We start from the raw sequence: 288,358 nt of genomic DNA on the forward strand, positions 1-288,358 counted from the left end.
AATTTCTTAAGTTTCAGTGTGGAATTTTCTCACTCTCCAACATTTTCATCATCTTTCTTCAAGCACAATGTTCCATCCACCTGTAATAATTTACTGCTTACCCTCTCATTCTTTAGAAAGAACTAACCTGATTCCAAAATTGTATTCTTTTGCTATAACATCTCGTGGCTATTGGTGAGTAGGGGAAAAACTTTTTTCTTTACCTTCTTATGTTTAGTTCTCTGGGACTTGGCATACTAAATTGACAAAAGATGGATTAGCAAATGAAGGAAATGAAAATCCACTTCAGTATTCTTGTCTGGAAAATCCATGGACACAGGAGCCTGGTGGGCTACAGTCCATGTGGTCACAAAGAGTCAGACACAGGTGAGCACACCCACATGCACACAAAACAGATTTAATCACATAGCTACAGGAGTTCCCAGAATTGTGCCTCAAGGCAGTGGTTAGAACTTGGCACTTATGTACCATCTTTTAGGGAAGGGAAGGAGGAGAAAGCTATTTATGGGAAAACAAATGGTTTTTACAAAAGATAAATGTGTTTTTATGAGAATAGATGGAAGATATGATATTTTAGTTACCAAGTCTTTTTAGGTGTGATGCTGATTTGCAGTCTCCAGTGACAAAAGTCCATCTAGCCCATCTTCTCTGATTACTCTCCCAAGGAGGGGATTTATGACAATAAAGATCTTCTGAGTTCTTCTGGGAGGCTGTGTTTTTAGGCATTTCAAAGATTTTATGAATTCAATTGCTACGGTTCAAAATAATGTTTTCTGCCACAGAGAAGTGTTCTGAACCCCTTCATATGGCATTTTCCTTTAACTCACAAGGTACATTTCTTCTGCCTTTATCTTCTCTTAAAAGACTATAAGCAAATGAAAGTTGATGCCATAGTTGTCTTGTTCAGTGAATATCTCCAGCACCTTTAAATCAGTATGTGTATAAGTGAACCGGATAGTCCCAGGGAAATTTGCAAGCCTGTGTGGCCAAGCCACTTGATTATTCAAGAATAGCTCGTGGAAGATACTCAATGGCCTGCTCAATCAACAATAGACAGCTTCACCTGAACATAGCTTCAGTTGAACATATCTTCAACTGCTGTTTTATTTAAATTGCCTAAGTGCTCTGCACTGAATTTGGGTAAGGAGGCTCATCCTTATCTAAGGAGGCCTTTAGATAAAGGTAGTAAATAACGATAATCCTTCTAAAGAGCCAGGAACGTTCTTATACTTAATCATAGATTTGAAACAGGTGAGAGGCTGTTTTCATGCCATAGCCACTAGTTCAGAAATTTAAAAAGGAATTAATTTCTTAAAGACTTTAGGGGGAAAAAACATACGACTCACAGGTTCTTTTACTGTGCCAACCGAGGTTTACAGGACCTACTGGGAAGCAAACTCCCAAGGGAATAAACTAAAACCCAAAACCCGTTTCCTCACATGCTGGACTTCGGGAAAGAAAACCTATGAGCCTTCTGCTGGCTTTCCCTCCAAAGGTATAAAGGTAAACATCTCTGAACACCACACAGATTTCACCTGAGCCAACCCGGGGACTTCCCGGGCCGACGTCGTGTGTCGTCACCGGAAACGTCTGCTTGTGACGTTAAATGTCCCTCCCTCCTGCGCTGGGCGCCGGAAGCAAAGCGGAAGTGGACGCGCACAGGCTTCCGGCCCCGGTCGCCATTTCCAGCGGTTGCAGGTACTCACGAGTTGAGGTCTGCTGGAACAATGAGCTATGACTACCATCAGAACTGGGGCCGCGATGGTGGCCCCCGCAGCTCTGGCGGGGGTTACGGAGGAAGCTATGGAGGCAGCTATGGAGGAGGCCATGGGGGGAACCGAGGCTCTGGAGGTGGCGGCGGCGGAGGGGGTGGTCGAGGCGGCCGAGGCCGACATCCCGGGCACCTGAAAGGCCGCGAAATCGGCTTATGGTACGCGAAGAAACAAGGCCAGAAGAACAAGGAAGCAGAGAGGCAGGAGGTAAACAGATTCGGTAGTGGAGGGAGGATGGGGTTGGGCAGGTTTCTTTTGCAGCCTTCCGCCCGCCCCCCCCCCCCGCCTTTTTTTAAAAAAAACTTTTTTTTTAAAAAACTGGTGTATATGCTTTGTGAACTGCAAGTGTTAAAACTTCCTGTAGTGGATACTATAGCTGTAACTTTGGCCATGTGCATCTTACCTGGAGCTGTTGAGGTTTATGCCGGCCAAGAGTATATACTTTGCTTGAAAGAGAACTGGGAACCAAATGTTAAATTGAAGGTCCATCCGGAATTAACTATATTGGGTATCACGTAGTATCTCTAGCTACCCTTTCCGTTATGATAATGTTACTTTAAGTTCTTTGCCTGATGAACTCTAAAATAGCGGTTTTATACATTAAATACAGATTTGCCTGGGACAAAACTATCAAGCACTATTTTGAATGTAGCTCCTTCGCGCTTTCATTTTAGTATTAAAATAGGCACAAACAGGTTTTTTATTATTACGGGGTGGGCTGCGGAGATTTCTGCTGGTTAGCAACTCTTTGAGAAGGAAACCTAGGATCCTAGAAGTGGAAGAAGTTTCGAGAGTTGATTTGGTTTAGTCTTTTGTCTTCAGCTGGCAGTTGTTCCTTTGATTTGTATACTAAACACCTGTCTGCAGTAAAGGAACCATTAAAGTTCCCCAAGTGGCCTACAATTGTAATAATTATGTATATATGATTAAACCGAAGTTTTCTTAATATGAGGTCTACAGTAGCTTTTTACTGACTTAAAAAGCATCTTTCATATTAGATGCAGTGTGATTGAATCACCATTTAGGCTTCTGCGTTTCAGTCATCCCATTTCTTTGTTTTCCTTTTATCTATGTCATTTTTTTGTTAAATTTCGGGGGAGCATTATCCATTTACCTTAACAACTTACCGTTATTCTTCAAACGACATGTTTATTTGACATGCAAAAATTAGCATATTCATTGAGCAAACTTTTTTTTAAAGTTAAGGGAAGCATATCTAAGTCGTCTTGAAATTGGGAGAATGATTGAGTGATTGGTATTAGAGAATATACATAGTAACTTCCCAAGAACTCTTTATCAATTTTTTTTAACCTCTTTTTTCACACAAGGTTTTATGTATGATGCTATGGAGATCTGAAAAGTATTCAAGGAGCTTACAGTCTAGTTAGAAAAATAAGAACTAAACAGATGAAACATTAAGCAAATCAGGAAAATCTGTTATTTGTACATTGCATGATTATGAACTAAACTCTTTGATTTCCACCACCTCCCAAAACCTTCTCCATTTTAGTACAAGTCACTGCCAGTTTTTCATTTGTCAAGACCAAAGTGAGATTTGTTTTGATTCTTCTTTCATTTCAGCAAATCTGTTTTCCTTCTTAATATATCTCAAATCTAACCACCTATCTCCACAGTAGTTACCATAGATCAAGCCACTAGTTTGTTGTCTGTCCCTGAATCTTAACTGCCTGGTCTTCTATTTCTACTCCTTCCCATAAAATCTGATTCTTGTAGAGCCTTCAGTTCAGTTGCTCAGTCATGTCCAACTCTTTGCGACCCAATGAATTGCAACATGCCAGGCCTCCCTGTCCATCACCAACTCCTGGAGTTTACCCAAACCTATGTCCATCGAGTCGGTGATGCCATCCAGCCATCTCATCCTCTGTCCTCCCTTTCTCCTCCTGTCCTCAATCTTTCCCAGCATCAGGGTCTTTTCAAATGAGTCAGCTCTTCGCATCAGGTGGCCAAAGTATTGGAGTTTCAGCTTCAACATCAGACCTACCAATGAACACCCAGGACTGATCTCTAGGATGATTTCTATTTCTGCTGCTGCTGCTAAGTTGCTTCAGTCATGTCCAACTCTGTGCGACCCCATAGACGGCAGCCCATCCGGCTCCTCCGTCCCTGGGATTCTCCAGGCAAGAACACTGGAGTGGGTTGCCATTTCCTTCTCCAATGCATGAAAGTTTAAAGTGAAAGGGAAGGCGCTCAGTCGTGTCCGACTCTTAACGACCCCATGGACTGCAGCCCACCAGGCTCCTCCGTCCATGGGAGTTTCCAGGCAAGAGTATTGGAGTGGGGTGCCAGTGCCTTCTCCGGTTACTCCTCCCCATAATATCTGACTCTTGTAGAGCCTTAGATCATCTCATTCTCTAGCTGACAGTTTGAAAGCCAGGTCACTTCTGTCTCAGTCTCATACATTTCAGTCGCATCCTAATGTGTTTTCCAGGAATCTTGGTAATTTAGATTCTACATATCAGGTTTCCTTCTATGAATCATACCTTTCTGAGCTCATTTCTCAATTTGATGTAATTAAAGCTTTCATAAACACACTTTTAATTTTGCTTTTTTATTATAGTTCTCATACCATTCTCTAAAATTATCTCTCCATTTTCTCTACTAAATATTTCAGTTTTTTGAAATAGTTCAATAATTTGGCTCAGCCTCTTTTTTTGATCACTTTCAGCCCTAAATGGATTGCTTGCTTCCCAGTCAAGATTCCCATAACTTTTACCTTTTGAGTAACCTCTCTGCTTACAGTGACTGTTCTAATGATGCATTATTACAGTTTCAAAAGATATTTTTGAGGCTCTAATGTATTTGAAATAGTATCAGAGGCACTGTGTTAATAAGCTAGACATAGTCCCCACCTTACAGAAATTGTAGTGTATTAGGTGCTTTAGGGCAGTTAGAATACAATGTTTAAATAGTACAGTAAGGAAGCTATGGGCTTATCGCCTGACTCAAATTAGGAAGAGCTTAGTGGGTTCCCTAGAAAAAGAAACCCTTAAGTTGAAACTTGAAAAAGTATATTTGTGTTTGTGACTTGGGGGTCTTGGAATGGGAATTTTAGGCAGAAGCAGCAGCATACACCACAGCCTAGAGGTCAGGAGGAATGTGTTCAAAGAACTGAACAAGTAAGGGCATGGCTGAGGGCACAAAACGGACTATATTTTAATTTGCAACCCAGTGCTCATGTGTAACTGAACAAGACGTTTCATAAAATAACACTTAATTACCTTGTACACTGCCCTGGGGCTTTTATTTCTGTTTGTACCTTTCTGCCCTCTCCTTGTACCGTTCTGCCCTCTCCGCCTGCCCCCCTATAATGCTGGTCATGATACTTTCATTGTACAGATAACAGTATGAAAGGTCCTAGACTAGAAGATAAGCAGAGCTCTGACATTCTTTCCCCAAGAACTCTAGCAAGTCATTAAAGCATTTTAAGCAAAAATGAAGTGTTAGATTTGTGTTTAAATTCATTCTGGGTAGCAGCCGTATAGAGAATGGGTTGAAGAAGAGACAATCCTGGGACGGGGAGACCAATTAGGTAGTCCCTGCAGTAATTCAGGTGAGGAATGAGACCTTGAATTAGGACATTGGCAGTAGAGATGGCGGAAGTGGACGGCTTTAAGTATTTTAGAAGATAGACTCAAGATGATTTTATCTGGAGGAAGGGGAAAGCAGGTGTGAATGAATGACACTAATGACTACAAAGAGCATACTTATTGGAGGAAAACGATGGGATCAGCTTAAGCACACCAAGTGTGGTATTATAGGGCATATAAGTGGTGGTTTCAGGGAAGTGGAAGGCTGTGTGGATCTGATGCCTAGAGAAATCTGGACTGCAGGTGAACACTTGACAAGTTGGTGGGACTGTGCCTAGTAGTTGGGATATAGAAGTGAATGGGAATAGTGATGGGGACAGGCCTGAAATCTGTAGACCATTGCTTCTCAAACCTGAATCACCTGGCATCTTGTAAAAATGTAGAGCTTGGGTGGGCTCAGATACAGCTTTTCTCACAGGCTCCCAGATGCTGTCAATACTGCTGGCCTGCTGAGCACTCAGGCTGTATAATGAAGAACAAGAAAAACTTAAGGTATGGGCTGAGGAAGAGAAGCTTGAAAGATCTAGGAAGGAGCCTTCAGAGAAGAGAAAAATAAGGATGTGGATGTTGTTTTGGAATCCAGGAGAATCCTTTAGGGAGAAAAAGAGTATATGAAAAAGTGAAAGTAATCAGTAGTGGCAAATGCTGCAATGATGTCAAGTAATGTAAGAGTTCAGAGTGTCTTGGATTTAGCAACAGTGTAATTGGTGATGAGAGCACTTTTCATGAGTTGCGGAATTAAAAACCAGATTATAGTGGAGTGCCTGGAGAAGGAAAGAGGCAGAAGTGGGGCACTTCCAGGCAGTTCTACAGTGGAAAGGAAGAAGAAAAGTTATGGGTGGGAGAATTCAAGGGAGGATATTTATGTTTTAAAAGTGAAGAGGTTTGACTGTGTTCAGTTCCTGCCATAATGAACTGATGGTAAGGAGCCAGTGGAGAGGAAAGGTATATTAGAGAAGACTAAATCATGTTACAGTAGTAGTAGATAGCCCATAGATCTTAATGAATTATCACAGTAAAGGTTTTCTACTCACATTACTGGACCATTGGAGTTCACCGAAGAGTTCTCATGAAAATAAAGTCCACAGAGCCTCTGCACAATAGTTTGGACAATATTGTGAGTCTCCTTTGCCAGGAGTTTCCAATTATAAGCTGAAAGAATATTTGAGAATGTCCAGAGCAGGAAGGGGATAATCAAAAAATCAAATACCTTGATAAGTCATGAAACCTAAAATATGTGTATGAGATTCTTCAGGCAGAGGGTGAGGTAAAGTGAAAAGTAATGTACCTGGAAGAAGGTTAGGAAGGAGATACCTACAGAAAAAGGCTAGATTCAGGTTTGGAATTTCAGCATTCCTGAATTCACTGCCACAGCCTCTGGGGCCTCATTGTACAGAAAACCTCATTAAAAATAATTTGCCAAAAAAGTTTTATCTATTTTTCAGGGGCTATTTCATTTTTCAATCCTCTCACCTTTTTGTGAATATAAAATTAATATTACAGGCTGAGAACTTTTTAAGTGAGACTGTTTATAATGTAAGCGATTTAAATGCTTATTGCCACCAAAATATTTCTTACATTTTTTAACTTTTGTTTTTATCAGAACATTTGTGTTTATTAAATTTAATTGTATCTTTTAAATTTTAAGATAGGGAAAAAGTAATAACAGTATAATGTAAGGTAGAAAGAGCACCAAAGTTTTGGTAAAGGATATAAATAATTCTTCACCAGTTATAGTAGAGATGATTTTATAGACACATAGTAGAAAAGTGTTTGGAAGGCAAGTGGGGGGTGAGTTTAACTTTCTTTTTTATGTTTGCTGAACATACATTGTGTTGCTTTTATTTTTTTAGTTGTCAGATGATTTTGCACATTTTCTCATGTTGATAAGGGTGCTTTTTCCTTTACACAAAATAGAGAGCTGTAGTACATATGGATGAACGTCGAGAAGAACAAATTGTGCAGCTGCTGCATTCTGTGCAAACTAAGAATGATAAAGATGAAGAAGCACAGATATCCTGGTTTGCTCCTGAAGATCATGGGTAAAACAAAAAGTATTCTTTTTAAAAAAAAATGAACAGAGTGACACTTGTTTTAGAGCATTTGCTTGCAAAAAATGATAACAAATATTGTTAGACTCTTCTATAAGTGTAATTTATCCTCAAAGTATTTTTTTGAGCAGGGTTAGTGAAAGATTTAAAAATCTAGGTGGTATCATTCCCACAGAAGAGTTTAATGGTAGGAATAATCTACTTACATAGAAGGCTGATGAAGTTATTATTTATTGTTCTAACTACCCACTATTGTATTTCTAAAATTCTCTTGTGGAGGAGATCTGTAAGAAGTTAAATTGCTGTTGTAGGAAATTCATAGAAACTATCATCAGGGTAAATTAGAAGTAGTTTTTCTTGGACTGGGTAATATAGCATCCCATTTGTAGCTCAGAAAGGGTAGCAGGAAGAAAAGGAAGTTGTTAAATAAAACAAGGCTCAGAAAATTAGGTAAAGAAAAACACTAAGTCATTGCTATGAAGGAATGACTACTGGGTGGATTTTTATTGCTTTAACTACCACAAGGAATAACCTACTGGTAGTATCTATTTGTAGGGTAGAAAAAATTGAATTTATTGTAAGAATCTAAGTATTTTCATATTGCTCTACTAAGATAAAAGAATAAGCCCTTGATTTTGGTGATTTTGAAATCATTAAACACCATATTGTTCTATTTTGTTTCAGGGCTTGAGTGGATCTTTATTTAACCTTTATTACTTTTTTATAGATACGGTACTGAAGCTCCAGCTGAGAACAAACCAAATTCAGTAAAGAATGTTGAGCATCAAGAAAAAAAAATGATAAATCAAGAAAAGAGGCCATTTAGAATCAGGGACAAATATATTGATCGTGATTCTGAATATCTCTTGCAAGAAAATGAACCAGATGCAATTCTAGACCAACAATTATTGGAAGATTTACAAAAGAAGAAAACTGACCTTCGGTATATTGAAATGCAGGTAATGGAAGGAAAAGATTTTTTCTTGTCATCTCTTCTGACACTTGATAAAAATGTATTTATGGTTAGAGGTAGCTGCCTGATATCTAAATGAGTTGAGATTTCTCAACAAGCCATCCTCTGAGAATCCCCCACCCCTATCCTACCCCTCCCACCCACCCCCTCATAGTATAGAGAAATAGTGAGAATGGAATTACACATAAGGAGCCTATCTCACAGTTTATATGGGGAAGAGAAGAAATATTTAAGAAATGAGTAGTGCAAATGAAAAAAAAATCATTCTTCAATATTTCTAGACTGTTAGTGAGATGTCATAAGAGACAGGGTGGTTGAATTGTAAAATTGTTTTCTTCTGGAACATCTAATCCACTCTTTCCTTTTAGAGATGTTAAAATTAAATCCCTCAAAAGTCATGATGTGCTTATTATGTTCACTGACACTTTAAAGACAGAACTGTGGCAACTGAGTTCTCTTGAAATTTTTTCAGTATTTTCTTTTCCTGGGCAAGGTCCTTCCTGCTAAAACATGAAATTGAGTGCTTTGTGGATGTTCTAGAGATAGGTGTAATGTTCACTTTTTTTTTTAAGAGGGAATTCTGAGAGCCGTGTCTTTTAATGTGCAGATATGTACTGCTGTTTTTGAGAAAGGCAGATCATTGTGTCTCCTGTAGGAAGGAAAGGATCTTTTGGCTCAGTGAAGGTTGAATATCCTTATTAAAACAGATCAGCTGAGGTTGTCTAGGGACCAAATGCTATAGCTCTTTGATGCCTTTTGAGTGAACATATGTATTAGGGACAGAGAAGATTTCAAGATGAAGTTATTGAGAATGTTTTACCTGAGAGCTGAGCTGCTTGTGTATAACCTTAGGAATACAGAGTTAGCTGCCATCTCTGCTTTGTATGGAGGACAGAACTCAGATATTATTGAAGATCAGTAATTGATCTGGTGCAGAGAAAGTTAGGAGAAGAAATGGTCGGTCTTCCTTTTGGTCGGGCATGTTAAATGCTTCCTGTGTACCACACCGTTTAAACCTCTCAGCAGCCCTGTGCAGATTACACTTGTCTGTTTCACAGGGGGAAAAAGAATCTTGGGTTCAGTGACCTACCTGTGCTTGCACAGCTAGTACCAGAACCAGGTTTAAAATTTAAGTGTTTTTAAGAGCTCAACTTTTTTCATCCTTGGTAATATGCCATATTTTTTTTTCCTTTAAGTTATAATTTTTTTGATAAATGTTTTTCTACTTGCTTGATGCTTGTCATTGCGCTGTTTTCCAAGATAAGTCTTGACACCTCAAATAAGCTATGTGGTAATAAAAAATACTTTTGGACTCTTAATGTGTTTTTCTATGATATATTTTATTTACCAGGATTATAATTTGATTATATTTCTCTTGTAAAAAATTAAAAAAATTTTTTTTATAATTTCAGCGTTTCAGGGAAAAGCTGCCGTCATATGGAATGCAAAAGGTAAAATTTATATACACTATTTAATATGATTTGCAAAATGCTTAAATCCATTTCTTTTAAGCTCTGAATCAAGAAGAAATATAAATTAATGAACTTTTCCCTAAAGGATAGTCTTGGAAGTTCATTTTATTCTTTTGAATTGTTGAAAGACCAAAAAAAAAACATTCCTGAAGCAATTTTACTGAAAATTTTTCTTTATTTATGTCCATGATAGAGTTTGAAAATAGAATTTTCACTTGTAAGTTTGTTTCCTCATACAGTCACCCTGTATAGAATAACATAGTCTCCCATCCTTCCCTGACCTCTCAATATTCCTTTGTTTTGACTTTACTTTGCTTGAGGACAGTCTGTTTTGGTCACTATGTACCTCTTTACTCAGAACAGTGCTTTACATTATATAGACCCCTAGTAAATACCTTTTGAATGAATAAATCATGGTCTGCTTCTAAGTACTTCTAGCTGTTACTTTGTTGGAATTTGTTCTGATATATACAAGGTATTAGATAAATTTTTAAATGGTGAGTTTTCAAGTTAGAGTGTTTCATAAGTTAAAAATAACTCCTAACACCCTTTTGAAGTAGTGGTTGGATGGTTTTGTTAGTACTACTAATTTGAAAATATTCATGTTTATCTATAAGAAGATCTTTCCTGAGTAGGCAGTTTTGCAGATAGTACCTGAATTTTAGCCATTTGATGTAGTTATTTAAAACTTGGCTCTGTTTTAATTATTTAAAAGGGAATAGTCTTAAATTACACTCTTCATTGTTCTCAAACAGTATACAAAAGTTGTCCTGTAGACAAAGCCATATTTATGATTTTATAACATAAATCCTTGATGTTCTGAGTAGGTTTTTTCAGGGGATTTGCCTTATATTCAATAGATCCACATGTCAACATTCTTTTTAATTAATGTTAATTCTTACATGAATTTATAAGCTGTCTCCTTTTCCTTGTGTGCTTTTCTTTAACAGAGCCATGGCTCTGTTCTTAAAATTTGGTGCCTCATCTCTTGAAAACTGGTAGATCCAGATACCCAAACTGTCAGTATTGCATATAACAGAATTTTCAAATATTAATATGCTTATTAAAAGCAGTTAACCTTCAGTCGGTAAGATTCAGGTAACTTTTCAAACTTAGTCATCATGTGATAGATGTTCTTCACTTTTTTCTCCTTTTGAAATAGGAATTGGTAAATATGATTGATAACCATCAGGTAACAGTGATAAGTGGTGAAACCGGTTGTGGAAAAACCACTCAAGTTACTCAGTTCATTTTGGATAACTACATTGAAAGAGGAAAAGGATCTGCTTGCAGGATAGTTTGTACTCAGCCAAGAAGAATTAGTGCCATTTCAGTAAGTAAGCTCTCACTTGTTAAAATTCCCAACTTTTTTTTTCCCATTCTTCTGTGTAGTCTTGCTAGAAATTACTGATTTTGATTGTTGAGGTGATTCTTAATTAGGTTTAGGATATGTTGCTATGAAAGCAAAATTTGGTTAGCAAGTATTTGGTAGTAAAGACCAAGAAATTGAATGACCTCTCTCTTATTGATAACAGATGTTTAGGAGTTGAAGATAAATTGCAAATCCAGGCAATTTTCTATAAAACTAAATGAAGAGCTGATAATGTTTATAGAATTGAGTATGAGCTTCAAATAATGTCCATCATTAGATACTTTACATTTTACTCCTTGATTCATTTAATACTGTTTTCAGCTCTTTTTTCCCAGTGTATAGGTACTGAATGATAGCAATATTTCTGATTTTTTTTTTAGTGCAGTTCAGTATTAGGGACAGAGAAGGAGATGGCACCCCACTCCAGTACTCTTGTCTGGAAAATCCCATGGACAGAGGTGCCTGGTAGGCTGCGGTCCATGGGGTCGCAAAGAGTCGGACACAACTGAGCTACTTCCCTATCACTTTTCACTTTCATGCATTGGAGAAGAAAATGGCAACCCACTCCAGTGTTCTTGCCTAGAGAATCCCAGGGATGGGGGAGCCTGGTGGGCTGCCGTCTGGGGTCACACAGAGTCGAACACAACTGAAGTGACGCAGCAGCAGCAGTATTAGGGAATTAGTCATAGAAAAATTAAGTATTTGGAGTTTATTTTGAAACAGATATTAACTACATGTTTACATAGATAACATTGTGTTTCGTTAGATGACCTAGTTAAATATATGAGTTATATGTCCTGTAAAGATGTTTGGGGTTTCTTACATCATCAGGTGTACAGTACATTTACTTCAGTGTTATGTAATTCTTTGTGTAAATTTAAATTATGAAGCTTTCCAGTTGTATTTGATTTTATGATAGTGTCATTTATTACTTATTAAGTCATTTTATACAGAATCTGTGGTCAGGAACTGCATTACCAATTACAGCAACATTTTGTAGGAACTACAGTATACGTTTAAGTTATAGCTCCTAAGAGAGAACTATTTTTAAAAAGTAAAGCTGCCATGTGTGTGGGAGGATAGTATTCCTAGAAATGGCATAAGTTCACAGAATGGTGAGAAATAAGCCACTTTCATTGTAACACTATCACACAGCTAGACTTTGGTTAGAGTCTGATTTTATCGTTCTCACTAAACTGTGACTGTCAGCTCAGTTCATTCGCTCAGTCACGCCCAACTCTGTGACCCCGTGGACGGCAACACGCTACTGTGAATGGGCAGGAGAAATGTCGCTTAGGTTATTTCGTTGCTTATTTCCCCCCGAAGATCTGTTGATATTTAAATGGGCAGTTTAGTCCACAGTAAAAAGTGAAGTAATGGTCTTAAGTTAATGTATACAGAATATGATGATTGGGAAATTTTACTTCTGAAGTATTTCTTAAAAGCTAATTGTCATTTTCTATTTCTAACCTCATAAATCACTGCTTTGTCACTAAACCACTAAAGTTGGTTACTTTCAGTTGCACAAATCAGTATTAGTTTATAGGATTTCATGTGTTTAGAGCTTATCTTTAGCAGCCATAATTCTAAGAACTTAACCAAGAGTTAAGAATTAAGCCTGCTAATCTACAAAAAAGAATCAAATAAGAAAATGTATCAAGTATATAGTTACTCTCAAATTATATTCAACCTGTACAAGTTTAGATTAAAATTTCCAACTTGTTAAGACAAAGATAGAGCGGACTTATAGAAAATTGCTTTGGAAATAGGGAGAATTTCAGAGGAAATGAAAAGTAAGCATAAGCAGGTAGTCTTCAGCTCTTACAGGGAACAGTTTTAGATACCTCAGATTTTAGTATGTTTCTCTTGTTATCTAATGAGTACTATTTCAACAACTCCAGATTTTCACAGACATTTAGGATATTTACTCTAAGGAAGTGTTTTCTTTGTAACTGTATTTTATTTAATTAAAGGTTGCAGAGAGAGTGGCTGCAGAAAGGGCGGAATCTTGTGGCAGTGGTAATAGTACTGGATACCAAATTCGGCTCCAGAGGTAAAGAGTGTTCACTTGTTTTGTTTTTGGCCGTGCCAGGCAGCTTCTGAGATCTTAGTTCACTGACCAGGGATTGAACCCAGGCCCTCAGCAGTGAAAGGGCTGAGTCCTAATCAGTGGACCACCAGAGAATTTCCAAGGATGTTCACTTCTTGTTTACAGGTAGATTTTAGTGAAACTTCGAAGTTATCAGAGATTTAAAAAAAAAAAAGATTTTCCCTCAAATTTTATGCTCGTTATTGTTTTTAGAATTAACATTTGTAGTAACTGCGACATAGGCTTGCAACCCACAAAATCATTTTTTTTTTAATCCAAATTCAGATTTGAATTGCCATTTTAAGATGTCTTTCGATCCCTGGGTTGGGAAGATCTCCTGGAAAAAGGAATGACTACCCACTCCAGTGTTCTTGCCTGGAAAATTCCATGGACAGAGGAGCCTGGCAGGCTACAGTCCATGGGGATCTCAAAGAATCGGACACGACTGAGGAACTAACACTTTCACTTCACTTTTTTTCACTTTAAGATGTCTTTTACACTAGGAAATGTTCAGAAGGATAGCATTTTTCCTGGATATGTTAGTAGACCATTACTCGCCTAAAGGAGTGGCCTCCTGTACGTTTTGGTACCACCACACAGCCTCTGACTACCTTAAGTTAGTTTGTATCTTAACCCCCACCCCCTCCGCTGTATTTTTATAGCCCTCTGCAGCTCAAGATTCTGTTTATCTTTTTAAATGAACTGATTTTCCAGTCACTAAACTGAAGTTGAGTTTCCTAAATATTTGGTCTTTTTCTGAATGCTAGGTCTTGTAAAGAAATTGTTAACATTGTATTTATAATAAAAATAACGTATAATGAACTTGAAGCTAGTATTTCTCATTACTGTGCTGTAGTAGTTCTGATAACTGAAAAATTAAGGATGAAGTTTTTCATTAAAACTGAAAGCATTTTTTAAATTGAAGATTTTCTCTTAAACGTTTTGTGGTATTTAATAGTTCATCAGTAAAGAAAACCAAGAATTAATTCATGTCTTTTATTCACAGTCGGTTGCCAAGGAAACAAGGTTCTATCTTATACTGTACAACAGGAATCATCCTTCAGTGGCTTCAGTCAGACCCGTGAGTATGTTTCAATGCAGGACATCTAGTTAAACATCATCAAAAGATGTCACTATTACACTGGATTTTATTATTATGTAAAAGTAAAATGGTTCTGTTTTTGATTTTGTGCCGAATAGCAAACTTTATGCTTCTATTGTAGCCATCTGTCCAGTGTTAGTCATATCGTGCTTGATGAAATCCATGAGAGAAATCTGCAGTCAGATGTTTTAATGACTGTTGTTAAAGATCTTCTCAGTTATCGACCTGACCTGAAAGTAGTATTGATGAGTGCAACATTGAATGCTGAGAAATTCTCTGAATATTTTGGTGAGTAGAATTTGATTGTTACTTTACAGAGTTATCACAAAACTGAATTTAGAAGCAGTTTTTAAAAAAATGTTTTTAGATGTTTAGTGATGCAAGTAGTCAATGTTTAGCAATGCATTATATTTGAATATTTATCTACTCTCTGCTGCTTCTAGTAAGTCATTTGAGTCGTGTCCGACTCTGTGTGACCCCATAGATGGCAGCTCACCAGACTCCTCCGTCCCTGGGATTCTCCAGGCAAGAACACTGGAGTGGGTTGCCATTCCCTTCTCCAGTCTACCCTCTAGTAGTTTTTAAAATACTTATTTATTTTGAACTATGTTGTGTCTGTTGCTGCACGGGCTTTTCTCTAGCTGTAGGGAGTAGGGGCTACTCTAGTTGTGGTGCGCAGGCTTCTCATTAAAGTGGCTTCACGTTGCAGAGCACAGGCTCTAGGTCCTCAGGCTTAAATAGTTACAGTATATGAGCTCAGTAGTTGTGGCACATGAACTGCTCCAGAAGCATGTGCTGCTGCTGCTAAGTCGCTTCAGTTGTGTCCGGCTCTGTGCGACCCCATAGACAGCAGCCCACCGGGCTCCTCCGTCCATGGGATTTTCCAGGCAAGAACACTGGAGTGGGTTGCCATTGCCTTCTCCGCCAGAAGCATGTGGGGTCCTCCCTTACCAGGATTGAACCCATGTCTTCTGCATTGGCAGGCAGATTCTTTAGCACTGAGCTACCAGGGAAGCCCTCTCTAGTAGTTTTTTAAATGGTGGCATCATCTCTGGTCTTGTATTAAAGAGATGTGGCCTTTTGGTGCTACCACCAGATAATTAAGGTGACATTAATGAAGTCAAACCACAGATTTAAAAAACTTATTAACTTTTGTTGATAGTCTTCTGTAGCTTTTATGTAGTTCAGTTCAGATCAGTCACTTAGTCGTGTCCGACTCTTTGCGACCCCATGAATCGTAGCATGCCAGGCCTCCTAGTCCATCACCAGCTCCCGGAGTTCACTCAAACTCATGTCCATCGATTCTGTGATGGCATTGAGCCATCTCATCCTCTGTCGTCCCCTTCTCCTCCTGCCCCCAGTCCCTCCCAGCATCAGAGTCTTTTCCAGTGAGTCAGCTCTTTGCATGAGGTGGCCAAAGTACTGGAGTTGCAGCTTTAGCATCATTCCTTCCAAAGAAAACCCAGGGCTGATCTCCTTTAGAATGGACTGGTTGGATCTCCTTGCAGTCCAAGGGACTCTCAAGAGTCTTCTCCAACACCACAGTTCAAAAGCATCAATTCTTCGGCGCTCAGCCTTCTTCACAGTCCAACTCTCACATCCATACATGACCACTGGAAAAACCATAGCCTTGACCAGATGAACCTTTGTTGGCAAAGTAATGTCTCTGCTTTTGAATATGCTATCTAGGTTGGTCATAACTTTCCTTCCAAGGAGTAAGCGTCTTTTAATTTCATGGCTGCAGTCACCATCTGCAGTGATTTTGGAGCCCCCAAAAATAAAGTCTGACACTGTTTCCACTGTTTCCCCATCTATTTCCCAAGAAGTGATGTATCTCAGGCTAAAGTGGCAATTTGCTAATAACAGTGATAACTAGTGATAACTGTGATATCAGTGATAACTGTGGAATACCTTCAACTTGCTGGGTAGCGTATTTGACCTATCTTCATCAATGCTCATTGATATCTTGTGAAGTAGGTGCTATTATTCTCATAGTTACAGATGGAAAGCAACCTCAGAACAGTTAAGTAGCTTACCCAAGGTTGTATATTTAACAGAGGGTCAGGATGATTTGAAACCAAAGTTGAGGGAATTCCCTGGGAGTTTTAGTGCTTTCACTGCTGGGACTTGGGTTCGATCCCTGGTCAGGGAGCTAAGATCCCACAAGCTTCATGGAGTAGCCAAGAAATAAAAGCGAACCTAAATTTGAGTAGCTGCAGAGTACATTCTTTTAAAATTATGCCTCACTGTCTCTACTGCTTAAATTGTTTGGGGAAGGAGGAGAAATGGGAGGACGTTAAAATGGAATAGCACTATATTTAATGTGTTTGTAATCAGTCCAGTTGACCCTCAGAGCCTTACTTTGTTTTTGTCTCTGCCTCAGTCCTTTTGATGAGAAATCCATAACTTACATTGAGTAAGCTTGCACAGGTCAGAGACATAAGTGTACTCAGAGTTGTGGTGCCACTTCAGTTACTTCCATCTGTGCTGTACCTTTGGCCTTTGTTTACAGAGAATACAGTTTATTTTGTTTGGTACAGAACCTAAATAACATTTAAATAACAGTACTGAGAGACTTCTTTTTTAACTAATGATTCTAAAATAGTAAGCAGTAGTTTAATACTTGGTTAGTTCTTGCTGTAACTACTCCTTTCTTTCACTAATTCTGGATGCCACAGAGGTCATTTCACTAAAGGCAGGTTTCACTAAAACTTAGGTTCTCATAGCACCATCTTGGCTAATGATGAAGAGAAATAGACTTAATAGGCCTTGAATCCAACTTAGAATGTGCTATTTTTTTGTATTCTGGGTTACTTTGTAGAACTGTGAGGTGTGTATACAGTTTGGTAACAGTAAATTGCTACTGAATGAAAAATAAACTGCTGTTTTTATTAAATGAGATATGGAAAAATCAGGTATAGCTGTAAAAGTGTCAGGACCCTTTTCTGAAGTTAAAACTAATGTAGTCATTGTCCTATTTACAGTTAATTTTTTTTTTTACATTTGAATACAGATTTATGTTTTATCTACCATAATAGGTAACTGTCCAATGATACATATACCTGGCTTTACTTTTCCGGTTGTGGAGTATCTTTTGGAAGATATAATTGAAAAAATAAGGTAAGTAAATATTAGGAAGTAAAAGATTACTTGGTGTCTTTGAAAATCCACATTGATGCTCATACCATATTATATTACAGAGCTTGGGCTTTAGCCACATATCAGTATTATCTAAAGACTCCTGGGCAGAAAAGTTTGTTAATTTCTGTCTTTAGTGTTAAACTTATGTTCTGATTCTCCTCCCTGGTATTCATCCTCCTTTGCTGGCCTCCATTTCCCACCCTTTAAATATGATATTCTCCTAGAGTTCTCACCTTAGATGTTTCTCAGCATTTTATGATTTCACTGTGCAATCTTATTTTCATGATCATAGTTCTGAATTTTAAGAACTATTTTCCTACAGCTTTCAGAACTGCGGTTTCAAAACTGAATTCTTCCTGAATTCTAAACTTATCTAAATCTATACTCAGCAGCATTCCAGTATCACAGATTTCTTGAACCTCACATTTTTCAAACAAAAACTGTCATCTTGTATTTGATTTCCACTGTGTTTCCACCAAAAAAATTAAAATAATCTATGTTGCTTAGTATGCTTTATAATGGTTGGCTCCTGTTGTCTTCTACCCGGTTGTTTAAACTCTAAATCAAAGTAGCTGGTGTTTCAAGCAGTTATGTTCCAGGATACGTTAACTGCTTTACATGCTTTGTAACCAAAGTACTGTAAGTCATTCTGTATCCCATCCCACTTTCCCCCATGAAAACCCTGAGAGCTTTCTCCTTGAACATAGCTTCTCGTTTTCACTTCTTCTACTTAAGGTCCTTATTATCTCTCCTATGTTAGCATAAGAGTTTCTCTGTAGGCATTGGGGTCTTCACTCTCACAGATGCTGCCATCTGTTTTCCCCAAAACTCTGGTCATGAGAGCTTTCTTCCCTAGGGTATGGCCCTTGAGATTTCTCTTTGAAAACTAGTTGAAGAACCTTTGTTGCTTTGTCATGGCCTAAAGCGGAGCACCTCAGCTGGTATGCCCAAGTTATGATCCTGTTCACGCTGGCCTTTAGCTGCTAGCAGGCTTCTCTAGGAGCCATCAAAATTACCTTAGTATCACTTGATGAGAGAGGGCTGAAGGCACAGACCCACAGGATCAGGTTCCAGCTTTTTAGCCTGTCTCCCCAAGGCTCTCTACAGTCTGGCCCTGTCTGTCTAGTGGCACACATTATGCCAGTTCTCCTATCCATTGTCTCTTCTATGCCAGCTTATGCCCTTTCCTTCATGACTTTATGCTTTGTTACCTCCTTTCAGAGTTACATTTGCCACCTTTCCCACTTTTCATCTGTAAACTATTACGTGAGAACAAATCCCTGCCCATTCAGCCTTCTCTGATACCTCTCAGAGTGAGTTACCTTTTCAGCAAGACTGCCAGGACACTTGTATCATATCTCTTGTACCGCTTACATAATTGCCATGTGATGTATCTTGTTATATATGTCTCTTGCACTAGATTTCAAATTTTCGAAGTGGAAGATTTTGTCTTATGCATCTTTGTAACTAGTATGTAGCACAGTGCCTGGCCTATAGTAAACATCTGAGAACTAAAAGGACAGATGTAGAAACATTTGTGCTGAGATTTTTCAAGACTTCACAGCTTACTTGTTAAAGGAGAAAACCAGAAAGTGATGGTGGGAAGGTGAGAACAAAGATCCTACCTACTGCATATTTTACTTGGAGAAAAGTCAGCTGAATTTTGAATGGACATTTATATAACATATTTTTGAAACTATATGGCTTTCACTGTGCACTAAGATCTGAGAAAAAAACAAGGGAATGACTCATTACACAACTTTGGAGCTTGTATCTAGATAGGGATACATATAGGCTATTACTCTTAAGGAGTATACTCTGGTCATACTCACATGACCATAGTTTTGGGGAAAATAGATGGCAGCATTTGTGAGAGTGAAGACCCCAGTGCCCACAGAGAAACTCTTATACTAACGTAGGAGAGAGAAAAGGACCTTAAGTAGAAGCAGTGAAAACGAGAAGCTATGTTCAAGGAGAAAGCTCTCGGGGTTGTCATGGGGGAAAGTGGGACGGGATACAGAATGACTTACAGTACTTTGGTTACTGTTCTGGGTAAGCGAAGAGTGTGTAAGGCAGGGATAGTGTGGACAACTCAGGAAAGCAGTGAGGTCTGCAGGGCAAGGAGGGTAGTGTGTTTCAGGGAGGAACATGTTAAAGTGAAAGAGTGTATGTTGGTCTTCCATGTTCTGGTTATATCATCAATGCTCATAAATTTTTATGCTCTCCCTCCTCAGTTCCACTTTCAACCATGTGGCCCTGTTTCTTACCATAGCACATTTTCTAAGGTAATAACAGGCAACGACCTGACAGCAGAAACAAAGATTGAGGGATCAGTAATCTAACATTACAGAAGGATGAGTTGCTTTCTTAAGGTCCCCGGAAGGCAGCGAATGTACATGGAACTGTAGTTAAGGGGAGTCTGTTGAAGCAACAGATAGTATCTGTGCACTTGTTCTGTAGCCAGCGCAAGAGGGGAGGTGAAGTAGAGGTGGTCATTGGATAGAAGTTTTCAGCAGAGGCCCCAGCTATTCCTTTTCCAGAGGAAGAGCTGCTCTGCAGGGAAGTAGGAAAGAAAATAGGTGAGATATTACGGAGGGTTGTGATTGGGTACTTGGGGAGGGGGGCTAAAGGTTACCTCTGATCCTATAATTGCTGGGAAGGGAGCCAGCTGTGGGTCCATCCTGCTGACTGGATTAATTTCTGTCTCAGGTTGCCCTACCTCTCGGTGGTGCCTCTATATGTATCGAAGACTTAGGGGAGTCCTGGGTCACAGGTACTGAATAGGGAAGGGGATTGATGAACTCTTTGGGGTGTCTGCTATATGTCAGGCACCGTGCTTTATCACTTCTTTTTCATTCTCATGTCAGTACTGTTAAAGAGTATTAATCTCTCAAGAAAACTAAAAGCCGGAGGCTTATACCTTGTCCAAGGTCACATGGCAGAGCACGGACATAAGTCCCATTCTGTCTGACTCACAAAGCCCATGCTTCACACCCCCCATTCTGTCTAGATGCTCTCATCTAGGTGAACTCCGAGGGGCTTTGGGGTTAAAGTATAGGTTTATTTTTCCTTGTCTCTCTCCACTCCCATGCCTCTCAACTCACTTATGGTAGGTGACGTGCGCTGCAGCATGGAGAAGTCAAAGCATAGCACTGGACTGACTTGTAAGACATCTGAATACTGATTCTGGCTCTGCCATTTTCTGTGTCTATAAGACCTAGCAGAACTAAGTAGTTCTCAAGCATGAGTCTATGGATCTATAGACCGTTATAAATACACTGAATCTCCTGGGGCACTAAATAAAATTGCTGGATGAGCAGACCCCAGCCAGACCTACTGTATTCAAATCACAAGGTAGAGGATTGAGGAATCTGTTTTACAAACTCCCCAGGGAATTATTTGTGCTCACGTTTAGAAACCACCTATATTCAAAATGTGAGTCGTCTAGGCAAATGTTAACTATTATTTTGAACCTATGTTAATGTTAACTTTTGATATAAAAGTAAATTCAAACTTAAAGATGGTACTCTACCATTTAAATTTTTATTGCTGAAGATTATCTAGAGCTTTGACATACTTTCATAAAGAATGATTTTAATCTAAAATGTTACATGTTCATATTTGTAAATAAATTTAACTAGCATTTACTAGAAAGTATAGTGAAGATGTTCTTTAAAATTTCTTTCTAAAATCCTAAAAAGTCAGAGATATTAGTGAAAACCAATTTTAAATAAAGTGAAGCTATTTAAGAGTATTTTTATTTTAGATATGTTCCAGAACAAAAAGAACACAGATCCCAGTTTAAGAAAGGTTTCATGCAAGGGCATGTGAATAGACAAGAAAAAGAAGAAAAAGAAGCAATCTATAAAGAACGCTGGCCAGGTTATCTAAGGGAATTGAGACAAAGGTAAGTCTGTTTTTGTTTGAAAGTGAGGACATAGTGGCTGAATGACTAAAACAAGATGCCAGTTCATCTTGACTTTGTACGTATTTAAGGGTAGCATTGTTGGTTAGTCACTCAGTGGTATCCAGCTCTTTCGTTATTTAGTCACTAAATGTGGCCTGCTAGGCCTCTCTGTCCGTGGGGTTTCCCAGGCAAGAATACTGGAGTGCAGGCGGATTCTTTACTGCTGAGCTACCAGAGAAGCCCTGAGGATAACATTTCGAGTTTCATAATTCTAGCTGGATACTCTACTGATTTGACTTGTAAACACTGTCATAATCCCAGTATTTCTTTTTATTTATTATGTTTTCCCATTTGTAGATTGAGTTAATTTTAAAATTTTATAAGTAAGTTAAATGTCAGGAAGCTGTCAAGTATTTCATGACTTTATATTTGACTTGATAGGTATTCTGCGAGCACTGTAGATGTTATAGAAGTAATGGATGATGAAAAAGTTGATCTGAATTTGATTGCTGCCCTTATTCGATACATTGTTTTGGAAGAAGAGGTTAGTTTTGTTTTTCTTTAATTTTCAAAAGTGAAACATTTCAATTTCAAATTTTCTGTTAAATGCTTTTAAAAAAATAATCTTTGGAAGAAATAGCTTTTGATACCAGGAGCAAGAATTTCAAAATACAAAATCATTTAGCAGTTTGACCTGTTTGAAGAAAAGACTCAACAAATGAAATGTCTGGATTATAAATCCTATTTTTAAAAAGCAAACTCTTTCTTTAGTTATAATTAGTAACTAAAAGTTATCTTGAGCTAATATAATTTTAACAAAGACTTAATTTTACACAGAATTATACTCTTTATTTTGTTATGTGATCCTTTATAACAGTTATTTCCCCTCTGCATAGGATGGTGCAATATTGGTCTTTCTACCAGGCTGGGACAACATCAGCACTTTACACGATCTCTTGATGTCACAAGTGATGTTTAAATCAGGTATTTTAGAAATGTATTTTTATTGCCATTCTAAGAATGATACTTGAGTTATATGTAGCCTGGTTGTTTTCTTTCATTTGAGCTTATTATAGCCCAAGTTGAGTTTTTTCAAAAGTTGGATTCCACCCCCCCCCCCCCCGCCCCCTAAAGTTCTGGGTCAGAGATGAAGATGGTAGATACGTAGTGAAGTTCCTTATTTAGTTTTATGGTGAGACTGTTTCCCCTCTCTGCCCAAATTTGCCCAATAAAATCGAGTCTTTGGCATTTGAGGTTTTTGTTTCCTCACTTACTTTTGCATTTAGTTGGGCAGAAAAGAAGTTTGAATTTATCCGCTTAGGCCAGTATTTCTCAGCTCTAACTGTACAACAGAGTTACTCCTGGCACTTCTTTAAAAATGCAGACCCAGATCGCACCCTCACGCCAGGTATTAGAACGTGACCTGCCAAATGTTAGAATGTGACCTGAACATCTGAAGTTTAAAAGAAAAAAAATTCTCAGATGATCTGATTGTTGAATAGGATGTTTTGAAAGATACAACTTCTTATGTTTTAGAGACGTGCATTGGAACATTTTTCTCCTGTGAAATTAAGTTATAGCTTTTTCCAGAGTCACTGTTAACTTTAGTAAAATCAAAGCAAATTCCATTTAGTATTTTAAATAGTTCTGAATATACTTCCTAGCCTTACTCTGTTGCAGTGCTTTGATACATTTTATTTTTTAAAAATACTGAAAAATATTTTGATCTAATTTTATTGGCTAAAATACTTCTTAAATCCCATCATGGTAATGCCCTCAAATCATTCACTATAATTAATTTTCTATTCTCTCACTGCAAAAATATTTTTATCTGATTACTATGACTTCTCTATACTACTTTCTGTTTTCCTCATCATTGGTAACTTCTGTGTAGAAAAAGTATAGGTCATGATTAAACTGTACAACCATGTATATTTTTTTAAAACGGAAATACTTCTCTGGCTGAACCTTCCAACTTTGGCCTTTCTTTCCCCCATCATAAACTATTATATGATCTACTTTTAGTTTTAGAAATGTGAGTGTGTATGTATTTTCCAAGAAAAATGTGGAGATCATTTTGGAGGAAGTAGGGAAAGGGTGTGATGTTAAAGATTATTATAATTCATTAGCTTTCTGATTTAATTATACTCAGGGATGGAAGTATTAATTTATAGTTCTACCACCAGCTTCAGTTCAGTTCAGTCGCTGAGTCGTGTCTTACTCTTTGAAACCCCATGGACTGCAGCATGCCAGGCTTCCCTGTCCAAACACCTGGAGCTTGCTCAAACTCAAATCCATCGAGTCGGTGATGCCATCCAACCATCTCATCCTCTGTCGTCCCCTTCTCCTTCCTTCAATCTTTCCCAGCATCAGTATCTTTTCTAGTGAGTCTTTTTTTTTTTGCATCAGGTGGCCAAAGTATAACCACCAGCTTAATTTCTCTTAAAGAAAATCTTTCAAAAATTTCATAAAGAGTTCCAGAAAAACATCTATTTCTGCATTATTGATTATGCCAAAGCCTTTGACTGTGTGGATCTCAATAAACTGTGGAAAATTCTGAAAGAGATGGGACTATCAGACCACCTGACCTGCCTCTTGAGAAACCTATATGCAGGTCAGGAAGCAACAGTTAGAACTGGACATGGAACCACAGACTGGTTCCAAATAGGAAAAGGAGTACATCAAGGCTGTATATTGTCACCCTGCTTATTTAACTTCTATGCAGAATACATCATGAGAAACGCTGGGGTGGAAGAAACGCAAGCTGGAATCAAGATTGCCGGGAGAAATATCAATAATGCAGATATGCAGATATGCAGATGATACCACCCTTATGGCAGAAAGTGAAGAGGAACTAAAAAGCCTCTTGATGAAAGTGAAAGAGGAGAGCGAAAGTTGCCTTAAAGCTCAACATTCAGAAAACGAAGATCATGGGAAATAGATGGGGAAACAGTGTCAGACTTTATTTTTTGGGGCTCCAAAATCACTGCAGATGGTGACTGAAGCCATGAAATTAAAAGATGCTTACTCCTTGGAGGAAAAGTTATGACCAACTTAGTACATTCAAAAGCAGAGACATTACTTTGCCGACTAAGGTCCGTCTAGTCAAGGCTATGGTTTTTCCTGTGGTCATGTATGGATGTGAGAGTTGGACTGTGAAGAAGGCTGAGCGCCAAAGAATTGATGCGTTTGAACTGTGGTGTTGGAGAAGACTCTTGAGAGTCACTTGGACTGCAAGGAGATCCAACCAGTCCATTCTGAAGGAGATCAGCCCTGGGATTTCTTTGGAAGGAATGATGCTAAAGCTGAAACTCCAGTACTTTGGCCACCTCATGTGAAGAGTTGACTCATTGGAAAAGACTCTGATGCTGGGAGGGATGGGGGGCAGGAGGAGAAGGGGACGACAGAGGATGAGATGGCTGGATGGCATCACTGACTCAATGGACATGAGTTCGAGTGAACTCCGGGATTTGGTGATGGACAAGGAGGCCTGGCATGCTGTGATTCATGGTTTCGCAGAGTCGGACACAACTGAATGACTGAACTGAACTGAAATCTTTGTCATCATCTGATAATCCCATCCATAATCAGATTTTCCCATTTTTTTCCCCCAAAGTATCTTTCACAACTAGCTTGCTCAGACTGTAGAGAAAGTCAGAGTGGTAAATTGTTTAGTTTTAGAACGGCACTCCCATCTTCCCTTTTCTTTCCTAATGGTGGAAAAGACTAGGTTCTACTTTCTGGAGATGTCTAAATCTTTCTAGTATCATTTCATTTGATCATCTCTTAATCCTGTTTTCCCGCCAACTGGAAGGTATATCTGAAGGCTTGATTCAATTCAAGTTAGAGTGGATGTATTTCATAATGTGTCACAGAGATAGGTAATGGAAGATATTCTTTGTCAAGCACTATTTGACAGCTTTTTACAATTTAGGAGGGTCATAGAGGCTGTGGGAAGCACTGTATCTCCTGAGTAACAGCAGTTCTTTTTCTTGGAAAATACAGCTACCTAGGGCAGGACAGAGGAGTCTGGTGGGCTGCAGTCTATGGGGTCGCTACAAGTCGGACACGACTGAGCGACGTCACTTTCACTTTTCACTTTCATGCATTGGAGAAGGAAATGGCAACCCACTCCAGTGTTCTTGCCTGGAGAATCCAGGGACGGGGGTGCCTGGTGGGCTGCCGTCTCTGGGGTCGCACAGAGTCGGACACGACTGAAGCGACTTAGCAGCAGCAGCAGCAGCAGCAGCAGCAGCAGGGTCTTCTGGACATTCTTGCCAGAGATTTAAGTTAGGTTGCACTTTGGTAGCTATATCTGGCTGAAATTTACCCTTGATTCTGTAACACTCTCTCTCCTTCCCATGACAGTACTACATCAAACTGTCTGTTGACTGATAATCATGAATGGGCTTGAGCAACTTGATTTTGTAACCTAAAACTTTCTATATTCCTAACAAAATTATTATTTTTTTAATGTGAGCGACTTTTGGAATGTATTACGTTTTACCAATGCTATTTCATTATTTTTAAGTGGGCATGGAAATTTAATAAGTAATTTGCTTTAAAATTTAGAATTTTCTTTGATTAAAGTGGGATTACCCAAAGTCTACAAACATATTCATCCATATTAAATAAAATCCTTTGATCTTTAGTTAGTGGTGGGAATGTAGTTAATGTTTTGTGTTGTATTTTTTTAAATATAATTTGAAAAGGTTGCTACCAACTTTTCAGCATTGTATAAGAATTTAGAATTTGCAGAAAAAATATTAACAAGTATATAAAATGTATATACTTGATCTGATTGTACATAGGAATATAAGAATTAATGTGGCTTAGCATCTGAACTCATTGTTCCATGTATTTTTTATGGAATTTTCTGCAGCTGTTTATCTTAAAGTTTAATTTTCTTCTTAATTTTCAGACAAGTTTATTATTATACCTTTACATTCTCTGATGCCGACAGTTAACCAGACACAGGTATGTTGTTAAATTTATCTTTCAAACTGAGGCAAGCTTTAAGGACTGCTTATTGTATGTTTTATTTTCTTTTATTTTTGAAAGCACATTTTAAAATAGTAATCCATACAAAAAATACTTCTTTGAGAACCTTTGCAAATGAGTCTTCAGGGAATGACTGCACAAAAATTTGGATAAGAGGGTAATCCATGAATCACATTAGTTTCATCAGCATTAGGGAAACATTTAAAGGTTGCTTTTATCAATAGCTTGTTTGGGTTTCCTGAATAAAATAAAAAGTTATGTGAAAACCAATAAAAATAATTCAACCTGGCAATGAATAATTATGTCATACACAGTTTGATACTGAGATTTTGATTTAACAGAATTAGTACATTTATAGGCATGAGATTTCAGTGATGTATTATTAATTATGGTTTTGGATGTTTTGACTTTGTCAGATTCAGGGATCTCTCTAGTTAGAATGAGGAATGCATTCCCAAAGGAAAGGTAGTTTTCCACTGTATTTGCAGGCCCTGGTAGAATGAGATGGATCCATTTTTTCCACTCTCTTTGTAAGAAATAATATACATATTTTTAATGGAAGGCTTTTTACTATCTCTGCTGGTGTGATGATAGTTCTGAGTAAGGCTCAGCTAGCTGGGTTAGATACAGTGTGCATGTCTGAGGGAAGAGAAGAGGAAAGACAGAGCTCTTGATCCCAAAGATTGAACAAAAGAGTATCTGGTGTGGAAGTACTTCACCACTCATGCCGTAACCATAAAATATTGATTCCTTTGCTAGAGGATATATGACTAGACTAGCAAATATTTTCTTTTATTACCATTTTTATAAATGAGACGAGTTTAGGCTGTTGTTTTTGTTTTTTTTTTTCGCTTTTCAGCCAAGTGGTGTCTACATTGTGACGTAGGATTTATTATGTGAAGGGGATCTTTTTAAGTCCGTTTCAGTCTCAGTAGCTGGTATACAGTGGTACAGCCAGCTGGCATTCATTCTAATGATTGGGCACGTGCCTTGTTGGTTGGTATCATCTGTATGTCTGTACATGCTCAGTTAATCAGCTGTGACTGACTCTTTGCAACCCAGTGGACTGTAGTCCGCCAAGTTCCTCTGTCCATGGAATTTTTCAGATAAGAACACCGGAGTGGGTTGTCATTTTCTACTCCAGGATAATCCTCCCGACCCAGGGATCAAACCCTGCATCTCTTTTGTATTCCCCACTGGCAGGTAGATTCTTTACCACTGAGCCACCTGGGAAGCCCTGTTTTTATCTGTATAGTTTTTAAGTAATTCATAATTCTTTACACTTCTGTCCTTCTCCCTTAAAAAACTTGACAGCACAGTAAATGTTTGCGTTCTGCAGCATTTGTTAAAATTTTAAGTTACCATATTTAAATATATTAATAATTTTGTATACCACTTAAATATCTATAAATTAAAATAATCTTTAAATTATAACCTTTTCATTTGAAATCTTATTTGTAATAGGGTTTTGATATCTATGGGAGATTTGGTTCACCGTAAGGGAATTTTGTGATATTGAAGATGTGTATAAGATATGAATATATCTATAATATTAGATGCATATGCCAGTGAATGAACACAAAATTGCTAAAAGTGAACAGTACTTGAAGTAATTACTTTAATTGTAAGAATGGATGTATCAGAAATTCACTCTTGCGATTTTGATGTATGTATTCTTGCAGGTGTTTAAAAGAACTCCTCCTGGTGTTCGGAAAATAGTTATTGCTACCAACATTGCAGAGACTAGGTAAAAATTGTCTTTTAATTACCAACTACTAATGATTACATTTGTTTTGAGCACCATAACAGTTAACATACCTTAATCTTTTTTCTGCAAAATACTTAGTAATTTCTTTAAACCTATTTTAATTTAGTTGCATTGAACATGGGTTTTTTTTTTTTTTTTTTTTTTTACTTATACTAATGTTTTAGCCTCTTCAGAAATAGGCTTTTAAGTGATTGTTTTAAAGATTCCCTAAAGAAGCATGAGGACTGAGGTCAGTGCTTCTGGTTGGGAGTAGAATTGATAGATTGTTTGGTAATCAGTTATATATACCCTTAAAAATTATTCCATTGGAGATACTAATATACCAATACAGTCATTGCAACAGATTGTTCTGCAGAAGCTGGTGTGAAATCATGGCACTGGAAGGCTCACAGAGCTAGTTACAAGTCAGCAGGCAAGCTGTGCAGTTTGACTGAGGGCAGATAAGAATTGTGCACATGATCTGTAACAAGGGCTCTGGATGCTGCCATCGAAGCTGCTGATACTGCCTGTGATGTGCTGTCTGATCCCCATTTGTAAATGTGGAAGAGTGGTGAAAATCCTAAACTGCTGAAATCAAGTTGATTCAATAAAAAGTGTTTTAAGATCCCTATCTGTAGATCTGATATAAGCTAATATGCTTTAGATGTGTTTTTAACAATTTTTATGTATTTGTTTTCCAAACAGCATTACCATTGATGATGTAGTTTATGTAATAGATGGAGGAAAAATAAAAGAGACGCACTTTGACACACAGAACAACATCAGTACAATGTCTGCTGAGTGGGTTAGTAAAGCTAACGCTAAACAGAGGAAAGGTCGAGCTGGAAGGTAAGATCATACCTTTGAAGTCTTGACAAAAACACCCAAAATTTTGTGTACCAAATTTATTTAAGGAAGTTCCCTTTCATCTTTTTAAAAACTTAACTGAAGCATGTTTTTACTCCCCAGCAGATGGGGGAGTCATTTTAATCATAGTTTTTCCAAAAGGAAAAAGTATCTGTCAGGTTTTTAATTTTATGATTTTTCTACCTCTAATTCCTCAGTCTGGTTAATTAAAGTTAATATTCTTTATCTTATTAGCTATATTATCTGTGATTGTGTTTCTTTTTTAAAAAACATATTACTAATAATGATTGCTATTAATAATACCTGAATGTCAGATCATCCTCTAGAGGCTTATACACATTAACTTGCTTAATCCTCCCACAGTGGTATGAAGTAGGTTATTATCTCTATTTTGAGGGTAAAGAAACCAAGGTATAGAGAAATAAAGTCATCTCTCCAAAGTCACACAGTGTTATAAGTAGCAGAGCCAGGAATTTGAATTTAGGTGGTTTGGTTCCACAGCCTGGGCTCCTAATCACTATACTTCACAGCTGTATTGGTTTTTCACTATGAGTTACCAAGGAAAATACTTTTTCCCACTTATGTGATAGCATGAGAAATAAGAATACCTTTTTTTTGTTTTTTTGGTTGCCCGTGGTAATTTTTGTGGTGAGCAGGAGCTGCTCTTCGCTGAAGTGCACGTGCTTCTCATTGTGATGCTTTCTCTTGTTGGGGCGCACAAGCTCTAGGCGCGCGGGATTCAGAAATTGTGGCATGTGGGCTCTAGAGTGCAATCTCAGTATTTGTGGTGCACTGGCTTAGCTGTTCTGCAGCATGTGGGATCTTCTTCGACCCAGGGATCGAACTTCTGTCCTCTGCATTAGCAGGCAGATTCTTATTCACTGTACCACCAGGGAAGTCCAATACCTCTGTTTTAATGATTGGAGAAAAGATTTGCCTGTAACACAAATAATTGCACTTATTACTTGTTTTAATGTATACTTCAGAATATTTTACATCCTAACTCATACGAGTGATAGAATCATGTCTGGAGTTTGAAGAGTGTTTATTTTACCTCTTAACATGTAGAATAAAAAGTTTTCCCATAATTTTCAGATACTAGCTTAAGTAAGGAAAGAAGAGTTAAAAAAAATTTTTGACAGACCATTTATCAGCCTTTTAATAAGTTTATACTATATATTTAAAGCTGTCACTCACTTGTTATAAGGTTTGCAGGTTATTCCAGTATAACTTGACTTCAGGTAGTTTATTGGATTATGCAGTCGGTGCTCTTGAGTCATAGTCCGGGCTTAGTCCAAGAAGTGTACCTCCTTCTGCTCTATTAAGAGGGGATAATTTGATTGGGAGCCTAGCAAGACTGAGGTTTCCCCATGCAGACCAGTCACTAAATGTAAAGTACTGCATTTTATAGAATTCTTCATCCCCACTAACCTGGTGAAAGTTAATTGTGGAATTGCAGTGCTTTTGTTGATGTTTTTAATTGAAGTATAGTTGATTTACAATGTTGCTTTAGTTTCTGGTATACCATACAGTGATTTAGCTTATATATGTATATAGTATTTTAATTCAAAGGGAAAATAGTCCCCTGTGGGCTCTGTGATACAAATTTCCTTTAGCAAAGCTAATTAAGATTGAAGGCCAGTGCAAACTATTTATTATGTGGTCCTTGGTGGAGATCCTATAGATAGATTATGGGTCCTCTGAGCCACCAGATAAGCCCATCATTCAGATCAGTAGATGCAAATAAGGGAAAAAAATTGTTTCCAACATCTCTCTGAGAGCTCACTAGATAGCACATACCTAAGAGCTTTTAAAATAATAATAGGTTAACATAATACCAGGATTTGTTACATAAAGTGCTCATAAGGCTCAAAGAGATTAACCTATGTATACTGCTGATTTTGTGTCATCCAGTCTGGAATCTGTAAGAAACAGGTAACCAAATTATTGGTAGAAGGAGGGAGTCTTGTCTTTTTTAGAACTAGGATTTAGGATTAGTGGATTTAAGTTTATTCAAAACAGATGAGGAAAAGGAATATATGAATAACAATGAAGTAACAAGTAAATTAGTTATGATGTGGCTTGTAAGAAATAGATATTGACTGCTTTCCCTGCCTTTTCTTTTCTCTGGAATTCTAAAAAGTCACTGATAATACTTACCTCCTCCCCTCCCCCTTGTTGTTGGGTTTTTTCTTTTTAAAGAGTTCAACCTGGTCATTGCTATCATCTATATAACAGTCTTAGAGCAAGCCTTCTAGATGACTATCAACTGCCAGAAATTTTAAGAACGCCTTTGGAAGAACTTTGTTTACAGATAAAGGTAAATTAAATGGGAGAATTAAACTAAGTAAGGTTCTAGTTTTCAGCATGTTTTATAGAGGAAAGTAATATGTTAATCTGCCAGAAAGAATTTAGACCACCATTTGTTTTTGTGTTAGTATAGTTTGACCCTGAGCAGCCTGAGGGTTAGACTTGCCAGTTGTCTTTTCTCTGCCTCCAGAAAATGACTCACCCAAGGGTGGGTCATTGAAACAGCTTGGTTAGAGTGTGGAGTCAGACCCTAGTTCTGTTGATTGTACATGTTGTGTTTGCTGATTGAACACAAACTTTCCCCTGCACTTAAAGTTCTATAAAATGAAAATGCAAGTACTATATTTATTGAAAAAAAAATCTGCATTGACATGAACCTATACAGTTCAAAATCGATAAACTGTAAACTGTTTTTAAGCTTCTGTCACGTGTATATTAAACAGCTTTTAATTATATAATGCTCTAGAGCCAGACCATCTGGGATTGAATCCCAAGTCCTGTGGCAAGCTAGTTCTTTTATATTGGGCAAGTTATTTAAATTAACTTCGTAAAATTCTTAGAACAGTGCCTGGCACATGGAAAGTGCTCAGTAAATCTTAGCTACTGTCACTACATCTTAAGATGCCCTCATTATAAACTACTTACCTTTTTTTCAGCATCATATATTTGATAAAATTTGCCACCTTATTTTGAAGATAATTGGTGATCAACTTGTTGAGATTTTAACCAGCTACTTTTCTCATTAATAGAGTTAGTGGGTGTTGAAAGTAGTATGTTGGCCTTTAAACATTTAGAATCACAAACATCATTTTAACTTATTCTGGTAAAATGTCTAACTGGAAAATTGTGTATATGTTTGATGCTTTATTCGAGTGAATGACATGGGAAAGACTAAACTCTATGTTCATATATGACATGTTTATATTTTTCTCTCCCCAGATTTTAAGACTAGGTGGAATTGCTCACTTTCTTAGTAGGCTAATGGATCCACCATCGAATGAAGCAGTGTTACTCTCCATAAAACACCTGATGGAACTGGTAAATTTGTTTTGTTTTTGTTTTTAAATAAATTCTAACAGATTTAGAGTGTTTAAGTAAAGCAAGCTAATTATAAAATTTACTGTTAATTATTGCAAAGTAGGCCAATGAGTGTGCAGGACCAAATTGATTCACTATTTGGCTGTTCAGCTTTAAGTATGAAATAAGTTATAAACTGATACTGTTGTGATCTACTTATCATACTGGGCTATTTCCACACAAGTTTTTTCATTATAGGCATGACGTAAAATTACATACAATTTTGAAAGCTTTGCATTTCAATCTTTTAAAACTTTCGAATCCTTCAGTTTCCTGTTTTGATCCTCTTCACTTGTATTCTTGAAAGGAATTTGGTTGCTGTATTCTGTTCTTTCTGATTTTCATAGTGTTTTTATAGCTTTGTCAAATCTAAACAACTTAATGACAGTATGGACATCTTATAAAGGCAGCTTTTCTATTTTTGAAGGAATACTAGCAGACTTTGTCCCAGACTATATCCCGCTACCTATCATTTTCTTAACAGCTTTTTCCCGTTGGTTTATTTTATGAAGTCAGTGTTTTGAGGAACAGGTTTCATTGTCTTAGGTGCCCACTTAGTTGGTAGCCATCCCTATACAATACCACGCTGAGAAGCCGCACATGACTGGCTGTAAGTTAGTGCCCAAAGTAGAGAGAAAGAACAGAACTGTGCTGTCCAGCTCAGTATCCACTAGCCACAGGTGACTGTTTAAGTTTTGAATTAAATTACAAATTCAGTATCTTGGTCATACTCACAGACTTTAGAAGTTGAATAGACACATGCTATTGGTTACTGCATGAACAGTGCAGAAATGACATTCCATCAGTGCTGCAAGTTCTGTTGATTAGTGGTGGGTTAGAGGATGCTAATGGGTATATTTTACATATTAAAAAAATTTTTTGAGCCATCTGTGTAGATAGTTTTGAGAATTTGGTCCATATGAAAACACTGAAATAAGCTTGTAATGTGAGTAATAAGTTGTTTAAATGAAAAGTATTGTAACTGATCTGATCATTTTTGTTTGAATTTGGGTTAGATTTAGTGAGGTTGCTGATACTTTAGGGAACAGTATGGTTTTACTGACTGTAAAATTAAAGTCTTCCCCTCTGGATGTTTCTCTAATAGAACATAGCAATAGAGAGCTAGGTGGTGGTCAGAGAATCAACTTACTTTTGGTAGAGACAGATGACCAGAGGATAGCTGGAGTCTGAAGCCAGAGTGGGGTGACTTCCTTTCTCCTGACTGAATTTAAGAACCAGTCTTTACTGAGCCATTTGCAAGCAACAAAATGATGAAAAGGCCTGGGACATCCTTGCCAACAGTAGGGTCTGAAGCCTGCATTTTGAAAAAAACTTTTTTATTATGCAATGCAGAATGCCCATCCAGGATAAAAGAACAAAACAAACCATCCAGCTTAATGATTTATTACAAAGTGAGCAATGTTATTTTTATTCATGTCAAGAAGTTAAGAACATCTCTGGGATACTAAAAGACCACTGCCTACCCTCTCCCATCACTCCCTGAGTCTCAAAAATAGTATCTGTCATGACTAATGGTAGTCTTCTGCTTTTCTTGATGATTTTACCAACCAGAATACATCTCTGTAAAGAGCTCGATTTAATTTGATCCTTTATAAACTTTACAGAAATCCACATAGGATGATGGGACTTTTGGAAGAATGGGGTTCTGAATTCTTTCAGTAAACATTGTGAAATTCATGTGCATTACTGCTTTTAGCTGTGTATAGTTCATTCATTTTCATTTCTTTATATGGCTACTGAAAGGTATTTTTGGTTGTTGTTTAATCGATAAGTTGTGTCCGCCACTTCTGTGACCCCATGGACTGCAGCCCACCAGGCTCCTCTGTCCCTGGCTTTTCCCAGGAAGGAGTACTGGAGTGGCTTGCCATTCCCCTTCTCCAGGGGACTGAACCTGCATCTCCTGCATTGGCAGGTGGATTCTTTACCACTTAGCCACCTGGGGCTTCTGGTGGCTCAAATGGTAAAGAATCTGCCTTCAGTGCAGGAAACCCAGGTCTGATCCCTGGGTCGGGAAGATCTCTTGGAGAAGAGAATGGGGTTGCAAAAGAGTCCAACACAACTGAGCGACTAACACTCACACTTTCACCTGGGAAGCCCCGAAGACGTTTTGCTTATTTCCAATTTGAAGCAGTTACATACGCTGGTATGAATATTCTTAAGTATTTTACTGTTTCTTAGTGTACATGTTTAAGTGTTTCTCATAGGTATACGTGTAGGAGTGAATTCAGTAGGTAATACCCAGCCATTTTCCAAAGTTGTCAAACTACTTACATTCCTACCAGGGCCAGTGGTAGGTGAGTATTCTCATTGCTCTATAGCATCACCAACCTATAGTCTTCTGTTCTAAGCATGTTGATAGGTATGTTGTAGTTTAATAGTTTTAATTTGTATTACAGTGAGTACTGTTGAATTTGTATGCAGCTTTTCATGCTTCCAGCCCATTTGGATAGTCTCATTTGTAAATTTCTGGTGCCAGTTTTTGTGTTATGTTATAGGAAGTCACTATATATACTTTCTGTATACTATTGATCTGAGCCTTTTGTCAATTGTGTATTCCATATGTCTGTATTTTTGCCTTATCATTTTTTACTAGTGTTTTGGTGAACAAATTCCTAATTTTAATGTGCAATATATATCAGTTTTTTCTTTATTGTTACTGCTTTTCGTCCTTTCATGAGTCTTTGTCTACCCTGGTGATAATACTGTTTTCAGTTTTTCTTCTTCACACTTAGAAATACAATCCACGTGCAATTGATGTGTGTGTGTCTGTGTGTGTAGGCGAGGTAAGAATCAGTGTTTAGATATGTGGAACAGTTGACTGAAACTGTTAGAGAAAAGTTTATCCGTTTCCTTCTCTGCTTTGTTCTGCAGCATTGTCATCGATCAAGTGTCTGGGTTTGTCTATTTGTAGGCTCTGCTTTATTCTATTGATGTATATTTTTCTTGAGCTGGTATCACACTGTCTTAATTACAATATTGAGTCTTAACCAAGCAAAAACATGCTCTTTCCCATTGATTTAGTTATTTAATCTCTTGGTATTTCAGCATTTTCTGTGTATCATACAACTCTTTAAGAGAGTGAGATCTTGATTAGTGGTATTTTTGGTTTCTATTCAGACTTCAAAATTTTGCATTTTCTTGTGTGTCTGCTATACAAAAATCAAGTTGGTTTTGAATGTTGGCCTTGTTTTCATTAATGCTGTGAAACCCACTTATTCTGGTAACTGTATGTAGATTTTTTTGCATACAATCACATCTATAAATAATAGGAATTTTATTTATTTCCAGCTGTCATCCAGGATCCTTAGTACAATATTGTGCAGAAGTGATATGATAGTGTATGTTCTTATGTTCTTATCCTCAAAGGAAAAGCTATCAATAATTCGTTGAGCATGTTCTTTGAAGATTTTTTTGTAGAAACTCAAGGAAGTTTGTGTTTTTATCAAATACCTTTTCTTCCTCTAATGAGATTATCCAGTTATGCTGCTTTTTATGTTTAATTTGTAATGTATTGAATTACATTAGTTTTTCAAATGTTAAACCAACTCTCATTCCTGAAAGAAACCTAACTTGCTGTGATTCAATTTGCCATTGTTTTAAGTTTCCCATGTATAAGGTTATTTAGTTTCCCTTTCTCCAGACGTCCCTGTCAAGCAGGAACCAAGATTATTCTAAACTCAGAAAACAAGCTTGAAAGTTTTGTGTTTTTTCCCCTAGTCTCTGAAAGAGTTTTTGTAAGATTAAGGTAATTTCTTTCATAAACTTTTAGTAGAGCTCAATATTGGCTGTGGTCCCTGTGTTGTACAGTACATCCCTGTAGTCTGTCCTACACAGTCCATTAGTTTGTACCTCTAATTCCCCTACCCCTGTAACAAACTACCAATGGGTTGCCAGAGTAATACTAGTTTTATTGTTTGCTGTTTTTGTTGTTGTTCAGATTTTGTCATTTTGAATGTGTACTGGACATTGTATTTACAGAGATCTTTGTGGATAAAAACTTGGAACTTGGGGTGATAATTTCCTCCAGAGAGGATTTATGTTGCCTCCTCTGATAAAAGATACTCCAGTGTTGTTCACCTCTCTAGACTTCCTTCTCTCCCCAATTACTGGAGTTGTAATTTTTGTAATTCTTTTGTAACTCTTGTAAAATAATTTTGTGATTCTTCTGTTAATGTCTTCAGGCAACTTTTCTCACGGGATGATTGGATCACATTACCTAGGGAATCAGAGCAGAAGTCACCCCCATTTGGAGGACTCTAGATACGTCTTTTATCTCTTGCCCTGCTGTTGGTTTCATGTCTCCTAAAGTACTGCAGTTGAGGGCTGGGCATTGTATACTCTGAGTATATGTTTTGTCTTTTGGGTTCCCCGCCCCCAACAACTCTTGTACTTAGTGATTTTCTTTATCTTATTGAACGCTAATACATTGTTTCTCATTTTTCTTCTAACATTTATAGCAAAGCTGAATTGTGAGTTAATTTTATTTTTGTTTGTTTAAATAAGTTTCTAACCTTTGCTGACCTCAAAACTAATGTTTTGATGACGAGAACTAAAGCTGAACAATATAAGGGCATTTGGACATGAGTGGCCTGTCACTTGTTTTTTTTTAAGCGAACTAAAATATGATGCTTTACAATGTCTGTTTTAAACGTAAACTCTTACTTTACAGAATGCTTTGGATAAACAAGAAGAATTGACGCCTCTTGGAGTTCACTTGGCACGATTACCAGTTGAACCACACATTGGGAAAATGATTCTTTTTGGAGCTCTGTTCTGTTGCTTAGACCCGGTACTCACCATTGCTGCTAGTCTCAGCTTCAAAGATCCCTTTGTGATTCCACTGGTAAGAAGTATACAAATAAAAAGCTAGGTTTTTCTTTCTTTTTTTTTTTTTTTTAACACAGGGTAGTTATTTGCTTAGATACACTTTTTATTAGAATGCCATTCTCCTTTATATACCATCAGAGCAATTTAAGCTGCCTTCATCTGTTTTTAAGGGAAAAGAAAAGGTCGCAGATGCAAGAAGAAAGGAATTGGCAAAGGATACTAAAAGTGACCACCTGACTGTTGTGAATGCATTTAAGGTAAAATGGACACATTTTAAATTTAAATTTTTAAAATATGTTATAGTTATCAGGAATAAGTTAAATTAGTGAAAATGTTTAAAATTAGGTGAACATGTGAAAAAAATTATACACTTTCCAATTTTGTGATAGTGCATTACATTTTCCCTTTTGGAAAAAAGTCTGTTCTTTGTGTTTTGATAACAGAACAAGTGAACAATTTATTTTAAAACAGTATTTACTATTATTTATTTCCATCTTTGTCTTATTCACGTTTATGATGGAAGGTTCTTTCCTGTTCAGTAATAAACTATACCTGTATTCAGATTTAACATTTTGATAGAGGATCATAATCATGTATACTCTTCAAGAAAGACGTTTTCTCTTACAGCCAGGCTTTTCTGAGGATAAATATTCCTCATCCATCTTTACAACATTTAAGTGTAATTTAGGGTATGGAGACAGTATCTTTTTATTGTAGTTCTAGACTCAGTTTCCTGTTATGGGATTGTTTATATATTTTTTTTGTTCTTTTGAGCTAATTCAGTATTTTTTTCTCCCATCTTCCTCCCTTTGCTAACTTAAAGCAAAACATATTTGTGAAGGTGAAAATATATAATAGCATTGAAATTTTTCTAACAGGGTGTTCTTTTTGATTAGTACACCATGTGCAGAATGGTGCTATTTTATGTAAATGAACAGTACATTACTTTATAATTTGCTCTTATTTGTGTAAAGAAAGGTCTGTAAATTCAGTTTTGGTTACCTCTTAATGACTAGGATCATAAGGAGTTCACGTTTTTGTAGTTTGTTATTTTTTAAATTATTTGGGTTTTTTTACAGAGAAAATTAAAAATCAGAAGGTAAACATTGTTACTAAAATAAAAACAAACTACTAAGTAATCTTTGCTTTGGGGAATAAAATTAATACTTTATTTCTTTGCCCCCTAGGGATGGGAAAAAGCTAAACAACGTGGTTTCAGATATGAAAAAGACTATTGCTGGGAATATTTTCTATCTTCAAATACATTGCAGGTAATGATGAGTGTTTTGAAGTAATTCTCATATATGTTAGATTAGGGGATATATGTATCCATTCTGTATAGTCAGCTCTATACCCAAAAGTTAATTGTGACTATCTTGTGAAGTTGAATCATACAAAATCATAGAAGAGACTATTAAATCAACTGCAGTAGCACAAGAAAAAGATGTAAATTAGCATAATAAAATAATGGCTAAGAGAAGAAACAAGTCCAGAGTTTAGCAAGAAAACACAGAAGCTCGTTTACTCTTTCTGCACTCATCCTTTAGTTGCCATTTTGAAGATTTGTTCTAAAATTTTCACTGATACTTCTAAAATCTGTTTTAAACTCAAATAGGGCAAGTATCTCTTTTTAAACTTTAGATAGGTATTTTTATCCTGAACTGACCTAGTGTAATGAGAAAACACTATTGAAGACATTTGTGAAACAGAAGAAAGTAAACAATTAAGGCAAATGCAACATCAGACACTGCGCTGAACTAGAGAAGTGATCTCAAGCCAGCAGGCATAGGAATATCCACACCTTTTCAGCTATGTGGCATGAACTCTGGTAATGGACATTTAGCAGATCTACAAGAGGGGTAAAGAATCCAGAATCCAGCATATTTAAACTTGCCCAAACATTAACAGAATTAAAAGAAGGATAATGACAATTCTGAAAGATGCTATAGCCAATGGATAAAAGAAGGGAACCTGGCATATCTCAGCAGAAGATACAACTGTTTCATAGTTAGGAACAGTTGAAGAATGTGGTTTCAGTCCAAGTTAAGAAAATAAACCAGTAAAAGGAATGAAAAGACTGCTGAGCCAAGAAGACAAATTGAAGGCCACAGCATCATAAGGAGCAAAATGGGCAATCTTTTAAAACAAAATATTACCTAGAAGGAAGGCTTGAGATAATCACAGCCTGTATATGCAGCCATGAAAGAAAAAAATAAAGCAATAAGTAAGAAGCTCATAAACAGGAGGACAGCATTGATCTATCATGAAGGTAACAGGTGTCTCTTCATAGAAAATCCAGGAGTAATTGAATATGTATTCAGAGATATATGTAAGAACATGTCCCTTGAACTACAGTATGAAAAGATAGTTAAATCCAAGTGTTATTTGAGAATACTATATCCTGTCAAGATATTCAAGTATAAAGAAAAATTACAGACATTCAAGAAAGCACTTGAAATAGACACTCATGAGCTGACCTTGAAAACTTACTGAGTAAAATGCATATTACGAGGTGAATCAAAAAGAATCTAGGAATGGAGAATACATGCTGAGTATACATTGAAATTATTTAAATATGGAAAAATACAAAATGGTATTGAGAATTATGGATATAGAAAAAAAGGTATTGTCCTGAACAATATAATGGTTATAGAAATCAGGAGGTAGCCTGGCGATTCAGTGGTAAGAGAAATTAGGTAGGAAAACTAAAGTCACACAATTCGTAGAAAGGATATATATTTAAAAATGACTTGGGACTTCCCTGGCAGTCCAGTGGTTAAGACTCTGAGCTCCCAATGCAGGGGACCCTGGGTCAGGGAACTAGACCCCACATGATACAACAGCAAGATCCTGCATGCCACAGCTAAGACCTGGCACAGCCAAATAAATAATTAAATTTTTTTAAATGACTATATTTCATAATCTATTTTAAGCTCACAAGGCTTCTTTATTAAATACCTTACAATTATAAAACTGTTGCATTCATCTAATTCAATTTTGTTTAATTGCCTTAAATTGAACTAAGATTAAATGCTTTTATTAAAACAGCTTCTGTACTGTTATCGTAGTTAAGATGGCATTTTTGTCCAATTCTGATGAGTATCTGCAATATTGTTTATTTAATGATATTTCTGATGATATTGAGATTAGGGAAGTCTTTTGTACTTTCCTATATTATTTGAATGCTTTTTATAACAAAGCATGTATTATTTTACTCATGGTCATTTTCTTAAAAACAGGAAACAGGCCTTAAGCTTTTGAACCAGGATATAATGATAGTTAGTTCTCAGTAGTACATATGTGAATGTTATTTACTGTATGCTTTTCTGTATTTTTTTCCCCCAAAATATGGGATGGAGAGCAATTTTGAAAATTAGTCTTTTTGCCTAATAAAGTAATTCTGAAACATCAGTTACTCCCTACAGCAGGCAAGCCTTTTCTATAGAAGATGGGACGATTAATATTTTCAATTTAATATCCACATGGTTTCCCTGGCAGCTGCTCATCTTTGCCATTGTAATGCAAAAGCAGCCAAAGATAATACGTAGACTAGTGGGTGTGGCTTTGTTTCAATAAAACCCTGTTGACAGAAACAGATTTTTATAAATTTGTAGTTAACTCTACCCTGCTGCAAAACATCACATTTTTGTAAGAGTATTTTATTAAGCAGGGAAAGCTCACCATGAAATTTATTTATGAGTGCACACTTTATAACCCCTATAGATTTGTGTGGAAGGTATTCTAGTTCTGTTTGTTACCATTGCTCCCTAGATGCTGCATAACATGAAAGGGCAGTTTGCTGAGCATCTTCTTGGAGCTGGATTTGTAAGCAGTAGAAATCCTCAAGATCCAGAATCTAATATAAATTCAGGTACAGCAGGAAATACAGTGTAAATAACTTGCTGCTGTTGTCAGTTGTATCAGTAGTTTACTTTTATTTTTTTTTCCTCTCCCTTCCCACCCCTAATAGATAATGAGAAGATAATTAAAGCTGTCATCTGTGCTGGTTTATATCCCAAAGTTGCTAAAATCCGACTAAATTTGGGTAAAAAAAGAAAAATGTAAGCATTGAAGATTATTATAATTATTTGTAGTTCTCTCAAACTTTTGAAATCATCTACTACAACACGGCTTGTATTGTACATTTGCTCTTACTTGTAGTAGATCCCTGTTCTTAACTTTGGCTATTTAAGGGAAGGCAAACTGTTTGAGGTAGATACCACTGTCCCTCACTGCACATCCTGAAGTCTGTTCCTTTGTCACCCAGTATTCACAAAAAATATTAGTAATGCCAGTGTAAATGATCTTCCCTGGTGGCTCAGATAGTAAAGAATTCTCCTGCAGTGTGGGAGACCTGGATTTGATCCCTGGGTTGGGAAGATCCCTGGAAGAGGGCATGGCAACCCACCCCAGTATTCCTGCCTGGAGAATCCCCATGGACAGAGGAGCCTGGTGGGCTACAGTCCATGGCGTCACAAAGAATCGGACACAACTGAATGACTAAGCACGTAAATATGAGAACAGTAAGCCAGCTGTTAAAAAGCAGTGCCTCAGTGGAACTTGCTTTGGAGTAGATTATGTTTCAGGATTTTTTTTTTTTCCTTTCTTATGAAACAGATAATCTTGTACTTTAGCTCTTTGGATGAAATTGTGGGGAGTTTGCCTATTTTGAGAAGCAAAGTATAGCTTTAAATATAGGTCCAAGTAGAGTCAGCCTCGATAGTAATTGGAGACAACAATAAGGCATATTTTTGCCCAATAAGCTAACTCATTCTATTGAAGAAAAAAGAGAAACTGAAAGTCACATATGGGTTGTAGAATGTGAATTCGTTCTAGACTTTGAGAAGACACTTTAGAATTAGGTATCAGCAGTCATTAAAATAGTCACTGGCCCAGTGGTTTAATATGTTCTAAGGAAGTCATTCTAAATGTTTTTTGCAAAGTATATTGTAAGCAACATAGATGTCTAGTAGCAGTGGGAAAATTATGGTTTTATAAGACCATATTGTATGGCATTTCTGTTAGGTGTAAAAAAAAAATCATTGTATATTGACATAAAATATTTGAACTAATGTCAGGTGAAAGAGTTGGTTGTTCTATACACATGAAAAAATATAGACCTCAAAGGCAGCCTAAAGTGCAGTCATTGTTCTAGTGCAGTGGTTCTCAGCATGGGTGATTTTCCTTCTCAGGGACCTTTGACAGTTTTTGCAGATGTTGTGGTTTTATAACTGGAGACATATGTGTTACTGGCATCTAGTACATAGAGGCCAGGGATGCTGTTAAACATTCCACAATGCACAAGACAGTCCCCCATAAGAAGGAATTCAGTAGTTAAGAATGCAGATGTTGAGAAATCTATAATGTACCTGAGAATAGGGTAACATGAATGTTAATCATTGTGATTGGATTATTCACATCTTATGTGATCTGAGTATTTTTTAACTTCAGTACTTTTTCAAATTCTTCTTCATATATATCCCTAAAATGTACAGGTAGCTTAACATGTTACAAGTAGCTTAAATGTTTGAAATACATTTTGTATATCCCTCTGCCATCCTGGGAAGACTTGATGAAAAAAAATGTATCAATAGTTTTCTTTGGATTGATGCTTTGTTTTGTAAACGTGCAGGGGTCAGCACATTTTGGCATACTGGCTGAAAAACATCTTTGTGTAAATTTTTGTTGGAACACAGCCATGCCTATTCTCTGTCTGCTTACTAGCTACATTAGCAGAGTTGAGTAGTTGTGACAGAATCCCCCCAAAGCCTAAAATACTTTGTCTCTGGTCCCATATAGAAAAAGTTTACCAAATCCTGCTGCTCTAGCGATGTAGGGTTGCAGGATGACATTGGTTAAATAGATTGTGTGGTGAGGAAAAATAATTGATTTTATTCTAAATAATGGCTTATGACTATGATTGATTTTATGGATCCCTAAAACCATGAAAAAGATACCCTCAAAAACAGAGGAAGCATTAATGGATTAACCCTTTATAATGTAATTACCAATGATTATATAACAATACTATTTCATATCTCCCTGTTGAATAATATTAACTAAAGACTCCTACAAATTGAGGTGAAATCTTTAACTGTCAAAGGAAAGACTCTCTAAGAATGGAAAGACCGTACTAGAGCTGTGTATGTTTATTTCAAGTATTCCTGTTTTGAAATGGGGCTGGAGGTACAGTGAATGTGAGGCCATTTAAAACATATTTTAGAATAGGGTTTTAAAAATCAGAACTACGTTTTAAACAAAATTCCCCGTTTTTTAATTTTACTTGTCTGGGTGTGTGACCTGTGGATTTTTTTAAATTGATCATTTCAGTTATTACTGAAATTGAGGGCAGTTTATCAGTCCATGGGGTCGTAAAGAGTCGGACACGACTGAGCAACTTCACTTTCACGCATTGGAGAAGGAAATGGCAACCCACTCCAGTGTTCTTGCCTGGAGAATCCCAGGGATGGGGGAGCCTGGTGGGCTGCCATCTGTGGGGTTGCACAGTCAGACACGACTGAAGCGACTTAGCAGTAGTAGTATCAGTATCATGGTTTATCAGTATTACGATTTACAGTGAGTGAGTGAGTGAAGTCGCTCAGTCGTGTCTGACTCTTTGCGACCCCGTGGACTGTAGCCTACCAGGCTCCTCTGTCCATGGGATTTCCAGGCAATAGTACTGGAGTGGATTGCCATTTCCTTCTTCAGGGGATCTTCCCGACCCAGGGATCGAACCCGGGTCTCCCGCATTGTAGACAGACACTTTACAGTCTGAGCCACCAGGGAAGTAAAATATACAGATTATTCTCTTGGTCTGATTCACTTAGAATTCTCTCAGGTATTTATTTCATTCTTTGTCTTTTAATGATATATATATTAACATAATGAAGGAATATTTTGTCCCTTTTCTAACATGTTGAATAATTAAACCTATAAGAGGATTTATTTTATGATTTAGAGTGTTCATATTTATCTGATACTTTTCCATGTCTTATTAAAGTAAAAATTCTCTTTCCTTAAATATAAGTTTAGAAATATATAATGCAGAAATAAGCTAAACTCATCTGTGGAGTTTCTTTTGATTCTGGGATGGTTTGGAGTCCTCCAGAATGTTTTTTTTTTTTTAACTACATTTTAACTTTTTTTAAAGGGTGAAAGTTTACACAAAGACTGATGGAGTAGTTGCTATTCATCCTAAATCTGTTAATGTGGAGCAAACAGAGTTTAACTACAACTGGCTTATCTATCACCTGAAGATGAGGACAAGTAGTGTAAGTGAATGTATAAAATAGCCATGGATCTGAGTAACAGTCTGTGTTTTAAAAATTGTTTAGTTTTCATAATTACAAACAAGACTTGTTTTCTTAATTTTTTTTTAATTGGTGGATAATTGCTTTACAGTGTTTGGTGGTCTCTGCTGTATATCAGCGTAAATCAGCTGTAATTATGTACATATATCCCCTCCCCGCCATTCCATCCCTCTAGGGCATCACAGTGCACCAGGCTGGGCTCCCTGTGTTATATAGCAGCTTCCCACTAGTTAGCTGTTTTATACTTGGTGTGTATATGTCAACGCTACTTTCTCAGTTTGTCTTAGCCTCTCTTCCCCCCACTGTGTCCATGAGTCTGTTCTCTACATCTGCATCTCCATTTCTTCTCTGTAAATAGGTTCATCAGTACTGTTTTTTTAGATTCCATATATATACGTTAATATATGATATTTATTTTTCTCTTTTTTACTTTCTTCATTCCGTGTAACAGGCTGTAGGTTCATCCACCTTACCACAGTTGACTCAAATTCATTCCTTATTATGACTGACTCTTATTCCATTGTATGTATGTACCACAACTTCTTTATCCACTCATCTGTGGATGGACATCTAGGTGGTTTTGTCCTAGCTATTGTGAACAGTGCTGCAATGAACATTGGGGTACACGTGGGATTGCTGGGTCATCTGGTAGTTTTCTTCCTAAATTTATTAAGGAATATCCTAAAAAAAATTTTTTTTCTATTAAGACTTACAATGTTCTCAAGCAAATAACCTGTACTTTTAATGTGTTTAGATCTGTTGTGATGGGTCTTTCTATTTTAATTAACAGAAGGTTATTTGATTTTCATAATTTTCTTTCAGAACCTATTTTTAAAGAAATACTGACATTTTATGGTATATAGGAGTTCACAGTGCATGAAGAATTTTATTGACTTGTCAATATAACTTATAAATACTGCTCAGAATATTAAGTGGGAATTTTGTTAATATATAAAGAAAAAGAACTTCAGCTCCATTATTGCTTTGGTAGAAAAATACTTTGTTTCCAGAATAGTGCTATTGATTGAATTGAAACAAAAATATAAAATTCCTTTGTTGTCTGAAGTAATGAAAAATGACTTGTTTAAAATTTATTTTTAAATTAGTCTAATTACACTGACAGGATGATAATAATACCTATTTTAGAAGAAAAACACTAATTGATACTAGTGATTTTACTGGGTTAATGTGACAGTAATCCTTTCTGACTCCTTAACTGTATTAACTTGCCTTACTTTTCATTATAGATATACTTGTATGACTGCACAGAAGTTTCCCCATACTGTCTCTTGTTCTTTGGAGGTGATATATCCATCCAGAAAGATAATGATCAGGAAACTATTGCTGTAGATGAGTGGATAATCTTTCAGTCTCCAGCAAGAATTGCCCATCTTGTTAAGGTGACTGACTTTACATGATTGTCTTTGATTCTGCATGCAAGTTAGTATACAGTCTTGTGTTTTTGTTTATCCAAGTGTTGTACATGTTACATTAAATATTTCTTGCTTTATTTCAACAGATGAAATTGTGTTGAGAAATCGATTTATAGTTTCTCTGAATTGGTTTTTGAGATAGTTACAGAGCAGCCATTCTGAATAGCTAATAGCTTATGAAATTTCTTGTACCAGATCAAGTCACTTTTATTTATTACACTGTTTGATAGTACATCTGCCTTTGTTGAATGTGTATACTTTTTCCAACTTCAGGAATTAAGAAAGGAACTAGATATCCTTCTGCAAGAGAAGATTGAAAGTCCCCATCCTGTAGACTGGAAGGACACTAAATCAAGAGACTGTGCGGTACTCTCAGCTATTATAGACTTGATCAAAACACAAGAAAAAGCAACTCCCAGGAACTTGCCACCACATTTCCAGGATGGATATTATAGCTGACAGGTTTTCTCTGGTGCCCTAAAAAGCCAATTTTACAGCCATCTTCCATCACGGTTTAACTTTGGGCCAGACGCCAAACCCCAGGACATGAATAATTTTAATGTGTATAAGGTAGAAACCTTCAGTAGGTAGTAAAGACTTAATGTGCATGAATTAACAGTTGTCTGTAGCTACTATAAATACACCATAAACAACAGTAAGTTCTCTGATCATACACTCTTACTGTGGTCATGTCCACATTTTGAGAATATTCCTTTTATGTACTTTGAATGTTGTACTACTTGAGAAAGTCCTTTGTTATGAAATATTAATCTTTCTGCCCATAATGACTGAGCATAGAATCAGTAAAACTAGAATGATTAGCCAAAAGCAGTGTCAAATAAGAATTTCAGCACATCCACATTTTTTCTAATGAAACTTCTGTCAGAAGTTAATTAATTTGTTGTAATAAAGTCCACTATCTAATAAAATGTACAGTGTGTAAATCTCAGCTAGCTTTTTGGCTTGGTTTCTGCATCTCCACCTGTCCCTTGGTTTGTTTGATGTTTTTTTTTTCAGTCTTTTCAGAATATATTTTTAGCCTTTTTATATCACCCTGTGCAGCATAATCTAGCAATAGAGAGCATGAGTCTAGAGCCTGACCACCTAAGTTCAAATTTTAGCACTGTCACTTACCTAAGATCTTAGGCAAATTACTTGGCTTCTCTCTGTTCCCATTTTCTTTATCTGTAAAATACAGGTAACAGTTGTGAGAATTAAATACCTTGTTATATGTAAAGTGCATAGCCTAGTGTCTGGCACGTATTGGGTACTCACTAAATGGTAGTTACTCGTCCATAAAATATTTTTAATGATCCATTAGGTTACGCTTTTTCTCCTCTTGCTCTGAGTGCTATTTTATACTCTCAGCCAGTGGTAGCTAGTCTGACATGTACTCTGCAGCCCTGTCAGATTTAAACTAATACAAATACTGTTACTTGTCAAACAGCCTTTTTGTCCTTCCCTTCCTGTTTGCTTGTCCATGTGTCCCCTCCTCTGTGCAGCCTTGTTCCCAGGGCTGTTGAACCCTCTTCCCCAAGGGTGAATCATGCTTGGTCTAAGCCAGTCATGCATGGTCTTATTCTCCATTTAAGTAACTGTTCAGGCGTGAATATGTGGACCTGTCTTGTCTGATGTCAGCTGAGAAGAGGTCTGCACTGGGGGCATCTGAGAAAGATCTTCCTCACTAATACTTTGAGGAGGAAATTCTGCACCCCTCCTTTGGACATTTTCTTGTCTGTATTTGGCACTTAGAACTGCTGTAGCCATCTTAGAATCACTAAGTTGGCTCAGCAGGCAGGTGGAAATCAGCCATGTCTTTGATATCACTAGTGAGCTGTTGAATTATCCAACTCTGCAACTGCCCTGCACGTGGACTTACTCTGATAACAATAAACCCTTTATTGTTTTAATTAGCCACTTTTAGTAGTCTTTTGTATAACTTGGCAGAAAGTGTGTTAAGTGCAACACCTAACTATCCATCATTTACTGTTGTTTGCTGAGGCTTCTATCTCTATCATTTATTTTGTGATATAAAAGGTTGACCTTTATATCTGAGAAAAGATGTAGTATTGGAAATACTGTTAAAAGACAAACCTTGGAAGAACACCCTGGTATACCATAAAAACTACAAATTTTATTGTGCCTTCCAAAGAAGCCAGGGGAAAAGGAGTATCATGATGACTGTGATGATCTTTACAGCACTGCTTCAGGTAGTGCTCCCATTTCTGGGAATGTATGTCAACCTATCATTTCCTCTTGGGGTCCTGAATATTTATTTTTGTGTTCTAAGTCCATTCTCTTGGCTAGCATCCCCAAAGTGATTTGTCTCTCACTGAATTCTTATTCTGCATCATATTGTAACATGTTAGTTTTGGCCCTAAACTCAAGGTGATAATTAGGTACTATTTGTTCTATAAGAATGTTTTTATGTTTGTGTGGGTTTTTTTGTTTTGTTTTGTTTTGTTTTTTGCTTGCTTGCTTTTACTATACAGTTTAAATTCAGTTATTTGGCCAAAATGGTCTTTGCAGAAAGCAGTTAAAACACATTACTTGTTAATTAGTTCTGTGTTCACAGACCAATGTTTAGTCTCCACAAATGGGGAAGATATTCCTGAAGGATTGTTTAACAGATGAGCTATTTAGAGAGGTCAAAGGACTTATTTATCACCTCTAATTTATGTCTTCTCTACAACCAATCAAGATGGAAGTTTTAACTGATGGTGCTATTTGTTTTTTGTTTACAGAATAGGATGTAACTTAGTGAAAAATGTATTTCATGTCTTAGCATTATCTGTTATTTGGTAGTTTTAAAGAATAAGATATTAAGAAAAATCTATTTGGCTCACCAATCTGATACCAAGGATAACTCTTGGAAAAAATAACTCTGAAACAGAAACTTATGAGGGGAAAAGGCACTGAATAATCTTTTTTAAAAAAAGTCTTTGAAAAGTGAATCCATATAACACCTTCTTAATCATTAACTTGGGCAAAAGCTCTAGATGCATTTGTACCAGTTAATGCAAGTGATTTTCTCTTCTTCATTTTTAAAACAAAGTCCACCCTACAAGTTTGAATAGTAAGAGAGCTGTAGGAGGAATTTATGTACTCTCTTGCCCAAAGTAAATGGTAATCCTTCTGCTCTTGAGCTCTAGTTTATCTATATTTAAGTAATTGTGATCATGTAGTATAATCATATTTATAATATACTAATTGTTTTTACATGGCATTTTTATTCTGATTTTAAAAATAAATATTCATTGTAGAATATTTGAAAATTCAACATATAAAAAAATGTTACTACTGTTACATACTTTTTTAATAAGCTTGAAGATATTACTTTAATAAAGTTACCCAAGTATGATTCTGTTAATTTTGTCAAATGTCTTAAGTCGTAATTGTTACCCTGATATGGAATATTCCTGTCACCTAAAAATGTCCTTTGTTTCCTTTGCAGTCAGTCCCCTGCTCCCACTTTCACCCATTGGCAACCATTGATCTGCTTTTGGTCACTAGAAAATTCAAAAGTTTTGCGTTTTCTAGAATTTCAAATAAATGGAACAACATATAGTCTTCTGTGTTCGGCTTCTTTCAGTTAACAAAAAATGCTTTTGAGATATTTATGTTGCTATACGTATCAGAAGTTAGACCCTTTTTATTGTTTAGTAGTATTTAGTAATAGTGTCTGTTACACTGTAGCTTGTTTTATTTTGTTTAGGATTTATTTTTGTTTTCATTTATGGCTGCACTGGGTCTTGGTTGCTGCACACCAGCTTTTCTGTAGCTGCGTTGAGCAGGGCCTACTCTGATTGCGGAGCACAGGTTTTTCATGGCACTAATTTCTTGTAGCAGAGCACAGGCTCTAGGCACGCAGGCTTCAGTAGCTGCAGCTCATGGGCCTTGTTGCTCCACGGTATGTGTTCTCTTTCCGGACCAAGGATTGAACCTGCATTGGCAGGTATTTCTTTTCCACGGAGCCACCAGGGAAGCCCATCACAGCTTGATTAGCAATTCACCAGTTGCTGGACCTTTGTGAGTTATCTTTTCATTTTTTTTTGCTGTTATAAGTAAAGTTATTATTTTTATATGTGTACAGGTCTGTGTGTAGATAGATACTTTCATGTCTCTTGGATAAGTACCTATGGTTAGGATTGCTGTGTTATATTGTATTTGTTTATAAGAAATTGCCAAACTGACTTCCAAAGTGGGTGTTCCATTTTACACACCTACCCTCCATATGTTATGATTCCAAGTGTTTCAAATCCTCACCAGTACTTGGGTGTTTTTAGTTGTTATTTGTTATTTTTTGCCTTGAATGGATGTGGAATCTCATAGCTCATTGTGATTTTGTTTTGTATTTCTATAATGATCAGTGATGAACATATTTCATGTACTTGCTGTTTTCCTTGGTTGTGTTATATGTGTGTTCTGATCTGATTTTCCATTAGGCATATTAGAGAGGAAGAATTATTCTCTATGAGTTTTAGAAGTGCAGAAAATTTAAAGTCATTGACCTGAATATGGCAAAATGTGCCCCTCTTCACTGGTTAGTACAGTGAAAGAGTTAAGCCACTGTTATCAGGTGCCAGAAGAGAATTCAGAAGGAGCTGTCATTTTCAAAGATGTGGCAAAAACACCACAAAGCAAGCTGCTACAACCTTAGAGACGGGTTTCTCTTCTGGGTATCAGCAAATATAGGCATTTTTACAGCTGATGGAAATGCAAATAAATAGTCCTGTGTAAACACTGGTGCATCAGAACAAACTTGCACTAGAAACTACAGGGTTCAAAAGCAGATTTTCTCTGATCCCTGGGAACCATGCTATCCATGCAGAGTCCCTGAATCTTTAGTCATAGTACCTGAACTATTAAACTGAGAACAACTAGAGCAGCCTTCTGTGGGAGAGAAATACCAGGTTTAGAGGTCATGATGTCAGGAGGTTGCACATCCACTGTGAGGAAAAGAACAGGGCATAAGACAAAACTTTTCTTGTTTGTGTAAGGGCATGTTAGTGAGCGAAGACAGCTGATGTAGAAGCGCTGCAGAACCAACCTTTAAGACTGCTTAGAGTTTTGGTAGTTGGTGGTTTTCAATGAACTGGCCCATTTTGTCAGTGTTGAAGTTGAGCATCTTCTTACCAATATCTGTCAAATCTGTAACAATATGTAGTCTTCCATTCCTGACATTGACAGTCTGTTTTGGTCAGCTTGCTAAAAGGTGTATCAATTGTATTTGTCTTTTCAAAGAACTATTTGTTTCACTGATTTTCTATCTTCAGTTTCATTGATTTCTGTATATATATGATTTCTATATTTATCCTTTTCTCCTTCCTTCTGCTTGTGTTTACAGTTTTTAATTTCTAATTTCTTGAGGTGGCAGCTTAGATTTAAGTGTTTAGTGCCATAAATCCCTTTCTAAAACATTGCTTTAGCCCCAACCTACATGTTTTAATGTCTCGTGCCATTCAATCAGTATATTTTTTATGTCCTCAATATATTTGCCTCTTAACAGATTAAGAATGTGCTGTTTAATTTTCAAGTGATTAACGATTTCTCTGGTGTTTCTGTTCATTTCTAGTTTGGTTCTTTTATGGTAGTTGGAAAACAGTTAATTATTTTTTTTTAATAATTTTATTTTTGACTGTGCTGGGTCTTGCTGCGTGGGCTTTCCTCTAGTTGCAGGAAGCGGGGCTCTCTCTGATTGCAGTGCACAGCCTTCTCACTGCAGTGGCTTCTCTTGTTGTGAAATTTGGGCTCTAGGGTGAGCAGGCTTTAGCAGTTGCAGCACATGGGCTCAGGAGTTGCAACTTCCAGGCTTAGTTGCCCTGTGGCATGTGGGATTGAACTCTGCTGTGTTGGCAGATGGATTCTTTACCTCTCAGCCACCAGGGAAACCCTGATTTCAATTCTTTTAAATTTGTCAAGTTTATTCCCCAGAGTGTGATCTATCTTGGTGAATGTTACATATCTGCATGAAAAGAAAGTATAACCTCCTGTTTCCGGGTGGAGTGTCTGGGTTAACGTCAGTTAGGTCTCATTCCTTGATGTCGTTCCGTTCTGTACCATTACCCACTGTACTGTGGATTTGTCTGTTTTTTCCCTTTAGTTCTGTTAGTTTTTGATCATGTATTTTGAAGCTCCAGTATTTGTTACTTACATACTTGGGGTGGTTACATCTTCTTCACAGAATGACCCTTTTATTGTTAGGTAGTATTCTTGGTTCCTGGTAACTTGCTATGCTTTATGTTCTAGTGTAGCCCCTCCAGCTTTCTTTTGATTGGCATTTGCTTGATACTGTCTTTTTTCCATTCATTAACTCTATACTTACCGTTAAAATTACATTTGAACTATTTCCAAAAGTTGACAGCATATAGTTAGGTCACTTTTTAAATGTCAGTATCTGCCTTTTAATTAATATATTTACATCACTTACATTTTTTGTGTGTGCCATTTTGTTTTTTGGTTCTCTCTTCGTTCCTCTCTTTCCCTTTTCCTGACAGTTTATTGAGAATTCCACTTTACCTTGTCTGTCATTTATCAGCATATCTCTTTGTAAAGTTTTTGCTTGCTCTGTGGCATCTGGTCCCATCACTTCATGGCAAATAGATGGGGAAACAGTGTCAGACTTTTTCTGGGCTCCACAATCACTGCAGATGGTGACTGCAGCCATGAAATTAAAAGACACTTACTCCTTGGAAGGAAAGTTATGACCAACCTAGGTAGCATATTCAAAAGCAGAGACATTACTTTGCCAACAAAGGTCCATCTAGTCAAGGTTATGGTTTTTCCTGTGGTCATGTATGGATACTAGAGTTTGACTGTGAAGAAAGCTGAGCGCCGAAGAATTGATGCTTTTGAACTGTGGTGTTGGAGAAGACTCTTGAGAGTCCCTTGGACTGCAAGGAGATCCAACCAGTCCATTCTAAAGGAGATAGTCCTGGGTGTTCTTTGGAAGGAATGATGCTCAAGCTGAAACTCCAGTACTTTGGCCACGTCATGTGAAGAATTGACTCATTGGAAAAGACTCTGATGCTGAGAGGGATTGGGGGCAGGAGGAGAAGGGGATGACAAAGGATGAGATGGCTGGATGGCATCACCGACTCGATGGACATGAGTTTGGGTGAACTCTGGGAGTTGGTGATGGACAAGGAGGCCTGGCATGCTGCAATTCATGGGGTCGCAAAAAGTCAGACATGACTGAGTGACCAAACTGAACTGATGGATTACACTGGACGTCACAAGTGGCTCAGTAGTTAAAAAAAATCCCTCTGCAATGCAGGTGATGCGGGTTCCATCTCTGGGTCAGGAAGATCCCCTGGAGGAGAAAATGGCAACCCACTCCAGTATTCTTGCGGGGAAAATCCTATGGGCAGAGGAGCCTGGTAGGCTACAGTCTGTAGGGTAGCAAAGAGTTGGACACAGCTGAGCACATGGGTTACCATACACACGCATGGCTTTCAGTTCAGCTCAGTCACTCAGTCGCGTCCGACTCTGCGACCCCATGAACCGCAGCACGCCAGGCCTCCCTGTCCATCACCATCTCCCGGAGTTCACTCGGACTCACGTCCATCGAGTCCGTGATGCCATCCAGCCATCTCATCCTGGGTCGTCCCCTTCTCCTCCTGCCTCCAATCTCTCCTAGTATCAGTCTTTTCCGATGAGTCAACTCTTCGCATGAGGTGGCCAAAGTACTGGAGCTTCAGCTTTAGCATCATTCCTTCCAAAGAAATCCCAGGGTTCCTAAATATTTAGTTTTCCCAAATGAACTGTTAGTGAAGGTCACTCAGTCGTGTCCAACTCTTTGTGACCCCATGGACTATACTGTCCATGAAATTCTCCAGGCCACAGTACTGGAGTGGGTAGCCTTTCCTTTCTCCAGGGGAGTCTTCCCAACCCAGGGATCAAACCCAGGTCTTCTGCATTGCATGAGGAACTGTTTAATAAAGACTATATTTTTTAGAGCAGTTTAAGGTTTATAGGAAAACTGATCAAACTGTATATAGAATTCCTGTGTACTTTTACTCCCTCTTAACTAGATGAGCCAACATTAATGATTATTAACTAAAATCCATAGTTTCCATTAGGGCTCATTCTTGGTATTGTATATTTTAACAAATGTATAATGACATACATTCACCATGATTTAACCATGCAGAATACTTCCACTACCCTGAAGAGTCCTCTGTGCTCCACTTAATCCTCCTTTCTTCTCCCTGAACCCCTAGCCCTCATGGATCCTTTTATTGTCTCCATGGTTTCACCTTCTCAAAAATGTTACATACTTGGAGTCATTTAATGTATAGCTTTTTCACATTGGCAACTCTTACTTAGTAATAAGCATTTAAGGTCCTTTCATATTTTTTTATGGCTTGCTAGCACATTTATTGCTGGTTAATATCCCATTGTCTGGATGTACCACAGTTTATCTGTTCATCTATTGAAGATTATCTTGGTTACTTCCAACTTTGGCCATTATAAATAATGCTGAGATAATTTTTGTGTAGATATTTCTGCGGACATAGTTTTCAACTCATTTTGGTTAAGTATCAAGGCATGTGACTGCTGCATTGTATGGTAAGTGTTTAGTTCTCTAAGAAACTGCCAAACTCTCTTCCCACTGGCTTTTGCATTCCCACCAGCAGTGAATGCCGCATGTCCTCACCAGTATTTGGTATTAGAATGTTAGTCACTCTCATTTTAATATTGTAGTTGCATAATAATATATGATCTTGAACATCTTTTTCATATGCTTAAGCTATCTATATATCTTTGAGTTTTCCATATTTTTGCCCATTTTTAATTTGGTTTTCTAATTATTTAGTTTTAAGAGTCCTATGTATATTTCAGTTGCTAATCCTTTGCCCAGATTTTTTTTTTTCAAGATTTTCTCTTTTTCTGTGGATTGTTTTTTCATTCTCCTTTTAATGAAATTCAGCTTACCAGTTTTTTCTTTCACTGGTCATGTCTTTGGTGTTTAAGAAGTCATCTCCAAACCCAAGATCACCTTGACTTTCCCCTGTATTATCTTTTAGGAGTTTTACAGTTTTGCATCTTAAAAAAGTTTCCAAATAAATGGATAGTTCTTAATTTTTGTTACTGATTTCCATTTTAACTATGTTATAATCATAAACCACTCTGTGTAACTTCAGTCCTTTAAAATTTGTTGAAATTTGCCTTACAATTCAGGAAGTAGTCAAATTTAAATATTCTACCTGTGCCTTTAATGTATGTGCTGAAACTGTTGCAGCATGTCCTAGAGAAGCCTATTATTTCCATCTGCTACACTTTCATTGCTTTTTATCTATTTTTTACACTTTTTATTTTTCACATCAAATGAGACAGCTATGTTAAAGTCTCAAGCTGTGACTTTGGACTTAATAAGTTATATTTTTGCTTTTACTTATATTGAGAACATATCATTGCGTGCTAAGTCACTTCAGTTTTGTCCAACTCTTTGCAGCCCCATGGACTGCAGCCCGCCAGGCTCCTCTGTCCGTGGGTTTCTCCAGGCAAGAATACCAGAGTGGGTTGCCATTTCCTCCTTCAGGGGATCTTCCCAATTCAGGGATCAAACCTGCATTTCTTGGATTGGCAGGTGGATTTTTTACCATAAATACAGCAATTTTACTGACTTAATGATTTTACTATCAATGGCACCCCACTCCAGTACTCTGGCCTGGAAAATCCCATGGATGGAGGAGCCTGGTAGGCTGCAGTCCATGGGGTCGCTAAGTCAGACACGACGGAGTGACTTCACTTTCACTTTTCACTTTCATGCATTGGAGAAGGAAATGGCAACCCACTCCAGTGTTCTTGCCTGGAGAATCCCAGGGACGGGGGAGCCTGGTGGGCTGCCGTCTATGGGGTCACACAGTCGGACACGACTGAAGTGACTTAGCAGCAGCAGCAGCATGAGTGTATCAGTTTTTTTCTGTATCCAGATGCTGTGTCTGAGGTTGGTGACTTAACTGATTTTACTATTAAGAATTCTCTTATGAGTGTATGTTTTTTCCTGTATCCAGATGCTGTGTCTGAGGTTGGTGTTTTTTTGTTGTTGTTGTTGTTTTTTTTGCTTAAACTTTCATTTGAGAATTTTTTTGGAAATAATTGAGAACTAAGATGATGGTAGCTTTCTTCAGAATGAAGTTTTGTTTCCTCCAAAGGACGTTGGTATGCCGTAATCCCAAAAACGTGAAGCTTGAGATTCTTGAGTTTCCTCCCGAGAGTAAGCCCTTTAGGGACCACACCCACAAAAAGGAAGTGGTGGTAGGTACTGTGGTCTGTGTTACTTAGTGCACGGAGGATGGGCTAAAGAGGAAGGTGCATCCTGCTACTCCAGAGATGATACTCCCTCTTGCTCTGCTCCCCTGGTCTGTCACTACCTGAGTGAAAATGCAACAGAGATGCCTCTATGTATCCTATCACATAGCTCTCTTTTAGCTGCAAAGAATGCTGGAAAACTAGCATTTTAAGGTGTTGTAAAGACTGTTGCAGACAGAATCTTAAGGCCCATGATCTCTGCTTCCTAAGTGTTGACATCTCCAATTAGGTTATACTGCATGGCCAAGGAATTACACAGATCTAATTAAGGTCCCAAATCAGCTGAATTTGAGTTCATAAGGGAGATTTTTCTGAGGGTCTAATAACATGAGTTTTAAAAGTTTTCTCCCACTGGTAGCATAAGATGAGAGGTTCCACGTGTGAGAAGGACTGAACATGCCGCTGCTGCCTGGAAGGTGGAAGGAGCCACAAGTCAAGGCAGTCTAAGTTCCTGGAAGCAGTGAGCACTGTCCCACCCGCCCACCCTCCAGCAGCCAGCAAGGAAACAGGCTCCATACAGCAATCACAAGGAATGGAACTCGGCAAATAACACGTATGAGCTGGCAAGTAGTCAAGCCAATGCTTTGATTCCCCGTCTTATGAGACTATATGCAGAGAATTCAGCCAAGCCATCCTAAACTTCTGACTTTAGAACTGTGAGACCATAAAGGAATGTTATTTAAGCCACTGAGTTTGTGGAAATAATACAGTCATTCTTTGTCTTCCACCAAGGTTCGCAAGGGGGTAAATGTCCCAAGTACGAAGGTTCAGATACTGAGTGGCCAAAGAGAACAATAAGGTGTTTACTCCAAGGGTTAATAACTGAATTAGTTGAGATAAGCTATTCAGTCATGAGGTTTTGTAGAAACTCTTAAGAAATAGGATGGTTCCGTTCTTAAAAATGCCCCAGCATTTTAGAGCAGCTGAGGCCCACATATACCCAAAACAGATCAGACACAGCTTTCATATTAGCTACAGATACCTTTTGAGTAGAACTCTGATTTAGCTCAAAACGCAGCAAACTTAAGTGTACTAAAATGAACACGTCCTACAGTAAATTAAATCACATTAGCACGAAAGAACAAGTATATGCAAAATCTTTATAAACTCACATATTTTTGCCAAAAGTGTACAAGCAATCTCATTTCACTGGGACAAAAAAGAATATTTTTGTTCTCCACAGGTAACTGAATGAAGTCATTGTACAATTCAGAGAAGCTATACATAGAAACTGAACTGGGTGTGAAAAACAATACTGTGTCACTCACAGTTGAACTGAAAATGAAACATTGTGAATGGGTTAATACCTGCTATAAAACAATGTTTTATCTAATAAACAGTATTAACCCACTTGCTAAATAGGCTTTGACTTATAAGATGCACATATTTCCAGAACTGTTTAACATCTCATACTGATACAGGATTCATACAGTTGCTAATTTTTAGTTTTAACAGGGTATTAGCAAAAAATAATACGAACTGGTCTCTGCAAAGCAACACATTTACTTTCCTTCCGTGAAAATGACCCATTAGTTAAATTTTGTTAGCCTCTCCTCCAAAGTCTGTGGTTTGTTTTACCAACACTGAAACCTCACTAGCCAAGTCCACTGCTATTCTCTACTGACAGACTGGCCCAGACCTCAAGTTGCTCAGGACCTGGAATATCTTTATACCCAGAAATGTTCCACTGATAATGGGGAGTGATCCAGGGGCGACGCAGCTACAGCTGCCACGGCTTCTGCAGTTACAACAGATAAACTGGTTGGCAGACGGTAGCTGGGGACGTGTCAGACGTGGACCTGAGTCCTTGAATGGTGTTCCCTTTGCCAGGCCCTCCGTGGAACAGAGTGGAGTAGAGGTGGAAAGTAGCTGCCAGTAAAAAAAAATCATTCCTCCCCCTCACTCTTCCAAATCCGCCATTCCCTCTTTATGAAAACATTCAATTATAAGGACTCTTCTCTGTCCTTGTACTAGTGGAAGAAATAAAGTTCTGCAGATACCCATAGTTAAGAGACTTCAAATCCAGCAAGCATGGCCTTTAGTGCAAATAAAATGAGTTCCCATTAAGGTCAAAATGTTATGTTGTAATTAGGTACCATGCTGGCTTCTTGATGCCTTTTAAGGTCCAATTTTACCTTCTTTGAAATGGTTAAAGTATGTTTCAGCCAATTTTCTTCTGCAAATAGGAGTAGGAACTGTCAAAACTTCATGTTATTGAAGGCAAAGCAGCCTCACGTCATTTGATCAGCTCAGTTGAGTCTGTTTTTAAAAAGCAGGACCCTTGTCCTATATTCAAGATTTTCTCACATACGTGAGGCATCTAAATTCTATGCTGTTAGAGTAGCCTATGTTTTATTAGAATATATTTACCTAAGACCAAAGTCAGGTGAGAAAGATTAAAAAAAAAAAATCTTCTAAGGCTCCTTCCCTTCCAATGAGGAAAGGGGTGACAAAAATTCAAGTGTCAATTTCCCTTTTGTGGGAAGAGGTTTAGAAAGGCTGGGCTCACCTTCAGAACTCTAGCAGTTCCTTTTGAAATCTATCAGATCTAAAATATAAAAGTCAGGAAAAATAGTTACAAAACTGGGCATTTCTTTAAGACATAAAACCTCGGTACTACTGGAAGAACTATGTGAAGGAGATGTTTAAAGAGAGCTAATATACATTCTTGGTTAAGTGAAGATAGAGAAAATGAGGATGCAACATCTTACATGTATTTTCTTTTTATGCCAGGACATGATACAATGAGGAGTCGCTGAGGCAGCCTGATCCCTGAAGTGAACTGCTCAGCTATTCTGTTAACCTAAAGAGGTTTGCAAAAGGATTTCTGTGCACAGACTGAGCTTTGCGGACTAACTGTGTCCAGTAGCTGTTCTCCTGAGAGAACAGAACCACCTGAAAACTTAAAGGCAAGTGTTTCCATTCTTTTAATTAACTAGGCTATGTTAAAATTAACATCAAAACCAGCTCTGAACCAACCAGCCCACCATGATGTAGTGCAAATCTCGCAGTGGCAGAATACCCCTGGAAAGGCTACACGTTGGTCTCCAGTCCCAGCAAACGTCCCATTCTCTCCACATTCTTATCAATTGTAGCTTGGCACGTTATCTCCTTAGCACATTCCATAGGAAACCAGCCCCGTTCTCCATCTCGAAGTCTTTCCCCTTCATACCAGCCTGCAAAAAAAGAGCAGAGGTCTCAGGGGACACCAAGTATTTGGAGGAATTTTGATTGTGTTTGGCTCCAAGGGAGGAGCGTAGGGGCAAATTTCAGAGCCAGCATTCTGCCCCAGGTTGGATACCACAGATGGTGCAAGGTGAGGGGAGAGGTGGAACAGAGGGAAACCTTTCAAGAGGGAATCAATGGCATGTCATGATGAAAGGCAGGACATGATCAGAGGCCCTGATGTGAGCTGGTTGGGAGAGCTTAGCAGCTTGGGCCGAGTTGAAGAAAGGAATGATGATGCTTTGGGTAGCGAGAAAGTAATTTTTTTTACTTTATGTTTTTATTGAAGTATAGTTGATTTACAATGTTTTGTTTTAGGTGTACAGCAAAGTGATTCAGTTATACATATATATATATGTTTTTTTTTTTTTCAGATTCTTTTTTTCCCTTAAAGGTTGGTTATCTCGGAAGTCTCGAACTGTCCTGATTTGTTTTTATTCCTTTATTCTGTCCCATGGCAGCGATTTCCACGACTATGTATTCCAACTCACTTATCCATTCTGCTGCCTCATTTATTCTCCTGTTGATTGCTTCTAGGTATGATTTTCACTTCAGTTATTGTATCCTTCCACTCTGCCTGGTGGTTATCTTTTATAACTCTTTAAAACTCTTTGTAACTTCTCTGTGCATCTGTTCTTTCCCATATTCTTAGGTCATCTTTATGATCATTACTCAGAATTCTTTCTTCGGTAGATTGCTGATCTCCACATCAGTTAAGTTGCTTTTCTGAGGTTTTATCTTGTCCCCTTGTCTGAAACATATTCCTGTGCCATCTCATTTTGTCTAAACTTCTGTGTTTTTTTGTGTATTTGGAAGGTTAGTTGTATTTCTCAAACTTGGAGAAGTGGCACTCTACAGGGGATGTCCTGTATATCTCAACAGTACACTCAGCTCACATCACCCAAGGGCCAGAGGCTAGCTGGTGCCTTCCCATTGGTAGGTGGACCTGGGTCTTGGCTCTCTGATGGGCCAAGTTAACATGGCTAATCAACAGGGCCATGTTATGGGTTGTGTCTACAGGTGGCTGTGAGTTCAGGAATTCTTTAGGGAGTCTGTGGCTGTGTTCCTGCTCTGATGGTTGGTTTGTTGGCCTGAGGCTTCCCATTACTGGAGCCTATGGGATGTTGGGTAGGACCAGGCCTTGGTACTAATAAGCCAATATGACAGGCACCAGGATTGTCATGTGGTTGAACATAACCCAGTATGCCTGCCACCAGTGTCTGTGTCCAGACAGTGAGCCACAGCTGACTCCTGTTTCCTCAGGAGAACCTCCAAGACGCGCAAGTAGGTCTGATGTAGGTGCCTATGAAGTCACTGCTTTTGCCCTGGGTTCTGCTTACACGTGACCTTGTATATGTCCTCCAAGAGTGAAGTCTTACTTCCCCCTGACCTGTGGAGAGCCTACACTCCCGCTGGCTTTTGAAGCCAAATCTCTGGGGACTACTTCTCCTGATGTCAGAACCCCAGGTGGGGAGCCTGAAGTGGGGCTCAGAACTCACTCCTGTGGGAGAACTCTTGTAATATAATTGTTCTCCAGTTTGTGGGTCGCCCACCTGGGTGGAGGGAATGTGAGATTTGCTTGTATCCTAAGTGCACCCCTTGATCTTGTTGGGTTTCTTCTTCTTTGTCTTTGGATATATAGTATATTTTTTGGGGAGGCTCCAGTCTTTTTATTGATGGCTGTTTACCAGTTGTGATTCTTGTGTGCTCATGAGAGGAGGTGAGCTTAGAGTCCTTCTACTCTGCCATCTTGTCCCCCGTCTGACTTAAATGAGGAAGGAGGAACCTCTGGGGATGAGAACTAGGTCACTGGGGGACCAGGAAGGAAGGAAACATTTCACGGTTCCTTTTGACTAACAGCCATGTAACTGCAGCTTATTAAAAAACATTTAGAAACAGTAATGTGTAGATAAAGGAGAGAGAGGTGCATAGGAGAAAACCAAAGGTTAGGGGACATAAGCATTGACAATAAAATGAGACCCTGAATGCTGGACCACCATCACCCCACTGAAACATTCCCACTCACCATCACTAACACGCTGATAAATGAGGACCACGTCTGCCACCTGCAGAGAGAGTTCGTCTGGCTGCTTGGCAGTAAATGATCGAATGATTTCCACTTGGGTCAGTGCTGAGGGGGAAAGGGGTTATAATGAGAAATGAAACAGGGACAAATCAATAATTTGCATTCACTCAGCCAGCATGGATAGAAAAAAGGTAGGCTCCAAAAAGAAGCAGAAATGAGTTTCTAGGAACTCCCTTACTTGGCCAAGAGCTTCAGAATTAGAAGCTCAGAATCAAGAGAGGCCTTTTATGATACATGAATCCCCTCAAAAATAGCCTTGATAAGTCATTAGATACATCACACAATACAACTAGAAACAGCCACGGGGGAAACTGAGGCAAGACAGATTAGGTATGTGCCAAGGCCATGCAGCTGAAGATAACACCCAAAATCTATGCAGTTCTCCTGTTCTCACCCAGGGTGCTGCCCCAGCCCACCTAGCAGCACCTGAGAGCTGCCAGAGAAGTGCAGAAATAAAAGAAGTTCCAGCCAAATGTTAGATCCTAACAAACTTTTACTTCAGCGACTTGCTCCTGGCTGACCTGAGTTCTTACTTTGTTTTTTAATATGAAACTTGATTCCAGAGAAATGTCAAGCCAGTCACTTTGGCTTTGACTTTAAGCTGTGATTTGTGAGTGCTCCAGGAGATCCAGTGTTGTTGCCCCAATTCTTTGAATTTGCCCTTCCAGCTAGAATCACCCAGAGCAGCGTAACGTCAAAGCAAAATGCTTAGCACATGGCACTACCCTTCACTGTGTCAGTTCCTAGCTCCCTAGAAAATTAAAATATTTTCAATATTATTTAATAACAAAAGGGTAAAGTGATTTACCTTAAGGTTAAAAATACACTTTAGTATGAAGAAGGTTTAAATATGCTACTACTGCCCATTAACAAACTAGAACTGTAGGAGCTTAATAGTACAAGCAAGGCGGTCAATATAAATTTAACTTTATTCTCACTATCGTATTGTATATAATGATGCACCTAACTTGCAGGTGATTTAAGAAACTCAGGAAAGCTATGCAATGATCTGCCACGTTTATAGACTAAAGAACTGCATTTCAGGTTGGAATTTGTCCCCTTGTCTTCCAAAGCAGGGTGTGTACCCAGTGCTAATGTGGGTCAGCAAGAAGGAAACCTTGGAAACTTACAAAGCGGGTAGTGTGGAATTTAACCACTAACAACCCAGCAACCAGCAGGGGGCAGAGCTCTCTGTGTTTCAGATCGTCAGCCCTCCGGGTACTTACAGGTCCGATCTGGAGGCTGCTTCCCACTGCTGTGTCCCAGGGCAGTTATCCAGCGGGCTCGCTCACTCCTAAACGCAGGAAACATCCAGTTGAGAGGTTCAACAGTGCTTAGCTACAGAATTAGGTATATTCTAGAATGTAAAGGCTTATTTTCCCTAAAACAGGGAAGAGATTCTCTAGAAAGGTAAGCGGCTGGTCTTCAAAACCAAGGTAAGTTATTTTAAAATGACAATCTGGAAAATGTAAATAAGCCCCAAACAAGTCATTGTCAAGAGATTCTGAATGACTCTGTCTTGTTATTAAGTGGAATTTCTCATATGGCAGTTTGTTGTTGTTTAGTTGCTAAGTGGTGTCTGAATCTTTTGTGGCTCACCTGTCCATGGGATTTTTCAGGCAAAAATACTGGAGTGGGTTGCCATTTCCTTCATCAGGGGATCATCCCACTCATATATTATAGTCACAAAAAGATGCTCTGTACACTCACAACCTGATATTTAACATTTCAAAATAAAGTTTCATGAAACAAAATCCTAATAAATCTCTCTCTTGCCACCCCCTCCTCTCTCCTCCCTGCACACTCAACACATCTCCAAATAAATGAGAAAGCTCAAAAACTGCCATATTTAAAGTTGTTCTGTCCTCCTACGACAAACATTGCCAAATATAAGCCTTAGTGAACTAGAAATTCTCTGTTCTCAGATGCTTAAAGTGGTTTAGTGATTACAGACAAAAGAAACTTTTTAAGGTTTCAAAAAAAAGATTTTTTTATATTAAGCTATAATTATACGAAACAATTATTTAACTAAAAGATCAAAAGTTTAAGATGAGCAAACATTACTCTGTAATACAGTAACCCCAAGTTTCTGATTTGGACAGTCAAATATTAGGACTGTGATTAAATAAACCACACAAATATACACACTTTAAAATCTTTTTAGGAAGCTCTTGTCAGACATACCACTTGAGATCCATTATTTCCTTTAAGTTTCCCAAAAGCCTGTTCAAAGGATGAGAAGACTGAACAGAAGTTCCAAAGTAAGTGACCCAAACCCAGGTCAGTTTCTACTACTACACTCTACCTCTTAAGAAAGGGATGCCTTATAATAATAAAAAAATAACCAAATGGGCCCTAATCAAACTTAACAAGGTTTTGTACAGAAAAGAAAACCATAAACAAAATGAAGAGATAACCTATGGACTGGGAGAAGATACTTGCATATGATGTGACCAACAAGGGCTTAATCTCCAAAATATACAAACAACTCATACAGCTCATAGGGCTTCCTTGGTGACTCGAGAGAGTGAAGTGCAATGCAGGAGACGGGTTCCATCCCTGGGTCTAGAAAGTCAATCCCTGGCTCAGGAAGATCCCCAGGAATAAGGGAATGGCTACCTACTTCAGTATTCTTGCTTGGAGAATCCCATGGACAGAGGAGCCTAGTGGGCTAGAGTGCAAGGGGTCACAGAGTCACACTCAACAACTAACTTTCTTACTTTCATACAACTCAGTTAAAAAAAGCCCAGTCAAAAAATGAGCAGAAGACCTAGACACTTCTCCAAGGAAGAGGTACAGATGACTAACTAGTAGGCATATATGAAAAGATGTTCAACCTCACTAATTATCAGGTGGCTCAGACAGTAGAGAGTCCGCCTGCAGTGCAGGAGACCCAGGTTTGATTCCTGGGTCAGGAAGATCCCCTGGAGAAGGAAATGGCAACCCACTCCAGTATCCTTGTCTGGAAAATCCCATGGACAGAGGAGCCTCGCAGGCTACAGTCCCATGGGGTTGCAAAGAATCAGACATGACTGAGCGACTAGGCGCATGAAAAGATAGTCAGCCTCACTAACTATTAGAGAAATGCAAATCAAAACTACAATACATATCACTTCACACCAGTTAGAATGGCCATCATTAAAAAGTCTGCAAATCACAAATGCTGGAGAGAGTATGGAGAAAAGGGAACCCCTCATGCACTGTTGGTAGAAATGTAAGTTGGTACAACCTCTATGGAGGTTCCTCAGAAAACTGACAAGAACTACCATAAGGATGCCTTAGTAGCCTGGACCTGAAAGATGCTTCCGTCATTCCATCTTTATTCCCTGACATGTATCCATCCTTCCATCCAGACAGTAACTTTTTATAGTTGGGGATTTGACATGCTGTTCCATACCTTTCCTGTTCTTCTCAATCTTAAGTATGACCTTTCCTCTATTTTTAACCAAGCTGTGTCCACTCATTATCACTACTTAGTTTCCTGTGGTGGCTCAGTGATAAAGAATCCACCTGCCAATGTAGGAGGCGCAGATTTGTTCCCTGGGTCAGGAAGATCCCCTGGAGAAGGAAATGGCAACTCCTTCTAGTATTGCCTGGAAAATCCCATGGACAGAGGTGCCTGGTGGGCTACCGTCCATGTAGTCACAAAAGCATTGGACTAAACAAGATCATATTGAAGAACACGCATAAAACATTGCACTATTCTTAAGTGTATACAGATCTGTAAGTGTTTACTTAGGTACAACCATGTACTCACACCCCCAGATCAAGACAGAGACCTACCAGGAGGTTCCTTTCTGTTCTTTTCCAGTCAATGAACTCCCGCCAAAGGTAACTGCTGTTCTGATTTCCATCACACAGACAAGTTTTGCTTATCTTGAACTTTATGAAAATGGAATCCTATATTGTTGTCCACTTTGATACCTGGCTTCTTTTGTTTAAAACGTTCACCCAGTATTAAAAACACAAGGCTCATCTCCTCCAGGTTGGCCTCCTCTGAAGCATGAACCACATTTCTGACATCATCCCGTTCTGGTAATGCTGTCCCCAGGCCCTCCTCCACACAGCTCTGTCACATTGCTAGGAAGGTACATACTTCCTGAAGGCAAGCACCTTATCTCTGTATCTGCCTGCACATAACAGGAACTAGTAAACACTGACCTCTGCTAAACTGTTACTACTCATCGCACACTGACCCCATCTTTTATGGGCTTATCTGTTTCTCCACCTGGGCCACAGATTCCCCCAGGACAGGAACTGAATCCTGTAAATAGTATAAGGGATTGCATATATGCCAGATATGGTGCTTTTTTATATTTAGTGAGTACCATCTCATCTTTACAACAATTTTGAAAATTATTACCTTTTTTTTTTTTTTTTTTCAGAGGATGAAGCTGAAGTCTGGAGTGTTAAGCACCTGCTCATAGTAAAACTTCTAAGTGGTACAGTCAGATTGTAAGCCAGGCAGCCAGGGATAAAAGAGGCTGCGCTCCTTAGCAAGTGCTCACAAAATAACCAGGGAGGCAGGAAGGATAGAAACTGCTGAAAGACAGACAGACTTAAAAGAAAAAAATGAGGCCAGTTCCTGGTTGAGCTGCTGTATCAAGTAGTAATATGCAAAGTTCATATAGAAACTTGTGACACAGCCTTGCTTTCAAGAACTTGATCTCTCTCTAATACAGGTCCAGGGCTTTAAGGAGGTTGTATAAGGAGGCAGTGAAGCACAACCTCTTCATATAATCCCTTTGTTAGGTCTAAGTTTGTTTTTTTTTTTTTTTAATTCAAGCTCAACAAGAATTTCCAAAGTACAAAGGCAATTGAAAACTAAACAATATCTTAAGGATGGAAGCGCTGTTTGCCAAGCGTAACCTGAAACGATCCGTGTCTCCACACGCCATATCCAAACACGTCCAGCTCACCATGGCATCTTCACACAGCCCTTACTGCCGTCTGCAGTCTTCAGTGTAGACACTCTCTGGCCCTGAGTGGCTGGTCTCAGCGGCAGCCTCACCCTGCAGCTGGCTTCCAGAAGTCCAGATGAAATCTCGCTCCTATGGCATACTGCCTGGATGCTAATGGCATCCTTTAGACACAGCGGCCCCTCACAGGGACTCCAGGGCACAGAACAAGACACTCCTTGTTGCCTTGCTGAAAGGAGCCGCTTCTTGAAAGGGCTTCAATGGGATCAGCCCCACCCCCTCTGAGATGCCATCAAAACCACACGACATTACCCGGGGCTTCCACAGACTGTGCCAAGGAGCTCCCGCCCGTCGTGAGGCGGAAAGCGCTGCATCTCTAAAGCAGGGAGGAGCCTTGCTCCACGTGAAATGGAATTCTAAGAACAAGAAAACCCTAGGTGTAGACATACCCATTATTAAATTTAGATATCAGGTCCAGGGCTCACAAGCAGACAGCTATTTTCTCTAGGGACAATGAGACAACACAAATTAACAGTCCACACCAAACCTAGTTCATTGAGATTTCCCTCTGCCCAAACAAAGTCCCAGAGTCAACAACCAAGGCCGCTAATGGAGACCCGAGGCAGGTCAACTTTTAAGGCACTTCTGACTCCTCCTTTCAATCAGCATTCACCCTGCCTTTGCAGGAGCGCTGTGGTAGGCAGGGGTTGCTAAGTGAGTAGTACGGGGTCTCTTGCTCTTCACAGCCATCAGTGAGGGATCAGAGCAAAAGACAAACACACAGAGAATCCAATGCATCCTGCATTGTGCTGGGGTGGTGCCTTCTCCGTAAAACCCATCTGACCAGGAGAGAAAGGAGACTGAGCTGAGGAGAGACCCCTTTGACACAGATATCTGGAAACGCAGTCCTTTCTGTCTGCAAGCATGGAATGATGCACCTCCAGTTCCCCACTCAGAAGTCAGCCATCGTAGCACCTTGACCTGTCCCTTATATAATTATGCACAGGTTTAAACTTAACTGCACAAAGGTCAAAGATACAGCCAGGCTGGACTTTCATTGTGTATCAGGCATCTGCTAGAAAAGACATGCACACTGAAAGAGGCAGGAGTGTGGGTGAGATGGAAGGGAATGAACGTGCCCGCAGAGGGCTTCTCTACTGGAGCGGGTCGTCCTGGCTTTTCAATAGAAGCCCAGAGACTTCAGCTGCTGTTTGACCTTCCTTTACCCCTTTTAAAATGGCATTTGACCAGACACCTTTTGTGCTCCTTTTCACAGCCTGCAAGTTTACTTATGGTTCCTTTTGAAACTCCTGTACCCATGGCCTTTGGAGAAAAAGTCCCCTGAGCCTTCCTAAGGTGATCATGGAGACCGCTGTTTCTGTTCATTCTCTCACACATTCAGTTCAATGAGATGAATTCAATATGTGATCCAAAGAAAACCCACAGGGCAGAAAACATTCTCATGAATGCTGTGCAACAAAACTTTATAAAGCTGTATCAGCTCAACTTATTTTAAAAAATCTAACCAAAGCAAAGTAGTTCCCAAGCTCACTAAGAGTTTTAAAATTCATATTCTGTGACATACTATATAGTTACATCAATTGCTTCTTGTCTGTCCTATCAAACAGCTCATGAGACCTAGTCTGGTCCACACATCCTAGAGTTAACTTGAACTGGGTCAACTACCTTGGAAAAAAAAAAAAAGGCCAACGCCATCACCTGCTCTCGTTTTCCTGGATATCAGTGATGAGGAATCACCAAAGATTAAGTATCCTGATGGGCACCTACAAATGTAAAAGATTATTAGACGTAGATTCAACAAATACTACAACATAAAATAAATTTTTCCCATACAAAGTGTCATCTCTGGATTTTTCTTAAAGGGTGAAGAGTAGGTTAGACATACTATTTACAGTTTTATTCCATCCTATTTACTTCCTGTTAATTAAGTCATTAACAGAAGCAGGAAGAGAGCAAAAGACTGCCTGCAAACAATGCCCCTTTATCAGGAGACGCAGGAGTGGGCTGTCTGAATGGCTGACGGGACTAACTACATCCATTAGGCGTCTAGTTCATCTTGTGAGACAAATTTTCAGAAGGACCTCTGACTGCAGCTTAAGGTGATTATATCTTACAGCTAAATAGAAGATAAAAGTTTGTGTTCATTACTAAACATGTCCTGCACAGGCTGGACCCAAATGCCATCCAAATTCCACTGTGAACACAGGAAGCCAAGGACACCACTTGCCACAGCCTCACTCCATGCCAGCTGCAGCTGCCTGGGCTTCATTTGAATGAAGGCAGACAAAGGGGGCTGTCGGGCTCCAACATTCCTCTTGAAAGGCCAGGGGGAGAAGCGACAATAGGAAAACATTCTTCCCTCATCCTTTTATCAAGGGTCAGCTTCTGTATTTTCCACAGACTATTGTCTCATTAATAATACAGTGACTTAAGATCTTTAAAAAGCAAACACATATAACACAGTATGGCTTAGAGGTACATCCTTAAAAGGGTTTAACCACATCCCTGAGAACAAATGTTGAAAAACAGGTGGGATTTAGATAACACTTGCTCTAGCAGCACAAAACTAACAACAACAAAATCCCAGTGAATAGAGATTGACAGAGAAGCAGTATTTCCCTACACCTGGTTCCAAGTCCACCTTGGCTTGGATATAGAAAAATGAATTTGATTAATTGTGGGTCAATTCCAAAAAATACTCATTGGGAACCTGCTATGTACAGAGTGAGAAAAAGACAAAACAAGCCGAGTGTGGGGATTAGTAGTAAAACCATGCAGAAGTGGAGAGAAGAGTTAGAGGCTCTGAGGACGCCTCAAAAGATAAAGGATATGCGGTTGTCCTGGGGGGTAGGTGGTGGGATGGAAATATGTAGGAAGATGCAATATACTTTCATTCAGGAAGAACCAGTCCAGGATGGATCTGTTCAGACCTAGAAGCATCAGAAATGGCACCAAGGCTCCCAACTGGATAATGTGAAATTAAAGGAATGCGCATGTTAGGGGAAGCAGAGGGTACTGGCGATGACCAGTTTCAGAAAGGCTGCATTTCTGAAGGGGAAGTGGAGAGGAAAGGTTACATGTGGGAAAAAAAATGAGAGTGCACAGAACAGGTTGAGAAAAATTCAAAAAAGAAGGGTCAGCATAAGAAAGCTGGATGGCTAACAAAATGAAATGGCATTAGAAGTAAAAAAAGAGGAAATCTGGGCTGCTGGGGGTGGTCCCCAGGAAGCCACTGCTCTCATCTTCTGATGTAGTGCCCTCAACCGGGCGACAGAGGAAGACACCATACTGAAGATGGTTAAGCAGTAACTCAGTACAGGGCATCAGCTGCTCAAGCCAAAGCATCATCGATTCCTCTCTTTCCCTCCTGGCTACCCCAACTTATCCAGTCCTGAAGCTGGCCCTTGTTGCCTCTGCCTCCACAGTATAATGTTTCCATCTCCTCTCATAGACCACAGTCCATGCTGCCATTTGACTCATATAATAGGACCCTAACTGCTCTCCCCAGTGAATCTCCTGCCTCCACACCTGCCTCTCTAGCTTATGTGATTCTAAACCAGTGCTTCTCAAAATACCGGGTGGACTGGTCTTCACCACCCAAGACCCCCACTCCTGTTCCAATTCAGTGTGGACCAACTGTTCTCAAATACAATGAAAATGAGTTGCTGTTGAAATAATCACATACTTTGATACTGCAGAGATGTCAAATCGCTGTATGTTTTTAACTGTTTCCCTCAGGCCGGGCCAGGAACAGTGTGAGGACTGGCAGACCACAGACCCTACTGGAATAGCTCTGCTGAAATGCTCCGGGCTCCACCAGTGTCTCAACTACCCACTCTCCCCTGACTTACTCTGATCTAGTCACTTTCACTATGTTCAGGCCAAGTTTCATGGCACTTGGGACTTGCTGTGCCCTCTGCGTGGACCATTCTGGCCATGCCCTTTCCCACAGGTATTCTCCTTCATCCCTCAGGGCTCAGTTCAAATGTCCCCCGGAGTTGTCTTTCTGCACCATCCAATTTGGAGGACATTCTCCACCCTAGCACCTAACACTCACTCCAGAACACACTGTCTGACTTTACTGTTGCCACTGCACTTTTTTTTTTTCCACTTATTTTTAATATTAGATGAAGAGGGCCTCCCTGGTAGCTCAGTGGTAAAGAATCCACCTGCCAGTGCAGAAGACATGGGTTTGATCCCTAGTCTGGGAAGACCATATGTGCTGCGGAGCAACTAAGAGCGTGTGTCACTACTACCGGGCCTGAGCTCTAAAGTCCCGGAGACTTCGGGTGGGGTGGGGATGGGGGGTCAGGAGTGGCAGAACAGAGGGTGGGCGAGACAGAACCGAAGGAGAAAAATGAACCAACAAGCACGGTGCATGCAGCAAGCGCTCGGAATTCTCAGGAACAAGACCAGTCAGTGCTCTCAGGAGCAGCACTGAGGGCTTCCCTGCAGAGCAAAGCCCTGGCACCTGGAGTGAGCCCTGAGGCCTGAGACATCTGGTAATGTGAGGAGTTCCAAGAAGGGTATTCCAGGAAGTGGGAAAAATGGGCAAAGGAACAGAAAAGGAAGTTTTTAAGTGGAAAATAACCTGGGGGGTGCAACATCTATTCAGCCTTATAAAATATTTCAAATCATATGATGCCCTAAATTTACCGCAGACCTTTTCCTTTTTTGAGTCTGTGGACTTACACAGGCACATTTTAGTAGTTTTTCACATTTGATGGCAACTGGCTTCCTGGAGTCTCCCCTTCAGATCCAGAATAAGGCCAGGTGCGAGAGGAATAGTCTCCTGGTTGGCAGCTCCTCAAGAAGAAGCTTAATATTATCAGAACGCTAGAATCAGAAAGGTCAAGGTCAAGTCGCATCTTTGTCAGCAACCCATTTCCTGTGTAATTTCAGGCAATTCACTTCACCTTTTGGAATCTCATCTGATATCTGGGGGAAAAGCTGAGGAAGCTGGACATCAGGCTTATAATGATGAGGGTCACTACATGTCTAAAGATGCTCTGGAGAGCCAAAGAGGGGGCTCTTCTTAATTTTCCCAGAACAACAGACATAACACTGATCCTGAAGAAACCAAGATGTTGTCTGTCTTATATGTCATCTTACTTATTACATGCTTCAAAACTCTGAAGTACCATCCTCGAGAAACACCCACAGCTCCCTTCTTCATGCTCTCTGGCTGGCTTAGTGTCTGGCCCACCCCAGATGCTCGCCAAGTGTTTGCCCCACTTCCTTTCAGTGAGCTTTTCTGCATTCTTTGTGTAATCAAAGCTATTAATCTGTTTTTGCACAATTCCACTGTCTTATGATAGCCGAACTGTCCCTGTGCCAAAGAGCCACCCTCTTCCTATTGCTGCTGATTTTACATTCCCAGGTGGCCTCTACTAAGAACAGTTTTTCAAAGAAGGTGAATATTTAGGTACAGACCTCATTCTTTTTTCAAACCAAAGAACAGCCAAAGAATGTAAACAATTGATCTGAAATTCTGCAATTATTCAAGGCCAGGGTGGTGATAAAAACCTTGTTTTCTCAACTAGATTGCTAATGGACTAGTTTAACCACATATGAAAGCTAAAAAACATTCTCACCTATACCTTTTACAAACCTTAGATGCAAGGAAAACATTCTACACAAATCAAAACTCTGACTGTTCAAAACCATGTAGCCCAGTGCCAACCTGCACACTTCCAAATACAGCATATAACAGCTTGCCAGGATTTTAAACAGCTGATTTGAGAAAAAAAAAAAAAAAAGTGCATTTTGACTGTCCTGTTTTTTTTCCAGCACCAAAGTATTTGTCCAGATTTTTACTTTGCAACTGTAACTGAGTTGGGAGCAGGGGAGAATGAGGGAGTCATTCCTTCCATACCCAAGGAGAGAGCTACCCGTTCACATCTTCTGGAATGTTCTCTTGCTATTAATTAAAGAGCTACAAATATGAGTCATACCCGCGGGTTTACGGGTGACACAACTAGATATTCTGAGAATTTCTGGTTGAGGAAGTGAACATCCATTCAGTCCACGGCAAGAAAAAGGGTGGAACCTGGGCTACAGAAAGTCCCAGAAAAGGATTGAGCCTTGGTATAAAAACTGGACGTGCCGGTTTACTCTCTTGGAATAATCTCAGAAACCAGCAGCAGAGATTACATAAATTATGGATGAGAGAGTCAGGAAAAGATCTGTTGATATGTTGGCAAGATCTGAATAAAAACAAACAATCCTTATAAACACAGAGAAAAGGAAAACATAAGCGAAACCAACCACACTTTCTCCCTTATTAAAAATGACAAACGAATGTCTTCATCGCTGAATAATTCTTTAGAATGTCTGGACAAGCAGTCATCTCTGAAGTGTTCAAGACTTATTTTCATCCTTAAAGTTCTTTAAGATCTAAAGTTCAGACATACTAAATTCTCTGTTTTCAGAGAGGCTTCCCCCAAACAGAGGAGATCTAGGTTTGTCTTTACACGCTAAGGGATTTAATCATTTTTAAGAGTTGAAGAAATGCGTTCAAGAAATGCCTCAGCCCTAGCCTTGGGCGTGTCCTCCTGCTGGTCACCTGCACAGCCCAGTAAGCACCACACCCACCAAAGGTCCCTCCCCAGAGGTGCAAACACAGAGGAGCATCCTTGGAATGTCGCAGGGCTTTCCGGCCCTTTCCTGGAAGAATTCTGAGGCCTAAAGGAAGAGGCATTTCTTTGTTTTATAAACAAACACAGGGGATGGTGCTCCTTTTCTTACTCATTCCCTCTGTTAGCTTGAGAAGTGCATTTGAAATACTCCCTTTCTGCTGTTTTGAAATCTCAAATAGCTTTCTATACCCTGCCCCTCTTGGTTTTCTTCACCCTTTGAAAAGCTACTTCTAGTGCCCAAAACATGAAATGATCATTCATCATTTCATGTGGATAGCTTTTCCCCTTCTTTTTCTTTTCTTGTATCATCTCTCTTTAACAAACCAGGGTCCCTGTTAAATATTCTTAGAAGAATATTCAAGAAGAATTTAAGAAGAGGGTAGACTTGACAATTAAGCCCCCTTAGCTGAAGAACTCTTATATATTCTTAAGAATATTTAAGAAGAATTCTTTCACTAAGATTTTGTTACAATCTTAGGGTTGTTATTCACCCTGATTCATTTTCATCACACCACGTAAGAGCCAAGTAGGAGAGAGTATAGGAACCCCAGAGAACCAAGGATTAGGGACCTTCTTTCCCTCCAAGGCTTCAACCTCTGACCCAACATAATACCTACCTATGATGATTATTTTAAGAGGAGGCTTCCAGTTTCCAAACAAATTGGCCAACTATCTCTAAATGGACAAAATCGCAATGTAACTGAATAGGATCCTACAGGGTCTTCTCGGGACAGAACCCCCACCCCCACTGTCCTCTGCTGCAGCTCCTTCCAGAGGGACCTAAATAACAGTATCTGATGTACATTCCTGAACTGTGTCACAGATGCTAAAACCACCACCAAAATGGAAGAAATTAATTACTTGATGATCATGCACCCCCCAGACCCACTGGTACCTAAGGATTGATAAGGTAAACCACACTGTTACCTGAAATCAACCAACCAGAACTGGGCACCAGCTGACCACATACCCTGTAACCCCTTCCCTCACCTGGCCTTTAAAAATGCTTTGCTGAAATCCATCTGGGTGTTTGGGGGTTTTCAGAGCACAAGTCACCCATCCTGTGTTGGCACCTTTACAGTAAAGGCTGCACTTCCCTTCATCACAACCCGGTGTCAGTAGATTGGCTTTACAGCGCACAGGCAAGCGGACCCAAGTTTGGTTCAATAACAGCGAGGGTAGACTTGACAAGTAAGCCCCCTTAGCTTCATCCCTTATGGGCTTCCCTGGTGGCTCAGATGGTAAAGAATCTGCTTGCAATGCAGGAGATCAGGTTTGATCCCTGGGTTGGGAAGACCCCCTGGAAAAGGGAATAGCAACCTACTCCAGTATTCTTGCCTGAAGAATCCCATAGACAGAAGAGTCTGGTAGGCTACAGTCCGTGGGGTCACAAAGAGTCGGCCATGACTGAGCAACTAACACTACAACTACTAGCTTCATCCCATGTGAGAATGGACTGCCTACTAACTGCTGCTGAAACTGCAGGCACAAACGTGATGACTGTTCTGCCTCTGCATAAACTCTGGACGGGAAAGAGGGGTCATCAAAATGTTAAGGAACCACTGAAGGAAACCACCCACCTTGACCAGGCACGACGATAACCACTTGCATGAGTTGTGTCACAACAGGAGGGTCCCGCGGTGCTGCCCCCAAAAAACTAACCAGAAGAATTTGGGAGGGGCCAAAAGGAGGGAGGAGATGCCACCCCATGATGTGAGCCAACCACCCAGACACTGTCATGCCAGAATCCATCATGGCTGAGAGATGTGCATGCCACCAGGGAGGACCCTGAGTCAGACCAGGAATGGGGCAAACAAGATGACTCCTCATTACTATGAAACCCGAGATCACGGGCTCTGGCAGAGGTCCTCCTGGGTTCCCTTACTGCTGCTCTCTGCCGGGGCACCACTTCCCTATAAAGTCTCTTGCTTTGTCAGCACATGTGTCTCCTTGGACAGTTCATTTCCAACTGCTAGACAAGAGCCCACTCTCAAGCCCAGTTTCCAACCGCTAGACGAGCCAACTGCAGGGGATCCCCCTTCCTGCAATAAATATATTTCCCTAAACCCAGTGTCTCTTTTGACAAATCACTGGGCTTTCTGCTGCCTGGCTGAAGGTAGGTGGTTGCAAAATGACTTCAATTTCAGTAGCTAAGGAAACACAGGGCCTAGAATCAAACTACCAGTAAGTCATATTCCTAGGGCTCCTCAGTCATATTTTTATCAATAATTAAACTGATTTTAAACCATTCTGTAAGTACAAAAGCACACTACTTAAAGCACAACACATCCATCAGGAATCATGGGGACAAAAATAATATCTATCTCTCTCAGTACGTTGAGAGGATCAGAGTGAGAAGACAAGTATCTGTATAAAACATCCAGATGCTCTGCTTGGTGCATAACAGGCAGGCAATAAAAATACATAGTAGGTAGAGTTTTACTGTTTCTAGGGAGTCTGTGGACCAAGGGTAATTAGACCATCAGCAAATATGCTGAAACCCTCGCCCTGCACATACTTACTGCGTCTCTGCTCCCAGCAGCATCTCCACTTTCTCATTTGCGTGGTTACTCAGGACAGTCAGCGTAAAGAGGTGACTGGCAGAGTTCTGTCTTGAATAAAGCATTGTGGAGCTGTTCTTCCCTGGAGAAGAAGTAAGCTCTTCACTGTCACAAGACTCCACCAGTAGCTGATCTCTTAAAGCATAATCATTGACATTGTAACTTTCTTCACTGTAAAGAAAAGGGAAAAAGAACATTATCAGGAATTCAGTGGATGAGACTGTGACACTGTCAATTTTCAAGTCACACTTTGGGGGATGTGGAGGGGAAGGGAAGGAAGACAGGGAGAGAGAATTTATTTTAAATAGGAATTGAACTCTGAATTATTCCTACTGATTCTGAGTCAGTATGTGTGCTCATTCACTTCAGTTGTGTCCAACTCTTTGTGACCCCGTGGACCGGAGCCCGCCAGGCTCCTCTGTCCATGGGATTCTCCAGGCAAGGATACTGGAGATCTTCCCGACCCAGGAGCTGAACCCACATGTCTTATGTCTCCTGCATTGGCAGGCGGGTTCTTTACCACTGAGCCACCTGGGAAGCCCTATGAGTCAGTATAACCCTCCAAAATGAAAACCTGTTAATTACTATTTTTCTGTTGTATACTGAATCATATCCTAGGTATCAAAGCAATATCAGGACTCCCCTGGTGGTCCAGCGGCTACGAGTCCATGCTGTCAATGCAGGGGACCTGGTTCAGTCCCTGGTCAGGGAACTAGATTGCACATGTCACAACTAAAGATCCCACTAAAGATCCCAAGTGCTGTAACTACGACCCGATGCAGCCAAATAAATATTTTTTAAAAGTAACTAAAAGCAATACTAAAAACAATTATTAAACCCTCCAGGTTTCCTTTTCCACTATCCTGGCATTGCTGCAAAAAGTGAAACAAACAGACATCATGGTACTGCTTGAACAGCTACTCCCCAGTCTCACCTCCATCTGCAGGATGAGATCTCCTCACACTCTGAGTGGCAAGGCTGCACTACCAGCCTGCAAACCACCAGGCATAGGAGGGAAGAACAGCCTCAGAGGTTGGTCTTCTGGAAGACCCCCAACCCTTCCTCCCAGCATGTACAGCCTCACCACCTACTTCAGAAAGCACCCACTGATCCCACCACACCCTCTTTCCCTGCTTGTGCCCCAGACTGACCCCCTGGTGGTCTTCATTCCTCTGGGTGCACTCTTGCCTGCACAGCCCTAAGCACGTGCCTAATTGGGCCTCACCTCCCTAAACCCCTCAGCTGGTTGCTAAACCCTTCCACTGTGTCCTCTGGAAATCCAGCTAAATCTTCTAAATCCTCAGCCTCTTCTCTGAACTCTCTCTTTACCTTCTTGCCTTAACAGATAGTAGGCTCCTACTAAAGAGCACTGCCTCCCTAGAAGGCTTTCCACATGCTTGAGTTTCATAATTCTAGACAACAATCACTTCCTCCTCCCAGAATGTCCCCAAGTTTTGTGCTCATGCCATCAGTCTCTATTTCATCATCAAAGTCATCTCCAGGCCCCTGGAGCCTGCCTCATCCTCATTCATGAGTGTAGCTGCTGGCTTCCTGGTGCTGTCCAACACTCCTTTCTTGAATTTCCATGTGGCAATCCTCCCACAATCCTGGCCTCTCAATTCCTTGATTTCCCCTTCAAGGATCGACCCTGTTATCACCAACTGCAACCTCTCTTCAATCCCAATGTCAAAACCACTTCCTAACCAGTCCTGCTAGTCTCTTTGACTCATCTCTTCCAATCCTCAATCCCAACAATTTTAGCCCACCATTCCTACAACCCATTGATTCCACCGCCTTTCCCTCCATCCTTGAACCCTCATGTCCTCTCATTCACCCTTATTCAATTATCCAACTTGAATTTCATGATACCTAGTTATATAATCACTCCTTGTATACACAGTCATTTTCTTGGCAAATCCAACTCTAGTTAGATACAGCTCTCTTCTATTCTCTGTCTGTCCTCGCAGTTGAACATGGCAGAGCTCAAAAATAACTGGTGAATAAATGGATGACCATGCAATACATTCTAATGCATTCTAAGGACCATATTGAACAATTAACTTAGCTAATAACAAATGCAAATGTATGAACTCAGGAGAGCTAAGAAAAATCCTAGTGCTTAACTATGTTAGGAATTTCAAAATAGGCCATTTTGCTCAAGATTTCTGAGAAATTTTTTTCATCTGGTAGTGGGCATCTGTCAACCATTCCCTTGTAACTGTCCTTTAAAAACTTTATGGTCTTTTAAAAATTTAGTTTGATAGATCCTTCCCCCACCCCAAACCAGCAAATACAGTTGTATCATCCATAAAAGAAAAAAAAAAAAAAAGCCTTTTGATCAAGCCTGTTTGTTGCTAGGGTAATAATCTGTATTAACTGGAAGTTCACATGGCAACATCATCTCCGAAACTCGCTGAGACTGCATACAGACCAGCACAACTGCACTCAGAATATATAAAATATTTCTCATATCAAAATGAGGGTTATCAAATTTCATGTGATTTTTATAAAAGGAGGAAGCAGGGTAATATACTTTACAAACAAACAATATTATATTTTTTAAAGACCTTGTGTACCAGAACCAAAGCAGTCAATTTTGGGCCAAGCAGGTGTGGGGTTGCAGCCTGCAGGCCTACAAGCCTCATAGTTGCCCAGCCTCAAGACAAACCCAGCAATGACAGAGACATCAATGGTTTATGGGAGAGGGGATCTCACATCTGAAACAGAAGGGTCCCAGAGTGACAAGTGTGCTGCAGGCGGCGAGTAGACCAGGGCAGCAGTCTTCAGTGCTCAGGGGAGAAGAAGCTACCATTTGCAGGAAGAAGTGACATCAAGTGGGCTCACTGGTTTCCATGAAAACATCGCTCACAGCCCCTCTGGTTAACAATCATCATGAAGGCAGATGTTTCCCTTAACAGAAATAGCATGTGGAGCTGTTCTGACCAAAGAATCAGAACAATCACCACCTCCGGCAGTGGGCAAGCACATTCCTGTGAGTTGGGTATAGGTGAGGGAGGGATCCAGCAGGGCATGTACAGAGAGTAAGAGAACAGCCATCTTCAGTGGCCTGACCATACAGCAGGTAAGGCTTATAATACTGTCTAGACATCTGAGACACAGATTTAATAAAATCCAGGACTCGGGATAAGACCAAAAGGAAAAAGAATAAAAAGGAAAGTGAAACCTCAACAAGAGCTACAAAAACGAAAGAAAAAAAAAATGAAGACTTCTTTGGAACTGTCCTCTCTCTGCACCCCTGAGCTACTCTCTTGGTCCAACTCACAAGCTTAAAAAGATCATCTTTAAGTTAAAATCATTTCCAGTTAAAAATAATTCTGCTGCAGACAGAGAACTCCAAGCTCCCTAAGACTGTGCACATGGAGTATTTAGGCAGTGCCCTATGCTATGACATTGCATAGGTATTCTCTGTATTCCCAAAGAAATAAATGGCAAAGAAATCTGCATGCTATGAAGACATCGTTCAAGATGATGCAAGTTCCAAAAAGGCTTCAGCATAAAGTGGCTTTACTTACTAGATGGTCCCCAACAGGATTCCAAACCAAGAGTTCATAGGAAACTCATGCAAATGGACATGAATAAGCTACTTAAATCTTTTTCTTTCCCCCTCTTAATTTTCAGAGTTATTACCCGCTGTGTTTGCCTAAATGCGAACAATATCAGCTAGTGTGTTTCACTGATGTGTTGAACCTCTGACTTCAGGGGGTAGGTAATTAGAAGAAGTAGAAAAATTAATAGAATTTTTTAAAATTGTTTTCTTAAGCCATGACAACTACAATACCGTTAAGACCTAGGGTGACCATGTAACCCAGTTTATGCCTGTTGTCCTCTCAAATGTTCAGCTGGGATGGTAAAGAGCAGCCACCTTATTTATAGCTATGCAAAGTCACCTCAAGATATCTGGTGTCCACATATCTGCGTCATTGAACTTTCCCACTGTTTTAACTTCTGTATCCAAAATAGGACACAGGAAACAAGTGTGCTGTTTTCTCAACTGATTCAATAGCAGTCACCCAATATCATTATTTTATCTAGACCTGCAAATGTCTTCATTATGTAATAAATAATGTTCACAACTTCTTCACCACTCCTTTAATGCACTTAATATTAAAAAAAACCTTGATTAACAGTAGTCAAGTATGCTATTTATCCTTGTCAGCTACTATTCAAACCCAAAGGAATAAAAAAGGAAAAGGAACTCGCTCTTGCTAGCATGTCTGTGCTCTCTCACACAAAATACACACTCACACAGTCAATCTCATAAAGGTTCAAATTACTATCTCCCCCTCTCCAAATCTGCTGTATACGGAGTGAAATTCATTCTCCTCATGACAACCACCACCTACTAACTCTCTCACACTAATACAAAAGGATAACTGTTAAAATATGTGCTTAAGGATTTCTCTGGTAGTACAGGGACTAAGAAGGTGCCTGCCAACGGAGGAGACATAGGTTTGATCCCTGGTCCGGTAAGATTCCACATGCCTTGGAGCAACCAAGTCCACGTACCTAGAGCCCGTGCTCCACAACAAGAAGCCACTGCATGAGAAATCTGTGCACCGTAGTAAAGAGTTAGCCCCTGCTGGCCGTTACTAGAGAAAGCCTGTGTGCAGCAAGGAAGACCCAGTGCAGCCCCAAATAAATAAATAACAATAATAAAAATATGTGCATAAGCAGAAGAGCGGGAATCCAGAGACAGATGCAGCCATTCACAACCTCATTCCCTCCTCTGCTGACCCACCTGTGTCCAGTAAAGTATAAAACAAGCTCAGCTGGGTTGGGAAAGATCCCCCTTCCCTAAGGGAAGTTGATGCTAATCAGACTTCCCCATGTTTGTTTCTTTCATTAGCAAACATATGGTTTACATAGCCTCTGAAACAATCTGGATCATGTATTTAGGAAGTTAAACTGCTCAGAAAAAGGCAAATGGAAAAACCACCTTTCCTTGCACGGAGCAGTTTACACGTAGACTTCCTCTGATTGTCTTAGCCGCACTCCAAGTTTACCAGCTGCTCATCAAAGAGCAGACGGTTTGTGCAAGCACAGCCTATCAGGCGCAGCAATCAAATCGATACAAGCCTGTGGCTCTGTGGCATAAACAATAATGGGTCTCCCTGTCGAAACTTACAGTCCTAGTAACCTTTGGGATGCCTTTTCTTTTTTTAACATGATAAAAAAACTATCAGAAGAGAACAGGACATGGTGGTAAATAAATACCTCAATTATTCTTCCCTCGGAAGGCATTCTTTTGTTAAGCGGCTCAGATACTATTTGGTTCTACTGCATGCAACCTAACAGCATGCACTAAAAACTTTTCAGCCCATGATACACCTTTTCTGAGAACAGCTGATTCTTAAAGTGAATATTAGGGAGCACTTTTAACTTTCTCTCCTGTCAATTTCTATAAAGGTTGGAATGCTTTCATAATGGGCATATATTTGAAAAAATAAAGCAAAAGTATTAGTCGCTCAGTTGTGCCTGACTCTCTGTAACCCCATGGACTGTAGCCTGCCAGACCCTTCTGTCCATGGGATTTCCCAGGCAAGAACACTAGAGTGGATTTCCATTTTCTTCTCCAGGGGATCTTCCCTACCCAGGGATCGAACCTGGGTATCCCGCATTGCAGGCAGTCTTTACCATTACCCAGGAAGACCTGGGCATATATTTATTACTTTTAAATAAGGGTAACATTTATAACTTCATGCATGAAGTAAAAGTCACTCAGTTGTGTCCAACTCTTTGCATTCCCATGGACTATACAGTCCATGGAATTCTCCAGGCCAGAATACTGGAGTGGGTAGCCTTTTTGTTCTCCAGGGAATCTTCCCAACCCAGGGATCGAATCCAGGTCTCCCGCATTGCAGGTGGATTCCTTACCAGCTGAGCTACTAGAGAAGCCCACATACATGCACGCAAGCTAAGTTGCTCAATCATGTCCGACTCTGTGACCCTGTGGACTCTAGCCACCCAGGTTCCTCTGTCCATAGCGATTCTCCAGGCAAGAATACTGGAGTGGGTTGCCATTTCCTCCTCCAGAGAGCTCTTCCCAACCCAGCCATCAAACCCCCATCTCCTGTGTCTCTGGCTTTGTAGGCGGGTTGGGAAGATCCCCTGGAGAAGGAAATGGCAATCCACTCTAGCACTCTTGCCTGGAGAATCCCATGGACGGAGGAGCCTGGTAGCCTACAGTCCATGGTGTTGCAAAGAGTCGGACATGACTGAAGGACTTCACTTTCACTTTCTTTACCGCTGAGCCACTGGGGAATCTGGTTGCATACAACATACATTTTTAGAATATCAAATTTTACATATTTAGAATAAATATTTACAATATTTAAAATAAAATTTACATATTCAGAATACCAACTTTTAGAATATCAAAGCTGCATGTGTATATACACATTAGTGAGTACAGGATGACAGACACCCAGCTCAGCACAGGACTTACTTTGGGAAGGAGGGGGAGAAAGAAGGGACGATGATGAAGAGGCTATAGATAAACCTACAATATTATATTGGGACTTTTTTTTTTAAAGAGACCTGGCAGTGATATAGCAGGAAAAAACAAACAAACAAAAACTTGTATCTATTAAACCTGGATTATAGGCATGCTGTTGGTGGTGGTTTAGTCACTAAGTCATGTCTGACTCTTACAACCCCATGGACAGTAGCCTGCCAGTCTCCTCTGTCCATGGGATTCTCCAGGCAAGAATATTGGAGTGGGTTGACATTTAGTGTTTGATAATTTTCTGTATGTTTAAAATATTTTGCAATTCAAGGTAAAAAAAATCTAAATAATAAACACATAGATGTGAAGACTGTCAGCATTCCAGGTTTTCTGTGGATGCCTGAGGGTACAGGTGAAGGGACTCTTGGGCAATGGAATATTTTTTGCCTTACAAACAACTGATTACTTGCAGATAACATCATTGACTGAAATATATTACAAGGTAAGAGTGAATTCACTAAAATGGCTGGGTTAAAAAAAAAGGCTTTTCCATATATGAATAACACTCAGAAAATATAATGGAAGAAGATCTTATTTATAATAGACACAAAACCCACAAAATATTTAGAATTTTAAATTGAAGTTTCTATATGAAGACAGACTTGAAATACTTTAGAAGAAGGCCTGAATGGATAGAAAAGTTTGATATTAAAGAGATATTAATTCTTCCTGAATTAATATATAATTTTAACATAATCTCCTTGAAAAATCTCGGTTTTGCAGGGGCAGAGAGGAGGGGGAATAGTCAAGCTGATTCTAAAATATGCAGAAAATAAACATGGAAGAACATTCAGACTGTGAAAAAAATGAGAGTGACTAGCCATATGATATATTAAGAACATACGCAAAACCAATACAATGTTGTAAAAAAAAAAGGAACATATTCTAAAGCTACAGTAATTCAGAGACTGAGACTAATGGATATTATTTGACAGAGGGAGTAGTGAAACAGAACAGTGGGCTCACAAACTGACCCTAAATACATCTAGGAATTTTCTACATAATCTAAGTGACATTTCAAATCTGTGGAATATTGATCATTTAGTCAACAAATAATATTGGGACATCTGGAGAAACACCTGAAAAGTTTTAAGGAGCTGGATCCCAACCTCATTCCATTAATCAAGGTATTTCCCTGAACCCAAGGTACGTAAGCATCATGAAGAAGAGATGGTGATGGAACGAGTCTTTCTGTAGAGCCTTGTGATTAGAGATGAGCTTTTATACACGCAAATACCATAGGAAGAGTTCCCACCTCAACCCTTATGAGCAAACCTCTTAGGTACATAACAAGGATGACCAGGAATGAGAAACAGGCTGGATAACCAAATGGAATCAGGAGTACAAAAGCAGAGACAGAGATGAGGAAAGCAAGAAGTGTTAGACTTTAAAAGACCAGCTTTCCCCATGCCCTGCTCAGGTCAGCCTTAACTGTCAGTTGTCTTACCTGCCACCTTGCATTGTTCTGGAACTTTCTTTCAGAACCAAAATCTGACAGACTAGAAGGAGAACTTCCAATTATTCCTTTTGTAGAAGAATTAAATTTAAAGGGAAAAATGCAAGCAAGGATTATCCAAAACAAAACACATGGATTTTCTGCCATCTATCATCAAGAATAAGATTTATTTTTACCTATTCAACACCTCCCTTTCCACAGGCTTTGTTTAAAACATGCACGCAGCTTCCCTGTCCTGAAAAAATCTTCACTTGAATCTGCTAGTGAAAAGACAAACGTCTACTGAACTATCAGCTGCCTGGCATTTTCTCAGACTGGCATTTTCTCAGACCCTTGTGCCCACCGTACCAATGAAATCGCTCTCCAAAGTCATGATGGCCCATCACCCCAACAAACCCAGTAACCTGCATATCACCACTGCTCATCTAGGCACTTGACGAGGTTGAGCACCTGTGACAACCTGAAACTCTTCCTCTCCTAATGCCTTCCACGACAGTTCTAAGTCATCCTTTCTTTTAGTGGCCATACTCCAAGTTTCTCTCCTAGACACTCTTGCTTTCCTCAGGGATCTGTAACGGCTCTGCCATGCTCCCTGTATGTGGATTCACAGAGTTCCTGGGGTTTCATAAAATCAAAGAGATTCTTCCCACTTCCCTTCAAGACATGTACAAGAATGCTTCCTCTGCAGATTTCAACCTGTTTCTCTTTCCCTTCTGAAAACATGATTGCTAATCCCCACACTTGACTTTGTGCTTAACCCTAGTTTAATATTTCTAGGAGGGAGGAGATAGGATTATGCTGAAGTCTACTTTGAAGTTAAGAGGTTAAAACACTTTCCTCACAGTGACAAGTTAATTTTAATTTTAAATCTTGGTATTAGAATTATACAATTTTTTTTTACTAGAATAATATACAATTTTAAAGCTGTGAAGTACAGTATAACAGATAAGAGTACAGACTTGATTGAGCGTGTCTGGCTCAGTTTCATCACTCATGCACTTTGTGATTTTGAGCAAGTTACTGATCCTTTCTGTGTTTTCTCCTACGTAAAAAAAAATCTCCTGGGGATTACAATACCTCTTAGGATTGTTGGGAGGATTAAATGAAATAATACATTTATTATCTTTCTGCATGTAAAGCTCTTACAACCATGCCTGGCTTACAGCAAATGTTATTAGCTAATATTTTAAATCTTCCTATAGAACATCATGCCTTTATACTGCCTGACATCTTGTTAAAAGCCTAATAATTAGAGGTACTTTGCAAATGAGCAAGTGGATTAAGCATAATTAGAGCCAAATACCTGTATCAAAATACTCATTATTTGGCAGAAGCTCCAACCAGCAAAACAAGGCATGAAATTTGCCCCAAAATTGATTTCAAACAGCCTATGTACTCAATGCCTCAAAATAATTCTGAAGACCAACAAACACGCCACACACAGGTTATAAATATTTACTACAAGCCTTTATGAACAGTTTTTATTTCTCTTAGAATGAAACACTGAATGGAATTACTGGGTCATATGGTAAATTCCTTAGCTTCTTAAGAAACTACTGGGCCACTTTCCAAATTGGTTGCATCACTGCACATTCCGATAAGCAGTGTATTAGGGCCCCAGTTTCTCCACATCCTTATCAACGCCATCTTTGTCTTTATTATAGTCATCCTAGTGGCTGTGACCCTGCTTATTTAACTTGTATGCAGAGCACATCATGAGAAAAGCTGGGCTGGAAGAAGCATAAGCTGGAATCAAGATTGTCAGGAGAAGTATCAATAACCTCAGATATGTAGATGATACCACCCATATGGCAGAAAGTGAAGAGGAACTAAAAAGCCTCTTGATGAAAGTGAAAGAGAAGAGTGAAAAAGTTGGCTTAAAGCTCAACATTCAGAAAACGAAGACCATGGCATCAGGTCCCATCACTTCATGGCAAATAGACGGGGAAACAATGGAAACAGTGTCAGACTTTATTTTCTTGGGCTCCAAAATCACTGCAGATGGTGACTGCAGCCATGAAATTAAAAGATGCTTACTCCTTGGAAGGAAAGTTATGACCAACCTAGATAGCATATTCAAAAGCAGAGATATTACTTTGCCAACAAAGGTCCATCTAGTCAAGGCTATGGTTTTCCAGTGGTCATGTATGGATGTGAGAGTTGGACTGTGAAGAAAGCTGAGTGCTGAAGAATTGATGCTTTTGAACTGTGGTTTTGGAGAAGATTCTTGAGAGTCCCTTGGACTGCAAGGAGATCCAACCAGTCCATCCTAAAGGAGATCAGTCCTGGGTGTTCATTGGAAGGACTGATGCTGAAGCTGAAACTCCAGTACTTTGGCCACCTGATGCAAAGAGTTGACTCATTGGAAAAGACCCTGATGCTGGGAGGAATTGGGGGCAGGAGGAGAAGGGGACAACAGAGGATGAGATGGCTGGATGGCATCACCAACTCGATGGACATGAGTTTGAGTGAACTCCGGGAGATGGTGATGGACAGGGAAGCCTGGCGTGCTGCGATTCATGGGGTCGCAAAGAGTCAGACACAACTGAGCGACTGAACTGAACTGAGTGACTGTGAAACCTAGTTTTTGTTTTAACTTTCATTTCCCTACTGACTAGTAATGTTGAGCATCTTTTCAAATGCTAAGCCATTTGGATATCTTCTTGGCTGAAATGTCTATTCAAATGTCTGCCCACTTAGAAATTGAGTTGTCTTACTTTTGAGTTTAAGAACTCTTTATGTAATCAGGGTAAAAGTCCCATATCAAGTATGGCTTGAAAATATTTTATCCCTGTCGGTGATTTGTAAACTCATTTTCTTAGTTTTTTTTTTTTTTCTATTATATAAGTTTCAGGTGTACATTGTTCAGGTCCCCTTTACAGCATGGCCAACTTTAAAAGAGTAAAGACTAAGTCCAGCGGTTAAGAATCCATCTGCCAATGCAGGGGACATGGATTTGATTCCTGGTCCAGGAAGATTCCATATGCAACTAAGTCCGTTGTTGCATACGGAACAATCCTACTGAACCAGCCTTCTAGAGCCCACAAGCCACAACTACTGAGGTCACAGGACACACCTACTGAAGCCCTCTCACCCTAGAGCCCGTGCTCTGCAACAAGAGAAGCCACCGCAATGAGAAGCCCTCATACCACAATGAAGAGTAGCCCCCGCCCACCACAACTGGAGAAAGCCCACGCACGGCAAGGAAGACACAGCGCAGTCAAAAATAAAAAAGCAAATCTGAAAACAAAAAAGACTAGACTTCCAAAAACCCCAGAAATGTCACACAATTTCTATTTCATTGTTGAGAACGTAACAAATAGTGGACATGAGGGCTACAGTTGTTGGTAAGAATGTGTTATGATTTACTGTCACCCAAAAAGACAGCCAGTGATTCACATAGGATCAGAAAGCCCCCAATCCAGGTTTATAGTCGCTGCTGCTGCTAAGTCGCTTCAGTCGTGTCCGACTCTGTGCGACCCCATAGACGGCAGCCCACAAGGCTCCCCCGTCCCTGGGATTCTCCAGGCAAGAACACGGGAGTGGGTTGCCATTTCCTTCTCCAATGCATGAAAGTGAAAAGTGAAAGTGAAGTCGCTCAGTCGTGTCTGACTCTTCGCGATCCCATGGACTGCAGCCTACCAGGCTCCTCCGTCCATGGGATTTTCCAGGCAAGAGTACTGGAGTGGGGTGCCATTCGACCTCTCCAAATGAAGGGAAAAACATACTGAACTCACTTTTATCAGCCACAAAGTTACAGAACCTCCTAATCAAATACGAGGGACGTTACAAGACGACTGCTAATACAAACGTGTACACATGAATCAGATCACCGTACAAAAGAAAAAAGTGATCAGTGATTATCCCTCAGTCACTTGCCATCTGACATGGGTTCTTGACAGGAAGGGAGAGGTATGGTGTTGAATGCATTTACTCCTGAGGCCATATATCAGAGGCCATGATCCAACCCACTCCAGTATTCTTGCCTTGAAAATTCCACGGACAGAGAAGCCTGGCAGGCTATGGTCCCGGAGGTTGCAACACGACTTAGCAACTAAACAACAACAACAATCCAGGTTTGGCCTTGGAGTGCACCAAACTTTCAGCTGTACAACAGTGGCTTAAGGTTTCAAGGGTTTCCCTGGTGGCTCAGATGGTTAAGAATCCGCCTGTAATGCAGGAGAATCCCTGGGCTGGGATGATCCTTTGGAGAAGGGAATGGCTACCACCTCTAGTATTCTTGCCTGGAGCATTCCATGGACAGAGGAGCCTGATGGACTATGGTACATGGGGTCACAAAGAGTTGGACACAGCTGAGTGACTAACTCTTTCTAAGGTTTCAAACCATTTTCAAAAATAAGAAAATTCTAGAAGTTAAAGGGCAATAATCTGATTTGTGCCAAATCTTTAGAGAAAGACACCCAGTACTAGGAATAATGATGACAGCAGCAGGTATCAGTCCCTCAGGAGGGACCATTCGCTGCGTTAAGTGCTCTGTGAGCACTATCTCAATTCTTACTGACACTCCAGGAAGACCATGGCATTGCTTGCCTCACTGTACAGATGAGAACACTGAGACTCTGAGAGATCAAAGGCAACTTGCCCAACGTCACACGGCCAGGATTTTGAACGCTGTTCTGACACCAGGATATTTATACTGTACACTCTAGTGCACAGTATAAATATTAAATATAAAATATTGTGCAACTTTTGACACTGAATGGCAACAATGACTCTTCTTACAGAGGCAGAGGAAAAAAATACACTTAGCTCCCAGATGTCAGAGGATCAAGGATGTATGGGGCAGCAAGAGAAAGAGAAGAGGAGGAAGACGAGAAGGGGTTGGTTCTCACATCTCTCCCATCCCATCTCTCCATCTTGATCTTAGAATCCGATCCAAGTGGTCACAAACAACCAAGCTGTATATTCCAGGAAAAAAAGTGCTTTGAGTCAGAGCCTTATTGCTTTTTCTTTATCCAAGATACTCAAAAGTTAATTTCCCGAGGAAGGAGTTGATTCTGCAGAGGCAGAGGGACAATGTCAGGTAGCCTCAGCTTTCTATAGCGGCAAAGCTGTCAAAATAGGAAAACTCGAAACGGGGCCAAACGAGGCCGTGACCCTTTCCAGGGAGCCCACTCTGCTTTAAGCTACTGGACATTCAAACTACTTAGGAAAAGGCAAGTTCTAACAACTCGCTGAACTCCTGATAATGATCAGGCAGAATTCTATTACAGAAAATCCTTTTCTTTAAAACTTGAAGATTTGTAATGTGTCACGGAGTTCAAGTTATGTCAATATACACAATATTTATGGAACTAGAGATCAGGAAGTAGAAAGCTCCGGTCTTAAATATCTGAGGGAAGGAAATGTGAAAAGGAAACGCTCTTCCCCACACTCTGATGCTAGATTGGCTAAAGGTAGAGGAAGGCTCACAAGTGCAGCTTGGGACCCCTTCTAATTTCCTCTCACAACCAGTAAAGCTATAAAAATATTCACTTAAAAACCCAGTTTGAAAAATGTGTTTATCAAAGTAAATAGAACAGGTGCCAGTTTCTAGGCTATTTTTCCAAGAACTTTACAGGATGGTAGAATGGTAAAAATATTCTAGAAAAATGAAATTAAGAATTAATGAACATAAACTGTTAGAGGAGGCTCCAGAGTCATACTCAGATGAGAATCCTGGCTTTGCTGAGAGACCTTGAAAAAAAGACTAATCTCTTCCTGCCTCAGTGTCCTCATCTGTAAAATGGAAATAACACTTGATTACTGTGATAACTCAATGACAGATTCACAAACACTCTGAGCACAGTGAATGGTACACTATAATGCTCAGCAATATAGGCTCTTACATCATTACCACTATTACTACTCATCTAACTGTAGAGAATACCCCAAACCATCAAGGATAGATCATTTGTGGGGACAGAATCCAGGAGACACTGAAAGAAACACATCACAACATGATTACATTTACTGGTATGATAAAAAGACTAGACTGGATTTCTACGTTCTTTCGGTCTTGTGCCCAGCACCCACACAAGGTCAATCTACCTGCAGCTCTCAGCGTGCTCAAGGGCACAGTGGGGCTGGCGGCAGCAAAAAGGCACTACAAGCACTACACTCATGTGACCACCCTGGAGGACCAGCCCTAGCAAAGGGACGTGGGTTCTACATCTCCAGTCATTTCTGTCTTTTTTGAACCTACCCCCAACCCCATTTATCTTAAAGGCAATGTGTAAGTTCTTTTAAAGAGCTCTTGGCACTTCTTGGCTGTCCAGTGGTTAGGTCTCTATGCTTCCACTGCAGAAGGCAACAGTTTAATCCCTGGTTGGAGAACTAAAATCCTGCAAGCCATACAGAGTGGCAAAAAAAAAAAAAAAAAAGAAAATCGTTCTCTTTTCCAAACTATCCATTGTCAGTTGAGCTTCTGTGGAAAAGAAGGGCTTCCCAGTTGTGGCCGTAACTGTCTACTACCTAATCCTCTGCCATCTTCCCCTGCTCCACGGCTAAACTAAAACAATCATGGTTGTCCTATTCCTCTCTGCTATATGCTGGCTTTCCCAGCCTCCTTTATAAGGTCAAGTCTTGTGACCCAAGACAGATGGGTAAAACACAAGAAGAAGTCTTCTGAAGACTCGTCTGGGAGAGGTTCTCCTCTGCTGATGAAGAGAGTCTCTTCTTTTCAGGCTGTATGCCTTGCTCCCCTCCTATGTCCCTGAGTGAAATCATGATGCCTGGACTATGGCGCTATGTGCACATGGGCAAAAGTGAACAGCACACTGAGCACCGTGCGGCCAAAGAATGCGAAGGGGCTGGGTTACCTCTGAGCCTGCTCTCGGTCTTCACATTTGGTGAGAGAGGTAAATGTCTTAATTGCTTGAGCCACTGCAATTTGGGTATCCAGTTACATATAGCCAAGAGTCTTCCTAAATAATTTAATAGTAAATTTCCCAGAGTGGAAGAGTATGCAGGGTTTCCCAAGCTCATCTGACTTCTTATGTATGTGTGTGTGTGTGTGTGTATGTGCGTGTAATAAATGAACATTTTTATTTATTTTTTTTAAATTTTTATTTTTATTTTACTTTACAATACTGTATTGGTTTTGCCATACATTGACATGCATTAATAAACATTTTTATTGCTTAAACCCTTTTGTATGGGTAGCTCAAAACATTAGTTGACAAAATAGTACAAAATAAAAGCAAGCCAAAAAAACCAAACAAACAACCCTTCCTCTGCAGAGCACAATTTTGCAAATACAATCCAAAGTGTTTTTCAGATTGAGGTTATATTGTCATTTGTGGGTAAGTTTATAGGTAAAATTCTAGCAGATGTGAGAAGTCACATGACAAAGCCCCAGATTTGTTTTTGCCCCGATTAATTAAAAGTGAATCTATAATGGAACAGAACACAAAAATCACATATCTTTTAAAAATAAAAGAGAATTCAAAGAACTTTTAGCTCGGGTGTGGAATGGGGGAAGGCCTCCCACTGAGTAATACTGTCACTCTGTTTATATTTAACCATCTTCACGACTGGTTCACATTTGACAGATATTTATTAAACGGTCATTATGGGCCAGGCAAAGGCTCAGCACTGAGGATGCAAAGGTCATCACGACGGACATGAGCACACAGTAACACAAATATTATGACAGAGAAAGTGCAGGGCTCTATGGGAACACAGAGCAGTGGAAATAAACCCACTCTAGAGGAATGGATAAGAGCTCCCAGTGGATGTGGCAAGTAATCTAAAACCTAAAGAATGAAAAGGACTTTCCCTAGAAAAGATCTGGGGTGGAATGGGGTTATGGGGTAGAGAGGAGTATCTCAGGCAGAGAAAGAAGCATGTGCCAGGTTTGGGGGGCTATAAACGGGGGCATTATTCAGTGAGGCATCTATGCCGAGTGCAAGGTAGATCACGGAAGGGCTGTTTGCAAAGCACAGACCGAGTCTTTTAGAAAGCACACTGTGGCTGTGGAATGTAAACAAATGGAGGGATGGTGGCATGAATCCAGTTCTGGGCGAGTTCAATGTGGCGGTACAAAGCCGTGGCAACAAGTGAGGTCAAAAGCTGTTCCATCATGGGTAGAAGACTGGGGATTGGACAGATGGGGAGTACGGTGAGGAAAAGGGCAAGGAGGGCTTCCAGGTTTACTGAGGAGCAACTGGGTGGATGGAGGGGCCTTTGACTAACGAGGGAATAGACCCTGGAGAAGGGAGAGTTTGAAACAGAAGATCTGTATATGAAGGTAACCTGTGAAACCTCCAAGGGCTGTTCAAGTCACATTATCATGATGACATTCAGAAGTGAATGAAAAATGGCATCGTGCATGCCTGTTAAGTCGCTTCAGTCATGTCTGACTCTCTGTGACCCCATGGACTGTAGCCCCCCAGGTACCTCTGTCCACGGATTCTCCAGGCAAGAATACTGGAGTGGGTTGCTGCACCCTCCTCCAAGAGATATTCCTGACCAGGGACTGAACCTGAGTCTCACGTCTCCCGCATTAGCAGGTGGGTTTTTTACCACTAGCACCACCTGGGAAGCTCATGAAAAATGGCATCAGTGTTAAAAAAACAAGCAAACGTATTCTAGAACTGGCTAAGACATTACCGCCACTCCTTCATTCTGTGTTTAAGTGAGGCGGTGGTGATTCGCCAAGCAGTACAAGAGACTGAACTCTGGCCTCCCAAATATGCTGAAACCTAAACTCCTGGTTCTGTGCACATGACCTGATTTGGAAATCAGGTCTTTCCAGATGGAATCTGTTAATATGAGACCATTCTGGATTAGAGTGGGCCTGGAACCCAGTAACTGGAGTTCTTACAAGGAGAGGGAGATTTTAAGACACACAGACACACAGGAGAGAAGAAAGCCGGTTGAAGGTGAAGGCAGAGATTGGAGCCACCAGGAGCAGAGGCAAGGAAGTATTCACTCCTGGATCCTTTGGAGGTGTGTGGCCCTGCCAGCTTCCTGATTTCAGAATGTTGCCTGCATGACCATGAGAGACTAAATGCCTATTTTAAGCCACCCAGTTTATGGTACTTTACTACAACAGCTGTGGAAACTATTACAGGGAGGAAGACTTTGTTTTAGCTTCAGAAGAAATTGGAAAGGAAGGCCTAAAGGCACTGAATGAGACTGACAAGACCATTGCAGACTCAAGTGTTTGGGGGAGTCTGGCCCAAATACTTAGGTCTTGAATTCAGTTTTTATATTTCAAAACTGAGGGCAATGGTACTTAATCTGTAAAGTTGCACATGGGGGTATAGTCTGTGCACTGCCATGGATAATTATAAATATGCTATCACAAGGCACAAATTAGATATTACATATATTTATATAGATTATTCAGTAATCTATGAACACAACATGGCAATCCCTTCCTCTTTTATATAATATTACTGCTATTGCCATGTCGAGTCTGATAGAGCTGTACTCATTCATTCCTCTGAAGGCAAAGCTGGTTGACATCATTCTAGCACAGTGATTCTCAACTGGGAGACATATGACAATGTCTAGAGACATTTTTGGTTGTCACAGTACGAAAGAGGTCCTACTAGCAAGCAGTAGGCAGAGGCCAGGGAGGCTGCTAAAACATCCTACACAGAATACGGCACCTCACCCTCCACTTCCTGCAACAAAGAACTGTCCAGCCTCAACTGTGCCTCTAGAACTCTGATCTGGAAGCACCTGACAACCTGCAGCCAAGCTTCAGGTACCAAGAATACACTTTCTCATCCACAGCAGTCAAACTGATCACATATTCTTCTGAAATGTGACACCAAAGACTATTAATAGTGACTCACAAGTAGCCCACAGCTAATGGAAACTTAAGTTTTTCTTGATATCCTAAAAAAGAGTGAGGATTCCTGTCCTAGAAACAGCTAGGGACCATGCCACTCTGAAAGTACCAGCAGTGATACATACACACACCGCAGAGCCAAGGCGTCCATACAGCCCACCCGTCAGCATAAACCCTCTGCCAGACTGGACTGGAGGAGGAACAGCAACTGCCCTCCCCAGCAGTCCCTCCCAGTAGCTGGGAAACCTCCCTGAAGCTGAGAAACCACTGGAGACCCAGCAGCTGAGCTCCCTCACTGAACCCTTGAATTATATATTCAGCAGTGGGTAGCTGGATCAGTCCCCCAGCGCTGGCACAGGTAGTTGGTTATCTTTTATCTGGACCTTGGAGCCAAGCCTGAAATACTGCCTCATTCAAAGCTGCTGTATCTTCTCTGTGGCTGCCTCTGGCATGCGAAGCATCTGTAGTTGCCTCCTTGTAGCTATAATGTAAATACGGCTGTACGTACTGTACACTTTGAACCAAGCCTGTTTATCAAGCCTCTGTGGTCTGCTTGTCTCCCTCACCACGTATTCAGGTCATAAACAACTTGAACCTCCAGTGCTATTCTTGGAGTCAAGAGCACCTTAGAAATAGGATGAGCTAATTGTTAAGGGCAAGAAAACCCCAATTTTGGTAAAGACAAAGTTAGGTACTCAGGGTTGCCCTCTCTGCTGAAGCTGTATGATTTTCTTTTATTGACAAAGAAGTTCAAACATATCTAAGGAAATAAATGTGGGACAGCTCACAGTGCAACATGAAATGGCAAAATCTCCCATGGAGGGCAAAGCACACTGCTAAGCAGAACAGCACATAAGTTAATTCTAACTTTGAGAAGTCTGTATTTATTGGGTTCTAGGCAAGTTCAAGGATAAAAGTTGTGCCATACTGGTTTAAATACCCTGAATGTTTTCATCACCATAATTAAAACTACATTTACATTTAAAATTGGCTTGGTACTGCCAATGTATCTTTTATCATCAAAATCAAAAGTTTGGTTAAAGCTTTTGGTCCATTGAGACAGAGCAAATATTTCAACAGATGGAAAATGTTAAAAGTCAAGAATTCTGGCATTTGAAGATTCATATATAATTACCCTCCTCTAAAAACAAAACATCATGAAGAAAGCCAAAGAAACAAGCTATCTCATAGGAAACCAACAACAAAACACAAAATACAAAAATTACAATTCCTCTCCAATCTGTAAAACAAAATTTACTGAGCTACTTGAACTTTTTAAACTGCCCCAGATAATAGGGATAATGTCTTCTTGAAGTTATGGGAACACTATTTTCCTAAGTATGAAAAATACTCATCAGCATCTTAATGTACTCATCACAGACACATGGCTTTTCAGGGCAGAACACACAAAATTTTCATGTCACGTTGACAAACAAGTGGCTGAAGTAATTCATAATACAGTCTGATTTGAACGGGCAGAAAGAAAAGCTCAACCTCTGTTTCAATTCAGTTTGAAAAAGGAGAATTCAAATAAAGATTTCATGATAATTTAGACATTAAACTTATATATTCATAGAAGCCTGTTTCCACGATTCCCTTTGGGCAGCAGTGTGTAGTGTTAGTCACTCAGTCATGCCTGACTCTTCGTGCCCCCACAGACTGTAGCCCACCAGGCTCCTCTGTCCATGGGGCTTCTCTGGTGGCTCAGACGGCAAAGAATCTGCCTGCAGTGCAGGAGACCCAGGTTCTATGCCTGGGCCGGGGAGATCCCCTGGAGAAGGGAATGGCAACCTACTCCAGTATTCTTGCCTGGAGAATTCCGTGATTCCCTTTATCTTATCTAAACCGTACCCTGTGAACTAACAACTGCTATTCCTATTATATGCCATCAAGTCAGCCTACCTTCATCACCTTCATATACGGAAACAAAAACCCCACAGATTTATATTTTAACTCTAAGGTCATATTGTGGGAAAGATAGACTGTTTATAGAGAAATAGCAAGAAGATATTTTATAATCCTATCTATGTAGAGTGCATTTAATAAACAATGCTCCCTAGGGCTTCCCTCGTGGATCAGTGGTAAAGAATCCACCTGCCAATGCAGAAGATAATGGGTTCGAGCCCTGATCTGGGAAGACCTGACATTTCAAGAAGCCACTAAGCCCGTGGGCTACAACTATTGAGCCTGTGCTCTAGAGCCTGGGAACTATAACTACTGAGCTCTCACACTGCAGCTACTGAAGCCCGCATGCCCTAGAGCCCTGCTCTGCAAGAAGAGAAGCCACCGCAATGAGAAGCCCGCACACTGCAACGAGAGAGTAGCTCTCATCGGCCACAACTAGAGAAAAGCCTCGGAGAAGGCAATGGCACCCCGCTCCAGTACTCTTGCCTGGAAAATCCCATGGATGGAGGAGCCTGGTAGGCTGCAGTCCATGGGATCGCGAAGAATCGGACACAACTGAGTGACTTCACTTTCACTTTTCACTTTCCTGCATTGGAGAGGGAAATGGCAAGCCACTCCAGTGTTCTTGCCTGGAGAATCCCAGGGAAGGAGGAGCCTTGCGGGCTGCCATCTATGGGGTCGCACAGAGTCGGACACGACTGAAGCGACTTAGCAGCAACAGCAGAGAAAAGCCTGTGCAGCAATGAGACCCAGCAGAGCATAAATAAATAAATAAAGTTAAAAAAAAAATGCTCCCTAGAGAAAGGCAGCGCTAAGGGCCAAGGAGAGTGTGTTTTGAGTGGGGACAGTCAGAACAAATGTCAGGAAAAAAAGGCTTGTACAGTAGTCCTCCTGGAAGTTTCCCTAGAGTAGGCCCTGACTACACAACCAGAAGTCTAAAGTAAGAAGAAAAAAACACTCTGCCAACCATGAGACTGACTTTCTTCCCCAAAGAGGGGAGTACTGGAGCATTGCTAACATCTTCCTCATCGCGGGGACGCTTTTTTGGACTAACAATTTTTAAGAACACTCGATTTTAAATTAAGCTACAAGAAGCACTAGAGTTGTACTTCAGCTTGTTCTCAATCACAGCAACTAGTTTCATACAAAGGTCCTACAGCAGGAGTGTGAAAAATGCTGACAGAGAAGAATACCATTGAATAATACCATTGCCCCCCTAGGGATGTCAAGAGACTCCAAGGACATAAACGTGTGAAATGCTTAACACAGAGGTTTGCAGGCTATCAAAGCTCAGCAGCAGTTGGCTAGAACAGTGATGCCGATAATTCGAATCTGCTGCAGAGGTAATTTAAAGAAAATGAAGCACGGATGTTCGTATGATTCCCTGTGTAGAAATTTTACACTTAACATCTCAAAAGCTTTTAAAAGATGATCACCTTCAGTAGTTGCTTGCACGACAGAGTTTTAAAACTGGGTGTACAGAGGGCAATGCCACAAAAAGGCTTACCTCTTCTTCTTGGTGATAATGAGCACATCATTGAAAAGGAAGAAGTAGACTTGCTGTTTGGACGTCCTTTTTGAGAAAAGCACCGTGTCTTCCACGTAGGCTGTCAACTCACCTCTTTTTACCAACCACCGGGAAGAGGAGACTAGAGGAAAAGGCTACAAAGAGAGAAACACTCAGTACCCAAAGCTAAAGTTAAGTCTTTTTAGGATTACTGAAAGTAAAGTATAAAACTTACATTCAAACAAATGATATGCCGTTGTTTTATAATAGTTCATATAATAGGTAAAAACATAGAGAACACATTCTTCAAGAGAAAACCAAAAGGAACAACTTATTTTCCAATGTAAAAAAACTATTAATACCAACTTGTCTATATAAAAACTACACCTCCGTCAGAAAATGCTACTGGGTTTTACTGGGTAACCAAAAATTGTTACCCTTCCATTAACTCTCAACTTTTTGAAAAAGACAACTGATAAGAAGTCACTTAAAACTGAAAAACCTCAGAATGAAATCTATTGGTATCAACTGCAGCCATTTCAAATACCACAAATCAGAATCTAAATATACCAAAAAATACTGATAACTGTACTTAAGAGACAAATGTAAAATAAGAGATAAATATAAAGGTCTGCATTCAATTCATGAATTAAAAAGACTTTATTCAAAAGGAAAGAAAAAAAAAATCCCTGCAAATGTATGTTATGTCTATTGATTATCTACTTAGCTGTATTCTGGGGAACACCTATTCTTAAAAGTTTATGGTAGTTTCCCTCATGGAAGTTAGTCCCTGAAAGCATCATGCCACTTTCTGGTTGTGAAAATGGACTTCTTCCAGAATAATCCACCTTCATCTCACAGAAAAGGCTATATTCAAGGAATTACATATTGCCTTTTCTTTATTCAGTTTACAGTTTCCAACTGGAAAACTCTCAAAACCTCAGAATAATCCTTACCCTTGAGAGTACCTTTTTTTTTTTTTAATTACTAGAAATGCTTACTGCCAAAAATCTGATTTAAAACACGACATCCATAAAATAAGCAAAAGTTCTTGGACACACAAAAGATAACCCTAGTAAGTGTGGTGCAACCAAATGTCATCCATTTCAGAGAATAATGATTAAAAATAGCTAAAGGAAATTGAGGATATAAGGGAGGAAATTTGAAGGCTAAGAAAGGATTTCATTTTTGTTTTTTTAATTTATAAAGGACGTTTCTAAGAAGCCTGCTCACCAATATATACTTTTTTGTTTGGCCAAAAAGTTCATTCAGTTTTTAAGTAAAAATAAAAGACACATTTTTCATTTTCATCAAGAACTTTACTGAACAGAATATTCACCATTTTGTTCCACTATCATCTGTCATTTTTCAGGCAACTTCATAATTTCATCTTCCCAAAACTTTTAATTTTTTTAGGCAAAGAACTGTTTCAAGTGCCTAGAATTGAAATTTTTTTCCATTAAGAGAATGTTGTCAAGAATGAAATAGATGGAAATTCAAAGGTGCCATGTTTGGTGAATATGGCAGGTGAATCAGAACCTCCCAGCCAAGTTCTAACAGTTTTTGCCAGGTCATCAAAGAAACAGGTGGTCTTGCATTATCCCGATGAAAGATTATGTGCTTTCTGTTGACTAACTCTGGGCACTTTGTGTCGAGTGAAGGTTTCAGTTGGTCCAACTGGGAGCAGTACTTGTTGGAATTAATCCTTTGGTTTTCTGGAAGGAGTGCATAAGAGAGCTGAGCCAATCCAATCCCATCATACACACAACATCACCTTCTTTGAATGAAGACCAGACTTCGGTATAGTTGGTGGTGGTTCATTTGTCCAGTGATCTCTTCCATTTATGTGCAGTATTCACTTTTCATCGCCCATCACAAAAATTGGGCATTTTCATTATGTTTAAGTAGAGAATTGCATGCGGAAAGACGATCAAAAAGGTTTTTTTTTCAAAACTTACGTGGAACCCAAGCATTAAAGCAATTAATATAATCAAGCTGGTGTAAATGATTTTCAATGCTTGACTTGGATATTTTGTGTATGTCAGCTATCCCCCATGTGGTATAACATTGAGTGTTCTCAATTATGTCTTGATTTGGTCGCTATCAATTTCAACTGGTCTACCATCCAGCAAGAAACTTCACATCTGATTCAATCAGTCACAGCACCTTCTCCATATACTGCACCAATTTTTTTTATTTTTGCATTTTAGTCACATTTTTACCTTTCTTGAAATAATAAGGCATAATATGCAGAAAATGTTGCTTTTTCTTCCATTTTCAATATTGAAATGGCTACACAAAAATTCATCAATTTTGATGTTTTTTTCTAAATGCACACTGATGTGACAGCTGTCACAGTGCAATCTAACAAAGTTGTTTTGAATTAAGTTAAAGACAACTAAGCATTATTAGAGCTATCTTGAGGAAAAAAACAAACATTTTGGCCAATCCATATTTTCCTGAAAATTTAACAAAGGATAATGAAAGATTATGGCGGATCTTAAAATTTCAGAAGTGTCTAATAAAAGAGTTCATATAGTTGTCAGCCTCCAAAGTCAAATCAGTCTATGGCTGAGACTTAAAAGGTGACAGAGAGGTTACTTCAATAATTAAGGAGGATCCCCACCAGCAAACACGAGAGGTCACAAATAATCAGAGTCAGGTTAGGTCCTGCCACAGGACTATAATTACAAGATGACACTGCATTCGTGCCATAGACTGTACAGGACGAACCAATGAGAGTATTATATACGTGCCACCCTATGCCTATTCTTAGTTTAGAGGACAAGGGGAGAAAAGTTTTTTAAACTCTTATTCTTGAAATTGAGTTTTTGTTTTGTCTTATTTTTTAGATTGAGTTTTATGGACACCTCATAATCCACTTGGCAAAAATAAATTTCTAATGTATATCTAAAATTGATATGTGGCTTTCTCCAAAGAAGACATAGAGATGGCCAACAAGCACATGGAAAGATGCTCAACATCACTAATTATTAGAAAAATGCAAATCAAAACTACAAGAAGGACTTCCCTGGTGGTACAGTGGATAGGAATCCAACTGCCAATGCAGGGGACACAGGTTCAATCCCTGCTCTGGGAAGAGTCCACATGCTGGGGAACAGCTGAGCCCATGCACAACTACTGAGCCTGTGCTCTAGAGCTCGCGAGCTACGACTACTGAGCCCACGTGTTCCACCTCCTGAGCTTGTGTGCACAACTACTAAAGCCCACACTCCTAGAGCCTGTGATCTGCAACAAGAGAAGCCACCGAAATGAGACGCCCATGCATGGCAACGAAGAGTGGCTCCCACACACTGCAACCACAGAAAGCTCACACATGGCAATGAAGACCCAGAGCAGTCAAAAAGAAAGGAAGCAAGAAAAAAACTACAATGAGGTATTACCTCACACTGCTCAGAGTGGCCATCATCAAAATTTATACAAACAATAAATGCTGGAAAGGGTGTACAGGAAAGAGAATCCTTCTACACTGTTGGTGGGAAGGTAGATTGGTACAGCCACTATGGAGAACAGGATGGAGGTTCCTGAAAAAATAAAAATAGATCTGCCATATGAACCAGTAATCCCATTTTTAGGCATATACCTTGAAGAAACCATAATTTGAAAGGATGCATGCACCCTGATGTTCACTGCAGCATTACTGACGATGCAACCTAAATGTCCATTGACCAAAGAATGGATAAAGACTATGTGGTACCTATATACAATGGAATATTACTCAGCCAAAAATGGGAATGAAATAGTGCCATTTGTAGAAACGTGGATGAACCTAGAGACTGTCATACAGGGTGAAATAAGTCAGAAAGAGAAAAACAAATACTGTATAATATCACTTATATGTGGAATCTAGAATGCTGGTGGAGATCAACTTATTTGCAAAGCAGGAATAGAAACAGACATAGAGAACAAACTTACAGTTACCAAGGGCTGAAGGAAGACTGGGATGAACTGGGAGACTGAAGTTGACATATATACACTACTGTGCATAAAATAGCTAACTAATGCGAGTCTACTGCACAGCACAGGGAACTGTATTCAACACTCAATAACAGGAAGAGGGCATTATAACGGAAGTGCATGTGTTTTTTTTTAGCAAGTACTCATCATCTTCTAAGAAAAATCATGGGTCATGTTTCTGCATTTAAAATGCTACAGTCAGGATGTCATAGCGAAATAGTTTACACTGATCTGCAAGTCAGGACATCTAGACCCTAGTCCTGATTCTGCCACCATAAGTCAGACGACCCTATTAGTGATTAATTATTCTCTGGACTGTATTTTCCTCATTTATAAAAGGGTGTATCAGTGACCCTCAAACCATATGACACAGTAGAGAGTTATCTGCATAAAGCCGTCGTCACTCTAATTCCACCACACAAATAAGGAACCCGTTCACTATGAAAAAATATGACCAGTCACTTTAAACTGCTTAATTAAATTCAAGAGAATCAAAAGAAATAAAATCACAACCATGAGCACTCACATCCATTGAGGATTCAACTGTGAGCAACAAAGAACTTGACAACAGCCTAGCCTGGCCATTGTCATTTCCTTCTTTGTTTATCCTGTCATTTGCCCCTGAGCAGTAAGAGACAAGCAGCAACACGCAGCACATAGGCAAAAAAAAAGAATTATGTAAGAAAAACAAATGTGAAAAGAATAATCCACTAATAATCCTTTTTGCCAACTGGGAAAGGAGCCCCCTTATTTGATTGAGGAGAAATTCCCTAGTCCAGCTCATGGGATACCACTATTTTGCAGGACACTTTGGCTCAGGCAGTAAAGAATCTGCCTACAATGCAGGAGACTCAGGTTCAATCCCTGGGTTGGGAAGATCCCCTGGAGAAGGGAATGGCCACCCATTCCAGTATTCTTGCCTGGAAAATTCCATGGACAGAGTGGCCTGCTGGGCTACAGTCCATACAGTCCATGGAATTAAGAGTTGGACAGGACTGAGCAACCAACAAGTTCACTTTGTTTTTTTGGAGAATAGGAAAGAAATCTCCTTTCCAGTCTAAAAATTCTATCATTTTGCTATGTTTCCTCAAGTTTGATCTCTTCTGAGGAGGAAAAAAAAATTCTAGAGGAGCCTGGTAGGCTGCAGTCCATGAGGTTGCTAAGAGTCAGACATGACTGAGCGACTTCACTTTCACTTTTCACTTTCATGCATTGGAGAAGGAAATGGCAACCCACTCCAGTGTTCTTGCCTGGAGAATCCCAGGGACGGGGGAGCCTGGTGTGCTGCCGTCTCTGGGGTCGCACAGAGTCGGACACGACTGAAGTGACTTAGCAGCAGCAGCAGCAGCAGCAGCAGCAGCAGCAGTTAGATAATACCTAACTCAGTGGTTTAGAGAAAGGTCATTTTATCTGGGATAAGCAAGAGCAGAATTACCCACAACAAAGTATCTGCTGCTCTGCCTGCCAGCCTCTGTGTAATCAATTTATGGCCCTGCTTTAACAAGCAAATTCCTCCACACTTTGTTACTCTCCACTATCTCCCTATTCACTGAAGATTTCAACAAAAGCAGTAATAAATCTGTTTATGAAGAAGTACGAGAGAGTACCTTAATTTTAAATTCCAGCTGGGAGTTAATTGTGTACATCATTTCTGTCCTTTCCATTTTCCGGGCTCCTTCATTGCAGAGTCGCACCAACTGGAAACAGAGAATAATCAGGGAGGGTTAAGAGGTGAAGGAGAGAAACCTCACTTTCAAATGCAGATCTTGCAGGAAATAATTAGCACTTTGGAAAACTCCAGACAGTTCAAGAATTTACAGCTTCACAGTCGAGACCCTGTACCCAGTGGGAAGTGGTGTCACTAGGATGTGCAGACAGAGGAAAAATGTCCTGAGAATTTTCAGGGACGGACGGCCTCGTGTTATGTGTGTTACCACATGGCATGCTTCACATACATGAGGCAGGTTCATTGCGTGGTCCAATCTGTCCGTTCTGCCCCTGCTCCTCGCCTTCACCCATGGGAACCCCACCAACCTCAGGGCAAGCTGCACCTCTCTCTCTCCCCTCTTCAAATCAGAGCAGCTGAGGGCAGAATACCGGACTTCAAAGGCAAATTCTCAGCTGAATGCTATGCTCAAAACATGTGACGGGTAAGCTGGATGCTGGAAGAGAACAGCCTTCCATTGGAACCTAATAGTGATTTTTCAAGCTGAGGGGAATGAAGTTTAATTAGCACTACTGAGTTATCTACAAATAGACGGACTAATAGTCCTTGGATGAGTAGCTGTGACACTGTGATTTATAATAAAACAGATATTTTGTCTTTTATCCACGGTTTCTGGCACATGGCTCCTAAAACCCCTTGTAATGTCCTATATAAGAGCCTTGGGGGCTTCTCTGGCTATAATTTAGTATTGTTACCAGTTCCTGAAACAGCTCCAGGACATAAAAGTGAAGTGGGTATCTTCTGTTATTCATAACAAGCCCCTTTCAACCTTGTCTGAATTTATATTAATGAGGCGACTTTTGGAAAGCCCCTAAAGATGGGGTTGGTTGCCAGGGGAACCATTCAAATAATTAGAGAAAAGACTGGAACTTTCAGGCCTACCATCTGACCTCCAGGGAGGGAAGAGGGGCTAGATATGACTTGATCACTACTGAGCAGTGGTTTAATAAATCATGCCCATGTCTGGCTCTGTGTGGCCATAAAAACCGCTGAATTTCAGAATGGGAGAATTTCTGGGTTGGTAAGAAGATGGCCATCTCAAACTCTGAGGATAGGACATCCGGAGCTTGGGGCCCTTCTGGACCTCACGCTATCTCTTCCTCTGGCTGTTCACTCATATTCTTTAGCATCCTTTGTAACAAACTGCTAGTCTAGGAAGTAAACTGTTTTCCTGAGTTCTATGAGCCCCTCGAGCAAATTAATCAAACCTAAGCGGGGGGTGGGTAGTGATCTATAGCAGATCTGATCTCTAGCCAGTGGGTCAGAAGCACAGGTAACAACCTGGACTTGTGAAGAGTGACTAGGGTGAAGTCTGGGGTGTGACCTGGGGGGCCGCGTCCTAATCCTGTGGGATGGGCTGTCTCCAGGGGGAGTGGAAACTGAATGGAGTAAGCCATGTGGGCTTCCCAGGTGGCACTGGTGGTAAAGAAACTGCCTGCCAATGAAGGAGACATAAGTGACTCGCACTGGGTCCTTGAGTCGGGGAGATCCCCTGGAGGAGGGCACGGCAACCCACTCTAGTACTCTTGCCTGGAGAATCCATGGACAGAGGAGCCTGGCGGGCCACACAGTCCATGGGGCCACACAGAGTCAGACACGACTGAAGTGATTCAGCACACACACATGCACAAGCCGCCCCGCTGGCAGGGCAGAGTTGCCCAGTGTGGGGAAAGCCTGCACACATTAGGTGACCACAGTGTCAGAAGTGGAGCGTTCTGTGAGTAGAGTATTGAGCCCAGAGGATCCACCCACGCGTTTCGCCTTTATATTGTACCTAATATATAATTATTAGTTTGCTGACCTAAACCAAAAGAAATTTTCTATTGTTAATTTCTCATTAACTGAAAAATCTGTAAAACATGCCCATAGCAAGGATCATTGGCCATAAAGACAGTGTGATTGTTAAAAACAGAAGCTAGAAATTCTGATTAGATTTATTTTAATATTGGTGCTTTATTAAATAGCTCCCACTATAAAAAGAAATGTTAACACATAAGTAAACAAAACAGGCTATAAACGGCTCTGACCTAATCCTACTTCATGGAGGTAAGTGGAAACAAGATGGGTTACCCACTAACTCTTTTTTTCCCCATGATTATATGAACATATAAGTACATACATATAATGTGTAAAAATTACTTTATTTTTGTAAATGGATTGCCCAATGCTTGTCTGTGACTTAATTTTTTCACTTGATAACATTTCTCCTTATAACATTCACTGAAAAACAAGTTTATTTTGTACTTGATATGTGTCAGGTGCTAGGGTTGCAACATTTAAGATATACAATCCCTATTGTGATAAAAGAAGGGCAGACACAATAATCAGAGACTGAAATCTTAAGGAAAAAACTGGGGGGCAGGGGTCCAGGGAGGAGGAAGGTAGGGGAGAGAATCGGGAGCCTCTCCTTAAGAGTCCCTCTGAGCTGCACCGAAGGAACAAAGGTACGTGTAGCACACGGTCAGGGGACAGCACTGGTCCAGGCAGAGTGAACATCAGAAGCAGATCGCTGTGTGCCTGAGAAAGTAAGATCCTGACACAGGAAAATGGCACAGGAGGACACTGCAGGACCAGCCAGGGTCAAAGCATGCAGGTTCTTTCGGCATGCGGGCTGTATTCTAAGTGCAAAGAGAAGCCACCAGCAGGCTTTCAGCAAAGCAGTGACAGGAGGCAATATAGGCTGTGAGCACATGTGCTTTCACAGCGCACCTATTCCTTCCCCAATTGATGGACGCTTGGACAACTTCCAGTCACTTAACAGATATTCTGGGCTTAAAGGGTATGCCTATCTTCAGTTCCAGCATATCTTTATATCCCAGTGGTATGAAGAGTTTACTGATGCCAGGACTGATGGTCCACCTGATCAAAGCTAGGAGCCGAGGGACTTCCCTGGTGGTCCAAAGAATCTGCCTTCCAATACAGGGGACACAGGTCCGATCCCTGGTCGGGCAACTAAGACCCTACATGCCTTGGGGCAACTAGAGTGCCCGCTCACAGTAACTACTGAGCCTGCACATGACTAGAGATGCCCATGTGCTCCAACGAGGAAAGCCTGCACACCTCAACAAAGACCCAGCACAGCCAAAACAAGAAAACTCAGACAGCTCAGAGCCGAAAACATTCTGGCTGGGCTTAGGGGCAACCTGCAGTTAAAATATCCTAAAAGGATTCAGACAGATAAATAGCTGAGCTGCTTGGGACATTTTAAAGATTTTATTTGTAGTACCCAAATCTGTGCTCCCAGACTTCCAACATGGTCTGTTCCCCAAGCTCTACCTCCAGCAACCTGGATGGTATCTCTTCTCAGATGTACCACTGCTGTCTGAAACTCAAAATGGGAATGCCCAAACATGAGCACCACCTTCATCTCTCCCTGTCCCAGCCCGATGTTCTCTAGGTCAGTGACTGACCCCAGCACAATCCATTTCCCCAAGTCAAAAAGCTAGGCCCTCAATACTCAGGCGCCTCCCTCTCCTTTATCCTCTATCCAAACAGTTCATAGTATCTCCTTAATGCTGTACCCTCCAGAAAAACATGTTTAGTCTTTACAAGTTCAAATCTGATCATGAAACTCCTCAGCTTGAAATCTTTAAAAGGCTCTTTGAAATTTCCAGAATTAAAATCTCACCAAGACCAGGATCTGGCACCTACTTACCCGATCTTCTTTCTTGGGCCTCAGTGCTACTGAATTTCTGACCAAAAGCCCTCCCTCTCCCATGTCCTTCACATTTTTGAAGTGTTTCCCTCCACCTGAATGCCCTTCACCCTACTCTGTCCAACTGACTCCTCCTTATCTAGATGTATACCACTCTATTTGTCTTTCAGATCTCATCTTGGATATTACTTTTCTTAAAAGACTGGAGAACAGACTGAAATGTCCATATCTGTTAGTTAAGTGCCTGGCCCAGTGCCTAAGACACAAGGAGTACTCAGCAAATAGCAAATGTTAATGACTAAACTTAAAGGATTCTTAAAGAGATGGGAATACCAGATTACCGTACCTGCCTCCTGAAAAACCTGTATGCAGGTCAGGAAGCAACAGTTAGAACTGGACATGGAACAAAAGGCTGGTTCCAAACCAGGAAACCAGTATGTCAAGGCTGTATATTCTCACCCTGCTTATTTAACCTCTATGCAGAGTTCATCATGCAAAATGCCAGGCTGGATGAAGTACAAGCTGGCATCAAGATTGCCAGGAAAAATATCAATAACCTCAAATATGCAGATGACACCACTCTTATGGCAGAGTGTGAAGAAAAACTAAAGAGCGTCTTGATGAAAGTGAAAGAGGAGAGTGAAAAAGCTGGCTTAAAACTCAACATTCAAAAAACTAAGATTATGGAACCCAGTCCCATCACTTTATGGCAAATAGATGGGGGAAAAGTGAAAACAGCAACAGACTTTACCTTCTTGGGCTCCAAAATCACTGCCATGGTGACTGCAGCCATGAAATGAAAAGACACTTGCTCCTTGGAAGAAAAGCTATGACAAACCTAGACAGCGTATTAAAAGCAGAAATGTCACTTTGCTGACAAAGGTGTGTCTAGTCAAAGCTATACTTTTCCCAGTATCATGTACAGATATAAGAGTTGGACCATAAAGAAGGCTGAGCGCCAAAGAATTGATGCTTTTGAACTGTGATGCTGGAGAAGATTCTTGAGAGTCCCTTGGACTCCAAGGAGATCAAACGGTCAATCCTAAAGGAAATCAGTCCTGAATATTAATCGGAAGGACTGACGCTAAAGGTGAAGCTCCAATACTTTGGCCACCTGATGCAAAGAGCTGACTCATTGGAAAAGCCCCTGATGCTGGGAAAGATTGGTGGCAGGAGGACAAGGGGCAACAGAGGATGAGATGGTTGGATGGCATCATCAACTCAATGGACATGAGTTTGAGCAAACTCTTGGAGATAGCGAAGGACAGGAAGTCTGGTCTGCTGCAGTACACGGGGTTGCAAACAGTAGGACACAACTGAACAACAATGCATAAACTGCTTTCAGAGATCATTTACAAGTACTTTAAAAAGGGGGGGGGGGGGACATATAGACCAATGGAACAAGATAAATAGCCCAGAGATAAACCTTTGAGAGGCAAGAATATAAAATGGGGAAAAGACAGTCTCTTCAATAAGTGGTGCTGGGGAAACTGGACAGCTACATGTAAAAGAATGAAATCAGAACACTTCCTAACACTATACACAAAGAGAAACTCAAAATAAATTAAGACCTAAATATAAGACCAGAAACTATAAAACTTTTAGAGAAAAACATAGGCAGAACAATGTATAACATAAAACATAGCAAGATCCTCTATTACCCACCTCTTAGAATACTGGAAATAAAAACAAAAATAAACAAGTGGAACCTAATTAAGCTTAAAAGCTTTTGCACAGCAAAGAAAACTACAAACAAGGTGAAAAGACAACCCTTAGAATGGGAGAAAATACCAGCAAATGAAATAACTGACAAAGGATTGATTTCCAAAATATATAAGCAGCTCCTACAACTGAATATCAGAAAAACTCAATCAAAAAGTGGGCAGAAGACCTAAACAGACATTTCTCCAAAGAAGACTTACAAATGTCTAACAAACATATGAAAAGATGCTCAACATCAAATGCAAATCAAAACTACAATGAGATATCACCTCACACCAGTCAAAATGGCCATCATCAAAAAGTCTACAAACAATAAATGCTGGAGAGGGTGTGGAGAAAAGGGAACCATTTTGCAGTGTTGGTGGGAATGTAAATTGATACAGCCACTATGGAAGATAGTATGGAGTAGAACGACCATATGGTCCAGCAGTCCCACTACTGGGCATACACCCTGAGGAAACCAAAACTGAAAAAGGCACCTGCACCCTAATGTTCACTGCAGCACTATTTATATAATAGCTAGGACATGGGAGCCACCTAGATATCCAACATCAGATGAATGGATAAAGAATTTGGTACATGTATACAATAGAATATTACTTAGCCATAAAAGATGAATCCATGTGAGTCAGCTCTAATGAGGTGGAAGAACCTACAGCCTATTATAGAGAGTGAAATAAGTCAGAAAAACAAATATCGTATAGTACTCATATATATGGAATCTAGAAAGACAGTACTGATGAACCTATTTATGGGGCAACAGTGGAGATACAGACATAGAGAACAGACTTATGGACATGGGTTAGGAGGAGGAAGGTGAGGGTAGGACAAATGGAGAGAGTACAGAAGCATATACCCTACTGTGTATAAAATAGGTAACCAATGGGAACTTGCTGTATGACTCAAGGAACTCAAACCAGGGCTTTTAACAACCTAGAGGGGTGAGAAAGGATGGGAGGTGGGAGGGAATTTAAAGAGGGAGGGGACACATGTATACCTATGGCTGACGCATGTTGATGTATGGCAGAAGCCAACACAATATTGTGAAGCAATTTTCATTCAATTAAATAAGTTTGAGGAAAAAAAGGTTGGGGGACAAACTCATTGGAAAAGACCCTGATGCTGGGAAAGACTGAAGGCAAAAGGAGAAGGGAGTAGCAGAGGATGAGGTGGTTACATAGCATCACCAACTCAGTGGACTTTAATTTGAGCAACCTCCAGGAGATAATGGAGGACAGAGGAGCCTGGCGTGATACAGTCCATGGGGTTGAAAAGAGTTGAACATGACTCAGTGACTGAACAACAACAATTGGCTATTGGCTTCTGCACTGGGTAATGCAACTCTACAAGTGTTTTCAGGATCATTTGAGCAAGAAATTGCACCACTGTTCTTGTGCTGGGAAGTTGCCAGCCCTGAGAAGAGCACAGCTCTAGAATTTCTCATTAGAAAATGGTCTCAGACTTGCTCATGTACCTATGTAGTGTATTCTCTTGATCAATGTTCCTCTTCCTCAAAGTACAAGGATAAATGTTAATTTTATACTCTTCAGGTGGGAAATGTTGGCAAACTAATAATGAAAAATTTTCCAAAAGGTAAAAAAAAAGGGGGGGGGGGCAGGACAATTCCTTTATCCCATTTCAAAATAAAAGGGAAAGTGGAAAATAAATTCATCTTTATTTCCTAAATTTCCAAATGTCAAGTTCATCAGCCACCACTTCTGAAGGCATATTAAAAACAAAAACATTCCCCAAGCATCTCAAGCAATGGTATCCTCAGTGGACTCTGTTTAGTGACTATTTTAAGGGACAAGCACTAATTTGGATATGTGTGCTCTCATATTTTCCATAAAATCAGCCTCTGCATATTGAAACTGTGCCTTCCTTCAACATCTGTCAAAGCTTTATTAAATTTAGTTCACTAATTTTTTTGCTTTAGGAAAAACTTATGTGGGGAAAAAACCTCAATCTCTCTAATGAAGTATAAATAAAAACAAAATATTTTCAATTTGTCAAATTCACAAAGATGAAAAGAATATTAGATGTTGGGGAGTGTGGAGAAAGATAAGATACTTAGAACTACTTCCGGTTGTCAGGGACACAGGGACAATTTTTCTTACAGGTACTTTCAGTTCAGTTCAGTTCAGTCGCTCAGTCATGTCCGACTCTTTGCGATACCCCCACGTCCAAGGTAAGAGAAATCCAAGTAAGATGGTAGGTGTTGCAAGAGGGCATCAGAGGGCAGACACACTGAAACCATACTCACAGAAAACTAGTCAATCTAATCACACTAGGACCACAGCCTTGTCTAACTCAATGAAACCAAGCCATGCCTGCAGGGCAACCCAAGGTGGGCGGGTCATGGTGCAGAGGTCTGACAGAATGTGGTTCACTGGAGAAGGGAATGGCAAGCCACTTCAGTATTCTTGCCTTGAGAACCCCGTGAACAGTATGAACAGTATAGGTACTTGGGGGCCCTTAAAACATACCAAGCTTTCTCCCCCAATAAACCCACTTCTGGAAACTTTACAACAGAAATCATCGGAGGAGCACAGTCATTTATGCAAGGCCATGCAGCACTATTTAGGACAGTAAATGAAACGGGCACCGCATGAATCCATGTTTAAATGTACACTTACATTCGCTGGAAGCACACACCATAAAATGACAAGAGTCATTACCTTCAACAAGATTACTAATACGTTTTGTTTTCTCTTGTTTCAAACTTTCAACTTTTCTGTAATGGGCACTTACTACTTTTAAAAATGTACCTCTGTAAACTTTACATACATTCTTTCAGAGCAATACTTAAACAGTGAAAAAAAGAAAAAAAACAACAACCGTTAATTCCTCCCTGCCACACTCCTGTCTCTTCACCATCAGCAACCACAGTTGAAAGTTTGAGTGTGATCCTAAATACTATTTCTGACACACAAATGCATATAAACGCATTTTATTATCTAAATGTCATTATGCTATTTGTTCTGTTCTGCAACTTCATGTTCTTCACTTAACAATACAGCTTAGAGACCTTTTCATGCTAACCGATATCTACCTCCTTGTAAACAGCTGAAGCAGTAAGTTACAGGAAAAGATTCAAGAGGACTTGGCTCTTCTGCCACTAGCAGAAGAGCTCAGAACTTAATACTATCTCCAAATAGAAGTAGAAATTTTATGAGGTGTGAGTTAAAGCAGTTATTCTCTTTCTGTGGGAGAGTAAATAGAAGACAACAGCAGGGGAGATTTCACTGGCATCAGAAACCATCTCTTGACCACCATTCCTTAGACACAGACAGCTCTGCACCAGCTGAACTATCAGGCTCCCAGGAAATTTCCCTCCTCGCAGCTCCACCTCCCACATAGGAACAGAAAATCAGAAAGTACAAACATGTTTCACTTGATAGAAACATCTTGTTTTCAGGTAGTTTTGACTAAGTTAATAAGTCTCTCCAAATGCCCCAATTCAGAAATATTGTCACCATCATTTCACCAATACACATGAACAATTTCACTGAAGTATTATTTGTACTTACTCAAATACATTTCATTAGCATTTTAATCACCAAAGAATATATTACTCATTTTTCCCCAAGAATGAATAACTATTTAGAAAGACTTGCCCAAGGGCCTTAGGTGGAATCTGCTTCTAAAAATTTGGGCCTCAACACACAAAATTTCACTGTAAAGTACTGGGAACTCTCAGCTTCTCTCATTTCAGAAAGAGCAAGCAAGTGAAAGTCTGCATTTTGATTTTGAACCATAAACGCTCTATGTGCACAATCTTTTTGTTAAGAATACTGACATTGTTTCCCCATCTATAAAAACCCATTGGTAACTTGCACAAATGAAAAAGAAGATGAATCCTTGAGCTGGCGGTACTGATGACCTCAGTTTCCTACAACACTTAGAGACTGAGGTTATAATCCTGATGCTCATGACTCCTATGCAACAGAGAAAAATGCTGTCCTAGAGAAAACACTTGCTTAGGTCACTCGAACAGCAATTCTTCACGGAGGGTCTTTCATATAGTAAGTATCAAGGTAGTGCATGCTTAGTTGCTTCAGTCGTGTCTGACTCTGTGCGACCCACAGACTGTAGCCCACCAGCTCCTCTGTCTATGGGATTCTCCAGGCAAGAATACTGGAGTGGGTTCTCATGCTCTCCTCTAGGGGACCTTCCCAACCAAGGAATCAAACCCATGTTTGTTAAGTCTCTTGCATTGGCAGGTGGATTCTTTACCACTACCATCACCTGGGAAGCCCTGTATCAAGGTAAGGCAATTAATTTTTGCCAGCCTGCCCTAAAAGCACCAGTGCCAAATCAAGTGAAACAGAGATCCCTAAAGGAACATAGCAGTCTACTCAAACTGGGCTGTAAAAGTCTCAAAAAAATTAGGTATCATTCCTAATTCAATTCAATCACTGCTACCTTCCTCCTTCTTCTGTGTGAATTTTTTTTCCAGCGTCTCAGTTACAACCAAACAGAATCTGACAATCTCTTTCATATCCAAGACTCAACTTCTCCAAGTAGCTTCTCCTAAAGATGCCCCCATCCACTACAGGATTTGGGGTCCTGGAGGAGAAACCCACAGGCAGTAGGACCATAGGCAACTTCATACCTGTCAGGCGAAGTTTCTTCACTTAGTGTTTCGCAAGGTGGGATATGTGTATCTCCTTCTCTGATGGAGCAAGAGATGCATTCAAGTGGTTGGCAGATCACTACGGTTTAAATGTTCACATCCTCCCAAAATACATATTGAAATCTTAACTCCCAAAGGTGATGGTTCTAGGAAGTGGGGACCTTTGGGAGTTGCTCAGAAGTCGTGGGATAGAGCCTTCATGAATGGGCTTGTGCTTTATACAAGAGGCCCCAAAGAGCCGCCTTGCTACCTTCTGCTTTGTCAAGGCTACGAGAAGTCTGCAACCTGGCTGGAAGAGGGATCCCAGGCAACTCTGCTGGTTCCCTGATCTTAGACTTCCACCCTCCAGAACTGAGAAAGAAATTTGCTGTTTATAAACCAATCAGTTTGTGGTACTTTGTTCTAGCAGCCCAAATGGACACAGATAAACTAATTTTTAGTATAAAAATGTGTTAGAAAAAAGAACAACTAGCTTATAAAACTCATGATTTTGTAGTAATTATTGGCAAGGATGAGGATAAATAAAATGGAGTCAGTTTAACGTTGACTGAGGGACTTCCCTGGTGGTCCAGTGGTGGAGTCTTTCTTTGCCTTCCAAAGCATGGGGTACAGGTTAAATCCTTGGTCAGGGAACTAAGATCCCACAAGCCTTGGGGTCAAGAACCCCAAACATAAAAAAGAAGCAATAATGCAACAAATTCAATAAAGACTTTTAAAATGGTCCACATAAAAATATTTTAAAGAGAAAGTTGAAACAATAAAATTCAACATAAAGTTCAATTGATAAAGTTGATTGAAAGAAAGTACTTCATAGTCAAGTATCACAAAGATGCATAAAACTCAAGGCAGCTTAGAGATGCTCAGGATGCTTCTGTGATCATGAGCTTTGCTCTCCTGGGTCTAGCTCATCTCATATCCTCACTGATTCTCAAACCTTCAGCTGCTTTTTCTCAGCGAACTATTCCTATTAGCATTTAAACATACCAACAATTTTCTGATCTTTAAACAAAAGAAGACCCTCCCTCACTTTCCTTTCAACTAAAGCTTCTCTTTCAACTCATTTTACCCTCACAGCCCAATGGTTGAAACAGCTACACTCACTGGCTGCACAGTCTCATCCTCCACTCACTCCTCACCACGCTTCAATCTGGCTTCCACACCTACCCTGCAAGGACACAACTCACCTGATAATAAATACACCCAGTGAATGCATCGATCATTATCTCACTTTGTCTTTCCGGAACAGCCAACGGGAATTACACCAAATTACATGCCATTTGTCAGACCATTAGAGGGCTTCCCTGATAGTTCAGTTGGTAAAGAATCTACCTGCAATGCAGGAGACCCCAGTTCAATTCCTGGATCAGGAAGATCCACTGGAGAAGGGACAGGCTACCCACTCCAGTATTCTTGGGCTTCCCTTGTGGCTCAGCTGGTAAAGAATCCACCTGCAATGCAGGAGACCTGGGTTCGATCCTTGGGTTGGGAAGATGCCCTGGAGAAGGGAAAGGCTACCCACTTCAGAATTTTGGCCTGGAGAATTCCATGGACCGTATAGTCCATGGGGTCTCAAAGAGTTGGACACAACTAAGCAACTTTCACTTTCCTACTTTAGTACTCCTGTTGCTTTTCAAGTTTCCTCTGCTCTTTCCTTTTCCCTACACAAGATGAAGCTTGGTGTTCTTCATGGCTGAACCTCAACACTCTTCTTACTCTACACACTCCTGCGTACTTTTCATCTACTCTCCCAGCTTCAAAAATCATCCCCATACTGATGATCCACAAACCCATGTCTCCAGTTCAAGTCCCTCCACTGAGCTCCTGACTTGGATATTCTATAAGAATCTCAATTCCAACACACCCACAATGGAATCGTCAGCTTCTCCTTATGCTCATACTATGGGATTAAGAGCATCCATCTAGTTGCCCAAGACAGGATGATTTTCCTTGGCTCATGTCCATAAATATACCCACCCAAGTCACCTCCACGCCTACCTCCCCAATGTTGCAGGTTTGCTTCTTTGCCTTCTAGTATCATATCAGCATAGGCTCCGCTCATCTGTAACCTAAGCAACTATAGAGGCTTCACCACTGGGGCCCAATCTCACTGTCAACTTCACAGCACATGAATCTGTAGCTTCCACAGCATCCTAGGATAAGGTTCACAATTCCTTAACATGGATCCTCTGTGCTCTCTCTCCTGGTCTGGGTTCTAGTCACATGAAGAACATTCTAGTTGAAATTCTACAAACAAGTCTTTGGGTCTTTGCATGTTCTTGAAACACCCCTCCCTAGTCCCTGGCTCAAAGCTGCCCTTGCTCCAGGTTTCAGCCTCAACATTTCTGTGTTTCTTCCTCTCATGTCACTCACCATCCTTTACTGTAACTCTTACTGCATGTCTGCCTTCCCCTTTATACAGCACATTCCATGAGGGCAGTAACCACGCATGTCTTACTCACCCTCACATTTTCAGGGGCTGGCATTGTCCCTGGCACTGTAGTGGATGTTCAATAAATATTTCTTGAATGAGAGAATGAATAAACAGCTATTCAGACACCAAAAGAAAACGAGATCTCTAAAGGCCCTTAAGACTGTCTGAAATAGTAAAAATACCAATTTGAGTATAGAAAATATAATTTTGTTCTTCAGCTACTTAAAGAATGGTGCACAAATGGCTGTGAGAATCAACCAGTTTTCAGCATCAAATCCAGACAGGTTCTCTTTGGAGGGATCTGAGTGTTTTACTGTCTGATAAGCTACTCAACAGTTACCTTGCTCACTTCCTTTAAGGCTCTTTTGCAGACTTCATATTTAGGAGAGTCCTTAGGAGTCTTTTGACAGATAGTCTGCAATGAAATAAAAGAAGAACAAAATCAGCTGATTTATTCTTTTAAGTAAAATAAAACCAATGTCCAGTCATATACTCTTACTTATAGCAAACTTAACAATTCTGAACACAATACTATGGATGAGTATAAAGATGACATTAAAATAGGAAATAGTCTTTAAAAGCATAGGATCCATGTTCATCCAGAGGATGATTCAATAAGAGGACAGACTTCAGAGGTGGGTGAATCTGGTTTCAAATTCCAGATCTGCTCCTTATGAGCTATTCGACCTTGGGCAAGTCACCTTCCCTTATAAGCTTCTATAAGCCTCAGTTTCCTCATCTGTAAAACTGGGATAAAGCCACCTATAAAGCCACAAGGAGGTTAAAAAAGTTAAATGATAATGCATGGAAAGTTCTTTATGAATAACCTGCATACAGTAGGTCTTCAATTAATGATAAAATTACTTCAATGATCCCTGTTATCATCATTATTAGAGGTTATTATATTTGCAGATAATATAAGGTGAATAAAAAGTTCAAGAAAAAATGGCTGCTGGGTTTTTCCTTGGTATGCTTATACTGCAATTTTTGTGATGGTAAAATTGAGTTCAAAAAACATCAACTGAAGATATACTGAATTATATATAACTTTTGAAACTATATCTGTTCAAAGCCAACAAAACCATTTTAATTGTTAAAAATGTTAACCTCAATCAACAAGTTTAACTAAATCTCCAAATGAAGTAAAATTGAAGAGATCATGTTTTAAGTACATTTAGATTCTGCCCAGGTGGCCAGATTTTCACACATGGACAACAGATGAGGGCAACAGGCATTTAGCAGAAGGGGAAGATACCAGAAACTAGCTTACATGCAGAGGAACACCGAGCCTATGAATTTGAAAGTCAGGTGTCAGGAATATTATGTGTGATATGTAAGAAGTACAGACTGGACCACTGGTGGTTTTATATTAATGTACTCAAAATTTTTTCGACTATGACCCCACTGTAAGAAATACTTTTACACTGCAACTAGTACACATGCACACAAAATGAAAGTTTCTATGAAATAATATTTAATCACCTTATGAACAATGTATATATCATATACTGTGTGTTCTACTCTATATTCTTTTTCTAAAAACACTACTCATGATTCAAAAGTCAGTTTCATGACCCACTAATGAGTACAAAAGCAGTTTGGAAAATATTAGTTTTTATTTCTGGGAGCAGGCCATAGTTTCTTTTGTACACTTCAATTTTATGTAAAATTCTGTACACACCAGGAAGTCATTCTTCTAGGAAGAATGACTACAGCTTAATCTACAACCTCAAAAGCGTCTCTAACCCCAAAAAGTATCATTTCTTTTTAGACTCTGTGTGATAGACATAATAAATATAAATCAGAGCTGGATTTGCAAAACTGCAAGTTTCCCAATATTTACAAGGAGAGAAGACCCTAAATCACACAAGATGGACAAGGATGGGTGTAAAGGTGGTAGACTAGTAGACTGAGGTGGCCCAGGAGAGCAGCAGGTGCTGTGAATTCTGAAAAAACAGCTGAACCTCCTCAACACTGTGCGGCTGGGCCAAGAAAGTGACCATAATCCCATCTTTTTACTAGTTTCTAAATTTCAGTGCTTCTTTGAATTTATAATGGAATAGAGAAAATGGAATTTATTTTGTAATGTTAGGCAATCATAATTTTTTCTATATTTTTATCCTGTATTTTGACTTTTAAAAAGCAAGCACGTCAAAACCAATGTTATATTATCATCCAAATTTAAAGCAGAACTATGCCAAGATATTTTAAGTTGATCAAAAAGATACTCTTTGAACTATCATATGATCCAGCAATCCCACTCCTGGGCATATACAGGGAAAAAACAAAAACTCTAATTCAAAAAGATACATGCAACCTGATATTCATAGCAGCACTGTTTACAATAGCTAAGACATGGAAGCCGCCCAAATGACCATCAACAGACAACTGATTTAAGACGTGGTACGTATATGTAATGGAGTATTAGCCATAAAAAGGATGAAATAATGCCATTTGCAGCAACATGGATAGACCTAGAGATTATCATACTAAGTGAAGTAAGTTTGACAGAGAAAGATAAATATTGTATGATATCACATATGTGGAATCCAAAAAACAATACAAATGAATCTATAGATAAAAGAAAAACCTCACAGACACAAAAAACAAACTTAAAGTTACCAAAGGGAAAAGGAAAGCAGGGGAGGGATAAATTAGGAGTTTGGGATTAACAGATACAAACTACTACATATAAAGTAGATGAGGAACAAAGAGTTACTGTATAACAAAGTAAATCTAATAACCTATAATGGAAAATAATCTGAAAAAATATATACATATACTATATCTGAATCACTTTGCTATACACCTGAAACTAACACAATATCATAAATCAACTATAGTTCAATTAAAAAAAAAAAAGGCACTTGTTGGCACACTAGCTGGGTGGAAGTCACGTCAGGGCACCCCATCCTCTTGTGGCTGCCACTGTGGTTTCAGCCCAGCTAGTGTGCGGTCACCCTGGGCCACTGCCTGGCTGTCCTCCCAGCTGTGCTTCCCACCAGTCCATCTCTGCTCTTCCCACAGTCACGTCCTGCACTACTCAAAAACAAATACGTGTTTTCTTCATGCATGCTCCCTACGACAAGATCAGATGTCTGGATTTTCCTCACTCATTCTGAGCAATGCAAACTAGGGCAGGTTTATGCCTTGTGATGCTGGAGAGACTCCTTCCCATGTGAAATGGGAGCACTTCAGCTCCCAGCTCCCTGGGGCATCCCAGGTGGCACTAGCGGTAAACAAGCTGTCTCCCAATGCAAGAAGAGATGCGGGTTCAATCCCTGGGTCGGCAAGACCCTCTGGAGGAGGGCATGGCAGCCCCCTCCAGTATTCTTGCCTGGAGAATCTCACGAGCAGAGGAACCTGGTGGGTTACATCCATGGGGTTGCACAGAGTCGAACGTGACTGAAGTAATTGAGCACACAGGCAGCAGCTGGGAACATGACAGGGAAAGGGACCTTAGTGACCCAGCAGAGGAAACTGAGGCCCAAAGAGACAAACGACATGCCCAGGTCTCATGCCTGGAGTTTCAGCTGCAAAGGAGTTCAGGACTCCTGACTTCAAGAAGTCAATATTCTTCCCATTTCAAAAAATGTTAAATGAGGGTTGTAATCTAACTTTACTTTAGAGTGAACACACAAGCCTAAATTGAAGACAGTTTCCCATGTGGGACTTTCTAACCAAATAGCACCTTTTCATTGAATTGGGAAATTTCATAGAAGGGATATAATTTAAGCAGAAGAAGAATAATTTTCTTAATCACAGATTTGTTGCAGCAACAGCTGTCGACAGAGGAAAAAGACACCAGGTCACATCTTACATCCATCAGCAGGGGAAGGCGGGTCACCCTCTGCATGGGAAGAATGAGAAACGAGATCATGGGTAGGTTCCTACAGTCTTCATGGGACTCGATTCGGGACAAAACTTCCTTGAAAGACGGGTTGGTGGCTCTGAGGGAAAAAAAAAGAGACAAAACTTCAAAGCATTTCCTCTTTAAGAGGCAAGTCAAAATGTATTATAAAACACTGTGATAAATTGATATATTATCAATGATTTTTAAATATATAAACAACATAAACACATAATTACATAGGTGGACATGGATGGCTTGGTTGCCTTTTACAGTTAAGACTGAATATAAGTTTAAGGCAGTAATAAGAATAATAAGATGAAAATATAGGTGCCAGAAATTTTTAGAAGTAGAAAGTAAACAAATGAACAAACAGTGGTATCATAATGGTGAATGTATACATTAAAAAGTAGTATACACACTACATCTCATATCTGATCATCTACAAACATTCCACTAAAAAGATGGCACATATGTTTTAAACCACAGCTCTAGCCTGAGATAATAACCTAAAAAAGAAATGTCAGGATTTACTTACTAGGAGGCTTTTGGACTTTTCCAAAGCTTCTAAGACAGAAAACCTTCTGCCTGTGTCAGCCAGAATATCTCTCCTCTCCCAGTGACATTAAAACAGGGACAACACTGTCACAACATTTCTACAGAATTTAGCAAGATACACGGACATAAAGGATCTCATGTGGCACCATGCATATAACTTTGAAGGGGATTCCAGTAAGAATGTGGAGTCTCAGCAAGGTCCCCAACTTGCCAAATAAAAGACCTAGCATTCGGTGTAGACAGAGTCCAACCAAGGTCTTCTGACTTTCAGTGGGTCCCTGACACAGCATCTCTCGTTCTGTCACCTTACTGCACCTAAGGGCAGCTCTTGGAGTTACAGTGTGACTTGTGAGGGGGAGATGGAGGAGGGGTTGGCCCCAGATTCTGTAATTGCTGGAGAGGGGAGGAGGAGGCCAAGAAACAGGGTAATGGCCATTGAAACCTTTTTTCAAAAAAATATACTTTGAAACTTAGATGATTTGGTTCAAGGCTGCTAGAAAGAAACATGGAAATACCCAGAACAGCAAGTTAAAAGAAAGTACTCAGAAATGTTATAATTTCCTTTTCTTAAACTGAGGAGTTAAGTTTCCTGCTAACTTTGAAAAAAAAAATTAGGAAATTAAAAAAGAATCAAATTTTAAACCAGGTGCATATTTAAATCACTTCTGCCACCTCCAAAGATTCTGAGGAAACCAACCAGTCTAGGATGGACCCCGGGCATTGTTTGTTAGCTGGTTTTCAGATCCGAAAGTGCAGGTAAAGCTCAAAGTCACAGCCCCAAATGTAAGTTTACATTCTGAAACCACAACTACTAATTTCCATGTGAAAGCTCAAATGATGATGTCGAGCTAATTTAAATAAAACCTTTATTTTTCAAGAGTTAAATAAAGTACAGCAGTACTTAGTCAAGTTTTTTTTTTTTTTAATCTTGCAAAACAAAACTTAATTTAGCTCTAATTCCAGGCTTTGGCTTTTACACGTGTCACTTGGATTTCCCAGCAGTTAAAGAGTAACCTTTACATCGCAATGCCCATGGCGGATGAGGGCATCAGGTAACCTCTGGAGACACTCCTGGTTATCAAGGCTGATGTGAGGCTGCGCTACCAGCAGCTGGTGGACAGGAGCCTGGGGTGCTACAGTGTACAGACCAGTCTCCACAACAAAGACGAATCTAGGACAAAATGTCCGGCAGTGCAGACAAATCCTCCTTTGTGCTAATAACCGCATTTAGGGCTGGCAGCTGTGGGGTTTCCTCCCTGCCTGTACAAGATTTAAAGGACGATGTGGAGGGGGAAAGGGGCATCATCAGCCCTTCTTACCCACGTGGGGGCTGCTTCTCTAAGTGGCCATGAGGTCCTCATCACCATAGGGTCTCTCACATTGCCTAGAGACTGGCCAGCGTGCCATGCTTCGGCTGTAAACATCGCAACTCACAGAAGGATGATAACAGCCAGTCAGCCCCCAAACTGAGTCTACAGCGATGTCCAACTGTACTGCCAGACACGGAGCTCCTTGTGATAAACAAGCCTCGGCCCCAATAAAGCAATACAGACATTGCTGAACCACTGCTGAATGCTTTTCAGACTAGAGATGGCAAATCCATCACACCAAAACTCTCAGTAACCTAAATAGAACAAAGGGAAAAGGTGTGTGTGGAAATTTAAGGTTACTTCTTTTTTGTCTCACAATTAGAGCCTTTAAGAACTTAAAAAAAAAAAAAAAAACTTCCTTCAGTCCATCCTTGTTCTTCTCACATCTAACCATAAACAACTAAATACAGTTGTCATTTGAACGGAGGAAGATTGGAATACTAGAGGACACTTTGGCTCCTAGGCACTGGTTCAAGAACTATATCTTGGCCTCAGGCAAACTATTTAATAACCAGATAACAGCTTAGAGAACAACCTTCTCACCATTTAGAATGATGATCACCAATCATCATTACCCTCCCCCACACCCCCCACCCAAGTCTTGCAGGAATTAAAAAAAAAAAAGAGAGACAAGGAAAAAAATCAACAAGCTATAATTTCAGAAAAGCTTTAAAGAAAATTCTCCACAACTGGGTTTTTCTAATCTAACACCCCTGCCCAAAAGCACTTCTCTTCCCAAAAGACATTTAATTTAAGAGATCAATTAATTTCAATCAATGTGACCCAATTAAAACATGATTAGATCATTAAAGCTGCAACATTCAATACTGCTTACAACAATTTTTGCAGTGTCCGCTGTTGGTAGACTTCATTTGTGCAGTATTTCACATATGGGTCAAATGTGGATGCTGTGTGCTTTTCCACAATGTCACTTATGTCTTCTATGAAGATATTATTCTGATGCCTTGCTTCCAACTCCGTAAAGAATCTAAAAAAAAAAAAAAAAAAAGAAAAGCATTTACACTGCCTTCCATATGCTTTAATAGACAACAGATTATCCTCATGAAATGCTATTATACAGGGTTTGAAAATACTAGCAGTACATGGTACCAAAAAAATACAAGAAAAAACTATAAAACAGTCTAAATTTAAATCCATTATCAGTTCAGTTCAGTCACTCAGTCGTGTCTGACTGTGACCCCATGAACCACAGTACGCCAGGGCTCCCTGTCCATCACCATCTCCCGGAGTTCACCCAAACTCATGTCCATTGAGTCAGTGATGCCATCCAGCCATCTCATCCTCGGTCGTCCCCTTCTCCTCCTGCCCTCAATCCCTCCCAGCATCAGAGTCTTTTCCAATGAGTCAGCTCTTCCCATGAGGTGGCCAAAGTACTGGAGTTTCAGCTTTAGCATCTGTCCTTCCAAAGAACACCCAGGACTGATCTTTAGAATGGACTGGTTGGATCTCCTTGCAGTCCAAGGGACTCTCAAGAGTCTTCTCCAACACCACAGTTCAAAAGCATCAATTCTTTGGCGCTCAGCTTTCTTCACAGTCCAACTCTCACATCCATACATGACCACTGGAAAAACCATAGCCTTGATGGACCTTTGTTGGCAAAGCAATGTTTCTGCTTTTGAATATGCTATCTAGGTTGGTCATAACTTTCCTTCCAAGGAGTAAGCTTTCCCCACCTATTTCCCATGAAGTGATGGGACCAGATGCCATGATCTTCATTTTCTGAATGTTGAGCTTTAAGCCAACTTTTTCACTCTTCTCTTTCACTTTCATCAAGAGGCTATTTAGTTCCTCTTCACTTTCTGCCATAAGGGTGGTGCCATCTGCATATCTGAGGTTATTGATAGTTCTCCTGGCAATCTTGATTCCAGCTTGTGCTTCTTCCAGCCCAGCATTTCTCATTTACATCTTATTCCTTCATATGAAAGTGAAAGTGTTAGTCACTCAGTCGTTTCAGACTTTTTGTGACCCTATGGACTATAGTCCACCAGACTTCTCTGTCTATGGATTCTCCAGGCAAGAACACTGGAGTGGGTTGCCATTTCCTCCCCCAACCCAGGGATCCAACCCAGGTCTCCCACATTGCAGGCAGATTCTCTACCATCTGAGCCACTGGTAAAACCCATTATGTCATACGGTTAGCTTAAAACATTGATAGTCCAGGACATTTCTGTGCTTTTAGGTATATTTTGGAATGTACAGATTTCACTATTTTTTCAAGATTTCCCTAGACACTTGGGATCATGGTGCAGCATTAATCCTTACATATATTATTGTATTAAAAAGCATATGAGCAAAATACCTAAATAACTGCCTAAAAACAAGTCTGAAACAAACCTAATTCTATGGGGCCTTTCTCTCCAAATAAAAATAATCATATCATTTATATCTAATACAATATATGACATTTAAATGACTTTGTAAATGGTTTAGATTGCAGTTTAGAGTTGCCTTGTGTGTATGTGCACTCACACACACCTATACCGTGTCTAGCCCAGGCAAAATTAAGTTTCAGAGAAACAATGAATAATTTTTTAATACAACTATGTGCCAAATATTGCATAGGACATCTTGGGTGTCTTGCATTTCTTCTGTCAATCTTATATTGGATCCAATTTTAACAAAGTATCAAATCAGCTATTTGAAACAAGAGTGTTCTTCCTCTGGCCCACAGACCAGCAGCATTGGTACCACTTAAGAGCAGGCAATGGCAACCCATTCCAGTGCTCTTGCCTGGAGAATCCCATGGACGAGGGAGGAGGAGGTGGGTGGAGCCTGGTGGGCTGCAGTCCAGGGGTTCGCTAGGAGTTGGACACGACTGAGCGACTTCACTTTCACTTTTCACTTACATGCATCGGAGAGAGAAATGGCAACCCACTCCAGTGTTCTTGCCTGGAGAATCCCAGGGACGGCGGAGCCTGGTGGGCTGCCCTCTATGGGGTCACACAGAGTCGGACACGACTGACGCAACTTAGCAGCAGCAAGAGCTTGTCTAAACTGCAGAATTTCACCCCTCACCTCTCCCAGTCTGAACCTGCACTTTATCAAGACTGCCTCATAGTCTGAACGCACACTAAAAACTGAGAACTTCCCTAGAGCGCACTCACTGACCATGTTTAGAGCAGCAGGAAAATCTATCAAAAATAACTATCACACAAAGACCAAAGGGTTTTCTTAAGAAAGTGAAATCAACAATAATGTCTAATGTTGACTCTAGAACATTAGTACAAGGGAAGGTTAGTTTTGGTATTTATCACATCATTGCTCCTTACCAGTTTGTTGGGTGGACTCCATAACACAAAATTCAAGATAGACAGTGAATGAGACAACAGAAATTTATGCAAGATTATTAATGGTAAATATGGGCTAACATTTTCTCACATTTATACCTCAGTTCTTTTCAAAGAAAATCCTGGCACTCAGAAACAAAATAATTAAGACTTTAAAGATCTTATTTTTATAAGGGTTGGGAAGATCCCCTGGAAGATGAAAGGGCAACTCACTCTAGTATTTCTGCCATGAATAGAAAAGCCTGGAGGGCTATAGTCCATGGGGTTGCAGAGTCAGACACAGCCAAGTGACTGAGCATGAACGCATGTTGACACATACATTAAACTCACTTTAATATAAATTGTATTACTTGTCATCATTATCTATTCTATTTTTATTTATTTATTTTTTTTTACTGTACCACACAGCTTGTGGGATTTTAGCTTCCCAGTCAAGACTGTGCTGAGAAAGTGAAGAGAAAGTGCTGAGTCTTACCCACTGTAACACCAAGGAATTACCTCTACTCAATTTTTAAAAGTCTCCAAAGGGGCTTACGAAACGAAGAAATAAATTTTAACTTCCTAGAAGAATTAACATTTATATCCTGGGAAAGCACCTACATGTTTATTACCTTTAAAAAGGACTCAGGAAAATAGTTAATATGGTTCCTATCCACATGACCTCATCATCCAAACTCCTTGTTTAAAGAGCAAGAGGAGCAACTGAAAGCACACTGTGCTAGACTATTCAGCCTTCCTTCCAGTGGGATCAGCTGAATACGCACAGTGTCCCTCAGGATTAGCAGGTCAGAAGAACAGATAGCCAGTCAGAAGAACCAGCTATGTTTCAAAACTCAGTCAATGACTTCATGTCACTTTGTCACGCTGAGTTTATTCAACAATCAAATAAAATATCAAACCCTCTCTAAAAGGTTTCAGAATTTCAAAAATATCCAACTCCAAACCCTAGACAAACAAAAACCATGTTACTTCCTATTTAGACTAGTCCCTCACTTCAAGAAATCTGTGATCTATTAAGGCAGTGAGAATGATAAATATAAATGATATAGGAAAACAACATGCTTGTATATAACTAACTACATGTTGAAACATATGCATAAGAGTGCTGGTGGCAGTATCTTTTTAAAAAATTATACAAGCTATATATCTTTTATTCTAGTAAAATATTTATTATATAAATGTTGCCATTTAAACCATTTTCAATGGCTTTAATTACTGTCACAGTATTGTACAACAATCATCACTATTTCCAAAATACTTTCCTCACCCCAAACAGAAATGCTGTACTCATAAAGCAACAACTCCCCACTCCCCTCTCTCCTCAGCCCCTGATATCCTCTCACCTACTATCGAGCTCTATGACTTTGCCTATTCTAGATATTTCATGTGAGTGGAATCACACAACTTTTTCTCTAGCTTATTTCACTTAGTATTGTGTCTCCTAGGTTCATCCATATTGAGGCGTGTATCAGAACTTTTTCTTCTTTACGGCTTAATAATATTCCATTGTAGGTACTTATTATAATTTGTTTATAATATGAACAGGTTGTTTCTACCTTTTAGCTACTGTGAATAATGCTTCTGTCCACATACCCATCTGGGTATCTGTTTGAGTGGCTGTTTTCAGTTCTCTGGGATATATATCTACAAGTTGAATTTCAACCCTGCTGACTCTGCTACTAATAGTGTATTCCAAGAAATGATAGTATAATAACAAGAATCAATACAGAAGAAGCTGAGTTAGATGCCAAGGAGAGGTTATTTCATTAAATGAAGGCTGAGTAAGAAATAAAGGGTAGAAATGGTACGGACCTAACAGAAGTGGAAGATATTAAGAAAAGGTGGCAAGAAGAACTTTACAAAAAAGATCTTAATTTCCCAGATAATCATGATGGTGTGATCACTCACCTAGAGCCAGACATCCTGAAGCCTGAAGTCAAGTGGGCTTGAGGAAGCATCACTATGAACAAAGCTAGTAGAGGTGATAGAATTTCAGTTGAGCTGTTTCAAGTCCTAAAAGATGATGCTGTGAAAGTGCTGCACTCAGTATGCCAGCAAATTTGGAAAACTCAGCAGTGGCCACAGGACTGGAAAAGGTCAGTTTTCATTCCAATTCCAAAGAAAGGCAATGCCAAAGAATGTTCAAACTACCAAACAATCACATTTATCTCACACGCTAGCAAAGTAATGCTCAAAATTCTTCAAGCTAGGCTTCGACAGTACATGAACTGTGAACTTCCAGATGCTCAAGCTGGATTTAGAAAAGGCAGAGCAACCAGAGATCAAATTGCCAACATCTGTTGGATCATAGAAAAAGCAAGAGAGTTCCAGAAAAAAATTGACTTCTGCTTTATTGACTTCACCAAAGCCTTTGGTTATGTGGATCACAACAAACTGGAAAATTCTTAATGAGATGGAAATACCAGACTACCTTACCTTCCTCCTGAGAAATCTGTATGCAGGTCAAGAAGCAACAGTTAGAACCAGACATGGAACAACAAACTGGCTGCAAACTGGGAAAGGAGTACGTCAAGCCTGTGTATTGTCATCCTGCTTATTTAACTTATATGCAGAGTACATCATGAGAAACGCTGGGCTGGATGAAGCACAAGCTGGAATCAAGACTGCTGGGAGAAAGATCAACAACCTCAGATATGCAGATGACATCACTATTATGGGAGAAAGTGAAGAGGAACTGAAGAGCTTCTTGATGAAAGTAAAAGAGGTGAGTGAAAAAGCTGGCTTAAAACTCAACATTCACAAAACGAAGATCATGGCATCTGGTCCCATCACTTCATGGCAAATAGATGGGGAATCAGTGACAGACTTTATATTTTGGGGCTCCAAAATCACTGCGGATGGTGACTGCAGCCATGAAATTAAAAGATACTTACTCCTTGTAAGAAAAGCTATGATCAATTTAGACAGCATATTAAAAAGCAGAGACATTGCTTTGCTGACAAAGGTCCATCTAGTCAAAGCTATGGTTTTTCCGGTATCATGTATGGGTGTGAGAGTTGGACCATAAAGAAGGCTGAGCGCCGAAGAATTGATGCTTTTGAACTGTGGTGTTGGAGAAGACTCCTGAGAGTCCCTTGGACCTCAAGGAGATCAAATCAGTAAATCCTAAAGGAAATCAGTCCTGCATATTCATTGGAAGGACTGAGGGCTGAAGCTGAAGCTCCAATACTTTGGCCACCTGATGCGAAGAACTGACTCAATGGAAAAGACCCTGATGCTGGGAAAGATTGAAGGTGGGAGGAGAAGGGGATGACAGAGGGTGAGATGGTTGGATGACATCACCGACTCGATGGACATGAGTCTGAGCAAGCTCCGGGAGCTGGTTATCGACAGGGAAGCCTGGCGTGCTACAGTCCATGGTGTCGCAGAGGGTCAGACACAACTAAGTGACTGAACTTAACTGAGTAAGAAATGGTTCTTTACCTCCTGATGCTCAGAGGTGAGTGGCCCATGGGAGGCAGGGAGCCAATCACTTGCAATACGAGACCTATGACGGGGCCGTACAGTGACAATGACAGCGTAGGGCAGGGTACCTGGAGGCCCGAGGTGAGGAAAGGCGTGAGGGGCCATCAGTGATGAGGACAGTAATGCAGGAGGCCAGGGGACAGAGCACCCGCAGCAGCACACAATGTGGGCAAAGACACGAATCTCCTTCCGAAAGACTGCAGGGGCAGCAAGGCGAGACGTCCACCACAGGAGGAGCAGGAGCAGAGAATGGGGGCGGCAAAGCAAGCGGGCCTGGGCTAGACTGCAAAGTCCGCCTGTCTGCTGAGGAGCTTGAACTTAATCTATGGACTAAGAGAACTTGCTGGAGCCGTTGAAGCCAATAACTCGTCCCGCTGGACGGAGACAACTGACACAGAAGTGGGGAAGCCCAGCTGCAGGCCAGTGAGACGCTATCCTAGGCAAGTAACAATAAAGCCTGCACGGGAAATCAAAAGGAGAGGACACGTTAGAGTAACTGTTTGGAGGGAAAGGTAATACAATGGAGAGACTCATTAGATGGAAAAGTCAAGGAAGACACTGCGGTTTATACTCAAAGCTTCCAGCTGGGCAACATGTTGGGTCATTAAGCCACCCATGAAGACAGGAACTTAGGAGCAAGAGGGAGAGGCAAGAGAAACACAATTTAATTTTCCCTGAAAATATACATCTGTGAGAATTCAGAGCCACAGGAATTCTAGGTAGTATGTAACCAGGACTAGTTCATTTTTAGCTGGTTTTCATATAAATGCAAACTATTTGTAATTTCTTTTAGCTCCAAGTGTCCTTTAAGAAAATGTTCAGAGAAACTTGAAAAAATAAGAAACCATTCATAAGATCATTATCATGTAAATCTAGGAAATATCTCAGAGGCAAAGCTCTCTTCCAATTTCTTGTCTTCAGCTAACTGTTACAGTCGGAAAGAATGCAACTATATGACCAAAAACAACAGTAACTTGGCTTTTCCCAATGAAAAGGGAAATTCATCTATCACTCTTGAAAGTTTGCCAAAGTACAACATTAAAAACAAAGCACTAATGAAATATCTGTTTACGCTATTTATTTTGATACCATATAAACAAAGCCACCCATCTTTTATTATGACATAAACATAGTTAAGACATAATTCAAAGCCTTCTATGTTCAATTTTCTATTGGTTATTTTGAGCAAATTTGCATATTTCACTAAATGAGCTAAGCGACCAACAGGCCAAGAAAGTATTACTAAAGAATGAGGTATTATTTCAATAGCCGAGAATGCTGGAGATCCAAATGAAATCTGAAGCAAAAATAAAAGCATTCTGATTCCCTGGGTGAAATCTGAATGGAGTCTGTGAAGCAATCTGGCTTATTTGAGGAACAAGTTTTTAATGGAAATGTATTTCAGCCCAGTGAATTTTTTTTTCCTGGCACAATACCTTCCTTATTTCTTCTTTGTAGCAGTACCAAGATGATCATGTTTTACAACTGATCATGTTACACAACCTTTCGTGGGTTTTTTTTCCAACCAAAATTTTAATGTCATCGCTAACATCTAGACTTTGAGAAACCTCTGATGGACCAGGAAAGGCCTCTTGGAAGCACTGCCTCTTAACCAGACACCCTGGTTAACCCTGTCTGACTCTTGACTAACCATCACCAACATCCAGTAGCTCCAAATTCTCACAGATGTGTCTTTTCAGCATCTATTTCACCTCTCTAAAGGGAAATTAAACTGACTGCTTCTTACTTTTTCTCTCTCTATCTAATCACATCCATACTTTACAGGAGGGCTACAAATGATTGCAGCCCCTCCAGGAGAGCTCTTTGGCTGTGCAGAGAAAAGGTCGGGACCACCAAGAAACATCAGGCCAGCCTCCCAGGAGGTGGGGACTTCAAGATGAGAATCACATGGTCATGTCTGAGGAGCCTGCTCAAGGCCTGTAGCCTCTCCTCTAATATTTCCTATAACTACAGGGACTGCATATTCTTTAGGCCTTTGGGGTTGCTTTATCAAATGATGGTTTTAATTGTAGCACTGCATTTTCAGGGAAAAGGAAAAGTCAACAGGGAAGTAGCGACTTCTGACACACTCAGTGCATATACTTTTGTGAGCATCACTTTCTCCCTTCTGTAGTAGGTGGAAAAGACCTACCATATGAGGATAAATGTTGGCATACCACAACTAATAGCCTCTTCCAACTCAACTGGTAATGTCATTGGCATGTCAGGGATGAGTAATCCTGAGAGATCTTTGGAGACAGTATATCCACTCATCTACAGAGGAGAGTAAAACTTATTTAATATAGACAACAAATCTGGCTTCAACTGTCAGCTAACAAAATCTCCTCCCATGTGTTTAGCACAGGATGACATGCTTTGATGGATGTCAAGTAGCCAACAATTGATAACCATGAACACCATTCACTGTGCCAAGTCCAGCGCTTTCCATACAATGCCTCATCTAACTTAACTCTCAAGCTGACTTTATGACTGCCAATGAACCCATTTTACAGATAAGTAAACCAAGGCTAAGGGAACTTAAGTAAAAACTCTAAACAACAAGCTTCTGTCTGAACGCAGAGCCTTTCTGAGTCCAGAGCCTGCTTGAACTACTTCACCTACTGCCTCTGCTCACAAGTACCCACTGCCCTGTTACTACTGGCCAGTCCTCAATCTGAATATCCAGCAAGAAGGCTTATAGCTGGACCGTAAAGAGGAAATACATTATTTTCCAAGAATGACTACCAAATTATCTCAACAAATGATTTACACACATCTACAGAGTAAAGACTTTCACAGTGGATTTATGCTGTGGCAAGAGGTGCGAGAGAGCAGAGGAGCTGACCGTCTCCCTAGATGCTACCTCCAGGAGGGTGGCAGCCAGTGATGTGTTCTGGTTCTAGTCCATAGAGTGAGAGCAGATATTGGTTAGGGGTGGCTGGTGAAACCCTCTGGGAGTCATTCCTTGACACCCCACCCCATTCTGTTACCTTCCCCTTTGCCCCACTCATCCTTCAAGTCTCAGATTCACTTTCACTGCCCCCTCCCCCCCAGGAAGCTTTCCCTGACCCTTCTGGTTGGGTTAGGTCCCCTTATTTTATGTCTTAATAAACCTCTATGCTTTTTTTTTTTGGTATGTCTATTATGACTGTAATTAATTATATAATGATTTTGTTTACCTTTCTCTCTCTCAGCAAGGGGGCTAGAGGGCAGAGGTCATGTCTGTTTTGTTTAACCCTCTATGCTTGGGGCCTGGCAATAGGACTTGAAGTATAAAAGACAGTTAAATAACTGATGGATGAATAAATCTAATCTGTGTTTTAAACAGTAAATATGAAGATGGAATCCATTCAAGGAATTTTGTTCTAATGCCATTTATATGACACCTACAAAGAAGTCAGTCTCTACCTTGTTCTGTGCTGTGTCATGCTTAGTTACTCAGTTGTGTCTGGCTCTTTGTTACCTCGTGCACTGTAGCCCACCAGGCTCCTCTGTCCATTGGGATTCTCCAGGCAAGAACACAGGAATGGGCTGCCATGCCCTCCTCCAGAGAAGCTTCCCAACCCAGGGATCAAACCCAGGTCTGCCACATTGCAGGTGGATTCTTTACCCTCTGAACCACCAGGGAAGCCCCTACCTTGCTTTATTCACTGGTAAATATATATTAATATTTACTGACCACAAACTGAGTTCCCACAGTTATTCTAGGCACAGTGAAGGTTTCAATGAAGACACAAACTCCCAGCACAAACTTTTACAATCCCGTCAAGTATGGTCAGCACTTCCTAGGTGGCTCAGTGGTAAGGAACCCACCTGCCAATGCAGGAGACTAGGGTTCGCTCCCCAGGTCAGGAAGATGCCCTGGAGAAGGAAAAGGCAACCCACTCTAGTACTCTTGCCTGGGAAATTCCATGGACAGAGGAGCCTGGTGGGCTAGAGTCTGTAGCTCACCAGGCTCCTCTGTCCATGGGGTTCTCCAGGAAAGAATACTGAAGTGGGTTGCCATGCCCTCCTCCAGGGAATATCCCTGACCCAGGAACTGAACCTGCATCTCTTAGGCTACAGTCCATGGGGCTGTAAGAGAGACAGGACTTAGAGACTAAACAACAAGTATGGTCACTAAGATGAAATGCAGTTTAGCCCAAGTTTCTTCAGTGCCAGCTGCCCTTACTGAAAACCTTGCCAGACTGGCTCCAGCTTCACCAATTTAGGGAGGATTCCAGCCGACTAAGAAACTCAGCACTGAGTGCTCGGGCTGAGGAAGCACAGAGAGCAGGGCTCTGGTTAAGATCAGCGCTGCCTTGTGCTTTTCTGGGAATGGCATCCTTTCAAGGTACTTTTCTTTCATTAATATGCATGTGCCTAGCAAACTCAAATCATTCCTGGATACCTTCCTCCCTTGGATGAGCTGATAATCTAAGTGGCTGTAGTATAGTGCTGGAGAGGGTCATATTCACGTACGCCAGAGGCATGTAACATACCAGGCAGGTTTCACATGTCTAAATTGCTATTATATAATAAAAAATATCTTCACTAAACAAAGAAGTATTCCAGATAAGTAGCAGCAAACTATGTGCTCCTGGAAATACTTTCCTAACAGATCAACAAGAGAACATTCTGTACTCCACCAAAATGAATTTCTACTCTACTGAGGATAAGTGATATTTGGGGCTTATTTGCTTGCATTTGTTGGGGGTTTTGGAGTCTTTTTTTTTTTGGGGTTTTTTGGTGGTGGTCACGTTGACATTAAAGCAATTTCTTTTAATACAATAGACTGTGGAGAGCAAACTCATGGCAAGAATACCACCACTAACCCACGGCAGGCATCATTAACAGATTATGGTGCTCTGCCCATATGCAGAATCTGTACTCAAGGGAGCCATTATCAATCAATTAAAATCAATGATGAACATGATGAAGCTCACCTATGAATCCTTCACTGGACTCACACTGATGGGAAATCTGTTAATTCAACAGAAATAGAGGGCAGTTGCTTCTCAATAAGAATACGCTACATCCTGATCTGGTAATGGTCTCACAGAGTTTCCTCCCCAGCAGACTATACATCTTTTCCCATTCCATTTTAGTGTTTTGTGAAATTTTCTCTCTGGATTGATAATAAAGGGATACGGGCTGAATCAGAAGTGTTTTGGGAATGTGAGAGGAAAAAAAAAAAAATTCTCAATAAAGATGTCCAGAATTTCCACCCTAACAGCTACTGTTTAATCCTGAAAATCTCCAGGATGGATTTTGTTAAAAGATTCTTCTCATCTTATCAAAACCTTTTAGATCAACCTGGACATAGGACAGAGGTGAAAGAGATAAACAAAGGGTTTATTTCCTTATCCTTAATACCACACAACACAGAGCCTGCTAGGTTTAAATCCAGCTCCCCACAGATGCCTTCAGTTCAGGGCACCCAGCAAATCTCAAAGATGAAAGGTGGAGCTGGGGGCTGGGCCGGAGACTTCCCTGCATCAGTTAAGGCTCCTGCTTGCTTAGTTCTTTCTCTCACTCATCACAGACAAGCTAGAGGGAAAAGAAACAGGACCAAACAAATAGTAAAAATACTATTTTTAAATTTCCTGAAATTTTAATACCAATAGGCCAAGTTTTTGCTTAAAAACGAGAATTTAAAGTATTTCTCATATGAATCTGCTTCACAGAAGCTGGAGGAAAAGGGTCTCGTTCCCATGGCAACCTTCTGCATACTCGATTCTTTTGTTTCAACACTACTCATGAATTCACCCACATTTTAACTTCACTCAGAATGAAGATAACACTCTAATGAATGACAGGAAGCATTTGCCAGAACTCTTCTCAAAACACCCCAAGAAGAAGCTTTGTGTAGGCATAGGCTTGGGATGCTTGGGCTATGAGGGACAGTTTTGCAGTTTTTAATTATGGTTTTTAAAAATCTGAACACAACTATACATTTCCATCTGAAAGAAAATCATACCCCCTCCCTACAGTTTTATATATAACTGTGAAGACCAAATATGCCTGGCTCATCACTGGATTTCCAGGACCTAACAAAGAATGAGGACTCCATCGCTCTGCTGTGCACCTGAACTATCACAATATTGTTAATCAACTATACTTCAATTTAAAATAAAAAGTTTTTAGGAAAAAGAAACCTTTAATTTATTATACAATTATTTCAGATGTGGAGGTGAGAATGGGGGTGAAATTTGCCTACTGTTTTCAATCTGCTGACCTAACCAGAAACATTGTTGGCTTATCTTGAAATTTATTTTGATTACAAAATTGAAGGTTACTAATATACAATAAACTTCAAGTGTGTTCAGTTCAGTTCAATTCAGTCACTCAGTCGTGTCCGACTCTTTGTGACCCCATGAATTGCAGCATGCCAGGCCTCCCTGTCCATCACCAACTCCCGGAGTTCACCCAAACTCAAGTGTGTTACACACTGTAAATAAAGGGAAAAAAATGATCGTTTATTTTTCATGGCTGACCTGACTGCAAAATTTTATTTAGTGTTGTTCTTGAACATTGTTTCCTTGTGATGAATAAAGATTTGGGGCTAATTAAAAAAAAAAAAAAGAATGAAGACTTGATAACTGCATTGATTGAATCAACACTAGGTTCCTATTATTCCTCCTTGCCCCACTGTTAAAGTGCTGACTTCCAAGGAGAGGAGCAGTGGGTGATCATATGAAAGAAGTATCTCCCAGGAACATGAGTTAATAACTTCAGACATGAGTTAAATTATCAGGGTCCTCACAAGGGGGGCGGGCAGGGCCGAATGGCCCTAACGGTTGGCAAGTAAGGCAGGTGGGTGTTTGTGCTCCTGACACAGCATGGAAGACACAGGGCATGTAACTCAAGAACAGTTTTGCTAATCCACTGCCTGGCCAAAATTCTTTGAAAACTCCAAACCTAGAAAAGATTTATGACTTTTGGACGGACTGTTTCCTTTTATTAGATGACAGTTACATAACCAATTCCATGACCCTTTCCCCTTGGCCGCCTGGAAGGGTGTTTTTGCATTTAACCCTTACTCGAGCTAGCAGCTCTAGCAGGAGAGCTGGCTGGGCACACTGGCTACCCTCACCCTCGCCCTGTTCCCCATTCCCCACTCAAACAGATGGACTGTGTACATGTCATCCACTGCTAGTAGTCTTGAGCCTTTGGTGGATGCAGTTGGAGGATAAAATATCAATTATGAACAAATGAGCCAGGAAAATGTGGATGCTTGGGTGCACTTGGAAATAGCACCAAGAAAGAATTTACAGAACGTTTGAACAATATCAAGTAAAACAATAACATCTTTTCATGTTGAAGCCCCCTTTCCTGTTGTGAACTGATCATTCTTGAATAAAAATCAACACAGAGAAGGACATGTTTGCCTTCAGACACTCTCTCCAGGTGCTTTGTAGGTAGGGCCCTTGGTATTTCAAGTCAGAATTTAACCCACAAGAAGAGTAACATTTCCAATAAGCCCCAAAGCTTTGCATCTTCACTTTTCTTTATTGAATATGCCCCCAAAAGTTGTCTTCCTAAAAGGAGGCAATGCTTTCTATAGTTCCCATCAGTTTCAGCAGAAAGAAAATGGAACCGGGACACAGAATTTTGAAAAACTCTATCAGCTGGTTTCCTAAGCCATAATATCCTAAGAAAAAGGATGCCTGTCTAAACGAGGGAAACAGAATTCCATGTCTTTGCTGACATTCTTCAAACCTGCTCCAGTTTATCAGCAGCTGGCTCCAGTCAGGCCCTTTCTCACACAACCCTCTCATTCACCTTTCATCATGGATTTTTAAAATACTTTCTTTTTAGATGGTTATTAGCCTTGGCCAGCAAAGTAGCCCAAGAATATGATCTACAGGGTAAACAAGTTCTTCACCTGGTCTTAAGTGGATTTGGGATGATGATAAACTTGTTCCTGCATTTATTAAAATGGAAGGAACTGAGTACAGAAGACTGGTGAACCATTAGCCCTGCAACGTGCAGAAATCAGCTCAAGACCAGTGGCAACACAGGGAAGCCAGAGAAACACAAGGAGGAGGGGAACAGATGCTACGGGCCAATGGTAGGGGAGCATGAAGACGGGAAAAGAGAAAACGTGCAAATATGAAACCTCCTCAATACCAAAGACCAGACTTTTCACTTTCTCTTTTTCTCAGTCTTTATACTTTTCTCCAACATTAGCTGTATGTGATCTCTTATCGGACTTCCCTGGTGGCTCAGACGGTAAAGCGTCTGTCTACAATGCGAGAGACATGGGTTCGATCCCTGGGTTGGGAAGATTCCCTGGAGAAGGAAATGGCAACCCACTCTAGTACTCTTGCCTTGAAAATCCCATGGATGGAGGAGCTTGGTGCAGGCTACTATTCATGGGGTTGCAAAGAGTCAGGCATGACTGAGCTTCTTATCTCGTGAGTATTAGCTAACAGTATCTATAAAGAAATACACTTCCAGCTGAAGTCTATTTTGCACTGTACCTACTATATAGCAAGCCTATCATGTACCATTACATCACACCTCTGGAAGATGGATGCAGGGTACTGGTTACAAGTGCAGGCTCTTACAAGACCCAGATGGCCTGGGTTCAAATCCCGACCCGTCTTCTGCTAGCCTTGTAGCCTGAGGCTACTTAATGTCTCCATGACCTATTTCCTCATTTGTAAAGTGGGAATAATAATGGTATGACCTCATGTGGTTCTCACGATGACTTAATGAATTAAAACAAGTGGCCAGAATGTGGTCTGGCATGAGGTATGTGCTTGTTAACATTAATTATTACTCAAGTGCAATAAAATTCCTTTCCCTCCCATGTGAATTTACACAATTCACATGTCGTTTAAATGAAGCCACTAAGCTTTCTTGATTTTCCAGTCCACTCTGTTCAAGGACAGCAAGTCTAGCTCCTATATTTCCATCAATTAAGTCCAGGTGGGAACGTGTAATATCATCTTGCCATACAGCAAATTTGCTCAGAGTCATAGGCATACACTTCTTCATCAACTTATTAGAAATTGTAATAGGTACTTAATCAGTGACAAAATTAGAGGAGGATTAGCTCAGTTCTTTATTGGGCTTAAGAACCACTGGCTTTGAATTAAAATAGTTTTAAGTTAAATTTCTAATTATTTGAGAATTTTATATCTCATTAAATTTTAAAAAGTCTTCTCACTATAAGTTTGTTTTCAGTGTCTAGGAATCTGTTTCTGCGTTGCAGATAAGGTCCTTTGCATTATTTCATTATTTGTTTAGTTTGGAAAACTCACGGTTACCAAAGGGAAAAGTGGAGGGGGAGGAATAAATTAGGAGTATGGTATTAACAGGAGAAGGAAATGGCAACCCACTCCAGTACTCTTGCCTGGAAAATCCCATGGATGGAGAAGCGTGGTGGGCTACAGTCCATGGGGTCGCAAAGAGCCGGACACGACTGAGCGACTTCACTTTCATGGTATTAACAGACACACACCACTGTTCAGAAAATTAACAATAGGATTTACTGTACAGCACAGGAAACTATCAGGGCTTCCCAGGTGGCACAGTGGTAAAGAATATTCCTGCCAATGCAGGAGACCCGGGTTCCCCTGGAGGAGTAAATGGCAACCGACTCCAGTATTCTTGCCTAGAAAATATGGTGGACAGAGGAGCCTGGCGAGCTATAGTCATGGAGTTGCAAAGAGTTGAACGCAACTGAGAGACTGAGTATACATGCACAGGAAGCTGTACTTGATATTTTGTAATAACCTATAATGGAAAAGAATGTGAAGCCGTACCCCTGGAAAAAAGTCTGCTCACAGTTCTAGAGTTCAATATCCATCTCGTCGATCTTATATCCTATCCCAGTCATTTCTCTTTCCCTTCATTATCACAGAGATCATTTCCATATGAAGAGGTCTGATTCATTCCAACCCTGTGCAACATGACTTTTGCCCATTTCATCCCATAGACATTACTCCCTCAAAAGTCTCTAGAGTTTGACATTATCATTAGTTATTGCTTGCTTTTTAACCTAAACAGATAATTGTAAATGACTTAAGAGAAAACCATTTTTACCGAAACCATGATAAATAATTATAAAATCTGCATGTTCTTTAATTTACACTTTAATGACAATATATTAAAATTTTGTAATTTTTTAAAGTAATATTTATTCTTATTTATTTATTTGACTGTGCCAGGTCATAGTTGCAGCGTGTGGGGTCTAGTTCCCTGACCAGTGATTGAACTTGGGCACCCTGCATTAGGAGCATGGAGTCTTAGCCACTAAACCACCAGGGAAGTCCAATTTTGTGCATTTTGAATCTAATGGCATTTTACTTTATTATTGTTTAGATTGGGACTATCTAATAGAAATATAATGTGAGGCACATATGTGAGCTACATTAGTAATTTAAAATTTCCTAGTAATAATATTAAAAAAGTTTAAAAAAAAAATAGGGGTGAAACTAATAATATATTTACCAGTATATTAAAAACATTATATCAAAATATAATCAATATAAAAGCTATTAATTAAAAACTTTACCTTTTTCACATTAAGTCCTGGAATCAGTGTATATTTTACACTTATAGCCCATTTCAATTTCGACAAACCATATTTCAAGTGCTCAGAAGCCACACAGGGCTAGTGGCTACCACATAGGACAATGTATCTTTAGATCACTGAAGTCAACAGAAAATATAAAATATGTGAAAAGTTTTATTATAACAACTAAATTCATGATTTTGCTGAAATGAAGGCAAAGAAATCAAATTTTGTGAAATAAATATAAAATGATAAACAGAAAACAGAACCATTGGTTTTGTATCATGAAAAACCTAACACAGAAAGATTCACAGAAACCGAGAAATTACTGGAAGTTGAAATTTTATACCTGTTGCCAGGGCCTAGATTGGGGAGAACTCAGACTGCCATTTTAAAGAGCTTCAATTCCTTCCTTAAGTAATAGAGAACCACTGAAGTTTCTTCTGTTTTAGGAGAGAAATCTAGAGGTAGCTGGGTGAAGGACAGGATACGGGGCTGAAGGTTAAACTGAGGTACTAACAAGAAGGCAAGGAAGTCAATCACAGTCTACACACATGATCCACTTAAGACAAGAGGAGACTGGCAGTTCCTCAAAACGTTAAACAAAGGGTTACCATATGACCCAGCAATCCCACTCCTAGGTATACACTGGGAGAGAAATGAAATGAGAAGAGAAATGAAATGAAATAAAAGAAATGAAAACATATGTTCACACAAAAACCTGTATACAAATGTTCATAGAAGCATAAGCTATCATAGCAAAAAAGGGAAAACAGCCCATGTCCATTAACTAATGAATGGACACATAAAAAGTGGTATATGCATACAACGGAACATTACTCAGCAATGTAAATAAAGACTTGCATATTTTGCGACATGTATAAACCTTGAAAATATTATGCCAGGTGAAAAAAGCGACTCATAAAAGATCATATATTACATGATTCTATTAATATGAAATTTCCAGAATAGCTAAATCCAAGAAACACAAAGTAGACAGTGGTTGCCTAGAGCTGGAGAAGTCTGGGGGAAATAGGGGTGAGTGTTAATGGATGCTGACTCTCTGTTTGAGGTGATGAAAATGTAAAGTTGATTGTGGTGATGTCTGCTCGACCTGTGAATATACTAAAAATCACCAAATTACACAACTTAAATGCGTTATTTGTATGGCATGTGAATCATTCTCTCAATAAATCTCTTTTAATAAAAAGGGCAGCAGCTAGGAAATGGACAGAAGGGGTAAGAGCTGACATGCACGCATTCTGTTCATGGATACAGTTCTCTTTTTCTACTTTCCCAGAGAGTGAATTCTGTGTGTGTTTCACCTCTTTTCAAGAGACTCTTATGAAAAGTCCCAAGATTTAAACAATAAATGAAAGCTGCCCTGGTTCAGGCTGGGTCAGGAGGCCCAGAGTCCAGTTGTTTGGACCAACACCCAACTTGGCTGACCCTAAAATGCCTTCAGGGAATTCCAGGCCCCTGGGAACGCAATCTGAAACCACTCAGTGGATCCAAAGGGCTGAGAAATGTGGGAATGTGAAGCATCTTTGTAGGGTCAGCAAGAGGGAATCCAGCCAGACTCTGCCTGGTCACACCAGGGAACTGGAGACAGGGTGTCCGCACCAAAGCAGCCCTGCCCACTGCTCACACCTTCAATACAGTGACAACTGTCTGCCCTCTGCCCTGTTACCATACACATTCCCTTGTAAGGGTGAGTAATGGGTGCATTTATAGAAAGCTAGGAAAAGGTCTGGTTTTACACCCTCCCTTGAGGTTTTCAAAGAGCTCCAATGATGGTAACTGTTCAGAAGAGTCAAAATGATCCAAAATCTTACCTGGTATTTGACTATAACCAAGACGCTAGCAGCCTTCAGTTTTCTTTAGTAACAGTGAATTTAGAATTACAAAATACATTATCTATTCCCTTAAAGAAAGTTATATAGCATGCATAATGGAGTCTATGTTTCCTGCTGCCAATCTGTAACCTGTAAACCATGAGAAGTCATATTTCACCACTGTTGTGTTCTGTTTTATACATGCACCCCTTTTCTTGCACTTATTTCTCTACCAAAATCCTGGTCCCCAAACACAAATCTTCAGGAAAAGTATTTTGCCCTTCATGTTATTCCCCACTCTTTTTTTTTTTTTTTTTCCGGCTTCAATCCCACTTTTTCAGAACTAACAAAAACTGCTTCTAAAAGCTCTGGCCCCATCACCCCATTCCTCAGAACTATCAATGAGACCCAGCTGTCCAAACCAAATCTCCGATTGCTAACTTCTAACCACACAACTGCCTCTGAGAAAAGCCCATGGATGCTCTTCTCCTCGTTTCCTTTCTAACCAGCTCCATGAGCCACTCTGAGCCACCAAGGCTGCACTCACCTACATCTTGCAGAAGGGCAGTGCCATTGCGAACATTCTTTTCTTGCTTCCTAACAATACTGACAGTAGATCATCACAACTATTCATTCACGAGGATATGCAGTGGCTGTAGAGAGGTAGCCACTTGTTTGTAGGGAGTTAGTCACTCCCTAGTTTTCCCTCTTTTTTTTTTTTTAATTGACTCCTCACGGTTGTAGTAGAAACAACTATCAAAAGCTAATCTGGACTTTTAAAAATTTATTGGAGTATAGTTGCTTTACACTGCTATGTTATTTTCTGCAAAGTGAATCAGCTACACGTATACATTATTGTTTAGTTACTAAGTCGTGTCCAACTCTTTGTGATCCCATGGACTGTAGCCCGCCAGGCTCCTCTGTCCATGGGATTTCCCAGGCAAGAATACTGGAGTGGGTTGCCATTTCCTTCTCCAGGGGAATCTTCCCAACTCAGGGATCAAGCCTGCATCTCCTGCGTTGCAGGGGGATTCTTTACCACTGAGCCACCAGGGAAGCCCATACACATATGTCCCCTCTTTTTCAGATTTCTTTCCCATTTAGGTCACCGCAGAGCACTGAGCAGAGTTCCCTGTGCTACACAGTAAGTTCTCATTAGTTATCTATTTTACACACGATTGTGTATATATGTCAGTGTCAATTTCCCAATTCATCCCACCCTCTCTTTCCCCCTTGGTGTCCACATGTTTGTTCTCCAAGATACATATACACTTGCCTTTGGTCACTTCACCAGAGTAGCTCCCAACCATCTTCACTTTCTGCCACAGAAGGAGGGAGGACAGGCTCCCTGCAAGCTCCTGCTGCTGCTGCTGCTAAGTCACTTCAGTCGTGTCCCACTCTATGCGACCCCATAGACGGCAGCCCACCAGACTCCTCCATCCCTGGGATTCTCCAGGCAAGAACACTGGAGTGGGTTGCCATTTCCTTCTCCAAAGCATGAAAGTGAAAAGTGAAAGTGAAGTTGCTCAGTCGTGTCTGACCCTCAGCAACCCCATGGATTGCAGCCTTCTAGTTTCCTCCATCCATGCATGGGATTTTCCAGGCAAGAGTACTGGAGTGGGATGCCATTGCCTTCTCTGCCTGCAAGCTGCAGGAACTTGAAAAGGAAACTGTACTTTGGCTTACTTGAAGGAGAGCTGCACTGTGATACCTTCATAAGGCGACAGTCTGATGGTCTGATGTTTAAAAGGAATGTGAGCAGCTACACCTGTAGGAGGGAAGGGAGCAGCTCCCGGAGAGCTGGACCACAGGATCCCCTGCCGAGGCATGTGACCGCTCAAGTTGTCAGCAGCTTCTCTAGTTTCTCTAGAAACTGAAAATGCCTGGGCACCTGTGCTAATATGATCAGCATGAATTTCAGCCTCAGAAATGTTATCCGTTATTATACCTGATAGCTTAACTAGACATTGTATAGTGCTTCACAGTTTCCAAGCGGTTTTCTTCATCTTTCTATTATACAGTAGTACCTTTTCCAAGGGCTGTCTTTGGCTTTTAGCTATGAAAACTAAATCCCCACTGGCTACTTTCTAAAACAAAATGAAACAAAACATACAGTATAAATTCTTTCTGGGGGACAAACTGAAAAATCATAATTCAGTGATAGAGAACTACTCCATGAGAAGCAGTTTCTCAAACAAAAGGTCATTTAGAGGTTTTATTATTTTTATGCATCAGTGATATCCTAAATAAATCAGAGGCAGTCAGCTTTATAATCTCTAGGAATTTTAAAAGAATTCAAGACCTTTAAAAAATATAATTGTATTAAGGTTTGCTTTTCTTTTATAAACCTTCAGGTTTCAGCATATTAATTATATATATATATATATATATATTTTTTAAGGTTGACTTTAAGATAAACAATAGGAAAAAAAGAAAGAAGTACTTCATTTCCATGTAAAGTTGATGGATGTATGAGGTTCTAGGTAGGAAGAGTTACCACCATGCCTGCCCTCCTTCCCCAGTGGTCTAAACTGCCTACAATATGGCATGTCCATGCTCTCAGCTCTATGTGCAGGCCGCAGGCCAAGTTAAACTTGAATTGTTTGAAGTGCAGCTGCAGGTATGAGGACACAGATCAAAAGTCTAACCCTCCCCTCCTTTTTTTTTTTTTTGGCCACACCACCCTGCCAGGTGCAACTTTTAGTTCCCCAAACAGGGATCAAACCAGTACCCTCTGAAATGGAAGCTCAGAGTCTTAACCTCTGGACCACCAGGGAAATCCCTGACCACGTCCTTCTACAGAGACCAATCAAAGGAATGTCAGCACTGCTCCTTAGATTTTCAAAACCTGGACTTCACCCTCTACTCTATGACACAGGGTAGTAAATTCAATTTTCTAAAAAGTGAACTCTTCAAGCATTCTAAAGTAGGAGACTCCTCAGTGGTAAAATCCCGATCTGCAGGTGGATGGTGCTTCTACTACAGCTAGGACCTCCAGAGTCTCGGCCTAACAAAGGTCTCCATCATCACCTTCTGCTGCTGCGCTTCTACAAGCTAGGTTTCTCTTATTGGGCTATTTCCTAACTTCAAGCATTTCTCAGTTTTCAATAGTTGCCTTACCTCTTTGCCAGACTAATACCTTGAAGCCAACTCAAGATTTTTACCTGTTTTAAGCAGGAGGAAAAAAAAAGTATGCATATGTATCTTTTGGTGTTTTTGTTTGTTTTCCTGTTCCTTTTTTATTTAAAGGGCATTGTTTTTACTCCCATATTAATACTGCAAAAAAAGACAAATCAGCCTGATCCCTCAGTTGCTCTAATATGAAAAGTTGTCAAAGGAGTATTATTTAACCCATCTAATTTTAACAGAGGGGGAAAAATAAAGGAAAAATAAGCATGAGTTATTAAAAATTAAATAACAGTACTTTCTTAATGCCTCAAATTATACAGTATTAGAGACAAAGGTATATTGAAAGTCCTTATGCTTAATTTCCCTAAGTCCCGGTGAAAGCATTCACCCTAATACATGAAAACATATTCCCTTCCACCCCCTCCATACTTGCTAAGTTGATAGACAGGGTCTCTGAGGAACTTCAAGATTATGACCCTGTGCATGCGCACAGCCCCATAGATTTTCAGGCTAATTCAGAACAAATGATCAAACCAACAAAATGAACACCTGAGCTCTCAAATGGGTGGCTGATAGGTTGAAACTGCCCTACATATGTGTATTTTTAAAAATCTGAATTATCTTCCAACACTTAAAAATCAAGAGACTGTACCCACACACCCAGATTTCCCCCTTTTGAAATATCAGCTCTCAACACTGAGCTCACATTCTCACAACAGCCACAGTGGCTGGGGCTGCATTCACACCCCCATGTGCAGTGACCCACCCCCCCCCCCCGCCCCCATCACTCAGAACCCATCCTGCTTTTCAGCTATGTGACCTGGTCGCGAAGACAATTTCTCCCCTTCTAGAGAGGGCTCAGAGTCAGATTTGGCTCTTAGTTTTGGCTCATCCTTTAGCATCTAAGTACTTAGCTCAGTTCAGTCACTCAGTTGTGTCTGACTCTTTTTGACCCCATGAACTGCAGCATGCTAGGCTTCCCTGTCCATCACCAACTCCTGAAGCTTGCTCAAACTCATGTCCATCAAGTCAGTGATGCCATCCAACCATCTCATCCTCTGTCATCCCCTTCTCCTAGTCTCTAAGTTCCATTCTTCTCCAAGTAGTTACTTGGGTACAATTTACTCAACCTCTGTGCTTCTCATCTGCTTAAAGAGATCTATTTCCTGCATAGATCATGGCAAGCATTAAGTAACACAAAGTCAAAAAGGACTTAGAATAGTACCTGGTACATGAGGCTGAATAAATGACGATAAATGTTGTCATTAACATCATCATCAAATGAAAAAGCATCCAAGGGACACTTGGGAAGATGCAAATTTTCATGCAAGTCAGAAAGTTTCTGAAATCACTATTTCCACTTCCTTAAATGTATATATTATTTAGAAGAAATCTAAGTTACTAGGGACTCATCAAACTTTTGCTTCCATGTATCAGGATCTTGCAAGCCCAGACTCCACATATATGGGAAAAAAACAAAAACCTACATAACACCTGGTTTTCATTTAATTCCTCAGAAGAGCAACACATTGTTCAGAAATATTTTCATACACAAACCAATCTGTCCCATACCCCTGAGAAGCTTCTCCTATTAATGTAAAAACAGAGAATACAAGCTTTTAGCAGCTTGAAAAAAACATTTAACTGTGAAGAAGAATTAATTGCAGCAATTAGCATCAAATTTTAACAAACATATAGCTGAAAAATGTTTGTCTTTCACTATAAAGCCTTTGGAGTTCACAGATTGCCATAATTGATACCTCTGTAAGGACTGTAATTAATTAGGAACTTTTACAGTTCAATTACAGAAGAATAAAGGAAGAAAAATTCAGCCATCACTTCATAATCTTAATGCAGCCTACGTGAGTGGAAATCAGTAGAAAAGTCTTGTCAATTATATTCATAATTTGAGCCAGAAGAAATTAGATGAGAGGCTAAATCCAATTATTTATAGTATTCTGGCAAAAGTCCATAATGAATTTTTAGATGGACTGGGGGAAGAGGGAAAAAATCCATAGAACCTTACGAATAAACTCTCTTGTAATGGCCTATTTGGATATTAATAGCAACTGGCTGAACACATCATATTCTGATGGTAAGTTAACTGTGCTATAAAGCCTTAAGTGTTCCTCAAATGTTGATTTTGGCTACTGAATATTTAAGAAAAAAAGAAAATTGGTATAGAAGAGTTAAATTATGATCCTTATAACCATTTTACTTCAAAGTCAGTAATAGTAAAGCACAGCCCAACCCCTATACAATAATGTGAAGTTATAGGGACAGGCACCTTGTTTATGCAATAGATGTTTTTATAAAGCTAACTTTTTTTGTTTCTTGTGAAACAAGTCACTACAAATGACCAAAAAATACCCTGGATGTTTCATCTTGTAAAAAGACATGCCATCTGGGAGTGCAAATGCTCCCCCTTAGAAGGCATCTGTGCTATGTGTCTGGATCTTAAGCCGGTCTGTTTTAAAACACAACCAGTTCTTCCTGCATTCAGAAAACAAGTGAGACCAGGAAGAAACGTCCACTCCCACTGCCAAAGCGAAACTTCAACAACAGCATTGTTGCCACAGAGTATGGCACTCTCCCCTTCCTTTCTCTGTTTAGAAATGATGCCAATTACTCTGACAATCCTGTTAGTCACAAAAGCCACATGGAGACTAAGGGGTTCTGAAGGTGCATCCTTGATCACTTGGTCCAGAGCAAATTCATCTATTGCTTCCTGTGCAGAACTTTGCATCTCACAGACATAATACCAAATACAGTTCCTCAAAAGAATTCCACAAGAGACTAATGTCATTCTTAAGGTACGTTGATTTTCTTTTTTTTCCATAAAGGAAAAGAACAAAACCTAGATGCCACTTGGCTTCTAGAGCACACCATTCTTCCTGGGTTTCCTTCTGTCCCCACTGGCTGTGCCATCTCAGTCCCCTTTGCTGGCTCCTCCCCCATCTTCAAAATCTCTTAAGAGCTGGAAGGTCCAAGCACTTGGTGCCCTCTCCTGTCTCCATCCTTTCTCCAGGAAACTCATCCACACCATCGCTTGAAATTCCATCTACAAGCCAACCGCTCCCCAGTATGTCTCCACCATTCAGACTGCCCCAACCCAGACCTAGATAATGAAATGCCTCTTCAGCAGTACCTCTGACAGCTCCCAGCCATCTCCAAAGGTACAGGGCATGCAGGACAAAGAACAACATCAGGACTCAACACTTTGTTAAAGGCAAAACTACAGAGACACTAAAAAGATCAGTGGTTGTCAGGTGCCTGAGCAGAGGGAAGGATGAACAGATAGACCACTGAGGATTTATAAGGCAATGAAAACCATTCTGTATGTTACTGTTATTGCAGATACATGCCATTGTACATTTGACAAAACCCAGAGGCTGTACAACACCGAAAGTGAACCCTAATGTAAGCTAAGACTTTGGACAATGTCAAAGTAGGTTCAGAAGCTGTTTAAATGAGCCTCTCTGGTGAGGATGCTAATAATAAGGGAGGCTGTGCTTGTGGGATCTCAGAAGGGCTATATAAGAAATCTTTGTACTTTCCACTCAATTTTACTCTAAACCAAAACTGTTCTAAAAAATACAGTATAAGGACTTCCCTGGTGGTCCAGTGGTTAAGACTCCACACTTCCAATGCAGGACACATGGGTTAGATCCCTGGCTGGGGAATTAAGATCCTACACACTGCATAGCAAAGTCAAAATAAAATTTCCATTTGTTAAAAAAAAATAAGAAGAAGTTTTAAAGAATACAGCTCAACAGTGAATGAACAAAGTGAAACACATCAAAAAGCTTATCATTCCATGTCTGTTCCACTGTCCCAGGGTGTATTTCCAGCATCCCAGTTAGAAATGCATGTAATACTTTTCCTAAAAGACCTCCAGAAGAAAGGAGAGTCCTAGGCCTCCTTCAGTAGGTGTGACATCACTCACCAGTGTATACTTGCTGACATCCATAGGCAACCTGACTCTTCTCATAAGTTTAAAATTTAACACAGGCTTCATGAGAACTTTCTTAACAAGACTCCAATCTCTTAGCTCCCTTGACCAGTGGTGTTTCCCACAAGTTTCTCCCGGCTCCTGAAGAAAAACCTGATCAGTGGGAAAGACATGGACTCTCAACTCTGATGCCAGGGCCAGATTCTGGACCACTCTCACAGAGCAAGAAACAAAATGAGTAAGACCCACATAGCTTCGTGCCACATCTGAACACTCAACTTGTCTCTCCCTCTCCTTTTCCTCTTCTCCAAGCAGCTGTTCAAAACTAACAGGAGTGAGTTCTCAATTTAGTTCTTGAAGAGGATAAAGAAATTAATCGTCCCAATTTGTATTTGCAGAAGTAGCCACTGATTAGGTATTAGGTGATACTTAAGAATCATCCTCACAGCTGACTGGCATCACCACCTAATTTATCCTTCAAACTGGGACACCTCTTGAGTAAAAAAGGAATAATGAATGATTACACCCAACTACTGGGCCAACAAGGATGTGTAGTTATCCTAATAAATTAAAGAGCACTTCTATATACTAGGAACTACTCTAGCTGCTTTTCATGTATGGACTAATTTAATTTCCACAACAACCCAAAGAGCAGGGACTGCCATCACCTCCACTTTGCACACATGCATACTGAGAAATGACATTAGGAAGCTTGCTCGAGGTTGCCCAGGGCAAGTGGGAAAGCCAGGACTGGAACCCAGACGGCCTGATGACACTGTGAGTCACCACCCCAATACTGTCAGTCACGCTATGCTTAATGACTTTCTGACAGTCCCAATGTTCACAGTGTTTTAGAACAAACAAACGTTAAGTGTTGTTTTTCACAGTCCTGAGTTATTTCATTCCCGAGGATTTTTTTTTTTTCCCCTCACATCTAACTGAAATTAGTCCTGCCGTACCTCTGGATAGAATGAGCAGAAATAAACCCAGCTAGAGCTAGCAAGCAGCTGGCCACTTAGGTTTTGTGTGTGTTGCCTGTCCTTGTTATCTGTGGTAGTTCTGTTCTATAAAGTTACTGTGAACACTGAATTAGCAAACACTGAACCATTACTCCTAAGTGGAAATACAGAGATTCCTATAAGCCTCTGATCACAGTAGTTTCATCACCTGATCGATATATAACCTTTGATTTCTTAGCACTACATTCATGCCAACAGCACTGTCAGTTATGCCTGAACAAAGGTTATTTAACACACATTTTCTCCGTATGATACACTGCAGTCTTCCTGCACTTGGGAACTCTACACAGCACTTCAGCACTACACGTGAGGGCCATTTTAAACAGCAAAATCACCCACCCCCAAAACCCACAAAAACACAAAAAATGTGGATTTAAATAGACCATAAGTCTGAAAGACTACAAGAGCACAGCAAGCATTGATTTGGTGTTACAAATAAATTTTAGTGGGAGGCAAATGAACAAATATGGATACCACAAATAATGAGTATCAACTCTTCATGTCTCTCACTCACAAAGGTACCAAGCCTGTGATACAAAAGCAGCGCAGAGACTTCAGTTCTAGCCGGCAAATCTGAGTGCAAGTCACCAGTCAGACACCCGCTAGTTGATGGCTGTGGGTAACTTACTTTAACCTCCCTCTGAGCTGTCTTTCTTCAACTGTAAACTAATACTGCCCCAAACCTTCTCTTCCTTGGGTCATACAAGAGCAATTTCAGTAGCTTTCAATCTTGAGTTTTGTTTTCCATTTCTCATCATTCTTCACTACCAAATCTTTATAGAGCTAAGTTCCCATATTTGTCATGTGCTATGGAATTCAGGTTGGGGCTTCCCCAGTGTCTCAGATGATAAATAATCTGCCTGCAATGTAGGAGACCTGGGTTTGATCCCTGGGTCAGGAAGATCCTCTGGAGAACAGAATGGCACCCACTCCAGTATTCTTGGCCTGCAGAATTCCATGGACAGAGAAGCATGGCAGGCTACAGTCCATGGAGTCACACAACTGAGTGACTAATACTTTCACTTTTTTTTCAATAGAGTCAGTCTAAACAGAGCAACATGGTCCTGCTCTAACTAGCAAATGAAATATGATCTGTAGGTACAGAGGCTTCTCAAAACTTTTCATTTAAACTTCAATGAGAGAGGAAAAAAAGATGCAGAATAGTGTATATCATCCGGAGAAGGCAATGGCAACCCACTCCAGTACTCTTGCCTGGAAAATCCCATGGATGGAGGAGTCTGGTGGGCTGCAGTCCATGGGGTCGCTATGAGTCGGACACGACTGAGCGACTTCACTTTCACTTTTCACTTTCATGCATTGGAGAAGGAAATGGCAACCCACTCCAGTGTTCTTGCCTGGAGAATCCCAGGGACGGGGGAGCCTGGTGGGCTGCCGTCTATGGGGTTGCACAGAGTCGGACACGACTGAAGTGACTTAGCAGCAGCAGCAGCAGTCCCCCTTTTAAAAAAATGTAGCATACTGATGATATACACTGCTGCTGCTGCTAAGTCGCTTCAGTCGTGTCCAACTCTGTGAGACCCCACAGATGGCAGCCCACCACACTTCAGTCGTGTCCAACTCTGTGCGACCCCACAGATGGCAGCCCATCAGACGCCCCCGTCCCTGGGATTCTCCAGGCAAGAACACTGGAGTGGGTTGCAATTTCCTTCTCCAACGCATGAAAGTGAAAAGTGAAAGTGAAGTTGCTCAGTCGTGTCCGACTCTTAGCAGCCCCATGGATTGTAGCCTACCAGGCTCCTCCATCCATGGGGTTTTCCAGGCAAGAGTATGGGGACAGTAAGAACTAATTTGTATTTGCCTGAATTTGCATAAAGAAATGCTGGAAGCTGAAATAAGACACCTAATACATTAATAGGAAGTGAAGAGTACAGGGTCGACAGAGAAAGGGAGTGAGCAGGTGTCTCCGAATACAAGTAGGTATCATTGGATATGGTTGTACTTTTACACCATGTCAATATATAACTTATTAAAACCACAATGAAACATCCTTTCCTGTAAAATAATGAGCCAAGAATTAGAAGTTCCAGGTTCTAGCCTTAGCTCTGATTCTATTTAGCTATGAGGCCTGAGGTAGTCTGTGGGTCCCAGAATGGGATAGATGGCCTCTAAGCTCCCTCTCTATTCCAAAACTGCACAGAAGTAATCAGTCACAAGACAAAATGAGGGAGTAAACCGAGCTTGTACCTAAGTGTTTACTAAGAGAATAAATTAACAGCAGGGGAGCTCTCTCTTAGCCAAGCTAACATGACTGACACGTTTTACAATTTCCATCTATTTCAAATAAATTATCTGAATTTTTTAAAACAAGATAGTAATCATGAGAAATTTTAACAAAACCAAATGTTACCTAAGGACATGATACAAACGGAGTTCTTAGCAAAACTGAAGCATAAATGACTTTTCCTTAAGCTAGATTAACTGAAGGTGTCCAAATCTCCCAGATTTGTAAATAATTCAGAAGCAAGGAAATTGAAGAATTATGCACTCTAGCTAGAAGTATGTTCAGTGTTTTGAACCAAGACATAACCCAGGCTCTATTATTCTTCAAATAAAAATCTTCATATTGTAGTTAAATGACCAATTTAAGATGTTGTAGAAATGTTTATTAAGTTCCACTCTGTACATCCCAACTGCCCATTGAATAAAGTTACCAGCAAATATAAAATCAATAACAACAAATGACTAGTGTGGGACTTCTACATATAGAGACTAGGTTGACTTATATTTGACCTAAACCATCTATTAACAAAGTACAGCATGGGGACTATAGTTAATAACATTTTACTGTGTTTTTGATAGCTTCTGAGAATGAAGCTCTTAAACATCTTTATCACAATAAAAAAAATGTTATCACTATTTACAGTGATGGAGGTTAACTAGATTTATTGTGATCACTTCACAATAGTTTATATGAATATCAAATCATTACACTGTACACCTGAAACTAATGTTATATGTCAACTGTATCTAAATTAAAATTAAAATAAAGACCATTAATCTTAGGAGACTAATATGATGAGGGAGCATAAGGAAAGACAAGTAATTAAGAGTTAGGGAAAAAACACTTCCCCAGTTCCCCCACCACTGCAAGGTCTTGCTTTGAGGGGTATCCTATTCTCAGGCTTCTGTACCATGTGCATTTATCCCACCAGATCACCAGGACAAAGATTTTTGCCTCCCTCTCTTCACTGTTGCACTTCCAGTGCCTAGCATATTGTCTGGTACACTGCAGGTCCCCTATAAATTACATTAAAGAAGTTAACTCTAAAATACTTCATTAAAGAATAAAGATGTAATGCTCAATAAAAATCTCATATTCTGAATAATGCCTATCTCCCCAAGAAAATAAATCCCTTAACTCATGTGGAACCACTCATTTAACATTTGAATTTTTCACTGGTTTATGTATTATTTTGGGCAGTGGTGGGTGGGATGCCTCACCCACTGTCTGTTGGATGGAAGCAGAGTGGCCTCCTCCATGGGAATCAACACCAAGCCAGCCCTTGACGAGGACATACAAGGCTCACAAGGGAAAAGCACACAGAAAATTTCAAATGAACCACAGACGTTCTAGACAAGTTGAACAGGTATCATGTCAAACTCTGCCTACTGCTCAATCCTAGGCTTGTTGAAAGAAACATATCCACTGAGATTATCAAAATGCCGCACCACGTTTCCCCTAATGCAGTGTTCAGTGGTTCCCAGGGGAAGGAAAAGGCAGCCCTGCATCATCTGTTTTTCATAGCTTGGATGTTCACTCTCAGAAAACTGTTTCTATATATCACTCTCATATTAAAGGATTATTCACATCTCTACTTCCTCCAGGCTCTCTTTTCCACATTAAAAAGACTGGCAACGTGTACATTTTTTCATACTATCCCCAAAAGCCTTTTTACTATAACCAGGCTCTCTAATGGAAGTCAGATTTCTGAGCCTAAGCTGCCATTTGCAAAGTCCACCCTCTGTGAGACCAACCTGCCTGAGTTCATATGCTGTACAGAGAATATACCGTGTAGAAAAAGCACTGATAGGAATAAGTAATTCTCCAGTGTGAGGCTGTGATAATAGACTCACAGCAGACTAGGACCTCAGTGATTCTTCAGTTATTCCCATCACCATTAGCTTGCTGCTTATGGAGCAGCTGACATGCAAAGGGATGAAGTGATCTTCCTAAGGATAAGATTAGGAGGATTTCTTATTCCGGTCTCAGGAAAGAGAAATGTGTTCAATAAAGACTCGCCTTCAATCTTGAGGATTAAGTTCATGCCAAGAAATTCTGCAATAAAACAGTCAAAGGAAGACAAAGTTCCTCCAGTTTGAAGTTTCCAAATACAGAAGGTCTTCAAGGAGTCCAGAAGAATCTGTTGTATTCAACAGTATGCAGGGGAAGAGTATATGGAGTCTAAAGAACTATACTTCCCTCGCTAAGTCGGAAATGATACCTCATGAGCAAAAAACAGATTGCTCAGTCTACCTTTCAGAAGTATCAACAAAACAATACTCTGATCTTTAAATGTATTAATAAATTGGTAAAATTCTGATACTCTAATAAAATTTCATTCTGATCACAAAAACTGTTCTGCAGAAGTAAACTGGATATTAGCCAGGAAGACTAAAAAAGAAAAAGGGATTAAGGGATAAACAAAGCCTAAAACAGAAATGATTTCAACACAAGTGACCTCCTGGGACAGCAAAAACACAAACAAGGTAAATTCTTAACCTGTATTTAACATGAATTCTCAAGCAACTCAGATGCTCCAAAATTTAAACATACAGTAGTTAAATCATGTAGGTTTTTAAAACACCTTCCTCCTAAAGTTTTTTTTTATATAAATTTATTTAATTGGAGGTTAATTACTTTACAATATTGTATTGGTTTTGCCATACATCAACATGAATCCACCACAGGTATACACATGTTCCCCATCCTGAACCCCCCTCCCTCCTCCCTCCCCATACCATCCCTCTGGGTTGTCCCAGTGCACCAGCCCCAAGCATCCAGTATCATGCATTGAACCTGGACTGGCAATTCGTTTCATATATGATATTATACATGTTTCAATACCATTCTCCCAAATCATCCCACCCTCTCCCTCTCCCAAAGAGTCCAAAAGACTATTCTATACATCTGCGTCTCTTTTGCTGTCTCGCATACAGGGTTATTGTTACCATCTTTCTAAATTCCATATATATGCATTAGTATACTGTACTGGTGTTTTTCTTTCTGGCTTACTTCACTCTGTATAATAGGCTCCAGTTTCATACACCTCATTAGAACTGATTCAAATGTATTCTTTTTAATAGCTGAGTAATACTCCACTGTGTGTATGTACCACAGCTTTCTTACCCATTCATCTGTTGATGGACATCTAGGTTGCTTCCATGTCTGGGCTATTATAAACAGTGCTGCGATGAACAATGGGGTACACGTGTCTATTTCGATTCTGGTTTCCTTGGTGTGTATGCCCAGCAGTGGGATTGCTGGGTCATAAGGCAGTTCTATTTCCAGTTTTTTAAGGAATCTCCACAGTGTTCTCCATAGTGACTGTACTAGTTTGCATTCCCACCAACAGTGTAAGAGAGTTCCCTTTTCTCCACACCCTCTCCAGCATTTATTGCTTGCAGACTTTTGGATCGCAGACATTCTGACTGGCGTGAAATGGTACCTCATTGTGGTTTTGATTTGCATTTCTCTGATAATGAGTGATGTTGAGCATCTTTTCATGTGTTTGTTAGCCATCCGTATGTCTTCTTTGGAGAAATGCCTATTTAGTTCTTTGGCCCATTTTTTGATTGGGTCATTTATTTTTCTGGAATTGAGCTGCAGGAATTGCTTGTATATTTTTGAGATTAGTTGTTTGTCAGTTGCTTCATTTGGTATTATTTTTCCCCATTCTGAAGGCTATCTTTTCACCTTGCTTATAGTTTCCTTTGTTGTGCAGAAGCTTTTAAGTTTAATTAGGTCCCATTTATTTTTGCTTTTATTTCCAGTATTCTGGGAGGTGGGTCATTGAGGATCCTGCTGTGATTTGTGTCGGAGAGTGTTTTGCCTATGTTTTCCTCTAGGAGTTTTATTGTTTCTGGTCTTACGTTTAGATCTTTAATCCATTTTGAGTTTATTTTTGTGTATGGTGTTAGAAAGTGTTCTAGCTTCATTCTTTTACAAGTGGTTGACCAGTTTTCCCAGCACCACTTGTTAAAGAGATTGTCTTTAATCCATTGTATATTTTTGCCTCCTTTGTCCAAGATAAGGTGTCCATAGGTGCATGGATTTATCTCTGGGCTTTCTATTTTGTTCCATTGATCTATGTTTCTGTCTTTGTGCCAGTACAATATGGTCTTGATGACTGTGGCTTTGTAGTAGATCCTGAAGTCAGGCAGGTTGATTCCTCCAGTTCCATTCTTCTTTCTCAAGATTGCTTTGGCTATTTGAGGTTTTTTGTATTTCCATACAAATTGTGAAATTATTTGTTCTAGCTCTGTGAAAAATACCGTTGGTAGCTTGATAGGGATTACACTGAATCTATAGATTGCTTTGGGTAGTATACTCATTTTCACTATATTGATTCTAGTGATCCAGGAACATGGTATATGTCTCTACCTATTAGTGTCCTCTTTGATTTCTTTCACCAGTGTTTTATAGTTTTCTATATATAGGTCTTTTGTTTCTTTAGGTAGATATATTCCTAAGTATTTTATTCTTTTCATTGCAATGGTGAATGGAGTTGTTTCTTTAATTTTTCTCTCTCTATTTTCTCATTATTAGTGTATAGGAATGCAAGGGATTTCTGTGTGTTGATTTTATATCCTGCAACTTTACTATATTCATTGATTAGCTCTAAAATTTTCTGGTGGAGTCTTCAGGGTTTTCTATATAGAGGATCATGTCATCTGCAAACAGTGAGAGTTTTACTTCTTCTTTTCCAATTTGGATTCCTTTTATACCTTTTTCTGCTCTGACTGCTGTGGCCAAAACTTCCAAAACTATGTTGAATAGTAGTGGTGAAAGTGGGCACCCTTGTCTTGTTCCTGACTTTAGGAGAAATGCTTTCAATTTTTCACCATTGAGGATAATGTTTGCTGTGGGTTTGTCATATATAGCTTTTATTATGTTGAGGTATGTTCCTTCTATTCCTGCTTTCTGGAGAGTTTTCATCATAAATGGATGTTGAATTTTGTCAAAGGCTTTCTCTGCATCTATTGAGATAATCATATGGCTTTTATTGTTCAATTTGTTAATGTGGTGTATTACATTGATTGATTTGCAGATATTGAAGAATCCTTGCATCCCTGGGATAAAGCCCACTGGGTCATGGTGTATGATCTTTTTAATGTGTTGTTGGATTCTTATTGCTAGAATTTTGTTGAGGATTTTTGTATCTATGTTCATCAGTGATATTGGCCTGTAGTTTTCTTTTTTTGTGGCATCTTTGTCAGGTTTTGGTATTAGGGTGATGGTGGCCTCATAGAATGAGTTTGGAAGTTTACCTTCCTCTGCAATTTTCTGGAAAAGTTTGAGTAGGATAGGTGTTAGCTCTTCTCTAAATTTTTGGTAGCATTCAGCTGTGAAGCCATCTGGACCTGAGCTTTTGTTTGCTGGAAGATTTCTGATTACCGTTTCAATTTCCATGCTTGTGATGGGTCTGTTAAGATTTTCTATTTCTTCCTGGTTCAGTTTTGGAAAGTTGTACTTTTCTAAGCATTTGTCCATATCCTCCATGTTGTCCATTTTATTGGCATATCATTTCGGATAGTAGTCTCTTATGATCCTTTGTATTTCTGTGTTGTCTGTTGTGATCTCTCCATTTTCATTTCTAATTTTATTGATTTGATTTTTCTCCCTTTGTTTCTTGATGAGTCTAGCTAATGGTCTGTCATTTTTATTTATCCTTTCAAAGAACCAGCTTTCGGCTTTGTTGATTTTTGCTATGGTCTCTTTTGTTTCTTTTGCATTTATTTCTGCCCTAATTTTTAAGATTTCTTTCCTTCTACTAACCCTGGGGTTCTTCATTTCTTCCTTTTCGAGTTGCTTTAGGTGTAAAGTTAGGTAATTCATTTGACTTTTTTCTTGTTTCTTGAGGTATGCCTGTATTGCCATGAACTTTGCACTTAGCACTGCTTTTACAGTGTCCCACAGATTTTCTCCTAAAGTTTTTTTTAACTTAATGCCACTTAGTGAAATACAAGAGAACAATTTCACAATTTAATCATTTCTGATCTCTTTGGAACTGGACAGATGCAAGGAAAATTGCAACTTGTTGAGAACAACTTTCAAAGATGTCCTGGAAAACATCTTATTCTTGGCAGATTTTTCAAAGATGTTTGCACGCACACACAAATACATACCTAAGTATCTACATAACTAAGTGTCACGCATCAAATAGTAACATGATAGAAGAAAAGTAGGAGTTATATGGCAGGACAACTTCAGCAGATAAACACAAACACTACTATTGTATCCTGTTCTGGTTGTTCATATCACTTCTCTGCTAGAGAAGAAATTCCAATGAACTCCCGATATACAGACAGTTTTCTTGCTACAAAGGGACTTTTGTTTGAATCCCCCACAAGTGACAAGGTCAATCTTAACCAATCTTGACATTTCTATGGAGCCTTTCCACCAAATTTTTTTCCAAGTTCAAATCATTTCCTGAAACCTATTTGAAATCCAAAGAAAACACTTTATAGATAAAGTATAAGGTAAATACTTTAACAAATGCCATTCATGACACACATTTTCCGCAGTATTTTTCTACAAATATACTTGCAAAATCTAAAATCACAAGGCTTGATTGTGATTTAATCCACATCCTTAAAAAGTTAGACTCAGAGTATGGTAATAATATACTGAATTAATATTTAAAACTGTGTTCACCTGTATTCCTAAATATGGAAAGTAATTTCAGAATTTTTTAATAAAATCATATTTTCACAGCTTTTACACAAAGTTGACATTTTCAAAAGTTAAAACATTTTACCATGGGGTTTCTCTGTATTTACATAACTAACTAAAGGATAAAGAATTCTTTCATTTAAGTCCTAAGAAAGACTTGCAAACTCATTTTTTATGAAAGTTTATTTTGGAAACAGTTTTTCAAAGAAGCAGAAGAATATGATCTGAATTCATTTCCCAAATAAGCATTTTCCAAATAAGCATTTTCTTTTCTTCCTTGGAGTTTACTATAAGCAATCTGGATGTCTTTTTAATTTTACTGTACTGTTGAATGTTGGGGCATCTGATGAGATAGCAACTATGTAGGGCACTTCTGTAATAAACTGGCTTATTTCTAGAGAATATTGCAACATTTCAACCATGGAGACACATTCAGAGACTGCTTATGATAAAGATACTGGAAAATACCCCTCACTTACAGAACGCTATCCACAGGGAAATGACAAGCCAATGACATCTATGACATGCCTCAGAGCTGTGTCAGAAAACTAGATGCTCTTTGCTTTTAAGATATCCACATTCTAAGGGGTCAAAGACATTCAGATCGAAAATGTGTCTCATCATTCTCCATGACTAGTTTCATAGGTGATATATATCAAAAAGAGCAAATCTTAATATTTTTCCAGAGGAGTAATCCTTAGCAGAAGCCTAAAGTGAAATTTAGTTCTTTGGGCTGAAACCTTAAACATATTTAGAATATGTATAATTTTGCAAACGTGGTCTAGGAGAATGCATTCTGGAGAAAGAAAAAACTCACTATGAGTTTCAATTTCGTTTAAGTAAATGATCTTAAATTTTCATAAAAGTAATTAGGGTCTCAGTCTCCTCACCTGCAAAAGGGAAATGATGGGCCTCACAGGACACTCTAAAGGATTAAATCAGATAAAACAAGAATTGTTGGAAAACCACAAAATTGATGCCCAGAGGCTGAAGAGTAATGCACAACAATTAGAGGCAAGATCCCACAATAAATAAGCAATCAGAAAGCTTGAAAGAGCTTGCTTTTGAAACATAATTCATCAACCATCTTCCTTGTTCTTAAACCAAGTGCTAGATTTAACTTGGCTAAATCACAAAGTTTACATTAAAATATTTTCCATTAGCCAGAAAAACTGTGTGGTCCTGTGCTTGTTTAACTTACAACTCGCAAAGTCAAAAATCCATGTAATGGTTCAAAATCCACAGTTGCAAATGCAGTGCAGATGAAATACGGCAACTAAAATCCAGCCATTGTTTCTTTTTCCACGAAGTTCTACCCTAGTTTAAGATTGATAACTGCTAGTGACTAAGCTTGGTAACACTTTCGTCTGTCCCAACCAGGATCGTTAGCCAAATTTAAATCTCCATGTGACAACTCAGAATCCACAGACTCCTGGAGCTTGCAAAAGCAATGCAAAAAGGCAAAAAAGTACATAATGGCCCAAATGTCTGCAAAAAATAACCAGGAGAACAGACTGGTTGGCAGCTGGAGCATGTCAAGGCCTGTTTTGAAGCCCTGGTCCAAGGAATGTACTACGCACAAGCAAACACCAGTCTGGGAAGAAGCAAATAGCTCAGCTTTTAATCCTAAGTCATGATTAATACACTTTATGATTAGGGAAGAATCCATTTATTTTGAAATCATTCAATGTCAAAATAAAGATGATCACTACATGTTGCAAAGCTCGCCACAACTGTCTTGAATTATAAACCTGCACACCATTGCCCAAGAGTCTTTCCAAAACGAGACCTGTTCTTTAACCTAGTCCTAGACCAATGCCATCAGAGGCTAATACAGAGAGGACGTACAATATATACCAAAGTCAATAAATACAAAATCTAGAGATATTTCAGATTACCAGATTAGATGATCAAAATGACAGTATCAACAAAACCATTGCTATTTGAGAGCTTACCAAGTGTTGAACTAACCCCTCTATATGTATTATCCCATTTAATTCTATACCAATCCAAGGAGGTTAGAAATACTATTATCCCCACTAGACATCAGGAAACACTTAAGATTTAGAGTTAATAAGTACTTGCCTAACATATTACTGAAATGGCTATATATATATATATATAATTTATTTTTTTACATTTTGGCTGTGCCACAAGACATATAGGATCTTAGTTCCCCAGGGATCAAACCCATACCCCCTGCAGTGGAAACCAGGAGTCTTAATTGCTGGACTGCCAGTGAAGTCCCAAAATGGATATATACTTTAAAGTTTGAGGCTTTATTTGTGCTGTACACCTACAAAGCTTAATAATAATAACAAGTTTGAATATAAATATTCTAGTTGAAAATTATAACATGTTACTTAACTTGAATTAATGCCAGTCACCATTTGACAAGAATAGGGTGAAGGTAACATGTACGCCTGGTTGCCAGGGTTCCAAAAGGAGAGTTAGGGCAGAAGCCTTCAGGTGTTCAACAATCAGTATATCCTTGTTTCCCATACGCTGGCCACTTCCTCACCTGGGACAGGGTCTCCTCAATCTCTTGATCGAGTGTTAATCTATTTTGGCCCACTGCTGGGTTGAAGCGAGGAATCCTCCAGTAGTATGGAGCCAAAAAGGGAATCTGGGCTCTGACTACTGCTCAAATAGGCTGTGACAAAACTCCTGTTTATAGTCACACCGTTACTCCAACTTCATCAATTCCTGTACCTTCCAGAGGTGCTGGGTTTAAATCTGGTTCCTTCTTGGCTTTCTTAACTACCAATTTAAACTTTCTCAGATTACCTGAAGTAATCACTGAGAGTCTTCATGCTTTTTTTAGGTTTCAAAATACCATTCATTGCTTATATCTCTTTCTTGGTTTTAATTTTTTAAAAGCTTTTGTGCCTTTGTGCATTGACTATCCCATCATCTTTAATGGGATATCAGAAGCGAATAAATGTTAGAGCACATGGCTACTCAGTCATCTGCCTCCCATTAAATTTTACAGAGACTTTAGATACCCTCCCTGCTTTTCTTCAGTCTCAACTAAAAGGACTGGATCTATTAATAAAATATTTGGGGGCTCCCTGCCAGTCAAGTGGTTAAAACTCCATGCGTCCACTGCAGGGGGGCTCAATTCCCATTTGAAGAACTAAGATCCTACATGCCGTTCAACATGCAAAAAGCAATTAAATTTTAAAAATAAATATTTGTTATCTTTATGCCTCTACTTGAAATGATACTTAAATAATGACTATTTATTACTTCAGACACTGGTTATTGGTAAAAGCTGAATAATGGGGACTAAAATACCCACATTACTGTAGAGTTCTTGAGGTGAATTTCAAATTAATTTCTTTGTTGATTCATCTCAGAATAGAGAAAAAGTCATCATAAAAGTAACTTTTGAATGTCACTGTCTCAAATGTCAGCTAAAGATGTTTGGTTTTAGAAAGAACAGTTTTTCTGTTACATCTGTGAAATCGAGCAATTGCTTTAGTTACCAAAAAGCTTTGTAAAGCTGGTACCAAATAAAATTGGTAAACTTATACTGGATATCGTGGAAGCAAAGAACATTTGCTAATGAAAAACAATGGCAATAGCCATTACTTCAGGGCAAAACTTAAACAGGTTCTACAACATAAGGAATTCCATACTCTCTGGCCAAGTTAAATTTAATATGTTTTTCTTTTAAAATTTAGCTTTATGAACTAGTCAGGAAAGACAAAATGCTAATATTAATACAACAAAACTTTTGATAGTTTACTATCGATGCCTTCAAGTTGACAATTCTAATTCCAAACAGAGAAAACACGGCACAATATAGATACATTGTGCTGTTACTTGAGTAAAATGTCATTTTCTGTATAATATAGTCATTTTATAAAATAACATTGAAATATGCATTTAACAGTATCCAGGGTTCCATGATATTTTAATTTTAATATAATCTGATTAAAATTAGATAAAAGAATCTCCTGGAGAAGCAAGTTCTGGGTGAGTCTCATTTTGTCTGTTTACTATTACTGTAATTTACTTCTTAAAACAAAGCAGAAACTGGAGAATCTGGCATTAGCTGCTCATTACATGTTGGGAACAAATTCAGTTCCTCAGGACACAGAAGCACATTGATGGATATTTTTATTTTACTCGGCAGAAACTGAAGACAGCATAGTTTTAGCTTTCAATTACTTCCCAAAGTAATACCAATGTTTTAACTTTGTAATGAGAACGAGAAAAACAAGCATGTCTCAAAGTTCTTTAGTAGCATAATTTTATAGGTTACAAATAATAGTATATACTATTATTGAAAAATGTAAAAGAAATAGCATAACCTAGACATTTAGAATGAAAATTCAGAATTAAGATTGAAAACATATTGTGTTATAAAAAATCAAAGAGAGTTTCATCTAGTCTTCATTTTGCAGAAAACTTTTTAATACAGAAGACCTTACTTAGACCTTAACCCCATAGCACTGGGGTTAATAATTTAGCCTTACACAAAAGGCCAATTTCCTTTTCTGATAGTATCAGTCTTTTATCATCAATAGAGCTTAAACTTAAAGACAAGTGGAATTAAGATCATATTCTGTCCCCAATTCATGTAAATTAATCATGCTTGGTCTTTTTCTATTAATATGACATCTATCTATAAATTATTGTAAATGAACAGATATGCGAAAGCAGAACACCCGCCCTCCCCCCAAAAATCAAAAAAGTTGAAAGTGTTAGTTGATCAGTTGTGTCCAACTCTGCAATCCCATGGACTGTAGCCTGCCAGAATTCCTGTCCATGGAATTCTCCAGGCCAGAACACTGGAGAGGGTTGCCATTTCCTTCTCCAGAGGATAAGGATGTATACAAACAGACGAAGTATATACTATATGTGATGTTTAATAAGGAATTAAATATTCATTTCTAAACAAAACACATCTAGTACTACATTTTTTTCATGGGATGTTTAGGGTTTTAGGACATCTTTGGGCCTCAAAAGACAGAGAGACCATGAATCCAGGGAGATTTCCTGCGTCTAAGTCGGAGGGAAATGGGCACAGTCACAGGTAGAAGGCAGTAGGTTCACAGCTGGGAGGCCAAAGACTCTGCCTTAACACTGACCAAGAGCACACTGGGACAGGATTTAGCTCTAATCATCCCAAGAGAAAGAAAGAAGCCACACTCTTTGTAGGAGGGGTCAAACACAAGATGAGTGGGGTTCCAACTGCCTCCCCGTGTATGCCCTTAGAGAAGGTTACCAAGCAAACAGCTGCCTGGCCTATGGCACCGACACAGGGGGCGACAGGTAGGCATTAAAGAGAAGGGCAAGTTCTCCACAGTCAAGGGGCTTGAGAAAGGTCCATGGTGCTTCTTACCCTATCTGCTTCAATTTTGCCCCACCCTCCAGGTTCCTTAAATGTTTCTGTGCTGAAATTCTGACCATGGCTTTCTTTTTCTCTATCCATGCTTCTCAGTTCAGTTCAGTTCAGTTGCTCAGTTATATCCGACTCTTTACGACCCCATGAATCGCAGCACGCCAGGCCTCCCTGTCCATCACCAACTCCCGGAGTTCACTCAGACACGCGTCCATCGAGTCAGTGATGCCATCCAGCCATCTCATCCTTGGTCGTCCCCTTCCTCTCCTGCCCCCAATCCCTCCCAGCAACACAATCTTTTCAAATGAGTCAACTCTTCGCATGAGGTGGCCGAAGTACTGGAGTTTCCGCTTTAGCATCAGTCCTTCCAAAGAAATCCCAGGGTTGATCTCCTTCAGAATGGACTGGTTGGATCTCCTTGCAGTCCAAGGGACTCTCAAGAGTCTTCTCCAACACCACAGTTCAAAAGCATCAATTCTTCGGCGCTCAGCCTTCTTCACAGTCCAACTCTCACATCCATGCATGACTACTGGAAAAACCACAGCCTTGACTAGATATGCTTCTCAAGGAGAACACAACTAGCATTTGGGGGGGGACAATTCACGCTTGTCTGGGGGCAGTCCTACCGACACGTCTGGCACTTTCAGCCCCCATCTACTAATGCCAGTACCGTCCCAAGGTCACTGGAGCAAGCAAAAATACATTTTGAATGCCCCAAGGAGACAAGCACAAGGAGCACCACCATTTCAAAACCAGTGCTGCAAGCTCTAGTATCTCATTTAAACCCACAGTGCCAAGAACGTACACAACTCAAATCTACATCTTGTGTCAAGATTTTCCTGGATTTCTAATCTTTTTCTCCTTTCAACTAGACATCTTCCCTTCATGCTCCACAGTTATTTTGAGCTTGCCCCAAACTGAATTCCCTTATCTCCCTCAATAAGCCCCAACCTGCTTTTCTTACACCCTGGCTAATAAAACCATCATTCAAGGTCAACGAGGCAGAAACTGGGAGGCAAACAAAGCTCTTCCTCTTTCTTGACAAGTCCTTAGAATTGTAAGTTCTAAATATCCCTCAAGTCCTTCCTCTTAGGACTGCTATGAGATTCCCATCATCTCTGGCTGTGTTTAGCAATGGCCCCAAATTTTTTACCATCTTCACCTCCTCTCTAATGTAAACACTGTACCACTACCATCTCCCAGGTCACCAGTTCACTTCCCAACTTAATTGCTCATTGTGCCCACCCAGCCTTCAGGAAATAGAAAAGATGCTCAGGAGGAACACAAAAGCCTTCAGCATCTTGTCTCATCCTCGCTTCTGATTCTCACCAGGGGCTCTAGGCCCACAGACTTTAGCTTGACCTAAATCTGCCCAACTGGGGGACGCACCCTAGTCTAGGATGCCTCTGCACACACACTGGGAAAGCTCCACTGGCAACCACTGACCAGTGAGGACCAAGAGCCACAGGGCAGATGCTTTCTAGCCAAAACGCTCTAGAACCCAGGCATCTGGCAGAATAAGAGGCTCCATGTATATTGACTGAAATGAACAATTCTTTATATAGAAAATTCAGTAGGAATAGCCACGACAAATGCATACACCCAGAGTCAGAATGTTTTCATATAATGTCATCTTACACAGAAGGGCTTCTTGGTGACATTTACTGGCAAACAGTGAAGAACTCAAGCAATTATGAGGAGGACCAGACATTGCACTACTGAGTCAAATGCTGCACATGCCGTGATCTTAGCCTCCACTAAATATCCCATCACCTAGAGCAACAATTTTCCATTAGGTAAAAAGTAAAGCAATGAAGACAGTCTTGACTATGCCACACTTAAATAATGCCACACGATCAGTAATCAGTTTAGACACTGTTCATTAGTTTAGTTAAGGAAAAAAATGAAAATTTTATGATTTCTTAAGACTGGAAACTCTTTCATGGGTAGCACACTAAGAGTCACTTTTGGAGCCCAAACTCTGAAAATTCAACAAGCAGGCATTACATAATGAAATAGGTTTTGTAAATCTTCTGAGCACTTTGAATTTTAAAAAGGCCATATTTAAGACTTCCTTGGTGGGTCCAGTGGCTACAATTCTGCATTCCCAGTGCAGGGGGCCCACATTCAGTCCCTGGTCAGGGAACAAGAGTTCACATGCTGCAACTGAAGATCCCATACGCCACCACTAAGACTCAGCACAAGTGAAGTTGCTCAGTCCTGTCCGACTCCTTGCAATCCCATGGACTGTAGCCTACCAGCCTCCTCCATCCATGGAATTTTCTGGGCAAGAGTACTGGAGTGGGCTGCCATTTCCTTGTCCAGGGGATCTTCTCAAACCAGGGATAGAACCCAAGTCTCCCACATTGCAGGCATATGTTTTACCGTTTGAGCCACCAGGGACTCAGCACAGCCAGATAAAAAAATAAAAATAAATTTTAAAAAAACCACTATCTAAAATGAGTGTTTCAAACTTAAATAAACTTTTGTAAGTTATTATGATACAGACATAGGATTACCATGTAGAAGCTAATCATTCTTAGTTGAAATATAACAAGAGATTAAATTACACAGGTAGGCATCTCTCCAAACTAAAACACTGCATTTCAAATAAAAACAGGAAAAAAAATGTAAAGGATAAAGATGCTTTTGTTTTATCATTTAATGGAGGTTGAGATGTTTTTGTTTTAAAAATTAAAAATAGACAAAAAATGTCCAGAATAGCCTCTTAATTATGTTACTATCAAAATGAAAACATTTAGATAAAATCATAAGAGATTTAAATTTTGTCAGGGAAATTAAAACAATAAAATGTTCATCTATAACTGAAATGAAATGACTTATTTCAGGGTTAACCAATTATGCATTTTTTTAATCTCCATTTTATAGCTAAGTTGGAGAGGTTTAGAAACCTTGTCAAGCCTAACCTACTACCTGCTGGGGCCCAGGCTCTTTCTAAATCATGCTCTGATACACGAGCAATGCTATCGAGGTCCAAAGATTCTAGGACCCAAAACATCCTCCGTTCAAGAACTGCTGTTCCAAAGAGGACTAAAAATGTGCACTGTGGTTTTCAGAAAATAAATTCTAATTAAAATCATATCTTACATGTTATAGTTATCAAAACAGTAATAATTCTGTGTAGCAATATAACTAATATAGAGATTTATTGTCATAGTTAAACCAAAGTACAAGTTAAAATGAAAGAGACTCATTTTGAAATCTGAACACCTGTCTAACCAGGACATACCATCTAAGGCTCTTGTTTTGGTCTCTTCACTAAAAGGAGAAAGATTTTTCATTTCTCTTAACAAAATGGGCAAGAATGGTGCTCCCCAAAAAAGCAATGAATGGGCTGAACAAAAGCAACGACTCAGGTTCTAAAAGAGGACTTTTCAAGCTGCAGTGCATATCACCACACACACTTTCTTCTCTAAGGTTCAACAGGTCCTCTGAACATGAATTTTTAAGTATCCATGTCAGACACAAGATTGCCAAGATCTTTTCTTGTGGCAGAATCTGGCTTCAGAAGTTGTGTAACTAGCATAAAATACTAGGAGCTCTCACTGATCTGACCATGAATCCCATCTCTGCAGTAGCCCAAACTCACACACTAACCTGTTCATCACGCAACGTTCAATCTTGCGGTTCAAAAGGAAAATCTAGTATGCCTGCACACAGAGACGGAGCCAGGAATACATTCACATTCCCATCACTGCCTACCTGGCTCTGCCCTAAAGTGAACAACGTCCAGTGAACAAATGAACAACGTCCAGATTCACCAAGGGTATTCAAGTCCTTGTGGCAGGTCCAGCCTTTGTGGGCCCTGAAGCCTATACACTTTGGAGGCCCTCTAAGAAGAAATCAGGCACTATAGCAAATATTTAAAAGATGCCCTTGCAAAGTAAGCAGACTTAAAGCTTAAGCTTCACAAGTTGAATGATAAACCCACCTTTGACTCAAATAAAAAATTGTCAATATTCAAACCATTTTGACCACCCAAAACAACAACTTTGCACAGCTCAATTTAGTACACCACTGTACAAGGCTCCAGAACAGCTATGTAGTTCCTCAGGACAGAAGAGTTCCCAACTGAGGTACAAACTGAGCTTCCCGCCCTCATTAAAAATATAATAATAATGAAAGTTCTTCTAACAGTGCTTATGGAAAGTGAAATAGGGAAAGCCTACAGAAATCATTATGGACACTATGATTGCACTTTAAAAATAATATATACCTATCTTAACAAAGCAAGAGTGTGAAAATGTAAACAAGTAATTTTTGTATTTAAATGTTATGATCATGAGTTACTTTTTTCTTTTCCAACTAAATGTTGTTATATTACTGGCATAATTAAAAAGGAAAAATAAAAGGGATAAAATAGGGAGAAAAACAAGGAATATGGAGACCTCAGATAAAAACGTCTGCTGTGTCGATTTACTACACACTTAGCATCTATTTACACATCAGCAATTTGAAACAGACCTTAAAATTTACTTCAAGGGACAAAGATAAAAGCCAATTGAACAAATGAGAGGCTTCACACCTCTCCTTTTTAGAGAACCCAGATGTTTGTTAGTAAGGAATATCTAAAGACAAATGAAAGTGAACTTACTTTTTGCTTGCCTCACAGACATCTGTAATATTGGAGAAAAGATGGTGACTCTCGGTTTTGGTCATCGTATCACTCAGTGCTTTAGAATTTTTAAACATTCGTATCAAGATCTCCAAACTGAGTAAGTATGAATGTTCAGAGGATATGACTTCAAAAATAGCCTGATGAGGAGGAAGAAGAGTTGTTAATTCTTTCAGTTAAAGAATTTAAATCGAGCTCTCATAATTCTGCTATAAGAATAACAGTATCTTTAAAAATGCAAAGCTGTAAGTATAAAAAAAAAAAGTACATTACCAAACTACTGTCTTATATTTAAGGCACGTATACCCATATTTTGAGAAGCAGAGTCACTGGCTAGAGTGTAAATAGGAAAAAATGAAAGCACTTGGCATCCTGAGGTCATGTTTTGCCAGAGGCCAGAATCTCTGGGAGGAAGCTAGGGCAGGTCGTAAAACCTTAGGGTGACATTCATTAACCTTTGGGGTCATCTCCTCCAGCCCTGATTTCAAAGCATGCTGTTCTGGGACAGTGAAGATTTATGGACCTCCCTTGGGATTCAGAGACAATTTCTCACAAATCCGTTTCTTCCCTCCCCTGTGGGTCCTTTCTCTCCCTGTGTTTTAATTCAACTAATTTGTAGTTAATATGAGCAAATATTCTGGGTGTATTAAAGAGCATGACTGGACCTACCCTCAAAAGGTTCTTATCAGACACAGGAATTCTTTTATATAAACTCTTACAATTGAAAGTAATTCTGTCCAATAAGCCACCCTTTCTCCTCTCTTCAGTGTCTCAAGAAGGAGTGAAGGACCCTCAGCAGAAACTCTTGGTGTCAGGCACACAGCGGTGGTTCACCTGATAAGCCTTCATTAACGATGAAAAGCCAACCCACATATGTGGAGAGATACCAACGCCCTCTGTAAGGAATTCATCTCGAGCCTTAACAAAATCAGATTCTCCTAGAATGGCCAGGCAGAGAGAATTCCTCCTCAGGGAGGGGTGGTGAACATCCTTGCGGGCTTGCGATTCCCTTCCTGCCTGGAGATCTTCCCTAATAACAGAGCCACCATCACCTTGACCTCCAGGGCTCCTCCCCTTAGGGCCCGGCCCAGAGGGACCCAGAAGAGTCTCCTTATAAGAACTAGTGCCCCAGCTGAGGTCAGGTGGGAGCAGGCAGGCACAGGCAGGTGGACGCCCCGCTGCCAGTGGGCGGGCCGTCCTCTGTAATACTCTGTGAATCAGGTTAGTGGTGCTAATCTCATTGTTCACCTCTGTTCCTAGCATCCATAATCATGTAGGTAAGTCTTACTTCAACGTGCTGATTGAACCTTGGTTGTGTTCCAGGGACTTTAAGTGATATAACCATCTAATGATTATGTCATTAGATGTAAAGACAAGGACGTTAATAAGAGTTTCATTTAACTTGTATCTTGTGTAATTCAATTCAATTAATAAAATTATCCCCAGGAAATGTAATACAAACTAAAGAAAGTTCACTCTTCCTGACCAAAAATAGTGGATTTCAGGTTGTTGATGGATATGGTGCCTTGGAATGATTAAAAACATTTCAAAGTAGAGGCTTTTGTAATCAAATCCAAAATGTGAAGATTCAAACAAAATGATATGATAAACTATACAGAATAGATCACAGGAAAAGATTGAGTATGCGGTAGTTTAATATAATACATTTAATGTAATAACTTAAAACATCCTGCATTAGAAACATCAACTACTTAAAGGCAAATCACATTAGATCTGTTAAATATCAGTATAAGAATAGAAATAAATCATAGATTTGCTGCTATCATTACATTTTTATATCACAAATCTGAATAAATATTCTCAAAATGTAAGGGAAATGGAATAGATTTAAAAGAAAAGAAATATTCTAATAGGATCAGGACCCTGGAGAAGCTCTTGAGCTGTTTATGCCACAATGTTAACAGTAAAAAAAAAAATACCGCCTACTGTCTATCATTAGGAAAACATATTTAGAAGTATTTATAGAATGGAATACTATACAGTAGTTTGAATAAACGACCTAGGTTAATATGTCTTTACATGGATAAATTTCAAAAACAATGTTAAATGTAAAAAGCAGTCAACCAAAACATATGTTCAGAATCATATCATCTATCTACATCTTAACAGGCACACACAAACATATGTACATAAATCGATGTAATATGTGAACAGATGGATACACATAGGTTCATAATTATAGTTGTCTCTAGGGAGGAGAGGAAAGGAATGAAAGGAGGAGAATGTAAGACTTCTATTTTATTGAAAGTCATATTTTCTTTATAAAAATTAGAAAAATTATAAATGTAATAATTTTTAAAATTCTCTGTGATGTATACAGCAATGTTATAGTTATTCTGATTTTTTAAAAATAGTCCTATAATTCACCCTTATATTTTTGTGTAATTGCAAGCCAATGAAATAAGAAAGGGGTATTTCATATCCTCTATGGAATTTATTTATATGCATATATATGCCTAAGCTTATTTATCTCCAAACCCATATGCATAAATCAAAATGAAAGTGCTTTGAGAACTTCAAAATATTATTACAATGAGCAATTTTCTTAAGCTACATTTACTAAATTTCAAGTTATGAAACTATTGCTATCTGTTCTATATTTTATTAAGCAAACATGTTTTGGTATAATTTTAGATTTCTAGAAATCTTGCAAACAGGGTTCAGAGTTTTTCTACTATCATCCTTTTTCAGTTCCAGAATCTAATCAATGTCTTTTCCATTTTTCAACATATTTCTTCCAGTGTAAATATTATACCTGGACTAGGTGCTTTGTTAAGTTAAAATGACATTTTGTTTTTAGTTTTTGTTTGCTTAATTGCTCAGTCATGTCCAACTTTTTGCAGTCCCATGGACTGCAGGGTCCTCTGTTCATGGGACTCTCTAGGAAAGAATACTGGAGTGGGTTTCTCCAGGGGATCTTCTTGACCCAGCGATTGAAACTGGGTCTCCTGCATTGCAGGCAGATTCTTTACAGTCTGAACCACTAGGGACTAGGTGCTTTGTTAAATTAAAATGTCACTGGGATATTTTAAATTTTCTTTTCTGGGAGCTTATATGTAATTTTATTTGACAATAATCACATAACCTTTTTGTAAAAAAAAGAAAAGAAAATGAATATGCTGTCAGAGGAAAATGCTCAACAAAACAGGCACCCCTGAGAATCCTAAAGAATCTGCTTGGTAGAAAATATACCTTTCGGAACTTCCCTGGTGGTCCAGTAAGACTGTGCTCCCAATGCAGGGGACTCGGGTTCAGTTCCTGGTTAGGGAACTAGATCCCACAAGCTGCAACTAAGATCCAGCACAGCCAAATCAATTAATAAAATTTCGAAAAAAAAAAAAAATACCTCTTGTCGCTTTCTTTCCTCCTGGCTAACTGTCTGAGATAATCCATTTCTTTTCACCTAGAAAAAAAAGCAAAATAAAGTTGAGCTCGTTTACTTTCACAAACAACTTCTTTATTATGTAAGGCATAATTCTATGCCCTTCAAATTTGAATTAACTGCAAAATGCTGGATTCAGTACATATTGAGTCTCATATCCCTCAGATGACATTTAATCACATTAATAAATTAGCATAGTACAACATTAAAGGAATGAAAAGTGTCTAGAACCCTACCCAACGCATTTGAGTTAATTTGTTCTGGTCTTAGTTCTGGCTATTCCTAAAATAATTACGAAATTAATCTCCCAATTCATAAGTGAAGAAGTCCCTGATAATAAAAAATAAAAGAAAGAAAGCTACCATCCTAAGAGTTTACTGCTTAGAAACCCTGGTCAGTGATACGGTATCCTTATTACATTGAAAGTGTAATTTTAACACCATGTGAACACTCTGTGAAAACAGAGACTCAACGGAACACCAATGCTCTTTACAAAAACCCAAACAAGAAAACACAGTCCTCTTGGCCCAATTTCAACAGGTTTTGGGGCATATTTAATTTTGACAAATAAGGATGTTAATCTGATATTCTTTGATGAAGCAAGAGTACCTGCAAGAGCCAAGAATGCCAGTACCATACTTGGAATAATGCAGTTGTGTCCCTAGTTGAATTCTGAAGTCCTTATCGCAACTGTTACACATTTCTACTTGATCGCTGCAGTTCCTACCAAAATTCAGTCTCTAACTCAGAACAGAGGTTGAATTATGAACCCCATGAAGGCAGGACCTGGAGTCTGTTCTAATATACCTGGCCCTGAGTCCAGCACATGAAAGACATTCATGTTTTTCAGTTAGAGTTTAACGAAAAGTAAGGCATGCACACAAGACCAACCAATTAGATCTTGCACTTAACAGAAGAGCAGCAAAAAAGACGAATGTCCTCCCCTTGTGTGAAAAAGCAATAGCAATAAAATGTAACAGAGGTCTCCAAACGTTCTGCTATCTACTTCCTAAAAAAGCTAAAAAACCATCTTCCCTTTAGAGCCATTTTATGTTGACATTTCAAATTTTCATCCAAAATTTAAAGAATCTTAAAGACATATCTTCCTCTTAATTGTAAATCTAGACATTTTAACCATGTGCTATCATATTCTTTTAAATGGGTCTCGAAGAGTCGGACACGACTGAGCGACTACACTTTCTCTTTTCACTTTCATGCACTGGAGAGGGAAATGGCAACCCACTCCAGTGTTCTTGCCTGGAGAATCCCAGGGACAGCGGAGCCTGGTAGGCTGCCGTCTATGGGGTCGCACAGAGTTCAGACACAACTGAAGCGACAGCAGCAGCAGTGGAATATAAAAACCATCATGACAATATCCACCATCATCCACTTAAAACATAAGAGGATTTTACATTACTTTTCTTTCTCTTTGAAAACCCATTTCTGTCAATTTTCCCTCCAAATTTCCTGATATAATGCTGTGTCAGAGTATTTAATTAGTCACTCTAGCATATTTAGGGCATAGGTTTTTACATTTAATTTTCTAAAATTTCTTGTGATCGATGAGCTTTAAGTATAAAGACTCTTCTGGATTGTATAATCACTACAAACACCATTAATAATCCGTAATCAAAATGATGCAATTATTGCCAATTTTAATGCATTAAGCACTAAAAGTAAAATTTTACTAAGAAATGCAACTCTGAGTGAGACAGGGTAGGGGTGTATGGTGCCTTCATTAAAGGAGGTTTTGCTGAAACCAATATTTCAAATTGACCCATTTTATTTTGTGCTGTGATTTAACATGCTGACACGGGGCACCAAACGCCAAAGTAAGATCTGAGATGGGCTTTCTTTAGAAAAATGGCAAAAGGGGTAACTGTGAAAACTGAAAACTGGAGAACAAAATCTGGTGTAACACTAACTGCAGATACACTCTCAGTTTTAGAGAAAGAATGCCTAGGAATTGAGGATCTGGAAAATGGTCCCCTTAAAAGTATTCCTGCCTACCTCGCCTGGTCTTGCTGAATGCAGGCGTGTGATGTGTACCTCAGTGTGAAGACCGCTGGTATACAGTTCTTTACATGGTGGGGTCAGGGAAATAAAGACAACTTATGTTACTGCCTTCAATCTGGTTGTTAGAAAAGATTATAGAGAGTAGTACAATAGAGTAGAAAGAGTCCTAAGTCAATAGTAAAATCAACAATCATTTACTGACTGCCAGGAAATATGCCAAGTATTTTATATCCCTGTGATCACTGAATCCTCAGAAAAACTCTAAAAAGCCAATACTATTCTTATGCCCATTTCACAGACAATAATAACAACTAAGACTTAGGATTCCAGATCACATAGCTAACAGATAGGAAGGCCAGGATCCTCATCCAGGTATACCAACTCAAGGGGTCCCGCTCTTAATCATGATATTATCAGGGACAGGGGACCCCCAGTTTTCCATGAAGGCACCTTATTTCTAAGGTTGGGTGACTGTCACTAATGATGATCCCTTCTAATGCCAGGTCTGCACCAAGTCTCCATATGTTTGCCGTCACTGCACATATCATGGAATGTTCTCAGCCTTATCTACCATGCTGACACTGGGTCAGCCTGTCGGCAAGAAACCATGGTTAAAAAGGCGTCTTCATACATTTTAATAAGGGAGGAGACTCGCCAAAAGAATGAAACCGTTCAGAGCTGCTCCCATTTGGTTTAACATTGAGCAGGAATTTCACAGGATTTCCTGCCTGACTCAAAGCCCAGCAGATCAATATCCTGGCACTGTGCCCATAGTCTCGGCAGGTGATGTCATCAGCAAGAATTTCCATGCCACTAGCATCTCCATCCACAGCTACTACTCAGTTCAAACCCGGAAATCTTAAGGAGAAGAAAGTAAAGCATGTGGGCTTAGAGACCTAGCCAGATACATCTAGGTCACTGAGGGATTAAGAGTACCTCATCCTATCACAAAGGGAAGAAAAAAAAAAAAAGAAATCCCCAGCTAAAGTAGTTGCCCTTCTGAGGGAGAAGAGAGAAGGTAGTTTTGAAAAAGGCAAAGCACTCATACATAGAATTATCATCTTTCACCAACATTAATAAAAAATGATCAAACATTCCTTTAACCAAGAAGTCACCAATTAGAAACCAGTAGCCCATACAGAACTGACTGATAAAGAAAACAAAAGGTTCTAGAAAGTACATTCTTGGGTTATAATTAAGAAAGCTGACACATTCAAGGATCCAGAAGGCCAGGCCTGGAGTTATGACAAGCCAGCTCCACCTGGCTGACTTCCAGACCACCGCTTGGGGCCCGGCTGGACGGGTTCTTCTCCGGAGCCAAGAGGAAGCTTTTTGTCCACCTGAGATCTTCCACATGCAACTCTAAATTACACAGTACCTGAGAGCAGGTGCCTGGAGGCAGAAGATCAAGAGTGGGCAAGAGGGTTTCAGAGACTGAAGAATGTGGAAAATGAAACCAGAAAAAGAAGGGGAGAGGGGATATATAAGTGGGCCCCACAGACACTGGCAGAAGACAGGCAGGAGAATGGGGAGAATGAAAACACAGAGCAAAATGTTAAGTGGAAAGAAACAAGGGAAGAAGGGGGAGGAAGGAGAGAGGGAAATAAAAGAAGGAGAAAGACTGTGCAATGATTTTAATAGTATGTATCTCTGGAAATTTTCTATTCAAAACCAATGACCTATTGCTAAACCGAAGTAAAAATCCCTGGTAAGCCCAGGCTTTTCTTTTGCACAAGCACACAAATATGTGTGTAAAACATATGTTTACAATAATACCTACAGTTTTTACGTTTACATGTTTTCTGCAGTTTGCACACTTTCGCTAAGAGAATTAAAATATCAAGTTTATCACATTTCTCCAAGTGTTCTCCTTGTTTCCACGTGTGGAAAAGATAATACACCAGCTTCCAAAACGGGATTCCTATTCTGTCATCTAAAAGGAAATAAACTAAAGCGTATAGGCTCTTTTTAAAACTTTTTACATATGTATCTTGCAGCGGCGGCTCCAGAACACACAGACTGCCAAGCAACAAGCCTTTACAGCTCTCTTCTGACCTCACCAGAACTTGCTCATTGCTTTAAATTTCCTATTTAACTATATCAACAATAAGTACAGTTATAAATGTAGTTGAATGAAACATTAAGTACTACACTCAGTTTGAGGTTCTTGGTTTTGTACAATCCAACTAATTCACAAAACTGTTCAAATCTTGCCATGGCAGATTGTATACTCTTAGGAGAACATGTGAATATATGTTAATATTTATTTGACATATATGACATATATTCAAATAAAAGTAGATAAAAATTAATTCAAATAAAACAAAACTGTAGCCCACAACTACAGTTCTGACATATGTTAAGAAATATGAACATATATTATGTGACTTGTCAAGGCAGTGAATGTAGGGAACTCACTAATCTCATAATAGTTCTAAATTAATAATTATAAATTATATTTTTACTGCTGTAATTGGTATTAAAATTCTCCACCTATGATTTTTTTGTAATCAACATATTTTCCATGTTTAAAAGAGACAAAAATTAACAATTGGCTAAAACTAATAAAAAACAGTAGGAGATATTTCATCAATGGATATACTGTCTAACTGGCCCCAAGATACAGTTTTTGAAATTTAAGGTAAACTCCCCAAAGGATAGATCCAAAAGTTACTCTACCTAAAACTTGTGCCAAGTTAGTCTGGGAAAGACAAATATCATATGATATGGCTTATATGTAGAATATACAAAAATTACATAAATGAACTTATTTACAAAATAGAAACAGATTCACAGACATAGAAAGCAAACTTATGGCTACCAAATGGGAAAGGAGGAGGAGAGATAAATGAGGAATGTGTGATTAACAGGTGCACACTTCAACATAGAAGACAGATAAACAGCAAGGACCTGATTTATAGCACAGGGAACTATACTCAGTACTTTATAATAACCTATATGGGAAAAGAATAAAAAATAATAGATGTATGTATATCTACAACTGAATCACTTTGCTCTACACCTGAAACATGACATTGTAAATTAACCAAGCTTCATTTTTTTATGATTAAAAAAATGAATAAAATGGATGTTAATTTCCTTCATGATCCTTTGCAAGTCTGAGCTTGTTAGGTGACTATCTCATGAAGGAACAAGCAGGCTTTAGGTAGTAATTCCACTTCTGCACTCATCACAGCTACAGGTGATTTCACCTTGTGAAAAACTGTCTTAAGAAAACCTAGGCAATGTTCCTTGGCCTCTGACACCACTGACTACAGTAGGTAGTAAAAGCCGGGTTCTCTAAGTCTCCAAAAGAATCCTGAGGTTGCTGTGTATAACTAAGCCTATCTACAGGATAGAGCCTGCCCTGTAACTGTGTACAGAGCCAAGAGGAATTACCCCAGTCTCTAGGCTGATCGGATCATTTTCTCTGGGGTAAACAGGGATATGACCGCAGGCCCTCTATGACTTGACATTGTTTCTATATAGATAAGATGGGTGCACATTCTTTCTCTTTTTCCCACCAGCCAAAGAAACCCGAATAGGAAGGCCTGCAAAAGACTGACCGACCAAAGAGACTCAGAAAAGTAGTCAGTTAAAAATGAGATCAGATATTTATAATCCAAGTTCACTCAGGCTCCATAAAGCACTGATGTCCACTGAATACCCACTGGAGCTAAGACCTTCAAACTTAAGAGTTATCCATTTGCTGAACCAGCTGGTTTATCATGCCTCCTGGTGACTCGCGATTCATGGGCTTCTATTCTGGAGAGTTCAAGTGGGAAGAGTATGAATTGCAAAGTAAAATTATACCATGGGATACAATCACTCCTAGGTGTTTTCTACAGACTTAATACAAATTGAACAGTCCTGGAACTTCCAATGAGTCACGAGTTCTTTCACTTCAACAACACAGGAACAGCAGTTCTCTGAGAGTATGCTTGAAGTTCCTAAAATGAAAAATCTGCCACGGGCCTGAAACTGTCTTCTGAAAGTAGCCTCCACCTCGTCGACTGAGAAATCACTGAGACACTATCCACCTAAGCCACAAGCTGCTGCATACCAAGGGCCAGAAATCCAGATGATCAAAGATGAGATAACTGAGGTCAAGATGGGGACAGTGCCATATTTTTAAGGAGAAACAGGTACATAGATCACTATTTTTTAGAATAATGAGAGGTAGAAGAAAATGGCCCATTTAATAAAATCATGTGCTTGATTTAAAAAGATCTCCAGTGACATGCCAGGGATCTCATCATTTGCTCAAAACACCAGAATGCCTCTCTCATCTACTTTTGTTAAAACAGTAACATTCTATAATCTTAAAACTATAAATTCTATAAACTTAAAACTGAAAATTCTGTAATCCTCACCAAAATTCTTGAATCTCAAGAAACAGTAAGCTCTGCCAGCCCCCCAGAGGTAACCTCGGGTCTGCTAAAACCGTGGCGAATGCAAATAAGGCAAAGCAGGGCTCGGGGCTCTGACCCTGCAATGGCCTGTGTCTCCCTCAATAGCCAGAGCCAGGATTCCTGACTGAGTCCCAGCTACTTCAACACAGATAGGAGGTAGAGAGTACAGACCACAAACAGCAAGGTCCTTAAGTAAACTGCAGTGCCTTGTAGAATTTATGAGACAAGAGTACATGTGTTACTTTGTAGCCAGCCCCTGTAAACCAGCATCCTTTATTTAGCCAAGATCTGATTCAGAGTTCTGGTTGGTTCCTCTTGTATTTCTCCAACTACTGATGCATCCAATGCTTACCATGCACCAGGCACTGTTCTTGCACCAGGCACCAGGCATCTAAATCTTCTAACAATACCACAAGAAAGGTATTACTATTGCTATTTTACAAATAAGAAAACAGAGACACAGGAAAGTTAAGTCATCATGAGCCCTAATAAGTGGTCAAGTTGGTATTCAACTCAGGCGTGCCTGCTGCCCACAAGGACTAATTTCTTTACCACCACAGTGCACTGCCTTCTCACACTTCTGAATTTCTTTGAGGTATGTGTGACTTGCAGCTACCCTTCCTTTAAACTAAGGTCCTCCCCTAGGATACCTCAGAAACTGCATCCCCAAATGAATTCTCAGCTCTTGCCCCAGAGACAGCTAAGCTGTTGGCAGGGTGCCTGGCAATTTAACTTGTTGATTAGTCCTGACAGCCGTGGAATCTCCACAGATTCCTCTCTTTGACTTGTGGCTCTCAAAACCATTCACTCCCCTGTGAGCTACTGAGCCTGGACCCAGGTGGACTCAATCTCTATCCCCCAGTGACAGAGAAGCCCACTTCTGCTTTTTCTATCAACAACCAAGGGGAGAACATGAGATCAGGACATACATGAAAAGCTAATGTCACAGAAGTAAGATAAAAAGGAAAACTGGTTTTAGGGGGAAAAGGCAATTCTATAAAATAATTTCATAAAAGGTGAGCAGTTTTAAAAATTGGAATATTTAATAAAATACTGAGGAAGAGACCAGACTAATAATGGTGAACAGTGGAGGGAGTTGGGAATGGTGGTAAAACCATAGCAACTTTCAGTCTTGTGTTCAGTTTTGTAATAAGGTGAATGCACTTACATTACCTTTGTAATTTAAAAATGACTATTTCAAAGAACTTAATTTAAATTTTGAATTTTAAATTGGAATATTAAGAACAAACTAATGACTAACCAAGGGGAATTGGTTAAAAGAACCAAACATTAAAAAAAAAATCTACCTATTTGATGAAATATAAATATGGGCTCTACAAAGGTTGTTATGGAAGAAAGTTTAATGACATGAAAAGTCATTTACAGTGTTGTTAAGAGAAAAAAAATGGGTTAAGAAACAGCAGGTTTAATGACAAGCAAATATTTACAATATTATTAAAGGGAAAATATGAGCAAAAAGACGATATTATTTTATTAAGTTTTGCTTAAAGGAAGAGGAAAATTCTAAATACACATTAAGAAAAAAAAGAGTCTGAAAAGTTATATGCCAAAATATCAACAGTGACTACATGGGAAGGATTTCAAACAATTTTTATTTTCTTCTTTTTATCTATTGGTACTTTTTAATTTTTCACTAATAAACATCTCTTAGCTTTGGAATTAAAGCATCACTTTTAATGAAAACTAAGTTTCAAAGTCTTTCCTCAAAAAAAGAAACAAAGCAAGTAGGGTAGGCAAATGGAACTGTTTAGAGATGCCAACAATACCTGCATTTCTTAGTTGCTGCCCACAGGAAAGCTCATGAGAGGTAACCATTCACAGATAAAAGTAGCTAAGATAAAGGCAAGCAATGAGAAAGGTTTCGGTCAAGCCCAAACCAGGCAGTGGCTTATGAGGCAGTGTTGACAATGAGTGATGACAGGCAGGTGCGCAGATGGGTGAACAGAGGAGGACAGGGTTAGAGGTGCGTAACTGACAATGAAGCTGATGACACATGGTTGAAGGCATGAGTCAGGAAGGGGCTGATGAAGGCAGAACAGGTCTGAGGGGCTCTTCTTGCAGAAAAGGACACCTGTTTATAAAGGAGGTGCCAACATCTTTGTTGCCATTCTGTTCTTGCTTGTTATTTTTGTCAAGCGTCAGATGGATAGGAATGATCACCTCCAAACAGTAAATTCCTTAGAACACCACTGACACTGAAGTTAGTTTCCTAGATTTTCAATACAATCTAAACTTGAGCAAAACTGGTTTTGGAAGAGTGGGTACTAAAGTGAACTGATGTTTTACATGCAATGTTCAAAGCATGCCATGATCCCACTGGATAGGAATTACCTTATTATATGGAGGAGATCTGAGAAACAGGCATAGAATTACCAATATTCTCTCATTTACCTATATCTCAAGTTTCATTTTCAATTCAATTATTCAAGCAATTATTTTATACTTCTATTGTTTTTATTTTTGACTCTTCACCCATCTAGCCCATCTAGATTTAGTCATAATCTTTAGAGAGCACTTTCCTGACCTTTACCGCTTTCTATGACATCTATCTGTGTCACTCATTTCTGCATTGTGCCCTAAGTTCTTTCAAAAACATCACATAGACCTTTCATTTCTATTGTCTCCCAAACCAGCTTCTAAGTTCCCACAGAGTAGGTACCGGCTTTAGGTTTGTTTTGTTTGCCCCATTCACCCCTATGCAGCAAAATACATATGAATTTTGGAGTCAGATACTAGCATTTTGAAACTACAAACTTATAATCACTAAGTGAATGGCAAAATAAAACCCCCAAATTTCTGATTGTCATCTACATCAGGGTAAAAACAAAACAGAAAGGACAGGACAGAAAATACCATAGTGCACTATGTGTATTAAGAGTAACTTCCACTTTGTGAAGCTTTTGTTTGAGATACACAGACACACGCACCCATGAACACACATACTAGGTTATAAGTAAAATGTATTTCTCATTATGTTGCTGCTGCTGCTGCTAAGTCACTTCAGTCATGTTCGACTCTGTGCGAGCCCATAGACAGTAGCCCACCAGGCTCCCCCGTCCCTGGGATTCTCCAGGCAAGAATACTGGGGTGGGTTGCCATTTCCTTCTCCAATGCATGAAAGTGAAAAGTGAAAGTGAAGTCGCTCAGTCGTGTCCGACTCCTAGCGACCCGATGGACTGCAGCCTACCAGGCTCCTCCGTCCATGAGAGAGCAGACAGACCAGGCAAAAAGGGAAAAGAAGAAGACAACCAACAGACCACTTCTGAGATGAAGTCACATCTTTGGCCAAGTACCTGCCTGATGGAAATGCGGTTTCTGCTCTTTCAGGGCCCTAGGTACACGTCCGTTATTTAGACAAACTTGAAAGGCTCTGCTCCAGGTAACCTCAAGACCATAAGAAAAATAGTAGGAGAGTAACCCTATTTGTCATCTCAGAGTTTCAGCTGCCTCAATATATGGTGGAGAAACAGCAGTCACCTTCATGGTATTGTCACAAGGATGATATAAGCTGAATGAAATGACCTAGTCCCATCCCCGGAGTACAGTATCCTCTGCAAATACTGGGTTAATACTTCACCTACATGTAAAAAAAATTAATATCATGATGATCCAGTGACATGTTCCAGAGCTACAGCCACCGTGCAAGTCAGCCTCTACACTGCCTGCTCACACTGAGACCAGCTGAGTATGAGTTTAGCAGACAGCAGCCATAAACCTTTGTATATCACTACCAGAAGCAGGGTTTCCTGCTGCCCCGAATGGGAACTGTTCCATTTTCATTAGTGCAGTCAGATGAGCAGTAGAGTTTATTTCCTACACCAAAGGGGAAAATAATCTGCAATTTCCTTTCACTGGCAACAATGCTTCCTTCTGCAGAAGCTGTCCACTGGCTATATAGTCCTTATGCCCCCAAATAAGAGATATATAGGTAACAAATGCCAAATTGATCCTAAGACAGAAGAGTACAGATTAATCATGCAGAAAATCAACAGGCTTTACATATTCTGGATAAATCAAGCAAATTTAGAAACAAACTTTCAAGCACTAGCTCCATATTTATAGACTCAGTAGTAATTTCAATGGTGACAATTCCTCTATTCAGTCATCATGGAGACAAATCACTCTGTGGATGTGGAATGGCCCCATCACTGGGCCAAGAGAAGAGACACCACAAGGGAACATCTTAAGGTCAAGAGGGCAAACACAAGAATCTGATGGATAATTTCCATAAGCCCAAGCTTAGTACTATAGAGCCCTTCCCCACAGTTATTCAGAACTCCTCAAGCAACTGAGCTGGGACTTTCCCTGGTGGTCCAGTGGTTAAGAATCCACCTTGCGATGCAGGGAACATGGGTTCAGTTCCTGGTTGGGGAACTTAGATCCCTCATGCCTTGGAGCAAACTAAGCCCAAGCACCACAACTACTGAATTGGCACACCACAACTAGAGTTCACGAGCCTCAACAAAAGAGCTACAACTGAGACTAAGTGCAAATAATACATAAAAAAGTAAAGTAAAAGTAACCGAGCCTTCTTTCCTTTTACTTAATTACACTGTATTCCTACAGACTCCTATTGTTCTTAAATGTATCCCACCCACCTCCCCAAAAGAAATTATCAAGTGGAGGACAAGGCTGTAATTTAATTTGATTTCATAGTGTGCAAACACCTAACATAGGTAGTTTTAAACTATGAACATACCAAATTTCCTAATGTATCAAAGACATTTATTAAATCCAGGATGTAGCCAAGCAAATGTCAAGAAATTTTCTTTTCAAATAAAAATTAAAAGCAGCCTCCACATAGTCCCTAAATAGGAAACTTTCTGGCTATTTTAACTGCTGGGTAGCTTTCTGTTATTTTTACTTATGGGATTAGGTTTTGCCTTCATTCATTCACTCATAAATTTATCACAGATTTACTGCAAGCCTACTGTAATTCAGGCACTGTTTCATGTGCTAGGGATATAATAGAGAATATAACAGACAACAATCTGCCTTCATGCAGTTTTTATTTCAGTGAGAAAATATGGATAATTAACAAGAAAAATAAATCACATAGTATGTTAGAGGGGTAAGTGTCAGGAAGAGGATAAGAAAAATTAAGGAGGTGGTAGTGAAAGAGTCATGTGTAAGTTGCAGAGACAGCAAGCGCAAAGGTCCTGAGGCAGAGTGAACCTCACACTGGAGGAACATCAGTATAACTGAGCAACAAGCAAGACAGAAGCAAGAGAGGAGTTCAGAAGAGTAACCAGGGGCCAGAACACACAGTCTCACTGGCCTCTGTAAGGCTTGGTCTTTACTTTGAGTGGAATTAAGAAATCACCTAACACTTCAGAAAAAAACATGATATCTTAGTACACTGTAACAGGATCACAAATCAACAATATAACTATATAGCTGCTGTATGGAGAAGAGACCAATAGGCACAGAGGCAGATGCAGGGAGCTGAGCTGGGAAGCACAGGGGATAATGCCCCTCCATGTTGACAGAATGGCAGCAGCAAAGCAGCTCTATTCTGAAGGTACAGGCAACAGGCTCTGCACCAAATTGGAAGTAGGTTATGGGAGACAGAGAAGTGTGAGGAATGGCTCCAAGGGTTTTGATCTTCAAGACTGGAAAATGGAGTCATTATCTGCTAAGAAAAAGAGATTGTGAGAGAAGCTGATTTGGGTGGGAGAGAAGGGAGTGATTAGAAGTCAACTTTTGGACAGGTTAACTTTGAGATGCTGGCTAGATATCAGAAATGAAGTTGGAGATCCTTGTCTGATGCTCAAGGAAAGGTCCAGTCTAGAGATAGAAACCTGGAGATCATCAGAGGCAGATGATGTATTTAAAGCCACCAGACTAGAAGCAATCAACCTGGGAGTGCAGATCAGGGAGGAGCCCCAAAGATGGAGCCTTGGGACTCCCAACAGTTAGTGACTGGAAGAATGAGGAGGACTCACAAGGAGATCAAGAAGCTCCAGGTACACTGACTTGATCTCAAATCCCCTGACCCTCTATCACCTCAAAGGGTCTGTGTACTTGATGTTTCCCTGCCTGGGACTCATCCACCCTGCACCCACCTCCTCCAACAACAAATCTGACCTGGCATTTATCTGGTACCTGATCAGATGGCAGCTCTCGTCACCTTCTTTGCCACCTTCCCTTGACTGACAGCAATGTGCCCAAACAGATGCCCTTCCCCACAGGATCTCAGAGCAGCACAAGCACAGTCTTTATGGCAGTCACACAGCAATTCTGCATGGATTTACGGGATTATTTGGTGTTTGTCTTACCAGTTAGGGTGTCTGCAAGGACATGAAAGCAGAGTGGGGTCTGTTTGTACTCCATCACCAGTGTCTAGAATAGGTGAAGTTGCTCAGTCATGTCTGACTCTTTGCAACCCCACGGACTGTAGCCTACTAGGCTCTTTCATCCACGGGATTTTCCAGACAAGAGTACTGGAGTGGGTTGCCATAGGGCCCTCCATAAAGAATAGGGGAATGAAGGAATCCTTGATCAACATCTCTCTCATCAATTTTCTGTTAAATGAAATGAGACCCTCTTTGTGTGGGTCCCAGGTCAAGGCTTTCAGTTGAAACATCTCCTTTTGTACTTATGCCAACCAAAAGAAAATTCCCTTGTGCTTATGTCCTCCCACTTTTCTTGGAGCACCTGTTTCTTCTGCCCCCTACCTCCCCTTGGGGCCTCAGGCATACACACCCATATTTTCACAACCCATTGTTCTCCGCAGAGAATCAATAACATAAATATTGGCACATAAATTACTGCACTCATTTGCCCTTACTAAACTCCAACCAGAATATTTATTTTTATTCTCAATCTCTATATATTTCCAGAAAGGGTTATATAGTTCAAGTTCCACCATCACTATAATTGAGAAAAAATGCCATTTCTAATAGTGATATGAACATGAAATGCACTGAGCTATACTGATGTGTCACCAGTATTTGGAGATAAAAAAAAAAACACTCCCAAACTGGAACTGAAAAAAAAAATTATAAACACACACTTCAAACATATACATGTGTGTACATTTTTCTAAAGAGAAGGTCTGTGGCTCATAGCTTTTGTCAGATTCTCAAAGCAGATGACAGCTCTAGAAAAGAAAGATGACAAAGTACACATTCATCCCACAGACTAACACAGAGACTAGAAAGAACACTGAAAATCATCATGTATAGACATGAAATAATTAAGACACATTGTTCAGGAAAAGAGCAAGTTTTAATATCTGCACAGGCTTCCTCGGTGACTCAGTGGTAAAGAACCCATCTGCCAACGCAGGAGACTTGAGAGACATGGGTTTGATCTCTGGGTTGGGAAGATCCCCTGGAGTAGTAAATGGCAACCCACTCCAATATTCTTGCCAGTAAAACCCCATGGACAGAGGAGCCTGGTGGGCCATAGTCCATGGGGTCGCAAAGAATCAGACACAATTTAGTGACTAAACAACAGCAACAATAGCTGCACAGTATATTATTTATGTAAATGCATGTAATCTTTATTTTTTCTCCTTACAGGTATATACATGGATTTTGAAAGGAGTGTTATCAAATTGAGAAGAGCATTGCCTAGAGAGAAAGGGAAAGAGACTAAGATTGCAGATATGATCAAGAGAGACTTTGGTCTTATCTGAAATGGTTTAATTTTTTTTTCATTGAGAATGTGATAAGTATTGCTTATATAGTCAAAATTAGCTTTCAAAAATGTTAAGGGAATACCTTAATTTAATTGTACTCAAATGGCAAGAGAGTAACAGAGCTCTGTCCTTGCCTCAGACTAAGCAGACACCAGCTCCAGCCCTCTTGGCTGGACCAGGATCTCTGCTGGGGGTCTCAGGTCATGCCCACATAGACCTCCAATTCTGTTTATAAAGATACAAACACTCCAGACCTACTGTCCAACTTACAAGCTTGCACCAGTACACGCCTAAAGCCCTGACTGTTTACATGGTGAGTACTGAAAGTAAGCCAGATGTGAAAAATGAGAATTTTTTTTCTATTTTTTTAAACATAAAAGATAGACATGATAAAAGACATTAATCACCATTTAAGGTAAAAAAAAATTTATGAGGCTGCTATGTTGCAAAAATGTAAATGGAAAATTCTATGACTGAAGAGATTATTTTAAGCAGCAAGTCACTGAACAACTGAAAATTAATTCAGACAAGTGTGAAAATGTAAGGGGAAACGATGAAATTTTCAGTGACCTCTAAATACTTTAAGCATTTCTGCAAACAGAAGGATATTCAGGTTTATTACATCTGCTGAGCTCTGATTTTCAGTAGAAAACAGTCTGTCTTTTACAATAAACATGGTATAAATTCTAAAAGAATAAGTCCCACCAGATGGAACTGCTAAGACTCCAAAGTGTGTTATAAGTATAATGAAATTATACTTATAATCAAATAGCCGGTTTGCAAATCATCCTTTCTTATTCGGCAGTTCCAGAAAATCATCCAGAGCAAACTATGTGTGTCTCAGGAGCTAAGTCCAGTTCTCAAGAGATCAAAGTCCTAATTCTAGTTATGAACCTAGTTGGCCACACTAGGGACAGCAGAGGACGTACCTCACAGAACGTGTACCGAACCAGTTCCAGAATAAAGTGTTTAAAATTTCTAAGCACACTGAAAAAATATGCAAAGCGAGGAGGATTACTGAGAAGCCGCCTGTCAGCAAGTCCAAAGGAATAGTCCAGTAAGAGGGTGACTATACGAGGCATGTATCTGGTGACTGCATTCGGTACTGAACCCAAGTAGAGTGTTTGCCTGTGTGCTTGTTCTTGCCTCTGGAGCCTGAACACCCTTGTCAAAGGTACCTGGCATGTCAAGGCTATGGGAATTACACAAACACCCTATGGCAAACAAATGGGGTCAGGGCTCAGCTGGCAAGTGTGGCTTTGGGACTGTCACCAAACTTAACAAATACTAGTTTCGCAACTGTCATTTTTTCAATCTAACACATACTACCTGATGGGGGAAGGGTCGAGTTATGACAAAAGGCAAAAAGACTCCAGGCAAGGTTTATTTTTAATTTTCTGTAATATTGTAAAGCCTTCCGGGATCCTATGAAAGGATAAAACTTATTAAAAACCTGAAGCTCTCTGCTATGCACCTGGCACTAACTGCTACAGGTACATAGTGTTCTATCGCATACCAGTAACACAATCAATATTTTTCTTCAAACCCACAAGCCCAGAAATCCAAGCACTGTGGTCTTAGTCCCCACAGTGCCAGTTTAGGTGAGTTGTAGGGTAAATCACCTGTGGATGGCAGGTTCCTTTGTCTCTGGGCACAGATCTCCAGAGGACAGAAAATTAGTTTTTCAAATTGAAACCTCAAATTTCATTTCAAACCAAGAAAAACCTAAAAACCACGATCATTTAAGTTATTTTGCAGTGTTCCCCAAGACCTGAAGTGAAAGTGAAGTCACTCAGTTGTGTCTGACCCTTTGCAACGCCATGGACTGTAGCCTAACAGGTTCCTCCGTCCATGAGATTTTCCAGCCAAAAATACTGGCGCACATTGCCATTTCCTTCTCCAGGAGATCTTCCTGACCCAGGGATTGAACCCGGGTCTCCCACACTATAGGCAGACACTTCACCATCTGAGCCACGAGGGAAGCTCAAAGAGCAGCAAAAAGTTATGTTCCCTGGAATGAAGAAATCCTATATTTCCAGTGAAGAAAACATTGATGCACTCTGACAATCAAGTAAAGGAAAAGTAAGTCTGGCACCATCTGATGACATTAAGGAGCCCAGGTTGTGTTCCTGACACTGGAGAACACTACACTTCTACGTGGGGGGGACCTGTCAACAAAGCCACATTGCTACACACAATCACCAAGTCACTGTAATCCAATTAGGGAAGCTTGTGGCAGCCTAAACTTTCTCTACTATGTTGAGGCCCAATTAAATGCCTCTCTTACTCATTCCTAGGTGACTACAACACTCCAGTTAAAACTGTCGCAACACCTTACACGGAGAGCCACCTCTTGACCGTGTGGCTGTCCAGTGAAACTGAAGGAGACGCATCATAAACAAATGCCCTAAGACAAATTACACACAGACTGAAGGTTTCAACACCTTACAAAACAAGCAGAAGTGACTGCAAATTGCTGCTCTTTTAAAGTCTCCCACACACTGGATGCTTCTTACAGTTAACTGATAAGAGAAGTTGCGTCATCTCAGGAGGCAGTCAGGAGTTGGCAACAGAGATAAGAGGTTTTCACAGCATAGGACAATCAACAGCAGCTAACACACAGGTGTGCTCGTAAGCATCCCCTCCCCAAGCAGAAAGTCAAGGTAGATCCAAATAGAAAGCTAACCCCTTTGCCAGAAAACCCTTTGTTCTACTCCCTATCTGGAATCAAGGTCTCACTCAGAGAAGAGTTTTGTGTTAAAGACTGGATGGGGACGATCTTGTTTATTTGGTATTATTAAAAATTAAGCATGGAAAGATGAGGCAAAAAAATACAAAAAGTCGAAGTGCTCCAAAACCTGCCTTAAACACTGTAGCCCCTTTACAAGAAGAAATCAGGGCACAATATCAGACAAAGATAATGGAGCTGCTGGCTGCTTATGGAAAATATCCTGACATTTTTCAAAATTCACAAAGCCTCTTTTCTTTAGGGTCCTAACTGCAACCTGGATATTTACTAACTACCAGAATTTTTAAAAAGTAATGGCTGCTTTTTGTTGTTAAAAGTATCCAGTTTTAAAAAAAGCCAAAGTGGACTGCCACTTTTTAGTGGACAGGAAACCCATGTGGGAAGGACAGAATAGAACTTCAGAACAGTAATGACACCTGGGGAGGCCGGAAGGAGAAAAGGACTGGAGAGGAGGATGGTTAACAGGATCTGCCTTAAAAACCAGAGGCCTGAATATCAAAAGGTTAACATCTGTTCAAGCTAGCACTTGTGTGGCAGGTACCTGGAGATCTATTACACAAACTCACATTAGTTTATCTGCACGCTTGCCCTCTTGCCTTTCGAGCTGGCCCACACTGTCTGTGGAGTGTGTTTCTCTCTAAATAAATCCACATCTTACCTATCACTCTGTCTCTTACTGAATTCCTTCTGCCACAAGACAACGAGAACTTCAATAAATCCTGAGACCAGGCATGATCTCAGTTAAAAGACCACGAGTTCAAGTTCCAGATCTGGGATTTGGCTAGGGTCAAGTCCCGGACTATAGGTTCAAGGCCCAATTTGAATTACATGGTTTCAGAGGGTACATTACAGATGAAATGACTTAAGAAATACGATTAAGTAATCACAGTGTATGATCTTATGCAGATTCCCATTTAATTAAATCTTTAAAAAATATGAAAATTGAGGAAATGTGAATACTGACTGGGCATTGGATGGTATTAAGAATTTCTTTCTGAATTTTTAATTGTAGCAATTTTGATTATTTTTTATTTTAAAAATCTGTATTTCTCTGAGCTATATAATGAAATATTATTTACAGATAATTTTTCTGCATGCTTGAAGTAGTTGTTGTTCAGTTGCTAAGTTGTGTCTTGACTCTTTGCAACCCCAGGGACTATAGCCTGCCAGGCTCCTCTGTCCATGAGATTTCCCAGGCAAGAATGCTACAGTGAGTTGCCATTTCCTTCTCCAGGGGATCTTTCCAGACCAGGAATCAAACTCACAATTCTTGCACTGGCAGGTGGATTTTTTACACTGAGCCACCAGAGAAGCCCTAAGCTTGAATTAAAAAAAAAAAAACTTAAAGTGTTTAAAAGTGAAACAGAGGCACAGAAGGGCCAAAGAAAACACAGGCTGGTGCCCAAGTGATGCAAAGGGCAAAGTCCAATCATGATGCTTTGGTTAAATGTAATTGCCAAGCAACACAATAAATACACACAAGCCCTGGGAACATTCAAATCCAAGATAACACAGTTCTGAAGTCAGAATCTACATTTTATCACCAGATAGTCTTCTAATATCAATTTTGTTAACAAAAGGCACAACAGTACATTGAACCTTTGCCAAATAAAATGAATGCCCATATTTGAAGTATTGAAAGTTTGAAAGATACAAAGTGTTATTTAAATTTCCATATGTTAATCTAAATGAAAGCCAAACTCCAGGAAGCATAAATATGGCAGCCTGGCTTTCAGTACTAAAGCTAAGTTGGAGAAGTGTGTAAGTGACAGAAGTACATGTTTTTGTTGAGCATTCAGAGATCAACAGCAAGATTCAGGCCTGGGCTAACAAATACAGCTGCTGCCCTAGAGAGAACTCAAAAAATTCAGTTTTCTTCTCGAGAATCCCCTACAAAATGGGCTATACCAACAACAGAATGACATTCATTTAGAGTCAACTTGGCCTGTTACGTTGCCAACAAAGATCCATCTAGTCAAAGTTTTGGTTTTTCCAGTAGTCATGTATGGATGTGAGAGTTGGACTATAAAGAAAGTTGAGCACCGAAGAATTGATGCTTTTAAACTGTGGTGTTGGAGGAGTCTCTTGAGAGTCCCTTGGACTGCAAGGAGATCCAACCAGTCCATTCTGAAGGAAATCAGTCCCGCATATTCATTGGAAGGACTGATGCTGAAGTTAATACTCCAATACTTTAACCACCTGCTGCAAAGAACTGAATCACTGGAAAAGACCTGGATATTGGGACAGATTGAAGGCAGGAGGAGAAGGGGGTGACAGAGGATGAGACGGTTGGATGGCATCATCAACTTGATGGACATGAGTTTGAGTAAGCTCCGGGAGTTGGTGATAGACAGGGAAGCCTAGCGTGCTACAGTCCACGGGATCAAAAAGAGTCAGATACGACTGAGTGACTGAACTGAACTGGCCTGTGTGGGGGCCTCCCAGGTGGCACTAGTGGTAAAAAATCTGCCTGCCAATGCAGGAACATAAGAGACACAGGTCTGATCCCTGGGTCAGGAAGATCCCCTGGAAGAGGGTAGGGCAACTCACTCCAGTATTCTTGCCTGGAGAATCCCATGGATAGAGAAGCCTGGTGGGCTACATACAGTCCATGGAGTCGCAAAGAGTCGGACATGACTGAGTAACTACTGGCGCAAAGATAGTCTTGGGCTCATGAAACATTTTTTAAAACTTAGGATGATACTTGAAGGGACTTCCCTGGTGGTCCAATGGCTAAGATTCTACACTCCACATGCAGGAGCTGGACTTTGATACCTGGTCAGAGAACTAGATCCCACACGCCGCAACTAAAGATCCTGCATGCTGCAACAAATATTGAAGATCATGTGCCGCAAGTAAGACCTGGCACAGCCAAATAAACAAACATTCAAGAAAACAAACAAACAGGATTTTGCTGCTGTTGTTCACTCACTGAGTTGTGTCCGACTCTTTGGGACCCCATGGACTGCAGCACACCAGACTTCCCTGTCCTTCAATATCTCCCAGAGTTTGCTCAAACTCAAAAGTCTGACTTTCTGTATTCTCTTTTCTAAATATCAGAAAATATTGCCACACTGAACTGGTTTGAACTAAGTGGCAGCTGTTCAACTTACACAAGGCCTGTGGATCACATTTCCCGCCACTCCCCATCACCCACACTCACCAGCATCACTTATAACACGACTTGGCCTGCCTCCCCATGGGCATTTTAATCTGTGGTGTAACACTAAGGATGCCACTCCGTGGTGTGATGCTGAAAATACATAATTTCCCCTTAGCACAAAATTAGGGGGTAGGAGGGAGACAGAAGAAAATGTTTGGTTTCTTGAATTCTGAATTCCAATACAGTGCAGAGAGGGGAGGAAAAACCTGAGCCAGATGTCATCTCCATAATCACCACACAGGCATTTCCATGGTCAAGTTTACAAGTGCTTCTTCACTTACACCGACGGGTTCCCCAAGTATGTGAGATTCCTGATTCTGAACTATGCTCATTTCGGCTTAAGCGAGAATCACTTCTGCTTCCATATTGCTGAAGGACTCACAGAGGTGCCCTGGCTTGTTTTTCACGCAACATTCCCACAACCCAAGCCAGTTATGGGAACTCTTTCCTACCTACAAATGCTGTACCCAAACTCACATCATGTAAACTAAGCATCACACTGTGACACTGTTAAGCCAGGAGGAAAAAAAATTATGGCTAAAAACTAAAGCGGTTTGATGCAGAGAGGAGAATTTACTCATCAATACAAAAATAAGTATCAGACACTGGCCCACAAAAGACACACACATAGAGACAGGACAGAATGCCATTCATTAACCAATTTCAAGAAAATATAAATGTGTCTCTATCAAATGAAACTTCCAAAGAAGAAGTGTAACACATTCCCTGTTTTACGTAGGTACTATACATACAAACATCATACATACATATATATTATTGTCATTCAGTCGCTAAGTAATGTCCAACTCTTTATGACCCCAAAGGACTGTAACCCACCAGGCTCCTCAGTCCATGGGGATTTTTCAGGCAAGAATACTGGAGTGGATTGCCATTTCCTTCTCCAAGGGATCTTCCTGGATCAGGGATGGAACCTGAGCCTCCTGCATTGGCAGGTTCATTTCTTACCACTGAGCCACCAAGGAAGCCCCCAAACATATGCATACACAGTCATAATTACAACACAGTTTAGATATATTAAGAGATATTAAGCTATCCCTTAATATAGATATATTAAGCTACCACTACATACACACTATATAAAAAAAACAAGAAAATATACCGAGCAAGAAGCGTTTCCAGAGTCCCTAGTACATCAGTCTTAAAGCACTTTATTTTATAAAAACGTGATAAATTTTCCTGATCAGAATTGTCAAAGTTCACTTTCTCACTGCAGTGTTTCAAGAAATATTTCACAATATAAAAGGATGACTCTTTCTCCTTAGGGTTACAGGATCACTGGTAGAAAAAACTGAAACCACAACCAGGTATAATTTCCACAATTTGGTCTCTTCGCTCTCACAGATAGAAAAACAGAAGGTACACACTCACTGCAGTGAGCTGGCTCCACATGGACCTCAGAGGCTTGTGGTGAATCACAATTTTTTCATCAGATTTCTGTTCTTTTGGCTCTGACTCCTCATCAGAGTCGATGTCAAGGGCCTTTTCTTTGTAGTTCTGATACAGGACAGCATTTTCTGCAAAAAAAAAAAAAAAGAACCAAACCCTACACATCACTAATTGTCACCCCCCCATCATGTTGCTACTTGTTCTAAAGAAATATCCAGTATTTATATGATGTTTGGCCTCCAGTTTAATAAACAAGAGATAAATGGATTTCTTCATGAAGAGTCATGATCAAAAATTAATTTTCTTACTCATACAGCTCTATCCCCCATTCATCTGCAGAGGACAGGAAGTGCCTGCACATGAAATGCCAACTGAAGCAAAGTTTCCATGACTCTGTCTACCACTCATGAAGGTCATGTCTATTACATTATTGTTTTTTAGGTTAAATTGAATTTACACCCTTTTATTTTTTGATTTAACAAACACTTACAGTACATCTACAATGTGCCAAGGGCTGGGAGTAAATAGAAAATAAAAGACACTTTCCGTGCCCTCATGAGCCAAAAATTTAATGAGAAATATAGTAAAAGTCAGTCATTCATGAATTCATTCAACTGATACTTAGAAAATGTCTACTAGAAGCCCGTAAATGCTAGGTGCTGGGGATACAACAAAGAACAACAACAAAAAAAGGGGAAAATCTCATTCTTCAAGGAGCTGACATCAGAGTGATGAAAGAATGACAATAAATAAACAAGCAACTTTTATAATATGGCATATGCTGAAAAGTAGCATGGCGAAAAATGAAACAGAGAAAGGGTGTTAGGAAGGGTGATTCGTAGATTTTAAACAGGGTAGTTTAGGAAGGCCTCACAGAGGAGACATTGAAGCAAAGATCTAAAAGAGGGTAAGGAAAGAAACCATCTATACAACTGGCAACAACAGAGACATCAGCAAACAGAGACATCAGCAAACAGAGACATCAGCAAACAGAGACATCAGCAAACAGAGACATCAGCAAGTGCAAAGGCCCTGGGGCAGGAGTCTGCTTGGTGTGTCTTACAATATGTACAACGATGGGCAAGGAGGCCTGTGTGGCTGGAATAAGTTAAGGGAGGGGAGGAAGTATAGGAGATGGGGGTTGGGATGAATAGAGGGCTGACCATATAGGGTCTTGCCTCAATGCCATTGAAAGGACTTTTGTTTTTTTACTCTAAGTAAGACAGCAAGTCATTTTAAGGTTGAGGACACCATGATCTGGCACAAACACGTTATCTACAAATCAAAAGATTTATACACAAGTGCTCTGAGAACAGACTGTCAGCAGGACATGATTTAGTCTGGGGGTCAGAGAAGTGGTAATGAAGCAAATCTTAAGATCTGAAAGCTGAGAAACCACAGAGCTACAGGAAAAACCACTTCCAAAAGCAAGAGGAAATAAATTACCTTAGAAGAATAAAAGAGGTTATGAACTGCAGTGTAGGTGTCAATCAGACAAAGGGTGTAAGGTGAGTTTAGGGAGAAGAGCCAGGCAGTTCAAACCAGACAGTTTTGCAGTCTGTTAAAGAACCGGGTTTTATTCTGAGCCCAAAAGCCAGAGTTTCTTTCATACTGTAAAGGTTATATTTTATCCTGACTGCAATGAAAATCCACTGAAAGACATTTTTAGATTGGAACAGGAAAACATTGACTAATTAAGGAACTAATTCGGATGCTCTTGAAGTGGTCAGTGAAAAGCAGTGGAGACTTGAGGGGGTTGGACTGGATACAGGGGTCAGACTGGCTGTGGTGGTCAGGATATTTTCTAGTTCTGTTAAGTCCCACAACTGAAGTGGAAGAAGGGAACTCCAGAAGAGATTCAGCTTTAGTGGAAAGATTATGAGTTTGGTTTGGGGACATACTGAGTTTGAAATGCTTTCCCCATCTACTGAGGCCAGCAAACATCTGCCTCATTTCTCATCAACTATGGCATGTTCTGTATGCATCATCACTAAATACTGAGAGTTCATGCAAGATTTTACTGTTCTTTGATTGGTCTGCATATGAAAGCAGAGTGTAAGGGTATAGATCTCTGTAGAACCCTTTAAAGTACTTAATGTATGACATAAAATACATTCGGACATTGTTGATATGATGTCTCATTCATCTCACAACAATGTAGGCAATTATTAGCTTCATTCTACACAGGATAAAACAGGCTCAGTGAAGTTGAGAGGCTTGTTTAATGTCACTCAACTGATGAGTGAAGCAGCAGAACAGAAACTCAGGTCTCTGGTTCCAATATCACAGGATCCTACCACTCAACCACACAGCTTCCTGACTTACATTCTTGTTAGTCATCAACTGCTAAGACTCCTGCATTCCTCATGTACATATACGTGAAAAAGAATGTCTAGGTCATCATATTCAAGAAGAGAAGAGAGGGTACACAGAAACAGCTCGTAAAAGCAAACAGCATAAAACTAGTTATAATGAAGGTCTGTCCTCAGACTTCAAAAAAGCTCAACATTTTTAACTATTTGAAGCAAAGGTCCCAAAACTAATGCCAAATTCCAGAAGATGCAAAACATCTCTCATGATTGATATTAGATAGATGCTCAGTTCACTTCACAGTTATAACAGGGTACAAGAGAAAGCAAAGTGTGTGAGAACCAGTTGTCTGTCCTGGTCCTGGCTGTGTGACAGTGGATAAGGTACTAAGCCCCTTTGAGATTCCAGATTCCTCGGTTATAAAATCTGGACGATGACTTTAACCCAACCAGCAAAAATACTATATCTGGGTTTCTTCCCCATAGAAAACATTTTTCTAAGATGGATACAATAAACTGGTCATATGTAAATGATAAAATGGAAACTGATTTTTATAAAAATGATATAGGGAAATGTTTTGTAATCAGCCAAGCTGAAACAACTCTGGGTGGTTTTACCTTTGATTTACTTACAGAGAGGCATACCCTTCTTCACTGTTCTTTTAAAGGCAGGAAAATCTTAACATTTCAAAGAATGACAGGAAGTAACTACCCTCACCTCCACCACACTCTCCCAGCTCTACAAACTCTTCTGGTCCATTGACACTGGATCCATTTACACAAAGTCCCCTAATCTGATTAGGGTCTGAACACCTGGTGAAAGCTGCTTTTGTTTCTGAGATCCTTCATAAAAACACTATATGAGGTCAAAACTCTTAGCAATAGGGTTCTGTTAATGAAGCAAGTTCGATTTCCTCCAAATTGAAATTTGGTTATGAAACCATATTAATATATTAAAATGTAGAAATATGGGGATAAGAACATTAAGTCAAAGGAAATATGACCTAAGGAAATATGGACGTAAGATCTACATGCCAAAACTTCAGAATTTTAAATTGAAGAGCTAGAGTTTATCCTTAATCTTTCTTCATTTTTTTGAGGGAGGTGGGGATGGAGCCAGAGTAGAGGAGAATTAAAAATCCCAGAACACTGGTCTGACAAAGTCATCGGCTTACAAAGAATGCTATTAATTTTATTCACTGCTGGTATTACTGGATGAAAATTTAGCTTAGTGCAGAGCTTTGTGCTGTATAATTTGAGAAGTTGTACATTTTTCTCATCTTGTGTTTTTGTTACTTCGTTGGATTTCAACTTATAATTGATATTCCACATTGAAACAGCAATAAAAGTATGGAAAATCAAATGCTTACCTTCCCCATCAAATGTTCCTTGTCCTTTCAGCATTTTTTTCTAAGAAACAAGAAAAGGAAAAAGAGGAAAAGCAAACTATGTATGAATGAGCCAAACAGAAAATACAGCTATTTAAAGAAAAAGTACTTTTTTGTGGTCACATTCATTAGATTTCCAACAGCATGCGCAGATGATCCCTGGAGCAGTCATATGACTACTACCACTCACTAAAAAGATGAAATAAAATGTACAATATCCCCCACGCTCAGCCAATACAGCTTGAGAATCCTCAAATGACCAATAGTTTTTAGCTTATTACTGATGATTCACCATCACTGTTAAATTGAACTCTGCTATACTTGCAGAGTTGGAGCGGGGGGTGGGGGCGGGGGGGAGCACAAAAAATATTATGTCATTTCTTTACTTAGAAATTAGTTTTCTTAGTCCCTCAGTCATGTCCTATTCTTTGTGACCCCATGAGCTGTAGCCCTCCAGGCTCCTCTGTCCATGGGACTTCCCAGGCAAGAATACTGGAGTTGAGAAGACATTCCCTTCTCCAGGGGATCTTCCCAACCCAGGGACTGAACCCAGGTCTCCTGCATTGCAGGCAGATTCTTTACCATCTGAGCCATCAGGGAAGCTCACTCATGATTCACCACCACTGTTAAACTGAAATTTGTTAAACTTGCAAAGTTGGAGGGGGAAAGAAATACACATAAAATGTTATGTAATTTAAGGCCATAGGATCTAAAATAAAACAGGCTCACTTGTGTATTACATATGTGACATTTATATAGACTGGTTCCAGCTTTCTGATTAATCAGGAAAAGATGTGGCTGCCAAAATGAATTTCTGCCCTATTACTGAGATCTGTCTTGTGTCTGGAGAAGGCAGCACATGCACTCTCCAAAATCTCCTTCCCTAGTCTTCCCTATTTCTTTATGTCATATTTGGTAATATTTTAAGGAGTGCAACTCCTAGGTCACATCATTCACTCCAACCTGAAGTTTCAAGCTACAAACTTGTTAAATGCACTCAAGGGTTAAGTGGGCACAAAATGGGAATGAGATGCAACCAAAGCCACTGGTGAAAGAAGCCAGAAATAAAGATGAAAAACTATGTCTTTTGTGATTCTGGCAATTGACTTTTAAGATTCACATTTTACCTGGATGGTATTTAGTATGTGATCACTACAGAAAGAAAAAATATTTCAGTAATTAAGTCACTAATGTAAGTACTTAATCAACCGGCTGAAAGGAAATCAGTGTTTTCCTGTATCAGCTGTGGTGAATCAGCAATCAGTAACTGACACTTCTAAACAAGCACCACACTGGCGTGACCACATAACCAAGAGTGCAGATCCACGCCTGTCTGCCACCCCCTTTGCAGCTACCTGTATTAAAAGTGTTCAAAATTCACTCCACCAATACGTAATTTGCTGGTTTTTTTCTCCTACTTGTCCCCCACATTTTGCCGAACTTAGAAAATGAATACAGTGATAAGAGTTTAAGTTCCTCCCATAAAACTGCATTACCCTGGTCTGTGCCCACCAGCAATAAAATGGCCAAGAGATAGACGTGCAGGAGTCTGATCAACAAACAATAAAATTAAAAAAGAACAATAACCTTTACTTCCCTCTGTGCCTCTCCTCCGCACCCCAAACATCTTCACTGGCGGCTTAATGACTGCCTAACGTGCGACACTCTTGCCCACTTTTACCTTTATCCTTCCCAGGCTGGAAAACTTCTCCTTGTCTTCCATCACTGCTTTCAGAACCGGCTGGGACATCCTGTTCTTCTTCTTCGAGGTGCCAGGACTGTCAAAATCAACGCCACTGACCACCGCCCTGCGATAGGAGGTGGACCGCAAGCCTCTCCGCAGAGACCCCGGGCTGTCCAAGTCGTGCTCCGCCTCGCCCTCGTCCTCTGCTGGGCCCAGGGGGGCCCCAAGGCCCTCCACCATGCTGCGCACCTTGAGCAGTCTCTTGTGAGGTTCCACGTTCAGATTGTTGGATTTACTTATTTTAATTTCCGAGGCCAAGCTCTTCGGAATGATCTGCTGTTTTCCCACTTTGAGGGCGGCGGGGCTGTTTGTGCTCAAAACCACTGAAGGATTCTCCAGGAGTTCGTTCTCCGGTGAGGGCAGCCTTTGGAGCGGCAGTTTTTGTTCCAAAGACCTTTTGGGGAGCGAAGGAGAGAGTCTCGAGGTTCCTCGCTCAGGGTCCTTAGCCATGTTGCCGGAGAGCGAACCGGCGCCTTGGGAGGAGATATTAGGGGAAAGCCCATTTGCAGCCGGAGAAGGCACGGGGCTGGTGGGGAATCCGGTCTTGTCCCCCTCGGGACTGCAGGGGGGCGGCGCTCGAGGAGTCCGCGGGGGGTGCAGCGGCTGAGGCACGGGCTTGGTCACTGTGCCGTTCGCTGGGGACTTGGGGGAGCCGCCCGACGCCACTCTGGGGACTTGGGGTGACTTGGACCGTCGAAGCCGAGGAGAGACAGCCCTGTACTCCTGGGAGACGGTCCTCCCATTGGTCACCGCCCTCCGATGGGCGCATATAAGCAGGGGGCTCCTCTGGACCGTCCTGCCGTCTGAGGCGCCGGGCACTTCGGCCACAGTCTGCGCCGCAGGGAGCGTCTCTCGGTCCTCCACCGGGAAATCCGTGATCAGCAACCCGCTGGGGCTCTGATAGGACTGGGGCCTCGGCTTGCTCCGGCCCAGGAGCTGGGGCTGAGGGGTTGAACGCCTCCGCCACAAAGGGGTTAAGCTGTTGCTGGAAAAATCCACTTCGCTCTCGGTGTTCATAGCGGAGCCTCAGGGGTCAGCCCCCGGGGGGGTGGGGGACAACACCTAGTCAGTCTTGCCTAAAGAGGAAAGAAGTCATGGAGCTTGGCCTCCGGACTACTAGGCACGCCTTGCAGACGCGCGCGCTCTGAGCCCGGGGATCACTCGGCTGCCGAGGGACACAACTGCGTTCAATTACCCACCCTTTCTGGGGCAAAAACTGCGCCCACCGCGAAGAGGGGTCCAGTAGAGAAACCTGGGTCGCGCCCAGGCGAATTAATCCAATCACCTCCGCGCCTCTCTCGCGGCCCAAGACCACCCGCACAGAAACAGACCGCCACCAAATCGCCGGTGCAAACTGATGCACAAGAAACTTGGGACGAGTTCAGCTTTCTTGGGAAACTCGTCGCGGGACGCTCCCCTCCGCCGCCATCCAGCGGCCTGCCCCCGCCGTAGGTCCCCTAGAGCTCCAGCAGCCCGTCTCCCAGGCGGATTTACCTTCAGGGCTTTGTAGAGCCCAGGGCCGACGAGCACCCCCGCCCAGTGGGTGGCCCGGGTCCCGGACCGAATCTCTGCAGCGGGAGCTCTGGAGAGCTCAGCAGCCGACCCAGCGTCGGCTCCGCCCCCAAGCTTGATCCCGCCTACGGCATTGGCCACGCCCCGGCCCGCCTCAGTCGCTGCCTTCTGGGAGCCGCTGCCTTCCCGCCCTGGTCTCTCGTTAAAAAACTCAAGCGCCCCTGGGCTGTGTGCCGAGCTCCAGGTTCCCGGCCACGAGATGCGGGGAGGGAGCGGCGTGGGAGCTGCAGGCGCGCAAGGCTGTTGGCCGGAGCACAGCGTGGGAACAAACGTAGGAGCCCTGCCAGAATGTAATTTGCGAAGTCCTGGGCCCCCAGGGGATCTCCCTGGTTGAAGCTCGGAATGCCGAGCATAGTAAGGTGCGCGAAGCTGGAACTCGTAGCTCTGAACGCGGAAAGCCAGGCGCCTCTCAGTATTCGGGTGGTCTTAAATCCGATGCCCTACTCCCCTGCTTAAAATATCTTATGGACTGATAGGCTTGCTTGTGCCTGGAGTATTTCTGGAGAGATACTTATAGCCAGTTCGGGGGAGGACAACTGGGTGGCTAGGAAACCGGAGGGACAGAGTGTTTTCATTCAGTCATCTTTGGATCTTGTATGCTTTACCTATTAAAAGTAACCATAATTTAAATTAAAAAAAAAAAGCGTATTGGTTTCTAAGTGTACACAGGATAAAATTCAAAATCCTCTCCAAGGCCCTATAGGACTTGGCAACTGAGCAGGAGGGCACGAACAGAAAGTGCTGTGCTTACCTCTATAGCCTATCTTCCCCCACCCCCTACAGTTGTTCCTTCGCTCATTTTAGGCCATACCCACCAAGTTTGACAGCCTCAAACCTTCCCTTTTGTTTCTCCTTGACCTTCTGACCTGTCCATCAGAGAGGACTTCCCTCCCGAATCTGATTATGGCTACGCTTACTTTCCCGGCCACCTTTTCTCATCTATCGACACTCATTGCAAATGTATTTAATCACATATTTAGTTTTATGTTTATTATCTGCTTTGTCTTCTTTTGACTGAAAGCTGCAAGAGGGCAGAGGCCATGTTTCTTTATTGCCCCCTCTGTATTCCAGGCACATAGAGTGGCACTTAATGAATGTTTGTCGAATGAATGAATTATGAGTGAATGAGAGGGTGACCTGAATGAAGACAGTGACCAACCACCGCAGAGTGCTCTGTTGCCAAGTAGTAGAAAGTGGGCTGTGTCCTGGACAAGCTCCAGCAATGTGAGAAGAATAAGGCAAACTTGAGGAGACAGATTTAGAACATAAGATCTGTGTAATTAATTCTATTACCAAGACATACGGGCTGTTCTCCAAACTCTCTTTTTTTGCCTTCACAAATTCAACAAGGGGTGTACTGCACGTCCACAAACTGTTCCTGTTTTCCCTGGATAGGTTGAATTTGATGACCAAAAATAGTAAAAGGCAATTTCTGGGTGGTGATGAGATGAATGTTTTTCATGCTTATTTATACTTTGCTATACTTTCCAAATACTGTACACTAAATATATGTTACTTTGATTTGATATGTTTTCATAAGTAGAAGAAATGGCATCAAAATATTTATAAGAAATTTTTCTAAAAAAATAAATTTACCAAATATTTTGGTTAGAAGATATGGCTGATTATATACTCATACCTACCCACTTTTTAATATAGGGTATTTTTCATACTAACATGTATTACTTGTATATTGGGAAAATATAATAAAGTTAATTTTTAAGGTGCTTAGTTAATGACAGATGAAGTGTTATCCAATTCAGGATGCAATCTGTGGCTTACATTAAGAAGTTTTAAATGGTGATGTGAGAAACTAGCTTCTCTTCAAATTATGCTATTTCTGCAAACAAGCATAACTGATGATTATGAAGAAATTGTAGGATATTCCTACCTCATTCCTAAGCAACAACGTAATACCCACCAAAACAATAACAAGGAAAAAATATGAAGTTCTGTTCCTTCATTAAGCTTTGAAATCCACAGATCTATTGCCCATTTTACGGTCCATTCAATTTATCATAATTATTCAAATCTAGGACATTTTTGAGGAGAAGGCAATGGCAACCCACTCCAGTACTCTTGCCCGGAAAATCCCATGGACGGAGGAGCCTGGTAGGCTGGAGTCCATGGGGTTGCTAGGAGTCGGACACGACTGAGCAACTTCACTTTCAATTTTCACTTTCCACTTTCATGCACTGGAGAAGGAAATGGCAACCCACTCCAGTGTTCTTGCCTGGAGAATCCCAGGGACAGGGGAGCCTGGTAGGCTGCTGTCTATGGGGTCTCACAGAGTCGGACACGACTGAAGCGACTTAGCAGCACCAGCAGCAGCAGGACATTTTTGATAGCATGTGCTATCAAGGAAAAAAAAAAGAGCTGTGAATTAAATTATGACACAGTGTGTTGTTACATAGGATCTTTTTAATACTTATGATGGTTTTAAATTTAGATATGATTTTTTCAGTAATGTACATATTTAGAAAAGGAAAATATAAGCAAAATAAATTGATTAAATATTTCTACAAATTCTGTACATGAGTCTAATTTTCCTAAATCCCTCTTCACACAGAACATCACTCGCTTGTCCACACAGTATCATTGATATATATGCAGTATTTCCTAAAAGGATGGCCTAACCATGTCTCTGGGATTTGCTTCCTAGCCAGACATTCATTCTTCAAGTTTGATGCTGGCACATTCCTATTAGATTAAAAGCATAGTTTGTTTAACTGAATTATATGTCACTACAACCTATGTAGGGCTTCCCTGGTAGCTTAGCTGGTACAGAATCCATCTGCAATGCAGGAGACCCTGGTTCAATTCCTGGGTTGGGAAGATCCCACTCCAGTATTCATGGGCTTCCTTGGTGGCTCACATGGTAAAGAATCTGCCTGCAATGCAGGAGACCTGGGTTCGATCCCTGAGTTGGAAAGATCCCCTGGAGGAGGGCATGGCAACCCATTCCAATATTCTCACCTGGAGAATCACCATGGACAGAGGAGCCTGGCGGGTTACAGTCCATGGGGTTGCAGAGAGTCAGCCATGACTGAGCGACTATGCACAGCACAGTACAACCTACATATCCTCTCTATTAGTGGCCAGGAAGAAGTTTCTGACAAATTGAAGTTCCAGGCCCTCGCTGCAATCCTGTGTGATCCATGAGTTGGTTATATTACCTTCTTGTTCCTTTGAAATTTTTTTCATCTAATCTGACACATCTGGCAATTTCTCCTACCTTCAACTGCAGTTGTTAGCATATGGTTTTGACACATGTAGTATTAAATTGCATAGAATTCAGTGAAATGATGACAATTCAAATAGTTATAACTATGTTCACAAATGCAAAGGCAATGCCAACTGTATCAGGACTGCCCCATGGCCAATGGCTATTTCTTAACATTATAGTAAGATAAGGTCGCTGGTGATGCAGTTGGTAAAAAAAAATCCACCTGCAATGCAGGAGGCCATCTGCAATGCAAGAGGCCTGGGTTCGATCCCTGGGTTGGAAGATCCCCTGGAGAAGAAAATGGCAACCCACTCCAGTATTCTTGCCTGGGAAATCTCATGGACAGAGGAGCCTGGTAGGCTACAGTTCATAGGATCACAAGAATCAGACATGACCTAGTGACTAAACCACCACCACCACAAGCACCACCATCACCACCATCACCACAAACCCCAGTTTCAGAGATGTTAAAAATGTGAGACCAAATGCTTCTTAGAATTGGAGAAATACAGGTCTGTCTAGTCAAGGCTATGGTTTTTCCAGTGGTCATGTATGGATGTGAGAGTTGGACTATAAAGAAAGTTGAGCGCTGAAGAATTGAGGCTTTTGAACTGTGGTGTTGGAGAAGACTCTTGCAGTCCTTGGACTGCAAGGAGATCCAACCAGTCCATCTTAAAAGAGATCAGTCCTGGGTGTTCATTGGAAGAAATGATGCTAAAGCTGAAACTCCAGTACTTTGGCCACCTCATGCGAAGAGCTGACTCATTGGAAAAGACCCTGATACTGGGAAAGATTTGGGGGCATGAGGAGAAGGGGACGACAGAAGATGAGATGGTTGGATGGCATCACCGACTCAATGGACGTGGGTTTGGGTGGACTGCAGGAGTTGGTGATGGACAGGGAGGCCTGGCATGCTGTGGTTCACAGGGTCGCAAAGAGTTGGACACGACTGAGCAACTGAACTGAACTGAAACTATTAGGATGGATACATACCCTGGTATTTTCTGATGGTATATATTTTTTAATTTAAAAAGTTTAATTTCTTCCCAGTTTTACTGAGATATCACTGACGTATAACATTGCAGTAGATTAAGGTATACAACATAAAGATTTGATATATGCATTATATTGTGAAGGGCTTCCTTGGTGGCTCAGATAGTAAAGAATCTGCCTGCAATGCAGGAGATCCAGGTTCGATATATTGTGAAATAATTACCACAATGAGTTTAGCTAATATCCCCCACCTTGCATAGCTATAAATAATTTTTCTTGGGAACTTTTAGTTGCTCTCTTAGCAACTTTCAAATATATAACACAGTATTGTCAACTGTAATCACCATGCTATACATTATATCCCAGAACTTATTTCTTTTATAACTAGAGGTTTGCACCTTTTGACCACCTTCACTCATTTCCCCCATGACACTGAACTACTGAAATATTCAGTGGTATAATACAGGGTCCCAGAGGCAGAGATACCAATCATTCCTATATTTCCTAAACAAATTTGCCTTTATCACCAATTACATGTCTGGAATAATAATTAGGCTAACTTAAAACTACAGTTGGTTAACTAGTGTTATTACTTTCCAGTTAAATCTCATGCACTCTTTTTTTTGCGGGGGGTTGTAGGCGTAACAAGCAGCTTGGAGATCTTAGTTCCCTGACCTGATTAGGGATAGAAACTGGGCCCACAGCAGTGAGAGCACAGAATCCTAACCAATAATACTTATTGGGTGCATTTAAGTGTCAAGCACTGGCCAGCCCTTCCTGAAGTTTGTAATTTGAATGTAACTTGTAACTACATTTGAAACATTAAAATAAAAATTGGAAGGCACCTAAGCTGAGTAACTGCAGCCATGAAATTAAAAGACGTTTAATCCTTGGAAGGAAAGTTATGACCAACCTGCTAAGTCACTTCAGTCGTGTCCGATTCTGTGCGACCCCATAGATGGCAGCCCACCAGGCTCCCCCGTCCCTGGGATTCTCCAGGCAAGGACACTGGAGTGGGTTGCCATTTCCTTCTCCAATGCATGAAAGTGAAAGTGAAGTCGCTCAGTCATGTCCGACTCTTCGTGACCCCATGGACTGCAGCCCACCAGGCTTCTTCATCCATGAGATTTTCCAGGCAAAAGTACTGGAGTGCGGTGCCATCGCCTTCTCCAATGACCAACCTAGACAGCGTATTAAAAAGCAGAGACATTACTTTGCCAACAAAGGCCCGTCTAGTCAAGGCTATGATTTTTCCAGTGGTCATGTATGGATGCGAGAGTTGGACTGTGAAGAAAGCTGAGCACCGAAGAATGGATGCTTTTGAACTGTGGTGTTAGAGAAGACTCTTGAGAGTCCCTTGGACTGCAAGGAGAACCAACCAGTCCATTTTAAAGGAGATCAGTCTTGGGTGTTCATTGGAAGGACTGATGTTGAAGCTGAAACTCTAATACTTTGGCCACCTGACGCGAAGAGCTGACTCATTTGAAAAGACCCTGATGCTGGGAAAAAGTGAGGGCAGGAGGAGAAGGGGACAACAGAGGATGAGATGGTTGAATGGCATCACCGACTCAATGGACATGGGTTTGGGTGGACTGCGGGAGTTGGTGATAGACAGGGAGGCCTGGTGTGCTGCAGTTCATGGGGTCGCAAAAAGTCAGACACAACTGAGCAACTGAACTGAACTGAAGCTGAGTAAGGTGTATGATGAAGCTCCCTGTTCCCTGAAAGCCTCTATGAAGGAGTCTGGGTGGAAGTGGACCTGAAGAATATGTAAAATGTCATGAGACAGAGGGGAGGAAAAAGATATCTTACAGCCATGTCCCAGAATGAATAGAAACACAAGGACATGGCTTGAGAACTAATATTTACTAAGTGCCCAACTATATTCCAGGAACTAATCTCAAATTAATCCTCTCTACACTTAAATAGGAAGAAGTAGAGGGTCTAAAAGCTCTTCTTGTACTGTTGGTAAGCAGTTGAGTCAGAATCCTATTAATAACTGGGATCTGTCAGACTCCAGAGCTCTGGAGCTCCACATACCAGAAACTAAAGTCACAAGAACAGGGAATATGCATTAAGAAGTTGTGGGAGATTGATTTGGCTAAATAGAGACTAGAATGTGGTGTGTGACATAAACTGAGGGGGTCTGAATTTTACTTGGATAACATCTGACACTCCGAAAGTATTTAAACTTTGCTATCTTTCAAAACAATATAACTGATAACACCAATCTCAGAGATAAAATAAATAAATAAAAATAAACAGATTTGTTTGTGCATTAAAAAAAAAAAATCCACCTAAACCCAAAAAAGCTGAGGGAAATCTTCTCTTGGAAAGAAACTATAGAAAAATATTTAAATATATGCATAACAGACAAATGTTAGTATCTAATCACTCACAAATCTTTAAGGAAAAGACTAACAGTGGAAAAATGAGCAGAGTGGAATAATTTTAGAGTAGACGTGAGTGCTTTCTGTACATAAAAATACACTCAGCCCCAGTTGGTAACAACAAAATTAAAACAGTAATGAGATCATAGTTTTTCATTCATTAGATCAACAAAGATTTAAAAAAAAAAAAAAACCATGGTAAAAGTGCAGGGAAAAGAGGGTCCTGACTCATTCATGGTAAGAATGTAAACAACTTTTCTGAAAAGCAATTAGATGATACTTAATCAAAACCTTGAAAACAGGCATATCTTCAACCAAGCAATTCCATGCCCAGGAAATAATCCTGAGGAAATCATCTTTAATGTGTAAAAATATATATGTTCAAAGATGTCCATTAAAGCATTTCTTACAGTAGCAAAAAATCAGAATCTGACTCTTTACCAAGAGATTTGTTAATAAATCATGATGTAAAATGCAACAACCAAAAATAATAGTGTAGACATAAATTACTCATACAAAAATTCAAAATACTGTATGGTAAGTAGGAGAGAAAAGTTATTTTTGAACGCATTATGCAGAATGTCCTACATTGAGTGTTTTTTTAATGCAAACAGCTGTGTATAACTATTTAATGACAGAGAATCTGCCTGCAGTGTGGGAGACCCAGGTTCGATCCCCACGTTGGGAAGATTCCCTGGCAAAGGGAGTGGCAACCCACTTCAGTATTCTTGCCTGGAAAATCCCACAGAGAAGCCTGCTGAACTACAGTCCTTGGGTTGCAAAGAGTCAGACACAAATGAGTGAATTAACACAACTACTTAATATCGAGATTTGTAATATTCAAAGTGTTAGCATGTCCACCTCTGGGACAAAATTCAAGGTGGTATTTCAATTGTGCTTTGCTGTAAAACAAACCACCTCACCACTTAGTGGCTTAAAATAGCAAATTGTATTATTCATTGCTCCTCACCATTCTGTGAACTGGTACGGTGGGTTCTTCTGAGGGTCTCCCCAGGCTCTCCCACATGGCCACAGCCAGCTGTGGGGTAGGCTGGATCAGATGGACAGATAGACAAGGAGAGCCTCACTCAGTTGGCTGAGGGTTGATTGGTGCTGGCGGTTAACTGAGGTTCCTCAGTTCTCCCGTTCTCAGATCTTAAACATCCTGGACAAGCTTAGTAACCCTGGTACAATGGAGTGATGAGTCAAAATGACAAAAAAATTTGGAAAGGATATTTGAAAAAGAGAATTTGAGAACTGATTAATTCTCACTGGGAAAAAAGTTCTTAAAAAGATACTTTCTTACAGCACTTATAATAATGATTAATATATTACCTTCTGCTTTTTAAAACATTTTTTGAGCACTTGCCATATACCAGACTCTCTTTGAAGTGCTTCAACTATATCATTAATACATGACTTAACCTGGCTCAGAGGTTAAAGTCTCTGCCTGGAATGCAGGAGACCCGGGCTCGATCCCTGTGTTGGGAAGATCCCTGGAGAAGGAAATGGCAACCCACTCCGGTACTCTTGCCTGGAGAATCCCATGGACGGAGGAGCCTGGTAGGCTACAGTTCATGGGGTCGCAAAGAGTCGGACACGACTTCACTTTCACTTTCACTTCAACCTTCACGACGACCTTATGAGGTAAGAACTACCACTGTCTCCAGTTTATAGAGGAGGAAACTAAAATGCAGAGATGTTCAATACCCATGCAGTCTGGCTCCAATCTGCCTTATAACTATCACATCATTATATTATTTGTGATTCATTACTCACTTATATTCTTTTCCCACAAATAAAACCGACTCGGTGGACGTGAGTTTGAGTGAACTCCGGGAGTTGGTGATGGACAGGGAGACCTAGCGTGCTGCAATTCATGGGGTCGCAAAGAGTCGGACACGACTGAGTGACTGAACTGAACTGAACACATAAGCACCCCACTATCGGTTCTTCCTCTAACTCCTATAGTGCTTCAGTAAAATGAACAGATCCATCAATCAGTGATAATGTTAGTCCAGGGGAAGAGGAGGCACACCAAGCACGGTCATCCAATCAGGAAATAAATGCAAACGCCTTAGAAAGGAAGACTTTCTGAAAGGAAAGTCAGTCTCGTTGATCAGCTAGTATTTTTTTGGCTCCTGATGGGTATCAGGCTCTGGACTTGTAGATACAGTGGTAAAGAAAGTAGGCATGATTCTACTAACTGCCCCTGCCATAGTCTTGATAACAACCTATCGGGAAAGACCAACCCCAGGGGGCATCTAACCCACTTAGTTCTCTTTCAACCAGCCCCTCTCGTCCTGGTGGGCATGGAACCCAACATACAGGGCTTCTGCAGAAAGCAGGCTGCCTGAAAACAGTGCAGGCACTTAACTGCAAATGTGGGAATTCTGACAGTAAAAGGAAAGGAGAAAACAGAGCGGTTGCTGGAGGGAAAGGGAGAAATAAGCAGTTTTATTTCAAGACTGGGGACACTTGGCTGGAAGTCAGGCAGCTGTCTTTTAGTTTGTGTCTGCTTCTTTCTAACTGTGGGAATGAGGACAAGTCACTGAACCTCTAGACTGCAGTTTCTTCAGCTGCAAATATGAAATTGTTCCTCTTCTCAGCACAGTTTGAGAAATGCTGGTCAGTTAGAATAATGTGGATGTGGCCAGTCCAGTGGCTGGGGAAAATAGGATACAGGAGTCGGGGGAGAGGAAGGGAGGCCATCTGAACTGTACAAAACAAATTCCTAATCACCTTTCCTCTATTTTGAACAGAGGGGCTTCCCTGATGGCTCAGATGGTAAAGAATCAGCCTGCCAAGGCAGGAGACTTGGATTCGATCCCTGGGTCAGGAAGACTCCCTGGAGAAGGAAATGGCAACCCACTCCAGTATTTTTGCCTGGGAAATCCCATGGACAGAAGAGCCAGGTGGGCTACAGTCTATGGGCACATGAGTTGGACATGACTTAGCGCCTAAACAACAACAATCTTGAACAGAACATAATCAGAATAAAATTATGTGGTTTCCAACTCTAACATAAAGGAAAAGGATCATAGTGAGAAAAGGATGCTGAAAATGGCTCAGAGGACTCTTGTTGATAGGACCCAAGGAAATTATAAGAGAGAAAGGGCTTCTTTCTGACAGTCTTAGCCAGCAGCATCTAATCTATTAATTCACAACTGTGACTCTGAGAATGAGTCACATCTGATTGACCACCCCGCCACTGACACTGGGTTTTTGAGGGGAAGCTCTCCATTTAACTAGAGTGATTAAGATCCAAGGTAAACTACAAAGTCAAGGTAGACAGTGACTCCCTGAGCTTGTTAAGCCCCAAAGAACAACTGTTCACTGTTGTTCTTTGAACTATAGGGATAAGATAAACAATTGAGCAGCCACTTTCTTCAATAGATTCTAGTCTGAGGTCACCGCATGGCTTGAACAGATCTTTCACCTCTTTAAGCAATAGTTTCCTTGCAGGTTTGGTCTTTTTTTTTTTTTTTTCCTTTAAAATTTTTAATACATTCATTTGGTAAAAATTGGGATTGTACAAAAGTAAAACATATCTCCTGCTCTTGTCTCTAGTTTTCTACCCCGCCCTCCAAAGGCATTCACTGTTAACTGTTTGCATATTTTATCATCTTCAGATTTATGGTGGGACATAAACAAGCATATATATCCCCACATACCCTGGACACCCCCACACCCACTAGTATCCTATAACGATGTTCTGTAATTTATCATTTACCTGGGATATTATTCTCCACCAGTAATTACAGAGCCACTCTCTATTTTTAACATCTGCACAGCATTAGGAAGAATCAGATGCACTATCAATTTCATATGGTTCCACCTAATCTTACATCACTTATTGGCAAATTTCCTGTTGATAAACATTTAACTTATTTCTTTACAAAATCTGAGCACCAAGAAGGAAAAACAGGTTCCCTTTAGTCCTAAATTTCCATAATTCTTTTTTGTTCCCATTCTTCAATGCCTGGGTCAGGTAAGGTAGTAAAAGAGAACACTTTATTGAACAAAGATACAAGGATGATTTAATTCTGTGATGAGTAATTAGGAGTCTGCTCTTAATTAATGGTGATATATGGCTAACATCCTCTAAGTGTGTTTCTTTTGGGGGAAACTAGATTAGGGGTGCCATCATCACTATTATTGATTTCCCTTGCTGATAATTCCCCAGTCTTTCTCTCTTTAGTCTCCCAGTTTACCCAATACTTTGCAGTTCCTCTGTCCATGGAATTCTCCAGGCAAGAATACTGGAGTGAGTAGCCATTCTCTTCTCCAGGGGATCTTCCAGACCCAGGGATCAAACCGGAGTCTCCTGCATCGGCAGGCAGATTCTTTACCATCTGAGCCACCAGGGAAGCCCTATGCCCCTTTTATACTGTCCTCTGGATCCTGCTCTTCCTTTGAATTATCAAAGGGGTATGAAGAATCACAACTCTTGTTTCATGAAGTTTGCTAAGTAATTTGAACAAAAAATTATCTGAATAGGCCATAATGTTCCTTTTGTGTGAAGTATTTGATGTTTGCAAAAAGAACTTGAGATTAAAAAAAAAATTATTCTGTGTGCCCTCATTTTCCAGGTAAAACTGTATCAGGAATCATGTGGGGATACGTGAAGCTAGCCAACACATTTCAAGTTTTCTTCTGCCCAGATTTGTTTGGAAGAAATCCAGTCTTACCTATCTCAAAAATTCAGCAGGGAAAAATAGCTGAAATAAATTAAAACCGTGATTACTAAATTCTGTGTTTACCTAGACAGTCTGGCATTTGGCTTAAAAGACAAAGCTTTTTAGAAAGTGTTATTTAAACTTGGTTTTGCTACAGATTTTAAATTGGAAGAAAAATGGTAAGAGGGGAAAGCTCTATAAACCATACACGTTTAGGCTCATTATCAAGTACTCTCACCAAACAGTACTAATAGAATTTGAAAAATGCTTTCCTGAGTTGAGATCTGCCACCTAGCAACCACTGTGAAATGCTTCCTGAGCTGGCCCAAGACAACTCAAAGTGCCCAGCTTTAAAATTGGTGAGGTGTTTCTTTAAAATTGATGGGATGTTTTACTGTGCATGGGCCAGAGTCACTGAAGGGAGGATTTAAACTTTGTTTTTAGGACAAAGATATGCAGATTAGAAGGACTGTTTAATTTAACTGCTCAGCTGAGTTTTGAAACAGAGTTGGCTGATTAAATGCAGATTAAAATGGCAGTAGACTGATTATAATAAAGATTATTTGTAGTTTATCTGAAATTCAAATTTGACTGTGCATGCTATATTTTTTTTTGTTCAATCTGGCCACTCAGTTCTGAAGAAACTTTTGTAGTACAGAGCGGGGGAATATTTATAGAATATACATCACTTATGGGCTTCCTCTGTGGCTCAGCAGTAAAGAATCTGCCTGCAATGCAGGAGCTGCAGGAGACACAGGTTCGATCCCTGGATTGGAAGATCCCCTGAAGGAGGGCATAGCAACCCTCTCCAGTATTCTTGTCTGGAGAATTCCATGGACTGAGGGAGCCTGGTGGGCTACATACAGTCCATGGGGTCGCAGAGTCGGACACGACTGGAGTGACTTGGCACGCACGCAGGCAGATATGCATCCATCATATATATTAACTTGATCCCCAAGGCTACTGATGTTATGGATCTAAAATGCCTTTCCAAGAGTACTGGCTATTGGATAGGAGGGAGTATGAAGCATAGGAGGCCACAAGTAGGGTGGGAGCTAAAAGAAGGGGACGAGAAATCTCAGGTGTTGCACCTGAGAAAGCTAAACTGAGGGGAGGACAGACGAAAGAAGGGGTTAACTGCGTGGGAGCAGGGATGCCCCAGAGTATAATGGTGCCAGGTGAGGAGAGGGGGCTGCCTAGACTTCTGGGAGGAAGAGGAAGTGGGGTGATGTCAGCATTCATTTCATTTTTCAGGAGTAGAAGGAGGAGAAAGCCCACCATGTAAATGTGCCTTCTGAAGCTTGGATGAAGATGGAGCGGTGCAACCTGGGATCCCAAGAGGTCACTGCCACCTCCAGGCAGCACCCAAACAATCCTCAGGCCGCTTGCAGATGCAGAGCCAGCCTGGGGCTGAGAGGCTTTGTCAAGGCCCTACCCTTCCCGCTTCACCTGGCCCAACTCTGAGCCTGGGAGAGGCTGTCACTTTGTCTTCAATCCAGATCACAGCCCCTCATCCCCACCTGAGAAATCTGCAGCTCATTAACTCAGCAGCACAAAATACTTTAGACAGACTGCATATTTAATTCCTATGTGTTTGCACATGATTGAACATCTCCTAAAGGACACATAAGAAACTGCTAAATGGGGTGTGGAGAAAAGGATTTCCTTCTACACTGTTGGTGGGAATGTAATTGGTGCAGCCACTATGGAGAACAGGATGGAGGGTCCTTAAAAAAAAAAATAGAGTTGCCATATGATCCAGCAATCCCACTTCTGGGCATATATCTGGAGAAAAATCTAATTTGAAAAGATTCCTACACCTCAGTGTTCATTGCATCACTAATTACAATATAATTACAATAGATAACACATGGAAGCAATCTAAATATTCATTAATGGAGGAATGGATAAAGAAGATATAGTATATATATAGTACAATTGGGATTCCCTGGTGGCTCACAGGGTAAAGCATCTGCCTGCAATACTGTTGTTTAATCGCTAAGTCATGTTCGACCCTTTTCTGACCCTATGGACTGTAGCGCGCCAGGCTCCTCTGTCCATGGAATTTCCCAGAGAAGAATGTTGGAATGGGTTGCCATTTCCTTCTCCAGGAGATCTTCCTGACCCAGGGATTAAATCTGTGTCTCCTGCTTTGCAGGGGGATTCTTCACTGCTGAGCCACCAGGGAAGCCCACTGGAATATTACTGAGCCATAAAAGGATGAAATAACGCCATTTGCAGCAATGTGGATGGACCTAGAGATGATCATACAAAGAGAAGTCCAACAAACAAAGACAAATACATGATATCACTTATATATGGAATCGGAAAAAGTGATACAAACGAACTTATTAACAAAACAGAAACAGACTCACAGACATAGAAAACAAACTTCTGGCTACCAAAGGGAAAAGGGGGTAGGGATATGTCAGAAGTTTGGGATTAACACATTTACACTACTATATATAAAAAAGATAAATGACAAGATCCTACTGTATGGTACAGGGGAAAATATTCAACATCTTGTAATAAGCTATAATGGAAAAAATCTAACAATATATGTGTATACATGTATGTGCTTGTATAGTAAGTCACTTCAATCATGTCGGACTCTGTGCGACCCTAAGGATTGCGGCACACCAGGATCCTCTGTCCAAGGGATTCTCCAGGCAAGAATATTAGAGTGGGTTGCCAAGCCCTCGTCCAGGGGACTCTCCTGATACATGTGTATATATTTATATACATATGGGTGTGTGTATAAACTGAATCATTTCTCTGTACACCAGAAATTAACACAACATTGTAAATCAACTATACTTCAATTTAAGGATTATTTTTTATAAAAAAGAAACTGCTAACTGCGGCTACCGGGGTAGAGAGGACTGGAGTAAGGCAGTGGTGGAGGAGGGGTGGGTTCTGAAAGGTTCTGAAATGGAGGTATATTTGCTCACATACTTTACATACCTACTGATTTATTTTCCTATGTGTGTTTATTACTGACTCATAATAAAAATTCAAATTTAATGACTATAATAAATTCAGTCCAGAATCTGATTCATGTTTCAACTTGCATTTTTAGTTTAAGATGACTCATGGCAATAAGGTGTTTTAAAATAAATATCTTTATACACAGTGTCTTTTTAAGAGGACCGGGAGCTGACATTTTAGCACACTTTCTGGAAAACTTGCTGTTGAAATCAATGACAAAAATCAACCCTTGGCAGAAAGTTTTGCTTATCGCTTTACAAGTTCACTCTGAATTATGTACCATGTTGTTTTATATATAGGTATGTAAAAGCTCAAAATGAAAATTTGATGGAAATTAAATCTGAGGCTGTTTTTTTTTAAAGTAAAAGCAATATTGAATCCCACCTTGTAAGTTCTGCTAGGTCAGGTGTCAGCCTCTGTTCAGTAATGGAGCCCTAGGACGTAGAGCAGCTTACTGGCACATATTATGTGTTCAATAAATAATTGTTGAATGAAGCAATACATGATTCATATAAAAATTCAAATATTACATAAAAAGATTGTCTAGAATGTGCAATACCCTCTAATCTCTTTCCTCTTTATAATCTGCTATTCAATTCTTGTAAAATAAAAGAACAAATCATTACTTCTTAAAGAGTGAAAGTTTCATCCTAAGTATGTTTTTAAAAGGTAGTTAATTGAATGATACCATAAAGAATGAAAAGAGAAGCAACAGAATGCAAGAAAATGTAACAGATATAACTGGCAAAGGACCAGCACCAAAAATATGTAAGAACTCCAATCAATTAGAGAAACTGGAAAAATACTTGAATACACATTTCATGTTAAGAGTAGCCCCTAACTACCAAAATCAAACAAAAAGCACCTTTCATTTAGTCAGGAGATAAATGAAAATTAAAACTACATAGCCGGATTTCCCTGGTGGTCCAGTGGTAAAGAATCCGCCTGCCAATGCAGGGGACATAGGTTAAATCCCTGGCCTGGGAAGATCCCACATGCCAAGGGGCAACTAAGCCTGTGCACCACAACTGCTGAGCCAGTGCTCTAGAGCCCACACCCCACAACAAGAGAGAGCCACTGAAATAAGAAGCCCTCCCATCGCAATGAAGAGTAGCCCCTGATCACTACAACTAGAGAAAGCCCCTGCACAACCAAAAATAAATAAGCCAAAAGCACACAAATCTAAATTTTAAAAAACCTACACAGTCAATAGATGGACAAAATTGCTGAAGTCTCACAGTTGTAAATATTGGTGAGGATCCTGAGCAAAAGGAATGCTCATATATAGTCTTGAGTGAGGAAACTGGCTAACCCAGTGTAGAAAACTACATGACATTATCCTCCAAAACTGAAGATGTAGCAATTCCATCCCTAGTGTGCAAGAGAAATTCATTAACACAGCTAAGTTGAAATAGGCCAAAATTGAAAAACACCCAATTACCTACCAACAGAAGAATGGATCTAAAAATGTGGTATCATCTCACCATGAAATTCTATACGGCAATGACAAGGAACAAAAGGCATCTTCAGGCAACAATATGGATGAATCTCACCAGCTTACAGTCATCACAGAGTTCTACTATGATTTCCCTAAGGGAAATCATTTCATTTCAGAGTTCATTTCAGAGTTCAAAGCAGTTCAGTTCAGAGGGCAGAAATGCCTCAGTGCTGGAATAGTTCCTAGTAGAGAGCAAGCTCTACCTGAGGGCTGAGGGGCTGGAGGCTCTCTGCTGGGAGGAGAGGCGCACACAATTTCACTAAAGGGATGTGTGGGTGGAGGGTAGACTGTGAAGCCAGGGACACATTCTGACAGTGGCATGAAGTCCCTGACACAGAGATGAGAGGATAAGTCTGGGCTAAGGTTGTCAGAACCTCTACTGGGGTCTCTGCCCTGGGGCTCCCAGGCCTGCTGTGGGTCAAGAGAGTGAGGTTTGCTGAGATGGGGATTCTCAAACACCTCCATAAACATGGGCTGCAGAAACCCTCAGACTCAGGGATCCACAGAGGCAGAGGCTTCGGTGCTTGATCCTTGTCGATAGCCTGGACTCATTACTTCTGACTGCTGCTGCCTCTACAGCCGAGGGTCTTTGGGCCAGTTGTTCTTGAAGGGCATGTGAATTTGTGCTCAACTCAGGTTTTGTTTAAGACACGCCTTCCTTTCTTTGTAAAATGGCCACCTTGTCTTCCACAAGTGTTTCTGTTGACTCCTATTGCTGTCTCCTGTTGCAGTGGTGCATTCCGGGCCCTGCTTTCTTTTGCGAACAACTGTGTGGTCATGTACCTCTCTTTCATCTGTGACACTGGCTCTTTCCTCCTAGACCACAGGTGCCTGAGGTGTTCTCCTCCTTCACTATTGCCATTTAAAATTAGAGATACCAAGGGAACATTTCATGAAAAGATGGGCTCGATAAAGGACAGAAATGGTCTGGACCTAACAGAAGCAGAAGATATTAAGAAGAGGTGGCAAGAATACACGGAAAAACTGTACAAAAAAGATCTTCACGACCCAGATAATCATGATGATGTGATCACTAATCTAGAGCCAGACATCTTGGAATGTGAAGTCAAGTGGGCCCTAGAAGGCGTCACTAGGAACAAAGCTAGTGGAGGTGATGGAATTCCAGTGGAGCTGTTTCAAATCCTGAAAGATGATGCTGTGAAAGTGCTGCACTCAATATGCCAGCAAATTTGGAAAACTCAGCAGTGGCCACAGGACTAGAAAAGGTCAGTTTTCATTCCAATCCCAAAGAAAGGCAATGCCAAAAAATGCTCAAACTATCGCACAATTACACTCATCTCACACACTAATACAGTAATGCTCAAAATTCTCCAAGCCAGGCTTCAGCAATACGTGAACTGTGAACTCCCTGATGTTCAAGCTGGTTTTAGAGAAGGCAGAGGAACCAGAGATCAAATTGTCAACATCCGCTGGATCATGGAAAAAGCAAGAGAGTTCCAGAAAAACATCTATTTCTGCTTTATTGACTACGTCAAAGACTTTGACTGTGTGGATCACAATCAACTGTGGAAAATTCTGAGAGAGATGGGAATACCAGACCACCTAACCTGCCTCTTGAGAAATCTGTATGCAGGTCAGGAAGCAACAGTTAGAACTGGACATGGAACAACAGACTGGTTCCAAATAGGAACAGGAGTATGTCAAGGCTGTATATTGTCACCCTGCTTATTTATCTTCTATGCAGAGTACATCATGAGAAACGCTAGACTGGAAGAAACACAAGCTGGAATCAAGATTGCCAGAAGAAATATCGATAAACTCAGATATGGAGATGATACCACCTTTATGGCAGAGGGTGAAGAGGAACTAAAAAGCCTCCTGATGAAAGTGAAAGAGGAGAGTGAAAAAGTTGGCTTAAAGCTAAACATTCAGAAAACGAAGATCATGGCATCTGGTCCTATCACTTCATGAGAAATAGATGGGGAAACAGTGGAAACAGTGTCAGACTTTATTTTTGGGGGCTCCAAAATCACTGCAGATGGTGACTGCAGCCATGAAATTAAAGGACGCTTACTCCTTGGAAGAAAAGTTATGACCAACCTAGATAGTATATTCAAAAGCAGAGACATTACTTTGCCGACAAAGGTCTATCTAGTCAAGGCTATGATTTTTCCTGTGGTCATGTATGGATGTGAGAGTTGGACTATGAAGAAGGCTGAGCGCCAAAGAATTGATGCTTTTGAACTGTGGTGTTGGAGAAGACTCTTGAGAGTCCCTTGGACTGCAAGGAGATCCAATCAGTCCATTCTGAAGGAGATCAACCCTGGGATTTCTTTGGAAGGACTGATGCTGAAGCTGAAACTCCAGTACTTTGGCCACCTCATGTGAAAAGTTGACTCATTGGAAAAGACCCTGATGCTGGGAGAGATTGGGGGCAGGAGAAGGGGACGATGGAGGATGAGATGGCTGGATGGCATCACGGACTCGATGGATGTGAGTCTGAGTGAACTCCGGGAGATGGTGATGGACAGGGAAGCCTGGCGTGCTGCTGTTCATGGGGTCGCAAAGAGTTGGACACGACTGAGCGACTGAACTGAACTGACTGAACTGTCGACAGTCTGTTCTGAATAACTGCCATGAGTTTGTTCTACAAAGAGGAAGAACTGTGAATTTTAGGGGGTTTCCATGAGGCGTGGAGATGGAGTTTGTACTTGTGAAAAGAGGAGTAAAATCTGAGCTCCACTATTCTCTAGGTTAGTCTCTGAGCCAGTCTAAATATCTCAATGTTATTTCCTTATCTTTCAGTTCAGTTCAGTCGCTCGGTCATGTCTGACTCTTTGTAACCCCATGGACTGCAGCACTCCAGGCTTCACTGTCCATCACGAACTCCCAGAGCTTGCTCAAACTCATGTCCATTGAGTCAGTGATGCCATCCAACCATCTCATCCTCTGTCATCCCCTTCTCCTCCCGCCTTCAATCTTTTCCAGCATCAGGGTCTTTTCCAACGAGTCAGTTCTTCACAATACTTTGTGGCCAAAGTATTGGAGTTTCAGCTTCAGCATCAGTCTTTCCAATGAATATTCAGGACTGATTTCCTTCCTTATCTTCAAGTGGGGCTAATAATACCTGCCATGACAATCATCCTGATGTAATGTGAATTTGGAATTAGAAAACTACTTGTGTAAGAGGGTTCTCTTACACTGTTGGCGGGAATGCAAACTAGTACAGCCACTATGGAGAACAGTGTGGATATTCCTTAAAAAACTGGAAAAAGAATTGCCATACGACCCAGCAATCCCACTGTTGGACATGCACACTGAGGAAACCAGAATTGAAAGAGATATATGTGCCCCAGTGTTCATTGCAGCACTGTTTACAATAAGCTAGGACATGGAAACAACCTAGATGTCCATTGGTAGGTGAATGAATAAGAAGGTTGTGGACCATATACACAATGGAATATTACTTAGCTATTAAAAAATGCATTTGAGTCAGTTCTAATGAGGTAGATGAAACTGGAGCTTATTATACAAAGTAAAGTAAGTCAGAAGGAAAAATACCAGTACAGTATATTAACATATATATATGGAATTTAGAAAGTTGGTAATGACAATCCTATATGCAAGACAGCAAAAGAGACACAGATATAAAGAACAGACTTTTAGACTCTGTGGGAGAAGGCGAGGGTGGGATGATTTGAGAGAATAGCATTGAAACATGTTTATTACCATATGTGAAATAGATTACCAGTCCAAGTTCACTGCATGAAACAGGGCACTCAAAGCTGGTGCACTGGGACAACCCAGAGGGATGGGATGGGGAGGGAGGTCGGAGGCGGTTTTGGGACAGGAGGATACATGTACACCCATGGCTGACTCGTGTTGATGTATGGCAAAAACCAACACAATATTGTAAAGTAATTAGCCTGCAATTAAAATAGATTAATTAATTTTTAGAAAAGAAAAATACTTGTGGAAAACACTCTGTAAACTCTATACAAAACAAAGGTGGACATTTTATTACTGACTCACTGCAATGTGGGAGACTTGGGTTAGATCTCTGGGTTGGGAAGATCCCTTGGAGAAGGGAAAGGCTATCCACTCCAGTGTTCTGACCTGGAGAATTCCATGGACTGTATAGTCCATGGGGTTGCAAAGAGTCGGACACAACTGAGTGACTTTCACTTCACAGGGGTCGAATTCTTAAAGGCAAGTCCCATAGGAATCACCTTGAGAAGTATTTTCAAAGGCCTCAAGGTCAGCTTGCCTAGAAAACCATGGTCTTCTGGTCTCCAGGAGATTTTCACTTTGTGGTCTAAGTCAGTGCCCATGAATGTGTATTTTATAAAGCATTCAGATGAATTTAATGAAAGTGATCTTTGACCTCACGTTGAGAAAGCACTGGTTCCACTGTAGGTAATATTACCTTTGCCTTCAGCTTTTAGCTTCTAAAACATCCTGGAATGCGACATCCATGCATCCTGGAATGCAAAGTTAAGTGGGCCTTAGGAAGCATCACTAAGAACAAAGCTACTGGAGATGATGGAATTCCAGATAAGCTATTTCAAATCCTAAAAGATGATGTCATGAAAGTGCTACACTCAGTTCAGTTCAGTTCAGTTCAGTCGCTCAGTCTGTCCGACTCTTTGCGACCCCATGAAGTGCAGCACGCCAGGCCTCCTTGTCCATTACCAACTCCCGGAGTTCACTCAGACTCACGTCCATCAAGTCAGTGATGCCATCCGGCCATCTCATCCTCTGATGTCTCCTTCTCCTTCTGCCCCCAATCCCTCCCAGCAGCAGAGTCTTTTCCAATGAGTCAACTCTTCGCATGAGGTGGCCAAAGTACTGGAGTTTCAGCTTCAGCATCATTCCCTCCAAAGAAATCCCAGGGCTGATCTCCTTCAGAATGGACTGATTGGATCTCTTTGCAGTCCAAGGGACTCTCAAGAGTCTTCTCCAACACCACAGTGCAAAAGCACTCAAAATGCTAGCAAATTTTAAAAATTCAGCAGTGGCCACAGGACTGGAAAAGGTCAGTTTTCATTCCATTCCCAAAGAAAGGCAATGCCAAAAAATATTCAAACTACTGCACAATTGCACTCATCTCACATGCTAGCAAAGTTATGCTCAAAATTCTCCAAGCCAGGCTTCAACAGTACGTGAACCATGAACTTTCAGATGTTCAAGTTGGATCTAGAAAAGGCAGAGGAACCAGAGATCAAATTGACAACATCCACTGGATCGTCAAAAAAGCAAGAGAGTTCCAGAAAAACATCTACTGCTTTATTGACTATGTCAAAACTTTTAACTGTGTGGATCACAACAAACTGTGGAAAATTCTGAAAGAGATGGGAATACCAGACCACTTTATCTGCCTCCTGAGAAATCTGTATGCAGGTCAAGAAGCAACAGTTAAAACTGGACTTGGAACAACAGACTGGTTCCAAATAGGAAAAGGAGTACGTCAAGGCTGTATATTGTCACCCTGCTTATTTAACTTCTATGCTGAGTACATCATAAGAAACGCCAGGCTGGATGAAGCACAAGCTGGAATCAAGATTGCCAGGAGAAATATCAATAACCTCAGATATGCAGATGACACCACCCTTATGGCACAGAGCGAGAGCCTCTTGATGAAAGTGAAAGAGGTGAGTGAGAAAGTTGGCTTAAAACTCAACATTCAGAAAACTAAGATCAGTGCATCTGGTCCCATCTCTTCAGGGCCAATAGATGGGGAAACAATGAGAGACTTTATATTTTGTGGCTCCAAAATCACTGCAGATGGTGACTGCAGCCATGAAATTAAAAGACACTTCCTCCTTGGAAGGAAAGCTATGACCAACCTAGGCAGCATATTAAAAAGCAGAGACATTACTTTGCCAACAAAGGTCTGTTTAGTCAAAGCTATGCTTTTTCCAGTAGTCATATATGGATGTGAGAGTCGGACCATAGAGAAAGCTGAGTGCTGAGGAATTGATGCTTTTGAACTATGGTGTTGGAGAAGACTCTTGAGAGTCCCTTGGACTGAAAGGAGATCCAACCAGTCAATCCTAAAGTCCTGGTAATTCATTGGAAGGACTGATGCTGAAGCTGACACTCCAATACTTTGGTCACTTGATGTGAAGAACTTACTCATTGGAAAAGATCCTGATGCTGGGAAAGATTGGAGGCTGGAGGAGAAGGGGATGACAGAGGATGAGATGGTTGGATGGCATCACTGACTCAATGGACATGAGTTTGAGCACACTCTGGGAGTTGGTGATGTACAGGGAAGCCTGGCATGCTGCAATCCATGGGGTCGTAAAGAGTCCGCCATGACTGAGTGACTGAACTGAACTGAACTGAATATTACCAATTTCATATACAGACATTATTTGTTCAAAGAAAGGTGCTCATTGCTTTACTCATCCAAATAAAGTATTTCAGTATTTTCTTTTATGTCATAATTAAAAAGGTCTATCCCATTCTATGATTGTTTTAAAAATTACCCATAGTTTCTTCTGGGCAGGTATGGCCAGAGGGTATTTTGGCACTAGCCATAGGGACTTCAACAAATACGGTCTTTCCCTTCTTTCCACTTAAGGTCTATAAATCATTGAATCAGTTGCTTTATTTATAATAACTCTTCATTTTACTATCTCATCAGATGTTACTGTCTGAACTTTACTATGAAACCTAGAGAAGTCTTCAAATGAGTAGAATTCTCCTTCTTCCCCTTTCCTCTGAGACAGCTTAAATAGCACAAGACCTGTCTGTGTTTTAGAAGCTGGACAAGTTAATAATGAAACAGCTCAAACCAGACTTTTGGGCGGGCACTCTTTTATATTCCTTGCAGAATTACTCAGCTACTTAGATTTTGCAGCTTTTCTTGAGTCAGTCTTTATTTCTGTATTTTCCTAAATTCACTTTTTTTCTTAACTGTCTTAAGTGCCTCTAAGATCAGTTTTATTTTATCTACCATTATTAATATTCTGCATTTTTTGCATTATTATATAACACTGCCATACAAGTTTGTCTGTTTGTATATGGCATTGTTTTCCAAACGCTTCTCCAGTTTATTTAATCAATCCTACTGACCTAATCTTTTCGAATTTGTTAATTTCAATTATCTTTAATCATGTCTTTATTTTTCTTTGTTTTGCTATTTTCCTAATTTCTTGAACAGTTTGTTCACACATTATATCAGTCTGTGTCCAATTAGGAGAGGAAAACCATACAATAATTTACACAGGAAAGGTTTAGTATGAAGAATTATTAACCACAACAAATGATTAAAGTAATTACAAATTGTTTAGTAAGAAGTTAAGTGGTGGTTTAGTCACTAAGTTGTATCTGACTCTTGCGACCCCATGGCTGCCAGACTCCTCTGTCCATGGAATTTTCCAGGCAAGAATACTGGAATGGGTTGCCATTTCCTTCTCCAGGGGAACTTCCCCACCCAGGGATGGAACCAGCATCTCCTGCGTTGCAGGCAGATTCTTTACCGCTGAGCCCCCAGGGAAGCCCAGTAAGTAAAGAGAACTCTAAAGATTATAAGAACTGCCAAACATAAGGAGCAGCCACTATTCATGAAGTTGAGATAGAGCGCTGGAAGCAAGAACGCATCCCCATGGTGGGGTGGGAATGTGGGGGTGGGGATGCTGAGGTCCAGACATTATTGAAGGGGATGCTGCCCTGGCTTACTAGGGAGAAGAAATGTCACTGTGTCTCAGTGCTGGTGAAACTTGCTAGAAATTTGTCCTTTGGAGTTGCCAAAAATCTGCCCTCGAGGGTACCATGGAAAACTATTTATAGGAAGGTGTCTTATTGGAGGCGCTTGGTTGCAGAACTGCCCAAGTGGGTGCTAGGGCAAACTTCAGACCACGAGGTGCTGCTGTCAGCTGCACACCCCAGGATCGGAACACTGGGTGGAGAAGCTTAGTACTACCTGAAGAGTCTGACCTGGAGAAGCTGTCAGCAGCGCAGGAGGCAGAAAGGCTCATCTGCAAAACCTACCAGGGAAGATGCATGGAGGTGGGGAGCTGCTGACCTTTGGGTGCTGCTGGCTGCCATTCACTGAAGAAGTTCAGTCTTCCAGACAATGAAGTGCTGCAGGAGCCTGGTGGTGAAGAAAGCCACCCCCCTGCACTGCAGGAGCCTGCCTAACAAGTACAACAGAACCAAGAAGCAAGCCTTGTTTCTTCTACTATGTTTCTACAGCACTCGAAAGTGATACATCTTAAGTGCCAGCAAGCAATGAAAAATATTTAAAGGGCCGAGGTCCATTTTCACAGAGCTGTCTCAAAGGGTGATTTTGGAAATAAGAGGCAATCAACAGGTAACCAGCACACATGTTTTCATCAATTCTTCTTGAATTGTGTGTGTGTGTGTGTGTGTGTGTGTGTGTGTGTAATAGTAACAGCCTTGAAAGAGATACATTTTGTTCCAAGTACACTTTTGATAAACATAAATTTTGTGTTACCAAGTTTATATGTTACTACTGTTTTCTAATTAGTCTGTCATTAAGATCGTATACAAGCCCCTGTGACTCTGTCCTTCGAAGTAAAAGGTGTTTGCTTTGGTTTTCCACGTCTCCTGTAAGTCACAGAGGACTGGCTCAAGAGTTAAAGATTAGGAAATGTGCAGATGTAGGAACAAAGAATAACTGTTGGGTGGAGAAAATGGTAACAATTTAGATTATAAATCAACCATATAGCAGAGTCTCCCAGGTCCCTGAAAGATATAAAGACACACATTCCTAAGCTGTTTTTACAGGAAACATGAAAACTGCTAACTGCAAGTAGACCCTAGGTCAATTGAAACCAGATTGATGATGCTCTAAACTTCACCTTGACATCAACTAAGCTGAGAATTGAGCACAAGTTGATCCCTCGCCCTAAAACTCCCTTCCTCACTACCTTATTTATTTATTTATTTATTTTAATTGGAGGTTAATTACTTTACAATATTGTATTGGTTTTGCCATACATCAACATGAATCCACCACGGGTGTACACATGTTCCCCATCCTGAACCTTTAAGAAACCCTTCCCTGAAAGCCATCAGGGAGTTCAGGCATTCTACGCACTCGCCATTCTCCTTGCTTGGGCACCTGTAATAAACACTGGACTTTTCTATAATGTGACCAGGTGTCAGGAGATTAGCTTTGCTGGGCATCAGGCAAGGTGATCCATATCCAGGCTCATCAACATGATTGATGCTTTCATTTTCCGTGACTCAATAATTATAGATATACACTCTATTTTTAGTTTATAGGTGGACTTTCTTATTTATGTATTTTTTGCTTTATAAGTGTCTACTTTTATTATACTGCAGTCAAAGAATGTGCTTGAGATATCTATTAAGGTTTTTTTTAACAACACTGTAAATGCTCCATGGATTTTTGAAAAGAATATAGACTATTTATGTGGCAAAAAGCTCAATATGTATACTAATTAAACTTTTAATTATATAATGTTTATTATATTTGTTAACTTGGTCTGCAGAAAACTGACACAGAGAGTAATATCTTTGTTATTGTTTTCAATTTGTTACCATAATTTCTCACAAATTTTATCTTATTTTCATGCTAAATTTTTTGACACATAAACACTCATAAGTGGAGTTTGGAAGAATATATCTGGTTTTTATAATGGTGTATTTGCATAGATGCCTAACACATAGTAAATGTTTCATAAATTCATATTTAATAGTGGCCTTAAATTTTGAAAAATCATTTTTGGATAATATTTATTTATTAGCATCAATATCATAACACCTCTATTGTTTGGAATATACTTTTAAATATGTTAGTCAGAAAAAAGTGTACAGAAGAGATGAAACAAGGTTAGCAAAAAATGTTGATATTTACTGAAGTTGGAGGATGAAGTTGGATGAGAGTTAATAATATTATTCTCCTTTTTTGTTGTTCATGCTTGAAATTTTCCATAGTAAAAATTTTTAAACTATGTTTGTATAATTACCTACTAATTCTCCCCCTTTTATGATAAAAAAAATTCTTTCTTCTAATAGTTTCAGTTTTGTTTTCTTCTTTCCGGGTCAGAGGATCTTTAGTGGAAATGCAAGTCTTGGACTACATTTGTTATGTAAACTGATTTCCAATATTTTCCAATAGTTAGTCAGTAGTCTCCATGGTATTTCACCTTAAAATATTTATTTAAAGAGTATTTTAAAATTCATTACAAATCTTTGAACATTTGAATACATACTCTTTAAAGAGCACTTACAATGTATGAATCAGTGTAATGAAGGCAATGCATGTGTTAGCTTCTTTATTCTTCACAAATTCACAATAGAACCCAAACACTGATATTTATTGTCATTGTAAAGGTGAAGGGAATCCAGGCAGAGAAGACTGAGTTGTCTAAATCACACTTTTGTTAGGACCTGAATGGGATTTTGAACCTGGCTGGGCTAGTAATAAAGGCAATGTATTTAACTGCTGCTGCTGCTGCTGCTAAATCACTTCAGTTGTGTCCGACTCTGTGCGACCCCATAGATGGCAGCCAACTAGGCTCCTCTGTTCCTGGGATTCCCCAGGCAAGAATACTGGAGTGGGTTGCCATTTCCTTCTCCAATGTATGAAAGTGAAAAGTGAAAGTGAAGTCGCTCAGTCATGCCCGACTCTTAGCTACACTATATTAATACAAATAGTGAGCTGTGTGCTTTAAATAATCTGTATCTATAATTAGTTTTCACACTCTGTCATTTTACTTTAGATAGGGTTATTATTATTTGTGATTATGCATTTTTTATGTGGCCTCTTTGTATAATTTTCTGTGGCCTTTTTGTATAAAAAGTATTTGGGGGTCACATGTACACTCATAGGTGATTCATGTCAATGTAGGGAAAAAACCACTACAATATTATAAAGTAATTAGCCTCCAATTAAAATGAAGAAATTAATTTTAAAATAACTATTTGTAGACCATTATCAATATTTACATATATGATATGTAGCCCATATCAATAACTATTTAGACATTACTTCTAAGTAGTGTTGTAGAGGATATCTGGAGTCCAGAACTGGCTGAGTTGGCTGTACCAGGGGCTGTGTGCAATATTCAGTTCTGCCATAGCAGCTTCTATTCTATGAAAGCATGGGACAAGGAACTATGGCTAGCCTTTGGATACCAGCTCCTGAGTGACTAAGGGTCTCAGTTCAATGGCCCACAGTGAACTGAATCCTTCCAGTAATCACTGAATCCTTCCAATAATCACCCCCACTAATGAGCTTTGAAATGGATCCATACCCACTCGTGCCTTAAGATGATTACAGCCCTGGCTGACACCTTAATGGCAGCCCTGTGAGAGACCCCGAGCCAGAGAATGCAGCTGAGCTATGCCCCTACAGAAACTGAGAGATATTCAATGTTGTATTAAACTACCAAGTTTTGAAGTAATTAGTTATGGAGCAATAGATAATTAATACTTCACCTAATATACTTCCATGGGCTTCCCTGGTGGCTCAGACGGTAAAGCGTCTGCCTGCAGTGCTGGAGACCTGGGTTTGATCCCTGGGTCAGGAAGATCCCCTGGAGAAGGAAATGGCAACCCACTCTAGTACTCTTGCCTGGAAAATTCCATGGATGGAGGAGGCTGGTGGACTACAGTCCAGGGGGTCTCAAAGAGTCAGACACGACTGAGCGACTTCATTTTCACTTAATATACTTCCAAAAGATTCAGTTTCTGTTTAAATATATCTGAGTTCAATGAACTTTTGTTCTTGCTAACTAGAACCTCAACTGGTACAAATGTGTACCACATTTTCTTTTGTAATATCTTAGTCTCATTTTTTATTATGCAATCAACTAAAATTCATCTGAGAACTTTTGCAGAAATGGTATATGGTTGATAGATGGTGTAGTTCTCTTGCTCAAGCATTTTCAAATGTAGTTCAAAGTAAGGAATGCTTTCTATGTTGTCACACTCAGTGGCATGTACACATATACACAAACACACACAGATACATCAATATATACTAGATTATTTTATATTACTATTCTTTCTGATCTGTTTGACTTAAAAGTAAATGCTGGTTACAACCTATTAAACTGATTTCATAACTACGCATGTTTGAAAAACATGACTGTAAACTTTCTCTTTTTTCCCTTTATTTCAGATACGTCTGAGTTCAATCTGCTTTATTTTTTCTTTTTCCTTAGAGAAATAACTTGTTTGGTTTTTTTCCACTTGGGTGCTCTTAGAAATGTTTTTTCTTTATCTTTGAAAGTAATTTGAGTTTACAGATATTTTATATGTCCTTTCAGTTTGAAGAATGACATGTTTTCTGAGTAGAGGGATATTTTCCCCTATTTATTTTATTAAATCAAAGTTTATTATCACTTTTCATAGCTTCATGTCTTTATCTTTTGCTCTAAAATCTGGGAGAATTTCTTGAATAACCTTCTAAATAACTGATTATGTTTTCTGTAATATTTAATAGGTTTTTCATTACTGAAACAGCATTTTAAAATTGAACTTGCTTTCAAATATGTACAAGCTTTTTTATGTCATTTGATTATCCCCACACATACCTGCAGAACATGTATTTCATAAAGGACTTTTATCTAGAATATATAAATTACTCATATGTAAAGATAGTAAAAACATGAGCAAATAATGTGAACATACACTTAACTAGAAAAGATGTACAAATGGCAAATATGCACATAAAAAGATGTTCTACACCATTGGTCATTCAGTTCAGTTCAGTTCAGTTCAGTCGCTCAGTCATGTCTGACTCTTTGCGACCCCATGAATCGCAGCACGCCAGGCCTCCCTGTCCATCACCAACTCCCGGAGTTCACTCAGACTCACGTCCATTGAGTCAGTGATGCCATCCAGCCATCTCATCCTTGGTCGTCCCCTTCTCCTCCTGCCCCCAATCCCTCCCAGCATCAGAGACTTTTCCAATGAGTCAACTCTTCGCATGAGGTGCCCAAAGTACTGGAGTTTCAGCTTTAGCATCATTCCTTCCAAAGAAATCCCAAGGCTGATCTCCTTCAGAATGGACTGGTTGGATTTCCTTGCAGCCCAAGGGACTCTCAAGAGTAAAATCATAATGAGATACTACTACACACCTACTAGAATGGCTGAAATTTAAAAGACTGATAATATCAAGGGTAGGCAAATTGCAAGTAACTCAGACCCCTTAACTTGCTGATGGAAATCGGCTTGGCAGTTTCTTATAAAGTTAAATACACAATTTACCATGTGACCTAGCAATATTATTCCTAAGAATATAACCAAGAGGAACAAAAATATATTCCTTCAAAGATTTGTATGTTTATACCACCTTTATTCATAGTAGCACAAGCTGGAATCAAGATTGCCGGGAGAAATATCAATCACCTCAGATATGTAGATGACACCACCCTTATGGCAGAAAGTGAAGAGGAACTAAAAAGCCTCCTGATGAAAATGAAAGTGGAGAGTGAAAAAATTGGCTTAAAGCTCAACATTCAGAAAATGAAGATCATGGCATCTGGTCCCATCACTTCATGGGAAATAGATGGGGAAACAGTGGAAACAGTGTCAGACTTTATTTCTGGGGGCTCCAAAATCACTGCAGATGGTGACTGCAGCCATGAAATTAAAAGACGCTTACTCCTTGAAAGAAAAGTTATGACCAACCTAGATAGCATATTCAAAAGCAGAGACATTACTTTGCCAACAAAAGTCCATCTAGTCAAGGCTATGGTTTTTCCAGTGGTCATGTATGGATGCGTGAGTTGGACTGTGAAGAAAGCTGAGTACCGAAGAATTGATGCTTTTGAACTGTGGTTTTGGAGAAGACTCTTGAGAGTCCCTTGGACTGCAAGGAGATCCAACCAGTCCATTCTGAAAGAGATCAGCCCTGGGTGTTCATTGGAAGGACTGATGCTAAAGCTGAAACTCTAGTACTCTGGCCACCTCATGCGACGAGTTGACTCATTGGAAAAGACTGATGCTGGGAGGGATTGGGGTCAGGAGGAGAAGGGGACGACTGAGGATGAGATGGCTGGATCGCATCACTGACTCGATGGACGTGAGTCTGAGTGAACTCCGGGAGTTGGTGATGGACAGGGAGGCCTGATGTGCTGCGATTCATGGGGTCGCAAAGAGTTGGACACGACTGAGCGACTGAACTGAACTGAACTGAACTGGATTCATAGTAGCTCCAAACTGGAAACAACCAAAATTTCCATCAATCAGTGAATGAATAAACAAATCATAGTGCATTCACACATTGAAATAGAACAAACTACTTATACATGCGACATGAATTAATCTCGAAATCATTATATTAAGTGAAAAAAGCCAAATACAAAAGGCTATATGCTGTGGGAAAGGCAAATCTATAATGATAGAAAAAAGATCAGTGTTTGTTAGGGGTCTCAGTGTGAGGGCAGGGGTTTGACTACAAAGGAGCTGGAAGAAATTCTGTGGAGTGATAGAAATGTTTAATATGTTGATTGTGATACTGTATACATTTGTTAAAATCCAAACTTTAACAAATTTTACATTTGTTAAAATTCATGGAGACTTTTCACTTTAAAAAGGTGAATTGTACTCTTGTGTAAATTATATCTCAAGAAATTTGACTTTAAAACTAGATGAAGGGGAGAGCAGCCAAGATGGTGAAGTAAGTGGAAAGATGCTGAACTTACCTCCTTTCATGAGCACACAAAAATCACAACTATCTGCAGAGCAACCATTGATGAAAAAATAGTGGAACCTACTAGGAAAGATCTTTGACAACTAAATACATAAAGAAGGAACCACAGCGAGATGGGTAGGAGGAGCAGACTCGTGGTATAATCAAATCCCATACCACCAGGTAGGTGACTCACAAACTAGAAAATAATTATATTTCAGAGGTTACCCTACAGGAGTGAGAATTCTGAGCCCCATGTCAGGCTCCCCAGTGCAGGAGTCCAGCACCTAGAAGATAAGCCCCTATAGTATTTGTCTTTGAAGGCCAGTGGGGCTTATTTGCAGGAGCCTCCTCTCTCTCTCCCACAAGGGTTTAACTCTTAAATGGTACATACAAAAACTCACATGCACAGGACCCAGGGAAAAAAGCAGTAATTTGATTGGAGCTGGGACCAGACCTACCTGCTGGTCTTGGATAGTCTCCTAAAGAGGCAGAGCGTGGCTGCAGCTCACCCTGGGGATGTAGACACTGGCATAATCTGAACTCCTAGGGATATATCTGGAAAAGATGAAAACTCTAATTGAAAATATGCATGCACCCTAATGTTAGTAGAATACTAATTATAGAAGCCAAGATATAGAAGCAAACTAAATGTCCATCGACAGATGAATGGATAAAGATGTGTATGTGTGTATAGTGTGTACACACACACACAATCAAGGAATATTCAGTTCATTTCAGTTCAGTTCAGTCGGGAATATTACACACTTGTAAAAGAAATGAAATAAAGCCATTTGCAGCAACATGGATGGATCCAGAGATCATCATACTAAGGGAAGTAAGTCAGAGAAAAATAAATATATGATAGCACTTATTTATGGAATCTAAAAAAATGATATAAATGAACTTCCTTACAAAATATAAATAGTCTTCAGTTCAGTTGCTCAGTCGTGTCCGACTCTTTGCAACCCCATGAACCACAGCATGCCAGGCCTCCCTGTTAATCATCAACTCCCGAAGTCCACCCAAACCCATGTCCATTGAGTTGGTGATGCCATCCAACCATCTCATCCTCTGTTGTCCCCTTCTCCTCCTGCCCTTAATCTTTCCCAGCATCAGGGTATTTTCCAATGAGTCAGCTCTTTGCATGATGTGGCCAGAGTATTGGACTTTCAGCTTCAGCATCAGTCCTTCCAATGAACACCCAGGACTAATCTCCTTTAGAATGGACTGGTTGGATCTCCTTGCAGTCCAGGGGACTCTCAAGAGTCTTCTCCAACACCACAGTTCAAAAGCATCACTTCTTCGGTGCTCAGCTTTCTTCACAGTCCAACTCTCACATCCATATATGACCACTGGAAAATCATAGCCTTGACTAGACAGACCTTTGTTGGCAAAGTAATGTCTCTGCTTTTGAATATGCTCTCTAGGTTGATCATAACTTTCCTTGCAAGAAGTAAATGTCTTTTAATTTCATGGCTGCAGTCACCATCTGCAGTGATTTTGGAGCCCTGCAAAATAAAGCCTGACACTGTTTCCACTGTTTCCCCATCTATTTCCCATGAAGTGATGGGACCAGATGCCATGATCTTCATTTTCTGAATGTTGAGCTTTAAGCCAACTTTTTCACTCTCTTCTTTCACTTTCATCAAGAGTCTCTTTAGTTCTTCTTCACTTTCTGCCATAAGGGTGGTGTCATCTGCATATCTGAGGTTATTGATATTTCTTCTGGCAATCTTGATTCCAGCTTGTGCTTCCTCCAGCCTAGCGTTTCTCATGACGTACTCTGCATATAAGTTAAATAAGCAGGGTGACAATATACTGCCTTGAGATACTCCTTTTCCTATTTGGAACCAGTTTGTTGTTCCATGTCCAGTTCTAATTGTTGCTTCCTCACCTGCATACAGGTTTCTTAAGGGGCAGGTTAGGTGGTCTGGTATTCCCATCTCTCTCAGAATTTTCCACAGTTTATTGTGATCCACACAGTCAAAGGCTTTGGCATAGTCAATAAAGCAGAAGTAGATGTTTTACTGAAACTCTCTTGCTTTTTCGATGATTCAGCGGATGTTGGCAATTTGATCTCTGGTTCCTCTGCCTTTTCTGAAACCAGCTTGAACATATGGAAGTTCATAGTTCACATATTGCTGAAGCCTGGCTTGGAGAATTCTGAGCATTACTGTATTAGTGTGTGAGATGAGTGTAATTGTGCAGTAGTTTGAGCATCTTTTGGCATTGCCTTTCTTTGGGACTGGAATGGAAACTGGCCTTTTCTAGTCCTGTGGCCACTGCTGAGTTTTCCAAATTTGCTGGCATATTGAGTGCAGCACTTTCACAGCATCATCTTCCAGGATTTGAAATAGCTCCACTGGAATTCCATCACCTCCACTAGCTTTGTTCGTAGTGATGCTTCCTAAGGCCCACTTGACTTCACATTCCAGGATGTCTGGCTCTAGATGAGTGGTCACGCCATTGTGATTATCTTGGTCATGAAGATCTTTTTTGTACAGTTCTGTGTATTCTTGCCACCTCTTCTTAATATCTTCTGCTTCTGTTATGTCCCTACCATTTCTGCCCTTTATTGAGCCCATCTTACATGAAATGTTCCCTTGGTATCTCTAATTTTCTTGGACAGACACAGAAATCAAACTTAACAGTTACCAAAGGTGGGGAGGGATAAATTAGGACTTGGTGATTAATAGATACACACTACTATATATAAAATGGATGAAAAAAAAAAAGAAAAAAAAGGACCTATTGTATAGTACAGGGAACAATATCCAATATCTTGTAATACCCTATAATGGAAAAAATCTGAGAAAGAATATCTATATGTCTGTCTATATAGATATATATATGGTTATGTGAAAGTTGCTCAGTTGTGTCCAACTCTTTGTGACCTCATAGACTATATAGTCTATGGAATTCTCCAGGCTGGAATACTGGAGTGGGTAGCTGTTACCTTCTCCAGGGGATCTTCCCAACCCAGGGATTGAACCCGGGTCTCCCACATTGCAGGCAGATTCTTTACCATCTGAGCCACCAGGGAAGCCTATATATATATATATAAAGCTACAAAAAAAGAATGAAATAATGTTACTTGCAGCAACATGGATGGACCTAGAGATTATACTAAGCAAAGTAAGTCAGAAAGGGAAAGACAAACACCATACGATATCACTTATATGTGGAATCTAAAATATGACACAAATGAACATATCTACAAAACAAACAAACTCACTGACATAAAGAACAGACTTGTTGTTGCAAATAAGGAGGGAAGGATTAGGAGTTCGGGATTAGCCAATGTAAACTATTATATATAGAATGGATAAACAACAAGGTCCTACTGTATAGCACTGGGAATTATATTCAATATCCTGTGATAAACCATAATGGAAAAGCATATAAATAAAGCATTTAATAATTTTTTTGTATTTATAAAGCATATAAAACTGAACCACTTTGCTGTATAGCAGGAATTATAAATCACACTGTAAATCAACTACACTTCAATAAAAATTTTTAAAAGAATATATATATATTCATATATATGAATCACTTTGCTGTACACCTGAAGTCCTATAAATCAACTGTACTTCAATTTTAAAAATTTAAAGAAGATTTGGTCTTTGCTTTTTCTTCTGTTAAAACCTCTTCAGACATTAGAATGTACTCACAATAGAAACAATATCCTTTAGACATTTACAGAGACTACGAATTAGAAATTTCTTAGAAAAATTTTTGGTTTCTTGAAGTAAATTTGCTTCCTAGGGAGTATAATTTCTCAGATTAATCCCTTCCTTTTGTACTTTTGATCCTTTTGACTACTGATTTTTTTCTACTCATACTTAAACAGTTAAGATTATGATTTGCCAATTAAAGAAAAAAATTTGTCTTGTTAAAACTTAGCCCATAATGATAAAGGGGAAAGGAAAAAGTTTTCATTCCAGATAGGGTATTCAGTTGACTCTGTACACAGAGCCTGTGGAAAGTAGCTCCGGACTAGGCTGTTACTTCCTTTGCCACAATTTACAGCATTTCTACCATCTGGAGTGCAAGGTCAGTGCTGGAGAAGCTCGATTGTTACCATATTGAGCACATGAGCACTGTGGGTGGGCAAGTTCATATCCAGGCCTTGAGACTGATCACAGACTAATGAGTCTACAGAGGCCTAAAGGTAACTTACCTGTGCAAAATAGCCTAAGGAGATCTGTGGGAGTCTGGAAAATGCACGTCTTGTCTAATAGGAGCGGCTGCTACTCAGCTTCAGTGTATTGTTGCCACATGGGAATGTGGGCTTGGCACTGTCAGAGGGAGAGCTTCTGATTCAAGAGAAGCCAGAAACTTAGATTTTTTTTAATGCAAAATCTCCTAATTTTTTAAGCCTAGGCAGCTAGTTTGAAATCTTAAAAATATTCTATGGACCAACAATGTGTGGTCCTAACAAAATCCATCTGTGGCCTACCAGTTTGTGACCTCTGCACGAAGAATTGTTTCAGAGGAGGCTGGGTTTATTTAGAGAAGGTGGTGGTAAATCAAGGTTTAATGACTAAGAGCCTGGATTAATTTTTTAAAATGCTGAACAGCTTCATCATCCCTCAAACAGAGATTACTTTTAAAGGCATTGCACGGTCACTGTGATTGTGTTCTTGGTATCTATTCTGCTCCTTCTCTTACGTGCAATAACCATATGGTTTTGTTACCAAGTCCAAGCTTGTACTGCTCACCAAATGACAGGTCAACCAATTGAGAGACAAGTTGCTGGGGCAAAGAACAGAGACTTTATTTGGAAAACCAGCAGATGGATAAGATGGTGAACTAGTGTTTCAAAGAACCATCTTCCTCAAGTTAGAATTCAATTTTTTTTTTTTTTATACTAAGGAGAAGGGGTAAAGTTCTGGTTCCAGCCAGACTATCGAGGGGATGTGTTAATTTCATCCTTCCAGCAGCCATTTATAGGTGGGCCTGGTCATGATGCTTCCTGTGAGCTAAAAAGATTTTTTTTAACTTTATTTTTCATCGAAGGATAATTGCTTTATAGAATTTTGTTGTTTTCTGTCAAATCTCAACATGAATCAGCCATAGGTATACATATATCATCTTCCTTTTGAACTTCCCCTACCATCTCCCTCCCCATCCCACCCCTCTAGGTTGATACAGAGACCCTGTTGAGTTTCCTGAGCCACACAACAAATTCCCATCGGCTATCTATTTTACATATGGTAATATAAGTTTCCATGTTACTCTTTCCATACATCTCACCCTCTCCCCATGTCGATAAGTCTATTCTCTATGTCTGTTTCTCCATTGCTGCCCTGTAAATAAATTCTTCAGTACCATTTTTTTAGATTCCATACATATGCATTAGAATATGATATTTATCTTTCTTTTTCTGACTTACTTCACTCTGCATAATATGTTCTAGGTTCATCCACATCATTAGAACTGACTCAAATATGTTTCTTTTTTAGGGCTGAGTAATATTCCATTGTGTATATGTACCACAACTTCTTTATCCATTCATTTGTTGATGGACATCTAGGTTGCTTCCTTGTTCTAGCTATTGTAAATAGAGCTGCAATGAACAATGGGATACCTGTGTCTTTTTCAGTTTTGGTTTCCTCAGGGTATATGCCTAGGAGTGGGATTGTTGGGTCATACGGTGGTTTTATTCCTAGTTTTTTAAGGAATCTCCATATTGTCTTCCACAGTGGCTGTATCAGTTTACATTCCTACCAACAGTGCAAGAGTGTTCCCTTTTCTCCACACCCTCTCAGGCATTTATTGTTTGTAGACGTTTGATGATGGCCATTCTGACCAGTGTGAGGTGATAGCTCATTGTAGTTTTGATTTACATTTCTCTAATAATGAGCGATGTTGAGCATGTTTTCATGTGTTTGTTAGCCATCTGTATGTCTTCTTTGGAGAAATGCCTGTTTAGGTCTTTTTTCCACTTTTTGATTGGGTGGTTTGTTTTCCTGGCATTGAGTTGTCTGAGCTGCTTGTTTATTTTGGAAATTAATCCTTTGTCAGTTGTTTTATTTGCTATCATATTCTCCCATTCTGAGGGTTGTCTTTTCACCTTGCTTATAGTTTCCATTGCTCTGCAAAAGCTTTTATGTTTACTCAGGTTCCACTTGTTTACTTTAGGCTTTATTTGATTACTCTAGGAGGTGGGTCAGAGGATCTTGCTTTGATTTATGACATCAAGTGTTCTGCCTATGTTTTCCTCTAAGAGTTGTATAGTTTCTGGTCTTACATTTAGGTCTTTAATCCATTTTCAGTTTATCTTTGTGTATGGTGTTAGGAAGTGTTATAATTTCGTTCTTTTACATGTAGCTGTTCAGTTTTCCCAGCACCATTTATTGAAGAGGCTGTCTTTGCCCCATTGTATATTCTTGCCTCCTTTATTATTAATAAGGCACCCATAGGTGCATGGGTTTATTTCTGGGCTTTCTATCATGTTCCATTGGTCTATATTCCTGTTTTTGTGCCAATACTATACTGTCTTCATGACTGTAGCTTTATTGTATAATCTGAAGCCAGGAAGATTGATTCCTCCAGCTACATTCTTCTTTCTCAAGACTTCTTTGGCTATTCAGGGTCTTTTGTGTTTCCATATGAATTGTGAAATTTTTTGTTCTAGTTCTGTGAAAAATGCCATTGGTAATTTGATAGGGATTGCATTGAAGTTGTAGATTATGTTTGGTAGTATAGTCATTTTCACAATATTGATTTTTCCTACCCAGGAACATGGAATATCCCTCCATCTGTTTATGTCATCTTTTATTTCTTTCATTAGTGTCTCATAATTTTCTGCATATAGTTCTTTTGTTTCCTTAGGTAAGTTTATTCCTAGATATCTAATTCTTTCTGTTGCAGTGGTGAATGGGATTGACTTCTTCTCTTTCTGATTTTCCATTGTTGGTATATAGAAATGCAAGTGATTTCTGTGTGTTTATTTTGTATCCTGCAACTTTGCTAAATTCACTGATTAGCTCTAGTAATTTTCTGATACTATCTCTAGGGTTTTCTATGTATAATATCATGTTATCTGCAAACAGTGAGAGCTTTACTTCTTCTTTTCCAATCTGGATTCCTTTTATTTCTTTCTCTTCTCTGATTGCTGTAGTTAGGACTTCTAGAACTATGTTGAATAGTGGTGGTGAAAGTGGACACCCTTGTCTTGTTCCTGATCTTAGGGGAAATGCTTTCAGTTTTCCTCCATTGAGAATAATGTTTGCTGTAGGCTTATCATATATGGCCTTTACTATGTTTAGGTAGGTTCCTTCTATGTCTATTTTTTGAAGAGTTTTAATCATAAATGGGTGCCGAATTTTGTCAAAGGCTTTTTCTGCATCCATTGAGACTGTCATATGGTTTTTATATTTCAGTTTGTTAATATGGTCTATCAATTACATTGATTGATTTGCGGATATTGAAGAATCCTTGCATCCCTGGAATAAACCCAACTTGATCATGGTGTATGAGCTTTTTGATGTGCTGCTGAATTCTGTTTGCTAAAATATTCTTGAGGATTTTTGCATCTATGTTCATCAGTAATATTTGCCTGTAGTTTTCTTTTTTGTGTGTTGTCTTTGTCTGGTTTTGGTATCAGTGTGATGGTGGTCTCATAGAATGAGTTTGGAAATGTTCCTTCCTCCGAAAGTTTTTGAAAGAGTTTTAGAAGGATAGGCATTAGCTCATCTCTAAATTTTTGATAGAATTCTCCTGTGAAGCCATCTGGTCCTGGGCTTTTGTCTTTGGGGAGATTTTTGATCACAGCTTCAATTTCAGTGCTTGTAATTCGGTTGTTCATAATTTATATTTCTTCCTGGTTCAGTCTTGGAAGATGGAACTTTTCTAAGAATCTGTCCATTTCTTCCAGGTTATCCATTTTATTGCCATATTGTTGCCCATAATAGTCTCTTATAATCCTTTGTATTTCTGCATTTTCTATTGTAACCTCTCCTTTCTCATTTCTAATTTTGTTGATTTGATTCTTTTCTTTTTTTCTTGATGAGTCTGGCTAAAGGTTTGTCACTTTGTTTATCTTCTCAAAGAACCAGATTTTAATTTTATTAAATCTTTAGTATTGTTTCTTTCATTTCTTTCTGCTCAAATCTTTATGATTGCTTTCCATCTACTAATTTTGGGGATTTTTTTGTTTTGCTTTTTCCAGTTGCTTTAGGTGTGAAGTCAGGTTGTCTATTTAATATTTTTTCTTGTTTCTTGGGTAGGATAGTATTGTTATAAACTTCCCTCTTAGAAATGCTTTTGCTGTATCCCATGGGTTTTGAGTTGTCATTTTTTGTCACTTGTTTCTAGAAACTTTTTGATTTTCCTTTTGATTTCTTCAGTTGGTTATTTAGAAGCATATTGTTTAATCTCCATGTGTTTGTGTTTCTTACTGTTTTTTTCTTGGTATCTAGTCTCATAGCATTCTGGTCAGAGAAGATGCTCAATAACAATTTCAATTTTCTTAAATTTACTGAGGTTTGATTTGTGACCCAAGATGTGGTCTATCCTGGAGAATGTTCCATGTGCACTTGAAAAGAAGGTGTATTCTTCTGCATTTGGATGGAATGTCCTGAAGATATCAATGAGATCCATGTCACCTAATGAATCATTTAAGACTTGGGTTTCCTTATTAATTTTCATTTTGATAATCTGTCCATTGTCGTGAGTGGGGTGTTAAAATCTCTTACTATTATTGTGTTACTGTCAATTTCTCCTTTTATGTCCGTTAGTGTTTGTCTTATGTATTGAGGTGCTTCTCTGTTGGGTGCATAGATATTTACAGTTTTTATGTTTTCCTCTTGGATTGATCCCTTGATCATTATGTAGTGTCCTTCCTTATCTCTTGTAATCTTCTTTATTTTAAGGTCTATTTTGTCTGATATGAGGATTGCTACTCAAGCTTTCTTTTGCTTCCCATATTCATGGAATATATTTTTCCATTCCTTCACATTCAGTCTATATGTCTTGAGGTCTGAAGTGGGTTTCTTATAGTTGGCATATATATGGGTCTTGCTTTTGTATCCATTCAGCCAGTCTGTGTCTTTTGGCTGGAGCATTTAATCAATTTACATTTAAAGTAATTATTGCTATATATGTTCCTATTACCATTTTCTTAATTGTTTGGGGTTGATTTTATAGATCTTTTTCCTTCTCTTGTATCTCTTGACTATATAAATCCCTTCAACATTTGTTGTAAACCTAGTTTTCTGGTACTGAATTCTCTTAACTTTTGCTTGTCTGAAAAGCTTTTTATTTCTCCATCAATTTTGAATGAGATTCTTTCTGGGTACACTAATCTTGGTTGTAGATTTTTCCCTTTTAGTACTTTAAATATATCCTGCCATTCCCTTCTGGCCTGCAGAGTTTCTGCTGAAAGATCAGCTGTTAAATGTATGGGGTTTCCCTTGTATGCTATTGTTGCTTTTCCCTGGCTGCTTTTAATATTCTTTCTTTGTGTTTAGTCTCTGTTAGTTTGATTAGTATGTATCTTGGTGTGTTTCTCCTTGTGTTTATCCTGTGTGTGACTTTATGTGCCTCTTGGACTTGATTGACTATTTCCTTTTCCATATTGTGGAAATTTTCAACTATAATCTCTTCAAATTTTTTTCATACCCTTTCTTTTTCTCTTCTTCTTCTGCTACTGTTACTGCTAAGCCGCTTCAGTCATGTCTGACTCTGTGCGACCCCATAGATGGCAGCCCACCAGGCTCCGACGTCCTTGGGATTCTCCAGGCAAGAACACTGGGGTGGGTTGCCGTTTCCTTCCCTGGTTGCCATTCCTTCTCTGGTTGCCATTTCCTTCCTTCTTCTGGGAGCCCTATAATTTGAATGTTGATGCCTTTGATATTGTCCCAGAAGTCTCTGAGACTATCCTTAGTTCTTTTCATTCTTTTTACTTTATTCTGCTCTTTAGAAGTTATTTCCACCATTTTATCTTCCAGCTCACTGATTCATTCTTCTGCTTCAAATATTCTGCTATTGATTCCTTCTAGAGTATTTTTCAGAGAAGGCAATGGCAACCCACTCCACTACTCTTGCCTGGAAAATCCCATGGACAGAGGAGCCTGGTAGGCTGCAGTCCATGGGGTCGCTAAGAGTTGGACATGATTGAGTGACTTCGCTTTCACTTTTCACTTTCATGTATTGGAGAAGGAAATGGCAACCCACTCCAGTGTTCTTGCCTGGAGAATCCCAAGGATGGCGGAGCCTGGTGGGCTGCCGTCTATGGGGTTACAAAGAGTTGGACACGACTGAAGCTACTTAGCAGCAGCAGCAGCAGAGTATTTTTAATTTCAGTAATTGTGTTGTTTGTCTCTGCATGTTTATTCTTTAATTCTTTCAGGTCTTTGTTAAATGATTCTTACATTTTCTCCATTTTGTTTTCAAGGTTTTTGATCATCTTTACTATCATTATTCTGAATTCTTTTTCAGGTAGTTTGCCTATTTCCTCTTCATTTATTTGGACTTTTGTGTTTCTAGTTTGTTCCTTCATTTGTGTAGTATTTCTCTGCCTTTTAATTATTTTGTTTTAACTTATTGTGTTTGAGGTCTCCTTTTCCCAGGCTTCAAGATTGAATTCTTTCTTCCTTTTGGTTTCTGTCCTCCTAAGGTTGGTCTAGTCGTTTGTGTAAGCTTCCTATAGGGTGAGATTTGTGCTGAGTTTTTGTTTGTTTTTCCTCCAATGGGAAAGGCTGAATGAGGTGGTAATCTTGTCTGCTGGTGATTGGGTTTGTATTTTTGTTTTGTTTGTTGTTTAGATAAGGCATCCTGCACAGGGTGCTACTGGTGGTTGGGTTGTGCCCGGCCTTGTATTCAAGTAGTTTCCATTGTGTGAGTTCTCATTATTTGATACTCCTTAGGGTTAGTTCTCTGGTAGTCTAGGGTCTTGGAGTCAGTGCTACCACTCCAAATGTTCAGGGCTTGATTCCTGGTCAGGAAAGACGATTCCACAAGTGGTTTGTTATGGCATTAAATGAGATGAAAACAAATACCCAAAAATGAAAAATCAAAGATGAACCCCAGAAAAATGGCAGTTACAAAATTAGGCTAATAATAATTAAAATAATGGAATATATACATATACATATACACCCATAAGCAAAGTTAAAACAGCCCCAACAAAAATAAAGAACAGCAATTTGACCTGGTGAACAAAGGAAATAAAGTATTATATTTACCAGTTAAGAAAACTAACTAAAGTACAAACTGGAAAACAAAAGTAAATCAAGGTGCCAAGTGGGGAATAAAGCAATGAAAACAAAACAAACAAATATGTTGAGAGGAAAGGAAAGAAAGAATAGATATGCAAAGTTAAATAGAGTTAAATAAAGAAGATTTATATCCATTAAAGATTAACTGCAAGGGGAAAAGAATAGTAGGAAAGGGAAACAAAGGAATGAATGTAGAAAAAGTACTAATAGGTTTAAAAAATTAAACATTAAAATAAAAAAAGAGAGAGAGAGAAAAAAGGAAAACTCCACAGAATGGCAAAAGCCCAACTTGGAGGCAAAGGTTTATAAAAACAATAAAAAATGTGACTGAGGGGAAAAAAAAACTCAAAAGCTTAATTGGATTTCATAGTGCCAATAAAATCAATATCTACAACATAGGGGGAAGAAAAATAAAAAGAAAAAATCCAAAATAATCTACAGAAGAAATCAAAACATAAGAATAATGAATGTCTTTCTTGAGTCATTGCTGTCAGTGTCCTTTCCCTCTCTGGGAGTCACAGTCTACTACACCTCCCTAGGATGCCCTCCAACATTGTGCTGATCTCTGGACCTGCTGTGGGGGCATCTCAGATTCTAATCTGGTCCCATTCCTGTGTTTTCTTGCCTCCAATGTCCACAGCTATCAGAACTAGTGCATTTTCTTTTGTGGGAGCTCTCAATGTCCTTTTATATATTCCATAGACAAAGAGTCTGGCTAGTTGATTGTGTGGATTTAATCTGCAGCTTGTATAGCTGGTGGGAAGGCTTTGGGTCTTCTTCCTTAGTCACACTGCCCCGGGGTTTCAATTGTGGTTTTATTTCCACCTCTGAATGTGGGTCGTCCACTGGGGTTTGCTCCTGAGGCTGCCCTGGAGAACGTGGGTTTACCCCTGTGAGGGCCAGGTGTGGAGGTGGGGCAGCTGCTTGGGTCCCAGGGGTTCTGGCAGCACCAGGTACTCAGGGGAGTTGGCAGCTAGGGCAGCAGGAAATATAGTGGTCTAGAAGGGTATGGCAACCAGTATTGGCCAACACACTTCAATATTCTTGCCTAGAGAACCCCCTTGATAGAGAAGCCTGGTAGACCACAGTCTATAGGGTTGCAAAGAACTAGACACGACTGAACTGACCCTGTGTGCATAGATGCAAGACTTTTCTTGCCTGTGGCAGCTCTGCTCCAGTGAGAGGTGAGTGTGAATGTGGCACAGCTGCTTGGCTTGCAGGGACCCTGGCAGTGCCAAGTGTGCAGGGACACAGACCGCCTCTGCTACTGGAGTTATGCCTTATCAGGGTCTTTTTTGCAGCCTCTTGTAGCTGGTGATCAGAAGGCCTCTTTGGCCAGTCTTTCTCTGTAGCTCTGCCTATTCAGGCACTTAGAGGGCTCCCTTGCCTGGGGTCCTTCTCTGTTATTTGGCATGTCAGGCACATTAGAGGGCCCCCTGGCTGGGGTCCTACTCTAGTTTGGCACATCAGTCACTTAAAAGAGAACCCTGGGTTGGGTCCTACTCTGTAGTTCTGTGCATCAGGCACTGACGGTCCAGCCTCTCTACTGTTCAGCTGCTGATGCTGGCATGTGGGGAGAGAGAGACTATGGTGACGGCTCTACCCTCTACACGTGACTCAGCAGTATTGCCTTGCTTCCATGCCTACCTGGCTTCCTCCACAGGTATTTCCCACCACAGTCTCCTCCCTCACATCCCCTTGATCTATCTCTACACAGTCCTAAGCAGCCCTCACCCTGGGATTGCTCCACAATCCCTGAACTCCATCTCCCAGCTGGGGCGTCTTCTAGGGGGCCTGTGCCGCTGTCCAGAGTATGTACAGCTGCAGCAAGGACTATCTGATTCTTATTCCTCTTAGGCTGCCACAGATCAGCTGTTTCACTCTCAGCCTTAAAAGTTTCTCCCCTGGCTCAGACAATTGCCCTGATATGGGGATCAGACCCCCTGCTTCAGTTCCCCCACCCACTGAGGGCAGGTCCAGTCCTAACACTCCTGATTTTCCTCCTAGTTCCTTCATCCTACTGAGTTTTGTGTGGGTCTATAAATTCTTTTCCGCTGGTCAGGTACTCCTGTCTCCTCTCAGCTGGCATTCTGCATGCACTTCTGAGTCTGAAGGTATAGTCCCGATGTATAGGTGGAGAGAAATGTACTCCACGTCCACCTACTCCTCCACTGTCTTATTCTCTCTCTTTACACTAATTACCTGGGAGCAGGGTTCCCAGAGAAGGGCCATATATATAATTTAAGCTTATAGGCAACACCCTTTTAGTGATTAACTTGTAATAGAATACAAAGTTTCTTCCCTATTACATTTTAGAGGCGATTGATCCTTTCTCTGGTACACTATCCCCCTTGCCCACATCAACAGATAGTAACTCAGGCCTGAGCCAACCAGCAAACAATATTTCCGAGACACAGATCGGACCACAGTGACTTTACTGGATGAGGTTTACAGATTTTAGGGGCTTCCTTGGTGGGTCAGTGGTAAAGAATCCCCTGCCAATGCAGAAGACACAGGTTTGATGTCTGGGTTGGGAGGATACCCTAGAGAAGGAAGTGGCCACCACTGAGAAATCCAATGGACAAAGGAACCTGGCAAGTACAGTCCATGGGGTCGCAAAAGAGTCAGACATAACTTAGCAACTAAACACTACCATCACCAAGAATAGATTTTAGAACTAGAAGAGACTCTGGAGTCTAACCAGTTATTTTCAGATGAGGAAATGAAGCTCCAAAGAAATGATATGATTTGGCTAAGGGTGTGCAGCTGTCTAGAGGTAGAAATGAGACCATAACTAGTCTCCATACTCTACCCGCTTTATTTATTACATTACCTTTAAAAACAAACAACTTCCTTAGAGGTATTTTGCATTGATAATTCTCTTACAACTATTACTACTTATATACTTTTATAACTTGACCTGATTCCCATCCTATTATCATATTTCATTCATATAAAACACTTCCTTCCTCTGAACTCTAGATAATATGTTGTTAATACCACTCATTTGACAACTGTATCAATTAAGGCTCAATTACTAGAGGCAAAAATCCAAGTACACTTGCCTTAGCCCCAAACTTTTTTTTCCAACTAAGCAGTCCCTTGGTGACACTGCTGGAGACAGGGGTTCAGTGATATCACTAGTTGTCTCTGCTTCTCATGGTGCGCTGGCTTCTTTCATTCTGAAGCCAAAAGCTTCCTCTATGCAGCTGGGAAGATGGCTGCCAAAAGCTCCAGGCTTACTTAATCATGCTTTAGTAACCACTTGGAGAGAAGTCTATTCTCTCAAATTTGTATGTCTCTCAGAGGGAGACTCTGATTCTTGCATCTTGTGTCTGGCCCCTGGACCAATTTCTGTGTCTGGAAGAACATGCTACTATTTTCTAGATTCAGATTGGATCTTGTTTCTCTGTCTCCTGCCAGGGAGAACGAGGAGGTACTAAGATGGAATCCTTCACTAGGAAAATGGGGATGGTCAAGAGGATTGGATATTGATAAGAAATATCTATCAGAGACCAGGAAAGCAATTGCACAACCAATACTGTTATATCCCAGGATGGTTATGTTTAGGAAGTAAACTGGATCCTGCTCAGTTCCAATGCATCCAAGAGTTAGGCTTGGCTGAAGTCCAGGAGAGTATATCCAGTGATGCCAAGACTGGTTATTGATGAGGAAATAGAATTTTCTTTTTATTTATTTATTTTTGGCTGCATTGGGTCTTTGTTGCTGTGTGGGCTTTTCGCTAGTTGTGGTGAGCAGGGGCTACTCTAGAGTTGTGGTGCATGAGCTTCTCATTCTAGTGGCTTCTCTTGTTGTGGAGCAAGGGCTCAAGGGTGCAAGGGCTTCAGTAGTTTCGAGTCCTAGGATCTAGAGCACAGGCTCAATAGTTGCTCTGCGGCATGTGGGATCTTCCTGGACCAGGGACTGAATCCATGTCTCCTGCATTGGCAGGCAGATTCCTTACTACTGAGCCACCAAGGAAGCCCTGGAAACAGAATACACTAAGGAGAGATATAGCGCCGTGTCAAGAACAGGAGAGAGAGATGTGGGTGAGGAGAGATGGACATGAGCCAGGGAATGCTTTCATGAGATGTGCACAGAGCCATCTTGGTTGGTCTTGGCATGACAGCAGTAACTTGTCCTACAAATGGGTTTTTAAGTTAATAGAAAACTCCTGACAAATAACACTTTCTAACAGATGCCAGACGTAGAGCAATTGCTGGGAGAAAGTGTAAATTGGTTTAAACTTTTTGAAGTTTACAATGAATATGCCCTTTGACTCAGCCATTCTTCTCCTCAGAATTAACCCTAAGGAAATATTTATATATGGAGATTGTGCTGTAAACTGTTAATTGCTGTTATAAGTCGAAAAAAGATGGAGACAACCTAAACATTTCACAATATAAGACAGGGTAAGCAAAGAAATCACTACAAATACAAACAAAGGAATGTATTGCAGCCATTTAAAATGCTATTATGAAAGAGTATTTAAAGAAATGAAAATCTGTTCATAATATTTTACATGAAAAACAACTTCCAAAATGGCTCAAGATTAATTACTTTTATTATACTCTACTATATACACCAGACAGTTGTATGATCTGATTTAATCTTTACAATTCTAGGCAGTGATTATTATCTTTTTCCCCCATATTACTTAACTCCTCCTAACTTCATTTCCTTCTTTATAAATGGGATATAGTTGAGTCAGTCAGCTGGAAGCCACATGCCTGGATTTAGAGTTGGCTCTGTTACTTACTATCTGTGTGACTTTGGACAAGTTGCTTTTTTCATCACCAGCACTTTTAAAAATATGCTTTATATTGCAAATAAGTACTCACATGCACACACAGATGCAAAATATAAATGGAAAGAAAAATTTGCAAACCAATAGTTATTCTTCCTATCTTGGATGCATTCTGGTATTTTCTTTTCTATACAAATCCATTTCATTCTGATCTATTTTACTCTATTCCATTTTATTTTATTTTTTTTTAATGATAGTTCAGTTCAGTCACTCAGTTGTGTCCGGCTCTTTGTGACCCAATGAATCGTAGCACGCCAGGCCTCCCTGTCCATCACCAACTCCTGAGTTCACTCAGACTCACGTGCATTGAGTCAGTGATGCCATCCAGCCATCTCATCCTCTGTCGTCCCCTTCTCCTCCTGCCCCCAATCCCTCCTGGCATCAGCGTCTTTTCCAATGAGTCAACACTTCGCATGAGGTGGCCAAAGTACTGGAGCTTCAGCTTTAGCATCATTCCTTCCAAAGAAATCCCAGGGCTGATCTCCTTCAGAATGGATTGATTGGATCTCCTTGCAGTCCAAGGGACTCTCAAGAGTCTTCTCCAACACCACAGTTCAGAAGCATCAATTCTTTAGCCCATCAAATACAACCCACTAATGGTAGCATGACTGACATTCTTTAGATGCTCAATAAATGGCAGCAACTATTTTTTCTGAGTTAAAGTCACCCATTCTAGTCCATTTTAGTTTGCTGATTCCTAGAATGTTGACGTTCACTTGAATTTAACTCAGATGGCCATTATATCTACTACTGTGGGCAGGAATCTCTTAGAAGAGATGGAGTAGCCATCATGGTCAACAAAAGAGTCTGAAATGCAGTACTTGGATGCAATCTCAAAAACGACAGAATGATCTCTGTTAATTTCCAAGGCAAACCATTCAATATCACAGTAATCCAAGTCTATGCTGAAGAAGCTGAAGTTGAACAGTTCTATGAAGACCTACAAGACCTTTAGAACTAACACCCCAAAAAGATGTCCTTTTCATTATAGGGGACTGGAATGCAAAAGTAGGAAGTCAAGAAACACTTAGAGTGACAGGAAAATTTGGCCTTGGAATACAGAATGAACAGGGCAAAGACTAATAGAGTTTTGCCAGGAGAATGCACTGGTGATGGCAAATATCCTCTTCCAACAACACAAGAGAAGACTCTACACATGGACATCACCAGATGGTCAACACTGAAATCAGACTGATTATATTCTTTGCAGCCAGAGATGGAGAAGCTCTATACAGTCAGCAAAAACAAGACAGGGAGCTGACTATGGCTCAGATCATGAACTCCTTATTGCCAAATTCAGGCTTAAATTGAAGAAAGTAAGGAAAACCACTAGACCATTCAGGTATGACCTAAATCAAATTCCTTATGATTATACAGTGGAACTGAGAAATAGATTTAAGGACCTAGATCTGATAGACAGAGTGCCTGATGAACTATGGCCTGAGGTTCATGACATTGTACAGAAGACAGGGATCAAGATCATCGCCATGGAAAAGAAATGCAAAAAAGCAAAATGGCTGTCTGGAGAGGGCTTACAAATAGCTGGGAAAAGAAGAGAAGTGAAAAACAAAGAGGAAAAGGAAAGACATAAGAATCTGAATGCAGAGTTCTAAAGAATAGCATGGAGAGATAAGAAAGCCTTCCTCAGCGAAGCAAAGAAATAGAGGAAAACAACAGAATGGGAAAGCATAGAGATCTCTTCAAGAAAATTAGAGATACCAAGGGAACATTTCATGCAAAGATGGGCTCGATAAAGGACAGAAATGGTATGGACCTAACAGAAGCAGAAGATATTAAGAGGTGGCAAGAATACACAGAAGAACTGTACAAAAAGATCTTCAATACCAAGATAATCATGATGGTGTGGTCACTCATCTAGAGCCAGACATCCTGGAATGTGAAGTCAAGTGGGCCTCAGAAAGCATCACTACGAACAAAGCTAGTGGAGGTGATGGAATTCCAGTTGAGCTATTTCAAATCCTGAAAGATGATGCTGTGAAAGTGCTGCACTCAATATGCCAGCAAATTTGGAAAACTCAGCAGCAGCCACAGGACTGGAAAAGATCAGTTTTCATTCCAATTCCAAAGAAAGGCAATACCAAAGAATGTTCAAACTACCACACATTGCACTCATCTCACACGCTAGTAAAGTAATGCTCAAAATTCTCCAAGCCAGGCTTCAGCAATATGTGAACCATGAACTTCCAGATGTTCAAGCTGGTTTTAGAGAAGGCAGAGGAACCAGAGATCAAATTGCCAACATCCGCTGGATCATGGAAAAAGCAAGAGAGTTTCAGAAAAACATCTATTTCTGCTTTATTGACTATGCCAAAGCCTTTGACTGTGTGGATCACAATAAACTGTGGAAAATTCTGAAAGAGATGGGAATATCAGACCACCTCACCTGCCCCTTAAGAAACCTATATGCAGGTCAGGAAGCAACAGTTAGAACTGGATATGGAACAACAAACTGGTTCCAAATAGGAAAAGGAGTACGTCAAGGCTGTATATTGTCACCCTGCTTGTTTAACTTCTATGCAGAGTACATCATGAGAAACGCTGGGCTGGAGGAAGCACAAGCTGGAATCAAGATTGCCAGGAGAAATTCAATAACCTCACATATGCAGATGACACCACCCTTATGGCAGAAAGTGAAGAGGAACTAAAAAGCGTCTTAATGAAAGTGAAAGAGGAGAGTGAAAAAGCTTGTTGTCTTAAATTCAACATTCAGAAAATGAAGATCATGGCATCTGGTCCCATCAGTTCATGGGAAATAGATGGGGAAACAGTGGAAACAGTGTCAGACTTTATTTTTGTGGGCTCCAAAATCACTGCAGATGGTGACTGCAGTCATGAAATTAAAAGACACTTCCTCCTTGGAAGGAAAGTTATAACCAACCTAGATAGTATATTCAAAAGCAAAGACATTACTTTGCCAACAAAGGTCCATCTAGTCAAGGCTACGGTTTTTCCAGTGGTCACGTATGGATGTGAGAGTTGGACTGTGAAGAAAGCTGAGCACCAAAGAATTGATGCTTTTGAACTGTGGTGTTGGAGAAGACTCTTGAGAGTCCCTTGGACTGCAAGGAGACCCAACCAGTCCTTTCTGAAGGAGATCAGCCCTGGGATTTCTTTGGAGGGAATGATACTGAAGCTGAAACTCCAGTACTTTGGCCACCTCATGCGAAGAGTTGACTCGTTGGAAAAGACCCTGATGCTGGGAGGGATTGGGAGTGGGAGGAGAAGGGGACGATGGAGGATGAGATGGCTGGATGGCATCACTGACTCGATGGACATGAGTCTGAGTGAACTCTGGGAGTTGGTGATGGACAGGGAGGCCTGGCGTGCTGCGATTCATGGGGATGCAAATAGTCGGACATTACTGAGCGACTGAACTGAACTGAGGAGTAGTAGTAGCATCGGGATTGTGACAGAAGGTGGTTAAAGGCAATGCCCTTCAGAAAGAGTAGATTCCCAGCTTCAGAGTGTGGAAGTAGTTTATAAATACAAGTCAAATTGCCGCAATCATTATAAATGTAGCTTCTAACAGAACAGATGGGTTTATCCTGTACTTAACAAATCCAACTGACATTGGTGGTGGTAAAGCTGAAAATCTGTTGTAGGAAGTCAGCAATACTCCCTGGAGGAGTCAGAGACTAGCCTGACTGTCAAACTTCAGTGGTACTAGGACTCATTCAGTTACAGGTGACAGAAAATCAAAACCAGGATTTTTGGAAAAAGAATTTTTTGGCTTACATACAGAACGCGGCAGTAGTAAATCTACCAGCTTCGGCATTGTTAATGCTTCCCTGATGGCTCAGACAGTTAAAGATCTTGCAATGCAGGAGACCAGGATTCGATCTCTGGGTCAGGAAGATCCCCTAAAGAAGGGAAAAGCAACCCAATTCAGGATTCTTGCTTGGAGAATTACATGCACAGAGGAGCCTGGCAGGTCACAGTCCACGGGGTAGCAAAGAGTCAGACAAGACTGAGAGACTTTCTCAGTGCTGTTAGATCCAGATGCTCAACAGAGTCCTCAGAAAATTCTTTTCTAAGTTTCAGTTATGCTTTACTACACTGGCTTCCCTCTCTGCCAGATGTTTTTTAATGGTGGCCCCTGGCAACGGAAGCTTTAAGTCTGGAAGAAAGAAACAATTTCTCTTAGCAAGTTCCAGTAAGTCTTGGGCTCTCCTTGACTCACATTGTGTTCCATCTTGGACCTAACTGCTGCCAGCAGGGGGTTAAGTTGCTCTGGCTGGCCAGGATCCCCAGAACCATATGGGCTAAATGAAAAATAGGTGGGCTGTCAAAGGAAACCAGGTTGCTGCCACCAGCATTAGGGAGTAAAGATGTGTGTGCACAAAAATTGTCTACTATATTTAGTGATGGGCTTCCCAGGTGGTGTTAGTGGTAAAGAACCTGCCTGCCAATGCAGGAGACATAAGAGATGCGGGTTTGACTCCTGGGTCTGGGAGATCCCCTGGAAGAGGGCATGGCAACCCACTCCAGTATTCTTGCCTGGAGAATCTCATGGACAGAGAAGCCTGGTGGGCTACAGTCCATAGTGTTGCAAAGAGTTGGACACAACTGAAGCAACTTAGCACACACGCATGAATAGTTAGTAATATTTCAGAGTAGGATAGAGGATCCCAGAAACCCACATAAAGTGAGTGGTCAGAAGGAGTTAAAATCCAGGCATGAGCCACAGACAAATGTTCAAGCATCAGTAACAAAAGAACTCCAGAAATCCCTATGTGCTTTGTCCATTTGCACATGCAGAGATCTGCTCAGGAGCATCCTTCTGAAATAAGGAGGAAGGAAGGGAACTAGGGCAAGGAAATTGCATTGAACTAGTTAAGTATTATCTCATTTAATCAACCAAAAGTTGGTCCTTAGGTAACCCTGGGGCGGGTAGTGGTATTTCCATATAGGCACAGGGGAAAACTGAGATCATACATCTAGAAAGTGATGGAGTCGATATTTCAACACAAGTTTTGTCTTAACCAAAGCCCACACTCATTGCCTCTGCTTGAAACTCTTTCCATATTTTCCTGACTATGAATTTCCAATTGCACTTAAGCTTGTCAAGATTTATCATGCATCTCAGGGCTCCCTTACACTTAATTCACAGCCCTGCAGAATCTTTTAACATGGTGCTGTAATTAGTTGTTAAATCTGTCAGTGGTCTCCAAACTTCATTAATCATATACTTCTATTGGTCAGAACTTTGGGGTAGCCTACTTTATGTTTTTTATTTATTTATACTTACATGTGTTTATAGTAGAAATATACTTATTACATGTTTATAATACTAACGTTAGTATTTACGTTAGATGGTGAGACCCTTGAGGGCAGTGGCTATTATGTCATCTTCAGCTAATACCTAGCACAGTATCTCATACATGCTATGATGACAAAATTATCAAATAAAAAATTTTGAACATCTGCTTTTGCACATGATCATGATATAATCACTTGTGTATATAGACCTTTGTTCTGTGTTTCAGAAAATATAATCCTCATATTAATTCTAAAAGGTAAGACCTATGTTTCCCATTTGACAGTTGAGGAATCTGCCACCTAGTCAATGGCAAAAATCATATTCTAGTCCAGGTCTTTAGATGCCTAAATGGTGTTATTGCTAAACACATTGTTAAGGTCTATTTTAATACATAAAGTGACAATGAGTCAGAATTTAAATTGATGCTGTTCTGCAGAAACTAGAATATATGGCTAGAGAGCCTTGTGTTACTGACATTTCTCCTAGTTTCTTGTTTTGCCTTCCTAAATAGATCGCAGGGGCCTATGAATGCATGATATTTTACTTTTTTCTACCCCTCCCTGCATTGCTCAGATGCTTCGCTGAGCCAATGTTTTTGGCTGGGTTATTTCTGAGAATGACCAGGGAAAGGTGTGCCCAGGAGTGTAGGGATACAGGATGTAGGGGCGGAGAGGTGTCAATCAAGTGAAGATGAGGTATGTTGACAACGGGTCTGCCCTTAAACCACTTCCCACATATCACACACCATAGGCTGCTAAGCCTGGTGGCCATGGAGAAAACTCTTGTTCCCAACTGCTTGATTAACAGGAGTATCTAGTAGAAAAGAGACACTTCTAGAGAATATTAGGTACTAAGATTTCAAAACTCACGGGTGAGACAGACATAGAAATGATCACTCTGAGTTACTGAGAATGTTTATTTTTTAAAAAAATTCTTCAAGATTAACTGTCAGTAAGACGTTGAAGGGAAAAGAAATGGGAAGATGTCAGCAGGGAAACGGTGTCTGTGGTACTGACTAGAAGTTGTGAAAAGCAAAGGAACTGGTTAAGAATGAAATAGAAATCAGAGGTGGATAGACATATTGTCCCATTTTAAATGTTACAACATAACAGAGAACCAGAAAAACTTAAAAACGACATTGGAATCCAGAAACTGGAAAGTGCTTGACTTTGCTGACAGCATTTTTTTCCTGCTACTAAATCATCTGTATCAGGCAAGGCACCTACTTGGAAATGAACTCATTTATCTATGATGTTGCAACGGTGAAGTGAAGGTATAAACCTTTAGATATAAAATTGGAGAAATTCCCTTATTTTCACATGCCTGCAAACAGCCCAGCTGTGCCCTCTAGTGATCATGCAGTCCTGTTGCTTTATTAGGAGACGAAAAATACTGAAGCAAATGCATTCTGAGTGCCTCTTCTACCTTAGAAATTAGCTTTCTGTGTGGGATGATTGCTTCTGTGGAAAATAAATGTCTCTGAAGAAATATATATAGTGAAGGTGCAACACAAATTTCTTCTTTTCTGTTCCCTGGAGCACCCTTTTCCTTCACTTCTTTATAAATTTGGGTCATTGGTGAAACTGATGTTTTCAATTTCACCTAGTCAGTTACCAGGGGATTGGATTGAGGCATAAAGAATTTTCCACAGATCCAGTATTGCAAATTAAGTTGGATCAGATTAGGACAATCGTTTTTAAAAGGGGATACTACCTTACTTACACATGTTGGGATATATGGTATGGCAAGAGGCTCCCAGGGTAGAGGAATTTTCAATCAAATTCAACTCTCGGCTTGATTTAATTTTACCAGGAATATGTATGTACCAGTCTTCATTTCTTTGCTTGGTTGTAATTTCCATGTATATAAGTCCTGTATATTCTAGAATTTGGTATTTTGTACTGTATTTCAAATTGGGCCTTGCATACAGAAGGTTTAAAAATTTTTTTTGAAACTTTCATAAAGGATGCAAGTATTTTTTTTTTTCTGGACCACTTAAGAGACTGTTGCACATATAATGACACTCCTCAGAATATTTTAACATGTGTTTCCTACAAATAAAGATTTCTCCTACACAACCACAAGGCCATCCAAATCAGAAAATTAACATTGATGTGTTACTAAACCTCAGACCTCATTTAAGTTTCGCCTGAGGTCCTGTTAATGTCCATTTGAACACAAAGATCAATTTCAGTATAATGAGTTCAGTTCAGTTCAGTTCAGTTCATTTGCTCAGTTGTGTCCGATTCTTTGCGACCCCATGAATTGCAGCACGCCAGGCCTCCCTGTCCATCACCAACTCCCAGAGTTCACCCAAACTCATGTCCATCGAGTTGGTGATGCCATCCAGCCATCTCATCCTCTGTCGTCCCCTTCTCCTCCTGGCCCTAATCCCTCCCAGCATCAGTCTTTTCCAATGAGTCAACTCTTCGCATGAGGTGGCCAGAGTACTAGAGTTTCAGCTTTAGCATCAGTCCTTCCAATGAACACCCAGGGCTGATCTCCTTCAGAATGGAATGGTTGGATCTCCTTGCAGTCCAAGGGACTCTCAAGAGTCTTCTTCAACACCACGGTTCAAAAGCATCAATTCTTTGGTGCTCAGCTTTCTTCACAGTCCAACTCTCACATCCATACATGACTGCTGGAAAAACCATAGCCTTGAGTAGATGGACTTTTGTTGGCAAAGTAATGTCTCTGCTTTTGAATATGCTATCTAGGTTGGTCATAACTTTCCTTCCAAGGAGTAAACGTCTTTTAATTTCATGGCTGCAGTCACCATCTGCAGTGATTTTGGAGCCCTGCAAAATAAAATCTGACACTGTTTCCACTGTTTCCCCATCTATTTCCCATGTAGTGATGGGACCGGATGCCATGATCTTCGTTTTCTGAATGTTGAGCTTTAAGCCAACTTTTTCACTCTCCTCTTTCACTTTCATCAAGAGGCTTTTTAGTTCCTCTTCACTTTCTGCCATAAGGGTGGTGTCATCTGTATATCTGAGGTGATTGATATTTCTCCCGGCAATCTTGATTCCAGCTTGTGATTCTTGCAGCCCAGTGTTTCTCATGATGTACTCTGCATCATGAGAGTACTCCTTGATGTACTCCTTTTCCTATTTGGAACCAGTCTGTTGTTCCATGTCCAGTTCTAACTCTTGCTTGCTTCCTGACCTGCATATAGGTTTCTCAAGAGGCAGGTCAGGTGGTCTGGTATTCCTGTCTCTTTCAGAATTTTCCACAGTTAACTGTGATCCACACAGTCAAAGGCTTTGGCACCATAGTCAATAAAGCAGAAATAGATGTTTTTCTGGAACTCTCTTGCTTTTTTGATGATCCAGCGGATGTTGGCAATTTGATCTCTGGTTCCTCTGCCTTTTCTAAAAGCAGCTTGAACATCTGAAAGTTCACGGTTGGTTCACGTATTGCTGAAGCCTGCCTTGGAGAATTTTGAGCATTACTTTCCTAGCATGTGAGATGAGTGCAATTGTGCGGTGGTTTGAGCACTCTTTGGAGTTGCATCTAGCTATTTCTCTGTAGTCTCACTCTGGAACAGTTTTTTATGTTTTTCACTTTCATGACCTTGATAACTTTTGACAGCTATCTGCTGATTGTTTTCTACAATGGCCCTTTATTGGATTTGTCTGATGTTTCTTCACGATTAGGTTTAGGCTGCATCGTAGGCATCAGTATGACAGAGTAATGCTGTATCTATCTATTGGGTGACACTTGTTTTCAGTTTGTCCCATTATTAATGATTTTCACTTTCATCGCCTGATTAAAGTGGTGTCTACCAGGTGTTTCCACTGTAAAATTACTCTTTTCATTTGGTAATTTATATGTGCTTTGTTTGGAGTTCTTTTGCCTATATATTCTGTTTTTCATTAAACTTCCAATTTATTCATTTACTTATATTTCTTTAGATTCTTTTCTTAAAATTTTATTCAATTGAATTAATTTTATTCAATGATTCACTAGTAACATTATTTATTCTGCTCAAAATTTCCCAGTTTGGTCAATGGGAACCCCCACAAGTTGATTTCTGTATCCTGACATGTTTCCATTGTTTTTTGAGAGTTTTTATATAGTTTATTTATTTTTTATTGAAGTATAGTTGATTTAAAATATTGTATTGATTTCAGGTGTATAGCAGTTATATATATATATATTTATTCAGATTCTTTTCCTATTCTGGTTATTATAAAATGTTGAATATAGTTCTCTGTGTTATACAGCAGGTCCTTGTTTATTTTATAGATAGCAATGTGTATATTTTACTCCCAAATTCCTAATTTATCCTCCTATCACCTTTCCCCTTTGATAACCATAAGTTTGTTTCCTATGTCTGTGAGTCTATTTCTGTTTTGTAAATAAGTTCATCTGTATCATTTTTTAGATTCCACATATAAGTGATATCCTATGGTATTTGTCTTTTTCTGACTTACTTCACTTACTATGATAACTATGGGTTACTATCTGAGGGTCTATCCTTGTTGCTGCAAATGGCTTTATCTCATTCTATTTTATGGCTGAGTAATACTCCATTGTATCTGTGTATGCATATACACACACACCCCACATTTTCTCTAGCCAATCACCCACTGATGGACATTTCGGTTACTTCCATGTCTTGGCTATTGTACATAGTGCTGCAGTGAACACTGGGTATATGCTCAGTCCTGGGATTGCCGGATCATATGGTAGTTCTTTTTAAGGAAACGGCATACTGTTCTCCATAGTGCCTATACCAATTTACATTCCCAACTGTAGGAGGGCTCCCTTTTCTCCACACCCTCTCCAGAATTTATTGTTTGCAGAGTTTTGATGATGGCCATTCTGACTGGTATGAGGTGATACCTCACTGTAATTCTGATTTGCATTTCTAAAATAATTAGCACTGTTTAGTATATTTTCATGTGTCTTTTGGCCATCTGACTCATTTGAAAAGACTCTGATGCTGGGAAAGATTGAAGGTGGGAGGAGAAGGGGATGGCAGAGGATGAGATGGCTGGATGGCATCACCGACTCAATGGACATGAGTTTGAGTGAACTCCGGGAGTTGGTGATGGACAGGGAGGCCTGGCGTCTGCAGTGCATGAGGTTGTGAAGAGTCGGATCAACTGAGTTACTGAATGAACTGATGTCTTCTTTGGAAAAATGTCTATTTATACTGCCCATTTTTTGATTGAGTTGTTTTTTTATTTGATATTGAGCCATATAAATTTTTTGTATATTTTGAAAATTAATTCCTTGTTGGTCATACCCTTTGCAAATATTTTCTCCCATTGTGTAGACTGTCTTTTCATTTTCCTTATGGTTTCCTTTGCTGTTCACAAGCTTTTAAGTAGGTCTCATTTGTTTAACTTTGTTTTTTTTTGTTTTTGTTTGGTGGTATTGATCATCTTATACCCTTTCCCAGTCCCAGTTCTGGAATGAATTATTATTCCAAGGAGTTCCTGAGTCCTTTTAGTACAGAATGGTGTTTAGAAACCAAGATCTGGGCAAGGTGCTCTTTTTGCCCTCTCAGAAAACTGAGCTAAAAACTAGATGTGGTACATCCCCTCCCCATATTTCTATATCTATCTATATTTATTCAAGGCTGTAAATGCATACTGATTGCAGTTCAATGTGGAGTTAATTCTAGTTGGGTTTTTTCCTTTGTTGTAGTTCCCTTCTATGAGAGTGAGAAACTTGGCCCTGGTTTTCCTTGGTAGATTTACTTAATCACCTTACCTTGCTGTTGCTCCTACACGTCTGCTCTCCTCACCCCAGTTCTAACACCCTGAGGGGTTACCTTCATATGGGCATCCTCTGTGTGCAAGTGGCTCCCTCACTTCTCATTTTGAGTTGCCCCTGGCATTCCAGCCCTGCTCACCTTCATCAAGCTCTACCACCCCATTCCAAGTTTCCCACATTCAAGAACACACTTCTCACTTGGGCTCCTTTAGACCCTGTGGTTGGTAGGGGGAACAATAATGATCCCTGGAGCTTTAGGACTAACATTTCAGGAAAGAAAAGGAAAGTAAGGATGAAGGGAAAGAACATTTAAATTTTTTCCTTAAAATGTGTTTGAATGACTAGCTGAATGAGTGAATGGTATATTAGTTTCTCAGGGAGACCATAACAAATTGCCACAAAGTGGCTATATTGAAACAATAGAAATTTGCAGTCTTATAGCCCTGGAGATCAGAAGTCTGAAATCAAGATGTAAGCAGGGCCATGCCCTTTCTGAAGGCTCTAGGAGGGGATTTCTCCTGGACTCTTCCTGGCCCCCAATGGTTGCCCGCAGTCTTTGGTATTTCTTGGCTTTTAGCTGCGTAACTTCAGCCTCTGCCTCTGTCACATGGCATTCTTTCTGGATGTCTGCATCTCTCTGTTCTTCTTTTTAAAAAAACTACCATGTACAAAATAAACAAGCCACAGGGATATACTACACAGCACAGAGAATATAGCCAGCATTCTACAATAACCCTAGATGGAGTACAGTCTACAAAAAGATTGGATCACTATGTCGTACACAAGAAACCAACACAATACTGCAGATCAACTATATTTCCATAAAAATAAAATAGAAGACATAGTTTTTGAATTAAAAAAAAAACTTCACATATCAGATTTTTCTAGGGCATGAGACAAAAATAAAACTGGATTATTTAAACCATGATTTGTTTTCCCATGCATCTCATCTCTTCTCTTCCTATAAGGACATCAGTTTTATTAGATTAAGGGCCCACTTTACTTGTTAACTAACTGAATCTTATCAACCAACTAACTAAAGAATGATTGAATGAATGGTATTTAGAAATCAAGATCTGGGTGCTAGGGATTCCTGTCACTTGGCCACTTTTAAGTCACTTCCACCTGACTTGGAGATGCTAATGCTTAGGTCTCCATGTTGAGTCCCTTTTATCTTTATCATCAGCTCTCTCAACTATTCCTGTGCTTTCCTATATCATCCCTATAACAACTTCCAATACTATACCGCTTCCAACATAGACGTCACTTCTAAGCTTCAGATTTTATATCACACACTACCTACATACCCCCATTTGACTGTTTTACATATTCAGAACCAAATTTTTATTTCTCCGTACTCACCCACCTCCATCTAAAACTGCACCTTCTCCCATATTTTCCATAGTAGGTAGATCAAGCCACACCTGCCTGTCATACTTGATACTAACCTTCCCTCTAATATCTTTTTCCAAGTCATTGCCACAAATTCTCATATCTGTTTACTCTTTGTCTTCTTTCCATCTCAGTGGTCACCATCCTAGTCAAAACTCCAGTATTTCTCATCTCATTGACTGCATTTGCCCCTAATTTATAATTCCAATTCTGATTATTTCCCCTTTCAATCTATTGTCCACCATAGGGTGATTCTTTAAATAAACAAACAAATTTTTTAAATAATTTTTTTAGCCGTATCCAAAAGTAGAAAAAAATAGTGCAATGACCTCATATAACCGATCAACAAGAATGAACAATTACCAGCATCTTGCCACACTTGCTTAATTGATTAATCTATGCCTGTTTTCCTTCTTTCCATCCTCCTCCTTTTCCTTTCTTTCTTCCTCCCTACCTACCCCTTATTTCTCTCTTTGTATCTCTTCTTTTTACTTATTTATTTTTGCTGGTATATTCTACAGGAAATTCTTGACAACATAAAATTTCACCTCTGCTTGAGAAACACCTCTAAACAATAAAGAATAAGGATATTTTTTCTTATATAGCCAAATACCATTAACACAATACATCAAATTAAAAATAATTCCTCAACATCATCTACTTCTCAGTCCATATTAAAATTTCTCTAATTGTCTCAAAACTCTTTTGACATTTTGCTTGTTTAATACTCATTTAAAAATAAGAATCACGTTTAAGATTTCGTAGCCCCATGCTTTCTAACTCCTCCCCTTACAACTAAAAATACCCCTGAAGATAACACAACAAACAGCATAGAAGATTCTGAAAAATGGAACGAAGGCAATGGTCCAAGGACCTCGGGACTTGAAGAAGGACACAGCAATGAGTCCCTGAGTTTCTTTATTGCCTTTCATGTGTTCCAGACAGGTTGTTCCCTCCAAACTGGAACTGCCAACAGGCACAGACAGAAAAGCTCCAAGAAAAATCCTGTTTCCATAGCCAAAGGATCAGGAAAAGGATGGCCCAACAACAGAAAATCTTTTTGGCAATACCTGCCCTACTCCAGCCAAACATCTACAGAAATACTGCCTGGCTTCCTGTGGTTTCAATCGGGTCAAACAGCAAGCTGATTTTTCCATTTCTCCTCTGTCCTCACTCATGGAAGCACAGTGGTGCTCTGATTCTCTTGTTTGTTGGGGTGAAGTCGGTGAGACTGAATGAGGAGCTGACCTTCCGTCTTCCGCTCAGTGGAAGCAGTTGATGCTCTGACCCCCCTGCCTAGTTAGTGTCAGCTGGGCTGAATGAGGAGCTGATCTTTCCACTGGAAGTTGACTTTGCTCCCCTTCTCCTGCCAGGGTAGTATTGGGGAGGTCCACAGTATCAGGGAGGTTCAGTGGCAAGTTGAGCCTCCATTCCCATCAGGCAATGAGATTGAATGGAGCAGTACTTCATTATCCCCCAGCCAGGCAATAGCAGGGGTCAGTGGGGAGGGGAGCTTCTGTTCAGACACTGCAGCAACAATGTGTGTGACTTTGCACTCTCATTCCCCCTTCCCTGAGGTCAGTGGAGCCTAACAGAGAGCTGAGCTTACACCCCTACTAGAATACAATGAGACAGAACAGTTAGTTCTCCACTTTTAAGAGCAAGTTGCTAGCAGGGCTGAGGAGGAACTGAACTCTCCTGTTCCCATGTGTTACAATAAGGCAGTGTAAGTTGGCATTCCACATTTGAGGGGTGTTGTTGGCAGGGCCCGGAGGCAAGGCAAGCCTGTAGAACCACACAGCCCCTGCATTACATCTCAACAGGGAGTTGTTGTGATTTAGTTGCAAAGTCGAGTCTGACTCTTTGTGATTCCATGGACTGTAACCTACCAGGCTCCTCTGTCCGTGTGATTTTCCAGGCAAGAATACTGGAGTGGGCTGCCATTTTCTTTCTCCATATTATCTTCTCAACCCAGTGTCTCCTGCATTGAACCTGTGTCTCCTGCATTGGGCGTGGGGGCAGATGTTTTACCACTGATCCACCAGGGAAGCCTCTCAACAGGGAGACTGCTTGCTGAAAAAGATTAAGAAGGATCCAGAATTTTATTTATGGCTGCTGTGGATCTCTGTTGCTATGGACAGCCCCCCTCTAGGTGCAGCAAGTGGGGGCTGCAGTCCAGTCGCGGTGCACAGGCTTCTCATTGCCGTGGCTTCTCTTACTGTAGAGCATGGACCCGAGGCCCACGGACTTCAGCAGTTGAGGTGAACAGGCTTAGTGGTTCCATGGCATGTGGGATCTTCCCAGATGTGGGACTGAACCCACGTCCCCTGATTCGGCAGGTGGATTCTTAACCACTGGACCACCAGGGAAGTCTCTACATGGGTTAACTTAATCAATACCTGTAACAACACTGACGTGAGTGCTATTATTATATTCTCCCATTCTTTTTATCTTACTTTGAAGAATGCTGTTGTAGAGTGACTAACTCACCCAAGGTGACACGTTTTGCTCATGGAGGAGGAACCAGGATGCAGGCCAGCACAAGGAAATCACTTTGAGACTGGATGACTGAAAGGCCAGTACACTTGGCTTGGATGCAAAATTTCTGAAGGACTTAGAGAAGGGGTGTGGCCAAATATAAAGGTCAGTTAGATTTTAGTAAACAGGTGGGGTGGATCAGACTAAGAAAGCTTCTAATGAGGAGATTATGGAACAACAGGGGTCCAGGACACTTGGTGGCTACAAGAATGAACCAGAAAGCACTGAATAACAGCATCTAGTAACAGATTAGAAATAGATGTAAAGAGGATAAAAGCACCTCTCATGTCAAAAATCAAGGGATGTCAAAGATCCCTGGACTATGGCATGAGAGATGTGAGCTTGGTCAGGGTTTTGTCATTTACTAGTTGTGTGTGCCTTTTGGCATGACACTTCAACTCTTAATCCTGTCTTCTCAGTTTTCAAATGAAATTCTATTAGAGGCTCTAAAGCAGAAGCTACCAGGACTTCCCTGGTGGTTCAGTGGTTAAGACTTTGTGCTCCCAACGCAGGGGGCCTGGGTTCAATCTCTATTCCAGGAACTTGATCCCACATGCCACAACTAAGACCTGGTGCAGCTAAAAAATAAATTAAAGAGGTAATCATAAAGTGGAAGTGACCTTACTTTGGGACTTCCCTGGTGGCTCAGATGGTAAAGAATCTGCCTACAATGCAGGAGACCCAGGTTTGATCCCTGGGTCAGGAAGATCCCCTGGAGAAGGGAATGGCTACCTCCTCCAGTATTCTTGCCTGGAGAATTCCATGGACAGAGAAGCCCGGTGGGCTACAGTCCATACAGTAAGTCCATGGTGTTGCAGAGTCGGCCATAACTGAGAGACTTTCACTTTTTCCCTACTTTATTGTTGTTGTTGTTTTCATTAAAGAAACCAATAAACCATTTTTATAGTAATTTAAATTATATCTGTCAACATTTGAACATTGAAATGACACACAAATCTGGATTTCTGTCTTTTCCTAAAAAACCAGAAGATCTGGTAACACCAGGCTCCTGATCTCACATGATAGCCATGTGCTTCACCTTGAGAAGCGGCTACCCTTCTAGCCAGGTCACCTGCTTTCTGCCCTTCCATCCCTCGAGTTTGCTTCAGCTGTATCAGTCATACAGCTCTGGGCTCTGTAAGCATTCAAATATTTTTAGCCCTGAACTAGTTGATTTTCCAGTTTCTTTTATCTGTAAAACTTGCAAATCTGTAACTTTCATATGTATCCTAAAAGCAGAGCGAGGAGTAAGTAACAGTAATAGGTTTAAGAGCTTACCTAGTGCACTATATTTTAAGTGCTTTACATATATTGTTTCATTTAATCCAAATTTCATTTGGCTTCATCACTATTATTTTTCATCATACCCAAACAACACCCAGAAGGCTAATTTGCCCAAGGTCATACTATAGCTGTGTTGTTAAGTCAGGATTTGAACCCAACTGTCTGACTCTAATGCTTCATAATCACTAAGCTCTGAAATTTGAAGGTCAGTGAATTTTGGAGAAAGGCTAGTTGGTTCTCAGTGTATGAGAGGCTGATAGTCAGTGCACCCTGGCTGTGAAGGCGATGAAGTGACCCAGATACTTGCTACCCTAGGCAGAAGAGTGAGAACCTTCAGCCCTTATAATTCTTCACACCACCTGTTCAAGCGCTGGAATAAGAGACTCAGTGTAGTCCTGGTAGTAATGAAGTGTTAAGAGCTGGGAGGATGAGAAAGGCTTTGAAGGGATTTAAGAATTAGAGGGGAATGGGAGCCAAAGCGACAGCTTGAGGTGAGGGAAGCTGGCATAGTAAAGCTGGATGCATGCTAGTCCTTTTATTCTGCCAAGAAGCTGGAGGTGCAAACCCGAGATCTGGACGAGGTCACACAGGTGAGATCCTGGCTGTACACCCATCAAATCAAGTTTGCAAACTATGGCGAGAGAGCTATTTTTTTCAAAACTATCCCAAGTATTGCTGGGTAACAGAGTTATAGGGAGGGCATAATGGCTGTTCTAATTTGCTGGTTTATCAACTATGATATCTATTAACAAAATATAACACAATTCAGTAACATCTAGAAAAATGTACATAAGTCTTCAGGAACTTATAAACTATGAAAAAGCTTAAATATGAGAACACAAGTGGCATATTTTCCCTCAATTGTATATATGAGCATTTTGCTTCTTGGATTATCATAATTTTCCTTTTTCTGTTTCATTTTTTATTCCTTTTGTGAGATAAAATGGTTATTAGAAATTAAAGTTATATAATTAATGAGAGCCAAATGGAGCATATACATAAATGGAAATAATAGTCTTTTATAATAACTGGGCCCTTTGAGATATAAATTAGAGAACCATTTTATCTGCTATGATATGTTTTTCAAAGAGTTGCTAATAAACTAAATTCAGCACTTTTATTTTTCTACTTGAGAAATATTTCTTAAGCACCTGTTTTGTGCTGGGATCTAGGTGGGAGGCAAAGGAAAGAAGACAATAGTGAAGACTCAGTGCAGGCTTCAAAGAATCTATAATATGCTCCAGTTCTCTGAGGTCTGGTGACAGTGACTGATATTTAGTTTGGCTCTTTTGAGGTGAAGGATTATCTGCTCTAAGGTGTGGATTGATCTACTGCCCTAAAGTCTTCCCCTATTTACCTGACACTGTGGGTTGTATGTTAGGATGGAATCAGGCACCATCCCGAGCTAATATCTGATCTCTAATCTGATACATAAGCAATGACTCACTTCCTTTTTTCCAAATTGTGAAAATATGTGTAAGTTATAATTTCTGTTTTTCTAATCAATTCATAAAGTGAAAAATGGTTAAGCCAACTCTGTATAAACTGGCTCTATTCTCTACATCTGTTAAAACTGCTTTTAAAAGTATATAGAGTGTTTTTAGGCCAGTACTCATGGCTTATGCTGTTTTTTAACTTCAGGAAAAGATTAAGACAACCGTGACCAGGATTGGCAAGCCAGGAATTTGTGAAAAAAAAGAAATAAAATTTTGGATCAGCTCCTATGACCAAATACTACCAGTTTTGAAAAAGTACTATAATCAGTTGGCTTCCCTGGTGACCGCAGTGGTAAAGAATCTGCCTGCCAATGCAGGAGAAGACCCAAGAGACACGAGTTTGATCCCTGGGTTGGGAAGATCCCCTGGAGTAGGAAATGGCAACCCACTCCAGTACTGCCTGGAAAATTACATGGACAGAGGAGCCTGGAGGTCAACAGTCCATGGCGGCCTAAAGAGCCAGACATGATTGAGTTAGCGCACATACAATCAGTTGATATGTCTAAGGGGTGGCTTGGACTGATTTTCATCACTGTCCCCAAAGTCATTCCAAGTAAATTTCCTGTACAATCTACGGAAGAACTGGGTTTGCTAGGCAAATGAAGGTTGAAGAAAAGCCCCATAGTACCCCTTTTTCAGAGAATGACTCCTCTGAGTGCCTCTTACATAAAAATTCTGGAGCAACCACCAGCTAAAATTCATTTTACAGAAGTTGTAAACCAGCTGCCAAGCTCTGACCCTGACTTTGTCCAGTGCTATCAATAGAGTCCTTCATCAGGCCTAACAAAGTGTTTTGTTTTGTTTTTTTTTTTTTAAAAAAAAAAAACAAGCAAACACTCCTGCAAGGACTAAATCAATGATGTACAGTGAAGGAAGGTTTGACTTGACCAATTAATTAATTTTTAGGGTTTTATGTATCTGGGAAGACTAAAGAAGTAAAGTGTTCTGATGGTGGAAAAGAATGTGAATCTTTATCACTATCCAGAAAAGCTGGCCTACTTGGGTGTGGGGCTACATGAAAACCTGCAGAATGGAGCCAAGACCCTGAGATATTTTTCCTTCATTTCAGAATTCTGTCTTGAATGGTGAGTAATAGTGAACCACAGAGAGCTGGCCCTTAGAGCATAGTAGGTCCTCTTCCTAAAATAGGTCACGTGGTCTTTCATTCGGGCTCCTTTACTGATTTGTACACTTGGGCAGATCACTCAATCTAACTTACCAGAGTGTTGTCCTCATCTGCTAAGTGAAGGTCCTGGACTTTCAATACTCATGGCTTCTTCCAATTCTGGGCACCTGTTTCTAGTTAGGATCCTTTGCAGTTGACAGGTTCAAAGGATGCAATGATGTCCATACTGGATGTTTGGAATGGTTCTGTTTATCACAAATGATAAAGGGCTGTCCTGATATAAGAAAGGAGAAACAAAAAAGAGATTGGCTTGGTATTCCGAACTTCAAGCAGAATCTACATTTTGGTGAGTGAAGTGAGTTTCAGTTGGTTTAGGGTATTCAGAATGGATGGGTTTCTTTATCTCATCCAGGGCCTCTAATTACAGAGAACTGGCTAAGTTGCAGTGTGGTGGTGGTGGTTTAGTTGCTAAGTCTTGTCCAGCTCTTGTGACTCCATGGACTATAGCCTGAGAGGCTCCTCTGTCCATGGGATTCTCCAGGCAAGAATACTGGAGTACGTTGCCATTTCCTTCTCCAGGGGATCTTCCCAACCCAGGGATCAAACTCGGTTCTCCTGCATTGCAGGCAGGTTCTTTACCAACTGAGCCACCAGGGAAGTTGCAGTGAATATGCTGCAATTGTCAAAGAAAATGTGATTTAAATCTTAAAGAGTGAAACAGGCTGTAACAGGAATAAGCTGTTTCTTTTAGTCTGACTGAAAGACTTAAACTTTGCCATTCTTGAGTTCTTTACACTGTTCACACAAACAAAGCTTCTTAAAACCTTTTTGAGAAACAAGAATTTTAATACTTAAACCCTAAAAATTAATGTGACTAAACCCCCATATTTATACATCTCAGATACGCATGTGCTATGTTAAAGCAAGGATGTGTAACTAATATTGTGAGAATATGGCAAGTGGGGTGGAGAAGGAAATACATTTAAAAATAAATTTTTGAGTCACTGTAATTAATAAAAGGAAATACATAAGCTATTTTCACGTAATCAAATCCACATGGACAGTTTCCACTTGCATCTTGGGTGTGGATCTGAAGGCAACATGAAATAAGGAAGGAGCCAGCTTTAAAGATGTTTATTTTTTCAGCTTATGTGGAACATATGGAGTTAACTATATAGAAATACTCATCTGAAAACTAAATAACCACACCAACAAGTCAATATTCAACTCTTTGTGGGCAGAAATGGCCTCATTCAGTTTTAATTCTTAGTACGTCCAATAGTACTTGCTAACCAAAAGGCATTCGGTACATTTTGAGAGAGGAAGGAAAACTTTTCCCCCCATAAAACAGTTAGGAAAGAGCTCACTTTTGCTTGACTCTGAGGAAGAACTAATCATTTTCAAAAAGTGGATTTTTAAAAATTCACAAATAAAAGCCAGATCATTTTATTGAATACAGTTGAAGTTACCCTTTTGCCAAATGTTTATTCTTTGATTCCAATGTGCTAGATAATGGACAAGGGCTGACACAGCTCAGAAGAGGAATAAGATACTCCTTGCCCTCAGGGGATAGTGAATAGTGGATCAAATAGTGGAGAAAAACATGCACAATCAAGCGGTAACGAAGATATAGTGATATATAGGTGTGTAACAAAGATATCGTGATATAAAGGTGTGCTATGTTGTGTACATGTTCAAGAGAGCTACTACTTTTGGCTGATTGAATTGGTTGATTACCTATTACAGGCTGGGCACTTTAATAATTATTTCTTTTGCAAAGATGGGCATTATGATTTCTACCTAACCGGATGAGACTGAGGCTCAGAAATGTATGCAAGTGAAGAATTCATAGCTGTCACTTAATGCAGGATGCACGGGGCTCTTTTAATTAACACATGTTACCTTTCAGGAGCAAAGAAGGTACATGCAGGAAGTAACATGGGGGCTGGGCCTTACAGACCTTGTCCTTAGCAGATTCTTGTCCTCTAGGGTTTCTCCTCTGATCAGTGCTCTGTGACCTTCTTTTTGTCCCTTCCTCCACTGTCCCACTTTAAGCCAGGTCAGTTAAGAGTCCTCCCTTGAGAGTTAGACTGAATTTTAAGGAACAGAAGCAATCACACTTGTGTGTAGGAACTGTGGAGAATAGGGTAGTCTCACCTTCTGAGATGGTCCACACTCTGTGGAGTGTCTCTCTCTCTAAACAAATCGACTTCTTACCTATCACTCTCTCACTGAATTCTTTCAGCGATGAGACATCAAGAACCCGAGTTTCATTGTCTTGAGACCAGGCATGTGATCTCAGTTAAAAGATTGTGGGGTTAAGTTCCAACTAGAGTTGCATAGTTTCATTACTACTACTTTATTACTTGTACTGCTACTACTGAAGGTCTTTGAAAAGAGTAGTGTTGCCATAAGGGTACATAAGATGGGTTAGAATGGGAGAGAGACTGGAGGAGGAGAGACCAGAGGTGCATATTTCAGTGTATTAAATGAATTAATCTGAAGGCTATTGAAATAACTCAGATGAGCAGGTAAATAAGCTGATTAGTGCATTTTATAAAATCCTGTGGTTCTCTAGATGTCTTTGGTTTTCTTTTTTTGATTAAAAAAGCATGGATATAGAAAAACATTTCTATACCAAAAGATCAAATATAAGTAGCAACTGAATCTTGGTCTTGGTATTAGAGAGATAATAGGGAGCAGTAGGGACCAAGGTAAACTGGAGAGTATATACACATTGTAAAGAAACTACTATTGTTCAGAAGCAGTTGAATAATTCCATGTGAGAAATCGGGCCCAGTGCTGGCACACCTTTGGATTTTTGAAGAGTGGCTGAAATCCTGAGAATTGCATGAAATCACTCACATTTTAAATGTTGGCTCAAATTTTTCTATAATATCATGTGAGCCAAAGAATACATTTCTAAAGGCCTCGTGTAGGCCACGGTTGTTAATTTGCAATTTCTGTGAGTAGCAGGGAGGCTCAGAAACCAGAGTATAAAGACGTGACTTCCCAGAGTGCTGCTACCATATCTTATTGTTTATTTATTTTTAGAGTTCTATTTATTTAGGCCCCACTGCATGACTTGAGGGATCTTAAGTCCCCAATCAGGGATTGAACCCATACCTGCTGCACTGGAAAATGGACTCTTAACCACTAGCCCACCAGGGAAGTCCCTACCATATCTTCTTGATATTTGTATATTCAGTATTAGTAGCACTTCTTGGGCACAAGTATCAGTAAAACGATCCTTCTCTTAAAACTTAGGTGGGAGATAGACACATAAGCATATATTCATAATACAACATGATAAATGTGATGACAGAGATGTGTCAAGATATTAGGAGGACACAGAGGTAGGGCAAGAACCAAGGCAGTCTCTATCCAGCAAGGCTTCTTGGAGGAGGTGATGGGGCATTGATAGGCAGTAATGAAAAAACCTAAGAGGTCAGATATACATATTTGTTCAGCATTTATTTTAACTATCATTTAGGCTGGTAAAAGCAAATTTTGAAATTTGAAGAATCATTTAGTAATCCTATACCTTATTCTGCTTCACACTGTGGAAAACAATCAATGCATAATATTTTAACTTTGGAATGAAAATGTTTGGGGAAGCAAGAAAAAGTTGCTAGCCAAATAGTGAAATTTTTTTTTTCCCTTGGAAAATAATCACATCATCTGACAGGAAAAGTTATTTCAAAATTACAAGAGTAGCTGTGCAGTCAACATTAAAGGAGGCCGACGTTATAGTTATTCTTTCGTTTACTTCTCAGACTCTGAAACTATGTCAGGCCTTTATCTGATTATCAGATAAAACTACCTTTTCCTTAGTAAGATAAACAGATTTTACTGTCAGGAGATAATACGGAATGTTTATATGCATATTTCAGTGGTGGAATAATTAAATCTTTTAGAAAAATCAGTCAGATGTATGATTGCTTTTGAACATCTTCATGATCTTTTTAAGATCTAAAATTCTGCTTTCTTTTTCTTCTTGTATGAAAAAGACAACATTTTGTTCTTGATACAGATATATCCTATTGAAAAGAAACCCGAATAAATGTGCAATCACAAACCCGCTGGACTAGTTTAATTAGCATTTTAACAATCTAACAATTTTAACCTGAGCAACATAAAGGTTTTGAAATGGAAAGATCACATTGTTTTGAGTCAACTCCTATAGTGTATAATGTTCAATTCTTTTTCTTTTGTTTTTTTTTGATGAAAGATGTAAGAGAGACACTTTAGAAGAGAATGGGAGACAGAAATCTTCAGGACTAGAAACTACATAATTTGCCTTACCTACTTAGAATTCTGGCTCCAACAGCTAGTTCCTGTAAAATGGTTCTGTAAAATGTTAGTAATTCTGGCTTTGGATAATTCATAATTTATAATAAACCAGATGGGTCACGAGGTAAAGCTTGTTTTGAACCATGTAAGACAGGGTAAAAGAATGTTAAAGCAGTTTAAGGTTATAAATAAGTCTACAGATGAGATGTTTAAGATGATTTGAAAAAAAGAACAAGCTGTTCTCAAACACTTTGGAAGTATGGACTTAAACAGACAGATGAGCCATGTGCAAATTATTTCAACTTTTCCTAAGCTCTGTCATATTTAGAGGGAACATTGAAAGGTTATTCTGTGGCATTCTAGTTTCATGATCATAAATATCTTTATTTGAGAATACTTTGCTTAAAATATCACTAATCATATAATTACTTTTCTTAAAGCACTCTATAATGACCACTTTTCCTTTTAGAAAGGAGTCTAAATCAGCGTTTTTTCAAAATAATATCTGTAAGCTATTTTGAATTTTATTTAGGTTTTCCCTCTTTCTAAATATATAACTTTAAGGTTTAAAAAATCTGTTTACTTACTTATTTTTTAATAACATATCTTGGGTTTGGTCCAGCAGCACCTTGACAAACTATGATGGGTGGACTGGATTGCAGAGCTGGAGGTAACCCTACACTTGGCCTGTGAATAAACCTGGTGACAGATGCTCAGTGGATCAATCTGATGAGCAGGTTAGGGTAGTCCAAATGGTATAGGATAAGGAAAATGAAGTGTTGAGGTTTTAAGAAGGTATCCTCAGAGATTCATGGGGCAGAGTAAAAAGAAATCAAGTGCTGGTCTATCATCCAAAGCCCAGACATTCAACCTCAGTGAAGTTAGTAGATCTCAGTACTCAGATCTATAGCAGAAGTGTTGGAAAGAATAAGGAAAGACCCATCACTACATAGCATGGGTAAGAAAGCAGGTAACTAAGGGAAAAAAAAAAAAAAGACTAAGGTCCAAAATCAAGGCAGAAAACACTGACCCACAGAACTGAGGTAGGTGGGGTGGACAACTGTCCACCCTTTTTTCTTACCATAGGTCTGCTTTGAGAAGCCACACAGATAATGAGCATGGAATTGATCACACCCAGTTCCTGGGGTGAGCCCTGGATGACTTAAGCTGAGCAGCATAGTCTATGGCTAAGTTGGATTAATCATAGTGACTGATGGGACTTTATTAGCATTGCCGTCTCCTCTCTTTGGAACTACTGAAGTCAATTCTAGTTTCATGGCGGGGACCCATATTAAGGAAAAAACTGACAAGTTTTATGAACATGAAAGACTGGAAAACAGGCAAGCAAATGAAGACAAATCCCTAAGGATACAGCAAACCCATGTATCTTGTAATGACTCAAGATAGCACTATCCCCCTAGACCTTTTAGTTGTCTGGACCAATGGATTCCCTTTTTGTTACAGCCATTTGGGTTGGGATTTCTGGTACTTGTGACTGAAAGCACCTGGCATTAGGTGCTGGCCAGGAATAAAGAAGAAACCCAGTTATTAGAAGATGATTCATGGTGGGCACCAAGTCTCAGTGATAAGACCAGTCTTGTTATGATTTGAGTGACTTGAGGTTAGAGATGTCCTGATGTTAAATCCCAAAGTACTGAACAAGAACTACTTAAATTTCTTTTGCTGAAGATTAGGATTGGTTGCATCTTAATTGGTTGAATTATAGTGAAAGCTGAGCCTGAAGATGGCAAAAAATTTGCCAGGAGGAAGATGGGCTAAGAAATAGGCTGGGTGAGTCCACTTACAGCATTCCTCTATTAGTCAGTTCAGTTGCTCAGTCATGTGCAACTCTTTGCAACCCAATGGACTGCAGCACACCAAGTTTCCCTGTCCGCCACCAACTCCTGGAGCTTATTCAAACTCATGTCCATCATGTCGGTAATACAATCCAACCATCTCATCCTCTGTTGTCCCCTTCTTCTCCCGCCTTCAATCTTTCCCAGCATCAGGGTCTTTTCCAATGAGTCCATTCTCCACATCAGGTGACCAAACGATTTATTCTAGGAATTGGGGGCAAAGCTTTTGAGAGACACTTAGGATCCTGGAATGTGAAGTCAAGCGGGCCTTAGGAATCATCACTATGAACAAAGCTAGTGGAGGTGATGGAATTCCAGTAGAGTTATTTCAAATTCTAAAAGATGATGCTGTGAAAGTACTGCTCTCAATATGTCAGCAAATTCGGAAAACTCAGCAATGGCAGCAGGACTGGAAAAGGTCAGTTTTCATTCCAATCCCCAAAAAAGGCAATGCCAAAGAATGCTAAAGTTCAGTTCAGTTCAGTTCAGTTAAGTCACTCAGTCGTGTCCGACTCTCTGCAACCCCATGAATTGCAGCACGCCAGGCCTCCCTGTCCATCACCATCTCCCAGAGTTCACTCAAACTCACGTCCATCAAGTCTGTGATGCCATCCAGCCATCTCATCCTCTGTCGTCTCCTTCTCCTCCTGCCCACAATCCCTCCAGGCATCAGAGTCTTTTCCAATGAGTCAACTCTTTGCATGAGGTGGCCAAAGTACTGGAGTTTCAGCTTTAGCATCATTCCTTCCAATGAGCAGCCAGGACTGATCTCCTTTAGAATGGACTGGTTGGATCTCCTTGGAGTCCAAGGGACCTTCAGGAGTCTTCTCCAACACCACAGTTCAAACGCATCAATTCTTCAGCACTCAGCTTTCTTCACAATCCAACTCTCACATCCATACTTGACCAGTGGAAAAACCATAGCCTTGACTAGATGGATCTTTGTTGGCAAAGTAATGTCTCTGCTTTTGAATAGGCTATCTAGGTTGGTCATAACTTTCCTTCCAAGGAGTAAGCGTCTTTTAATTTCATGGCTGCACTCACCATCTGCAGTGATTTTGGAGCCCCTCAAAATAAAGTCTGACACTATTTCCACTGTTTCCCCATCTATTTCCCATGAACTGATGGGACCAGATGCCATGATCTTCGTTTTCTGAATGTTTAGCTTTAAGCCAACTTTTTCACTCTCCTCTTTCACTTTCATCAAGAGGTTTTTAGTTCCTCTTCACTTTCTGCCATAAGGGTGGTGTCATCTGCATGTGTGAGATCATTGGTATTTCTCCCAGCAATCTTGATTCCAGCTTGTGCTTCTTTCAGCCTAATGTTTCTCATGATGTACTCTGCATAGAAGTTAAATAAGCAGGGTGACAATATACAGCCTTGATGTACTGCTTTTCCTATTTGGAAGCAGTCTGTTGTTCCATGTTCAGTTCTAACTGTTGCTTCCTGACCTGCATACAGATTTCTCAAGAGGCAGGTTAGGTGGTCTGGTATTCCCATCTCTTTCAGAATTTTCCACAGTTTATTGTGATCCACACAGTCAAAGGCTTTGGCATAGTCAATAAAGCAGAAATAGATGTTTTTCTGGAACTCTCTTGCTTTTTCCATGATCCAGTGGATGTTGGCAATTTGATCTCTGGTTCCTCTGCCTTTTTAAAAGCAGCTTGAACAGCTGGAAGTTCACGGTTCATGTATTGCTAAAGCCTGGCTTGGAGAATTTTGAGCATTACTTTACTAGCATGTGAGATGAGTGCATTTGTGCGGTAGTTTGAGCATTCTTCTTTGGGACTGGAATGAAAACGGACCTTTTCCAGTCCTGTGGCCACTGCTGAGTTTTCCAAATTTGCTGGCATATTGAGTGTAGCACTTTCACAGCATCATCTTTCAGGATTTGAAATAGCTCAACTGGAATTCCATCATCTCCACTAGCTTTGTTTGTAGTGATGCTTTCTGAGGCCCACTTGACTTCACATTCCAGGATGTCTGGCTCTAGGTGAGTGATCATACCATTGTGATTACCTTGGTCTTGAAGATCTTTTTTGTACAGTTCTTCTATGTATTCTTGCCACCTCTTCTTAATATCTTCTGCTTCTGTTAGGTCCAGACCATTTCTGTCCTTTATCGAGCCCATCTTTGCATGAAATCTTCCCTTGGTATCTCTAATTTTCTTGAAGAGATCTCTATTCTTTCCCATTCTGTTGTTTTCCTCTATTTCTTTGCATTGATTGCTAAGGAAGGCTTTCTTATCTCTTCTTGCTATTCTTTGGAACTCTGCATTCAGATGCTTATATCTTTCCTTTTCTCCTTTGCTTTTCGCTTCTCTTCTTTTCACAGCTGTTTGTAAGGCTTCCCCAGAAAGCCTTACCACACAATTGCACTCATCTCACACACTAGTAAAGTAATACTCAAAATACACCAAGCCAGGCTTCAGTAATACGTGAACAGTGAACTTCTAGATGTTCAAGTTGGTTTTAGGAAAGGCAGAGGAACCAGAGATCAAATTGCCAACATCTGCTGGATCATCAAAAAAACAAGCAGTTTCAGGAAAATATCTATTTCTGCTTTATTGACTATGCCAAAGCCTTTGACTGTGTGGATCACAATAAACTGTGGAAAATTCTGAAAGAGATGGGAATACCAGACCTCCTGACCTGCCTCTTGATAAACCTATATGCAGGTTAGGAAGCAACAGTTGGAACTGGACAGGGAACAACAGACTTGTTCCAAATAGGAAAAGGAGTACATCAAGGCTGTATATTGTCACCCTGCTTATTTAACTTCTATGCAGCGTACATCATGAGAAATGCTGGGCTGGAGGAAGCAGAAGCTGGAATCAAGATTGCCAGGAGAAATATCAATAACCTCAGATATGCAGATGGTACCACCCTATGGCAGAAAGTGAAGAAGAACTAAAGAGATGAAAGTGAAAAAGTTGGCTTAAAGCTCAACATTCAGAAAATGAAGATCATGGCATCCGGTCCCATCACTTCATCACAAATAGATGGGGAAACAGTGGAAACAGTGGCTGACTTTATTTTTCTGGGCTCCAAAATCAGTGCAGATGGTGATTGCAACCATGAAATTAAAAGACACTTACTCCTTGGAAGGAAAGTTATGACCAACCTAGACAGTATATTAAAAAGAAGAGACATTACCTTATCCACAAAGGTCCATCTAGTCAAGGCTATGGTTTTTCCAGTGGTCATGTATGGATGTGAATGTTGGACCCTAACGAAAGCTGAGCACCAAAAAATTGATGCTTTTGAACTGTGGTGTTGGTGAAGACTCTTGAGAGTTCTTTAGACTGCAAGGAGATCCAACCAATCCATCCTAAAAGAGATCAGTCCTGGGTATTCGTTGGAAGGACTGATGTTGAAACTGAAAGTCCAATATTTTGGCCACTTGATGCGAAGAGCTGACTCATTTGAAAAGACCCTGATGCTGGGAAAGATTGAGGCAGTAGGAGAAGGGGACGACAGAGGATGAGATCGTTGGATGGCATCACTGACTCAATGGATTTGGGTGTGGGGGGCCTCCAGCATTTGCCGATGGACAGGGAGGCCTGGCAGGCTGCGGTTCATGAAGTTGCAGAGTGGGACACGACTGAGCGACTGAACTGCACCGAACCTAAATTGGTCTAATTTCATAATGTAGGACAAAGGAAGACATAAATGTACAAAAATACATTAATTACTTTATTTTGAAATAAAAATTTTAATATATCTATATAAATATCTATATACCAGCTTTTCCGGTAGTCACATATAGATGTGAGAGTTGTACCATAAGGAAGACTGAGCACTGAAAAATTGATGCTTTTGAACTGTGTTGCTGGAGAAGACTCTTGAGAGTCCCTCAGACAGCAAGGAGATCAAATCAGTCAATCTTGAAGGAAATCAACCCTGAATATTCACTGGATGCCTTGATGCTGAAACTCCAATCCTTTGCCTACCTGATGTGACTCACTGGCAAAGACCCTGATGCTGGGAAAGAATGAAGGCAAGAAAAGGAGCCAACAGAGGGCAAGATGGTTGGATGGCATCACTGAGTCAATGGACATGAGTTCTAGCAAGTACCAGGAGGTGGTGAAGGACAGGGAAGCCTGGCGTGCTGTCCATGGGGTCACAAAGAATTAGACATGACTCAGTGACTGAACAATAGCAACCAATTTATCAGAAAGTGAGGCAGACTTATATAAGCAATCTCTTTATTTTAATTTGTATGAAGAATGCACATAAGACTAATATGGTGACAACTTTAATTAATTAGAAGTTAAGTTTCCTTGCTATTCTCTTTCAGAAAGACCCTTCTAATTATGTTTATAGCATCTAGAAAAATTATTATTTGACAAATTGAATAGATAATTTGGTTGTCTTCTTATAGATTCTCTCCAAAGTTGACTTTGACATAAGGACTTGGGCAGAGGTGGTTTATTTCAGATGTGAATTCAGACGGCCAAGCAAGGAAGTAAAGAACTGAAACAGGGGAAGGAGAGGAATGAATAAAAGGCATGTTAATAAGCCAGCCACCATTATAGGCAACAGGACTTCAACCACACAGTGGATATTGAAGAAATCATGTGGAACATGCCTCAGAATTGTTCCCCATGGATATTGGGAAAACGACAACTACTTTGCTTTCCACATCTCATTTCTCAGTAGGTGAGGGCTGACTCCATTCTAGACATACCTGTGTTGTGTCTGTCTGTTGTGGCCTAAGCTACTACAGTGTTTAGAAAGCCCCCTGGCAGAGGAATGGGGACAGCCAGGAACTTGAGATGGGGAGCTGACTGTATGCCAGAAACAACCTATCACAGCAACAGGTTAACTTTGAGGCAGTCAAGAGGACATCTGTGGCATCTGTAATACTGGTAACCAGGACATCTGTTTTCATCTGGCCAATATCTCTTCCCCACTACTTTAGGTCATGGCATTTCCCCTTTACCTGGTAGACTGGTACTCCTCCACCCCATGCATTTCTGTGTTTGTCAACGAAGCACTTCTGGATTCTCTCTTACTGCCTTATAATATTATATGTAGCACTTGAGAGGATGTGAAGATCTCTCTTTCCTCTGAGTTCACAAACTTAAGTGATTCATACCTGGACTCATGAAATTAAAAGACACTTGCTCCTTGGAAGGAAAACTATAACAAATCTAGACAGAGTATTAAAAAGCAAAGACATCACTTTGCTGACAAAAGTCCATTTAGTCAAAGCTATGGCTTTTCCAGTAGTCATGTACAGATGGGACAGTTTGACCATAAAGAAGGCTGAGTGCCAACGAATTGATGCTTTTGAATTGTGGTGCCGGAGGAGACTCTTGAGAGTCCCTCAGACAGCAAGGAGATTAAACCAGTCAATCCTAACTGGAAGAACTTCCTGATTGGAAGTCAATTCATTGGAAGGACTGATGCTGAAGCTGAAGCTCAAGCTCCAATACTTTGGCCACCTGATGCAAAGAGCTGACTCATTGGAAAAGCCCTTGATTCTGGGAAAGACTGAAGGCAAAAGAAGAGGCCAGCAGAGGATGAGATAGTTAGATAGCATCACTGACTCAATGGACCTGAATTTGAGCAAACTTCAGGAATTAGTGAAGGACAGGGAAGCCTGGTATGCTGCAGTGCATGGGGTTGCAAAGAGTTGGACATGACTTAGTGACTGAACAACAGTAACATGTGCAGTCATGTTGCAAGAGGGAAGCCATATATATAGGAAAGATGGGACCAATATTTACAGAGAGAAGCAAAACTAAAGAATGGAGAGAACCATAACATAGACTAAATTGAGTTCTAAAATGAAGTTATTTCTTTTTTTAAATTTATTTTTAATTGAAGGATAATCAAGATTGCTGGGAGAAATATTAATAACCTCAGATATGCAGATGACACCACCTTTATGGCAGAAAGTGAAGACGAACAAAAGGGCCTCCTGATGAAAGTGAAAGAGGAGAGTGAAAAAGCTGGCTTAAAGCTTAACATTCAGAAAACTAAGATCATGGCATCTGGTCCCATCACTTCATGGCAAATAGATGGAAAACAGTGGAAACAGTGGCTGACTTTATTTTTCTGGGCTCCAAAATCACTGCAGATGGTGACTGCAGCCGTGAAATTAAAAGACACTTACTCCTTGGAAAGAAAGTTATGACCAACCAAGATAGCATATTAAAAAACAGAGACATTACTTTGTCAACAAAGGTCCATCTAATCAAGGCTATGGTTTTTACAGTGGTCACATATGGATGTGAGAGTTGGACTATAAAGAAAGCTGAGCACCAAAGAATTGATGCTTTTGAACTGTGGTGTTGGAGAAGACTCTTGAGAGCCCCTTGGACTCCAAGGAGATCCAACCAGTCCATCCTAAAGGAGATCAGTCCTGGGTGTTCATTGGAAGGACTGATGTTGAAACTGAAACCAATACATTGGCCACCTGATGTGAAGAGCTGACTCATTTGAAAAGACCCTGATTCTGGGAAAGATTGAGGGCAGGAGAAGGGGACGACAGAGGATGAGATGGTTGGATGGCATCACCGACTCAATGGACATGGGTTTGGTTGTACTCTGAGAGTTGGTGATGGACAGGGAGGCCTGGCGTGCTGCAATTCATGGCGTCGCAAAGAGTGGGACACGCCTGAGCGACTGAACTGAACTGAACTGAAATTACTTTACAATATTGTATTGAGTTTTGCCATACATTGGAATGAATCAGCCATAGGTATACATGTGTCCTCTCCCTCTTTAATCTTTCTCCCACCTCGTCCCACCTCTCTAGGTTGTCACAGAGTACCAGTTTGAGCTCCCTGAGACATACAGCATGTTCCCCCTGGCTATCTATTTTACAAATGGTAATCTATATGTTTTCTTGCTACTCTCGCCATTTGTCTCACTCTCTCCTTCCCTCCTTGTGTCCACAAGTCTGTTTTCTATATCTGTGTCTCCACTCTGCCCTGCAAATAGGTTAATCAGTACCATCTTTCTAGATTTCATATATATGCATTAACGTGATATTTTTCTTTCTGATTTACTTAAAGTGAAGTCATTCCTTAAGGCTGATCTACTCTTGTCGGGATAGCTCCCCTGACTCACCTAGTCTCATGAGGAAATCAGTTTTCCACTCGACTCCACCCTCAGATTTTTTCTTTGCATATTCTAGATTGAATTCACTTTTTCTAACTAACAATCAAGATAGTATTACACAATGTACTTTCTTTCCCTGTTGGCTCAGGCAGTAAAGATATTGCCTGCAATGAGGGAGACTCAGGTTTGATTCCTGGGTTGGGAAGATCCCCTGGAGAAGGCAATGGCCACCCACTTCATTATTTCTTGCCTGGGAAATCACATGGAGAGAGGAGCCTGGGGGGCTACAGTCATGAGGTCACAAAGAGTCAGACAAGATTAAATGACTAACACTTTCAACTTTCTTTCAATATGCTTGCTTAAAGCAAGAAACCACGTGGTTGAAATAGAGCAACTGTTAGTTTCTAGGAGGCAGAGAATCCTAAAATGTACGACACAAACCTCATCTATCCTAATAGAAAAGCAGCTGGGAAGAAAATACGTACCTCTGCTCAAGAGAGGAAAAATGACACAAATCTTGTGTGATCAACAGAAGAACAAATCACTGTAGAAGATCCTGAGTCAAGTACCTATAAAAGCGGGTTTTATACACATTTTGTTGTTGTTGTTTGTTTGTTGTAGGATGCTAAAACACTGAGGGATCATGTTAGGAGGAATCTTTCAAGAAAAGCTTTATGTCAGCAATTGTCCTTGTCTTTTGTATGTTATTTTAAAGGTCTTTTTAAAAGTTGTTTTATTATGTATTTATTACCTTAATTATAAATTAGTAGTTCATTAGTAACAATGACATCTTAAACACTCCTCTTCAACTACTATAAACAAATAGAGAAGTAAATAGCTTAACAACATTGTTACCTACCTTACAATGCTTTTTAAAAATTATTCTTCTTCTTTGGCTAAATAGAAAATTCTTATACTTCTCTCAATCTGTTGTTATAAAACCCTGTTACTTGACTTTCTGACACTTTCATAACATTTATTCAAATTCAAAAAAACAGCTCTAATTATTCATATTGTACACAACCCAGGAAATTTCACATAAAAACAGTAAATCAGGTTTTGAGAAAGCATAAAAGATTGACAAATGCATGATTCTGATGAGAAACCACGGTGCTTAATATTTAAAAAACTTTTGAGTAGCTGATGCTGGTCAGGGACTGTGATAGACTGAAAATAACAGGCTGCATATCCAGGTCTCATATAAAGCCTGGCAGGTGATTCTTGTTACTGGAGAAGTAATACCAAGAGATTACTGTGAGGCCTGGCTGTCTTCCCTGCAATGGAGTTCTGAGAAAGCAGATCTAGAACCATGAGGTCGATAACCTGATATTTCCATCCCACTGCCAGGGGAACATTGACCCCTGCCCAGGCATAGTTATGTTACTCTGAACAACTGAAGCCAGCGAGCTGCAGGGAGAGCACAAGGAAGAGTTAAGAAGGAAAGGGGGCAGGGGTGGTCATGGTGGGACTGAGTATCAGGTCTGGAGGAGGTTAGGGCAGTAAACAGGAAATGAGTTTTGAGATGACAAGAGGGAGTGCTGAGAAAAAACTGGATCAAGAGAGTGAGTGTTAACTGTGTAAACAGAGGCTTGAAGATCCACTTCTCTGGTATGCCAACAGGAAAGAACCTGATAGCTCAAAGGAGCCATTCACAAGCAGACATCATCCACAAATCAAAGAACTGAAAAACAACGGAGGCAATCTATCAGTTTACTTACAAAATGCCAAATAACTTTGCTAGATTAAATTGCTTCTCTCCAAGTCATTGAAACAACTTACATTTCCACCTGAACTGTATGGAAATTTTAGTTGCTCCACATCCTCACCAACACTTGGTATTGTCAGTCTTTTTTATTTTAGGATCATCAATAGTATAAGAAGAGGACCTCACATATGTCATGAGGAGCAAGGTTGAGAACAAGTTTTCTATAATATGAGAGAATCATACTAGATAGATAAGAATATTTAATAGAAACTGACATTTAGAATAGACAGTGGGAAAATTACTTAATTGCTTCATGTTTAGCAATTCTCATTTATAAAATTAGGATAATACGTCATAATGTTGCTGTGAGCATCTGAGTGTGTAAAGACAAGAAAAGCACATTGTGTTTGCAGTTTTAACTATTGCTATTATATCTGCCAGAGAGTCAACCAAATAGTAGACAAACATTCCTGGTATGTTCTCCCACAGGTTGTGTGAGACATCCCCAAACACTCCTGTATTCTATAGGTTATCCAGTCACTCACTCAGTCATCAGGCAGGAAGGTTAGAAAGGCATGTTTTTAGTCATTATCTGATAATGCCAGATCAAGAAAAAAAAATACATGATGAAAAAAAATGGTTGAACAGGTGACAAGGGAAAATGAGGACAGATTATGTTCTTTATAATTTCCACTATTATACATAAACTCATTAAAATTATGAAAAGCCAAAAACATTCATTTTCTCTCAAATTTGAACCATTGTTTTAAGAAATATGTGTCTTAAATTTTAAAGTCTTCAAAATAAAATGAAGAAAATGACATTTGAAAATCACTTCTTACATGTACCCCATCTTCTTTATCCATTCACCTGCCAATGGATATTTAGTTTACTTCCTTGTGTTGACTATTGTAAATAGTGCTGCTATAAATATTTGGGTGCACGTATCTTTTCAAATTAGAGTCTTCTCTGGATATATGCCCAGGAGTGGGATTGTTGGAACATGTGGTAACTCTATTTTGTTTTTTAAGGAACCTCTATACTGTTCAGTGAAAGAGGAGAGTGAAGAAGTTGGTTTAAAGCTCAACATTCAGAAAACAAAGATCATGGCATATGGTCCCATCACTTCATGGCAGATAGATGGGTAATCAGTGGAAACAGTGTCAGATTTTATTTTGCAGGGCTCCAAAATCACTGCAGATGGTGACTGCAGCCATGAAATTAAAAGACGCTTACTCCTTGGAAGGAAAGTTATGACCAACCTAGATAGCATATTGAAAAGCAGAGACATTACTTTGCCAACAAAGGTCCATCTAGTCAAGGCTATGGTTTTTCCAGTAGTCATGTATGGATGTGAAAGTTGGACTGTGGAGAAAGCTGAGTGCCGAAGAATTGATGCTTTTGAACTGTGGTGTTGGAGAAGACTCTTGAGAGTCCCTTGGACTGCAAGGAGATCCAACCAGTCCATTCTGAAAGAGATCAGCCCTGGGTGTTCATTGGAAGGAATGATACTGAAGTTGAAACTCCAGTACTTTGGCCACCTCATGCGAAGAGTTGACTCATTGGAAAAGACTCTGATGCTGGGAAGGATTGGGGGCAGGAGGAGAAGGGGATGACAAAGGATGAGATGGCTGGATGGCATCACGGACTTGATGGACATGAGTCTGAGTGAACTCTGGGAGATGGTGATGGACAGGGAGGCCTGGCGTGCTGCAATTCATGGGGTCGCAGAGTCGGACACGACTAAGCGACTGAACTGAACTGAACTGATACTGTTTTTGATAGTTGCTGCCCCAATTCACATTCCTATCAACAGTGTAGGAGGTTCCCTTTACTCCACACCCCGTCCATCACTTATTATTTGTAGGCTTTTTTATGATGGCCATTCTGACTGGTAATAGGTGATACCTCATTGTAGTTTTGAATTGCATTTCTTTAATAAGTAGCGATGCTGAGCATCTTTTCTTGTGCCTGTGGCCATATATATCCCTTTTGTTGAGAAATGTCTGTTGAGACCTTCTGCCTACTTTTTCATTGGGTTGTTTTGATACTGAGCTGTATGAACTATTTGTATATTTTGGAAATTAAAGCTTTCATTTGCAAATATTTTCTCCCATTCTGTAGGTTGTCTTTTCCTGTGTATGGTTCCTGTGTGGTGCAAAAGCTTTTAAGTTTAATTTGGTCCCATTTGTTTATCTTTATTTTTATTTCCATTACTCTAGGAGACAGATTCAAAAAGATATTGCTGCAATTTAAATCAAAGAGTGTTCTACCTATGTTTTTCTCTAGGAGTTTTATAGTATCTGGCCTTAACTTTAGTCTTTAAACCATTTTGAGTTTATTTTTGAAAAGAGTGTTAGAGAATGTTCTAATTTCCTACTTTTATATGTGACTGTCCAGTTTTCGCAGCACCACCTATTGAAATTGACCATGGGTCTGTGGATTTATTTCTGGGCTTTCTGTCCTGTTCCATTGATCTTTATTTCTGTTTTTGTGCCAGTACCATACTGTTTTGATTATTTTAGCTTTATAGTATAGTCTGAGACCACAGCACCTAATTCCTCCAGCTCTGTTTTCTTTCTCAAGATTTACTTTGGCTATTTGAAATCTTTTCTGTTTCCAAACAAATTAAAATTTTTTTCTTCTAGTTTTGTGAAAAATAGCATTGGTAATTTGATAGACTTAACACATTGAATAATCTGATTGCATCTGTAGATTGCCTTGGGTAGTATAATCATTTTGATAATATTCATCCTTCCAATCCAAGAACACAATATATCTTTCCATCTGTTTGTGTTGTCTTCAATTTTTTACATCAGCACCTTAAAGTTTTTGGAGTACAGTTTTTTTGACTCCTTAGATAGGTTTATTCCTGAGTACTGTATTTTTTTTTCCAATATGATGGTAAATGAAATTGTTTCTTTAATTTCATTTTCCGATCTTTTGTTGTTAGTATATAGAAATGAAATAGATTTCTGGGTTATTAATTTTGTATGCTGCTACTTTATCAAATTCATTTATGAGATCTAGTAGTTTTCTGATGGCAGCTTTAGAATTTTCTACTTAAAGTATCATGTCATCTGCAAACAGTGACAGTTTTACTTCTTCTTTTCCAATTTGGTTTCCTTTTATTTATTTTTTTCTTTTCAGATTGTTGTGGCTAGGACTTCCAATAGTATGTTGAATAAAAGTGGCTAGAGTGGGCATCCTTGTCTTGTTCCTGATTTTAAAAGAAATGCTTTCAGCTTTTCATTGTTGAGTATGATGTTAGCTATAGGTTTGTCATATATGGCTTTTATTATATTGAGGCATTTTCCTTCTATGCCTTCTTTCTGAAGAGTTTTTAATCAGAAATTGATGTTAAATTTTAATAAAAGCTTTTTTCTGCATCTATTGAGATGATCATATGGTTTTAGCTTTCCAATTTGTTAGTATGGTATATCATGTGAACTTATTTACACACACAGATGAACTTACTTACAAAACATAAATAGACCCACAGACACAGAAAACAAACTTATGGTTACCAAAGGCGAAAGGGGTGGGAGAGGAATAAATTAGGAGTTTGGGATTAACATATACACAATATTATATATAAAATGGGGCTTTCCAGATGGCTCAGTGGTATAGAATCTGCCTGCCAAGGCAGGAGATGAGGGTTTGATTCCCGGGTTGGGAAGATCTCCTAGAGAAGGAAATGGCAACCTACTCCCGTATTCTTGCTTGGACAATTCTGTGGACAGAAGAGCCTGGTGGGCTACAGTCCATGGGGTTGCAAAGAGTTGGACGCAAGTTAGCAACTGAGCATAGCACCAGCATATATAAAATACAGAGCCAAAAAAAACCTACTGTATACCATGGGAGATATACTCAATATTTTATAATAACCTATAAGGGAAAAGAATCTGAAAAAGTATGTTTTATGTGTATATATATATATATCTTAATCACTGTCATGTACACCTGAAACTAACACATCTTGTAAATCAACTATAACTTCAATTTAAAAATACCATATTTTGCTTGTGGTTATTCAGTATGCAGGAACAAACAGATCAAGCTTTACTCTTGAGGCAAGGTTGTGAATAAATCAACAATTTTAACTTGCCACCTACATCATAACCAGAACAAATTACCTTTCCATGTAAGAGTCAAACGTACATTATTACATTTTTTGCTCTGATTATGTATATATTACTTTATAAATAACTTATATATAACCCTATAACAAAGATATAAGTTGAAACCCTACCACCACTAATGTTTTGGCGTTCATACTTGAATGTTAACACTAACATCTCTCCTTGTGTTACTGGGTTCCTCAGGTTCATATACAATACCTTAGAATAGACAGTATAATATGTTCACCTGTTGGATGCTTTGCTCTATCCATTCTTTTCTTCCTCTTTCCCAAAAATACTTCAAAATTCCCAACCATCAGTGGATTGTTGTGGTTCTTGGTCACTGTCAGCCAGACAGCATATTAGCCCAAGTGGGTACCAATAAGCTAGGTCAATCAGGAGGACCCATGAGACTAAGTTCTTGGATTCCAATTGTGGGAAGTGACTTGCCCTTTTCTGTTGGAAACATGTAGCCTGGAGACCTTCTTGAAATGTCAAGAGGAATGTCTTTTGAGAATGGAGAAACCACTGAAGAAATACTGCTGAAGAATGAGGGCAGCAACTACATTCCATTCACATTGTTTTAATCATTTCATCAAACTTCTGAAACAAAACCTACTCTGGACTTTTCAGTTATGTGAGACAATAAATTCCCTGTATTGTTTAATCTAGTTTGAGCTGGATTTTCAGTTATTCGCAGCAAGGAAGGAAGAAAGGAGAGAATGAAGACAGTCAGTCCTTGTTGGAGATAAACTTGAAAATTTAAAACACTCAGAAAAGCTGTTGGCCATTTTCAAAATGGAATATTTTAATCACTGTTTCAGTGAACTTTTTAGACAAGGGCAGATTCAGTATGGCATCTTGTACTTCTTGCTCCCATGTATTTGCTCATTTCTTCTCAGGCTCTGTTCAACTGACATTTTCTTCCCAGAAGTCCTCTCTAATCCTGTCAGCACAGAGGAATCTGACAATCTTAAGACGCACAAAATAGTCACTGTTATGTTATTTATTATTTTTAACAGCCAAATTCTCCTTACTTGGTTGCAAACTCAGAGAGGCAAGATTTGTCTGGTACGTATCTCCCCCATCAGGCTAAACATGATGCCTTGGTATCATAGGTCCTCAGAAAGGTCTGTTGAATGAGAAAGCTTTGTTTTCTTTCCCTAACCCTATAATGAAAGACACTATGATGCAATTCTGTTCTTTCTGGCTCTTGTTGTGAGAAGCAACCACAACAAATTTTTCTATAAGCCTCCTCATTTAGAGGCAGCAGTTCCAGTCTGCAACCTCTGAAACCAAAGCAGGAAAGGACATTATGTATTGATGTTAGAAATCCACAAATGCTTCAGTTTCAAATACTTTCCACTGTTTTTTCCCCTTTTCATCAAATGAAATCTTTCCATGTTTTTTTTTTTTTAACTCTCAGAGAGATTAAGCACATTCAATCTAATTATGCAACTCACTGACAAAAGCAATCTAAATGTGAAACACTCTGCTAGTTGTATTTCACAGTTGCCATTGGAAACAGACAAGTTTGGAAAACTGCAAGTCAAGTCTGAGCCTTGGCATTACAATGCCTCTGAGGGAAGGCATTACCTGGCTGTGTTCTTTCTTCCCTTTGTTTGTGAGCTGTGTGTGTCCAGTCGGCCTCTACAAATAACCAGAAACAACTGCATTGAGATGGGACTACTATATATGTTTTAAAAAATGAAGAAGAGCTCTAAAAGTTAAACAAATAAGCAAACAAATAAAACTGCCAGGGAGTCTGAGACTTTATATCTTCTGAAAACAGGTGGAATACGATTTGTCTGATGTTGGGGAATAACAGTCTTCCTGGTATTAAAAAAATTTTTCCATACTTCATCATTCATGGGAGCTCCTTAGGTTCCCAATTCAACCTGATGTATTACAGTTGCAGCTGGAGGTTTTGTCTTCTACCCTGGCAGTATGTTATATTCAGACACAGCATAGATTTACTACTTCTCAAACACATTTCTTAATTAATTTTTACTCACTTGAGGTTAGCAAAATTATGAATAGCCTATTTTCTTAGTAAAAATAATTTTGCAGACTATTTTGAATTCTAGGCTGAGTTTATAGGAGAGCTCTAAAATATTTTGGAAGTAGAAAAGTGAATGCTGGCATCCGTGAGGGAATCCATTAAGATGCACAAAATGGATTCCTTGAAATGAGAGCGCTCAGCCATGTAAAGACAGTGGATTTGACCAGTTTCTCTTGCCCTCTACTCTCCAGCCTCTCATATGTTATCCAACTGGAAAAGTCTTTGGAACTGACTGACGGGTCTGACAAACCCTTGCAGGATTGTTCTTTGTAACAGAAACCAAGCTCCGTGTTAATCTCTCTGTAAACTCTGAGCACCCAAGCATTCATCTCAGTAGCCTGGACTGTTTTCCTGAGCTCCTCACCTCACAGCAGGCCCTGTGCTCGTGTGTGCTGTAGAGGAGGCAAGATTTTCTCTGGCCCTCGCTTCCTCTGCTTTTCTTCTGGCCTGGGATACTTGAAGTCCCAGAATGCCTTGAGGTAGGACCCACCCAAGGGATGGCTTGAATAGACTTTCTAATTTACACAAATCTTGAAACCATTAAAAATGCTGTTTCTACATTCTATTTCATGTCTCAGTCTTGTACTATTAGCCTCCACCCAAGACCTCCCAGCTGGAATCACATTGCTTCCCAGCTGCAGGATTAGCACTGACAATTTCCATTCACTCATTTATATATTCTCTCATCCAGTTATCTCTCCATGCTGTTACTAAACAAATATGTCTGTGGATCACTGCTATAGACTGAATGTTTATTTCCCCCCAAATCTGTATATTGAAACCTAAATCCCCAGAGTGATGGTATTTGGAAATGGGATCTTTTGGAGGGCTCTGCCCTCATGATTGGAATTAGTGTCCTCAAAAAAAAAGAGACTCCAAAGAGCTCCTTAGCTTCTTCACCACATGAGGACACAGCAAGAAGACTGTAGGCTGTAAATCAGGAAGAGGGCTCTCACCAGACGCCAAATCAGCCGGCACGTTAATCTTGCGCTTTCCGTACTCTAGACGGTGAGGAGTGAGTGTCTGTGCTTTATAAGCCTCCTGGTCTCTAGGGTATTCTGTTAGAGCAGCCTGCCTGCACTAAGACAATCTTGTATCAAACACAGTATGGCGATACAGTGATACACAAAAGCAGACACAGCGATCTTACAGTCCACTGAGGGTAGGGGATAACCATACTCCTGCAAAACATTTGAAATTAGAAATGAGGTAGGTTCTAGGAAGACAAGGTACACGTGGCTATGAAAGAGCTTACCAAGTTGAAGCAGGGAGAGGTGGGGTAAGCAGAAAAGTTTTCCAGTTTGTGTGAGGTGAGTTGGAGTTATGCTGACAAAGCAGTGAGTTGGGGGTGGGGACAGTACTTCCTACAGAGGGAGTCATCCACAAAGCTCCTCCGGTAGGAAGAGGCTCGGCACTTCCCAGGAACTGAAGTAACGGCAGTCTGACAACAGTGCAGAGAGTGAGAAGAAGTAGCATGGGAGAGGATCCAGAGGAGGGCTTGTAATCAGGACGAAGACTCTGAGGGGTAGGCTAAGAGAAATGACTGGAGACTTTAAATTGTGACAGTGGAATGGTCAGACTTATGTGTATTTTTTTTAATTTAATGTAATTTTATTTTGGCCACGTGGCATGCAGGATCTTAGTTCCCCAACCAGGGATCATACCCACGTTCCCTGCATTGGAAGCTCGGATCTTACTCCCTGGACCACCAGGGAAGTCCCTGGACTTATGCTTATTTTTAAAGATTATCTCGGCTACTATGTTGAGAATATAAGTTGGAGCGGAGGTAGGAGTGAGAAGGGTGATGATAACCATGGTACAGATGAAGATCCTGGGACTGTGGTGATGGTGGATATAAACAGTGGTAGAGGGATGTCAGAGATTTTCCAAGTCAAATTCACTGGCAAGTTATGTACTACATAGGAAGTATAAAGGACAGGACTCTGGGATTGAACTTTCTGACTAGGTCAGTCACTCATGGAAGGGGAACTGGAAGTGGGTTCATTTGGAAGAGAAAAACCATGAAAGCAGTTGGGGACATTTTGAGTTCAGACACTTAACTGGAGATGTCCGGTAGGTATTCAAGTCTCAGGTTCCGGGGAGTGATCTGGGCTGGAATGACACGCTTATAGATTCAGTTCACTTCAGTCGCTCAGTCGTGTCTGACTCTTTGCGACCCCATGAATCGCAACACGCCAGGCCTCCCTGTTCATCACCATCTCCCAGAGTTCATTCAGACTCAGGTCCATCGAGTCAGTGATGCCATCCAGCCATCTCATCCTCTGTCATCCCCTTCTCCTCCTGCCCCCAATCCCTCCAAGCATCAGAGTCTTTTCCAATGAGTCAACTCTTCGCATGAGGTGGCCAAAGTACTGGAGTTGCAGCTTCAGTATCATTCCTTCCAATGAACAGCCAGGACTGATCTCCTTCAGAATGGACTGGTTGGATCTCTTTGCAGTCCAAGGGACTCTCAAGAGTCTTCTCCAACACCACAGTTCAAAAGCATCAATTCTTCCGCACTCAGTCTTCTTCACAGTCCAACTCTCACATCCATACATGACTACTGGAAAAACCATAGCCTTGACTAGACGGACCTTAGTCGGCAAAGCAATGTCTCTGCTTTTGAATATGCTGTCTAGGTTGGTCATAACTTTTCTTCCAAGGAGTAAGCGTCTTTTAATTTCATGACTACACTCACCATCTGCAGTGATTTTGGAGCCCAAAAAAATAAAGTCTGACACTGTTTACACTGTTTCCCCATCTATTTCCCATGAAGTGATAGGACCAGATGCCATGATCTTCGTTTTCGGAATGTTGAGTTTTAAGCCAACTTTTTCACTCTCCTCTTTCACTTTCATCAAGAGGCTTTTTAGCTCCTCTTCACTTTCCGCCATAAGGGTGGTGTCATCTGCATTTCTGAGGTTATTGATATTTCTCCCGGCAATCTTGCTTCCAGCTTGTGTTTCTTCCAGTCCAGCGTTTCTCATGATGTACTCTGCATAGAAGTTAAACAAGCAGGGTGACAATATACAGCCTTGATGTACTCC

At 40.0% G+C, this 288,358-nt stretch overlaps 2 protein-coding genes and 1 long non-coding RNA gene across 5 annotated transcripts; 2 read left to right on the plus strand and 1 right to left on the minus strand.

The window, feature by feature from the left end:
- Positions 1 to 1,627: 1,627 nt before the first annotated feature.
- Positions 1,628 to 49,647, plus strand: DHX36 (DEAH-box helicase 36). The gene is made up of 25 exons (XM_069580473.1): positions 1,628 to 1,979; positions 7,298 to 7,422; positions 8,159 to 8,390; positions 9,817 to 9,855; positions 11,039 to 11,209; positions 13,222 to 13,301; positions 14,344 to 14,418; positions 14,561 to 14,727; positions 17,478 to 17,559; positions 21,347 to 21,487; positions 21,929 to 22,031; positions 22,384 to 22,471; positions 26,409 to 26,464; positions 28,171 to 28,235; positions 28,941 to 29,084; positions 31,305 to 31,422; positions 32,352 to 32,450; positions 37,180 to 37,353; positions 37,508 to 37,594; positions 38,525 to 38,608; positions 41,109 to 41,208; positions 41,308 to 41,398; positions 44,488 to 44,608; positions 45,895 to 46,047; positions 46,354 to 49,647. The coding sequence occupies exons 1-25, from the start codon at positions 1,728 to 1,730 to the stop codon at positions 46,537 to 46,539; spliced, it is 3,033 nt and encodes a 1,010-aa protein (XP_069436574.1). The 5' UTR covers positions 1,628 to 1,727; the 3' UTR covers positions 46,540 to 49,647.
- A 6,210-nt stretch (positions 49,648 to 55,857) lies between these two features.
- Positions 55,858 to 68,484, plus strand: LOC138435617 (uncharacterized). Its single transcript, XR_011255153.1, has 4 exons — positions 55,858 to 56,960; positions 59,131 to 59,306; positions 66,094 to 67,983; positions 68,256 to 68,484. It is a non-coding gene; the product is annotated as an uncharacterized lncRNA (long non-coding RNA).
- Positions 57,484 to 199,426, minus strand: ARHGEF26 (Rho guanine nucleotide exchange factor 26). Of its 3 annotated transcripts, XM_069580496.1 has the most exons (15): positions 198,863 to 199,426; positions 197,306 to 198,444; positions 195,607 to 195,646; positions 191,910 to 192,055; positions 170,479 to 170,535; positions 167,091 to 167,251; positions 121,808 to 121,960; positions 119,015 to 119,144; positions 115,535 to 115,609; positions 102,632 to 102,721; positions 97,047 to 97,201; positions 75,809 to 76,018; positions 62,935 to 63,002; positions 61,649 to 61,753; positions 57,484 to 59,573 (listed from the first exon to the last, which is right to left on the minus strand). In XM_069580496.1, the coding sequence occupies exons 2-15, from the start codon at positions 198,383 to 198,385 to the stop codon at positions 59,431 to 59,433; spliced, it is 2,613 nt and encodes an 870-aa protein (XP_069436597.1). In that variant the 5' UTR covers positions 198,386 to 198,444; positions 198,863 to 199,426; the 3' UTR covers positions 57,484 to 59,430. The 3 variants fall into 3 exon arrangements, with proteins under 3 accessions (XP_069436597.1, XP_069436588.1, XP_069436605.1); XM_069580487.1 differs by having other exon boundaries at positions 197,306 to 199,012; XM_069580504.1 differs by lacking the exons at positions 57,484 to 59,573; positions 61,649 to 61,753; positions 62,935 to 63,002 and adding an exon at positions 67,972 to 68,411 and having other exon boundaries at positions 197,306 to 199,012.
- Between the last annotated feature and the right edge of the window lie 88,932 nt (positions 199,427 to 288,358).

This window comes from Ovis canadensis, chromosome 1 (assembly GCF_042477335.2).
Source record: "Ovis canadensis isolate MfBH-ARS-UI-01 breed Bighorn chromosome 1, ARS-UI_OviCan_v2, whole genome shotgun sequence".
In the NCBI taxonomy this organism is placed as follows: domain Eukaryota; kingdom Metazoa; phylum Chordata; class Mammalia; order Artiodactyla; family Bovidae; genus Ovis; species Ovis canadensis.

Bases quoted from the DNA above. Each gene is read 5' to 3' on its own strand.
- DHX36 (XM_069580473.1), top strand. From the start codon at position 1,728: ATGAGCTATGACTACCATCAGAACTGGGGCCGCGATGGTGGCCCCCGC. The intron at 9,856-11,038 runs GTAAAATTTATA...CTTTTGAAATAG, and splicing joins CGTCATATGGAATGCAAAAG to GAATTGGTAAATATGATTGA. The intron at 13,302-14,343 runs GTAAAGAGTGTT...TTTTATTCACAG, and splicing joins TACCAAATTCGGCTCCAGAG to TCGGTTGCCAAGGAAACAAG.
- ARHGEF26 (XM_069580496.1), bottom strand. From the start codon at position 198,385: ATGAACACCGAGAGCGAAGTGGATTTTTCCAGCAACAGCTTAACCCCT. The intron at 119,145-121,807 runs GTAAGCAGTATT...TTTTTCCCTCAG, and splicing joins CGGACACTGCAAAAATTGTT to AGCCACCAACCCGTCTTTCA. The intron at 97,202-102,631 runs GTACTCTCTCGT...CTCTCTTTGTAG, and splicing joins AGCTGGAATTTAAAATTAAG to CCTTTTCCTCTAGTCTCCTC.